At 40.2% G+C, this 240,956-nt stretch overlaps 27 protein-coding genes and 1 long non-coding RNA gene across 61 annotated transcripts; 14 read left to right on the forward strand and 14 right to left on the reverse strand.

Annotated features, from left to right (window-relative positions):
* Window positions 1-6,345: 6,345 nt before the first annotated feature.
* On the reverse strand, window positions 6,346-27,294 carry LOC108596862 (G protein alpha o subunit). 2 transcript variants are annotated; one of them, XM_017983009.2, is made up of 7 exons: window positions 27,078-27,294; window positions 18,098-18,282; window positions 17,865-18,025; window positions 7,562-7,690; window positions 7,370-7,499; window positions 7,163-7,316; window positions 6,346-7,105 (listed from the first exon to the last, which is right to left on the reverse strand). In XM_017983009.2, exons 1-7 carry the CDS (start codon window positions 27,193-27,195, stop codon window positions 6,918-6,920), a joined length of 1,065 nt encoding a protein of 354 aa, XP_017838498.1. In that variant the 5' UTR covers window positions 27,196-27,294; the 3' UTR covers window positions 6,346-6,917. The 2 variants fall into 2 exon arrangements, with proteins under 2 accessions (XP_017838498.1, XP_017838499.1); XM_017983010.2 differs by lacking the exon at window positions 27,078-27,294 and adding an exon at window positions 21,421-21,702.
* On the forward strand, window positions 9,931-17,497 carry LOC108596861 (probable cytochrome P450 49a1). Its single transcript, XM_017983008.2, has 14 exons — window positions 9,931-10,181; window positions 11,913-12,154; window positions 12,214-12,362; window positions 12,421-12,586; window positions 15,091-15,171; window positions 15,233-15,349; window positions 15,416-15,492; window positions 15,556-15,751; window positions 15,814-15,982; window positions 16,047-16,216; window positions 16,722-16,800; window positions 16,862-16,961; window positions 17,016-17,149; window positions 17,209-17,497. Exons 2-14 carry the CDS (start codon window positions 11,922-11,924, stop codon window positions 17,320-17,322), a joined length of 1,785 nt encoding a protein of 594 aa, XP_017838497.1. The 5' UTR covers window positions 9,931-10,181; window positions 11,913-11,921; the 3' UTR covers window positions 17,323-17,497.
* Window positions 27,295-29,047: 1,753 nt separating the features above from the next.
* On the forward strand, window positions 29,048-29,736 carry LOC108595799 (succinate dehydrogenase assembly factor 2-B, mitochondrial). The gene is made up of 3 exons (XM_017981090.2): window positions 29,048-29,126; window positions 29,177-29,322; window positions 29,382-29,736. Exons 1-3 carry the CDS (start codon window positions 29,109-29,111, stop codon window positions 29,650-29,652), a joined length of 435 nt encoding a protein of 144 aa, XP_017836579.1. The 5' UTR covers window positions 29,048-29,108; the 3' UTR covers window positions 29,653-29,736.
* Window positions 29,737-30,247: 511 nt separating this feature from the next.
* LOC108597181 (ran-binding proteins 9/10 homolog) lies at window positions 30,248-35,761 on the reverse strand. 4 transcript variants are annotated; one of them, XM_017983604.1, is made up of 12 exons: window positions 35,670-35,761; window positions 33,848-34,931; window positions 32,784-33,139; window positions 32,541-32,722; window positions 32,370-32,482; window positions 32,157-32,308; window positions 31,902-32,065; window positions 31,753-31,844; window positions 31,627-31,695; window positions 31,431-31,570; window positions 31,258-31,369; window positions 30,248-31,198 (listed from the first exon to the last, which is right to left on the reverse strand). In XM_017983604.1, the coding sequence occupies exons 2-12, from the start codon at window positions 34,896-34,898 to the stop codon at window positions 31,062-31,064; spliced, it is 2,568 nt and encodes an 855-aa protein (XP_017839093.1). In that variant the 5' UTR covers window positions 34,899-34,931; window positions 35,670-35,761; the 3' UTR covers window positions 30,248-31,061. The 4 variants fall into 4 exon arrangements, with proteins under 4 accessions (XP_017839093.1, XP_017839092.1, XP_033148938.1 ...); XM_017983603.1 differs by having other exon boundaries at window positions 31,902-32,098; window positions 35,670-35,760; XM_033293047.1 differs by having other exon boundaries at window positions 31,627-31,844; window positions 31,902-32,098.
* Window positions 35,762-38,420: 2,659 nt separating this feature from the next.
* Window positions 38,421-39,384, forward strand: LOC108596537 (peroxiredoxin-6). Its single transcript, XM_017982426.2, has 3 exons — window positions 38,421-38,585; window positions 38,662-39,036; window positions 39,100-39,384. Exons 1-3 carry the CDS (start codon window positions 38,503-38,505, stop codon window positions 39,302-39,304), a joined length of 663 nt encoding a protein of 220 aa, XP_017837915.1. The 5' UTR covers window positions 38,421-38,502; the 3' UTR covers window positions 39,305-39,384.
* On the forward strand, window positions 38,430-44,474 carry LOC108596539 (peroxiredoxin-6). Its single transcript, XM_017982427.2, has 4 exons — window positions 38,430-38,491; window positions 43,589-43,682; window positions 43,747-44,121; window positions 44,184-44,474. Exons 2-4 carry the CDS (start codon window positions 43,600-43,602, stop codon window positions 44,386-44,388), a joined length of 663 nt encoding a protein of 220 aa, XP_017837916.2. The 5' UTR covers window positions 38,430-38,491; window positions 43,589-43,599; the 3' UTR covers window positions 44,389-44,474.
* LOC108596536 (peroxisomal (S)-2-hydroxy-acid oxidase GLO5) lies at window positions 39,884-41,291 on the reverse strand. Its single transcript, XM_017982425.1, has 2 exons — window positions 40,678-41,291; window positions 39,884-40,617 (listed from the first exon to the last, which is right to left on the reverse strand). The coding sequence occupies exons 1-2, from the start codon at window positions 41,148-41,150 to the stop codon at window positions 39,930-39,932; spliced, it is 1,161 nt and encodes a 386-aa protein (XP_017837914.1). The 5' UTR covers window positions 41,151-41,291; the 3' UTR covers window positions 39,884-39,929.
* A 550-nt stretch (window positions 44,475-45,024) lies between the features above and the next one.
* Window positions 45,025-50,350, reverse strand: LOC108596535 (5-oxoprolinase). The gene is made up of 8 exons (XM_017982424.2): window positions 50,110-50,350; window positions 49,772-50,051; window positions 49,403-49,715; window positions 47,865-48,627; window positions 47,066-47,811; window positions 46,589-46,849; window positions 45,333-46,533; window positions 45,025-45,275 (listed from the first exon to the last, which is right to left on the reverse strand). The coding sequence occupies exons 1-8, from the start codon at window positions 50,296-50,298 to the stop codon at window positions 45,123-45,125; spliced, it is 3,906 nt and encodes a 1,301-aa protein (XP_017837913.1). The 5' UTR covers window positions 50,299-50,350; the 3' UTR covers window positions 45,025-45,122.
* A 3,401-nt stretch (window positions 50,351-53,751) lies between these two features.
* LOC108596540 (peroxiredoxin-6) lies at window positions 53,752-54,444 on the forward strand (the record flags this gene model as incomplete). The annotated part of the gene is given in 3 exon segments (XM_033293136.1): window positions 53,752-54,137; window positions 54,180-54,302; window positions 54,304-54,444. Coding segments are annotated over 3 exon segments (570 nt in total), but the record flags the coding sequence as incomplete, so codon positions are not given.
* Window positions 54,445-60,229: 5,785 nt separating this feature from the next.
* On the forward strand, window positions 60,230-144,144 carry LOC108596494 (potassium channel subfamily T member 2). 8 transcript variants are annotated; one of them, XM_033293225.1, is made up of 29 exons: window positions 74,682-74,738; window positions 81,287-81,742; window positions 126,465-126,544; window positions 126,881-126,980; window positions 127,043-127,241; window positions 127,341-127,415; window positions 127,479-127,562; window positions 127,635-127,729; window positions 127,813-127,996; window positions 128,910-129,173; window positions 129,252-129,430; window positions 129,574-129,714; window positions 130,393-130,542; window positions 130,810-131,078; window positions 131,973-132,350; window positions 134,150-134,461; window positions 134,534-134,684; window positions 135,328-135,786; window positions 136,622-136,727; window positions 136,810-137,025; window positions 137,078-137,241; window positions 137,377-137,488; window positions 137,564-137,749; window positions 137,806-138,012; window positions 140,242-140,436; window positions 140,792-140,997; window positions 141,055-141,397; window positions 142,563-142,751; window positions 142,808-144,144. In XM_033293225.1, the coding sequence occupies exons 2-29, from the start codon at window positions 81,477-81,479 to the stop codon at window positions 143,087-143,089; spliced, it is 5,592 nt and encodes a 1,863-aa protein (XP_033149116.1). In that variant the 5' UTR covers window positions 74,682-74,738; window positions 81,287-81,476; the 3' UTR covers window positions 143,090-144,144. The 8 variants fall into 8 exon arrangements, with proteins under 8 accessions (XP_033149117.1, XP_017837808.1, XP_033149116.1 ...); XM_017982315.2 differs by lacking the exons at window positions 131,973-132,350; window positions 135,328-135,786 and having other exon boundaries at window positions 74,688-74,738; window positions 137,806-137,937; window positions 141,055-141,279; window positions 141,352-141,397; XM_033293226.1 differs by lacking the exons at window positions 74,682-74,738; window positions 81,287-81,742; window positions 131,973-132,350 and adding an exon at window positions 60,230-60,309.
* On the forward strand, window positions 112,960-113,386 carry LOC108596497. The gene is made up of 2 exons (XM_017982323.2): window positions 112,960-113,238; window positions 113,295-113,386. Exon 1 carries the CDS (start codon window positions 113,057-113,059, stop codon window positions 113,183-113,185), a length of 129 nt encoding a protein of 42 aa, XP_017837812.1. The 5' UTR covers window positions 112,960-113,056; the 3' UTR covers window positions 113,186-113,238; window positions 113,295-113,386.
* LOC108596496 lies at window positions 113,480-114,032 on the forward strand. The gene has a single exon (XM_017982322.2). The coding sequence runs from the start codon at window positions 113,496-113,498 to the stop codon at window positions 113,724-113,726; it is 231 nt and encodes a 76-aa protein (XP_017837811.1). The 5' UTR covers window positions 113,480-113,495; the 3' UTR covers window positions 113,727-114,032.
* On the reverse strand, window positions 114,026-114,576 carry LOC117134708 (protein PXR1). The gene has a single exon (XM_033293227.1). It carries the CDS (start codon window positions 114,491-114,493, stop codon window positions 114,074-114,076), a length of 420 nt encoding a protein of 139 aa, XP_033149118.1. The 5' UTR covers window positions 114,494-114,576; the 3' UTR covers window positions 114,026-114,073.
* LOC108596498 lies at window positions 115,165-115,612 on the forward strand. The gene is made up of 2 exons (XR_001915050.1): window positions 115,165-115,363; window positions 115,422-115,612. It is a non-coding gene; the product is annotated as an uncharacterized LOC108596498 (long non-coding RNA).
* A 1,034-nt stretch (window positions 144,145-145,178) lies between the features above and the next one.
* Window positions 145,179-154,460, reverse strand: LOC108597156 (nidogen). The gene is made up of 10 exons (XM_017983563.2): window positions 153,876-154,460; window positions 151,182-151,661; window positions 149,781-151,130; window positions 148,103-148,516; window positions 147,635-148,044; window positions 147,422-147,579; window positions 146,286-146,540; window positions 146,053-146,227; window positions 145,712-145,996; window positions 145,179-145,650 (listed from the first exon to the last, which is right to left on the reverse strand). Exons 1-10 carry the CDS (start codon window positions 154,110-154,112, stop codon window positions 145,371-145,373), a joined length of 4,044 nt encoding a protein of 1,347 aa, XP_017839052.1. The 5' UTR covers window positions 154,113-154,460; the 3' UTR covers window positions 145,179-145,370.
* On the forward strand, window positions 146,950-147,504 carry LOC108597157. Its single transcript, XM_017983564.2, has one exon. The coding sequence runs from the start codon at window positions 147,040-147,042 to the stop codon at window positions 147,412-147,414; it is 375 nt and encodes a 124-aa protein (XP_017839053.1). The 5' UTR covers window positions 146,950-147,039; the 3' UTR covers window positions 147,415-147,504.
* A 2,032-nt stretch (window positions 154,461-156,492) lies between the features above and the next one.
* LOC108594650 lies at window positions 156,493-157,347 on the forward strand. The gene is made up of 4 exons (XM_017979792.1): window positions 156,493-156,588; window positions 156,754-156,867; window positions 156,921-157,077; window positions 157,136-157,347. Exons 1-4 carry the CDS (start codon window positions 156,493-156,495, stop codon window positions 157,345-157,347), a joined length of 579 nt encoding a protein of 192 aa, XP_017835281.1.
* A 6-nt stretch (window positions 157,348-157,353) lies between these two features.
* LOC108595553 (uncharacterized protein C16C10.8) lies at window positions 157,354-158,660 on the reverse strand. The gene has a single exon (XM_017980813.2). It carries the CDS (start codon window positions 158,588-158,590, stop codon window positions 157,754-157,756), a length of 837 nt encoding a protein of 278 aa, XP_017836302.1. The 5' UTR covers window positions 158,591-158,660; the 3' UTR covers window positions 157,354-157,753.
* Window positions 158,661-158,985: 325 nt separating this feature from the next.
* LOC108595165 (ribonuclease Z, mitochondrial) lies at window positions 158,986-161,419 on the forward strand. Its single transcript, XM_017980337.1, has 2 exons — window positions 158,986-160,261; window positions 160,312-161,419. The coding sequence occupies exons 1-2, from the start codon at window positions 158,995-158,997 to the stop codon at window positions 161,385-161,387; spliced, it is 2,343 nt and encodes a 780-aa protein (XP_017835826.1). The 5' UTR covers window positions 158,986-158,994; the 3' UTR covers window positions 161,388-161,419.
* A 565-nt stretch (window positions 161,420-161,984) lies between these two features.
* On the reverse strand, window positions 161,985-186,969 carry LOC108596118 (sorbin and SH3 domain-containing protein 1). 10 transcript variants are annotated; one of them, XM_033295078.1, is made up of 18 exons: window positions 186,078-186,968; window positions 185,249-185,630; window positions 182,066-184,882; window positions 180,115-180,357; window positions 174,569-174,708; window positions 174,418-174,490; window positions 174,207-174,239; window positions 173,647-173,800; window positions 173,463-173,583; window positions 173,205-173,237; window positions 172,777-172,829; window positions 172,541-172,719; window positions 168,337-168,423; window positions 163,798-164,104; window positions 163,627-163,741; window positions 163,362-163,568; window positions 163,076-163,305; window positions 161,985-162,940 (listed from the first exon to the last, which is right to left on the reverse strand). In XM_033295078.1, the coding sequence occupies exons 1-18, from the start codon at window positions 186,411-186,413 to the stop codon at window positions 162,772-162,774; spliced, it is 5,679 nt and encodes a 1,892-aa protein (XP_033150969.1). In that variant the 5' UTR covers window positions 186,414-186,968; the 3' UTR covers window positions 161,985-162,771. The 10 variants fall into 10 exon arrangements, with proteins under 10 accessions (XP_033150969.1, XP_033150968.1, XP_017837066.1 ...); XM_033295077.1 differs by having other exon boundaries at window positions 185,198-185,630; XM_017981577.2 differs by lacking the exons at window positions 180,115-180,357; window positions 182,066-184,882; window positions 185,249-185,630; window positions 186,078-186,968 and adding exons at window positions 174,868-174,966; window positions 175,146-175,523; window positions 179,002-179,064; window positions 179,186-179,328.
* Window positions 186,413-191,459, reverse strand: LOC117134723 (transcription factor GAGA-like). The gene is made up of 4 exons (XM_033293334.1): window positions 191,433-191,459; window positions 187,351-188,108; window positions 186,566-186,881; window positions 186,413-186,465 (listed from the first exon to the last, which is right to left on the reverse strand). The coding sequence occupies exons 2-4, from the start codon at window positions 188,089-188,091 to the stop codon at window positions 186,413-186,415; spliced, it is 1,110 nt and encodes a 369-aa protein (XP_033149225.1). The 5' UTR covers window positions 188,092-188,108; window positions 191,433-191,459.
* Window positions 191,460-198,418: 6,959 nt separating this feature from the next.
* Window positions 198,419-201,978, reverse strand: LOC108596121. Of its 2 annotated transcripts, none has more exons than XM_033295080.1 (4): window positions 201,903-201,978; window positions 199,918-200,080; window positions 199,562-199,868; window positions 198,419-199,487 (listed from the first exon to the last, which is right to left on the reverse strand). In XM_033295080.1, exons 1-4 carry the CDS (start codon window positions 201,966-201,968, stop codon window positions 198,662-198,664), a joined length of 1,362 nt encoding a protein of 453 aa, XP_033150971.1. In that variant the 5' UTR covers window positions 201,969-201,978; the 3' UTR covers window positions 198,419-198,661. The 2 variants fall into 2 exon arrangements, with proteins under 2 accessions (XP_033150971.1, XP_017837069.1); XM_017981580.1 differs by lacking the exon at window positions 201,903-201,978 and adding an exon at window positions 200,141-200,248.
* Window positions 201,979-204,805: 2,827 nt separating this feature from the next.
* Window positions 204,806-208,325, reverse strand: LOC108594649 (stress protein DDR48; the record flags this gene model as incomplete). Its single annotated transcript, XM_033293335.1, has 5 exons — window positions 208,308-208,325; window positions 206,045-206,558; window positions 205,919-205,991; window positions 205,164-205,574; window positions 204,806-205,013 (listed from the first exon to the last, which is right to left on the reverse strand). Coding segments are annotated over exons 1-5 (1,224 nt in total), but the record flags the coding sequence as incomplete, so codon positions are not given.
* A 1,208-nt stretch (window positions 208,326-209,533) lies between these two features.
* LOC108597072 (chondroitin sulfate N-acetylgalactosaminyltransferase 1) lies at window positions 209,534-214,856 on the reverse strand. 2 transcript variants are annotated; one of them, XM_017983402.1, is made up of 5 exons: window positions 214,786-214,856; window positions 210,523-211,555; window positions 210,337-210,470; window positions 209,986-210,285; window positions 209,534-209,931 (listed from the first exon to the last, which is right to left on the reverse strand). In XM_017983402.1, the coding sequence occupies exons 2-5, from the start codon at window positions 211,526-211,528 to the stop codon at window positions 209,785-209,787; spliced, it is 1,587 nt and encodes a 528-aa protein (XP_017838891.1). In that variant the 5' UTR covers window positions 211,529-211,555; window positions 214,786-214,856; the 3' UTR covers window positions 209,534-209,784. The 2 variants fall into 2 exon arrangements, with proteins under 2 accessions (XP_017838891.1, XP_017838890.1); XM_017983401.1 differs by lacking the exon at window positions 214,786-214,856 and adding an exon at window positions 211,632-211,717.
* On the forward strand, window positions 211,817-214,746 carry LOC108597075 (synaptobrevin). Of its 6 annotated transcripts, none has more exons than XR_001915073.1 (5): window positions 211,817-211,862; window positions 212,473-212,568; window positions 212,821-213,161; window positions 213,825-214,080; window positions 214,160-214,746. XR_001915073.1 is itself a non-coding variant. In XM_017983411.1 (4 exons), the coding sequence occupies exons 2-4, from the start codon at window positions 212,522-212,524 to the stop codon at window positions 214,225-214,227; spliced, it is 456 nt and encodes a 151-aa protein (XP_017838900.1). In that variant the 5' UTR covers window positions 211,818-211,862; window positions 212,473-212,521; the 3' UTR covers window positions 214,228-214,746. The 6 variants fall into 6 exon arrangements, 3 of the variants coding, with proteins under 3 accessions (XP_017838900.1, XP_017838901.1, XP_017838899.1); XR_004458787.1 differs by having other exon boundaries at window positions 213,825-214,068; XR_001915074.1 differs by having other exon boundaries at window positions 213,825-214,023.
* LOC108597073 lies at window positions 214,826-216,176 on the reverse strand. 2 transcript variants are annotated; one of them, XM_017983403.2, is made up of 5 exons: window positions 216,004-216,173; window positions 215,798-215,948; window positions 215,599-215,745; window positions 215,410-215,547; window positions 214,826-215,354 (listed from the first exon to the last, which is right to left on the reverse strand). In XM_017983403.2, the coding sequence occupies exons 1-5, from the start codon at window positions 216,123-216,125 to the stop codon at window positions 215,154-215,156; spliced, it is 759 nt and encodes a 252-aa protein (XP_017838892.1). In that variant the 5' UTR covers window positions 216,126-216,173; the 3' UTR covers window positions 214,826-215,153. The 2 variants fall into 2 exon arrangements, with proteins under 2 accessions (XP_017838892.1, XP_017838893.1); XM_017983404.2 differs by lacking the exon at window positions 214,826-215,354 and having other exon boundaries at window positions 215,371-215,547; window positions 216,004-216,176.
* A 101-nt stretch (window positions 216,177-216,277) lies between these two features.
* LOC108597074 lies at window positions 216,278-217,363 on the forward strand. 3 transcript variants are annotated; one of them, XM_017983406.2, is made up of 5 exons: window positions 216,278-216,473; window positions 216,524-216,668; window positions 216,720-216,845; window positions 216,903-217,052; window positions 217,109-217,363. In XM_017983406.2, the coding sequence occupies exons 1-5, from the start codon at window positions 216,346-216,348 to the stop codon at window positions 217,298-217,300; spliced, it is 741 nt and encodes a 246-aa protein (XP_017838895.1). In that variant the 5' UTR covers window positions 216,278-216,345; the 3' UTR covers window positions 217,301-217,363. The 3 variants fall into 3 exon arrangements, with proteins under 3 accessions (XP_017838895.1, XP_017838896.1, XP_017838898.1); XM_017983407.2 differs by having other exon boundaries at window positions 216,408-216,473; window positions 216,528-216,668; XM_017983409.2 differs by having other exon boundaries at window positions 216,421-216,473; window positions 216,624-216,668.
* Window positions 217,364-217,637: 274 nt separating this feature from the next.
* LOC108597370 (histidine decarboxylase) lies at window positions 217,638-222,946 on the reverse strand. Of its 4 annotated transcripts, XM_017983898.2 has the most exons (9): window positions 222,647-222,946; window positions 221,096-221,674; window positions 220,927-221,036; window positions 220,662-220,715; window positions 219,912-220,605; window positions 218,877-219,022; window positions 218,574-218,814; window positions 218,251-218,442; window positions 218,076-218,192 (listed from the first exon to the last, which is right to left on the reverse strand). In XM_017983898.2, the coding sequence occupies exons 1-9, from the start codon at window positions 222,672-222,674 to the stop codon at window positions 218,167-218,169; spliced, it is 2,070 nt and encodes a 689-aa protein (XP_017839387.1). In that variant the 5' UTR covers window positions 222,675-222,946; the 3' UTR covers window positions 218,076-218,166. The 4 variants fall into 4 exon arrangements, with proteins under 4 accessions (XP_017839386.1, XP_017839385.1, XP_017839387.1 ...); XM_017983897.1 differs by having other exon boundaries at window positions 217,638-218,442; window positions 218,574-218,808; XM_017983896.1 differs by having other exon boundaries at window positions 217,638-218,442.
* Window positions 222,947-240,956: the final 18,010 nt, after the last annotated feature.

Below are 240,956 nucleotides of genomic sequence, written 5' to 3' on the forward strand. Positions count from 1 at the left end.
GCCATTGGCCTTGGATCTGCGCTTGTCTGGCATTGTGCCCTGCCAAGGCGAAGAGATTTGGCAGCGCTGCGACAATGTGTCAATTGGGAAGCTGTTGCATGTGGGGGCTGTTTATGAGGCACAAGTGGATTTTGGGTTATCTCATGCAATATTTGTTAAAGATTTGCAATTGCCCTCCCTTGGGTATGTCAGGCAGTTAAGCCAGCTGGGGTTGGCCAAATTCGATGCGAATGTAAGGCAACGCTTAAAGTTGTTCATGGACGTAGCTAGGGCAGAACATGACTGAAACAAATTTAAGTAAAAGCGTACAAAATTATAATAAATACTGTCCGGTTTAAGTTAATGCTTGCATCTATTTAATAAAAGGATATATCAATCAATTTATCAAATTAGTTATAGTTGGAGTTTGTCTAAATAAGATTAGGCCAAAAATAAGACAAGTATTTGTGAAACTTCTAACTTTAAAAGGCTGTAACTCACCAGCCAGCACCTCAACTGGAGAAACAACTAAAGTTATATCAATAACAAAAGGTTGTTACATCAATAACAAATGAAGCGTTGTTCAAACTTTGAAAGACTATAACTCAGCGGTTCGACTTAACTGTTCCATACCACAATTCAAATGAGTGGAAACATTAATGCTTTAATAAATTGTTTAGCAAAGTTATGAACAAAAGAGCAAACAAACAAAACAATTTTCTGTGAAAAATCAATCTTTGATAAGCTGTAACTCAGAGAAAAGGCGTTCGATTTCAAAGTTTTATGGCTTGTTAGACTCGTATAACGCATCTAAACTAAACTGCATTAAAACTTGGAAGTATTAGCGGCAGGTAAATAAGGTAAGTATTGCTTGTTATTGCTGTTGTTTTTATCCAGACACCTTCTGTCCGTGAAGATCTATACGCAATCATCAAACGCTATAAAGAACAAGCCTCTCTCTACAAATAATAATACATATTTAGTTTGTTTTTGTTTAGTATTTTATTAAAATAAATATGTCTATACAATACAATATAGAGTGTATAATAATAAAATTAACTAAAATAATAGTAATTATTTGGCAGTAAACAAAATGCTTAATTATATTAATTGTATTATGTACAAAAATAACGTAAAGTAATATATCGACTGACAAACCAAGAGACCTTCAAATTTTGTATGTAATTAGAATAATAACAAAATATTAAACAATTGTTTGTTGCTTAAAATACTTTGTACTACTCTTATTAGTAATGAATAAATACAGATAACTAAAGTTAAAGTTGCTTCAGTATCCGTTCGATCAGCATCAACATCATTGTGGTCGACTGATGATGATAACGGATGATTAGTCCAGATGGCTTCCGCTTTCAAGGATGTGGACTGTGAAGTCCGATAGAGATTCTTATAGAGATAAGCCAAGCATTGGTTGTCATTTTCTTGACTAGCTCCAGGCCTGCATATTGTGGCTACCTGCAGCTCATTGCTATAAGTAGCTTTGATATATGATATATTCAGCAAACTTTATGCAAACGAATGATAATAGATAAACGCCGCTCTCAATTAGAGACGCAGAGTTACATCAATAACAAAAAGTTGTTACATCAATTACAAAAGTTTGCGTTCTTCGAACTTTGACAGGTTCTAATTCAGCGAAAAAAAATCCGATTGAACTGATTTATACCATTAATTGTAGGAATTGAAAACACAGATCAAATAGGTGTAATGTATGAATTAAAAATTATTTGGCATTGAATTTATTGAACATAACAGTAAGCAAACAAGACAAATTTTTTTATTGATATAATATTGCTGTAATTCAGCAAAAAAGCATCCGATTTTAGAGTCTTATGCATTGTTAGACTCGTGAGATGCATAAGAATAAGACTGCATTGAAACTTGGAAAGTCTACGATTTTCGATATTTTGGCAAAAAACGTGAGTAACCCCTTTAAATTTTGCCAAAAATGAATGCCGCCTTCATTTCTAGTCCAACTTTTCTGACTTTGAGACAGCTATATCTCAGCCAAAAATGATCAGAGTGAAGATTCTTTTAGCTTAATCTACTCCATGAGATTGTAATAAACATAATGCTGCTTGTGTTCGTCAATAAAAAATTGTTTTTTGCATAAGTTTATGGCAAGAAAAACAATGCTGAAGAGTAACTTTTTGTTTAATTTAAATTTGCGAAGCTATAACTCGGCTAAACAAAATCCGATCCAAATGTTTTATACATCCATATGTTGGCGTGAAAAGCACAATTAAAATAAGCCGAAGTAAATGATAACAGAAATTATTTGGCGAAGTTATGAACAAAATAGTAAACTACACAAGACAAATTTTTGTGAAATAATCGCACTTTGATAAGCCGTTAATTCAGCGAAATGGCGTCTGATTTCAGAGTTTCATAGCTTGTCAGACTCGCAAGATGTATCTAAATAAAACTGCATTCAAATTTGGAAAAGTTAAGATTTTCGATATTTTGGCAAAAAATGCAGTGTGCGAAAATTAAAAGTGGTTATGTCGTAAATCTAATGATGCAACTTTCTTTCTAGCAACAATACGAACATAAAACAGTAAAACATTCAAGAATCGGATAATTTTTGACAAAGTTATGCATAAAAAGCCTATGCTGGCCATTGATTTTTTTTTGTAATTTCAAACTTTAAAAAGCTTTAATTTGGCAATACCAAATCGAGTTTGGCTGCTTACAAATTTAAATGAGTATACATTTATAGCCATAAAAATATTAAGCCAATCTATAGGCAAAATCGTAAGCCGAAATATCAAACTTTTAAGACCTGTAACTTAGCCAAATGACTTCAGACTCGATGAGACGCGTGTAAAGCAGATAAAATAAAACCAAATGAGGAAAGTCTTGTTCTTTTTTTTTTTGTAATTTAATTTTATTTAAATTTTAGATGATCTAACATTTTGAGTTTCTTTTCATACAAACATTTTCGTTTATTTGTTTGTTACTGCTTTTGTTATTATTATATTATATATTAAATATTATATTAAATTTGTAATTCAACGATTCAATTTACTTTCATTGCTATTATTATAATTATTATGCTTGTAATAAGTTGTTGTATCCGTTTTGTTTACTTTGCTCGTTTTACACATTTAAAAACTTTGCTGCTCATGGGCTTGGTTCATAGTACATGCGAGTTGTTGAGGAATGCAAAAATAATTAATGTTAATTAATTCATTTATTTGAAATACTTAACTCGCCGAGAATTTAGCATAAGCTGGACAAAATACATATATGCATAAGATTATATATATATGTATGTATGTGTTGTTGTTTTACATTTGACATGAGAAACAAGTTGATTGTTATGGACAACGAAAGCAAATTTTTGAATTGGGCTAGAAAATTAGATACAACATCTAAAGTTTTTTCTAACTATATGCGCTACCGAAATTTCCGATTCATTACAAAACTTGAACATTATCTTTGCCGTTGACCCCGCTGACCCCGCGTTTATTAAAGTTTATAGTTATTATATATTTGTTTGTATTATGCAAAAATCAAAGTATTTGCTAATTTTGTTTTTTTTGCTTTTGTTTTAATATGAAATTGCAGTTGGAGTATGCAAAACAAATTTTTGCATATCACTTATCAAGTATAACTGCTATTAAAGTAATAGTTATTTCATACACTTTAGTAGTGCTGCGGCTTTTAGATGCATGTGTGTGTGACTGAGTGTGTATGTGTGTGTGTGTGAGTTGGGAGCAAAAAGTTGTATGAGCCGTTTTTAGAAAAATATGAATTATGTTATGCTATGATTTGTATTTTTAGTTATTTGATTTGTTATTATATTTACTTGGAAAATATGTAAAAATGTTTATGCTTGATAGTATTATAATACTATTTTTATATATATGTATGCATGTATTTTGTTTTTTATAATTTTTATGCTCAATATGTATTTTGAATGTAAATTTGTTTGTAGTTTTACTTTGCAAAGTTTGAGTTAAGTTCAAGTTGAGAAAAATTATAGTTATGAGTATTTCAAAAATAGACATAAACTATGTATGTACGTATGTATGTTTGTATATATTGCAATTAGATGTAGACTTGTTTGATTTGTAATGAGAAAATATAGTACATATGTTAAGAGTTTGTCGCAATTTGTTTGTATATAGAATTTGTTTTTGGTTTAAATTACATCAGTTGTGTAGTTTACAAATGTAAATGTTACTTGTTTGCTGAATTAAATATTCAATAAATATATTTATTCATACATGTTTGTATATATATATATATATATATATATATATAATTACATACAATTTATTCAACTTATATAGGTTGCACTGTTTGCTTAGTTTGTGTTTTTCTTTTTTTTTTTGAGAGTTTTCTGTTCATTCATTATTCATTTTTGTGTTGTTCTTGTATAAATGGTCTGTGTTTGTTTCAGTTTGCTTGACTGCAGTGCTCGCATGGTCTGGGCACTGGGGCAAGGGGGAGCAGCAACCTACAACATTTACATTTTGTATATATTTTCGTTCTAAGCTTTTGTGTGTGGCTGTAAGAAAATGTTAGAAGAAAAATGTTGGCTCTTTGGTTTTTGTTTTTGAATAAATAGTTTTTATTTGAAAATGGTATATTTTGTTGTTGTTTTTTTCTTATGCGTTTTGGTAGAATTTTACAAGTTGAATGGAAAATACATACGTTAAATATTACAGTGTTTGCTTTGTGGTATTTTGTAGTTGTTGTTGTTGTTGGTGGTAGAGAAGGGAGGGAGTGTGGTGTGTTGTGTTGTGCGTGTGTGTGTGTGGCATGAGAAAATATGGGGGGTATCAACTACAAAAGTATCTTGTATCTCACAGCTCAAGAACAACTTTTGTAATGCTACACACTGGGCTGTCATATATTATTTATTTATTATATATTTAGTTTGATTTGCTTTTATTTTTCATTGTTTGCTTTTGCCCACGCATTGAAACAATCTCATCAAGCACATACCTCAAATGTTAAATGATATTTATTTTGCTAATAAACTTACTAAGTTCATGTATGTTTTCACTTTGTTTTGTATTTAAGTTAAGTTTTGTGTGTGTGTTGCATTTTACATAAATAAGACTTAAAAACTATAAAACATAAATTGGATTTCGCAAGAGCAAGAGCACAAAAGACAGCAAATCAAAAAGAAAATTAAATGACTGAGAGTGTTTGAGGGTTTAGAGTAGTAGAAGAAGAAGAGAGCCTGTAGTAAATAGTACAAAAATACTATAAAATAACAATTATAAATTCATTTGTGTATAAATCAAAATGCATAAATACATATACATATACATACATGTATGTGTGTATGGTATATAAATAAGTCTAAACAAAAGTTAACAGCTGCATTTAAAAATGTTGTGCTTTTGCTGCAGCAGTCCTCAACATACAAAATGTTAAATGCCATTCACTAAATACAATTAATTTTATAAGTATATATTATTACATACAATGTGTTTTACAATGAACTCTCTCTCTCGCTCACACGTTTAGTAATAATGCCTGCCTGTCAAGAGTCAAGTTTGTTTCTCTTTGTTTGTGTGTTGAATGTGCGTTGGCCCAAATATGTTTTTTATTTCGAGATTTGATTTACATTTTGGTTTTGTGGCCCGTTTATAAATGCAACAAAATTATATAGTATGTATGTATGTATGTAGTAGTAGTAGTAATTACAATAAATTAGTGTACAAAAAAAGTTTAAAGTTAGCTTTGTGTGATGTGTTGTTCGCTTTGTGTGTTTTGTATTTCGTGTGCGTACTCAACTCTCATTCAATCTCACTAAATACGTTACTTTGTATGTATATATCAGTTATACACGCAAAATTCAACAAATTACAATTTACATCGATCTATAATATTTATCAATCGAATTATGGCTGGCTGGCTGGCTAGGCTGGCTTGGCTAACTGCTTGGCCAACGCAAGAAAATTTTCATTTTGCAAGTAGGTTACAAATAGTTAAGAGATTTTTCCATTTTAGAATTTTTTTTTTTGTGTTTTTTGCTGTGTTTTAAATTAGGCCTTACTTGTAAGAGTTTTACTTGTGTGTTAAGTTCATATTTGGTTTGTTCATGTTTAGCTTTTAATTTATTTTTAAGTAATAATTACTTTGCTTGCCGCTAACTCTTTGCCCACATTGTTTCTATTTGTTGTTTGTGATTTGTTGTAAACTTTTAAACTTAAGCCTAAAACAAGCATGAGAAATGCAGCGTTGATGGCATGAATAATTTCAAAGAGATTGCAACAGGAAACATTGAATATATATATATAATATAATATTTATATGCTTAATATGCGGAATATATATATATGTATATATATATACGTTTGTTTTGAGGGTTTTTTCTTTAAACTTTGACTTGACTTGGTATTTTGTTTAATAATAAATACACGAGAAACTAAACTACACATACATAAATTATGAAATTCTATAAAATTATTCAGACCAAACAACAGCTACAGATTAATGCATTAATGCTTGCATAATGTGTATGTTTGTGTGTGTGTGACTGTGTGTGTGTGTGTGTGTGTGTGCGTATCATGTCATACATGTGGCTTGCATGCAAATAGTAGTAGATAGGAAATGCTTTCTCATTCAAATGTGTGACTTGAGGCCTAACCGAGAGGCTCTCGAACTCTCTATGCTCAACTGTATAATATTTCACATAACTATGTATACACATTTGTTAAGTTCTTTGGGCTTCTTTGCTTTAGTTGTTCTTGCTGCAAATTTTCGAGTGTTTGTGTGTATGTGTGTATCTGTGTGTTGCTTGTTTGTTTGTTTGTTTGTTGTGGTTGTTGGTTCTATCATCAATTTGCTTTTTGATCAATGCTGGTGGGTTGTTGTGCTCCCGCGCTGTTAATACCGTAACGGTTCCCATTTGTGCCCCGCCTTTAAACATGCAGCGCCCCTTTTTGGGCGGGCGCTTAGTACAGACCACAGCCGCGCAGATTGTTTGCTATGATGACATCGGTGACAGCATCGAAGACAAACTGTATGTTGTTGGTGTCTGTGGCGCACGTCATGTGGCAGTAGATTTCTTTCGAGGTTGATTTGTTTTTCGCTTCAAACTGAGCTTGTATATAGGCGGCCGCCTCGCCGTACTCCTGGCCACCTAAAAGCAGCAAAACTATAAATACCAAGGCGATAATCTATAAGCTGCGCCACTTACCTGTATACTCGGGAAAGCAAATGGTGAGCGGACTCTTGCGTATTTTCTCCTCGAACAGATCCTTTTTGTTCAAGAACAATATGATCGAAGTGTCCGTAAACCATTTGTTGTTGCAAATGGAATCGAACAGCTTCAGCGACTCTTGCATGCGGTTCTGTAATTTAATTTCATTAATTTAAGTTTACTGTGTGTAACTGTTAAACTTACCGTAGTTTCGTCCTCATGCAACACCTGATCGTACTCAGACATGGCCACGCAGAAAATAATCGCTGTAACATCCTCGAAGCAATGTATCCACTTCTTACGCTCCGAACGCTGACCGCCCACATCGAACAATCTGCCAAGCAAATAGACACATGAGCCACATCAAACTTTAGGTTAACTTTGTGTTTAACTTACTTGAAGTTCAGATTTTTGAAGGAGAAATGCACCTCGACAATGCCGGTGGTCTTGACTCGCGTGCGCAAAATATCCTGTTCGGTTGGCTGATAGTCCTTGGCGCCTAACCGATCCAAATCATCAAGGAAACTGCAAAGAGCAAACACAAACACAGACAGACAGTTGTCTCTCATTAGTCTCTAGGCAACTAACAACAGAGTTAAACAAATGTTGCGACTCAACAAACAATTCGAAATGCGCTCCAAGTGCGTGTGCCGCATTCAGTTTCGCAACTGTCTTTTATTTTATTTTTGTACATAATTAGTTTTATTTGTGTCTCTCAATCAGTCGCCAGTTGCGTGCCACAAGCAGCGGCGCGGCGGCAAGTAGGTCAGCAAAAGAAACAAATGTGCCCAGAGAGCTGTGCTAAGCTTGTAATTTACGCCGGACACGCAACATTTGGCAAAAGGGTGCCACACACACACACAAATAATTCATTTGTTGCTTGCCGCAGTCTGCGCAGCTTCAGGTGTAAAGTTCAGCAACAACAACTTTTGACTTTGGGCTGTTTTACCTTTTTTATTATTTTCTATTGCATTGTCTGTGTGGCTTAGCTTTGTCTTTAGTTGTTATTTGGCAATTACTCTGCGCTTTGTAAATTGTCAGTTTAATTAGACGCATTGCTCAACAGCAACCAGTCGACAGTCTGGCAACGCTGTCATTAGCTAGGAAAATTGACGAGTCACGCTCGCCATACTCCAAATCCCAAATGGCATAACCATAAGCATAACCATAGCTCCCCGGCCATTGAGGCGGAAACATTTTGCAGCCTGCATAATACAAACAAACTCTGAATAAAGTACAAACAGCATTTGTTACATTTATGAGCCATACGCTAATCGAATGCGTGCAACATGCGCCGCGCCACGCCATTTCACCATTAGATAGGCCAACTGGGAACTCCATTGAGCAACAAGCTCAAAAGCTAGCAACGCTTCGTGGGAGTGAGAGCGAGAGCGAGAAGAAAGCGCTGATAGCTTGGCTATGATTAGCTTTAAATTCAACTTTAATTTAAGCTGCTTAAGCTGTTTACCTTTAATTTCTCAATCGTTTAACATAAACTTAATGCGCGCTTTTCTTTTGGCTTAGAGCCTTGTCAAGCAAATAAATAAAATTGCTGGCAGCTAAAACGTTTAAATAAATGTGTGTTAATATTTCTAAATGCTCATTACGCTATTTTTAGTACAATTTCGTGCTATATTAACCCAATTCTTAAATAGAGCACAAAAATTAACTAAAAATATTGTAATGAGCACTCATTTTAATATTGCTCATGGTCTTGAGCTGTTAATTTTGATTGTAAATTGTAATTAACATAAATTTAAAATTTGATTTTCTTTTTATTATATATTTTAATTTTTTAAATTTTAAGCTGTTAATTTCGACTTCAAATTGCAGTTTTTATCATACATAAATTTGTTGCATTATGATTTCAAATATTTAAATTTTTTAAATACTTAGAATAAATGGGTTTAGTAGCTAGCACCATCTTTTGTTATTATATTAGTTTGTATATTAATTAATATTGTAAATAAATGAATAAATTTAAATACTTAAGCTGCTAGTTTCGACTATTATTAGCACTTTAAAATTGTATTTTTTTTCTATATATTATAAAAAACTTTTACTTTTATGCCTATAAATTAGACATTTGTCTTAACTTTATGATTTATTTGCTTTTACGCAGTTTTGTTTTAACAATTAACACACTGTAACTAACTAATCTTAGTGCTTGCTATTTCATCTTTCAATATTGTTTAGCATTGTGAAATATTTTATAAAATACTGCAACAAATTTGTGCTGAATTCTAAGCTTGCTTAAGCCCAAGATTAATGACACGAGCGGCATTAAATACTTTTTATCTTTATCTTAGCAATTAAACGTCTTGAGCTAAACGCATCGTTAAGTTTAATGCAAATTACTAAGTATTTGCTTAGTTTAACTGTCTTTTTGCATAATCGCAAGCGGCCTAACGATCAAGCATTAGGCATTGATATTGTTGTTGTTGCCATTGCTTTAACGTTTTGGATATTAATAAATGAGCATGAAACAAACGTTGATTTAATCAATTTACCGTTAGGGAATTAACATAAGAAAAAAACTTTTGCTTTTTAGTAAGATTGATTAGCAGTTGGCGCAAACACTTTCAATTTCAAATTACGCCGTACAATTAGCAGCGTACGCCTAAACACAAAAGCCAACAAAAGCAAAACTGAAGAGCGGCAGCGACTGAGCCGCTGGACCGGACGGAACCGGACCGCAGCGCAGCGCTATCAATCCTATAAGTAGACTAAGAAGCGCTGCGGCCGCGTTTAGTGCGTCGCGTTTGCTCTGCGGCAGCGGTTGAAGTCGAAGTCTCGAAGTCGCGGTCTCGAGTTTTTATTTCTGTGGCTTGTTGCAGCAGCGGCAACAAGTTTGAGTTTTGAGTTTGAGTTTTGCACGCTTGCGTGACGCTCTTGTTTAAGTGGCAGCGGCAGCGTCTCTGAGTGTAGAAATCGGCATAAAGACAATAGAAATTTTGTGTATTTTAAATGTGCACAGCTGTTGAAAATTTCATTTACAAATATTTTAGCCAACAAGGTGAGCCCACTAAACTAGTTGCAAGCCAAATTAAACGTTAAAGACAAACAAAGTGCGCAAAAAAGACAAAACTAGTTGAAGTGCAACGCACTTGAGGCTAATGCCACACAAAGTGGTTGTGGTTGTTGTTGTTGCAAGTGAGGCGTGTTAAGGCCAAAAGCCTGCAGCCAAGTGTTGTGTATATTTAAAAAAAAAAACACAAATCTATGCCAATTGGCAAAGTGTAGCGCAAACAGTCGCCACAGCCCTAAAGCCAAATCAACAAAAGCAGCAGACTTATGACATAAGCGTCAAACAAAAGCGCAGCCAAACCCCCCCCCCAACCCACACACAAAACTTTCTCGCTTCGTTCTGCACAATCGCCAAGTATTTAACATTAGAATGCTAACAAGCTATATACTTCTATATATATATGTATAACAATAGCTGTGTCAAAGTTTCGATTTCATTGCGATTCCGTTGGGCAGTCGTGCGTAAAGGCACCTTGGCTATTAAGAACAATGGCTGCCAAAAGTATGCGCCTCGCTAGAGTCAGGGCAATTCAATGTGCGCATATATAAAAAAAATATATATGTATTAATATTTTGCATTGAGCCGCATATGTTTGGCTGCTTGGCATTTTGTTGCTTTTTTTACATTTTTTGAGCTTGTTGACGCGCAAGGATTATCACTTGAGTTCATTATGGAGGCGCATTATGATAAGGCCGCTTGTATGTAGACGCAGCTGAAGGTCGTTGCTAGTCAAGGCAAGGGCAAGGATACGCACACACACACAGATTTCATCAAAATTTCGTTTGTATGTTTAAATTAGCAGCGAACAAAAGTTCGAGCAGGCGCAGTCGTCGCTTTTTTGCGGAGCATGCGGCGTATGAGCAATCTTGAGCATTGCTCATACGCAGCGTGCCACAGCATAAACGCAACTCAATTGTGTGTATACGCTGCATAAATTTAAAGCTAGACTGCTCCTCATTAGCCTTAATAGCCCCAACATATTTTCGTACAGTGTCTACCTGCAGTTGATTGACAGCTTTAAGTTCGAAAATTGAGCCCAAATCAAATGAAAATTGCTCTTACGACAGACGAACCGACAATATGTTATCTAATAATAAAAGTCAGCCCAGCTCTGTCTGTTTATAAATTGTTCATTGTTTGCCAAATGCTTTTGCTGCTCTTTGGCTGAACTAAGTGCTGCTGCTGCTGCTGTCGTTGCTGATTGCTGCTGTCGCTGTGTAAACATTTCCCAGATACTCAAGCTAAATCGAGCGGACCTCAAGTTATGGCTTGATGACAATCATTTCCCAAATGATTGAGCCATAATAAATGCGTTGATTGTGTGTGTGTGTGTGTGAGCAAAAACTATGCAAAAGTCTGTTCTATTATTTAGCGAGCAGTTGCTGCCTCAAATATTGACAAACAAATGCAAATAGCGACTACCTAACATAGCTCTAAGCAAATATTTAACAATTAAACTCAGCGCTTTTTACTATTTGCGTGCGAACAATACAATTTTTAAGACCTTGAAATGCAATTTAAAGGTTTTTTATATTATAAACTGCCAACTCACTGCAATAAAGTGGCAAACAAAAGTTTTGCAGCGCCAGCAGCAGCAAAAGCTGTCAACTTGCCAACAAAGTTGCAGCCACAGAAAGTTCTTGTGTTAAACAAAAAGCATTGTTTAAAAAATTTGCTAAACAAATGCATATGAAATTAAATTTGCTGTGTTGCTTTTAGCCAATTAACATGTCCAGCAGCTTACGCAAGACAACCGCAGCGCTGATCAAGCGCACAACTTACTCGGCAACGTCGACGCTGCTGCCGGGTTCTGGCTCAGCGCGCAGTGGACCGCCCGATGGACAAGGCGTGGCAGCGGAAATTGAAAAATCAATTGCGTCTGGCGCACTGAAGCAACTAAAGCAACAACAACAGCGACAACAACAACAACAGCAAGTAGCAGAGCCTGCAGCCAAAGTTGGGTAAGTGTCACTAAACTCAACTGGGGCAGTCTTCAACTTAAACTACGCTTCACTTGCAGCGTCACAACAGCAACAGCAACAACAACAACAACAGCTACAACAGCAGCCACAACTAAAGCGCAGACTGCTGTGCGTCCTTACTCCGAGGTGCCGGGTCCATATCCGTTGCCATTGATTGGCAATTCGTGGCGCTTTGCTCCGTTAATTGGTTCGTATTACTTGGCCGCGCTTTCAAGTGTGTATGTGTGTACAGTAAACTCTCGCAGGCATGTACAAAATAAGCGAACTGGACAAAATAATGCACGAGCTGCATGTGAACTACGGCAAGATGGCCAAAGTGGGCGGACTCATTGGACATCCGGATCTGTTGTTTGTATTCGATGGCGATGAAATACGCAACATATTCAAAAAGGAGGAGGCAATGCCGCATAGGTAAGCCCAAGCGTACAGTTTGACAAGCATTGTGCGTTAGAGTGTTAATTAAAAAAATGCATTTCATTGAAATGCTGTCAGAATTAAATGTCAGTTGCATAGATAGCCAACAATGCGACTCAACAATTGTTGATTTCGTTGGTGAAAAGCAAGCAGTGAGTTCAACAATTCAACAATAATTGGATTCTAGCTAAAGTAATGCCAGTTTTATGTTTTAAAATAAACAACATAGCAGACAACTGTTGGTGAGTTTACTAGGAATTTCACCAATGTTAAGCATGGAAAGCAGAACTTTTAAAATTAAAAAATCAGTCAGTTGTTGTAATCAAAATTAAAGTTCAGCTTCGTAGAAAATAGAAATTCTGCACTTCCACTGGTATTGGTGACTTTGTTGGTGATTTTAGCTATGAAAAGCATACAGTGAATTCACCAATACTAACTCAGCATTATAGCCCAAGTTGTAAATACGTTCAAGCATTCGAAGTTTAAAGTTTACAAAATAAGCAACAAAGCAGACAACTGTTGGTGAGTTTACTAAGAATTTCACCAATGCTATGTATAGAATGCAGAGCTAGTGAAGTTAACAAGAAGTTCAGTCAGCTGTTGTAATGAAAATTAAATGTTAACTGCGTAGAAAATAGAAATGCTGCAGTTCGACTTGTATTGGTGACTTTGTTGGCATTCACCAATACTAAGTCAGCAAGCTGTAATTTTCTTCAAGCATTTGAATTTCAAGTTCAAATGAATTCAAAGCCAGCATTAATTATTTCAACAATATTTTACGCGTGCAGCAGCGAAGTAGAATTAATTGATTTAAGGACAACTGCTATGTTATATAATTAGATTGATTTTTATAAAGAAAATGCATTGCAAGCGCTGCTAGGCAACACTCCAGGCCACAGCTTTGGGGCATGAGTGCACTTTAATGCGAGCTACTGAGCCCACACACACACACACACACATATTTGATTTTAATTTGCCTGCTGTGCTGCCCACGCAGCCATGTAACGCAACATATAACATTACACAGAGAGAGAGAGAGAGAGAGAGAGAGTGTGTGTGGGAGAGGGAGAGCACGCGTGCTGTGCATACGTTTATTTATGCGCACATTGCATTAAATTCATAATTAAATTATTAGCATTGCCACACAGGCTGGCATTTTGCATAATGAGCAGAGCCAGAGGCAGAGCCAGCGCAAGGATTGCTTTACTCTGGCTGCTGTAATTACAACTAATTAAAGCACAATTAACACAATTACAGCAGCAGCAACTGCTGCAATTTGTTTTTGAAATAATTCAACGACGCTGCGCAACTTTCACCTGACAGACCAACAAGACAACAAGCTGTAGGCCTAACACACAAAAAATCTCACAACGCTTCACAAAAATGAATTCATTTGATTTCTGCACAAAAAGCTTTTGAATGAAGCGCCAAAGCTTTCTTTAATAAACTACAAGGCACTTATAACTTATTTTTATTATTATTTTGTTGGCCTAAACATGCAGCGTGTTGGCCATGAACCAAATTTAGCCAAGTTGCGTATACAAAAAGTAAAAATATAAATATGTTTATGTATATCAAATAGACAGCGCGGCTAGACAAGTTAAAGTGGCTCAAAAATGTCAAGTCATTGCTTAAGCTTACGCTTAAGATTGATGCTGCGCATAGTTGCTAATTGATTGAATTAAAATTACGCGACAGTGTGTCTAACTAACTCGAGTCGTAGTCGCAGCAGCTCATTCAACACTTTTGCGTGTGTGGGCTCAACATTTGCTAAACATAAAACACAAACAGAGACAAAACGCACATTCCTTTTATTTAACGATGACTCGTAAAACATTTTTTATGTTTATACGGCATGTGGGAAACCAAGCGGCAGCCAAGATAAGCATTTGAATTGAGAGTTTGAGTTGAGTTGAGTTTGTCACGTAGTCGCTCGAGCTGCGTATGCGATGTTGCAACTGCTGTTTGGACATATTAAATTGTTAAATTGTTGCTCTGCATTAGTTTATAAACTTGAAATTTTATGCATTTTGTATGCAACTTTATAAGAGATTTGCTGACCTAAGCTATGAACTCAGCGCAGAAACGAGCTAAACTGGTTTTCGGTATTTATTGTTAGAACGAAAGTTTAATTATTGCTTGGCTACGAGTTTTTTAATTGTAAACAAGCTATAAATAAAAGAGCAACAAATATGTGCGGCCTTTGTGGCAACTTCTAAAGCAGCGCATACCACGCGGCTGCTTTGGCATTTGGCAAAAGGCATAACTTTCATATTTTGATTTGCCATTTAATTTATATGAATGCGCGTTATGGTTGCTACAGGCAACAAGGCAGGGCAAACAAACGCGCAGAGTACACAGCAAGAAATTTCATTTAAATGTAAAAATATATTTCATATAAAAATTTAATAAAATATCTATTTTTTATGTGTCTTTGATGTGTCGCACGCGCGCACAACGACAAGTGTCAAGTTGCTCATACGCACTGTTGTTCGTTTCAGACCCTCCATGCCCTCGCTGCGTCACTACAAGGGCGAACTACGACGCGACTTCTTCGGCGATGTTGCCGGCCTAATTGGCGTGTAAGTATAGCGCACAGTTGACTGCAGCTTGGGCGTAGACTCACATCTATTTGCATATTAGGCACGGACCCAAGTGGGAGGCATTCAGGCAGGAGGTGCAGCAGATTTTGCTGCAGCCGCAGACTGCCAAGAAATATATAAAGCCACTGAATGATATTGCCAGCGAGTTTATGTTGCGGTAAGCATCACACTGCGCTTACATAATGTGCCTCATTATTATCCTTCTGCCTTTTGCCTTTCGCAGCATTGAGGAGATGCGCAACGAGCAGCAGCAGCTGCCCGACAACTTTTTGCACGAACTGTACAAATGGGCGCTCGAATGTAAGCAAAGCAAATAGTTTTGCTCGCTATTTTCTCAATTTTTGCTTTGCTTTTGGTCCGCAGCTGTTGGGCGCGTCTCGCTGGACACACGTCTGGGCTGCCTGAAGCCGGAGGGCAGTGCGGAGGCGCAGCAAATTATCGAGGCCATCAATACGTTTTTCTGGGCGGTGCCAGAGCTGGAGCTGCGCATGCCGCTCTGGCGTCTGTACCCAACCAAAGCGTATCGCAGCTTTGTGCGCGCACTGGATCAATTCTCAGCGTAAGTGCAGCTGCCAGCGAAGTGCACACGATTCAATTTGATTGATTTCAATAATTTGGCAGCATTTGCATGAAGCATATTGGACAGACCATGGACAAGGCGGCTGCACGCAAAGCTCAGCCTGAGCATGAGGCGGATATATCCATAGTGGAGCGCATTGTGCGCAAGACTGGGAATCGCAAATTGGCAGCCGTGCTGGCCTTGGATCTATTTCTAGTGGGCGTGGATACAGTAAGCGGCGGCGGCAGCCAAATTGCGGCGCAAATTGAAACATTTGCTCATTTCATTTTCATAGACATCGGTGGCCGCGTCCTCGACCATTTACCAGCTGGCCAAGAATCCGGAGAAGCAGCAGCGCCTGTTTGACGAACTGAAGCGTGTGTTTCCCACGCAGGACGCGCAAATCAATCAGCATGTCCTTGAACAAATGCCCTATATGCGTGCCTGTGTTAAGGAAACGCTACGGTAGGCGTCAAGCCAATCAATAACTAATCCACACCCACGCGCGCACTAAGCTCACTAACTTTTTTATACACTTTGTTATTATTGTAAAAAATGGAAAAGGGTAGCATGAAAATGGAAAAGGGTAGCATGTTTCTCAGTAACTATAAGAGCTAGAGCAACCAAATTTGGTATATAGCTGCTTCTATATGCAAACCCGAACGCTTTTATTTTATTTTACTTTAATTCCTCCCCCCGCAAATCCAAAAATTAACGATATTAAGGAACAAAAAAATATTTAAAAATCTAAAAAAAAAATCACAAAAACGCTTGGTTATAGTTTTGACCAATGCCGAAAGTTAGAAAGTTCGGGTTAATAACTTAGGAGTTATTCACATTCTAATTTTCAATTGTATGTATGTTTTTGTGAGTGCGTGCGTGTGTTTGCTGCGATGTTCTAGTCAAAGTGTATATAAAAGTTGTTTGCACCCCGCTTTAATGTGTCCACTTTTTTTCTATTTAACTTTAGCATGAAGCCGGTTGTCATTGCCAATGGACGCAACTTGCAGGCGGATGCAGTTATTAACGGTTATCATGTGCCAAAGGGCGTAAGTGAACGTCGTCGTGCCGTTTGCTTACTGTCATGCTATATTTCTATATAATCCACAGACACACGTCATCTTTCCGCATCTGGTTGTATCCAATGATCCCACGTATTTTCCCGAACCCAAACGCTTTATGCCCGAACGCTGGCTCAAGCAGGCGCCAGGTTAACTTAGTCGCAAACATTGCTAGACAATTTTTATACAATTTCTATTTGCAGCTGCTGTCACTGAGAGCTGCCCACATGCAGCACAAAAGATTCATCCGTTTGTTAGTCTGCCCTTTGGCTATGGCCGTCGCATGTGCGTGGGACGTCGCTTTGCTGAAATTGAGCTGCACACGCTGCTAGCCAAGGTGACAAACGCTTTAACTTTGCTTGACTGCTTAGCTTACATTTGCTATTTTGCTTGCAGATCTTTCGCAAATATGAAGTCAGCTATGAGAGCGATGAGTTTGTTTATCGCGTTAATTCCACGTACATACCGCAGTCGCCTTTGAATTTCAAGCTAACGCCCAGGCCGGCATAAACAGCTGCTACGCGGCGTATGCGTGATATAACAAAGCTACTACTGCAGCGCGTAGTTAATGTTGACTAGTGTTTAGTTATTATTAAGTCTGTCTCACTCTGTTTTTCTTTAGCTCATAAATTCGTAGCCAGCTTTACGGCTCGTAGTCGTAGTTAATAAAGCGCCAAAAAGTATGCAAGCAAAAACTGCTTATTGTCATTAATCATAACGCAAAGGGCATGAGGGCGTACGCACATTTGGGCGCAAATGTGTGCGCATAAAAAAAGCATAATAAGTAATAAGTAAATGAAGTTTATATGTCCATGGGCCAGCAGCGATTATTCATGCTGATAGCATCTTTAATCTAAGCCATAGTCACACTCACTCTGGCGCACTCGCCTTGACCTTGGCTTAGAAGCCAAGCGCAGCGCATTGTTGTTAAAAGATTAATTGATTTTGTGGACAGCGCAGCAGGCGCAAGCACAAAGTTATAAATTGAGTGGCAAAAGTACGTGCCAAGAATTATAAAAATAAAAGTTAAAGTCAAAGCTAACGTTACTTACTATTTAGCGGAATCATTCAATTGATATTCGTTGCTGCGCGAGAAACATTCCTGTACACCAGCATCCAGCCAGAGACGCTTCATGGCGGCCAGCAGCTCCTCTGAGAAGGGTTCGGTGTCATGCATGCGTTGGCAAACATCGAAAACCATTTTTGCATCGCTCTGCAATCAAATTGAAAATTATGCATTTGTAATTTGTGGGCTTGTGTGCGCTTTGGTGGGCGTGGCGCTTACCTCTCGCTCGTTATTGCTATACTGAATACTAAGATTTGGCATGGCTCGCAATATTGCAACTAATGATTGTATTGTGTTGCTGTAGACAACCGGTCGATATTGTTTAAAGTCCTCAGCAGTGAACCCGCTCTCGTGAATAATTTTCATTTGTTTGACTATTGTGCTTTTGCCCGATTCACCGGCGCCTGCAAATGAGAGAAAAGAAAGAAGCGAAAATGTTTAGTAAAGTGCCTTAAGCTTAGCGTCTGATTATGTGCACTGAGGCAAGACGTTAAAGTGGGGTGGGGTGGGGTGGGGTAGGGGGTGGGGACTATAAATATTTATGCACAGATTGCAAGTGCATAGTTCAGCGCTGTAGTTGTTGGTTGAGCTATAAATGTGCGCTTTGTATTATACAAGTAGAGCTTAATGGCCTTTAACCATACACAGAGCGAGAGAGGGAGAGAGAGAGAGAGAGAGAGAGAGCGTAACATACGCACGCCCTGAGGGCAGCATAATCATTATCATCAACAGCAGCTACAGCATTGAGCAATCTTTATGCTCTGACAAAAACAAAGGATTAATTGTTGTCCCCTTTCAACTTGAGCCTTTGTTTTTATTATACAAGCACCAAATATGCCACACGCCTACTCTTGCTCTCTCTTTCTCTTTCCATGTCCAGTCTATGCCTCAAGGTAATCGCTGTCTAATTTTAGTTGCTGCGCACATAATTTTTCTTTTCTTTTTTGCGCGCTCGCAATTTTCACAAATTGTTTCTACACTTGTTGATAATCTGTGTGCATTTAACTCAGCTGGAAAATTGCTTTTCCCAACGTCTTACATTGTAACTCACTGCGACTGTGAATTTTAAATTGCTTAATTATGATTAGCCAAATGACCATACATCAGTGCATTGCCAAATATTTACTTAATCAATATAATTCTGCGAATTTGGCAAGCATCAAGCTTTATGATAAAAACACATTCAATGTATTGGTGAAAATTCATATGCGCGAAACTTATGTAAACAGAATTTTAAATATGAACAGCTATCCATTGACTTATTGACTTTTAACATTAGCAGCAGCTGAACTTTATTGCAATTCAGCATAAATTAACTTACTATGAAATTCAAATTTACATTGCATTTAAGTTTGATTTTTTTTTAGCTACACTAGAACAAAGATCAATTGACTATGAACATTCGAGGCTTTCAATCAAATGCAAATCAAAAACAATTCAAAGAAGTGAAATATTGTTTATAGAGTTTAATAGACAACTAACATAATTAGCTTGATAGTTTGTCTGCTCTACCATTTCTAAACTTACGCTGAAATTCAAATTTCTACTAAATATATAAAGATCAATTGACTATAAGCATTAGAGCCTTTCAATCAAAAACAATTCAAAGCATATTCGGAATATTTTAATATTTGAATAGACAACTAACATAATTAGTTTGTCTGCGCTACTATTTATGTAAAACCTATATGCTTTCTACTAAATATATAAAGATTAATTAACTTTAAACATTTCAACCTTTCAATCAAATTGAAAGCAGAAACAATTCAAAGCATATTCAGCTTATTAAGCAAAGTGTACTGTAGTTTATATTTTAATAGACAACTAATAGTTCGTCTGCTCTACTATTTGTACTAAATTATTGTATACACATTGTTATATTTATATATAGACTACTGCCCGGAAAGGGCTCGTGCCGCCCACTTGACGAGCTTGTGCCTCATTTACATGTTAGCGACTGTCTACATAAATTAAATTAAGTACACGCCGCACTGGCCTATAAAATGTTGTGTTTACCTTTCTATGTGCATAACGAGCGAGTTCAATGCGCTTAGCTGTTGTTAATTGCTGCTGAATTTCTTGTCGAGTGGCATGCAACAAGGCCTTGCCACATAAGCGGAAATGCTTGTGAATTTAACTTTAACGCAACTTGGCGCTGCGTTTTCATCTACAGATTTTTGTTTATTAATGCCATGGCACACGAAATGTGAATTGTTTGTGTTGCAAGTGCGGCCTTTAAATTTAATGCCTACGTAAATGCATAAATACTTGCAACGCCGCGAGGCAAGCACGTAAACTTCTACGTAGTTTGTATTTTTGGTTGATTATTTTGATAAGTAAGGGCGCAGCAACGCGCAACTTATTTTAAATAAACAGTACAGTGTGTGAGAAAAGTAAACACACACAGCCGCACGTAGTTCGCTGCTTTACTGACAGAAATTAAAACTGCGTCTGACGCTCGATATTTGGCTGGGAGGAAATTAAATGAAATATAAAATTGTAAACAACAAGAAATTGCAAGCAGCAATAATTCTTCGGCCTTTTTGGCTGTTGTGAGGAAATGAAATGTTAAACGACGTTCCACAATGTCAATAAAACATACATTTGGCTTAAAGTCGAGCAGCTACATTGGGCTGCTTAAGTGGAAATTGAAAAGTTCGTTGTTGAGCATGAAAATTGCAAAGGTTAAAGTCTTTAATAATATCAAATAATAATAAATATAATTTTAAATACACATATATGAAGTTGTCAGTTATTAAATGCTTAAGTGTTTAACTAACAATATATTTTATAATATAAAATAATAATAAATATAATTTCAAATATATAAAGTTATCAAAGTTAATTTTCCACACTTAATCAAAACCTTTTATAATTGAAGTTTCGCTTATTTTTAAGCAACAATAAAGGCAATAAATTATGTTATATTTATTTATGCCCTTTTAGATTGATTAACGCTGCAAAATATTTATGCAGGCGCAAACGCGATTAGGCGCTCTGAACTGTTTGAGTAATTTCTATTTTAAAACTTGAAGCGCAGTTTTTGAATTACAATTTCCTACAAATTATTTTGCATTACAATTTGAGCATTAACTAGAAATGTTGCTGTTCATTTAATTAAAAGCTTATATGTGTTTCCGTATAAAAAGGTTGCATAAGTTGGCCCCAGCCATTTACATTTCCATTTCCAGTTAGTTTGGCATAATGAAATTCTTGTTTTTGCCATCAACAATTCCCGGTGCAAAGCAGCCGCATCATAAATACACACACACACATGCATGTGCTGCCCACCCACAGCCACGACCTTGAACTTTGGCCAGTCGTCTATGGCCTGGCAGAAAATAAGTTATGATGATTATTAAATTTATGACTGAGTAAGTCGCTCGCAAAAGCAAAAGCAGCAGCAACTGATGCAAACGATGCAAATGAAATATTTTTGTTGATTAGTCATAGAACATTTTGACAGACATGCCTATGGGCGTGGCTAGCCACTAAGTAGGCTATGATAATTAAGGCCAACGCTGTCGCTGTCGCCAACTCACCCAACAGCAGCAGCTTTATCTCCTTGGCCGCTTGTATTCCATCCTCTTTGAGATTACGCTCGATCAGGCGACTGCGAGCGGCTGCGGCTCGCTCCTCGGCAGACTGTGCGCAGCCCATGGTGCGTATTGCCTCGACGCAAAACGTTTTGAATGAAGTTGAATATCGGCCAAATCAATGGCCGAACACGTTTAGGAACAAAACGAAATGAACTAAGCAATGACCGAAAAATTCAAAAACTGGTCACTGCCCAACACGCACACACACAATTGAAGTCTGTTTATAACACAATTTAATTTAATAAAAAACACTTAAGTTTTGTATTTGCGTTAGCTGCACATGTAAATATTTGTTTGATTATTAGTAATGACATAACAATTGAATTAATGCGCATTTGTTGACAAACTGTAGACGTTGCACACTGGCCCAGGACAAATGTCCTGCTTGCCACGCAGATGCTGCACGAGAAATGCTGCGAAACAAACGAGTAGCAAACAAACGAAAGAAAAGCAACCCCCAACAAATGCAAGAGTGAGAGCGAGCGAGAGAGCGCGCGCATGAATGAACTTTGAAAGCTCGTTGCTGTGCTTTTTGACTTTGAATTGGAAATATAGAAAAAAAGTAAAAAACAAAAAAGTTGTAATAGAATTTCAACACAATTAGCGCTCAACTAAGTAAAAAGACTAGCGCTGAGTGTGAGTTTTGGCGCTCTCCAGCCGCTGTGCTCAACGTTACGCATACGCAGCGTGAGACAAGCGCAAACTCACACACACTCACACACATATTTGGTTAGAAATAAAATCAATAAAATAAGCAAATAAAAAGCAACTTTGGCGAGTTGTATATTTTATGCATGATTAATGCATATACACTATACTATAATCATAAATAATATTGATATATCTAATTAATGTGGCATGATATGCAATTCCATGGCCAGTCGCACAGAAATTTTTCATATTTTATATGTGTGCGCTATTTGTTTCATTTGCGCTGGTCTTACAAGTGGCCATAAACACATTCACACACACACACATGCACACATAGCTATGTAGAGAGCATATTTAAGTGTGTGTGTGAGCGGGTTGAGGTGAGGGCACTGCACAGGGGGTTGCTGGCTTTTATTTCTGACGCAAAACAAGCAGCAGGCCCAATGCGTACAGCTCGTTGTTGTTGTTGTTGCTGTTGTGGCTTTTGGAATTGCCAAATGTGTAGAAAAGCACAAAATGAAAATTTGATTCGTTTGCTATTCTTTTGTATGTGTGTGTGTGTGTGTGTATTGTTTATTGTTGTTGCACGCATCCAGGCACAGCACGCAAAATTTAAATGATTCATGCGCGTAAAATAAACGCAGAATTTAGTTTAGCTATTGCTGTTGTTGTTAATTAAACTAATTAGTGCGCACTTGTCGCGCCTACTAAGTTTGTCACTAGCGCTAATAATTCAATTTTATAGGCATTTGTTTATACTTCTTTTTATTACTATAGCTAACAGCTTTGACTATTAATTTTGCACACACAGCGTGAAAAGCGCGTTTTTCTTTTACTTTTTTTGGCTCTTAAACAAACCAACTGACTGAGTTGGCTGGAGCTACAGCTAAACTGGACTCCTCGCTGCTGCTCGGAAGCTACACGGAGCCGCCCTAAACACGCTAGCACTAGCGCTCACTCTCTTCACAGTGCTTTCGCTCACTCTCTCTCGCACTCTCTGAAGTTGCAGCTTTTTTTTGTGGTACACAAAAGCTGCACAAAGCTTTGGCACGCGCATGCCAAGCAGCTTGACTAGGCGCTGGAATAAAAAGCTGCGAGCTGAGCGCACGCTGCGCTGCAATTGGTTCAAACATTTGTAGCGTGTAGCGTGTAGCGAGTAACGAGTACTCATACCTAGCACCAAACAAGTGTTTTTTAATGCCCATATTTTTGCAGCTTGCGCAAATTATAGCCGCAGTGCCCCAAGCTTCAATAAATTCACGCTTATAAACTCATTAACAATAACTGTATGGCTTAGCTCCAGCAGCGGTTTATTGCAACTCAAATCAGCGAGTAACGGCCAACATAAGCCGCCGGCACTGAAGCACTGAATAATCGTTTGAAATATCAGTTGATTTGCTTTTATCATTGTCTTGATTTTGATTGAATGCGTCAAAGTGGGGTCTGCGTTTAAAACCCATAGGTAAAACCCATTAGCGTAGCCAGGCTAAGTGTAATTAGATGACCTTGGCTACTAATTAATGCGCTACAAATTAATTTTAGTAGCTGAATTAGCGACAAATTCAATATGCCATTTAAAAAGCATAAGAGAAATTTATACATAATATTTTAGCATAATATTTTAAATTATTTTATTTAAAAAAATCATGTTTAAATTTATTGATTCTAAAGAACTTTTAATATATAAATTTATATTCATATATAAAAAAACAAGAGAAATTTATAAACATAATACACAAACATAATATTTTAAACTATTTTATTAAAATATATATATAAACATATTTTAAAATTTGTTGATTCTAAAAGAACTTTTAAAAGCTAGAAACAAATTGGTTATAAATAAAATTTGCATGGATTTAGTTAATAAAGTTCGACGCTCGTTGCATAGATTTCTGCTATATAATTAATAAACAATATATATTGATATAAAAAAATTTATAGTTTTTAAAAAATGACAAACAACATTTTGTGCTATTTTAAAATAAAAATATGCGCTAAAATATTTGCATTAATTCAAATTTATTTATTTATAACTAAAATTTGCATGTATTTTCTTTATAAAGTTCAATGCGCCTGCTCTTTAATTAATACAAAATTAGTTGCTTGCATTTTTGTACTTAATTTCAGTATCTAATTAGAGTTTTCTTTGCTGAGCGTAAAGCCTCAATTGTTATTTGCACGACAATTCGCAGAACTAAAAACGAACCTGCACCAATTAATGAATGGCTGGCAAGCAAAGGAGAGTGAGGGGTCCCGAGGGGGGGCAATAGTTAAATGTGGCGATAATTGGCGTCGATGTCAGTGGTTGGTTGTAAGGTAATTTCATTTCATAGCGGCAAAACGGGCAAATGGCGTGCCAAAGCAAATGGTCTACACACACTACACTGTGCTACATAAAATGCATAAATTAGTTGTATGCTCATAAGCAAAACAGCAAAAATTAAATTGAATTAACAGCGCCCCAAACAGTGAAACAAAAAGTGAAAACAATGCGCGCAGCATTAAATAAAATTATTAAAAGAATTGGGTTAGAGCGCAGTGCAATTGTGGGGTCTAGCGGGTGGGTGGTTGGGTGGTTTGGTTGCTGTGCTGGCGAACCACAACCACAACAGTAACAACAAGAGACCAACCGCAGCCAATGACAACGACAAACAAATTGACTGCTTCTATATTATTAGTAGTGCTTGCTGCTGCTGTTTTTTACAATTGCCTTTTTTTTTTATTATCACGCGAACTCTTTTAAATGGCAACATTGTCGAGCACTTGCTGCTGGCAATATACATAGCATACAGACTGTAACAGGCTGTCTAGCTGCTGTGTGAGGTTGCGGGGCCAGCGCCTTTTGGCACTTTCATATGGCATTTGACTTGCGTCAATTAAATTCGATTTGTGCTGTATTTGGCACATTCAGAAAGCAGAGAGCGAGAGAGAGAGAGAGAGAGAGAGAGAGTGAATAAGTGAAAGAGACGCGCAGAGTGTGAAACTGTAAAGAAATCTTTATTAAAGTCAATAACTCTTGACACTTTGGCTCGAATACATTTAAATAAGTATAAACAATTTAGTTTTGATTGAGCAGAATATTTATTAACTGTCTATAGCTTAAAATTGCAAACACTTTGCAACTAATTAGTTAATATTAGCGCTGCTTTGCTTTGTTTACATTTTCTTTGTTCATTTGCCTTTGGCTTTAACCACAGCAGTGTCAACGTTTTCCTCATTGGCCTCTTTTGGCTGCAAAATTATGTTAAAGTGTTAAAGCTTCCGCTGTAGCTGCAGCTTGTGCTTTGGGGCAAGGAGCAGCGTGTGCCACTTGTGTGTATCGATGTTTTGTCCACAACCACACCCAAGTCTGGTAACTGGCAACAGTTACAAGCGCCTTGTCCCTTGTCGTTCATTGTTTGCTGCTCGGCTTCCTGCCTGCCATTTGATGCTTCCGGGCCCATTCGCCAAACGCCATTCGTCTCTTTGAGCCCAAAGTGCATGCAGTAATAACAAACGACAGCAACAAGAGCAACAGCAACAGCAGCAGCAGCAATAACAAGCCGCATATATTGGCTTTGTTGCAAGTTGCAATTTCCACAGCAGTGCTAACTTTTGGTTAGAGGCTCAAGAGCTGCTCAAGCGCCAATATTTCTGCTTCATTTTTGTACTTTTTATGCTTTAATTTCACACAATGAAACACAAATACGAATTATTATGCTTCATATTTTTTTTATATATTAAACTATTATTGAGACTTAGTGTCTAATAAAGTTTGAATCATAAATTGCTAGCAAGAATTCTCCAATAACAATAATTTTGCATAAGAAACAAACTCAAATTGTTTTAAAACATCATCGTGGCTTTATTTTTATTAGTTTACAAGCTTTAAATTACATTTTGTAGTTAAACGAATTTGCATTTCTATGCCACAAGGCTTAAATGCAATCTCTTGGCTTTTATTTCATACCCTTAATTTCTTCAAGTGTAATCTGCGTCTTTGTCTGCTTAACTGCTATAGAAAATCCATTGAATTGAAAGCTGTCTGTGCGTTGGTGCTTAGCATAATTTTAGTTACGCTTTACATTCATATTCTTCATTTATGTGTGTGTGTGTGTGTGTGTGTGTGCGTCTTTGTTTATTTTGCTTGCACTACTTAGTTAGTGCTTGCTATTATCATAAAGTGTGCGCGTGTCCATCAGTTAAATAGGATTAACTATCAATGTCAATGTCATAGTCAGTCAGTTAGCTTAAACGCTTGAGCTAAGCTTCGAGTAAGTTGTCTACCTGGCATGTCAAATGGGCGGGGGTTGAGGAGGTTAACACGTGCAGACGCTTCAGTGTCAAGTGGCGTTTGGCATTTGGTGGGTTGGCGGATGCTGACGCGTAGCCACTTGAAGCAGCCACGCATCTTGAGCTGCCACTGCTTGTGACAGCTGCGTTGCTTTTTTTTTGTATGCAACTGTTGCACTGTGGTCTGAGTGAGTTTAAAAATGCATGCGCCTGTCGATTTGTCAGCTGTCATTAACTTGAGTTGGCTACAAGGACAGCGACACAGAGATTTGACCCAATTGATTATTTTCGGTTTTTTGTGGCATTTGCCTTGGTTAAGAATAAAAATTGTCATGCAACAGCCTTGAGTTGTAAACAAATCAAATCCATAGAGAAAGCTTAACTGTTCGACTGCTTTCGCACCACTGTGCAATTACCGAATTAGTCAAGAGTTTTGCTTGTCTATCAACGCTTTAAAAATAGAGAAAAAATGCAAAACAACGCTCAAGTGCTCTTTGAGCCATTACAGCTGATAAAGAAATTACATTTATATATATACTATATATATGTATATGTATAGGTATGTACACAAACGGAAATGCAGTTGAACTTCCTGGCTGCAAGTTGTGTTTCGAGTGCAATTATGTTTATGTTTATATGATTGTTGTTGTTGTTGTTGTTTTTTATTGACTTACCGAGTAGCAAAAGTTTAATGTCCTTTGCCGCTTGGATGCCATCCTCTTTCAGATTCTTTTCGATTTGTTTGGAACGTTGTATGGCAGCGCGCTCTTCGGCGGATGTAGTGCAGCCCATTTTAAGGTTTTGTTGTTGTTGTTGCGTTTATTTAAATATTTATTTATTGCGTTTGTTGGCTTGGCAGCACTTGTCAGTTAGCGTTTAGCGTTTGGCTTAATGGATTGCACTTTCCTTTTATATATTTATATATATATTTATTTTGTTTATTTACAAGTTATAGCTTAAGTTACTATAAATACACTGTCAGAGTTCAAATACAAATGCGCGCAGCCTCCAATTGGATTTTCTCTAGAGCATAAATAATAACAATCAATGAGTCACACACACATACAGCAAGTTTGTTTTGACAAGTGCGCCTAATTTTATGGCCAGCACTGTCTGTACTGTCCGTCCAATAGGGCGCGTATTATAATTGAACTAAAGTGTTGCTGTTGTATTTTTCTTATCAGGCCAAAGTGACAACACACACACAGGCACAGACAGACACACACACACATGCACATGCAGTAAAGAAGCAGAGACAGCTGCTGCTGCGGCAGCAAAGTGTTTCAGACAATTTGCATATGGCTCGTATAGCTAAATTGGTATTAGTGCCTCTATATAGTTAGATATTCATCAATATCTTTTTATCTAATCAGCAAATGCTATCGGCTGGCTAAATAGCTCAACACACAAACAAATTTCCAACTTTTGATGATTTATCACATATATTTTGGTAAAAATGTGGCCAGGTCCTGCGTTTTTGTGTGTATGCATAACATACAAATGTATGCATAATGCGTGTGAGTATGTATGTGTTTGTGTGTGTGAGTGTTGGTTAGGCGTGGGCGTAGGCGCAAATGTATTAAACGGGTCGTTGTGCCGGTAGAGGGCCTGCACTAGGGCTAGGGATAAAGCACTGTGGGAGCAAGGAAAGGAAGCAAGTTGCTCCACATTTCCATTGATGCTGCGTTTTTTTTTTTTTGTAATATTGTGTATTATATTTTGTTGGTTTTCGTTTTAATATTATTTTATGCCGCTTTTTTGCGTGGGTGCGTCGCGTTTAGTTTTAGTTTTGGGTGGTTGGGTGGTGTTTTAGGCGCTTGTCTGAGTTTCCATTTAGTAGTTTCTCATATCTCTCACGCACTATCACGCACACACAAATACACAGGCACGCACTCTCTCTCGCTCTCAACACACACATAAACACACACACACGTATATAGTGTCCACCCACCACCCACTCAGGGGTGGGCAGGCGGGAGCGCAATTTTCTTCGTTTTTTTTCGGCTTTACATTTTACCACCGCCTAGTTTCCAGCGCCGTATACACACAACACTTGCACACACGAGCTGAGCAGAGCAGCCACCGCCAGCCACCCTCTTCTTCTTATTCACCCGTTGTCTGCTCAGTTCTTTTTGGACTTTTATATTTTCTATTTGCTTTTTTTTCGTTGCGCTTGTGCACACAATTTAATTTGCATTTACCCGTTTGCACAACGATTTGCACATGCACTTTGTATTAAATTTGCATTAATTCTAAATTTATTAATATTATTTCATTGAATTGGAATATTTCGGGTGTGCGAAAACTTGTAACACACTTTTGGCTGCTGCCTCTTTCTTTCGCTGTCTCTCTCAAACTATGTAATTCCTAACAGCAACTGTTAAATTAGCAACATTTCCATTGAAAATGGAAACCACTGTGCATTGCTCATGTGTGCAACCGTGCTCACTTAACAGAACAGCTGATCGCATGTTAATTTAAATTAACTGTATTAAATTACACGTTATATTTAAGCAAGCAAATAAAAGAAACTGATTTAACTCTTAAAAAAAATATAAATTATGTGCTTTGGCAAAAACAATTTTGAATATTAAATTACATTTTACCGCCGTTACAGCTTGCCTTCCAACTCATACATGCACGAGAGTGTAATGGATGATACGTGCTAATGCAGTATTTATTATATATTGTTCATCCCAATTAGAATGCTGCGTCAATTTTATGTAAGTAACTATTTGTGCGATATTTTAACTTTTATTAATATTTGCTTTAGTGTTCCACAGTTGCGCGTCGTGTGCTGCTGCGATACAGCAGCTCCAAGACCCCTGAATCCATTGTGGACTATGAAGATCCCACACACCTGCCGGTGCCAGAGTATCCAGTGCGTCCAAATGAGCCTCTAGAAACGCGTAAGCAACGGTAAATGCATGAAATCTAAATAATTGAATATGTTCTAATATTATATATATACTTTGCAGCTTGCTGTATCAGTCACGCAAGCGCGGCATGTTGGAGAACGATTTGGTGTTGAGCACCTTCGTGTCCAAGTATCTGAAGGATTTCAATGCGGAGCAAACAGCGCTCTACGATCAACTCATAAATGGCGTGAGCAACGATTGGGATATATACTACTGGGCAACAGAGAATAAACCCACACCACCAGAGTATGACAATGAAATAATGCAAATGCTTAAGCAGCATGTCAAGAATACAGAGCGGGAGGTGCGCATAAGGCAGCCCGACTTATAAATCTGGCGCATTGCTATGTATTTTAGATTTAATTGTTGTGTTGTTAATAGCTCATAATAAAAAGCTACATATTGTAGTTTCGCAAGCAAATTTCGTCAACTGTTCTTTATAAAATAAACTCCAATTGGGTAGTTGTATATATATATTTAAACGATGTATGATGTATATACTTATAGATTAGGTTTATATGCTACTACAGCGAGTTATTACACTTAAAAGTTGCTTGTATGAAAAATCCATCGAAATATTGTTAAATTTTGCACAAATTGCAAGTGAGAGCTGAATCAATATTACTTATCCAATTTGTCTCACAATTACGCACCGAAATCTTTAATCTTTTTATTATTGTTGGCTATGCATATTTCAGTTTTTATGATTTTAAAACGTTTTGCATTTGATGTAAGCGATTAATTGTTGAGAATATTTATAGTGCTAGTTAAAAGTTAGACGAACAATCGGGTTTTAAATATGCTAAAGATTTGCGTTGTTTATCTCGAAATCTGTCTGTATCGGTTTTGGTTGAGTTTCCCTAGGGTTGCGTTGTCTTGGATAAAATATAAACAAAAGAATATAAAAAATATTGCAAGCCGTTCAGTTTTAGAGGGAGTAGCGTGACGCAGCACGACTAATATTGTATATATAGTTTATATCGTTTAATTATACATAAGATAATATTACACACTTTATGCTTAACTCCAAAGGCTAATTATATAAAAAATATTTGTTAAACGTTATTTAAAAATCTCTCTAAATCAAAGGCCAAAGAACTGCTAAAATTACGCATCATCTTTTCTTTTTTTTTTTTTTTAGCATTAATTAGCATAATTTAAACCATTCAAGGAGACAGGGACGATATAAAACCGGCACCTGACTACTGCGCGCAAGTAAAAATTATAAAGTAACAACAGAATTAACCTACTATAGATTACAGATTGTTTATCATCAGTATCAATATATCTCTTAAGCTAATCGAGCGTCTCGAAATAGTCCCGCGGTTCCATAAATAACCTCGGGTTGGTGCCAGCGCCTGCATTGGCTGCAGCATTGGATGATGAAGCAGCTGCCGCCGCCACTGCTGCTGCCGCTACTGCTGCTGCTGCTGTTGCAGTACTAACTATACGATGTCGACCACGTCGTGCCGTGTTTGTACCGCCGCCGCTGCTGCTGCTGCCACCGCGTATGCTACTAGTCATAACAGGATCATAATTTCTAGATGTAGGCGCCTCACTGCTGGATTTTTGACGTTGTTGTCGTTTATTGCGTTTATTGCGCCGGCGACGCTTGGTCTGATTGGTCTGCACGGCAGCCGTTGATGTTGTGGGTACGCTGCCCAGTGGTTCAGTTCGCACGCTGGTTCGCGGCAAAGTCAGCGTGGTCTCGAACATCTTCAGCAGCGTCGGCGAACTGGGTCAATTTTGTGGAAACACATCGTCGATGGTAATGAAAGCGTCCTCGCCCAGCGAATGATGTCCAATCATCTTGATTAGCTCTGCTGCATGCGCCACCAGATATTCCAGCGGTGGACGACGCTCAAAGTTGAGCGATTCTATGAAAAAAAAAAGTATTTTATAGATGAAATTAGTTGGGAGTTGTTGCAATAATTACCTAATATGGCTGAGTTGAGCGTAGTGGAGACAGTTTCTCGTCGCGAGGGACACAATAGCCAACCCAAAGGGCTGGACCAAGGATTCGAATAGGCAATTAAGCTAAATGCATCCTGAAAAAGTGCAAAAACTATTTAGAAACAGTTTGATAGAATTGCAACACTGTTTGGTTACCTCCAACATCTGACGCTCTTCATCGGTCATGAGGTTTTCCTTCTCTAGCTGTTGACCCATGCTGGACAGTTCCTTGCCAAATTCCAAGATTTTCTCAATAACGCGCCCGTAATTGCGTGACGAAGGCGACACATCTACATCTAACAAAACGCAAGCTTTAAAAATGTTTTAATGCCAATAATAATAATAAACAAACCCATTTCTTCATCGATGGCATCTAGAGAGTTGCGCACTACGTTGGCATTGCCATTAGAGACTGAATCACCTATATGTATATACCTATAAGTTGTTATATAAAGATAATTGCTAAAGAATAACGCACCATTGGAGTGACTGTTGCAAGGTTCCATTTCGACATCCATGCTGTTGGATTCATGCTCTGGACATTTGTTGGAGTTGTCATCAATGAGCATGCTAATAAATTTATACAAAAATTAAATAGCGCTTAATATACAGCAAATCAAAACTTACGGCTTGCCATCCGATTTATCTCCTGTGCCTGTTTTTATCACAGCTGAGTTTGCAGTGTTGTTTGCTGGCTGATTGTTGCTGTTGCTACCGCTGCCGCTGCCACCTTTGCCGTGCTTGAACGCCTTGGTCGACTGAATAACCGATGTTTGATTTGTGGGCACGGTCTGTGTGGTGGCGGTTACTTTATTATTGGCATGCTTTAAATAAAATACAGTTAAGCATACGCCGGCTGGCAACTCGACGTTGTTAACTCACCTCAATGTCAGCACCGTTAATCATTTCAATGAACTGTCGACACTTTAGTGAGAACCATAAATTCTTATTGTTCTCCAAGAGTCCTGGATAGGCGCGAAGCGTATTTTCAATGGCCTGGCTCATCTTGCCGGTCTGTATGAGCTTAATAATCTCTGCAAGGCAAGCGTTTTCATTAGATAAATGTTTAAAAGAAAGCACGTGCTGCACACAAACTTTGACGAGTTTTGATTGAAGCTAGATCCTCATCAAATGGTTGACTGGTGTACGAATTGAACGCCTCGGCTGTCTTGCAATAACCATTGTGTACCAAATATGTGGAGACCAATCTAGAGCAGAGCAGTCAGAGTTAGACTTGAGACTTGCTTAAAGTTTTAGTAGGCAAACCTGTTCATAAGATTTTCTGGTGTGTCTAGCATATGTGTAAATCTGTCTATTTTGCGCAGCACATTGGATCGCATTTCCTTCATCATGTCCTGTATCTTATCGAACTTGAACGGCTCCTGTCCAAAATTAACATCCACTTCCTCACCAGCTGTTTGCAAGCCCACCGTGGGATATAGTTTGGTCTGCAAAGTTAATAAACATTTAGCACATATTTGTGACTACAACTATTTGTGTAATACGCACTGGCAAGTCTCTAAATGCTATGCCCAGATCCACACCATTCTTGGTAAAGAAACAAGTGTTGTTCACATAGTTGACACAGCAGCCAATGATATCGCCGGTGGTAAAGGTGGGTCCATACGACTGACCGTTGCACGAAGAGTTGAACGAGTTGCCATCGTAGCCATGGTAACCATACGACTGCTTGTCGCCCCCGGGCAGACGATTCATGCGAAACTGCTGAGCAGTCAGTCCGATGCCCATGTAACCGTTGCGTCCCTTCGAAATGATGCGCACCTCAAAGTAGTACAAGCCACAGGACGATGGTATGGGATATGCCGTGCGCACTGAGCCAGCGGCATCATTATGCTTGCTGGAGCCTAAAAATATAAACGGTAATGCGTTTAATTTAATGCGTGTTTCAATATGTTTTGCACCACTGTAATGCTCTCTTCCTGGGCACTGTCAATGTGTGCAGCCAATCAGCTGTTTCGCAATCACCCACACAAGCGCACCAGAGCACGCGAATGAGCGTGTGAGTAGTGGGCGCTCAAAAACAAAACAACAGACGAGCACAGCTGCGTTGCGCTCACAAATGCAATGAGTGCGAGCGGGACAACTGGCTGCTGTGCCTGCGCTCGGAGCGCGGAGCAGTCGATGCAGAGACGCAGGCTGAGAGAGACGCCCAGATTATTAAAGTGGCGCGTTGGCGTTTTGATTGCTCTTTGCCCAAAAATGGAGCAGCTGTGGGCAATGAATTTATTTGTTGTTGTTGTTTTTGTAAAGACGAGCAACAGTAAACAAAATATATGCGTTATAATTCAAATATTTTAGAATTATTAAAAAGTAAAAACAAGTGTGTTGGTTGTTTGGTAAGTTTGTGCTTTTGGCCATAAGTAATGTGCATCCTGACACTCAATATTTTTGGCATTCAATTAAGATTTGTTTTTTACAGCATTTTAATAAGATGAATCATATATTTAAGGTTAGAAATGATATTGAGCAGCTGACAAACTGCGTAATGCTGTTTTTTGGTTTTATCAGCAGAGATCAGGAACTGCCCAAATGTATAAACAACATTAACTCACCCTTGTAGATGACACGCATATTGTTGTGCGATAGTCCAATGGTTAGGCACTTGTCATGTGGACTCCAGCAGCGTGGCAGTGGCGTCTCGCTCTCGTTAACATTAGGATATAGCACGCGTAGGGGGTCTACGCCTTGATGGGTCTGACTGGTTCTCGGCGAGCTCTGACTATGACTTTGGCCCTGGCTTTGGCTCTGGCCGTGGGAGCTCTTGTGCCCGTACATGTCGTTGCTGAAGTGGCTGCCGTTGTTGCTGTAGAAATGGCGAGTGCGACGCGAATTGTTGCTGTTGCTATTGTTGTTGTTGTTATTATTGATGTGGTTGCTGTTGCGTGGTGCACGTAGCAGCGGTGGCAGTGAGGCACGCCAAACACTCTGACCGGCAGTGGAGTAGCTGGGTAAGACGGCCACAGAGTGCAGACGCTGCTGGCCACTGGCGGATGAGCCTTCAGCTTCGTCTGGGATTACAACCAAAGCAGCTGCGTTGTTAACGGCGTCGGCTTCGACGTCGTCTTCAGCTTCAGCTTCACCAACGTCTGCTGCAGCTTCGACGTGATGATTATTATCGGGCTCGCCTACGTCACCGTCCTCCTCGTCCTCGAAATCGTCAATGCGCTCCACGACGCCGTCGTTATCGTTTTCTATGGCGCCCGCGTCAACAGTATCTGCAATAAAGTTTGCGTCAATTATATCTTCCGCTTCTAACAATGGCTGCTGCTCCTCGTGCGTTGGACTCTCGCTGTGCTCTGCCTGTGGCTGCAACGTTGGAGTGGGAGAATGCTCATGTTCAGTTGCTACGTTTTGCTGTTGAAATTGTTGTTGTTGCTGTTGCTGTTCTGGGTCAAAATCGAGGGCTGCTGAGCCACTGCTGCTCGCTCCAGCTTCATTTAACGTAGCAACTGTTGCTATGTCTGCTGAGGCTGCTGCTGCTGCTGCTGTTGGATGAGACTGCAGATTGCTGCTGGCGCTGGCTGTCAAGCTGGCGCTGCTGCTCTCCGAGGACAAATTTGAATTATGCTCTTGGTCGTTATCAGCAGCATGCTCAAAATCCATTTTAGCTGTAACTGATGTTATTGTTGTTGCGCTCTGAGAGAGATTTGTGTAATAAGGCATTAAAAGCGAGAGCCAGAAATATTGTCACATGTACATACAAATGTGTGCATGACTGTGTGGGTGGCTGGGCATGAATTAAGGTGTGTGTATATGGAAAGCAGGTGCAAGCAGTGCATTTGAACACCAGCAACAGCAACAACAACAACTTTAACTCATCCAAGCACAAGATCAACTATAAACCCTTTTCTAAGCAGCAACAACAATAACTTGAACAGATTACGACGCGCAGCTGCAGCAGCAGCAACAACAACAACAATAGCACTAGCATAGGCAGCTGCAACAACTTGAATTACATACAAACTACATGCATCAATATAAATGCAGTCAAACATTTCATAAAATCAATAGCGTAAAATGTACTTTCAACACTTTTTGCATATTAACTAAGCGACAGGTAACTCACTCAGCAACAGTTAACACTAAATGCGTTTCAAAATGCGTTTTTACGTCGTTCTTTTTTGAAGTTTTCTTTGTTTTCCCTCAGCAATCAGCAGCAGCCCAGTCACAGTTCACACTAACACAGGCACACACGCATGCACACACACACACACACACAATACTCTCGCTCGCACTTACACACACTCATGCATACAGAAAATTTTGCTGGTGACCAAAAAATGCATTGCTATGTGGTTTGTGATAAGTTATTCCTTATGAATTTGTTTTTAATGGCATTGGTTAGCTGCGGGTGCACAACTTTTATTAAGTTACCTTTGCGTAATTAAGTTTGGTGCACTTTCTTTTAACTACAAATCACTTTTGTTTTAGAGTTTTTACATCGAATTAACTGCAGTGTGACCAGCATACACAATTAATCTTGCCACCACAATTTTTTCACATCATATTCGAGCAAATTTATCGGTGGCATTTTCAAAGGCTGCAGAAATTGATTGCGCCACACTGTTGCTGAAAAAATCCATTTCTCATTAAACCAAAAGTGGTTACAAATTAAGCAAATCGTGTTAAAAATTGAGCTTAACCCTTTATTCTTTCATGTGAGCGATGAACAGACCATTTCAATAATAAGCATTTAATTTATTTAAACTTATGGCGGTTATCCGCGGATAAATTTTACATTTCGGTTAAGCTTAACAGAGCACTGTCAGCAATTTTAGAGCTGCCATCTTACTTAGCTAAACCGATAACAAATGTTAAATATAAATCGCACACCTCCACTAAAAATTTGAGTCTTAAAATTTTACGCGGCAATGTTCAAAAACACCTAATGGCAGGTATTTGATTTCATTATATTTGTGAAGTAACCATGTAAACAATCTTCTATTTGTCTGTTTTTCTAGTTAAAATAAATAAATATCCTATGCAATAAATAATATAGTATTTGATTGTCCCAGCAATTTAAACTGATGATCTCAATTGTTTGCTATATAATAAGTACATAAACATATGCATAAATGCATGTAGCCGCATTGCATGTAAATGTGGTTTTAAAGTCATTTTCATTTTGTGTTGAATTAAGAATTATTGCTATCAAACAAACAAATTGTACTTTGCACACACGTGCTTGGGAAATGACTTTTAAATGTCTTTGTTAATAAATATGCAAATTTAAGCATTGTCTAATTAATAAAAGTTATATTAAGTAATCACCATGTAACACGCGCTTCAAATGTTTGAAATACACATTTGTACAGAGAGCCGATTAAGTATTCTATATTTGTATGAAGCTTACAAATAAAATAAGATACAAAGTAACAAACTTTAGCTACGATTGCTAATGAGCACACGTATGTGTGCACACCGACAACAAATGCTGAGCGAAAACATTTGCATGTATTAATATTTGTACGGGATGCACTAACACCACAATAGGTTAAACTGCTCTCTTTGCTTAAGATTCACACAGCACTTATAGGAACACAAATTGAGCGTAAAATGTGTGTTGGTATGTGAAATTGCCTGCAAGCCACTAACACAAGCACACATATCGATGCTCTCTTGGCTTAGTGCTCTCTGTTTACATTTTTATGCTTTTGCAAAACTTAAAACAGCTGATGATACAGTTGTTATAACTTTAAACTTTTTCCCAATTTAAACAAACCACGAACGCAAGCAAATTGTTGTTTATTTGTTATTTCATCAGAAAAACAAAAATTTCTGGTTTTTAGTTTGCCCTCTACCGGTCACATTCCCATATATGTATGTATATACACACAAATCCGTATACAAATCCATATAAGCAGCTTGTTTGTCTCGCTTGCTTTGTTATCTACACTCGACATACAAAATGGTTTGCTGGCTTGTTGTTCACAAAATTTTCCACTGATCGACACGTGTAGAGTCTTTATTGCGTTTTAGTTTCAAGGTCTGCACTAGCACTAGAAAAATACTGTACTTGGGTTCTAGATTTGGTTTCAATATGTATAAAATTGTTTTATAAATCAAAACTTTCAATTTACTTTATTTGTTTATTATTATGCATGCAAACTTGCTGAGCGCGGAAATGGATCTGATCAGCTGTAAGCCAGACATCCGAATAGAAACGAATAATTCCTATACATATTAGGCGCTGAGCGCAAAGCTATTGTAGTATTAGTAAATTGTATGGAGTTTACGCACACAAATGAACAATCTGACACTCTCTTTAAAAATAGCCGAAGGCACGACGAGCGCAACAAGTTGCTGCTCATGTGTGTGCACACCGACAACAGCAGCTGAGCGTAAACGTTTGCATGTGTTGGTAATTGTTTGGGACGCACTAACACTACTACAACTTATGCCGCTCTCTTTGCTTCCGCATTCACACAGAGTTTGTCGCACACAGTCGAGCCCCCTCATTGAGTGTAAAATGTGCGCTTGTATTGAAATTTGCTTAGCAGACACTAACACAAACAAACAAACTGTTGCGCTCTTTGGCTATTGCTCTCTATTTACATTTTTGCGGCTTTCTAAATAATCTAACTAGATGATCTTACAGGTGTTTTGATTGCCTAATAAATAAATAAATGAAATTAAATAAAAATATTATTTTACACATGCCAACAGCTTGCAGACTGTACTTCATTGAAACAGAAAAAAAAGAAATTTCCAGACTGCTGCTGTTGTCAAGCAAAGTGATTGTGTTTCAAACTACATACAAACATTCACTTTAGTAACTGTTTAACATTGGTACATATACTTATTTATCTGCATACATATACAATACATATTTAAGAAGACGCCCAAGCTTCCATTTTTAGTTGGTCTTATGTACATACATACATATATGCAATTGCTTGTCTAAGTTAGGCTTTCCTATATGGCAGATAAATATAATAAGACAAATATACATATATATTCATATACGTACATATGAATATACACACACATATATTCGTTTATATGCAAAATATAAAAGGTAGATAAGGTGCGGACAATCTAAACAAACGGGTCTGTTTGTCGTGCTCGCTCGCTTGCTCCCATTGGTCTCAGGCCCGGCTGAATCGTATAAAAGCGAGCTCCGGTACATTGCTGAGTATCAGTGAGCTAACTAACTTCGAACAGTGCATAAGCAAAGTGAAAAAGTGAAAACTAAAATATTAACAAAATGCGTCTAGGACAGACTGTACCCAACTTCAAAGCTGCGACCACCAAGGGTCCCATTAACTTCCACGAATGGCAGGGCAACTCGTAAGTGCACATTTGAAATTAATATAAGCTCGTGTCTAACCTAAAAATTAACGCTGACTCACTCTTATATTTATAGCTGGGTTGTGCTTTTCTCTCATCCCTCCGACTTTACACCCGTGTGCACCACCGAACTGGGTCGCATTGCAGTGCATCAGCCCGAATTCGCCAAGCGTAATGCCAAGTGCTTGGCCCACTCTGTCGACGAGTTGAACTCGCATGTGGACTGGGTTAACGACATCAAGTCTTATTGCTTGGATATTCCCGGCGAGTTCCCTTATCCCATTATTGCTGATCCCACTCGCGACTTGGCTGTGTCTCTGGGCATGCTGGATGAGGATCAGAAGAAGGATCCCGAGGTCGGCAAGACCATTCGTGCGCTCTTCATCATCAGCCCCGACCACAAAGTCCGCCTATCCATGTTCTATCCCATGTCCACTGGCCGCAATGTTGAGTAAGTAGCACAATTAATTAAATATTTTATATTTTTTAATTAACAATTATTTATTTATTATAGTGAGATCTTGCGTGTCATTGACTCTCTGCAGCTGACCGATCGCTTGAAGGTTGTGGCTACTCCCGCCAACTGGACACCCGGCACCAAAGTCATGATTTTGCCCACTGTTACCGACGAGGAGGCCAACAAGCTGTTCCCCAAGGGCTTCGATAAAGTCTCGATGCCCTCCGGCGTTAACTATGTGCGCACCACTGAAAATTATTAAGAGCTATTGTTTATAACTCTTTATGTTTGTTATACAAAATATTATTAGGCAAATAAATATTTTTTAAAAAATCAAAACTACATATACCTTGTGTTATCACTCATTATCTATAGCTTGGTAAATAGTAGAAGGCTCAAACCAATCTAAAATTATCAAAAGACTACCAACAAACTCATTGAATCGAGTAGAATTTTAAATAGTAACAATAAAAGATCGTTGAATACAATAGACATTGTATGTTAAACAAATTAACTATTTTCTGGATTTAGCCTAATCAACTGTAATAAAGATTTATATGAAAGAAATTTGCTATGAATGAATTACATTCAATTGCATTTTATAAGATGTTTCTATTGTTAAAGCCTTAACTATATTATGTAATCAGAGTGGGTTGTAATGTGGCATGAGTGAAGGTCGTTTAGACCAAACAATTGAGTTCTCTATAATACTTGGATGAAACTAAAATCATTCATCTTAAACCTCTGTACCACAATTATTATTAATTATTGTAATAAAAATATAAGAGCAAGTTTAAGTTTCATCTTAATATAATTGTATTTATTCATTTAACAGTCTTCTATAACAATATTTAATATATTAATTTTACAATTAGATAACCCATGACTTATAATTTCATAAATGTTTTTTCATGCACAACCATTGCCGGCGTTATATCCTCAAATGAAGGGCAACCCATTAAGGCCATAGTAGTTTCAAAATCTTTGCGCAATATCTCCAGCATTTCCTCCACACCCTGCTGTCCATTGTGCGCCAAGGCATATAGAGCCGGACGTCCCAGGAAGACCACTTTGGCGCCCAAGGCTATGGCCTTGAATATATCATTGCCCTCCATTATGCCGCCATCGAACATAACAAGCATATCATTGCCCACTGCCTTGGCGACCTCGGGCAGAGCTTCAATGGAGGCTGGCACGCTGTCGAGCTGTCTGGCGCCATGATTGGACACTATAATGCCATCGACGCCAAATTCACGCGCCAGCACAGCGTCCTCTGCAGTTAGCACGCCCTTGAGCACGATGGGCAGACTGGTCAGCTGCTTCAGCCAGCTAATGTCCTGCCAAGTGATGCTGGGATCGAATTGATTGGTTACATACTCGTAAATGCCAGAGCCGCCCATGGTGGTAACATTGGCTAGTTCGCCCTCGAAGTTGGCCAAGTTCAAGTGATCTGGCAAGCTGAATTTGTTGCGCACATCTGCACGACGATTGCCAAAAACAGGCGCGTCCACTGTAAGGACAAGTGCCTTGAAGCCCGCACGCTCCACACGTCGCACCAGCTGCTCGGTTAGATGACTGTAAAAACAAATGAATTTAGTTTATGCTAAATAAACTTTGTTTTTAACAAATGCTTACCGTTCTTTGTATATGTAGAGCTGAAACCATTTGCATGTGTTGGGTGCAGCAGCGGCTACATCCTCTAGCGAAGTGTTGGACAGCGTGCTCAAGATGTAAATGGCACCAGCTTTGCCAGCGGCGCGTGCATTGCCGATTTCACCATCGGGATGCGCCATCTTCTGCATGGCGCTGGGTGCAATGCCCATGGGCCACTTCAGCTGCTCATCCAGTATGCGACAGCTGATGTCCAGCTGTGAGACATTGCGTAGTATGCGTGGACGCAGTCTTAATCTTCTAAATGCTGCGCGATTCTGCTCCAAAGTAAACTGTTCGCCTGCACCACTCTTATAGTAGTCCAGGGTATTCTTCTCCAGCTTGGCGAATGCCTGGCGCTCAAAATCCTTTACACAGACCAGCTCCATGTTGTTGTTGTCGAACTCTTGCGGATTTAACTGTTCCGTTTCGTTTAGCTTACGTTTGTAGAATGTCATCTTGCTGCTGCTGGGCGCTGTTTATACTCTCGCAAGCGATCGGTTAAAGCCGAAGCACAATTCACGTTCGGCGCGCACTATCTTCGGCTTTGGCTTAGGTAATCGCCAGACTTTTGTTATAATTAGGTTGGTTTGTGTTTTATGTTTACAATTTTATTTATTTGGCAAGCACAAAGTTATTAATTATATTTTTATTTTATGATTTTATATATTACTTTGCTACGTTTCAAAATGGCTGTTCGAGTTCAAAGTTGAGCGTAGCCAGATTGTTTCAACACACCCACACACACATACACATACACGTGTAGCTTTGTATATACAACTTGTTTGCCTTAATTGTTTGTTATATACAGTCAGAGCATACAAAATACCTTTAGGCTTGGCGCTTAGAAAAAATTCCACTGTTTGGCACGTGTAGTTAATTAATTTATACTGCGTAGTTCATTTTTATTCCATACACGCAAATCACTTTTTTTTTTAATTATATGTAATTTAGAAAATTGCAAGCTGATCCAATATGATTGACTTTCCAAATATGTCTGACCCACTGCACTTCTGATTTAACTAAACCGCAGCTGTGGAGCTGACCAACACAAATTGGTAATTTGTATAGACTTTACCAATACAAATTCACATTCACATGCGCTCTTTTAAAATTGCTCACAGCACAACGAGCGCAACAAGTTGTTGCTCATGTGTGTGCACACCGACAACAGTTGCTGAGCGCAAACGTACGCATGTGTTGGTAATTGTATGGCACTCACTAACACTACTACAAGTTACGCTGCTCTCTTTTCACGGCAATCACACGTAGCTCGTAGCAACACAAATTGAGCGTAAATTGTGTGTTGGTATTGGAATTTGCCTGCGCAACACCAACACAGACACACAGATTGCTGCTCTCTTGGTTTATAGCTCTCTGTTTACCTTTTTATGCTTGAGTAAATCTTAAAACATAACTTTAAAATTAAATTTCTTTGCTTTCTCCAAGTGAAACAAAAAGAAAAAGCAACGTGCATTAACTAGCAGGCAAACTGTACTTTTTTATTTCATCAGAAAAGCAGAAATATCTGGTTTTCAGTGGTCCCACACCGGTTAGCTGCATGCCCATATACATTTCTATGTATACACCCATAAACAGCTTGTTTGTCTCGACTTCGTCGGCATACAAAATGGTTTGCTGGCTTGTTGTTCACAAAATTTTCCACTGATGACCGCCACGTGTAGACTGTTTATTGCGTTTTAGTTTGAAGGTCTACATAGAACTAGAACAACACTGTACATTGCGTGCTAGATTTTGTTTTTAAATGGCTAAAATGCTTTATAAAACAAAACTTTATATATTTTTTATTGTTTATCATTATTATTCATGCACACTTGTCGAACACCAAAATATATCTAATCAGCTTACAGCTAGACAGCCGAATAGAAACGAATAGTTCATATACGTATTAGTCGCTGAGAGAAAATCTATTGTAGTATTAGTAAATTGTATGGAGTTCACACACACAAATGAACAAACTGACGCTCTCTTTAAAAATAGCCGAAGTCACGAGGAGCGCAACAAGTTGCTACTCATGTGTGTGCACACCGACAATAGTTGTGTTGGTAATTATATGGGACTCACTAACACTACTACAGTCTGAGCCGCTCTCTTTGCAAAACAATCACACAGAGCTCGAAGCAACACAGACGAGCCCCCTCATTGAGTGTAAAATGTGCGCTTGTATTGAAATTTGCTTGGAAGACACCAACACAAGCGTAGAAATTGTTTCGCTCTTTTATTGTTGCTCTCTGTTTACGTTTTTTGCGGCTTTTGAAATTATCCAACTAGATGATCTGACAGGTGTTTTGCTGGCTTAAGTTTCTTACTTTAAATATAAATTAAAAAATAAACTAAATAACTATAAATGTAATATTACACTAGCTACAGCTTGCAAACTGTACTTTTTTTCTTTAGAAAAATAGAAATTTCTAGACTGCTGCTGTTGTCATGCTAAATGATCGCGGCTCAGCCTAAATATAACACATACGTGTGCCTATTACTGTTTAATATTTGTATAAACACATGTAGCTCTCATCTTTACTTGGCCTTACATTCTATTGCTTTTCTATATTAGGCTTGACTTGATGGCCTCTAATTATAAATATATATAAACACATCTCCATATATGAAGTACTTTCATATAAGTACATACATGTGTCTAAATAATCACTTAATCAACTATATACACATACATATATTTATTCGTTTTATATGCGAGATAAGAACGACATGTGCTCATGAACTCAACCAACAGGTCTCGTCACATTCTCTCTCACTTCTTCTCATTGGGCTGAGGTTCGTCGGAATCGTATAAAAGCGAGCTCTGTTTGACTACCGAGTATCAGTGAGCTAACTGGCTTCAAGCAGTGCACATTACAATACAAAAGCTAAAATATTAACAAAATGCGTCTAGGACAGACTGTACCCAACTTCAAAGCTGCGACCACCAAGGGTCCCATTAACTTCCACGAATGGCAGGGCAACTCGTAAGTAGTTTTAATATTTAATTATAATTAGAACTGTGTCTATAGGTCACTCTCACTTCTCTAGCTGGGTAGTGCTCTTCTCTCACCCCTCCGACTTTACTCCGGTGTGTACCACCGAACTAGGACGAATAGCGGTGCATCAGCCTGAATTTGCTAAGCGTAATGCCAAGTGTTTGGCGCACTCTGTGGACGAGTTGAACTCGCATGTGGACTGGGTTAACGACATCAAGTCGTACTGCCTAGATATTCCCGGCGAGTTCCCTTATCCCATTATTGCTGATCCCACACGCGACTTGGCTGTTTCTTTAGGCATGTTGGATGAGGATCAGAAGAAGGATCCCGAAGTCGGCAAGACCATTCGTGCGCTCTTCATCATCAGTCCCGACCACAGAGTTCGCCTATCCATGTTCTATCCCATGTCCACTGGCCGCAATGTTGAGTAAGTAGCACAAATAATTAAATATTTTATATTTTTTAATTAACAATTTCTATTTATTATAGTGAGATCTTGCGTGTGATTGACTCTCTGCAGCTGACCGATCGCTTGCAGGTTGTGGCTACGCCCGCCAACTGGACACCCGGCACCAAAGTCATGATTTTGCCCACTGTTACCGATGAGGAGGCCCACAAGCTGTTCCCCAAGGGCTTTGATAAAGTCTCGATGCCATCCGGCGTTAACTATGTGCGCACCACTGAAAATTACTAGAAGCAGATTTGAAGGAGATTTTTTTATGAATATCAGTTATCAGTTGTTGTTGAAGTCAATATATGAATAAATATTTAATTTTCTAATAAGCTACTTTAAATAACTATGCCTATTATTTAAACAAAGAATTTCCTAAAGCATTGTTCCAGAGCGAATATATTTAAACAAAGCAGTAGCAATTGTAATTATTGCTTTGACTTAAACACATTTAAAAACCTTAAGGTTTAAACAAACATATGGACTTTAAAGCGATTTTCATTTTGAGTATAACTATGAATTGCATTTAATTTTCTGAAAACTAAGTTTATTCTTACGCTAGACTTAGCAGCATATAGAAACCTGAAGTAATTATTTTTGTATAATATACGCTTTAAAAAATATTAAAAATAGCACGTTTTTCTTATTACTATTTTTTACTATTATATTTATTTAAGAAAAGCAAATTCAAGAAAATATATTTACTTTAAGCTAATAATAAAAACAGCACGTTTTTACTATTAATAATTTTTACTATTACCAAAAGTAAATTCGTGTAAAATATATTTACTTCTAAAAATAGTAATTAAAATATTTTTTACTATTGTTACTAATATAAATATTCACCAAAAGTAAATTCAAGTAAAATATTGATTGGTTTTTTGTAAGTGTATATTTAATATGTGCAAGTAAAATTCATTAATTCATTTGATTAGGTGTAAGGATATGAATATAAGGGCCTCTGATCCGTTGATCGTTTAGGCAGACTCTTGTGCCTGGCGATATTCGTGGACGGTGCCGCGCTCAATGAAGCGTCTAGATTGCTCAGAATTTCCAGCAGCGTCTGCAGCTGTTGCATTGCTAGCATCTCCATAGCCGCCGCCGCCAGGAGTCTTCATGGCAAACGTATCCTGCAATGGAGTAAATAGTTAAATAACTTAGCTTATTTTTAATTAGGACACACTTACGCCAGCCTCAACATCGATGCAAGCCTTACTAGGCAGAGCTATGACACGTCCGTCGTGCTTGACGATTATGTTACGTCCACGCTTTGCGGGGCAGCCACCTGCCAGGCCGTAGGGCTGCAGAGTACGTCGCTCCGTTAGCACTGATAGCGTCAGCGGCTTGCGGAAGAGCAAATTGCGTTCGACGCCTTCGCCGCCAATGAACTGACCGCGTCCGCCAGACTCATCTGTGCGCAGGCAGAAGCGTGACAATATCATGGGATAGCGCAGCTCCAGAATTTCGGGATCTGTGATGCGTGTGTTGGTCATGTGGGAGTGCACGCCGCCAGTGCCATGCCAGCCGGGTCCAGCGCCTGCGCCACCAGCTACAGTCTCATAGTAGCCCCACTCCTCATCGCCAATGGTGATGTTGTTCATGCAGCCCTGCGAGGCGGCACAGACGCGGAATGCCTTGAGCACAGTGTCCACAATGCGCTGTGAGGTCTGCACATTGCCGCCGACGACAGCGGCGCCGTCGGAGGGATCCAGTATAGAGTTCTTGGGTATGACAATCTGTATGGGCGCCAGGCAGCCCTGATTGAGTGGCACATCGTGACCCACCATGCAGCGCAGGCAATAGATCAAAGCGGACAAGGTGATGGCACGTGGCGCATTGCAGTTGCCATAGACTTCCTCACTGGAGCCGCTAAAGTCGCAGAGCGCCGAGCCAGCGTCGACATCAATGGTAACTGTCAGATTTATGGGCGAACCATCATCCATTAGCTCCTGCGCCTTGAGTATGGAAGCGCCAGTGCGCGCCAGCGTCTCCTTGCCAATCTCACGCAGCATATCGCGCACCGCCAGCTCGGCATTCATTTGTATGTGCTTCATGTAGGCCTGCACCACATCCAGGCCATAGCAATCGATCAGCTCCGCCACCAGACTAATGCCCTTATGATTGGCTGCAATTTGCGCTTTCAAATCCGATAGATTGTCACTCAAATTGCGTGTGCCGGTTGCGCCTTTGGCGCCACTGGGCGTGGTCAGACGCTCGACAATTTGTGACTCCTGGAAAACGCCGTTCTCAACAATCAAAAAGGACTTGAAAGCAGCGCCCTCCTGCGCCAACGAAGTGGAATGCGGTGGCATCGAACCGGGTGTAATGCCACCAATATCCGCATGATGTCCACGCGATGCGACAAAGAAAACGGGACGATCTTGGTTTCTGTTTTGAAAAGCATAAATAATCAGAGATCAGCACAAGCTACAGTGCAACTTACTTGTAAAACACTGGAGTGATTACAGTAAAGTCTGGCAAATGCGAGCCACCAGCTTGTGGATGATTCGATAGTATGACATCGCCACTTTTGAGCGTCTTGCCGCGCACGCGCAGCTGATACTGCACCGTCTCCTGCATGGCGCCCAGATGCACTGGAATATGCGGAGCATTGCTCACCAGACCGCCATCCGGACCGAAGAGCGCACAAGAGAAATCCAAACGCTCCTTTATGTTCGTCGATATGGAAGTGCGTTGCAGCACTCTAAGGAAAAAGCAATTAACAATATATTAAAATAAAACTAAACTAATGTGAGACTAGAAAGACATAAATAAATAATATCAGTTCTAAAATGTTATATCTAAAGGATCTAATGCGATATTGAGTGCTGAGTATCGAGTATTGAGTATTAAAATTATAGCAACTGAGCAGTTGGGAAATGACTGAATTGGGATTGGGAATGGGTATTTATTTTATTACCTGCCCATTTGCTCGGCAATGCTCATGAAGCGATGACTGAATATGCTCAAGTGCACTGGATCTAGATCGGCATTGATGCCATGCTTGCCGCCAGCCTTGACATGCATGACCAGATCTCCAAAGGCTGTCACTTCTATGCTGCTGTCTGGCTCTGCTATAACCGTAGACAGCTGATCGATGAGCACGGCGGGTCCTTTGATCTTGTGGCCAGCACGCAGCTTGTGGGTTAAGAAAATGGGCGCATCGAAGGAGCCCTCATCAAAGTGTACGCGTGTTTTGCCCTCAGGCTGCGGCTGCGGATCTGCTGCAGCTGGTATCTGCTGCTCCGGTGGCGTCACATTCTTGCCCAGCCCACGTATGCGTATGTCATCCACAATAATGCGACGATTCTGCAGCACAAAGCCGAACTCAGTGCGATAGCGCTCCAGAAAAGTGGCATGAAAGTCGCCATAAGCTGTTAGCAGTGCTGACTGCACTGGCGCAGCTTTGGGCGTGGGCGCACACATCAGACCACCATCGGTGCCCTCAAAGCGCAGATGCAAATAGGGCTGCAGTTCAATTTGCTGAAAGCCTTGAGCTGCCAGCTTGTCATGGCATTGCTGGGAAAGTGCGTCCAAGCGATCTTTAAGCAGCGATGCGTTCGCTTCATTGTACTCCAAGCTGCTGGGCTCCTGCAGCTCCTGCACAACATCAGCCAGTGCCATGCCATAGGCGGACAATATGCCAGCATACTTGTGCACCAGCACCTGCAGTAGCAAGTTAATAAGTTAAATGAAATATGCCAAAAGGATTCACTCACCTTGCGTATGCCCAAGTTGCCCGCTATGGCGCAGGCATGTTGTCCGCCGGCGCCGCCAAAGCAGGAGAGCACATGATTGGCCGTGTCCAGGCCACGAGATTGTGTCAGTGCGCGTATGGGACGACACATTGTTTCGTTGGCCACGCGTATAAAGCCCAGAGCTACTTGCTCTACGGTCAGCTGTCTATTGTCGCCGCTGTTCCGCAAATGCTCATTGATTTCCGCTTGCAGCTCCGTAAACTTGCGCTTGGTTATTTCAATGTCCAGTGGTTCTTTTTCGGTGGGTCCGAATATCTTGGGGAAATATTCTGGCAATATGCGTCCAAGCATCAAGTTGGCATCTGTTACAGTTAGTGGGCCGCCCTTTTTGTAGCAAGCAGGCCCAGGATGCGAGCCAGCAGACTCTGGACCAACAACAAATATGCCCGAGCGGAAAAATAGACGCGAGCCACCGCCAGCGGCAACAGTGTTAATGTCCAGCTGTGGTGCCTGTATGGTCACGCCAGCTGTAGTGCTTTCAATCACATGCTCATAGCTGCCGGCATAGCGCGACACATCCGTGGAAGTGCCGCCCATATCAAAGCCTATCAAAGGCAGCTCAGTTTCCCGGCAACCAGTCAGCGCATAGCCCACCACACCACCTGCTGGCCCACTAAGTATAGCACGTGCACCGCGGAAGCTTTCCATTTTGGTCAAGCCACCATCCGACTGCATAAAGAGCACATCCACGCCAGCCAATTGATTGTCGAATCCAGACTTGAAGCTGCAATGGAGAAAGTTTGCTTGGTTCACTAAATACTAAATAAAAATGAAATATGCAACTAAATAGTGAAAAGAAAATGATTAAAAGTTAAACTAATTAGTTTGTAAATATATATTTCAAAGCGAATTGAAACTACAATAGAGAAGGATTTTTGATTAGAGCTGCTAAATATGCACGAAATATTAAATAAAAATGAAATATGCAAAATTCAACTAAATAAAGAATGAAATAATTAATAGATAAACTATTTTAGTTTGTAAATATTAAGTAAATATCTATTTAAAAGCCAATTGATTTTCGAATCCAGACTTAAAGGTACAAAAGCGTAAGTTTTTTGATTAGAGCTGCTAAATATTAAATAAAAATTAAATATGCAAAACTAAAACTAAATAATGGAAAAGAAAATGATTAAAAGATAAACTTTTTTAGTTTATAAATATTAAGTAAATGTACATTTAAAAACTGCATTAAAAAACAAAAATAAAATGTTAAATTATTTATAATAAAAATTGCATATTCTAATGTCCAAGCTATTATAAAGTTTAAGTAATTAACCCCCAACAATATTAGGGCCTAATGCCTATTAATCGTATATTTATAACTTGTTTTCTGCGAAATGGAAAATTACGATCTTAACTTTAACGCGCCTTGATTATTTTCATATAGCAACAATTAGCCTTGCATCAGATTTGCTTGTCACGCAGTTTTAATTGTCTGATAACCTGACTAAATTTATGAACGAGTAAATTACGTGAGAGTTTAGCAAGATACATACCTAGCTAGATATCGCTCGACGTGGGGTGTCAAATACGCCTCCGCACAAGCTGTGAAGCCACGAGCAACGACCTGGCACATGGGCATGGCCTGATGGGAGAGCGTAACGTGTGTAAAGCCCAGCTTGGTGGCTATCGCTCCAATGCGCACCTCATGCTCTGGGCATGCATAGCTGTGAGCCAGCACGACGGCAACTGAGTTGATGCCATGCTGACGAGCTGCAGCTAGCGAAGCACGCACTGCGTCTTCATTCACTGGCTCCATTTCCAAATACTTGGTGCCAGCCACGCCCTCCAGCACACGCCACTGTTGAGCTGCAATTAAAATTGACTTAGCACTAATGTAATTAATACTAATTTGTTATATTTACTCAGTTGACAGCGCTCCAGCTGCTGCGGCACTATGCGGCAGTCGACTTCGACTACCTCCTGGTAGAGATTTGCTGGTTTGCGTATGTTAAGATCAAAGATTTTGGGTCGCGCCTGATTGCCTATGTAGAGCAAATCGCGAAAACCTGTGTTGACCACCAGCACAACTGGATCGCCCTTGCGTTCGAGCAGCGCATTGGTGGCCACAGTTGTGCCCATGCGCACCCAACCTATCTTGGATGTATCCACCAAGCCAGAGGCAGCCAGCTCTTTGCCAGTTTCCTACAATTAATATAAAGATCACACACCCAACTCTGCTTGCCAAGCAGCGCTCGCTTACCTCCTTAAGTATGCGTCGTATGCCTTCCCTAGGCGCATCAGCGTAACGCTCGGGATCCTCTGATAATAATTTCATAGTGCGCACTCGACCGCCGGGACAGATGCACAGCACGTCGGTGAAGGTGCCACCACGATCGATAGCAAAGCAATATTTTCCGCGCTCAGCGGCGGTTGCATCGGCAGACATCATTTTTCTATATTTTTTTTACGTCTTGTCGCTCCAAAGTGAAATACAAAACTAAACGCTCCACTCATGACTGGCGCGCTTATATTTATATTTGCACTCTCTGGCGTCCGATAAAGTCTCTTATTATATCACTCTCTCGGCTGGCGGCACCCATATTTGTTTGTTTGTAACTGCATACATAAGTATTTTGTTCTGTAGGCTTGTGCTAGCTGCAATAAAGTGAATTTAGGGCTGGATAGGCATAGACAGAGACTTACTTTTGTCTGTATGTTTAAGATTAAAATACATAAGCTTGATAAATAAGCAGAATAACAGTCTCCCACTTGCCCTTCTATAAAAAATACGATCAGCTGCTGCACCTCTCAGTGTTGTCAACGATTCTGGCACAAAGTGACGCCAGATTAGCTTTAAATATTAGCTGGAAACAGCTAGATACAAACTTTAAATGATTTTTAATTTTTAAAAAATATTTTGTAGTACTAAATTTGATACAGTATGCATATTTAAAATATTTTGATAATAAAAAGTAAAAGATCTTATAAAGAAAATGTATAGTATAATTGAAAAGTATATGATTAATACATTTTAATAATTAATACTTTAATATAAACTATTCTAAATAATTAAAACTTCAAAAGAACGTCTTATTGTACTATTTTATAGTTGCATTTATTGTTAATAAATTCTGTTTTCAAAATTTATTCGGCAATACTCGTGTGTGTGTGCACACCGACAACAATTGCTGAGCGTAAATGTTTGAATGTATTAAGATTTGTTTGCGACTCACTAACATTACTACAAGTTACGCCGCTCTCTTTATCAGACAAACACACACAGATCGTAGCAATACAAATTGAGCGTAAATTGTGTGTTGGTATTGGAAATTGCCTGCACGCCACCAACACAAACACACAGAGCGCTGCTCTCTTGGTTTATGGCTCTCTGTTTACATTTTGATACTTTTACAGCTGATCTGACAATTGTTTTGAATTTAGAACTTCATCGCTATGCGTAGTTTAAAATTTACAAACAACAACGTGGCTTAGGTAGCAAGCCAAGCGTCTTTGTAATTTAGCAGAAATTTCTGGTTTTAGCTTGTCCCCTGTCGCATCTCACAAACAACCATATACATATATATATATATATGTATATACACTGCTATGTAGGTTGTCTTAATTGCTTTGTTATCTACGCCCAGCATACAAAATGGCTTAGGCTTGTTGTTCACAAAATTTTCCACTGATCGCCACGGGTTTCTAAAGTTTATTGCGTTGTAGTTTGAAGGTCTGTTGGCTGGCAGTCAAAGCAAAACAGACTGTACTTTGTTTTATTCTTTTTAATATGCCCTCTAACTGTTCTAAGCATTGGCTTTATATCAATTTTTGGTTATTTAATGCGCATGCTGCTGACTTCTTGAGCGCCAGCAGATATCTAATCAGTTTACAGTTAGATAGCCGAATAGAAACGAATAATTCATATACGTATTAGCCGCTGAGAGCAAATCTATTGCAGTATTAGTAAATTGTATGGAGTTTACACACACAAGTGAACAATCTGGTGCTCTCTTTAAAAATAGCCGAAGGCACGACGAGCGCAACAAGTTATTGCTCATATGTGTGCACACCGACAACAGCAGCTGAGCGTAAACGTTTGCATGTATTGGCAATTGTATGGCACTCACTAACACTACAACAGTGTGAGCCGCTCTCTTTGCTTTGAGATTTACACAGAGCTCGTAGCAACACGCATTGAGCGTAAAATGTGTTTTAGTATTGGAAATTGCCTGCACATCACCAACACAAGCACACATATTGTTGCTCTCTTGGCCTAGAGCTCTCTGTTTACATTTTTATGCTTTTGCAAAACTTAAAACAGCTGATCTTACAATTGCTATAACTTTAAGACTATAAACAGTCATAGTTTGCCTAATTTAAACAAAAAACTAAACGTAGCTTAGGTAGCAACTGTACTTTATTTGTTATTTCAACAGAAATTTCTGGTTTTCAGTTTGTCCCCGACCCGTCACATTTCTATGTACACAACAACATGTTCAGAGCTAGTCGGACAGCTAGTTTGTTTTTTTAATATACATCCGGCATACAATATGGTTAAGGGCTTGTTGTTCACAAAATTTTCCACTGATCGACACGTGTATAGTTTTTATTGCGTTGTTCTAGTTTGAAGGTCTACATAGAACTAGAAAAACACTGTACTTATATTGCGTTCTAGATTTGGGTTTAAAATGACTAAAATTGCTCAATAAACCAAAACTTCATATTTACTTCATTTGTTTAACATTTATCCATGCAAACTTGTTGAATGCAGAAATGGATCTGATCAGCTGTAGGCTAGACAGTCGAATAGAAACGAAGAATTCCTATACATATTAGGCACTGAGAGCAAATCTATTGTAGTATTAGTAAATTGTATGGAGTTCACACACACAAATGAACAATCTTCTGCTCTCTTTAAAAATAGCCGAAGGCACGACGAGCGCAACAAGTTGTTGCTCATGTGTGTGCACACCGACAACAGTTGTGTTGGTAATTGTATGGCACTCACTAACACTACTACAGTCTGAGCCGCTCTCTTTGCAAAACAATCACACAGAGCTCGTAGCAACACAGACGAGCCCCCGCATTGAGTGTAAAATGTGCGCTTGTATTGAATTGCTTGGAAGACACACAACACAAGCGCAGAAATTTTTCGCTCTTGTTTGTTACTCTCTGTTTTACGTTTTTTTGCGGTAATCCAACTAGGATCTCAGCTGTTTTGGAGATGCCAAGCTTTCACTTCATTAATATAAATGTAATATTACACTAGCTACAGCTTGCAAACTGTACTTTTTTTCTTTAGAAAAATAGAAATTTCTAGACTGCTGCTGTTGTCATGCTAAATGATCGCGGCTCAGCCTAAATATAACACATACGTGTGCCTATTACTGTTTAATATTTGTATAAACACATGTAGCTCTCATCTTTACTTGGCCTTACATTCTATTGCTTTTCTATATTAGGCTTGACTTGATGGCCTCTAATTATAAATATATATAAACACATCTCCATATATGAAGTACTTTCATATAAGTACATACATGTGTCTAAATAATCACTTAATCAACTATATACACATACATATATTTATTCGTTTTATATGCGAGATAAGAACGACATGTGCTCATGAACTCAACCAACAGGTCTCGTCACATTCTCTCTCACTTCTTCTCATTGGGCTGAGGTTCGTCGGAATCGTATAAAAGCGAGCTCTGTTTGACTACCGAGTATCAGTGAGCTAACTGGCTTCAAGCAGTGAACATTGAAAAAAAACAATCAAAAACTAAAATATTAACAAAATGCGTCTAGGACAGACACATTATGCTGGGCAGAAATTTAAGCTGCGAGGGCAGTTTGTAGTTTTAATTTTAATTATAACTACACTAGCTAACAAATAAAATATAAACTCTCTAGCTGGGTAGTGCTCTTCTCTCACCCCTCCGACTTTACTCCGGTGTGTACCACCGAACTAGGACGAATAGCGGTGCATCAGCCTGAATTTGCTAAGCGTAATGCCAAGTGTTTGGCGCACTCTGTGGACGAGTTGAACTCGCATGTGGACTGGGTTAACGACATCAAGTCGTACTGCCTAGATATTCCCGGCGAGTTCCCTTATCCCATTATTGCTGATCCCACACGCGACTTGGCTGTCTCCCTGGGCATGTTGGATGAGGATCAGAAGAAGGATCCCGAAGTCGGCAAGACCATTCGTGCGCTCTTCATCATCAGTCCCGACCACAGAGTTCGCCTATCCATGTTCTATCCCATGTCCACTGGCCGCAATGTTGAGTAATTAATATTTTATATTTTTATAACATTCTATTTATTTAGTGAGATACTTTGCGTGTGATTGCTCTCTGCATGACCGATCGCTTCGAGGTTCAGCTCGCCGCCAATGGACACGCACCAAATCATGATTTTGACCCTGTACGAGAGTGAGGCCACAGCTTTCCCAAGGGCTTGATAAGTCTCATGCCATCCGCGTTAACTATGTGCGCACCACTGAAAATTACTAGATGGAGATTGCTTTTTTATTTTTTTATATATCATATCAGATTATCAGTTGTTGTTGTTGGAGTTGAAGAAACATACATTTAAATAAATATATAAGTTTTAATTGGCTAGACAATAGTATATGGATTTATTATTTGAGCGCTAGTAGCTTTGCTTTGGCACTGCAGTGTAAAGAGCTTGAGCAAGCTTTTGGGCAAAGCTTTCGCTCAGCTGTTTTTGATAAGCACAACAAGTAAAACGGCAGCAGCAACAACAAGAGCAGCAGCAGCAATAGCTAACGGCTTGTTACATACGCCGACGCCGCTGCCGCTGCCGCCGCTTAAGTCTGCTTCTTGTCGTTTCTTTAGTCGCAGTTCACAATTCGCCATGCGCGCGTTCGGTTGCTCTGGAGTCAACATCAGGCGCTGAATAAGTAAAGCTTTGGCATAACGGTTATTTGCATTGGTCTTTATCGAAATTATTTGCTCTTTACACTTACATCGCGACTTGAATAAACTTGATTGTGTTCTTTCTTTATGGCTGGTGTTTGTCCACCTAATGAATCGAATTGTAATAATACTTGAATACACGTTTATTTATATTGTGCATATGTGAGTGTGTGTGTCTTTTTATATAAAAGTGTGTGTGTGTGCGGTTCCTGACATGCCCATGGGGCACGCTATACTCTAAGTGCTCTGATCGTTTATGCGTAACGCGTTTCATCTTAGACTTAGTCTCTTATGCCAAAAACTACTAAATTTCCGTGAAAAGTTTTGTGTCCATGCAGCAAATGCAATAGGCTAAGCAACAACAGCAACGACAACAACAGCAACGAAAAGTTTAGTGTTTTGCAAAAGTTTTTGATGACAAAGCAGATAAAATATGCGTGTGGAAGAAGAACATTTACATCTTTAGCAGTAGTGTTAAAGAGCCTCAAAAGGTAAAAGATTTACGCCAATTGCTTCTGCTGAATTATGCATTCAATTAGCAAAGAAAGTGAAGCAACAAGACAAAGAATTTATTTATTTAGCAGCAGCAGCAGTTTGTGTTGTGGGCCACTATTTTATTAAATATGAACTATTTAATTGATTAAATATATTATAGTATAGTACAAACCTTAAATGCCTTTTATTATTAAGCTTGCAGCTTAATTAGCTGCTGCCTACGGCTTGCTTAACTTCATGCTTGAGCTTTCACATTTGTTTTTGAAATGAAACCTTTCTCATATTAATGTCCTTACAAATGTGACACACAAAAAGGTTAAACTACAAACGTTTGTCCTTCATGTCGCTCGATACACAACAACAACAGTTGTCCAAACAACCTGCCCGCTCATCCAGGTTAATCTCACTCTTGGGCACTCACTAACCAACAATACAAACAGACAAACAGACAGACAGTCAGCCAGCCCCCACAAAAGTTAAATAAATAAATATTTAAATATAATTTAAAGCTTATAAGGGATCATTTTAGAGGTAAGCTTAAAAACCTGTAAGCCAGCCAACCAGCAGGCAAATAAATACCTAGGGGGCCAAACTGTTGGCGTCAGAGATCAGTGAAGTGAAACATTTTGAGTGAAAAATTAACAAAGCCTCAGCGTGAACTTTTTGTTTTATAATTTTATTATTGTATTTTGAAGTGCTTAACATATTGCGAGCGCCAAAATTTCCCCAACGACGACACTTTATAAAATGTTAATTTTAATTAAGAGCTGGCAGTAATATGTACTGTATACAATGGGCCAAAGTCGAGTGGAGCAGCAGCGACACAATGATACACAGAGAGAGGCAAAACAGTTGATGAAGCAGCAGGTGAAAGAGCTGCCACAAGTGTGGGTTGGTGGTTGGGGGTGGTGCCGACGACGCTTCGCATAAGAGGAAAATGCGAATTTTGCTTTTGTTGCTGTGAAAAGCAGGTCAAGTTATTCTTATAAAATATTCCAAGTGCTCGACAAGTCGCCAAAAAATAAAAAAAAACGAAGCAACAACAACCACAGCAGCAACCAATGTGGCCACGGATATGCGTAACGCCTACGCGTTGTCGAGAGTGTGAGTGTGTGAGCTTGGAGGACTTTCGGATAATACCCAAACAACAGTCGGGTTTGCTTTGAGGCAGCAGACGCCAAACACCAGGCAACGAGGCATCAAGCACACAACACAACTTATGACTGACGACTGGCTGATGGGACATTGTGAGACAAAAGAATAATAAAGCTCGCAACCGTGTAAAGAAAAACAAAACAAAGTGTAATAGTTGTTGTGACTAAGGCGTAGCTGACGTCTAAATACGCTACAAATATTAATTGGCTAGCTATAAATTCATATTTTTAACAAACATATGTCAATTTGAATTTCAAGCTCAACACATCAATTGTTAGTCCTTTACCCAAAGGGTATTAGCTATGAAAACAGCAGCTTAGCTCATCTCAGCTCATCTTCAGCTGCTGCTGCTGCTGCTGATTTGGCCTACAATGCCAGCTGGTGTTGATTCTGATGACATTGAGGGCGCCAAGGGGACACGGCAAAAAGCTTTTGAGAGACCGCACAACATAAACAGACAAAAGAAATATCAGCTAGGCAATTATTGTTGATGAATATGTACGAATTGTGTATAAATGCGAGACAACCACGAACACAGTTCAAACACGCAAAACATTGTTTTATTTATTATGTAATTTAGTGCTAGTTGGTATAGACCTATATACAATAATTTCTTATCTATAGCCGCCGCTCGTAATGAGTTTCGAGGCTAGTGTCCTTTTTGTAGCGCAGTCTATAAATCACAAATATGAATTTGCTACCAAACATAATTAAGGCATAAGGTCTCGATGTATAAATAATGGGTCAGACTCATTTATGCGCGTATATTTAGCAGCTTGTCCTTTTTTGTTTTTGTTTTTAATTTCGCTTCATAAATAATGATTAGAAAATTAAATGCGTGTGCCGCACATTTGGGCACGCAGCCCTGGTGTGAAAAAAAATACATTTACTCCTTTTATGCATAAAATTTGCTGAACAAAATTGTTGGTCGGTCAACAGGGCTTGACCGCGGCGGCGGCAAATGTTTTATGCTCTTAATTAAAATTTGTTACAAAATTGATTTGCTTGTGTTAAATTGTTTGCAGACTTAATTCAATCGTTTAATGGATTTAATAGCTGCGTTCTTTAAAAATAATTGCATGCATTCGAGTTTATTTTATACTTTTAAATTTAAGTTACACTTAATAAATAAACAAAGTTACAATTAAATATAAAAAATGAAATAAACAGCAAATTCATCAGTTGTTTTTTATGCATTATTGTACTAAAGTATGTATAAATAAAAGAGTCTTAATTTATTTAACAATTACTTTGCTTAAGCAAATAGTGTTACCTGCTAGTGGCTCCATCTGTTGTATGCGCTGCTTACTAATTTCATGTGTGTAAAACTGTTGCGCACTTTTAGGCTGCGTTTTGACTTAAAGTTATTTAAATATTTTTTTTTCGCAGAAGTAAATTATAAAAAATTGTAAGAAAATGTTTTACTGTATTTTAAATATTTTGAATGTTATGTTTACATTTTAATATAATAAACATGTTCTTGCTGAAATATATTAAATTATGCATAAAGTTAAGATAAACAAAAACTTGTTGAAACTTGTTCAAAAATGCTTGTAATAGAATTTTACATATTTTTATTTATTAAAAGTAAAAGTTGTCTTATTTTTAAGATTATATGTATTTAAAAGTCTTAAATTATATTTCTAAGCTCAAAAAATCTTTTAAAGCAAATTTGCTGCCGAACAAATTTGCTAAGCTCATTTAGCACTTGAATTAATTTAATAACATAATTTAAATCTACAGTGTGAGCACACTTTTCGCTTGTTTACACACGCACACACACACACGCATTAATCGTCTAATGCGCAAAGATTTATCTTATAATAAATGCCACGCATGAAACTCTAAATATAAACTAAAAACTAATTTAAAAGCGCTCTGCTGGCTGCTGTAGCCAATTAGATAAACTAGCTGCAGCTTGCGAAGACAAATGTGTAGCGCAAATTAGCTGTAACTAATTAAAAACACTTTAGGGTGTGGGCTATAACATATTTAATATGCTATGGGGCAAGCTTTTATATGCGCGCAAATTTAATTAATCTGTCGCGCAGGCAACGAATTTTGGAAAATATATTTTGGCTGCACCTGTTGGGCGGGCGCTAATCCACGGGGCGTGCAATAATTGCTTAAATTTTTCACAAACGGCAACAACAAGTGGCAGCCAGGGCTAACAATTTATGTGGCAGCAACGCAATTTGTTTGCTCTCTCGACTAAGGCTTGGGGAAATGATTTGATTACGCTGCTGGGCCAACTGATCGGAGGTAGGATTGTCCCGTTGGCTTTTGGCTTTTAGGTGTGAGCCAAGTGAAGTGCACTGTTGGTCTGCCCATTCAGACGAGTGTCTCTTGTATGTTTTGTTTGGTTCTTATAAAAAAAACACTGATTTGACGTTGATTTGTTTGTGCGCTTGGGCGTTGTTTTTGTTGCTGACTTCTATTGTTAAAATGGAAAATAAATGGTAAAGTATTTGCTGAATGAAAAATATACAAGCATATTAGGATTATTTATAAAATACCATGGCAAAGGCAAACAAATTGAATTAAAAATAGGTTTTCGTGCATAAAATAAATTCTTTGTTGTTGAGCTCTTTGCCATTGTTTGTTTGCTATCAAACGAGCAAAATAGACAAGAATAAAATATATACATATATATATTCTTGTGGTATTATTAGCTTTGCGTATAATTTCATTATGTTGAAATATATATACATATGTGCTCTAAACTGATAACACAAACAATGGACAATGACGTGCGGCAAATGTGTGAATATATTTAAATAACATGATTAGAAGTTTATAAAGAAATATATTATAATATATATGCTCTAAATTTTATTAAAATAAGCCTAAGACAGTTGATGAGCAAACATTGAACGAGTTGCTAAATATTTAATAAATAACAAATGAAACTTTCGTCTTAGCAACTAACATAAAATTGTCTTACTCTAAGCTTCGTTATCAATTAATTGTATAAATTTTATGTTTGCTGTTCATACTTTAAAAGCCTCTAGCATCAAAACGAACCAACAGCTAAGCATAGGCGAACCTTTTACATTTAATTGGGTCTTACTTTTGCCTTAAAAATATTTAAGATTATTTAGTCTCATTATTTTGTTTTGCGCTTTTCTGTGTTGAGCTACTGCTTAGTATTTCAAACTTCCTTATTTAAAAATATATCGACCGCACAACTAGCAGCAGCCAAAAATCTCAATTCAAAGATAACAGAAACCAATTTTTGTTTATATTGATTGCAGTGTTCGCTGGTTTTGCATTGCTTTTGTGACATGGAAATCGATTGGAATTGAATTTTTGCTTTGATAGCAACGAGCTGTGGCAAGTGGGACAAGAGCAGGCGCCAAGGTGTAAGCCTGGTGCAAGACATTCGCCAATCTGTGGACGCGCCTACGTTCGCCACGGCCCAATCGGGCTAGTGGCGGTTACCTGCTGACTGGCACAAGTGCGTCACGCGAGGATGAGCTGCTGGGCGTGACAGGACGTAGGCGCCTGGCAGTTGCTGGCAGTGGAGGTGGTGGTGGTGGCAGGCGCAATGATGCAACAGCTGTCGCAGCAACTGGCAATGAGTGTTTAATTAATGTGACGGACTTTAGTGATTTTCAAGCGGCTGTGGCAGTAACAGAAATTGAGCAAGAAGCAGCTGAACAAGCAACAGCGACGACAGTTGGAGAATTAAAAGTGCCAAGCGCCAGCGCCAGCGCCAGCGCCAGCGCCAGCGCCAGCAACAGCAACAACATTAACACAAGCAACTCAAGCAACACAAGCAACAACAATATGTCACGCATTTTACAGCCTCGTTATCGTTTCCGTGATCTGCTGCTGGGCGATTTCTCTTTCAACGATGATGGCGAAAGGTAAGTGCTCACTCATATACTAATTGTACGCCCCCAACTTTAGCAGCTGTGACCACTCAGACAGCTACTATCATCATCATTATGCATATTGCGCATACGCGCTGTTGTACGCCTTTGCGCTGCAGCTGTGGCTTTTTCTTTTAATTGCAATTAAATGCCAACTAGAAATAATTTTAATTGCATTTCCTTACTGCGCGCACAAGGCACAGGACTCGCCCACATCACACACAGTCACAACGTCACTGCAAGTGCTCAGGCATAATTTATGACACTCTATGGTTAATCGATGTATCGATTTTCACTTGACATACTGACGTAGGACTTGGGTCGCTGTACCGTCCCGTACGGTTCAATAATCGGCTCAATTATTAACAAAAAGTAAAGGGCAAAATGTGCTTAGTTCCAGAGTTCGATAAACTTGTTCGATAAACTTCATTTAGATGACGTAAGAGGGTATTTTTTTTACTGAGCTTTGTGTGGTTAATAATGAAGCAAACTGTACGGCTCAAGGATTGTTTGGTTAATAATGAAGCTCAAGGATTCAAGAAAATTATTCTAGCAATCTAGATCAAGAGATCTGAACTTAAACAAATAGATGCCGAATATAAATATAAAGAATAATATAATATTTTAATCTGATTTTTAATATTCTATATAGCTCAATTTCTTATGCTGTCCTACTCTATAGCTATTGAAACAAAAATCTTTCTAAAGTGCCAACAAATAAATTGTCAAGCTCGTGCCAATGGACCTTTCGCCAAATACCACATACACTTGATTATTTGCTCTAAAGCATTTAGCTGTGCTAACAAAATTCTCTCTTGCCCAGCAACAATATATATAAAAGCTTATATGCACTTATATTTACACGCCCACTCCAGTTTCAAATCAAATGCTTGTGTCAAGTCCTAACGTATTTGAATATTGCAACCAATCGATATGCACAGATTTTGTTTGGTTTTTGATGCTAAAGTGCAATCGATGTCACAGAAAATGTGTGAGGTGTAAAATTAAACAAAAAAAAGAATAAAAAAGGAAATGAAATTTGATTTTCATGCGCATTGATTTTGTGCTTTATGCTTTGTTTTATTATACTTGCAGTCAATTCAATGAATGCAATGCTCATTGTTGGCTGCTTTTAACAATGAGCAATGAAATTACAAAAAAAAAGGAAGGAAGAAGAGCTGGATATTGTATGCAGAGCATTTGATTAGCGCAGCAGGATTGCTGGAAATTGAAATTTTAAATTGAACTGCAGAAAGCAGCAAAAGTGAAAATTCGAAATTAAAAATTTGTTAGCTCAAGCTTAAAGTTGCAATCCCATAGCAAATGTAAATTAATGTTTAATTGTTGCTACATACAAATTTATTATGTGACAATTATTGGCAATAAATAAATGTATCTTTATTGAGATTAGAGACGGACAGAGCGTAATTCGATATGCAACTATAAATATTATTTTAATACTTTAACAACCGATAAGACAATTTATGTTAAATCGAGCTTTAGCTTTACAATTTTTATGCATTAAACTATTGTCTCTTGCTATCTACAATTTAGAGCAACATAATGTTGCTTTAGCCTTATAATTGGGTAGTAAACATGTCAATTAATGGGCCATAAGCAAAAGCAGCTTTAGTCAGTTCGATGGAGGACTGCACAACTCTATTTTATATTTGTTATTATATTATCAACGCATTTGATAAAGCATTGCATATGAAACGATTCTATAAGCTCTTTAGCTAAAATAAATTGCACTCGTCACATATTTGTGCGTAACAATAAAAAGATTACAGTGAAGTCTCTTTGAAAGGTTGGCCAACTCAAGCAAATTATATAATTTTCAAGTGGCTAAGTTTTAAATTGATATAACGATTCGTGTATTGCGCACTCAACAAGTTTTGAAATGGCTGCAAGTTGCTGCAGCAGCCCTGGCTGAGCGAACTGTTGCTCAGCAGCAGCTGCAGTTTTCCCATTTGCTTGGCTGTGTTTATTTTAAGGATCACGGCTGAACGTCCTTAGCTCACGTTGCGTATTATCGTTACCTGCTCTATATATAGTATTAGTCATATCAAATAAACATTTGAACTTATAAGCATGCGTGTGTAAATTGCTTCAGTATTGCAAATTAGTTGCGCATACGCCGCGTTGCTCGCGTGCCAAAAGCAGTCCAGTGGGTGCCATAAGCGCTCCTTTGACGCTTTACGCACCATAAACTGCGTGTGTGTTTGTGTGTGTGCTGTGTGTGTGTGTAAAATCATATTTTGGCTGGCAATGCCAACACTTGCATTTAATGTGGCGTAAATATTTTAATTTTTTATAAGCTTGTATTGCTGCTCAGCTGCTGTGGAGTGCGACGTGCGTAAGTGGCCGTGGCAGTTGCCTTTCTAATGCCACGTAAAGTGCCCAAACCACTCTTGTGGCCTCTGCTGGCTTTGTGCCACCTAAAATGCCTGCACGTCCTTTGTTATAACTTGTAGCCCACCCCATACAAAAAAAAGCGAGGCAACAAAAATAAAATGAAATACAAATTTGGTGCTACGCTAAACACAATTTAGTAAACAAGTTTAATTTAAAGCGCAAAGCAAAAACTTTAAATAAATTACTGCGTGCGCTTAATAATTTTTAATTTAATTATTATAAATTATAGCGTATTGCAGCGTCGTCTTGAACTGCTGTGCATAATTTTTAATGCTTGTTCATTGTGGACTTAAGGGCTTTGGCACAGGCACCTTTGTGCCTAACCCTTTTGAGCGCCGAAAAACAAAACGCAACGGAACGCTTTGTTTCCGTAGCTATGTAAAATATTTAATATATAAGCATATTGTATGTGTGTGTGTGCTTAAACAGGCCACAAGTGCGACGACAGTCTTGAGATTTATGCAAAAAAATTTTAATAGCTTTATGTGCAGCATAAACTATGCAGAGCTCCATTTAATTGCCTGTCCAAATGTCTGAAGGGGTGCCCAATGTAAATATTTAACGATAGCACGTGCTGGCATGCATACTAGTGTGTGTATGTGTGTGTGTGTGTGTGCTAGCAAGTTATTAATTTGTTGCATGCCTTGACAACTGCTGTGGTATGCTCATATTTTTTATTTGTTGGGGTTAACTGCGCGTTCAGCAGAAAAATAAAATTGCTCACACTCTTTTGCCTTCATTAGCAGCAAAATTTAACAGCACATATATATTTCATGGTCAAGTGAATGCTTAAAGCACATATATATACATATTTTTTTTTCTTGCTCAATTAAGCACAGCAACCAGAAAAGGGTTTGCTGCTTCCAGCAGACGTTGCGAAAAGTTATCTCATTATAACTAAGTAGGGATGACTATATAGCGAAGATGTCGACGCACTCAGGTTGGCGGCTGCTGTGTGGCTGAGTAATGGCAAATTACTTGTTTTTCGCACGTTTAACGCAATTTTGTGTAAACAAGCGCCGGATGGAACTTGAAAAATAAAAAGCAAAGCGTAGCGTAAGAGAATCCGCTTGTTTGTTAAGTAAATTGAAATTGCACAAAGCAAACGGAACGTAAATTAAATAAAATAAGCATAAAGACTTAAAGTTATATTTGTTGTTTAATTATTAGTAAATTTTTCAAATGCATGCGCCTAAGCCTTGGGGCGTGCACTCATTAATGAGTTTGCCAAACAAGTTTGAGTGGCTGCAAATAAACTTGAGCCGTTAGCACTAGTTGCATCTGCGAAACTTGCAGTTTTTGACAGCAACTTTGCGCGCGCACACACACATGCACACTCGCACATACGTGCAGTTAATTTCAGCAAATCCATAGAGTATGCAATGTAATCATAAAACTTTGAGCGCAAGTGGACCGCACTTGCGTCAATCATTTGCATACATTGCTAAGCCAACTACTAACTCTTGGCCCGCATACCTGTTTACTTGTGTGTGTGTCTCTCTCTCTCTCTGTGTGTGTGTGTTGCCATGTTGTCTGATTTCTTTTGCATTTTTTCGTTTCGTAGTTATGTTGCAACCTTGCCTGGCAGCCAGTCAGTCAGTCAGTCTGTCCGTGAGGGCTGCTATAATTATCTTGCAATAGCAGCATGTGGAGTATGCAACATTCTGTAGGGGCAGCCTTTGTGTGTGTGGCTTCCCCACTGAGCGTTGGCAGGTCCTACGCGTGCATCTGCTTAAGACCCACGCGTGTGTGAGTTTAATTTGCATTATGCATGCATTAAGTGCTATTTATACGTTTACATGCTGTTTTGCAATTCCAAGTCCTTCACTCAGCCGACTCGCTATCGATCAGTGCGCAGCATGTTTAATGCATAGTTGGGCCGTGTAATTTGCAAAATACGTAAACAACTTCGCATAGGCTCGAGCTATTGTTAACCTCAATAAAGCAACAATTTAACACAATTTGTGGTTGAGTAAATTGTATTGTATTTTTATTTACAAAGAATTGCGTTTAATTCTAAGTTCAGGCTCTTCACTCTACTGCGTTGAAGCCTCTCACTCCTTGTTAATTTGCTGCCTGCAGTGCAGCTGCAGCTCACTAAATTACTAATACTAACTAATACTTATGTAAACAATTTGCATAGGCTCGAGCAATTTTTAACGTGTGAATTGTATTGAAATTCTTAATTGAGCAACAATTTAATACAAGTTGTGCTTAAGTAAATTGTATTGTTTTTAATAGACAAATAATTGCATTTAAATCTAGGCGCTAATCTCTCACTCTCTGTTAGTTTCTTTAACGCTCTCAAAAGCTGGCTGCTGTGCAGCTATAGCTCACTAATCAATTGTAGAATTTTAGTTTTCATTACTCACGTCAATAACTTGCATAGGCTCGAACTTTTGTTAATAGCATTCAAATTCTCAATTGAGCAACAATTTGTCGCAAAACTAAATTGTATATTTTTTTTATATACAAACAATTCCATTTAAGTTGACGCTCTTCACTCTACTGCGTTATAACCTCTCACTCTTAGTTAATTTGTTTAGCACTGTCATAAGCTGCCTGCTGCGCAGCTGTAGCTCAATAACTAATTGTGGCATTTTATTAGTCACGTAAGCAACTTACTTAGGCTTTAACTATTGTTAACAAGTAAATTGCATTTAAATTCGCGCAATTTTTAACCAGTGAATTGCATTTAAATTCACAATTGAGCAACTATTTAACACAATTTATGGTTAAGTAAATTGTATTGTGTTTTTATCTACAAAGAATTCCTTTTAATTCTAAGCTCTCACTCTTTGTTAGCTCTCAAAAGCTGTTGGCTGCGCAGCTGTAACCAATTGTAGAATTTTAGTTTTCATTATTCACGTACAAAACTTGCATAGGCTCTAACGACTAAATTGCATTTAAATTCCAATTCTACAACAATTTAATACAATTCGTATTGTTTTTTTTTATCTACCAACAATGCCATTTAAACGTTCTAACCTCCCACTCTCGGCTAGCTCTCAAAAGCTGCCTGCTGCGCACCAACCAATTGCAGCATTTTAGTTTTCATTACTCAACCATAAATTATTGATCCAATTATGGATCTAAATGCAAATGTGAGCTGCCTTATGTTTAGCTTATGTGCATATTAAATTTAATACAATGACACCTGTCGTACGTGTGCTATGAATTTTTCACCACAAAATATAATAAAAAAAATATATCTATTTGCGTAATGTGCTTTAACTTTTAGCTATAAAATTTGCATAAGCCGTGCCCATCAAGGCGGCTCACAAAAGGCCCGAAAAACGTCAGAAGGCCGCACAGGAGAGTAAGCGATTCATTCATACAGTTTGTCAGTAGGTTGGACAGACAGACAGACAGACACAGTATCCTTCAGTTCCACATGGCTTGTTGTGATATTCAGTTTGATTCGGTTTGATTTGGAATTCAAAAGGATATCCGCTTGGTTGGGCTAGGTTGCGTCTGTCTGTCTGTGGATTGGCTTTGCTGTTGACTCAACAATGCAACGTTGACTTCGTTTGCGTAGGCGTTACGGTAACCGTTGGTAACCTGGCTGGCAAGCTGGCTTTGATAATTGATAAAAACGCGCTGCTCATGCATGGCCAATAATTAAATTTATATAGAAAGCCAACTGACAATGTTATATTGTAAAATGTTGTGCAGTTAATTTGTGGCACACAATGAACATTTCTATAGCCTATATATATATATTTGTGAAGCATTGCTTTATGTACTTGTACTAACAATAAACTGGCAAAAGCAAAGCTATTAAATGCGCCATTGAGCAATGGCTCTTTGGAAAATTGAACGCCATGAAAACGAAAAGCGAACAAACAACCAAAAAGTGAGAAAAAAAACACGCAAAGTAACTTTAATATAGTATTTTTTGAGTTTCGCTGGCAGTCGTGAGAATTGTTGTTGCCAAGGCACAAGTTGTCAGCGTGCTAAGGTGCTGCAACACACACACACACGCACACACACAGACAGCAACATCGTTATACTGCCTTCGAGACATTGTGCGCTACGTAACTTTGCTCATAATAGAATTTTCAAGCGTTTCTTGCTCACTGCTAGCCACAAATTGCCTTTTTCGCACGTTGATTGATTTTTTAACTTTGCTTGGTCTTCCTTTTTATTTTTATTTTTATTTTTTGGGGTAACTTTTAGCCGGACTCACAACACAAACAAACCGAAAATGTAGCTCGGCAATAGTTTGAAGCAGCAAATTATTTATTATTATTTCAACGAAACTCACTCACGGCCAGAGCAGAGCTGTTCGATTGCGTTGCGAAAAATGCGAGAGGTCAAAGGAAATTTGAACCTTACGAACAGCTGGCATTTGAGTATTTGTTTTTTTTTTTCCATGTTATAAATAGTTGCGATGACGGTCTTAGGCTTATAAAAATAGATGCCAGTCATTAAGAAATGCCAAGCGGGCTGTGTCTCATCATTGGCATTGTTAAGAAATTAATATTGACTTGGGCTCTCATGTTGCGTATACGTAATATTTGGCATTTATACCATGTGAGAAAGAGGTATGCGCTGTCTAAATAGTTAATTAGATTAGATTAATATGATTAAGGCAGCCAAGTAATTGTTATTACGTGTGTGCATAGTTAATAAATTATAAATTAGTGTAGACTAGGATTACACTGGCTGCTAATTGTATGCGTAGGTTGTTATAAAGCTTGTCACACACTTTTTAAGGCATTGGCAACAGCAATTGTCTTTCATATAATTAGCATGGCCTTTTGCTTGTGGTTGGGGACGGGACTTAGTTTGGTATTGGGGTGCGAACGCTATTGACGTTTGTTAATTGCAATGTGGCAAAGTAATTAAAAGTAAATTAAGCATAGGACATAAAAGCGTCCCAAATCCCAGCCTGATTGCTACGTAATGAGTGTAAAAACAAAAGCTGTGAAGAGCGTGAAAGCGCAAACACTTGTGCCAAAGGCCTGAACCAATATTGTGAGAGCCGTGTTAGCAAAATAAAACAAAAACGGGCAGTCCCAAAGAGCAAGCACTAGTGACTAGTGACTGCAGCAGGTTGGTTACTTTCTTTTATATATAGGTTAGCTACAGTGGTACGAAACACGCAGCTAGACAATGTGGCAATTTTGTTAAGCACATTGCGGCAGTTATTGCCTTAACTTGTCTGTCTGTCGAATCAATCGATAGTTAGCTATTGCTAGTGGAAGTTGAATTTTCATTAGGCGCTGCCTGTAGCGCTGCAACTTTGTGCGCCTGTCAAGTTGACCCCAGCGCAGCAGCAACTTCGTTGCCCCATTGCAATTTCCTAATGGACAACAGTTTTAAATTTCAGCTATCAAATGTATTGTTGGCCCATATACAATTGTCTTGATAATGGGCAGCGAAATCCACACACACTTTGTTTTGTCCTTTGGCCCTGCGCACACTTGTGGGGCCACAACTGAGTCATACATCAATTACTGTATGCCAGCCAAATGGCGTTCAATTAGCTCTCAAGCGTATATAGCGTCAGTCTGCTCTGGGGCTTATTTAAAGTTTAATAAGTGGCGCGCCAGCTGCACGTTCTGAGCGCAGCTTGAGTCGGCTTAGACTTTTCGCCTTTGCCAGCTGTCACGTACTCCTTTTGCATAATTAAAGCGCAGCGCAGGGTCACGTCGAATTTATTTTTGTGTTTTTGGCTACGCTTCAGATTTCGTAGACGCTTACAAGTAACGCTCACTGCATACGCTGCGTATACGTTATTTAGACAAAAGCGCGCGCACACCGCGCGTCAATGTGTCAATCATAACGCAAACAAATGCCAAACATTTCCCCAAGCGCAAGCTCGCACGCAAACATTGAACAACAACAACAGCAAAAAAACAAAAAAAAGTTGTAGAAAATAATAAATATTGACATTTATCCAAAAATGTTGTGCGCGACAATTGTAGCTTGGGCGAAAATATTATCATCAGCAATTCAGGGACGGACAAACTCAAATATTGTATAATTTATGTGCACAACACTTGAAGTCCAGCTTATATTTATGTAATTTAGTTTTAGCAAAATTTAAATTTATTTCCTTTTTTTTTTGATGCTGTCGAATTTATAATAAACGAGCAAACGCAAGAGCAACAGCTGCTGCTGCTGCGACAGTTGCCAACTAATGAAGGAAAATAAGAGCAGACAAATCAAAAGTTGCGTTCACAAAAAGAACGAATAAGCAATGCGCTTGCCGCTATTAAAATGCCAGTGTGACCAGCTTTAGCTACAGTGTTAGCTATTGATAACAGCTTAAGTAAGTCTGTGCAATTTCAATATTTGTTCAATTGAAACTTTGCAATCATTTGAGCGACTGCTTAATTCACATTTTGTTATTGAAATTTGCATGCCAGTGTGACCAGCTTGTAGCTACAATGTTAGCTATCGATTAACAACTAAAGCAAGTCTGTGCAATTTCAATATTTAAACCAATATTTAATAAATTCAAATAAAATTAAATTGACAAAGGCACATGGCAATTATATGAGCTGCTGCTTAATTCACAATTTTTTTGTTATTAGAACTTTGCATGCCAGTGTGACCAGCTTTAGCTACAATGTTAGCTATTGATAACAGCTAAAGCAAGTCTATGCAATTTCAATATTTAAACAATATTTAACAAATTAAATATATTTAATTTCAAGAAACAATTGCAACTTTGTCAAAGGCAAATAAACTCATTTGAGCGGCTGCTTAATTCACATTTAGTTAATTAAATGTACTTTTTTACGCCTTTTTTTTATATAGTATATAACATATTTGATGGCAGCGGGCACTAAGCCAAATCGAAAGCTTGTTAAATACACGCTATATGTGCTGCATAAAAAGTACTTCGGGTATTGATTACTATTCGTTGTAGCTTACTTTTTTGCCATTGACTTTTTTACAACCACCCACAGCGGCAGCAACAGCAGCAGCAATGTTTATTAATAAATAAAAGCAACACATAAAGGCAGTGTCTGCCCAGAAAGCAAACGTTAGTTAGTAAAATGTATGCAGCTTGTTGAAGGCTACAAGCCTCTCCCTAGTGTCTATCTGCATAAAGTTGAATTTGTATTTTGTACAGATTGTTTGTCGTTCTCGTTCTCGTTGTTGTTGTTGTTGTTGTCTTTTTGTCAACTGAAGAGCGTCGTGGCTGCTGCTTGTGTATTGTGTTACCTTTAAAGTTGCAAAAAACTGAAATGCGAGTTGACGTTGAATGTAAATTGAAACCGTTTTGCACTTTGGCTCGATACGCAGCTGTCTAGAACTGAAATAGGTACGAGTATTTTATTTGGGTCAAATGCTAGCACTTAATGCAGTTGGACACATTGTGATTTTAATAACTTCCTATTTCTATATCTAAATCTCATGCATATACAGCGAGATGTATATTCCCACTGAGCTGTCTGCCCCACATCAACAGAGCAACTGTGTCCAGCTGTGTGGCAATATCAGCATTTGTAGCTCGTTTGATAAATCACAGAGCGCTTTGAGTGTGTGTGACGATTTGTCTCCCAAGCTATTTATAAAAAGACTAAGCAGGCAAAAACAAGAAAAGAAAGCTTATTAAACTCATAAGCTGTTTATGGCTGTTGCTTTAAAATAATTTCAGTGCAAAGTAGATACTGAAATGTTTGTTTCATTGCTGTGTTGACTGCGTATGTCTTTAAGCTGTCTGTCTGTCTGTCTGTCTGTCGGCCTGTCTGGTCAGTTATTTCATTTTAGTTTTTCAGGATTTTTGTCAACGCTCGACTGTGCAACTGACAGTCATATTCGCAAGCTGCTCTTTGTGGCTTGATGCTTATTTTCATTTTCAGCTTTTACAATTTGAGGCTTGTCTGCGGACAGCAATCTAAGTTGATAAGCCAGCTTTGCTCTCTCATTCTTGTGTGTGTCTCTGATATGTAAAACACTTGGAATTTCTGTCGCTGCTCTGACATTTTAATTACAAATAGTGCTGCAGTGCCTTCAACAGCATTCTGTGTCCCATTAGGCTGTTCAATTTGCCGCTTGCTGACATGTTAATGCGTGTCAATGAGATTAAGCAGTCACATCGCGGGAAACACAGCCTTTGAGTGCTATTGTGTGTGTGTGTGTGTCCAAAATTAGAATTGGCAGTGTCGAGTTGTCGAGCCCACAAGCAAACGCGTGCACTCAATTTGCCAAAAACAAGCCCAAGACTCTTCTTATCAGCGTCTGCCTGACAACTAGTGGGGCCAACACACACACACAGGCACACACACCGACTCACTTTGATATCATTTAGCGTCGACAAATTGCAGACTAAATGGCAATGACAACAATGGCAGCAGTGCTTGCCCTACCCAAAACTCATTTTGGGCATATTTTGCTCACATTCTAATTTATTTTTATATATGCGCCTGCCTGCATGTGTGTGTGTGCGTGTGTTAGTGCCAAAGTGTATTATGTTGTCTTGATTGTAGAGCACGCGTATCATTACAGGAAGCAGGCATCATCAGTATCATCTCCTCTGTAGGATGCCTCGACAAATTGCCGGAAATTGACAAGAAATTCTGGCAAACGAAAATTCTCGCACAGAAATTTACAAAAAAAAAATTTACTTACTAATCAACATACGTTCACCATTGAGAGCATTTAACTGCTCACATATTGGTATTGTTTAGGAATTCTCGTGCTACTTGCTGCTTGGCATATAAATGACCACTTGCTAAATTTCATTTGAATTTTAAGTATGCACGTCGAGTAAAAATGAGCTAAGGAAATTGGTGCTCTAGGCTTAGCTAGGAAAGTTTTAAGGCATTTGATTAGCAGCGATACACTTAACAGTTGTTTAAAATTGTGCGTGAATATATATAATATTTTATAAAAGTATCTTAACTTATGTTAATAACATAACATATTTATTATTTATAGCTCTAACGAATAATAAAAGTGTAGCCAACTTTTTACTTTATACAGAAAAGTATTTAAGTACTGCAAACTTAACATTTTGCTGTTAATAGCATACAGTTTATATATATTAAAATACATAAAAATATCTATTAATTAACCTATTTTTAAAATGTAATATATCATGATAATATTATATATATATATGCTACTGTTATGAATAATAAAAATATAGCCAACTTATTAAAGTGTGTTATATAAAGTCTTTTAAGCTTAACATTTTGCTATTAATTGCCTAAAATGTATATATATAAACATTCATAAATATCTATTAACTGCTTTTTTTGTAATATATGTTTTGAATATATCATAATAGTTCTTTGCTGCTCTACCCAAACTATTCTACTATTATGAATAATAAAAGTGTAACCAACTTTTTAAAGTGATAATTATTTAAGATTTTCAAGCTTAACATTTTGCTGTTAGTAGCATACAGCTTATATATATATATATTAACATTCATATATTAACTCATCGATTAACTGACCTCTTTTTAAAATGCAATATATCATGCTGCTCTAGCCAAACTATTACTGTTATGAATAATAAAAATGTAACCAACTTATTAAATTGTGTTTTATACAGTCTTTTAATGTTAATGTTAATTTCTTTTATTTTATATATATTAACATTCATATTATTATTATTTTGAATATATCATATTAATATTGCTACTTTGCTACTCTAGCCAAACAATTCCACTTAACACAACACTGTTAACAACATAAACTAGCGCTGTTAACAGCTTTTGAATTGCCATTGTACCTTATCAGCTCAAGTGCTGCGCTGCTCGAATAACTTGTTTTTTAGTAGTTGTTCACTTGATTTCTTTTCGCCAACTGGCAGCCATTTCCTTTGGCCTCGCGTTTCAGCATTAAATTGCACTTTTGATTTGCTATAGCTGTGGCTTGAAATGCATTCGCTGTGTAATTTGTAATGCAATCATGTTGCTGTTGTCGCTATTTTTGTGCCTTGGCTGTTGTTGTTGGCTGCTGCTTAAGTCTCTGCGTAATGTATTTTGTATGTCTGCTGCATACGAAATGATGAAACGGATTTATTTATACCTACTTATGTATTACTTGTATATTTTTGACAGGTTTTGATATTTGCTTATCGATTTGTTCTTATTAATGTTCTTGTGCTTTGTCTGCTCTTTTGTTGTGATTGAATTTGAAACACGGCGGGGGGCGCTTACTCTTTAGCAAAGGCGTCCAGCTGTGCAGACACGTGGCGAGAAATTTACATGCATATGTAATTTGCTGTTGCATTTGTGGCGGCTGCTTAAATTTGCAAAACAAATGTTTAAATAGCTAATGTCGTGTACTTATTTGCATTGCGAGTGCGAAAAGTGCGCTCAAGCATGAATTATGCATGCCGAGAGCGTATAAAATAAACATTAGATTTCTTGCAAAACTTAATTCACTGCACAGCGTATATATATCAAATATTTTTTTAAGCATTCGTTGTTTAGCTCTGTGTGTTGGTCGTAAATCATTTTCCTGATACATATTGCAGTGTCATTTGATTTGCGCACACTAGATGGCGCCAGCAGTGGCTGCTACCCACTTGCTGCTGCTGCTCGCGTTTTGTGTAGACTTTTGTTGCATCTGACGTCATAAGGCCACTAATGACGTCACAGAAAAGCTCTCGCAATGTTTACGCATGTGAGACGCAACGAAATGGAAACGAAACATTTATGTTAAACACGTGCTCAGCAGCTTTGGCGCCAAATTTTTTGATTATGAACTCGAGCATTTTGTTTTGTTGCCTTTTTCTAGGCCACGGTGCCGGACTTCGACTCTTTAACATAAAGAGAGAGACAGAGAGAACGAGTCAAAGGCTCTGTGAAAAAGAGTTTCGCTTTTCATTGTATGCGTGTGTGTGTGTGTGTGTGTGAATGTTTATGTTTGTTATATAACACGTGGCTATGAATGCACTGAGAAAATAAAATATTTATTTTAAAATCACATTTTTAGAAGTTTTTCACTCTATGACTTCATTTAAAGGATTTAATAAGTTTATCTCCACTTCCAGCTTCAGCTTTATGCTATTTCTAATGACATAAAATCAAAATCATGAGTAAATAGCTGTCTGAACTTATTCTAAGGATAGTAATATTAGTGAAAATCTTATACAGAACTTGCAACTTACTGTTGAGTTTTATATTGAGCAAGTTTAATATATTTGCGCAATTAAATTAATGATAAATTAAAGAGAAGCTTTGATAATAAAATCTAACATTAGACTACAAATTGCTATAACAATTTTATAATGTTAACTGTCCCTTACGCTTAATATGAAGTTAAAAGCCTTAAGTACTTATATTGCTTTTGCCATAAAATTAATTTTAAACAGGTTACATATGTTAAACATAATTTCAGTGTATTTAATATGTTAACTTTATTGTAGTCTGCTCGTTTGAATTTCCTACTCACAGATCTTTGCAGTGTTGGCAACTCTAGTTGCCTGTGCTGCTTGGGTTAACTGCCTAGCGTTGATTTAAGAGAGCGCTCGCTTGAAGAGCGCAGCATACGCGAAAGCAGAGCACAAATGCAGGCACAGTTTACAAAAAAACGTTAAGCATTTGGTTTGCAAACAAACTGCGTGCCCAGCTGCCTGCCACGTTTTGTTAGCGCCGCACAAACGAAACCAAGATTGAAAGTTGTTCAGCTGACGTCGCTGTCGCAGTCAGCGTCGTAGCTGGTGGCAGCAGCAGCGTCGCTATCTTCAGTTCCGTTTGTGCTTATTCAGTTCGATGCAGAGCTGCGCGACGTGCTCATCGACGACGTCGTTCGTTGTTCCTAATGGCAAGCGGTACAAAATGCTTTAGTTTGTGCTCGATTTTGTTGCCTACATTTGTGCGCGCGAATCATTCGTTAATCGAAATTATTAAGTGCCTGCCTAGTCGTGCATACAAACAGCCTCAAGGTTGCAGTGCATTGGTATGCGTGTGCAGATTTATGTTAATTAGTGAGTGGCCTAGGCAAACGCAAAAAAAGTGACTGCTGACTGTCCTTGGGCCCCAAGTAACGACGACTAATCTCGTAGCTTTTTTTCGCAGAATCCCCAGGGTATGAAAGTGTCATTCGCTACTGCATTTGCATTTGCATTTGTTGACAGCTAAAAGACTCAGATGGCAGCTTAATCGAATGTGTTTCGTGTGTGTGTGTGTGTAGCAGCATTTTATGCTTTTCTGCAATGACAGTATCTCGTTTTGTGATTTGCTGCAAAATGAAATTTTTACAAGTTTCTGTGGCAAGCATGTTGCCCCATGTATTTTATCAGAGCTCAACTTGTGGCAGCTGCCATACAAACATATATATGGAGCATACCTAAGGCTTGTGCCACACTCACTTTCAATAAAATTCCATTTAATAGCAGAAAAAAAAAACACATAACATATATATTTATATATATACAAGCAGTGCGCGCACAATCGATTTATAAGTAGTTGTTGTTGTGCTGAGTGGTTTTGCAGCAGCAGCAGCAACAACAACTTAATAAAAAATTTCTTACTGCATATTTTAGTGCTTTCTTTTTAGTGGCTTATAAAGTTTGCTCTCGAAAATGCTGTTGCATCATTTTTTAGTTGTTGCTGTTGCTTTTTTGTTTGCATATTTATGAACAAAATGGCAACTGACAAAGTTTTGCTAATGCTTACTCAAATGCCTTGTAGCTCTAATATGAAGCATACGTGCATGTGTATGTGTATGCGTGCGTGTGTGTGTGTAACTTGCCTTGACACATTTCGTTTGAAGGCGCCCGGCATATGGCCACATTATTGCCTTGTCGTCGGTTTCGTGTTTTTTTTTCGGTTTTTTTTATTTTTCTGCAATTTGCTTTTTTTTTCAATTTTGCACAGTTTCTTGTTAGTTTTAGTCCACGTGCGACACTAAGCAAACTCAAATGTATCATTCAACAAACACACACACACAACATGTCAGAACATTTTACAGTTAGGCTTTATGAGGCAGCTCCATGGTGTCATTGTTAGATGTTGTCGCTTGTCCCTTGTTACTCATTGCTTTACTCTGAGCTCCCATATCTTCTGTTTTGTCAATGAGATATATGAGCATTGCCGCTGAGGTTTAGCAAGCTCGTAATTCTGTCAAAGCAGAAAGTGATTTGCAAGCGAATTGTCATTAACTGCTTCAGAGCCATGTAATATGATAAACAATAAATAAAGCTGAGCTCACAGCTGAGAGCAAATAGTAAAACTAAATAAAAGCCAAACCAACTGCATGAATTTTATATGCAATCTTTTAAAGGCTTTCAACTTATAGCAGCATATGCACTAATAAAAATAAATAGCATTTCCATGGCCGCGCTCAAGCTACAAAAGTGAAGACAAGTCTTAAAGTAAAGCATGTGCAATGCCACAGAATTTTTCTCTAAGCCAAAAGCAGCTCTGAGCTGCTAACTTAACATGCCTAACAAAGAATTCTCTATAAATTCTAAGCCTGCTGCATTTTCGCTACAGTATCTTGAGATTTTTGTGGCAACACTGACGACAAGTTTCATTTGTACAAGCACAAGCAACACCATTATTTAAATTTTTGATATACTGACCTTTGCCAGCACCTACATTTCTTTTTAAATGCCAACAAGCTTCGCCCAAGTCTCAGCCTGCACTCCACACCGAATTTGCTTAAAAAAAAGTGAAACAACAATAAAATTAGCATACCAATTAACTTTGTTATATAAGTATAAACTCTCCCTTTCGCTCATTATGCTAGCATAGCTTGTATACTGCGTCAGCCTTTTTGCTCAACAAGGGAACTGTGTTGGCCATTTGCTGATAAAAATCAGCTCGTAATTTGCTGCTGTGTCGCTAAATGTCGCATTAGCAGTTTGGATTTGACAGCTTTAGCAGACTGCGTTTTGGCTATAAATTTAATTAGATTTTGTGGCTTTGGGTATACAAAATTTTGGTTTTAAATTAAGCAACTGCATAGCTAACTAGCTGAATATAATTTAATGAGTTTGCATTGCTGCCTGAATTATTAAAGCTAACGCTTTGCTTAGCTTTAAGTAACAACATTTTTGGGCTGTAATCAAACAAAAAGCGTTTGCGCACATAAAAATAAAAAATAATAAAATGGCGTATTTTTATTAAGAGCGCATACATAAAGAATACCGCATAAAAACAGCAGCAAAGTCAATAAACATAAAATGAACAGGACACACGACGTATGCGCGTTTTTGGCATAATATATTATAATTTAATTGTGGGAAATGCAACTATTGAAACAAATTTGCTGCTTGCCTGCGGGCGTGTACCGCTTAAGCTGCCCAAACAGACCTCAAAAGGCTGAAAAAGATCTGAAGCCCAAATGCGCGCACAAAACTTCTGTGGCCAACAAAAAGGCAATGGAACTGGCAGCAATGACAGCGCTTGTAACACGCTAATCCAAGCGAAATGGGCTAAAAGGGAACACAAAAAAAAGGAAAACTAGCGTAGCAGTGCAAAAAGTTAGCCAAGGGTCGACTTAATCTAGGCATACACACTACACATGTCTGAGCAAGCTCAAAAGTTATAAAGTGAACACAAACATTTGTTTGTTCAGCTTTATGTTGCTACTGTTGCTAGTTGAATTTTAATTAAAGCTCTTGGCTTATTATTAAAACATTTCTAGCATTATTATACTGAATGTTTCATAATTTATGCTACACCCGCCAGCTGTCAGTTTTTGGTCTATGCCCCAAGCTTGACCCGAGCATTAATCAAAACACACAGACGAATGTATTTTGACCACAACTAGGTTTGGCTTTGAGCACGTAACTGACTTGACCAGTGTTCATTTTGAGTAATTAACTGTGTGTGTGTGTGTGTGCGGTAATGTTGGGATTATAGCTTTTGTTATGTCACACATTGCGTATACGCATCGATAGACATCGGGAAGTGGCAAATTGGTTTGATTGTTGCTAAGCGGCGTTTGACCAACATAAACTGTCTAATGATGCAAACTGTCGCAGGAAATTGCTGCGAAGCAAAATAAATTTGAGGCTTAGGGCGATGGGCAATGATTTGCTGCTTTAAATTTGTTGTGATTTGATGGGCAAATTAAGTGTTGCCGTTGGATAGCAAATGAACAAATGCCACAGCAAGAAAGAACAGACTATGAATTTTTATAGCTTTTGACTTTAAGTTGCTTATTGAGATCAGCAGCAAGCACTTTAATAGATTCAAGTAAAGATTTGCCTTTTACTTTAGCTAACTTTCACTTTTTAAACTGTTTAGTTATCATTTTATTTTGACAAGATTAAATTACAGCAAACATATTCGTTTCAACTTACTCTGCAGCCATAACTGGCTTTATCTATTATTATGCTTTGCTATTGCTATTAAAGTTTAGTTTGCTTCTTCATCTATTTATCTTTTCTTTATTTGTACATATGTTTATTTGCCTGCTCATGTGTGCTCAGCTATATTTATTGTTGTAGCTAAATGTACAACGCACAGTTCAGAGCACAAAACCTAATGCGCTATATTAACTCCTGTTGTCCTTTGCTGCTATCAATGTGCGCATATCTTTTGCTTATGCCAATATCCTATTAGTTGATATAGAAGCGAGTATGCTTGATTTACTTTAACATTTCTTTCTATTTATTTGAATTTTTTGCTAGTTTATTTTGCTTTGCTTAAGCTGCCTAACTACTTAGCCTATGTTTGCTCTTATTTGTCTTTTGGTCAGCTCAGTTGGCAGAGCTCTCTGCCCACACATGTATTTATGTTTGTACAGATTTCAGTGCCTGCCTCGTATTTGTTTTGGTTTGCAGCTTGTTAAGTGATTTCTGGCAGTCGCTGATAGCTGTGTGGTGTCATTTTATGGCCCACAAACTTGGCAGTCCACATTTTTGGCAACTTTAAAGCGCCAAATTCTTCGGCTTTAACTTGTAATTCAATTTGTGTTTACATGCCTTTGCGGCAAAACTCTTTGGCCTAAATGTAATAAGCAGCGCTCGAGTGAAATGCTATTATCAATTCATGTTTTGGCCTTTGTCCAATGGGCCAAGTTATGCGGCGGGCTTTAAGGCCTTAAGAATTCATGATATGGCAAAGCATTCAATTGCAAAAGTTTTCGTACGAAAACTTTATGACAAAGCTTTAGCTGCTTGGCTGCTGAATGGCAAAAGTTGTTGTGTACTTTTGTTGTCTCGCTGCTGAGACTGAGACTGAGTCTGTCAAGCATACGCCCAGTGTGCTGCGAGTAACAGTTATTTTCAACAATTACAGCAGATTTTCAAGCAGCTTAGCAAGTGGCACGAAAAACGCCTCGAGCCGCCAACGCGCTACGTTAAATAAACCACAGAGCGCTGCGTTCTGTTTGATTAAAAAAGTTGCTTTTGTTTGAATTGCTAATTTTGTGTCACACACACACAGGTGCGTTATATGCATGTGTAGCTGCGATAAAGCGACAACGCGAAATGAAATTTCAATTTGACAAGCTCAAAAAGTTGCTGCTACCAAATCAATTTGCGCCAAGACTAAAGCTGCTGAAACATTAAAAAAGCCTTGAGCTTAGACTGTCTGCTTGACCTTTATGCTAAAAGCAAAGAGTTTATTAAATACTCGTAATGCTAGAAAAGGTCACCTCAGCATTTTTGATGAAGGCAATGCCAAAGCGACAGCTGCGCTTATTGTTGACCAGCAAAAAGTAGATACAAGCCGCTGGCTTGGTGTACAATAATTTTTGTGTTGCTGCAGCGAGGATTATGCGCATATGCTCCATGCATAGCAGAGTGTCCTTGATATATGACACTGCTATAAAATGCGTGCTCGTAAATTTGAATGTCGCGCTGCTACTTGTGATAATTATTTGTACGCTTTTTATTAAATATGCATGAGTTTATTTGGGCTTAATAAACTGGCGCAAGTGTCGCCTTTGACTTTGGCCAACAAATAAAGCTTAAAGACAGATTAAAGCCAACAGCTTTAGTTGAACTTTGCATAAAGCTGTTTCATTTGTCATTGCACGTTTTATGAGCATTAACGCATAAATTCTGTTCTGTCTACGGCTGAACTTTCAACTGCGTTTGCTATTATTACTTTTGGGGGCCGAAACAATTGCTGCTTGTCTTTTTATAGCACAATTTGCAGGCAGTGCTTGGCTTTGCCGCACGACCAGCGTACTGTTTTTATTGTGGCACGCAGCAGTTGCAACAATGCCATGTTGAAATGTCACCTGTGCCAAAGTGACGGAAGTCACGCAGCGTGCGCTTCATGTGGCATGAAACGGAACCTGCACTCGCTCGACAAGTTCATTAATTGATAAGCCTGTGGGGGCAAGCAGCAAACAGTTGTAATGTTGCCACAAGGTCATTGCATTTGCATATCCGCGCCGAGGACAACGAGCTGCACTGCAATCAACTCGCAGCATAGTTTGATTTGTAGCCATTTGGCTTGCAACCAAAACTAATAACGAGCTGCCATTTATAACACACCCACAAAAAAAGAAAAAAGAAAACAAAACTTAACATTGCTAGATTTTGCACAGTTTATTATATATCTGTTTATTTATATGTTGCTGCCAGGCAAACGATGCGTATCGCGTGCTTGACTTGAGTTTATTTTAAGTCACACACACACACACAAGCCGCGTCGCGTGGGTGTGACTCATAGCTAGGCTCATTTTTTATATTTTTAATTGAGCAACTAACTTTTCATGCTGTACTAAGTTAATAGCAGCCTTTTGTTAAAGTTAGCAGCAAAGTAAATGCTTGACTACAATATACACTTGCGTTTAATTGGCGCTGGCATTTAAATTTGAATAATAAAAACACAAATCGCTTTAATAAGTGCACAAGGCAAACTTTGCATATTGTTTAATGAATTTATGCAAGTGACATTAGCTGCGAATTCGGCTACACTTTGAATACAATTTATATTATATTTTTTTTTTGCAGCTTGAATTTGCATGCAAATCATAAATTTATTTATATTTTCTTAAACAAAATGTTGCAAGCTTTTTATTTATTTTGCATGCCACTTTTATTTTCAACTTTTGCACACACACACACACCTCTAAAGCCTTAGGCAATTGTTGTATAAAAATTCAACGCTATTATCAACAGCAACATCATCATTATTATCAAACAACAACAAAGGCTGTGTGAGCAGCAAGACGCTTAAGATCAAAAATGGGCAACACTTTATTTTTGGGACTGCAGCGTTGGGTGTGTCTCTCTCTCTCTATGTGTGTGTGTGTGTGTTCGTGTGGGCGTAGTTGTGTTTTGTTTTTTCATTATGCTTATGAAAGGCGTTACATACAAAATATGTGCTGACAGCCGCACCCATGAATGCCTCAGTCGCTGCCTCAGTCGCTGCCACTCATTTGGCATTCATGAGTGTTTTTCTATTTTAAAGAGCTTTTCATTTAAATGCTTTAATACCTGCACAATCGCAAGCTGCTTAGTCATTTTGTCATTTTGGCTTTGGCTAATTTCTGCGGATTTGGTTTTGTTGTCAATTTGATGGATTACTCGCCGTTTGGCTTTTGACTTGCAGACATCTTGGCAATTAGACAAGATTAAATTGTTTGCGTGTGCAACAATTCATCATTGTCGCCTTGGCTGCGCGCGTATGTGTGTGAAAAAGTCAATTGTTTATTTTCATTAGAGCTTAGCTGCCGGGCTGATTGTGTTTAATGAACTGGCCAGCCATTGAATCAATTGAAGCATCAGCTGATTGGGGGCATGCAACGCGAACAAAAATTAAACCGAACTGTGCAGTAGCAATGCGAGTGCAACGAGTGCTACAAGCAGCGGGTACAGTGAGTGCGTAAAGCAAGTGCACGCATATCTGAGAAATGACACAAAATCTACAAGTGAGCTACACAGCCTTGGACATGTCGGACGATTATCAAACCAATACAAACACCAATAGTTATTCAATGGCATCGCCCACGCGTAACGCGCGCAATGTTAATTTCAACGATGACCTCAACGATTTGGCCGGCTATCCGCCGCAGCAGTTGCCCATGGTGCGACGCTTCTCCAAATCGCTGTTCCAACGACCGCGCTCCATGTCCGTGTGGAGTGACATAAGTCGCAGTAGCATGCGGCTGGATGAAAGGTGAGTATGGCCGCCCCAAGCAGCACTCCAGATATAAATTAAATTGAAGTTTAATATTTTTTACAAAATCTTAATAATTAGCCAGTTGAAACACTTGCAGTTACTATAAAAATTTCAGGAATCTTTCTACAGTAGAAATGCTTCAAAAAATGCAAATAAATTATATAAAATATTTTTATATTTTAAAAGTATTTATTTGCCATGAAACGCATCTTATACATTCCTAGCTAATATATCTTATTCAAATGTACGAAGAAGAATTTAACACAATTTGATTCGTCAGCAAAATTTACCAGGAATTTTCAAGCGTTTTTATTGCTATTTATGCTATTTATTTATGGCTATAGCTAAACCAAATAATTAAGAATAGTTTGGTATTAATTTAGATTATTCAAAACAAACAAAGCATATAACATTATTATATGCCAAACATAAATTTTCAATTATCAAATATTGCAAGCTTATTTTATTTATTTATATAATTGTTGGCTTAAAGTTAAAACTTAAGCTTCAGGGGAAGCAGCCTTAGTTACTGCGGCTAGGAATGTGAGGATTTAACTAGTGTTGAGTAACTTATTCTACTTATTTACATTTTGGCATATACTTAACATATATGTTTCCATTTATTTCTGTTTATTTGCTTATTATTAATCTCTTGCTCTGAGAAAATTTTAAATTTGAAGTAACTCTAGCAATACCGAACTAATTACTTGTTGCCATAATTGCGCAAATTCTAAAGCAATTGTAATTAGATAACAAACTTTAAAATAAATGCAATTGAATTAGTAATAAATTTTTAAAAGCTAATGTCAGTGCAGCTTCTAGTTGACGCTGGGGAATTGGTCTAAGACACAACTGACAGCTGGCCTTAGGCGCTTTTCTTTTTTTGTGGCCTGCTGCTGATTGCGTGTGCGTGTGCTGCGGCTTTAACAAAAAGAGAAAGAGAGAGCATGAGCGTGAGAGTGAGAGGGCAAGCCCAAATATTTGCTTTCATTGCGCACAGCTGCTGGCAAAACGTTGGCCGATTGCTGCTGCTTTTGTTAGCTCGGGTCACATTGCTAACGTGTTTAGCGGCAATTTGCTACGACTTTTTATGCTGCATATAAAATCGTAGAAAATCTGTCAAATTGCTTGTGCCCTGAGCGTAAATTTCAGTTTAATTTTGTTTGTAAATTATATGCGCCACACATGACGTATGCGTAATGTATTGCTGTGCAATTGCAAATAGTTAATTACGCTTACTTACGCATGGGCAGCGCCATTATGCAGTAAATTGGCTTTGACAGCTTAGCTCGGGAATTCATTATGCTGTTGGGTCTGTTAACTTTTGAGCATTTAATGCCATTTGACGCCGCAGCCGTAGAAAGTTGATTGAATTTCGCTTATCTTCAACGCTTTATGGTAAAGGGCACAGACTGAGCGTTGAGCTTAAGCTTAAGCTGTAAAATTAAATGAAAATTTAAAGCAGCAGCAAGCTTGAAATTATTAATATTGTTTTAAAGCTGCTGCTGCTGAACTTTGGCAGCAATTTGTCAAGTGCGGCAACATCAATCATGTTCAAGAGTTAATGAAGTTTAACTAACTGTCGGCGCTTGGTTTATAAATAATTTAGCCAAATGCAATTGCTATTTAGAGTTCAACGCCGCTAGCGCCGCTTTAAGCTGCTGCAAACATATTTCAATGCTTATATTTAAATAATGCTGCATGTATAAATTATTTATAAACACTTTTGTTACCCCTTGCAGTTTATTTTTTACAAACTGCTGCACGCAAATTGAATAAGCTGCCACATGCAACATGCCACACATTTATTTCATAGCGTGCTATTTTTTTCAAGCCCAAATGGCTCAATTTGTGCAAATGTTGGCAATTGAATATGTGTAATTGCATTCAAAATGTGGCCAGACAGCTCGACTAAAGCCACAATGTTCACGCCCCATTTACAGGCAGCCTTGAGCCTTGTAGTTTCACCTGGCGCTGTTTATGAGTTATGAACGCAAACTTGGCGACATTGCCAATGACAGTTTGAGCAAGCCTAAGACTCAATACAAGTCGCTGTCAGTTTTTCAGTCACGTGCGCTGGCTGCAGCGCTTTTGTTACTGGTGTGTGTGTGTGCACAGCAATTAGAGTAGATAACTCAATTATGCCAGCAGCAGCAGCAGCCAGCACAAGTTTAATGCTGCATTGACGCCTTTTGATTGGTGATTATGTGCGCCGGCAGCTAATTGAGCTGGCGTAGGGCATTGATTACGCTCATAAACTCAAATTAAAGTCTCGTTAGCAACGCTCCCAAAGAGTTGCAAAGCAGCTAAAGCGCTAACGGTTTAAACTGCTAGCCAAGTGAAGTGCTCGGCTTATGGCAATAATGGATATATATTTTTATTGCTTTTTTGTGTCGCTTTTTATGGCACATGCACTTTCTTACCAAACTCACACACATACACACAAGTTTCATATATCAAGAGCATAAAGCTCTGCAACTCGACACGCCCACACCTATCTTTGCTTTTGGTCAGCAAACTTTAGCCAAGTCTCAACTAACAATCTATATAAATTCTCATTTGCTTCTTTACAGGTGAGTGCCTTCAACTGTTTTTAGGCTTTAAGCTGTTGTGTGCTACGGTACGTATGAGTAATATGTGCATTAATTATAGCTGCCTGTCTGCCTTGCCTGCCTGCCTGCCTTTGGGCATTAGCAGTGTAAACAACATTAAATTTGCATAAATTTCAGCTTGCGTCTTTAGCTAAGTATCTCAAACTTTGCCACAGCTTTTTTGTAGGCATTTAAAAAACAATAAAAAACAAAAGTGTATCCATATAATTTGCACAGGCAAATTATGCAGAAATATAACAAGAAGATTTGGGGAGCTGCTGCCACAAACAGACAGCGAACATAACAAACTGACGCAAAGCAACTTTAGTGCAAATGTTGGTTAACTTGTCGCTGTTTCGTTATTAAAGTGCAGTCTGTTAAAAGTTTACTAGCGCTGAAAATTGTTAACTGAGCGCCACAATTGCAGCCTCAGATTGCAATTGACCAATGAATGGCGCGCAACAAGTATAAAACTTAATGGGGCTGTGGCTGGGGTCGTGTTTAATGCAAAGCTACGAGCGCTTTTAATTAATTTTACACTTGCTGCTTGGGGGGCGCATGTTTAATTAATTTACAACAGTTCGTGTGTATTAATGCAATTGATATTTTTTTTTTTTTTAGCAGTCTGTGCAATTGAAAATGCAAATTGACTGCAGCGCAAGTGCTGAAGGCCACTTGCAACAAAAGTTCAACTGAGGACAACTGCTGGCCAATGCCGAATTTTTGAGTTTGTGCAGCAATTTCTGCAAAATAATTTTTCTTTGACCTTGGCTTGGGGCGTTGGGGCGTGGCGTCGAGACAAATACGCTTAATATTACGCAGCTTTTGCTATTTGACTTTGCCACCGAAATCCTTTTAGCTTCTGTGCTGCCGCCGTCGCTGCTGGCGTCGCTGCCGCTGCCGCCAAGAGAGACCGACGCTTGGCCAAGTTAAGCGCCACTCTTGCTGTGGCCACGTGTTTATGTTAACTTTGCTTTGTGCCTGCCATTCGCTGACGAAGAGAGCAATTGAAGCGATTGCTGCCAGCATTGCCAGCAGCCAGCACAGAAATTTCCTTGACTCCTCGGCTGCTTTTAATCGTTGTCCTGTGTCCGTGCATGTGCATTCGTGGCTGCCTCTTCCGCGAGCTTTTTTGTAGACTTTCGCTCGCAGTGCGCATTGCGTGCAACAGATGGCGCCTGTGTGTGCTCGGGCCTGGGCAGAGGTTAATACAAAAATTATCTATGAATACATCTGGAGTGCCACATAAACTTCTAGTATAAATCAAAGCGCTGCAGGTGCAGCAGGTGATTTGCATCCACAAAATGTTGCTGCAGCCAATAAAAGTTATCAGCAACCTTGAAAAATGTGCAGCGCCTACGCACAGGACGAGGCTGTGCGTGCGTTGGCTGCGGCCTAATTTTAGATTTTCTAGCGCCACAGTAAGTGCAACAAATTGAAAGTAAATGCGTGTTAACAATAATTCAGTTGCTGCAGTTCATCAAATGTTCCACTAACCTTGAAAGTTGTGATTCACCTGGATGAGCTGGAAGCAAATTTCAGATGCCACGTAAGTTTTCTGCTAAAATTGAAAATTCATTCATTCAGTTGCTGCAGTTGATAAGATTTTCCACTAACCTTGAAAGTTGTGATTCAGCAGGACGCAGCTGATTGTGGGTGGGCTGAAGGCTAATTTCAAATTTTCTGCCACGTAAGTTTTCTGCTAAAATTGAAAATTTATTTGTGATAACAATAATTCAATAATTCACAATAATAATTATAACAATAATGGAGTTGAAAAGATTTTCCGCTGACCTTGAAAAATGTGATTCAACAGGACGTGGGCTGGAGATTCATTTTACACGTAAGTTGTTGCAGACTTAAGATAAAAATAACACAATATATTTACTAATTAAAAAATATGCATAAAGTATATAGCGCAACAAATTCTGAACTTACTTTAAACAGCAATTACTAGCAAAAATATTTTCTTTGTAAAAAAATATATACAAAACTCTTAAAATGTTTTCGAGCCACTCGCTGCAGCAAATTTATTGAAATTAATTGTCTAATGAAATAATTTCTAGCTAACATTTCCAACTAAACCAAGTTGATGCGCTAAAACTTCTTGACACTTTGAAGCTCAGTTTAAGCTTGAGTCAATTTGTAATCCGCTTTGTTTATTAAAGTTGCGCAAACAATCGGCGCAATTTGCAATTTGCATTAGCTATGCATGAGTTGATTTCAATAATAAGCAACTATAAGCCACAAATAATAATAGTACGCCAAGTAGTATGGCCATGTGTTTATCAATACTTGCCACTTGCCACTGCTGCTGACACACACAGGCAACAAATTGTGGCATCATTGTCATCAGCATTAACACAGGCAATAAGACTGGTTATAGGCTCAAGTTGTTGTTGGTGTTGCTGTTGCTGTTGTGTTAAGAGCCTCTAACGGGCGGCACGATTAAGATGCAAAGTATGTTAACACTCAGCAGCGAGCACTCAGCATTCACAGCCGTTGCTGTTGTTGTTGTTGTTGTTGCTGTTTAGGGTATGCGTTACACTTGACTTGAGGCAGCTGTTGTTCTATGTGTGTGTGCGTGTGTTGGCCTATCCTTGGGGCAGCAGCAGCAGCCACTGCCTGTCCAACTGTCTAACTGTGCGGGATTGTCTCTGCGTCTGGCTGTTTGCTTGAGTGGCCAAGCAGCTGCGTGCGCCTGCTGTGCTTGGCATTTGAAATGGAATTTCGAGGCAGCAGCCCATTGATGTCTCGCTCTGCGCTGTGTGTGTGCGCGCCTTGGGCTGTAAGAAGTGCGCCCCTTTTGGCTTGGCAATTGATTTATTGGCCCAGTAACTTGCAGTTCAAACTGGTCTAAGCTAAAGCGACATTGTTTTCGTTTTATTGCCTCAACACTCCACTCCCCCACCCCACATATCACACGCTGTGTGTTGTTTAGCTTTGGCATTATGACATTTATCGCTGTTTACATTTGTCATTTTCACTTGTGTGGGCGTGGCCAGCCAAGCAATATGGAATTATGTGTTGAATAACTAAATGTGGCAAAACAGTTCGCTGACTTTTATAAGCAATTTTTGTGGCAGCACCTGTTGCGCTCAGTCAAAAATGGCTTAAAATTAATTAGCGCTCTAAATGATTTGCGGCTGCTGCTGCTGCCAGTTGGCGACAGCTACTTGTCTCTAAGACACTGCAATAAATGTCGAGCTGCGGTCATAAATTCGCGGCAGTTAATTAGACGCTGAGGTTGCCAAACATCACATCGCTCGTTGCCCCGCACTCGAGCGCGTTAAATAATGTGCGAAAAAATCAAATTATAATAAGTCAAGCACAAAAACATTTAAAAACTAAAGAAAATTATAGCGCAAATGTGCGAAAAAAATTAAGTTTCAGTTGGGAGTATGAAATTTGTTGCTGTTCAATTTCAATTAACATTGATTGTCTGAATTTTTTATAATTTTTGGCAAATATTTGCAACGAAAAATAATAATAATAAATATACATGCAAATAAGCTAAATAGCTAACAAAGTAGTTGTCAATTCTTTGTTAACATAAACAATTTTTATTGATATTTACAATTTATTTATTAGTTTAACTTTTAAGTGACCCAATTCAACTTAAATCATTGCTAATATTTAAAAGTTATGAGCTAAACAATTAAGCAAAAATAATTTTATTAATTTAGTCAGTTTTCTTTAGTAGTCAATTCTTTGTTAACATAAACAATTTTCATTGATATTTACAATTTATTTATTAGTTTCACTTTAAAAATGAAAAAATTCAACTTAAATCATTACTAATAATTAAAAGCTAAGAGCTTAACAATTAATTGCGCAACTTTAGCAAAAATAATTTTATTAATTTAGTCAGTTTTATTTAGTAGCCAATTCTTGTGATTCTAAACAATTTTTATTGATAATTTCATTTTATTTATTAGTTTCACAAAATTCAACTTAAATCATTACCATGACTTGGAAGCATGAGCTAAACAATTAGTTGCTCAACTTAAGCAAAAATAATTTTATTAAACAAAATTTAATTTGTCTGATTTTATGTTAATTATAGTAAATATTAAATTTGCACAAATAGCTATGAGCTACAAAATTAGTTCAACTTAAGCAAAAATATTTTATTAAGCAAAATTTCATTTGATTGATTTTATATAAGCTCCAAAAATGTTAGTCATACACACTAGAAATTTGCCAAAGTATTTTAAAATATTTTATATATATTTATTAAAATTCTTAGCTGCGCTTTTTGCAATTGTTTTAACGGCAATGTTAGCGACTGTTGCTTAACAGCGACTTTGTTAACAGAGCGAGCTTTGGGGCTCTCTTTTTGCAGTTCGAAAGCTTTTCTGCGCTGCGTTCGTTGGTGTGTCGTCCTGTTAAGCGTTACGCATACGCCGCGTATAACATCAGTTCGTTTGGCTAAGGTTAACAGCGCTGTGTTTGGCATTTAACGTTTCAGTTTGCTTTTATACTTTGCACATGTAACATGTGAATTTCACTTGTACTGTGTGTGTATTGCCGCCTGTTCAAGCATTTTATAACTTCAGACAAATTTTCCCGAGCTTGTGTGCGTGTGCGTGCGTGCGTGCGTGTGTGTGTGCTTCGATGGCTCGTATTCGTCTTCGTGTTTGCGTTCGCGACGCGACAATTTTCTTGCGCTGCGTTTGCCAAAAAAACGAGATTGAAAATTAAAGTGTGTGACACGCTTAAAAAAATTAAATAATTAAAACTAGACTAGTAAATTTAATGCTAATTGAAAAAAATAAATTCTAAGCTCCAAGATATATAAAAAAAATAACACTAAATAAACTTGTGTAATAAATTTCGAACAAAAATGGTTGTCGTAAATCTTCAGCATATATAATTAAATGCATATAAATAACTGTACTGCGTGTGTGTGCTGTGTGTGTGTGTTGGTGTAAATCAATACAAACAAACTCCAGCTTAAATAATTAATTTAGTGTGTGTGTGTGTTTTTTGCGCCTGGCCTAAACATATAAGTGGCAATAAAATTTTGGTAGCTGCATAAATAAATAAGCGGAACAGTCGACAGATATGCCGTGTGACCTGAGCCGTAAGCCGGGCGTGTGTGCGTTATTTATGAGCCTGGGCATCTCTTTTTAGCCTCTTAGGCTGCGCTGTCGCAGTGCAAAGCCAAAGACGAAGTTCAAAGTTCGCAGGCTGCGGCATTGTTTTCACCGAATTTATGGCCAGTTGCTGTTAACCTTTTATAATGTTATGTTTGGCAGTCGCGCTCGCGCAATCGTTCGTATCGTGTCCTGTGGGCATCGTTTGCCCTACACACACACAGCCACACACACACACACACGCATCAAAATATATATACATATGTGTGACGGTCAACAAATAAGCGACGCTATCAACTCATGAAACTCATAAAAGCCAACAACGCAAACTCTCACGCTAGAGAGCGAGCTATAGATATATCTATATCTATATAGCAACCCATGGTACGTAAGCGTTTAGGTGTTTGACGCCAGAGCTCGACTCAAGTGTGTGCACTCGACTATGAATCCGCATCCGTAGCCGCATCCTTTACAACTTCGAACTCGTATAAATTGTGCAGTGCTCCGTCGCTCTCAACGGCTTGTTCGTGCTTTGCCAGCATTTTGTTTGTTTTACTTTAATGCTTTTCTTTTTGCCCCCAACGTGCAGTCGCAGTTTTATTATTTCTATGTTTGCTTACGTGCGTAAATTTTGTATCAATAAAGGATAAACTGGCGTAAACTGTGTGTGCGCTCAATGTTTATTTTGGTTTGGTCTTAACATTTTATTATAATGACTTTATACGCAACAAGTCAAACTAAAAACTTAAAGCTCTTTAAACTAATTAAAAGCAGCTTGTGCAAATTACACATACGCAACGTGTGCGTGCAGTTATTATTAAAATGGCGCATGAATTTTAAGTGCTACTTGAGCAAATGGCATAAAAAACGCGTTATATTTGAAATTAATATTTAATTAGCAACAGCAACATGCGCGTCTAATTAAAGCTAACGCAAAGCTCAGCGCGCTCGACGCTCTCTTGGTATCCTTTGTTGCCTGGCAATGACAGCGGTTGCCTTTTAGACTTTGCAAAGTGTTGCACACACACATGTTGTGTGCCATTGTTGTGATAGCTCTGAACCCAGCGACATAATTTAGTTGCAGCGGCTGCTTCCGGCTAGCACTGCCGGCTGCCATCCGGCGTTGTCAGTTGCAGTTCGGTTGAGTGTTGCGCTAGCGGTTTGCTCTGCTGCATTTAATGTGCATTGTATCAACAGCAGCGGCGGCAAGTCAAACCGCAGTCAAAGCGACTCAAGCGTTTAATGCTACACACAGCTCAGTTCACATTTGTTTACACACTGCGGTCACTTCGCCCACAATTTATAAAGCCCTCAGGCTACGCTCTATGCATATTTTATGGCACACCCTAAGCTACAGCACACAACTGACAAATTGCAAGTCTTAGAACTTAGAACTCTGCTGCATTTTTCAGCAACAGGCTAACCCTAATATGCTTAGTTGAGTGTTGAGCTTAAAACATAGCATTAAACCAATTTGTAAGCACTTTGAAATGCAAATTCTATCGATTAGTATCAAATTAAAATCACAGCTTTTTAATCAAATTAGTTTGACTTTCTTAGGAAATTATAGCTCAAAGCTGCAGCTGGCAACTTGTTAAATAGCAAATTATTATTGCACATTAGTAAATTAATTAGGATTGGCATTGAACAAGCTTAGATTAGAAATGTACAAGCAACAATTAGTAGTAAGTGTAAGAAAATCAAGCAATGTTAAACTTCAGCTGAATCATAGGCAACTATAATTTATAAAAATTAATCTAGTTAGTTTGCTTAGCTTTTTATTGTGTTTCATTTGTTCAATTGAATGGCATTACTAAAAAGACCTAATAATATTTACTTGGCATATATAATTTAAGAATTACTATGCGCTTGCCAGTGCTCACTGTACTTTGTCAGTCTATAATTTGAGCTGACAAAGTCAACATTATTTAATGCAATTTACTTGCTAAAATTGCTGGCTTTGCGTTCTATAGTTATGGCTTATGAATAAAAAGCCATTAGGCAATGATTTGTGATAAAGGCTTAAAACCAGCAGCAGCTGCTGCCCGCTGGCTTAGTAGCTCAACTCATTTCAATGTACGCAGCGGCGGCAATTGTAACGTGTTTAGCTTTGTTGCAACTAAGTCAGTGCAGCAATTTTATAGTAACAGAGCGTGCAGCTGGTCAAGAGCTGCAGCTGCTACATGAGCTGCTGCAGCAGCTGCAACAGGAGCGCAGCATTGCATTGCTGCTGCTGTTGCAACACACTGAGCAGCAGCAGTGGCAACTTAATTTGCCAAATTGGCCAGTGCTGCGCTATAATGAGCTAAGTACAGTGAGTGTAAGAAAACACTTTAATAGCGAAGCTTTGGCATTGGTTTGCATGCAAACGCGCAAGGATTTGGAACTGCTGCAAGTGCTGGCTGAAAGCTTTGCGGGCATGCGTGAGGCACGTTTGCTGCTGTGGCTGCCAGCGGAGCAAACGTTGCTGCTGCCGCTAATTGCAGCAGCAGCGAGTCGTCTGGGCTTCTATAATGTGCTGGTGTTGCAGCAACAGTTGCTGCTGCTGCAGCTGCAGCCATTTCCAGTGGCGCACTTTGTGCTACATAAGACAACTCAACTCTATGCGCAACATTGGCGCAACTTTGGCGGCAAAGTGGCGCTGACGCTGCCCAACTTGGTGCCGCCCTACAACTATTTTCTGCGCCATAAGCAAACGGGTGAGCTGCAGCTCACAGGCTTTCTGCTGCAGCTGATGCGCAGCTTTGCTGCCAAGCGCAACATCAAGCTGCAGTATGCGCGTCAGTTGCACGAGTCCGATGCAGTGCGCGTGGATGAGCTGGTGGAGCTGCTGGAGCGCGCGCAGCTGGACATTGCGCTGTCGCTGACGCCCTTTGGCTATGGCCACAAGTTCAGCACACAGGACAGCGCTTGGGTCACCATGGCGGATGTGCTGGTTGTTGTGCCCTGCGGCCAGGAGCTGAGCATAGCGCAGGTGTTGCAACAAATTTATCCCAGCTACACGTTCTACCAGCTGCTGCTGCTCTATGCGCTGTTTGCGCTGCTTGAGATGCCAGCGCGTGCCATCAGCTGCTGGCAGTTTGGTCAGCGCTATCGCTTCAAGTGCGCGCTGCTCTGCTTCAACTTGAGCGTCATACGCTGCATGCTGGCGCAGGCGGTGCCGCTTACGCATCGCTGTGGCAACGCGCTGCGGCAGCTGCTGCTGCTCATCAGCATCTTTGCGCTCATCAATGGCTGCAACTTTAGCGTGCGTCTCAACAGCATGTTGATCAAGCGGCCCACCATGCAGCAAATTAGCAACTTTGAGCAGCTCAATGCCAGCAATTTGACTGTCATATTCGATGTGGCGCTGCATATGCTGATACAACGCGATTGGAATGCGCAGTTCTTCCAGCACACGCTCACCAATGTCGCGGTGCTGCCCGCGCGCCAGGCCTCGGAGCTGCTGCTGTCGTTCAACAACAGCTTTGCCTACCAGACGTATACGTATTTATGGCAAGGCCTCGCCAGCCATCAGCTGAACATGATTAGCCAGGTCTTCTGCACCGCCGACGGCCTGTACATCAGCCGCTCCTTTCCCAGCACATTTCTGCTGCAGCAAAGCTCCATTTATGCAATTGCATTGGACGACTTCATTGGCAATGCGCACAGCTCGGGCCTGGCCACATACTGGAGTCAGTATGCCAATCGTGAGGTGCTCACGGACAAAGCACGCCGCGTTGTCTTTAACGACAGCTGGGCCGCCTTGGGCACCACCGACTTGCTCTGGTGCTGGCAGCTGCTGCTTATGGCGCACATTATAGCGCTACTTGTGTTTTTTATGGAGCTATGCTTGAGCTACTGTCGCAAAGCGCGAGTTAACTTTTAATTGTGGAATAAAAAATTTAAAACACACACACGCACTCAATTTTCCCACACATTAATGCGCTTCAGTTTAGTGACTGACATTGAGCACACACAAATTTATTGTAGTCGTTTAACAAAAGTGTGAGACACGAAACTCAACTTAGTTGTTCGAAAAGAATAATTTACTAACCTTGACCTCGCGCCCACTTAATTATTGCATAATAAATGAGGCATACACAACATACGCAGCGATATTGATATATTGATGAGTCGTAGCGGCTGCAATTAGAATTTTTTTTGGGCAATCCTGGGGGGAATTGAATAAACAAGCCGACTCCAAATACAATCAATCGATTGACGTCAAATGACAAAGGGAAACAACAACCTGTGCCATAGCTCAGAGCATAAACACACACACACACACACACACACCTAAATTTATGCTCGTTATGCACGACTGCTCAGCGCACACACATACACTGAAAGCCACGTGAGCATGTTGATATAGCAAAGGCTTATGCTGCGTATGCGTCATATGCGTTATGAAATTAACTTTGTGTGTCTGTCTGTGTGCAGTTTGTTGGCTTTAAAGGGCTGCGGCTTAAACGGCCCAGCAAACAAAAAACTAATATACTTATGCCAGCTGCTGTGCTGTCGCTTTAGCCTTTTTATGGCTAAACAATCCCCTAAGCGTAGGTCTAGCCTTTTTGGCAGGCTCTGCTAACTCTAAAGGGACATAAGCTATCAATTATGCATCAAATCTATACAACGTTTATTTGGTGCTTTTTGCGTATACGTAATATATACGTCATAAGTTGTATATCACAACTCAATTGAAATTGATTTTTTTGTAGTTAATCAATTCAGCTGCTTGCTCATCTACCAAAGCTTGTTAATAATATTTTAATTATTATGCATATTGTCTGTCTCGCTCTACATACATTTTGTGGTTGTGGTAACACTGCTCAGGTGTTTGAGCTTAACCCGTCTAAAATGTAATTTTGCAGCTGAATGCGCCTCAATGCGCTTTTGCCATTTATCATTTAATTAAGGCTGAAATATTTGTGCGCAACAATTTTAACGCTCAAATGTAAATCCATTTATATTTTTTTTTGGTTTCATTTTACTTTGGCTTACATTATACGTATTTGTCAGATTGTCTGCTGATTACTTTTCTGTGTGTGTGTGTGTTATGAATATTATTGAAATGTTGCTGATTGCGCGTATGTGTGTGTGTGTGTGGGATAAATCAATGGCATATGTAGACAAATTACGCGTTTGCATGTCAATGTTAATTTCTTTTTGTTTAGCAGCGGAAATTGACAGCAGCCATTTAATTTATTGATTTATGTTTTCAATTCAATTGCAATTGCACTTAATTTTTGAGGTTTTGACTACATCTGTTGACTCATAATTAAACGCAAATATTTGCGCATAGAAATAAATTAATTTAATTAACAGCCAACAACAGTTGGCAATTGGCAGCAGTTACAATATTTTATATACACAATAAGTTGAATTCATGTGGCCAGGCAAGCAAACCACAGAAACTAATAAAGCCCCGAAGAGCCTGCTTGACCGCACTAAAGCTGCGAGCAGCTGTAAATATAAATATAAATATAGATTTTTTTCGTTGTTGTTGCTCTGCCGCATTTAAAAATAGCAACAACTTTGTTAGCCTGCCTGCCACTTGGACTTGGCCAGAGCCATGCTGCAGCAATTGCAGCTCAAGTGGGGTGTGAAAACTGCCACAAGCAAGTTTCTCTCTGTGTCTGTGTGTGTGTGTGTGTTGAGCTCAGTGTGGCAAATATTTGCCTGGCTGGCAGAGCAAGTAAGCCAGCATATTAAGACTGCAAGTGTGCAAAAGCCAAAACGACTTGCAAGCTGCAATAAAAGTTGCCAGCGCCAAGTGAGATTTGCCATTGTTTCTGCTGCTGCTGCTGCTGCTCCGAAGATGAAAATTACGTGCAGCAATTGCAGTACAAAAGATATTGAGGCGTCTTTGTATGAAAAATTATGGCAATGCTCTCACAATTTAAATGGATAATGCGCGCAAATAACTTTTGATGTGAACTCAACATTGATTACGTTATCAGCTAAGCAGTAAAGTGTGTTGCAGTTTGTCAGGCACTTAAGTGTTGCTTATATAGTGTGTTAAATATTTTATGACTAAAAAGCTTTAGACATTGGCCCACGGTAAACAATGTCAGGCTGTGAAAAGTTGGCTAAGTGCATGACAAACGGATTGACAGGCAACAAGCGCAGCCAACTGCATTTGCCAACTGAATCTTTCGTGCGCGCTCTCTCACACTCTCCCTCTCTCTCTCTCTCGCTTGACACATTGCGTGCATGCATGGCAAACAAACAACAAACTGATGGACACTCTGTCAACGCAACTTGTCGCTATATACTATATATATATATAGAGCGCTTGCGCCTTTTTGTGGCACCTTGGCCTTAAACACTTTAAGCCACTTTGCTTTATTTATGCAATTGCATTTTTACAGTTTATCAGGCGGCTCAATTATTATTCGCTGCAGTGCGTCCAAAATGCATTAAAATGTAAATTACAAAATAAAATGAAAATACTGCAACTGCTGGTGCTGTTGCTGCTGCTTCAACAACACTTTGATTTAATTAAATTTGAAGCGACTTTTTCGGACATCAATGTAATCTATATGCCTCGACTCCTCCCATACCTGACGCGGAACGGCGAGGCAAGTGCTTCAATTAAATTTTATATCCATCGATATGCGCAAAGGCGCAGCGTGTGCATAATTTATGCGTGACAGCGTCTGTCGCCTTCAATCGAATTGATGTCAGGGCATTTATATGCGCCAATTAACAATTTAAGATGGCCTTAAAGCAAAGTTGGCCCAAGTCAAAGATTTGCTGCACCACTCAGCATAAAGTGTGTCGCAGCTTGTTCAATTGAATACTCATTGTTTATTAATGCGCAGCACATTTAGCAAGCAACAAATAGTAAAGTAAGGTAAAGCATGCAGTAATATGATTTAAAATTTAATGAGTGTATTAAATAAATAAACAAGTTTCTTTATAGACTTAAATCGAAACTAAATGTTTTAAATGAAACTAAATCATAACTATTCACTACTTTTTGTTGCATCAATCAAATGTATTCAATACTTTGAGATACATTCTGTTCTGTTCTGCAATGAAGTTATCAGTGTTGCTGTTCAGCTTAAATATTTCATATATATATTTGAATTGCTGCATAAATGTTTAACAAGTCTGTAAAGCCTAAATGCTGTTCGTTATCTAATCCAATTCCCATTGGAATTTGCGAAGTCTGTTGCTTCAACTCCATTGTCAATGGCTGCCATTGATGCTTAAACTTATCTTTTAAAGCTGCGCATAATTCGACTAGCAACTTGGCGATTCAATACTGTCTACAAGTTTTCAAAGCTTGTTGTTTCACTTTGTGCGCGATTGTGTGTGTAATTGAAACTCAACTTGAAAGCGCACACAAAATTTTAATTAACTTTCTAATGGAAAATTACACCTTACACCAGCTGTGAACTGAGTAATAGTCGAGAGCAGAGGCAAATTGCAATTGGCCGCAAATTGTTAATGCGCATAAGAAAACCACAAATGCCTTTTTCGTGTAATTTAATAATTAATTTTAGCAATTTACATTAAGCAAGGGCAGCCTTTCATAATCCGCGCGTCCGGCAAGGCGAAAAACTGCTGACGCGCTGAAGCGTTTAATGATTTGTAATGTGCGCAGGTAAACACTAAAAGCGCGTATTTGCTTGTATGTGTGACTGTGCGTGTGTGTGTTGATTAAAAACTTTTGTCGATTATTTCCGTAGCGACAGGACGACAGGCGAACGAACGAACGTTCGTTCCATCGATGATAAAAGTAAGCAAGCAATCAACTTGCGTACGGCACAATGAATAAAATGCCAGGCCTTGTCATTGTCGTCTGCCATTTGCTGTGCAAACACACACACAGCGAAAGAGAGATAGATAGTTGGAGAGTGAGATAGCTACATTGATAAAGAAAGCAGCTGCTGCTTTTGCTATTGTTGCCGCAAACTGAAAGTTGTCGCTAGTACAAGCAAAACACATTTGCCTTCAGCTTCGCTGCTAGGTAATTCATTTTGGCTGTGTCCTGCTGCTTGTGCCAATAAAACAGGCTAAGAGCAAGCTAAGCGTGTGTGTGTGTGTGTGTGGGTGTGTGTGTGCTTTGCCTGTTGCACAATAAAATGCTCAGCTCAGCTCAGCACTGTTTAGTGTAGCCAACAAATTCAGCAAAGCTGCCGCTGTTTGCTTTTACTTTTATGAGTCGACAATTGCCAAAGTTTGGCGCCAAGGACGTGTCAGTGTGCAAACTACAAAACGTGCGAGCTAGTCTCAAGCTTAAAGTTGTTGCCTCCCAATTTATTTATATACAAATTATGCATATTTATTTGCAGCGATATATCTGCCAAGCGCTGCGACGGCGACTGCGACTGAGTCTAAGGCTGAGGCTGAGCTGCGCTACGTCTGCATGCATAATTCAAGCGCATAATTTTTTTACAGCATAAATTGAATTAGTTGGCACAAAAAAAAGCAACACACACACACACACACACTCGTTTACATACACACAAAGTTTCGTGCGTCTTGTGCGCCAAGTCTGCATAACTTGGAGTTGATAATTATTCTTGCATAAATTTCGAAAAATTAATTGTGTCATTTTCGCTCAAACTGTTGACACATGCCCCTGCCCCCCTACACCAAGAGCCACTTTGCAGGATTTACAGCGTCGCATATGTTTCGCTAGTCAACAATTTAAGCTTGGCTTAAATTTCGTGTGTACCGTATAAATCAGCAAATTTACACGTAGGCACATAATGTTGTAATTAAAATGATTATTCGGCATTAGGTTGGGCACACAATTATTTGAGTATGTTCACTTGACTTGTTGTCAGCAATAACAAATATTATATGCACAATAGTAGCCAAAAGTATGTGTACAACTCACATACGAAATGTAAAATATTATTATAATTATTATTATTCAGCCTGAAGGTCTTTGTTGCTCTGACTATACCAATTAATATATAAATAAATAAATAAATAAATGAATTATTATTAGTTGAAGTAAAGTGCGCTGCGACATGTTAAACATATTGAATATAATTAAGCCCAAGTGCTTTTAATCTTAAACTTTCTTAAGCTTTAAATGAAATTCGCTTTAAGGCATTCGATATTTGATAAAAAAAACTCTTGCCGTAAAACATTTTGCCTGAAATCAATATTAGAACAAAGCGAAATGTTTTTTGTGCATATAATTTTGGCCACTATTGTATGAACTACAGCCAAATTACTTGTCCATCAGCTGAGCTTTTAATTAGCGCAAAAAGGTGTCGCATTGTATTTGTATTTGAGCAGTCTGTGATTAATTTGCAGTTGGCATATGATTAAAATTAGCTTGGCTTGCATAATTATGCTGATTAAAGCAGCCAGCAAATGTGTGACTATGTCTTTTAATTTAATATAAGTTAAATACAGAAGGCATTCAATTCACATTTTAAGTCTATGAATTGCTGTCTGCTTAACTAAGCTTGGCCTATGTCAATTGCAATCAAGCTTATAATACACATAGACACGCTCTATGCGCATCAGCTTTGTATACAAAACGAACAGAATCAATAAATGTTTATAGACTTTCCATACACAAATTTCACTGCAGATGATGTGAACGTGCTTGAGCGCACTTTGGTAATTATGGCTGACAGCTGCTAATAAATGAAAACAAAGCAAAAAGCAGTGGCATAAATATACGTTACGTATGTATGTATGTGTGTAGGTAGCTAACAATGGCCGACGAGTTGAGCACGTGAATGCTTTTAAGTGACAATTAATTGCATGACAAATAAAACAAAAAACAAAAGGAAGGCGAAGACAACTTTTGCATTAAGCGCTGCACGCTCGCCTCGGCTGCTAAGCGTGGCACAAAAATTAATATTAATTGTATTCCATTTCACATGCGCCTGATGCCGACACAATTAGGCCAGCAGGACGCACAGGACAGCCCAGCAATTTGGAAGAAGCAGTCGAGAGTCGTTCAGGGGGGGCAAAGTTATTTTTGCTAATAAATTGAATTCATTACAAACGATATGCGGCTGACATTTCGGGCCTCCGGAGATTCAATTTGCTTGTTTCTCATGCATTACGCACAAGTTTTGATTGAATTTATGCATGTGCATAAATTTTAGCGCGCGCTGAAAATCTCAATAAATATACAAACTTTGGTTACGTAAATTATTTTGAAGCGACTTTTGAGCTTTGCATAGATATTGAAATAGATGATAGCAGGACAAAGGTCAAAAGGTTAGCTGCAGTGTAATTGAATCAGGTTTTTTAATGGGCAAGTAATCCGAAGCGAGCTCGAAATGCCAGCAGCTAGCGCTGCGCTTGGTTATATTTATTTATTATTTATATAAAATATGTATAAAGCGCGACAAAGCAAAGGGCAAAATGATCCAGCCCTGCGGCAATGGAAAACACAAGCCAACAAGGTCTCGCGCAATGCTTTTAAATTACGCTGCTGCGTCGAGGGAGTTGGAAATAAAAATTCAAAATTGCAGCTGCCATTGGCAGTTTGAAAATGTGCGCTTGATTTTTGTTGTTGTTGTGCATAGAATTATTAAATATTTAATGGGCTGCGTGACGCGGCGGTGCAATCGAAATGCAGCTGCATATGCGGCGTATGCGTAATGTGTGTGTGTTTCTGACATGCGACATGTTTGGGCTTTGGCTAAAAATTGTTGTTGTTGCGCATTAGCAGAGAAGCGACGCAGCCTCATTCGGTTGCTGAGTGGCAATGTCAGGCGACGCTCAAGTGCAGCATGCAACTTCAACTTTTGCCGCTTAAGTGTTTGCACACACACAAACACACACACATGCATAAGTAAGTCGCTGTGTGTGCGTTGCTTTAATTTGTGTAAGTAGTGTTGCCTACTTTGCAGCGCTGACATTCCCACTGCAATTTACGCTGTGTGCGCGCTCCCGCTTAATTGCTGCGCTGCTGCGCTGCTGCTTGCCGCATACTTACTGCACAAACTGTGCTCAAGTTTATTGGTAAAGCTAAATCAATGAAAGTGCCTCGCGTAACTTCATTTATGTCACTTAACAAAAACGACAGGGTCAGGACACACTCGAGCTCGCTTTGAGCTGCTCTGCGCTGCTCTGCGACATTTCAAATGGCACGTATCTAATGCCAATGCAAGCAGCGTAACAACTTTGCTATTTAAACTCGTTGCAGCATTTACCGTTTTGCCAGCTACTTTTTAGATTGTCGCACTGTTGTCTCTTGCCCCCACATTTTTCTTCACGCACTGCATGCTAAATCCCTGTCAGCCAATTGGTTGTTGCTGCTGCTCCTTGTTTGCTAATCGCTGAATTGCAGCGCTGCGTTGCTTCTTCTACTGGCATTGGCTTCGTTGATATTCCAATGGAGTTTCAATTTCCGGTTCGTCTGCACACGGTTGCGTGAGCAAGAAAATGGAACGGTAAAAAGCGCAAATAGAAACACAACTACAATGCGATTTGTTAGACGCACACGCAACGTATGCGATTGTGCACTCAGCTGCTGTCAAGCTGCTTACTTTTGTGATATCAAAAGCTGCAAAGCATTTTTGAATATCGAAAGATTTAACTTATGATAGCCACACTAAAGTTTATTCATTTTAAACTTAAGCAATTCAATTTCTCAACTTACTTATAATTTAGCTTAGCATATGCTGCTTGCTCGCTCATTATATGCAGCTGCTTTATTCAAATAATATACTCAGCTTGCATTAATGTTGCCTGTAAACTGTCAAAATATGCAATGAGCTACCAGCTCAGTTGGCTTTTTAGTGCGCATTGCTTGACTTAATTCGATTGCAAGTGCTGGGCAACAAATTACAGCGATACTGCTGCTGCTGCTTGCCCCGAGATAAACTCATTAATCAACTGGCGAGTTGTTGCTGCTGCTGCTGCTGCCCCTTGACATTTTCAAACGACACACTCGAAGTTGAAGTATTAAAATTATGAAAAATATGCAAAAGAGCCAGCAAGCTGGAGCTCGAGCGCGCGGCTTTAGTGCTGCTGGCCAGGGGGCAAGTAGTTTATGGCACAGGTTCTTGGGCAACAATGCGTTGCAAAATGAAAATGGCGCCACTTACTTTAATTGCACGCTACGCTTGTCCTGCTGCTGCTGCTGCTGTAGCAACAAAAGTACATTTGTGGCAGTTGGCATTGCTATTGCTGCTTTGGAGCTTTGTTGCTGCTGCTGCTGCTGCTGCTGACGCGGCTCATGTAATTAAAAGCGTCGCAACAATGCGACAGGCGTTGAGTTCAGGCAACTGCTTGCAATCTTGCTTTGCTTTGTGGCAACAACAGCAGCAGCAACAATTAGTGCGCTTGCAACCAAAGCCTAAACCTAAACACACTCAGCTGTGGCCACAGTTTATTGATTGCCCACGCCAGGCGCTTTGAGTACCTGTTTCCAAATTGAATCTGGCGCACTATATTGCATAGTTGACACGTCCTGCGCAGCTACAAAGTTTTTGGCCCAAGTTGAGGGCGAGCTTATGAATGATTAAGTAAGAACAAGCAGCGAACTTGTCAACATTTGCAGCAACTTTGAAGCCAAGAAACTTTAATTAATATGCAATAGCATGCCATAGTGCAATTTCAAGCAATTACAACATGTACAAAATTAAATTAGCTTAGCTTTGCTTTGTGTTATTTGTTTTGCTCGCATATAAATCACTTTTGATTGCATTAAGTTTCAATTTGGCTTTAAGGCTTTATTACAACTTTTAGCTCACCTATCGGTTTGACACTTCACTTGGCTTTGTTGTTGTTCGAAAGTTTCCGCTTGCCACATCGTTTATTTTTATTATTTTGCTGCTTAGCCGAATTCTTGCAGCCATTTTCCATTTTATTGCTGCGCAAGCTTTGCGCTGTCACTGCCTGACATTAGCCATGTCCTTGTAGCGCTCGCTGTCACTGTCGAGAGCCATTGATGATTATTTTTATTTTTATTTTGAAGCTGCGCTTAAATTTTCAACAAGCGAATTGTCTTTTTACACAATTTATTGACCGCAACTTGAGCTTGACTTTGATCAATATTTTTACCTGTTACTTAATCCAATTTGCCACAGCTCATTGCCCAATTGTGTAAGCAATTTTGGTCATAAGTCTCTTGGAAACAAAACTCTCGCTTCATTAGCACAACAGGCGTATGCGCAATAATTTTGTTGCCTGCACAGCAAATTGCACTACAATTATGCAATTTCCTAGTGTGCGTGGAAATTGTTTTGTGGCTTCGGTGTGAAAATGTCGAAATATTTCGTTTGCTTCGAGCGAACAATAACAAATCATTGTCAGTGGCAAATCGAAAAATAAATTGATGTGATTTCTGCTGTGCTTGCCACAGTCTGCAGACTGAATTGCTCCCTTGCGGCAAGTTGACCACAGCAGCCGCAGCAGCAGCAGGAGCTGCAGCCTCAGCTTACTTTTGTATCTTTAAAAATTGCTTTGAACTTTACGCTTCAAATCCAAATAAAGCGTCAGCAAGTGGCTTCTATGTTGTTATTTTCTTTTTTGTGTGTGTGTGTGTGTGTGTGTGTTTTTGCTGCTGCTGCAACGCGCACAGTGGGCCAAAAGTTTGAAATGCACTTATGTGCGTTGTGTGAAGAGGTCATAAATTCAATTTTGTAAATGGATACATGCGTCGCGTCGGGGCGGGGGGCCAGCGCAGTACTTTTCCCATTTTGTCACTCGCAGCGGCAACTTCAACTTCAAAGCGTTCGCCAGCCCTGTGGTGTCTACTGCCATGTCATGTCAACTATATAATAAGTTAGTCCAGCTTGACTGCATGAGCATGTTCTTGTTCTTCTTGCTCGCTGGCTGGCTGCGCAAAAGTTTGTCCAGCTGCCGTTGCCAGTTTGCATTTGTGTCGTTACACGCGGCGTATGTGCAATATATGTGGTTCTTCTACTTATTTATTGATTTTCTGCATACAAGCGACGAAAATTGTATTTTTAGTTTGAACTTAATTGTCTTGTCGCTGCGCAAAGTGGCAAAAGCTTATTTAATATGCAAGAGTTTTTATTTAATTTTGAGTAATTTTCAGTTTCAAAGCTAATTGCAGTTGCGCTCTAATGTTTAATTAAATTTCAAAAGCAATAAAGCAATTTTACGAGTTCGCCGCTACGCTTTGCCAATTGTTTTGACCAAGCAGACGCCATTTTGCATGCAGTTAGCGTTAGCGCAAATGAGAAATGGCGTACTCCGAACATTTATTGCATTCAAAGGACGACGACGCCTGCAGCGTCTTAGCGAGGGCCAGCAGTCAGTAGCATCTACGCTAAAAGTGCAAACAACATACGAATAGTGCAATTGTGAGAAACTACACTTGGCTGCCCCACGACTGGAGAAGGGGCATGCTAAAACTACGCAAGTGGTGGATTTGAAAGGCCACTTGCGTGGTTTTGGCATCCCCATAATCCAGCATAAGCATCATTTAGTAACTGAAAAATTCATCAAAGATTTAAATAAATTTAAATTTCAAAATCAATAAAACAACTTGGCTGTCTTATAACTGGAGGTAGGGTATGCTAAAACTACGCAAGCGGATGATTTGATTGGCCACTTGCGTGGTTTTAGCATCCCCAAAATCCAGAATAAACATCGTATAAGAAATAAAATAAACATTGAATTTTTATATAAAACAACACGAAAATAATCACCAACTATTACTGCAGAGTTAAGAGCACTTGTGTCTCTAGTATTGTATTATATTTCAAAATCAATAAAAATGTGGTCTTGGCTACTCTAAGCCGTCGAACTACTGGATAAGGGGCATGCTAAAACTACGCAAGTGGTTGATTTGAAAGGCCACTTGCGTGGTTTTAGCATCCCCATAATCCAGCAATATCATCATATATAAAATTATTATAAATTATCAATATCGGTAATGGTGGAGCTTAAAGCTGTGTTTAATTAAATCTAATCATCAATAAAATTAAAGTAAAAATGCAAGTTTTCGTACTCTGAGCCATCGTAGGGCTGGGGAATGGGCATGCTAAAACTACGCAAGCGGTGCATTTGAAAAGCCACTTGCGTGGTTTTAGCATCCCCATAATCCAGCATTGTCATTTAAGATTTATAAAAATATACTCAAAATTAACTCACAATTCATAATGACAGAGTTTAGTAGTTGCTTAAATATTTAATCTAATTTCACAATCAGAAATAAAAATATAAGTGTCTCTCGGTCTCACTACTGGAGGAAGGACATGCTAAAACTACGCAAGCGGTGCATTTGAAAAGCCACTTGCGTGGTTTTAGCATCCCCATAATCCAGAATAAGCATCATTTAAGCTATATATAAAATTACTCAAAAATAATCAATAGTGCTAGTGCCTCATCTTATTTCAAAGTCAACAAAAGAGAGTAAAATAAAAATGTGAATTATCCAACTCTCAGACGTTTTATTACTGGAGGAAGGGTATGCTAAAACTACGCAAGCGGTTGCTATGGAAGGCCACTTGCATGGTTTTAGCATCTCCATAGTCCAGCATTATCATCATTAAAGATCCATAGCAACAGAATTTAGAGCAGTTGCGCTAATGTTTAATTCAATTTCTCAATCAACAAAAACTAAAATGAAAATAAATTTGTTACTCCGTCTTACTACTGGAGGAAGGTCATGCTAAAACTACGCAAGTGGTGGATTTCAAAGGCCACTTGCGTGGTTTTAGCATCCCCATAATCCAGCATTACCATCATTAAAGCCATATATAAAATTACTATAAATAATCAATATCGATGATGGTGGAGCTTCGACTAGTGTTTAATTAAATTTAATCATCAATAAAAATTAAAGTAAAAATGCAAGTTTTCGTACTCTGAGTCATCGTAGGACTGGGGAATGGGCATGCTAAAACTACGCAAGTGGATGATTTGAAAAGCCACTTGCATGGTTTTAGCATCTCCATAGTCCAGCATTATCATCATTAAAGATTTATATAAATATACTCAATATTGAGCGACAGAACTTAGAGCAGTTGCTCTAATATTTAATTGAATTTCACAATCAATTGAAACTAAAATAAAAATATAATTGTTTCTGCGTCTTACTACTGGAGGAAGGACATGCTAAAACTACGCAAGTGGTTAATTTGATACATTACTTTCATGGTTTTAGCATAACCATAATCCAGCATTGTCTGCGTTTAATAACTCAAGTGCTAACTATGTTTGAAACTATAAAAAGTGTATTCCAAAGTTCGATGCGACTGCTGGCCCTAACGCATATTTTTATTAACATTGTTGATGGGCTGTATATTTTGTTTTTGTGCTGGCAAGCATTTCATTTGGTTAGCAAAGGATTGGGCAAGTGCTTTCAGTTCAAGTGCAACGTTGAGTCGAGCGAGTTGCGTGAAAAAAAAAAGAAAACTGGCGAATTCTATTTTCTATTGCAGGACCAACCAGAGCAGAAAATAATTGTTACCTTCAGCCAAACCAACAAATAGTCCAATTAAACAGCTTTAACCAATAAATAAACAAACCAAACTGACCAAAAAAATAAAATTATGCATTAATGTGCTGTGTTTAACGTCTAAATATATATAAATCTAATTAACTAAGTGTAGTAAATTCTGTGTGCTTAATTCAACTGTGGACCAAACCAAGCCAAACTATAGCTAAAAAAAATATTTCTAAAATTAATATCGACACAACATTCTGCTAAGCTGCAACATCAATGTGAGACTTGTGCTAATCTAAGCTGTGCATTATATAAACAGAATACAATTAGTGTTTTGCTTTCGATTACTAGTATTAGTATAATTTGTATATTTAAGTGTACATATGACCACGAATGGTACACGATTTGGTAAAAGCTTTAACTAGTGCTTAAGTACTCAACATATGAAGTGAAACATAAGTGTAAATATATTTAAACTACAACTGAAAGCGTAACTCTAGACTGTGCTTAAAAGAAAAAAACTAAACTCTAAACCAACAATAACTAATTAAGCTCGATTTAGAATTTGCAAGCATTTAAACTACCAAAAGCGTCAGGTAAAGAACAACAACAAAATGTTTGTCTGTGTGTGTGTTTGGGAGCGCTGCCTGCAACTAACTAAATGTCTACTTTATAATTAAACAAATATTTATATGCATATAATTGTTTTACACTTTTAAATGTTTGTGTTGTGTCTATGTGTGTGTGTCCAACTTTAACTATTGCAACCACTAACTTGTGTGCTTAGAGCTTTTTGTTCAACATGAGCCACAATAGCCAGCAAAGCAATATTGACAATCTTAATAACAATAATAATAGCAATAACAATGAACTAAGCTCGACTAGCATGCGCAACTACAAGTTAGTTGATTGGTTTAAGCAAGTAAGTTTTATTTATTTTGTTACATTATTTTCTCTCTTCATTTCGTTTTGCTTGCATACAGTTTTCATTTCTATTTACTTAACAATTTTCATGCACGAAACTCACACTGTGTAGTGTCCTGCGACCCGGTCCAGCAGAATGAACAAAGGGTCTTATAAGTTAAATATATTATTGGTAGGATGTGTGTCTATTGATTTAACCCAAAATTAAATCAAGCAGCAGCTACAGCTTAGTAGCAATAAATTTATTTTATACAAATGTTTTTAATTTTGTGCTGCTGGCATATTAAATAAATAAGTTATGAAGGTAATCAAAGAGCCATTTTTTTTTTTATTTTTATGTTGAATCTGTAACCTATTTCTTTGCTATTGTACCAGGTCTCCCAAAGTCGACTTTGTGCGACTTTCCGCATGCATTTTTTTCTATTTGTTGCGTCGCCTCTATCAATGTGAAATCAAATTAAAATGCCAATCCTTTTGACACACACACACACACATGGAAGAGCATACAATGTGAGCCATTGTTGTCGTTGCCTGTCCCGCTACTGTGACCTGAACATCATCATCAAACTGACGCAACTATTGTTGCTTACCTCACTGTGTGTTATATTTGATTTTCTGCTTATTCTTTGCTCCACTCAAGTTGCTCGCATTTTGTATTCCCTTCTGACCAAGCATAAATTGAAGCACACTCGATGCATGTGTGGCTCAATTAGCCTAAAGTTTTAGCTGCATCAAAGCTCATATGCGAAAAGTTGCTTAACATTCAATAAAACTTTACTTTGCTATAAGTTTGCCAGTAAATATTGTCACTTGCAGCTTAAACAAACGATAGCATAAATGTCAAAGGCAGCGATAAAAACAATTTAATTTTTTATTTTTTTTAAAGCGCACAGCAAAGCGAAAGAGCAGCAAAAATATTTACCAACATGCGAATTTTTAATAAATATTTTTGCTGCTGTAAAATGAAAATTCTTTTCATTTGTATATTGAAGTATGCGCAACTGTTGAACAATTGCTTGTTACTTTATTTGTTAGCTTTGTTGTTTGATTAATATTTATTATTGACAATTGTTTGTTTAACACTTTCAACGCATGTACGTGTATGTGTGTGTGTGTGTGTGTGTGTTTAAATCCAAGTACATTGTTGGCACTGAGCAATCAAAAACGAACTCGTGCTGCTCTCAGTTAGTTAACTTGGCCAGCTCATGTGTCCTGTGTCGAGCGCTGTGGACTGCGTTGAGGGGGCCGCTTGGGCAATCAATACTGATTTTTAATGAAGAAATAAAGTGGCTATTATCATGTTGTGTTGTGTCGTAAAAATTGTCTACATTTTTATTACGCACAAGGAAATCTTTTCTCTGCGTCGTCGCTCTGCTCGCATTTTAACGGCATGCCACATGATGTGCTGCCAAAGGACGACAAAAGGAGCTGCCTGGCTGCCTGTTGTGTGTCCGGCACGACACGGCACGCAAGCCAAAATGCGTGTACATGCCCCAAACGCCTATTGTTGAGCTTCAAAATATGCCCATTTTTGTGGCATGACCAACGCAGCAGGAGCAGGAGCAGGAGTTGGGCGCTCGTGACAAGTGTTTATTTCGGCATTTTGCTTTATATTTGAAGCGCCTACGGTTACGCAGACAGCGACGGACTACGGCACTTCAACCCGACACAAAAGCCAGCAATTCTTTTCTTTTACGCTCAGCTTTTTGTGCTCTAATGATTATGAGCTGCTTCAATGCACACACACACACACACACAGACACATACAGTGTGCACATTTTTGTTAATAATTCTAAGCGTATCTGCTGTTGCCATTCGTCAAGCGTTTAAGCGTATCACAGCACAAAATTTTCACTTCAATTTTGTAAGTTTTCATTGTCTGCCATTGTTCGTGGCATTTTATTTATTTTTTAATGGCTCATGGGGGCGTGTAGTGCTTAGCAGTCATGCTGAGTGCTTGATAAGCTTTTACTAAATGCCTTACAAATTTCGCTTTTGTGGCTAGAATTGAAAGCAAGTCTTACTAGTCGTCATAGTAGTTTATTATCACTGGTCTTTTAGGCTTCCTAACTCTTCGAGTTGTTTGTATAACTATTAATTGACTTGTTATATCATCATCGTCAATAAATTCGCGTATTCTCTTCAGACATTTGTCAATGCATTTCCTATACGAATATCCAGCGCAACGCACAGCTTTGGTGCATTTGCCTTTCCTTAGTATCCAAACTTCCTGCGGCGACTTGCACTTGTTGCGCCTGCTGACTCTGCAATAATCAACTGTGCACAATGTTTAAATATATTTCGAAATTCAATATGCATTTGCTGCTTGCCATTTTTAGAACGCACAGCATGCGTTGGTAATAGAATTAAGAGCAGCAAACTGCTCAATATGAAAACACCTTGCATCACTTTCCACTGTGAGTAGCAGAATATTCGGCTTTGGACACAAATCTGTCATGACTGTTATTGTTTATTATTAATTTCTTGAGTGCTACGGTTTAATGCAGCGTCACGCACATTAAAACATTTAATTTGGTTCGCTTTTAAGCTTTATTTTTATATAACTTACTCAAGCATGATATTGTTAGTTTAGTACTTAAATTCGTTATTTAAGTTAAATTTCATATGTATATTTATTTTGCCATTTTCTTCATTAATGTTGTAGTAGTTCAATCAAATGTAACACATTACGCATACGCCACGTTGTCAGCGGGTAATAGGCATTGTTAGCATATGTTTCGCGCAGTGCAAATAATAAATTTGTAGAGAGTGTGATTAAATTATCTGATTAAATTGTCATTAGCTAACATTTGTTAGTTTTTTATGATTAGCTCGAATTTATTTAAAACAATTGTTTTAATTTAAAAAAAGAAGAATTCTTATATCTTAATTTTTTAATCATAATCAAAAGGGTCTAGCCATGATGCCAGTTTTAGCGGAGGTCGATTCAAGAGTCATGTCGGATGATTCAATGTGCACATCTTCCTCGGTGGTGGTGGTTGGTTCTGTTTTTGTTGTTTTTGTTGTCTGAGGACTGTTAGTAGTGCTAGTAGTAGTCGGTCTAGTAGTACCCCTAGTACGAGCCGTCGATCGTTTTGTGCTGGGCTTCAGACACTTATCCTGGCACTGCCTCTGCGAATACCCATCGACACAGTGATATCCCCTGATGCACCTGCCATTCTTAACGATCCAAATTTCCTGCAGTGGCGAGCACATGGTACGGCGGTGCAAGAGTATGGGCCTCAAACGGCAAAGATTCACTATACGCAGTGTTCACTGTAAGCTAAATGTGCAGCAAGCTTTAAACATTTACCTACCCTTATATGCAATGCATGTTGTCAAGAAGAGTAAAAGCTGCAGACAGCAATAAATAAAGCCAGTTGGCATATCCGTTACAATATCTTATATATTCTATAGTGCGCTACTCTGTTGACTGTTTATTCAATACGGCTGAGCCATGTCTAATGACATTATACATTTCAAATTAAAATATTCATAATATTGCTCAATTCAAATTACAATTGGAATTGATTTGTTTGTTTGCAGACTAAGTAAATTGAAAAGAAATTTAAAGTCTACAACACAAATTAACGAATTTAATCAAACCAAATTGACTACAGTGTCTGCTAATTGTAATGCGTTAAGCTTATTTACAGCCTAGCTAAACTTCTTTAAAATAATTTTGCTTACAACTCAAATTTATTGCTTAAAGCTTTTAAAAAGTTTGCGCCTAATTAAGCGTAAAATACTTAACTTGATTTAAATTTTGATTCAACCATAAACTGCTGTGGCGTACTGTAGCCCAAATTTATTCCACCTTGCGCTAGACAATCATAAAAAATCGTTTACTCATTTGCTGCTAGCGCACAATTGGTAATTAGCTATTGCTCTGGGGCGCGGCATTGATTGGCGACAGTGTCTGAAGTAAATTTATGTAAATTTCGATAAATTTACTTTTGACACAAGTCGCGTAGGCCCCGCCAACGTAGCGCCTGCTGGCTCATTAAGTGCTGAGAGTTTAGTCATTAGGCAAATAGCGAGTGTCTAATTGCACGGAAGTCTGTTGATCGAACTGGCAGTTGATATTTATTTAACGCCTGATTGCAACTTGTACAACTCGTAATCAATCAAGGCTCTCTGCCTGCGGCCAATTGAATTATTTGACAGCTGCTTTGTGGCTAACTAATGAAGTGTGTGTGTGTGTGTGTGTGTGTGTGAGTTTGACGTCATTTCCGTTGTATGGGCCATCGCTTTAAAGACGCAAAACCCGCTCAACATGCTCTTCATATTTCAATTTCCGCTGCTGGGCGCCACAGCAACAACAACAACAACCAGAGCTAGCAATAGAAGCTGCTGTCAGCTGTCCAGTTGCTTTAGTAGCTTTTCTATTTTTGCTGCTTTGGCTTTATGCAACATTTTGAATTTTGATTGATGCTGGCGGAAGTGGAAAGTTTGCTGCTGCTTTGCTCTCATCCAGGGGCATGTGTCATTATGATTTGGCATTCAATTTATGATTTGGCTTTTTGCATGCAGATTTACGTATTACAATGACAGCAGCTCCCAAAAACACAAAAAAAAAGAACAAATCATACACACAAGACAAGCTCGAAAGCGCTTGGAAATAAAACTGACATTTGGTTTTTGTGTTCGTTTGCATAACTCATGACGTTTCTAACAACAAAACAAAACGAAACGAAATAAACAATGACAACAAACAATAAATTGCAATGCTTTACTAAATTAAATTGAATGCATCAAAATAACAAACAACTAACAACAATTGCTCAACGTATACGAATTGGAAATTGCCAACTGCATACGCACTGCTTCTTCATTCCCAACCCACCGCCCCCACGCCCACTTAAATCCCAACGTGCTCACCCACCGTGCAGTATGTCAATGTTCTTCTTTCGCTTGCATAACCTGCAGCGCGCGGAGGAGAACAAGCGCAAGAAGCGTGCCGAGCAGCAGCGCCAGCAACAGCGCCAAAGGCGCGGCGCCAAGGTCTTCAAATGTGTCAGCAATTCCACCGGACATCTAACGCTGGCGCCATCGCGACTCTTTGAGCGCACGCCCATGAGTCCGTCGGACAGCCTGGACGAGATTGCGCTACAAATACCAAGGTGAGTTCAGGTTCCACTTCGTGTGTTCGTGTGTGGCCCGCAGCACAAAACGTGTGTGTGTAAGTTACTTGAACAACTTTCAGCTGTTAACTGTGTTTGCTTAGCTTTTGTTAGCAACTTGAGCGCAACTAACAAACACTGCACAACATAATTTGGCAGTGGCAAAATGCAGTTGCCAAGCTCTGATTGCTCAATTTAATTACAGCAGCAATTCTATTTAAACAAGCTCTATTGTTATAATTTAAAGGCAACTCTTTTGATTGCAGCCAACTCCTTTGATTATGCGACTAAAGCATTGTCGAAATTAATCTTCAACTTGAGGCTGCTTAGTTTCTTGATTGAATCCAATAAAATGGAATTCGAATGTTTAGCTTAGATTAAGCATTTAATAACTTGCATTTATTTAAGCAACATTTTTACAAAATATATTAAGTAATTTCTAGCTTTGTATTTTTGCCATTCATAAGTATTGGACGGCGACTACTCATAAATATATCAATCGTCTGCCTTCTCGGGGATTTATTATAATAATTTTGCTTTTTGACTTAATGACTAGAAGTTCAATTTATTTTTAATCTTATGCTAGTATCTGTTCGAGCTTTTGGGCATTAATTAATCTTATGTGAAATCTTTCTTTTCAAAAGGAAGGTTTAATTACCTTTCAAGTTTCTTTCTGCAGTAGCGTTTGCACTTTCTTAGCGAAAAGCCTTTGACGCATGAGTATAAAGAGTAGAGTATAAACTCTATACAGAGTCTGACAGTTTAGACTGGATGCAGATCTCATGGTTTTCATATTACACGTAAGCCCTGCAAATATAAACTTTAGGCTTATTACCCGTAAAGAGATTCACCAACTTGTCGCCCAGCACAAAGCGACAGAGTAATAAGTTTATTATTAAATGAATTCTCATTGCAACTTCAATTCAGGGCTGCTATTTGTGCTTTTAATTGAATTTGTTGCAGCCAACAGCTGTCAAAAGAATCGCTGATTATATCTGCCAATTCCACATGCAACAAAGCAAACAGTTGTGTGGCATGCCGCTTGTTGCTTTTGTGTATGTGAAATAAAATCAACAAGTAGGCTGCTCTGCTTTGGTTTGTCAAACAAACTTATCTGCCTTTAAGTTTAGTTAATAACTTTGCCTTCTACACAACATTTTTCAAAATTCGTAAATTTCCGTAAAAATTTCGCAGTCAGCTGGACCCACACAATAAGCTTTGGGCTTTTAACTATGGTAAGCATGTGGTGTGAGCGCCTCTCGGCGACATTTGCGGGCATGATTGTGGGCCTTTGGTATGCCAAGACGTTTCCGAAGGAGGAAGCCCCAAAGGCAGACGATAAGAACAAGAAGAAGAAGTAAAATGCCGCACATACTTCATACAGTGGGCAAGTCAAATCAGCTGCTGCAGTTTGGTATGCATAAGCGCATAGCTACAACTCTATAAACAAATACAATTATAAATTTATAGCTTGCAAATTATTATATAAACATGCTTTGCATTCAATGTCACTCGGGCTACGATATACTTTGTCGGTTGGATAAGCTGTGAACAGAATTTTCATTCTCATTTCGGCAGCACTAAACAAAATTATTATACGGCTTTGCAGCAAAGTCGCCAGAATTTATATAGAAAATAGAGAATATTTCTCTATATAAATAGGAAAAGGAAATGCCGTGTGAGACGCAGTTGCGCAGAACATGCAGACCGCAGCCATCGCTGGCGGCTCGTCTGAACTGTAAGCCGTGTAATCGGGCTGCGTTCTTTGTCCTTGGTGTGGGCATTGGCATGTTAATGGTGCGTGGCAAGTCGAGCGGCGGTCAAGATGCTAAGAAGGACAAGGGCAAGGACAAGGGCAAGGGCAAGGAGAAGGACAAGAGCAAGGATAAGAAGAAGGAATAAGATCAGCCGTCGTGCCCTTTGCCGTCGTCAAGCTTGATCCACCACTATAAAGCCCAAGTTTGCATTAGGAGAGTGCGCAGTCGATGCTACCAAGGCCTGTTACTCGAAGTTCGTCCCAGACTTTGTATCATCGTCTACAATGCTCAGATGTGCTTATATTTGAGCATGAGTGCTCGCTAACACGAATGTGAAGCTATCAATCCTCTTATATTTTTAATATGTAATTTTTCGGTATCGATATCTTTGGCTTCAAATTCAAATACAAATTTTATAATCAAGAGTAATAATATATATTTATGCACTGTACATTTTATTGTATTTATTTAAATATTGTTTCTAGTCTGTTACTACTTTTGCGCCTTAGCTTTCTTTTCCTCCTCTTTGGCTTTCTTTTCTGCTTCCTTTTTCTCCTTAGCCTCGCGCTCTTTCTGCTGCTTTTCTTTCTCTTTCTGCTGCTTTTCTTTTTCTTTCTGCTGCTTTTCTTTCTCCTTGCGCTCCTTCTCTAGCTCCTTGGGCGACTTTTGGTTTTGCTTGGCTTTCTCCTTTTCGGCTTTCTTTGCCTCCTGCTGATGCTGATCATACCACAGCGCTAAGCCTGCACCCAGAAAGAAGAAGAACAAGCGATTGCATGGCACACAATTGAGCTTCGACCAGAGAGTGGGCTGTGGCAGACATGTGGGCTGTGCTGGTGGTGGCCTGCAGGACTTGGGCTTGGGGCAACCCTGCGGCGAAGTTTTCGATTTACCATTCTCATCACAGTCACTCATCTTAGTCTGCAAAGTAGCTACAAAAAATTTGAAATATAATTTTGCCTAATTTATGCGTCCCAAAATGTTCCAAATGTTGAATTGAAATGTTTTGCCAAGTCAATTTAGTTAAGCAAATGCTCTTAGTTGTACTTCAAGCAGGCCTGAGCATTAAACTCTTACAATTTGTTCGTGCTTAGAAACAACTTTAATATTGCTGGCAATACCCAAATTTGTTATTTACTACAATAGTTATGGATATGGATTGGCTCTTAACATTCATTGTTGGTTGCGTTGTGGGCTTTTTAATTGGCAAAAATTATTAGTTCAAGGTAATGCGATATTTTTACACAACAAAATGCATAAATATAAAACTTTTTATTTGTTTATAGCGCGCTAGCAATAGTTACAAATATGGTTGCGTTATTTATAGACAGCGGAATGGAAGGCAGAACCTTCAGCAGAATGAAATGCATTTACATGAATTAAAAAGCTTATGAAATAATAATAAAATATATAAAACAATATAATGCAACTGCTTGTGCTTTAGTTAAAACTTTGCAAGGTTATGCAGCTGCGATTATATGGCATGTATAACTTTATACAATATTGACTATTAGACGCTACAAACTGTATAAAGCAGCAAACGCTTGTTTAATCCATTTTTTGATAATCTAGTCAGCCTTGCAGTTGCTGCTTGCTACACATTTTGTTATAAAGCAACTCACATTTCGGCTTAGACGCTGCTGCTTATAGCATCGTCTCTAAAAAATTTTAAGTATTGGCATTAAAAATTTATTATTTAATACTTAATCCAGTTTAAGTATGCAGCGCGCTCTTACGTTCATTGTTGGTGGCATTGTTGGCTATTTAGTTGCCAAGAATCATCGTGTAAGTGCCAATGCGTATTCAATTTAAATGCAAACTAATTTTTAATGCTTACACGCAGTAAAATCTGATTGAAGCAGTTTGAAGAAAAGAAAATGACGCACGTTATTTCATTTGCGCTGGGCATTCTCATTGGCATGATGATGTGCAAACGCTGCGGTCCATAAACTAAACCAAAACAATAGCCCCACACGACTGCAGCTGTAAATATTTCGTTGTTAAATATAAAATTAATGCATAACTAAACTTCGACTTGCTGTGTGTGTGTCTAATTTACATAGAATTCCCCCAGCAGTTGAACCCTCATCAGTTGCAGCAAAATCGATTGATTTGTGAAACAAAAAGCAAACAAGAGCGCCCAATAAATTATTTGTGGCCTGCTGCTTTAAGTGCTGTCTGCCAAAAGTTTGCAACTTGATTTTCCCCAGTTGCTGCCAAAAACTTTGACGCTGGAGCCTTTCTAAGCGTTTCTTGCTGCCAAAGTTTTAAAGCCGTAGATCGGCTTGATTTACCTTTTTGTATAAACAGCCGTCTATATGGCATGTTAGGTGTGTGTTGATTAGTTTTATGTTATGCTGCATATTTGATGTGCATATGGAAATAAAGGGCCCAACTTTCATTATGATTGATTAACGCAGCAATACAAACTGATGGGCTACGTATGTGTGTGGCCCCCTTGGCCGTTTAACAAATGAGCCCGCAGGCTTAGCACAAATACAAATGAGCCTGACCTGTATTTCCCTGTCGACACCGAAGCATTTCAATCAGTTGCTATTGCTCTTAGGCCCCACCACTGATACATTAGGCTTAAGCCGTGTGTGTGTGTAGCGCATAAATATTTCATGAATTTTAGGCAACGATGCTCGGTTGCGTTTACGCTTGCTTATTCATCTTCTTTTTTTGCCAAAGACAAACAAAGGCCGCAGCAATCCAAAGTCTACTGTTTGGGGTAATTGAATATGCTGGTGGTTGAAGTAGTTTGTGCTTGAGGTTAAAGGATAAGCGCCTGCGAGATTGACTACAAAATGTAGTGCCTGCCTGGTTGGCTAAAAGGGCTTTGATTGATGGCTTTGTTAGGCCAAGGCAAAGGTTAAATTGTTGTGGGGGCTGCCTAATCTGCACTCATTTATTAAACAGCAACAACAGGTACGCGCCACAAGGCGTATGCGCAACATTTTTACTTCGTTTAGCCAGTTTATAAAATTACGCTTAATTCAGTTTGCTTGGCTTTTAATGAAACCAAGTCAGCCATATGAAATTGAATTGCTTTTTATAGCTTTTTGATTTACATGCAACTTGACTGCAGTTCGAGCTTTTGGCTTCGCTTTCGCTCGCTAACAGAACTCGCCGCGCTCTTGCGCTGTTAACAGTTATGCGTTACTCTTTGAGAGCTTTGGCTCTCTGGGCTGCGCTCTTTGGCAGCAAAACATAAACAAAGTTAAGGCTTTCTGACTTGCCGGCTTTTGGCGCCATTCGGCCCAAACAGCTGAGCGTCAATCCACCACCAGCAGCTAAAAGGCCTGTGGTGAGTTTCGTGCTTCATAACGCTGGCCAATTCCATTGGCTTAAGCTCGTGCGCGCCGCAGTCGTAATTCCTGTGCCGAGGCGTGCGAAAGCAATTCAAGTCCCAAACCTCGTCCTCAGTCACCTAGCAAAACTACAAAATTCATATAGAGCGTTGTGCGCAGGTTAAACATTCGATCAATTCGTCAGTTACTGCGTTTGCTAGTCAATTTCTGGCTGTGCGTGTGTGTGTGTGCGTGTGCGTGTCTAACGGTTGTGAACGAGTAAAAGTAAAATCATTAAAGTGTCCCCAAAGTGCACACAGCATAAAAACAAAAATTTTAATATGAATTTTTTTGAAGTTTCACTTGCGCAAACTTGTGTTGATTTAAACTTTTACTAAGTGCATAAACTTGTTAATCTCTATGCTATTAGCTTGGCTGATCTAAGCTCTGTGGCTCTGCTGTCATTTCAAATTATGCGCTGAGCTGACTGATAAATTGACTTTGTGTGCCATTAGTTAGTTGCAAACTTTTCGCAAGTCAACACAGACACGTGCCACATGTTGTAGCGCCTAAGCTGTGGCACGCGTGTTGTTCTATATAGAATTATTAATAACTAAACGCTAACAACAATATATGAAGCAAAAGTCAGCAGCAGACAATAACAGACGCGGCTAGTCCGGCCCGAGTGCGTAAATGTAATTGAGTTATTTAGCTTGGGATTCAGTCATTTTATTATTATTAAATGGGCCAACAAGGCAGAAGCTGTGTTAATGGCTCGCCATAAAACTGAAGCTTGTCACAGCCAATGTGTGTGTGTGTGTGCCTCTAAGCGCGACAATGATTGTTTTAATGGCTACTTGAACGGAAATTAACTGACAAGAGCAGATAAATAAATACGACGAGTGCATGCGTTTGTCACTTGAGGCGACCATTTTTATTTTTGTACTGACAGCTCGCCAAGGCACTCAAGGACACACACACACATACCCACGCACATATGCTTAAAGCATAGCGCAAATGCCTGCAGTTGAGCATGAAATGCGTTAAGCTTCTATGTGATTTACAATTCGCTGCTTCACACCACTTCGCACTCGCACTCGCACTCGCATTCGAATAAATATTTGCTCATTGAAATGTCAAATAAGCTAATTTGGCACATAATTCCAATTCTCAACACATACACAAGCACTCACACGCACACATAGACATAACCGACTGTCATTTCATGTGTTGATAAACATAGCGCCTGCCTCTCTGGGCTGGCATGCAAATTTCAAATTGCTTTTTAGCCTGCAGCGGCTTAAAAAAAAAGCAAAAAGCAGCAGCAACATGAATGTGAAATATGCGAAGCGCAATTTATATTTGCATATCTGTCAGTTGCTTAAAACAACGAGAATTTAATAAAGGTGACGCTCAAATGTAGGCAACAGTTTTTGTTAGCAGCAAATTATTGCTAAACAAATGACTTGATTAGCGTGCAATCAAAACAAATAGATAGACGCAAGAGCATAAAGCATGACCCAAGCAAAAGAACTGCTAAACGCTTTGTAATGCGCTTTTGTGTGTGTGTTCACAATGTTTTGTTGCTTGCCTGCCAAGTGCCATTAAGCTGCTCAAGTGATAAATTCGTTGGCTGCTCAAGTTTGCCGACTGCTTATTTATATACTACAATACATATATAAAAGTATGCGGTCTATTGTAAAAGGTCGCGTGCGGTTTTTTGTGCTGGGCCAAAGTTTAGAGCATTGATTTATGTGCGCAGCTTAAGCGTCTGTTGCTTTGCTCAGCATTCATTTCGTGCTGCTGCTGCTGCTACGCACGCAAGTTGCTGTTGCCGCTGTTGTTTTCGTGCTAATGACGTCATTTGTACAAATTGCCCATTTCACGGACATCGATTGCTTCCGCACGATTTAATGCGTGCATGCTAAACAAGCAACAGTTGTAACTTCTTAGCAAGTGACAAGCAACGCGCGCCCAGCTGTAGGCTACACTTTAAACTGTTGCGCATTTGGGCCAAGGCGTGCCAGTCAAACCTGCCCATAAGCTCACGCTCTCTCTCTGTGTGTGTGTGTGTGTGTTTTGGCTGTTTGCCAAAATGACAGTTGACAGCGGCACGCAATGGCAATGCCAAGTTTGCTGAATTTGGCATTCGCGTGGGAAACGCCAGTGTGTCAGCTTAGCATTTGCTATTACTACAGCTCAATTGAGCAGTTATGAGGAAAGAACTTAGCTTTCACTCTAAGCAAATTTACGAGTTGTACAGCTGCAATTTACACAGCGAGGTTTACGAACTGTGGCACTTCCGCGCTGTAAGTTCGTTGGCAGTAGCCGAAATGGCAAAGGTCAGCGGATCGTTTGAGTTTTCTTTATGCTGCTCTGCTTTTGTTTCTATGCAAATGTCCACACAACAAAGGCGCGCTGTCTGTATAAAATATTCAAATTTTATGCGCCGCAATCAAAAGCTGCCCAAATTGATATGTTTTGCTCCAACTAGTTTAGAGCCAGCCACGGTTCAATGCACGACTCTCGGACGCTTCGGCGCTTCAAATGTCAGTGCCAACTGTTTGCTCTTTGCATAGAATTTAAAAGTTTAGCCTTGTCTATCGTCAGTCTGCTGTGGCTCAATCGATAAGCCTAATGAGCTGTGAGCGCTGTGAGCTGAGCTAAATATAAGCTGCACTAAAAATAACTCATACGCGCTGTATGCAGCAAATTTCAGTTGCAGTTGCACTCTCAACGGTAATTTCGCTGAGTGCAAATGATTGATAGTGCTTAATAAAAAAAAAAAAATCAACTGACAGCAGACAAAAGCTAATAGCTATACACAAATTGGGGCAGTGTTAATGCAGCTCATTAGCTAATCCTAATTAACATAATAACTGTAGTTAGCTGATGTCAAATTATGCAATTTGCGGCCAACGTACAATAGCATAAAACATAAGCTACACACATGGCGTATGCTTAATGTGCTGCTGACTGCCAGCCCACAGCACTTCAATTAATCACCGGAAGTTCGTCAATTATTCAGCAATTGACAATTGACAAGGGACCAAAGAAAATATCAATCGACTCCCACTATATGTAAAATGCAAATACTTTTGTTTGCTTGTAAACAAAGCAAGTGCATTAAATATGCAAGAGCTTATCGATTGGTGTAACCGCTGGGCAGCGTTGAGATTACATTTTTTAATTGAACAGCACTCGGCGCTGCTCTAAATTCTAGCTGCTGCCGCTGAAGGTCGTCGGTTAAATGACCATAAACTGCAGCTGTGTGCGTCTCAAAATTGTATTTTTGAAATGACGTCGTCGTCGTCGCGCAGCTTAAAGCCCAAGCAAGCATTAAATGTGGCCGACTTGGGCCATTAGTCAGCAGCAATGACTTTGCAGCTGCGGAGACAAATTGAAATCTGTCTGCTTAGTACGCGTTTGGCATTTGGGTTTTGATTTGATTTGCCAGTCATTTATCAATATGACACTTAGCCAGCCATTGCCATTGTCTCTCTCTCTCTCTTTGTGGCTTTGGAAAATTTGCTTAGTGTCAAAAATCATCAGCAAGCGAATAATTTGCATTGTCATTTGTTTTGACGTCATGGGCGCGCACTTTAACAAAATGTCAATCCCAAGCTACTTACAAAAAATTACATTGATTAAAAATTAATTAGAAGCACAGCAAGAAAACTTGTACAAAAGTTTGCGCAATGTATTGTTCAATGTTAATTAAAATAACGCAACTTAAGCCTATACAAAGCGGCCGTGGGCTGGCTAAATATAAAATGTTTGTGTACGAAAATAAATTTCCGCGTTATACAAACAAATTTGTAAGCAAATAACAAGCGCACAGTAATTTTTTTATATGAGTTTTAAAGACATCAATGCATGTGCTCTGCTCTCTCTAAGCAATTAGTCGCATTTATTTCAAGGCTGTGGGCAAACAATAAATTTATTAAATGACCAAAATGCAAACAAATGCGAGCAAATACGCACAAGCACGCAATACGCTGAGAAAATGTGACTGTGTGTGTCTATGTGTGTGTGTGTGTGTGTGTGTGTTTGTCTTTGCAAGTGTGCGTGTTCAAACATAAAATTAATTGCAGCAGAGCAATCAATTTTGATTAAAGTTGAAGCGGCTGCGCTACACTAAATAAAAATCAACTTATTTCGGTGTCAGTTTTGTAGGCCAAGTGACTGTAACTAGAGCAACCAACTTGTAGCTAAATTAAAGTCTGCGCAAGTGAAACTTAAAGCGTGTCTATATATATATTGATATACTGCCATCAATCATGTTACGATAACAGCGAATTGCACTTAAATTTCAGCTAGTCAATGGGCATAATTGAGAGTAGAGCTGCAATTAAACTAAAAGCAGCAGCGTAAATCAATCGACATATTATAAACGCGTAACGCGTGTGTATGTGTGTTAAGTTTTAATTAAAAACTAAATCGACTGGCCAATGGATCATTTATTATGCAATATGGCGGGCAACAGTCGCAACTCGTCCTACAATTGTTTATCATCGTGGGACTCCTACGATCGTATACCCAGGTATGTAGCTAAGTGCGTGACTTGGTGTGGCGCCTATCACATTACGTATACGTCGTGTTGCTGCAGCTAATTCAATTTTCAGTGCTTTTGATTTTTAAAGCGTTCAAATGTCACAGCAGCATTTAAGCAGCAATCATAACTTGATTGCCATTAGCAAACGTTTGAGCAAATCTAATCAAATTTCAACTAAAAGCACACACAGAGCGTCTATTGTGTGTGTGTGTGTGTGTGTGTCTGACTACGTGCTTCAAAGCTATTTGCAGTGCGCACTAATCACATTTTAGTTTATTCAATTTCAATGCTATGCAATTGGGTAAAACTTTTAGCAAAGTTCGAGTCAGTTGAGTTTTTTTTTGGTGTTTGCTGCTGCTTTAAGCGCGTTCCATTGGCTTGTTGCTTGCTTATAATTATGTGCGCACTGAAGCGGCTTTGAGCATGTTTACGAGCCACAATCAATGTGAATGCCTTTTAAGAGCCATCAACACGGCGTGTGCAGCAACAACAACAAGTAGCCAGCGAACGTGTTCAGCAAAGCGCTTTTGTTTTACGATCAAGTGTGCATTAAGCTGAGCTCATCGGGCGGCGTTGAAAGCCTCTTGGTTCCATATCATTTCACAGCAGACTTAAAGGCAGCTCTGTGCCTGCTGCCTACAACTCTTTGCTCGCGTCCAGTCAGCGCTGCAAGCCTTTGTACTTTTTGCTTGCCTTTTGTTGTTGCCAACCTTTGGTTTGGCTATGCCTGGCATGCCATTGAGTGCTTTGATTTTAGCTAGAAAATGTGCCTCGGCTGAAATTTAATCAAGTTCTGTAATCAAATCGTACGCAACGCTCTGTGTGTTGCTAATAGAAATTCAAGCTGGCTAGAACAAGCTTTCAAAAATCACATTTAAAAATCAATAAAGGTAAAACAATATACAGCGGCCGCCAAGGCAACGTCAAACGTTTAATACAAAAATACAGCTTTAAACTCAATATGCGGCACAGGCGCGTAAATCAGCGCATAATCAAATCAAAAACAACAAAAACACATTAGCAAGCAATTTGCGCTGCCGCAGGGCAGGACAACAACAACAGCAACAATAAGAGGAGCAGCAGCATCAAATGGATTTGCTTTTAGTGAGGGCGTAAGGCAAAACAAGTGCACGCAATCATTTAGCTGAGTCTCATTTGCTTAGCAGTATTACGCATACGCACTGCTGGTCAACTTTACTTTAACAACTTTTAAGCACTGGACAGCAAAACTTGCTATGCTCTGCTGCCAGCTATGCGCTCTCAATTATTATTAGCTTTCACTGCATGTATAAATGTTTGCCAAGAGTTTTCATATTTCAAGCCACAGCAGCCATAGCCAGCTGCATATTTATTTACAAAACTCAGCAGCAGCAGCAGCTTTTTGATTAAAACAAATATTGTGCAGCAGATTTAATACGCAAAATAAACAAGTTAAAGTTGCCAACAAATAGAAAGTCGAAAGTTCGCATAGTGTGCGCTGTGGGCACATTAAAGCGCAGCGCAACTGAACTTTTCAACGCTCTGGGTGCTTGGCAAGTGTCAGCAAAGCGCTTTAATAAAATTTGTCAAACATTGTTTTTATATATAAATGCATTTAAGCTAATGGCACAGTGCTCAAAATTGATTAAAGCTAAATGAAATCTTTAATTACATTTGATGTCAACGCACTTGCAGTCCTGAACTTTGTTTTTTTTATGTGCCGCTGGCTTTGGGTTCAACTGCTGCTTTGCCCCAAAGCGTTGCATAGCTGTAGCTGTAGTTGTCAGCTGACTGCTTCACTCGTGCGCGTACACATGTTAACAAAATTTATTGCCAGCTGCAAATTATTGTGCCGCGTTCAATGGCCGAGTGGAATGAACTTGCTGCGAATTCTTCGCTGCGAATTTCCGTCTGTCTGGGGTCAGAGTTGATTGTATGCAGCGGCATGTTGCGGTTAAAACGCTTGCGCCATAACTGATTGGTCACCAGCGAGTTGTGTGTTCATTGCCACTACGTGGCTTTGTTGCTGGCAACAAACACCCACGGGTGTCATCTGTTCATTCCGGCAGTTGCGCCATGTGCGTGCGTTAACCTTGACATGAATATTCAGAGCCGCACAAATGAGTTAGAGCGACCGCCTCTTTCGCTCTCCATCTATCTATCGCTAGCTTCAGCTTTAGTTTATTATCTGCAGGCAACTGCCAGGTGCGCTGCTCTGTCCACAGCATTTGTAATTGAATGCTCCTTTCACTATGCTGCGTGTGCTCATTAAGCTGCCTGCGCCAGACAGACGCCTTTAATTACTTAAATCCTGCGAGCACAGCTTGACTTTCACTCACACACACACACACATAGACAATCAACACAAGTGCCATACATGTCAGTCGCACTTGTGTGCGCTTTAAGCCATGTCTGGATTCTAATACGTTTTGCTCTGTCTCTTTGCCAAGCACTCGGCGTACTATTCTGAGTTATGGCCAAAAAGAAAAGAAAAGCAGCATCTTGCTCCCATTTGCATGTACCGCTTGCATTTATTGTGGCTTGAGCATATTTACAGTGCTCAGTGTTCGGTTTAGTTCGCAGCTCTGCATTGTCAGTTGTCAGCTGCGTTGCAATTGCAAGATAAACGTTTTTATTTTGTTGCGCATACGCCGTGTTGCCACACAGCAACTTGTGCACAGTTATTGCAACGCTGGCGCACAACAATAAATAAAGTAACAACTGTGCGACAAGCACGTAGTGCAACATTATAAACAAACCATAAGATACTCTAGCTCAAATTCAACTAATAACAAGACAAAAAGAAAACGTTACTAGTATAATTAGACTATAAACAGTCGCTGGTAAGACAAAAATTACACAATAATTTAACAAATAACATAATTAAATTTAATACAGCATTTGTATTTATAAGCTAAGCGTTTGCCTTCATATATATAAATTAAAATGATAGTATTCATATAGTAAACATTATATATAAAACACGTATGTATATAGTAAACTGTATATATAAATTAAAATGATAGTATTCATATAGTAATATGCGTTTTTTTTTTATTATATGTCACTGTATTTAATTTAAATAGAACTAAATTCATTTTGTATATAAAAATGCAATTTGAATTGTGTAAATCTGATCGAGTGTTGCTCTTAATTTAAAATACTCAAAGCAAAACAAGCAGAGTCCACTGTCTGTGCAGTATCTCCTGCTAATAAAGCGAAGCTGAGCACACATAGTGTAGCTAAGTTATAAACAAAAGCGTAAACTTCTTGTGAAATATCAATATTTAATAAGCCATAATTCAGCCAAGTGGCGTTCGATTTCATAGTTTCATGCATTGTTTGACTCGTGAGATGCAGCTGAACAAAACTGCATTCAAATTTGGAAATTGTAGAATTTTTGATATTTTGGCAACAAATGTGATGTTATTTGAATTTTTGCCAAAAACGATGCCGTCTTCATTACTTATCACTTTCTAACTTTGGGAAGCTATATCTCAGCCAAAAAACATCGCACAGATGTGTTTTTATGCTTAATTTACTCATGAGATACTAAATAAACATCTGCTGTTGTGTTCAATTAATAAAAAATTGTTTTTGAAATATTTATCGCAACAAAACCAATGCTGAAGAGTAACTATTTGTTTAATTTCAAAGTTTGCAAAGCTATAACTCAGCTAAAAAAAATCCGATCCAAATGCTCTATACGTCTATATTTTGGCGTGGAAAGCACAATTAAATAAGTTTGATACACAAATTATTTGGCGAAGTTATGAACAAAATAGTAAACAAGACAAATTTTTGTGAAATATCGCCTTTTGATAGCGTAATTCAGCGAAATGATCCATTGCGGGTTCATGCATTGTATTAGACTCGTGAGATGCATAAGAATCAAACTGCATTCAAACTTCTGAAGTTTTCGATTTTCGATATTTTGGCAAAATTCGTGATGTAACCGTAAATTTTTGCCAAAAATGATGCCGTCTTCATTTCTTATCACTTTTCTAACTTTGAGAAGCAATATCTCAGCCAAAAAAAATCGGACTGAAGAGTGTTTTGGCCTAATTTACTCTATGAGATACTAATAAAAGTGCTGTTGGTGTTTCGATTGATCAAAAATTCGCTACACCAAGTTATGGCTTTAAAACCAAAGCTGAAGAGTTACTTTTTGTTTATTTCAAGCTTTAAAAGAATCTCTTTTTACTATTTCGTAGCATTTTAGGTGGGCGTTAAATACTCAATTAAAATGAGTATAAATATACAAGAAATAAAGGCGGTAACTTAACGAAACCTAATCCAGATCAGTTAGCATTCAGTTTTACCCAATTAAAATTGAACTTTTACATTCAAAATGAATTTAGTGCTTTTTAAATTTGTGTGCTCAGCATTTCATATTTGCTTACAATTGCATATTGCAATTTAAATTGAAATTAAAAATCTTCAAACTAAATTTAAGTTTTAAATTCAATCTTAAAGCAAACAATCTTCAACTCTAAGCGCACTTGTGTGTTGAAATTTCAATTGCTCGGCAATTAGTGCGCGCGCTGGAACAAAAACAAAATTTATTTAATTGCGTGCAGCTGTGTTTGATATTTATTTTTAATTTTCAGCACATCCTAAGCATCTAAATTTTTAAAATAGCAATTTCAGTTGCTGTCCAAATGTGCACAGCACGCACATCAAACTGGCACGCGCCACACACATACAGAGAAAGACACACATACAGACACAGACAGTGACACATTAATAGCGTGTGCTTGTCTGATGCGCGTTGCACGCAACTTTGGCATAGAAAATGGAGCAGGAGGCTGCCATGGGCAACCTGAGCGACGAGCTGGGCTGTCACTTTAACATATATACTACAATATAATGTGATAAGTAAGCGTATCAATTGTCAAGTGCAGCAGCAGCAGCAGCAGCAGCGAATGCAATTTATTGAATAAAGGCTGAGAACAGAATATTAAATGCGCAGCTGGCTGTAAGCGGCTTTTTGTCATTATTTACAAATTGATTGCATTAAGCTAACAATAATATGCGCTCTCTCGTTTTTGATTCTTTGCAGAGTTCGTGTGGAGTACTATGTGAATGAAAACACATTCAAAGAAAGACTGCAACTGTATTTCATTAAGAATCAGCGTTCAAGTAAGTGCACAATTTATATATTTGTATTTAAGTTAATTGAAATGCGAGCGCGCCCAATCGATGTTGAACTGACTTTAATGCTACACAAAATTGAAATAATATTGACTGTGGACTGTGTGGGGGGTTTGGCTGCTTAGCTCAGCACACAACAAGTAAATATTGATTCGGACTGAAAATAATTGTGTAGGCAAACAGGTAAACCAGCCAGAGAGCTATCTAAGCAATCAGGTAAACAGTAAACAGTTAGCTGGTGGCCTGCTGGCCCTTTTGGTCAGCATAATTTAGTTGTTTGACCCAAATTTTTTGTATGTTTGTGCTACTTACGTCTGTTTGCAGGCTTACGCATACGAATTGCCGATTTATTCCTTAAGTTACTGTCGTGTGTTCTCTACATAATACGTGTGATATTGGATAAAAATCCAACATTTATAACATGGTAAGCCACACAAGCGTAGCAAACTTATGTCAAAGTCTAAGCGTTGATTAATTGCTCCATAGCTATGGCTGCGAAGTGGCCAATAAGACAGAGTTTATCATCTCCGCGAAGCTGACGGAGGAGGAGTTCCAGGAGAATCCAATTATCAACTGGGATGCAATACTCTGGGTGAATCGACCCACAGTGCTCTGGGTGCTACAATTACTGCTGGCCATGGTGTCGTTAACGCAATCTTTGGTTCTAACATATCTAGGCTATAAGGTGAGTTTACGCTAATTGCCGTCAAGTCGAGTCGAGTCGAGTCGAGTCATTAATTAATTTGAAATTCTATACGCAACCAACGAACCAATTGCTATGCAGGGCAACATTTGGCAGCAAATACTCTCATTTCACTTTATACTAGAATTAGTAACGACAATACCCTTTGCACTAACGGTAAGTATCAAATGCTAATTGATATATAACTATGGCAAGTTTGTATTTAAAATTGATTCGCAGATTGTGCATCCGCCAGTGCGCAATCTCTTCATACCAATATTTCTCAACTGCTGGCTGGCCAAGCGCTCGCTGGAGAATATGTTTGTAAGTATTAGCCAAACGCTGCTCGCCCAAATTGAAATTTATTTGTATGTCTGTTGCTTTTCTATTTCGCAGAACGATCTGCATCGAGCCATGCAAAAGTCACAATCGGCTTTGTCACAGCAGCTGACCATATTGTCCGCCACGCTATTGTGCCTTGTGTTCACCAGGTGGGAGGGACATACTCAACTGCTCCACCATATCGACTGACTAACTGAATTTTGTTTTTGTTTATTTCGCGTTGTTGCTTTAGCGTTTGCGGCATACAACATTTTCAGCGCGCAGGGCATCGGCACTTGAATCTGTTTCAAAGCACTTACTATGTGGTTGTGACCTTCTCGACGGTTGGCTATGGTGACCTCGTGCCGGACATTTGGCCATCGCAGCTCTATATGGTCATCATGATATGTGTGGCACTGATTGTGCTGCCTACGCAGGTGCGTTAATGCCGCAACTTGCGCTGTTGACAAGACAGTTGGCAATAACTCTGGCTTTATTGGCTGCTTTAAGCTGCTTAGTTGTGTTGCATGTGTGTCCATCAATCAATTTGGCTATTAACGACGCAGTTTTGCAGTCTGTTTGTTGATACTGCGCGCCACACGGCCATCAATCTATATAAATATGAGTCATGAGTCTGCTCGAGTCTCTCAACAATTAACGTGCAATTGTGAGCAGTGGCTAAAAGTTCAGTTGCTGGCAGTCAATATGCCAGCGCCGTTGGCCAAACAAGCGCATCAATCATTCGCTCTCTCGCTCTCGCTCTTTTTCATAGCATACATTTTGGCGCGCAGTCATAAAACAAGCACAAGCTTGCACCAAAAAAAAAAAACAACAAACAAAAAAAAAGCAGCAGAAATAACAAATTTATGAGCAGCCATAACAACAAAAGTCAATAGCCAACAACATTTTGTACAAATTGTTGCACACACACACACATACGTATGTGTGTAGCAAAGCACTTGAATTTAAGCGAAATTATTAATGGCACAATTGAAATTGCAAGTGCAACATAAATTGACAACAACAAATTGTTTGGCTAAAACTAAAATTAATGTAGCAAAGACTAATAAAAAATTTATTGGCATAGTTAGGCTTAAATGTTTTTAAATTGACTTAAATGCACAGCTGCTAAATAATGATTAGCAGTTATAATTCTAAGCTAATGTGCTTATCATTTTTTCATTTATTATTTAGTTATTTTCTATGCTAAACAAAAGCGCTGCACTCAGCTGTTGTTAAATTTGTGCATATAAATCAAATTTTTGGCAGCAGCTGCCGCCTTTAAAGCCAAGTTAAAGCTGCAGCAGCTAAGCGGCGCTGCATTATTGATTTATTTCGTTTCTTTGGCAGTTCGAGCAGCTGGCATTCACTTGGATGGAACGCCAGAAGCTAGGCGGCAGCTATTCCTCGCATCGGGCGCAAAGTGAGAAGCATGTGGTTGTCTGCTCGACGACGCTGCATGCGGATACAATTATGGATTTCCTCAACGAGTTCTATGCGCATCCACTGCTGCAGGACTTTTATGTGGTGCTGCTCAGCCCCATGGAGCTGGATACCACCATGCGCATGATACTGCAGGTGCCCATTTGGGCGCAGCGCGTCATCTATATACAGGTGAGTGTAGGTGGGATTGTTTAAATATTTAACAGCGCCTGCATTGACATTTTGGGTGTATTTTTGACATTCGCTTAGGGCTCCTGTCTGAAGGACGGCGATTTGGCGCGGGCGCGCATGAACGAGGCGGAGGCGTGCTTCATATTGGCCGCTCGCAACTATGCGGACAAAACGGCGGCCGACGAGCACACCATACTGCGCTCCTGGGCCGTCAAGGACTTTGCGCCGAATGTGCCGCAGTATGTGCAAATATTCAGGTGAGTGCGCTCGTGCGTTAGTCACGCTTCAGTTAATTCGAACTCTTTGGCTACTGTTAGCAAAAAAAATTGTAAACTATTCGAATTTATTTGCATCTGCTGCTGCTTTTCCTGCATTTCCGGAAATTCATTGCGGCGCCCAGGCCGGAGCACAAGCTGCATGTGAAGTTCGCCGAGCATGTGGTCTGCGAGGATGAGTTCAAGTACGCGCTGCTGGCCAACAACTGCACCTGCCCCGGCGCCAGCACGCTGGTCACTCTGCTGCTGCACACGTCACGTGGCCAGTGAGTATCCGAACAAACACATGTCATTGCTATATCCTTGTTATGCGCGCGCTCAACCGTTAATGGCGCACACTCGCTTATCCGCTGATAAAAAAGCGTAATGAATTTAATTATAAATTTAGTCGCGCATAGTGTGCGTCAGTGGCTGACAGCTGAATGCGTCATAACATAGTTGCCAGGACACAGATATGCTCTGAAAGCTTTTCAAAACTTTTTTAATTAAATTGATTACAAAATCTATAGTTGACTTGTAAAAACTTAACGCGCTTTGCAAATTTAATTGCTGTCGTTAATTAATTCACTTAAATGCTATGCTATAGTTTATTTTTCATTGTTTATATGTCAAGCCGCGTACTTAATATGGCACAAGGATTTTAATTAAATTAAAGTCGCTTTTTTATGCTAATTTCATTTGTGTCGTCAAGTGTTAAGTGCGCCACGCTAAGCTGCGGCCACAATTCGCGGTCGCATTTGCCATTTCTGGGCTTTGTTGCGGCAACCGCAAGCACGCAAGCCAGATTAATCATACGCCGCGTATAACTTGACGCATTCAACAGGCAAAAACGTTGAATTCTAATTAGCGTGTGGCTCTAGGTGCGCATGACGCATGACGCGCCAACAATTAGAAAACTTCAACTTTTTACTTTCACGCTCACAAATATAAATTCCAAAATCCAGGGAAGGCCAGCAGTCACCGGAGGAATGGCATCGGCTCTATGGCAAGTGCTCGGGCAATGAGATTTATCACATTGTCCTGGGCGACAGTCGCTTCTTTGGGGAGTACGAGGGCAAAAGTTTTACCTATGCCAGTTTCCATTCGCACCGCAAGTAAGTGAGAAGTATCCCGCTTTTTAGTTAACAACAATTTGCGTTGTGCATGCATCGAGGGTCCATAAATAAACGCCACACACCAAACCCACTCGAGCCCACTCACACTCTTGTATTTATTTAGACCACACACACACACACACACACACACTTAAATTTATGTAAAATGCCAAAATTGCTTTACATTTTCATATTTCGCAACTTTTTATTTGCATTGACGTCGCTCACACTCCTCCGACCATTGAAACCACAAATAAAAAAAAAAAGGTATGGAGTCGCTTTGGTGGGCGTGAGACCTGCCGAGCTGCCGGAATTCTATGAGGACACCATACTACTAAACCCTGGGCCCAGGCACATTATGAAAAAGGATGACACGTGCTATTATATGAGCATCACCAAGGAGGAGAATTCGGCATTTGTCGTTAATCAAAATCAAACTACGGATGCGACGGCAGCCAGCAAAGAAGGCGGCGGCGGCGGCGGCGGCGGCGGCAATTCGGGCGGTGCTGGCCCCTCCCATGCGCATGCAGCAACTGGTGGGTACCACAATGCATGTAAATATGTGTGTGTAACAAACTGTGTGTGTATGTGTGTGTGTGTGTGTGTTTGTGCAAAACACACGTATGAATGACTTTGAATGAAGATTGCGCAGCAGCAACAGCAAAACTTTAAATGAAAATTCAACAAACATATTCTAAAATAAAATTACAGTATGTACCGTCTATTTAGCAACAAGTTAATGCTATTGATTTTTTGTATCTTTCTGTTTTTGTGTTGAAGGCTGCGTTTGAAAAGAAAGTTTTTAATTTATATTTGTCTGTCTAACTTGTTTTCGTTTGATATGTTGGTTGATATTTGGTTTCATCTTGTTGCGGTTCTTGTCTTTATTAAACAAATAAAACCATGAAAAAAAGAAAATATATATATTAAAATGCTTTCAATGTGTGTGCGCGTGCCCGTCTCTAATTAACATTATTCGTTTAGTCTTGAAAGTTGACGTCTTTTTGTTTTTAATTAATAAATTGACTTTGTGCTGAGATTTTGTGTTTTCAAAGAAACATACACAAGAAATAAATATATAACACAAATGCTTTGTTAAGTTTTCTCGAACTTTCTAACAACTTTTCTAGCTTTAATTTACTTAATTATTTACAAATTTCTACTTGAGCTTTACTCGAAAAAAAAAACAGAAAATATTTAAACACAAACAGCTGCGCAGAATTAAATGAAAGCAAAATAAAATTGAAATTAAATAGTGAAGTGAATAATAATTAGTAAGACTGAGACTAGCTTAGTATAAAGAAATAAACGCTAACATTAACACAAGCACGCACACATCCAAACACACACACACACACACACATACACACCTAAGCATATAGAATACTATATATTCCTAATGTCATATATATCGTATAATGTATGTGTAGCCAATACAACAATAACAACATCAACAACAACAACAGCAACAGTAACAAATATAACAACAACAACTACAACAATAAGCACGACTCTCACATCATCAACATTATTATCAGCATCAGCATCTGTATCAACAACAACCGCTTTGAATCAAGCGGCCATTGCACCAGTGCCGTCTGTTTGTGTTCGTGTGCCCCACAGTCCCAGTTATGACTCTGGCGCCGGCACGCCCCTAACCGAGCGGCACCACTTGCAACCATATCCGTATCCGCAAATGCTGTCGCAGCCGTATCAGCAGCAGCAGCAGCAACAACTACTACAAGTACAACAACAACTACAACAACAACAACAAACATGTGACAGTGACCATACAACACTATTTGTGCGTGAGTGTGACACCAAGCAACCCAAAAAGAAAATAATACTCTCCCCCCCAACAACTAACCCAACTCTCTCTCTCTCTCTGAATGAACAATTCCAACAAAAAATTGAAGCCAAGCAATTGTTTGATTTGACTTTTGAAACTTTTGAAACTCAATTCTAAATTTTATACTACGCGTAGTTCAGTACACACATCTATCTACCTATCTCTATCTCTATCTCTGTCGCTCTCTCTCTCTCGCTACCTCTACACATATGTACAGTTCGCTCTATGTATTGTATATATTTTAGTTTTTGCCTAGCGCCTGTAAATAGTACTAAAAGCGCTTTTCTGCCCCCCCCAACATGCGCCAATTACATTTCCGCTGCTCAAATGCCATTAGCACACATACACACACACACATACACACACAACTATTCAACACTTCCGCTTAGTTATTTATTTTACATACGCGCTGCTTTGCTCACTTGTTGTACCTTTTGCATGCCTTGCGCGCATTTTTTTGTGCTTTTTCACTTTTTGTTTATTTGTTGTTGTTGCACCCCTTGGTTATCGATAGTTAATATTGCTCTCAAGGTGCCTGTGCCTGTGCCCTGCCCTGTCAATTATAAATTATACGCACCATGCACGCAATATTGCGCATACGCCGCCTAATTTATTTAATATGCTATATATATATATTATATATGTACCTGTGTTAAAACTGTTGCGTGCCAGGGTCAGCGCTAGGCGCCAAAATTACTGCAAATACTTGTGTTAGCAACCGAAAATTTATGTACTAGTTGCTGCTTTGCCTGTCGTATAATTAAGTTGAGACAAGCGTCCGCAAATGAGGCAAAGGCCAAAGTCATTAGACAGCCCCAAATTGTTCCACGAACTTTTGTATAAACGCAGCTTATTATGCTTGCTAACTAGTTTCAACTTCCATATTATGACAACATACAAAAAGGCTAGCCAACGAGCTTTAAATGACACCAGCTGAAACTTCAAGGCTGCCATCGATGAGCTGTAAATAATTATAGCGCACTATTGCATAAAATATAAATATAAATAGCTTAAGTTATTTAAATATTATAAATTGATACACTATTGATTGGAATGAGTTAAATATAAGTAGCTTTAATTTAATTTAATAGCCTGTAGAGAAATTCAATAATCAAGCATTTATAAATAGTTTAAATTTACTTTACTCAATTGATAAGTGCTTATTTTTCAAAAAGCTTAAATTATATAAACGTTAATCCATTTCTAATTTAAGCATTAAATACAAAGCGCTGCAACGAACTTTCTTATGCAAATTTTAAGTGTTAGGCTGTGTTTAATTTTGTTACATTAAACTAACATTATTGTAATTCGGCCATAGTTAGCTTAGCCCAAGGCTTAAGCCTGTGTCATTGGCCCATGGCTGGGACTGCTAATCACTTGGCTGCATTTTTGGGAACTTTTAATGAGTTCGATAGGTTGTGCTCTTGTTTTTAGTTTAAGATTCTTGCACGTCGTTCTTACTATCACATTAATTTTACTTGTACTTTTTACTTCGTCTGCGTGTTGCGCCGTTCTGCTTTTGTCACTTTTGTTATTTGTTGTTCAGCTGGAAATTTTAGAGAATTTCTTCTTGTAAAGCAAGCAAAACTTTGTTCAAGTAGCGTCAGTCTTTTGTGCTTAATTCCTCCTCTTAGCTCTACTACTACTACTTGCAGTCAATTTGCTGAAAGCTCTTAATAAGTTTAATTCTGCATCTAATTTTTCCCAAACAAATACACACACACACATGCACACGCATACAAATACACACAATGGCAGCCAGCGACAACCCAACGGCTGTGATAATATCGGACTCGAAGCAGAATCTAAAGGACACAACAGTCAGCGCCACGCAAATGGCAACGGCGGCGGCCACAACAACGACAGCGATAACAACAACAGCCTTGCCGCTTGGTGGTGGTGCCACCAGCAGCAGCAGCATGACTGGTGGAGGCCTTGGCTTGGGTCTGAACATGGGCACCTCGCTCAGCATTACGCCCGCAACGTTAACCACAACCGGCAACCATTTGGACGTGCCCTATGCCAATAATCCCAATCTGCTCAGTCCTGATGTGCTCAATCAGCGTCGAGGTAACCCAAGCAGCAATTCAATTCAACAAATTGTATGCCACCAATGCTTGTATTCCATTTTATACACTGCAGGTAGTCGACGTCCTTCCATACTGCCCGTGCCGGATATGTTCACCTCATCATCTTTCAGCATTGCCGGCAACGATGATGGCGAAGAGGGCGACGAGAGCGACGATGAAATCGATGACGAAATGCCCTGGCGTTCGCCATCCGAGAAAATTGCGTAAGTTAAGAGTTAAAAAAAAAAAAGCAAACTTGAGTTTTTCTTTTCTTTTCAATTAAGTAACTAACTGAGGCACTTGAAATCCATGTATAGCTACTAACTAATATATGCATATGTGAACTAACTAACTATGTGGTGTACACCCCCTACCCCCCAAAAAAATAAAGCAATGCAAACCCAAGCCCCCCACCCCAAGCTCTTAAAGCCGTCTAGCATGCCGAGCTGTAAATTGAAGTTAAAGCAAGTTCAAGTTAAAACAAAGCAATGGCAGCAATTTATCCGATCGTGCTCTATATAAACCTATTAAAAATAATTGAAGTATCTATTTGTATCTAACGTCTGCCACGCCTACTGCTGCCCATAACAATTCACATACAAATTCTATAGCTACTAATTGCTTTAAGAATCTTTCAGATTCTTGAACTTCGCTTACAGCTCTGCTTAAGTGTATCCCTTTATAATTTTGAAACTCCGATTGTTGTGTCCCTAGCTCTAGTGCAGTCTATGTATATTCCAACTAGCTGAAGCGAGCGTTATTTTAAACATAATCTATGTGTTGAAAGTAGCGCTGCTTGTTGTTGTCTCTAAATGTTGCAAGCAAGTTGAGCAGTCTGCCAGTCTTTGGTTTAATTGTGTCTCGCAGTTGCTTGGGCGGTCACTTTCCACAATCGCGCACCTATTCGCTCATCATGAGCTCCTCGGAGGATTCGTATCAGCGCGGCAGCGTCAATGGCGCCTGTGCCTACTGCACGGCGCCGACTGTGCCGCTGGAGTGGCCCGCAGCGTCGCGCAGACGCGTGATGAAGAAGAGTTTCAGCTGCGACAGCGAATGCGCGCAGCCCAAGGGCACGGGTATGGGCACGGGCACGTTTGCCATGCTGGCCGCACGCCGGCAACAGTTGCAGCGCAGCTGCTGCTGCAGTTGTTCGCATGATGAGTCCGCAACCGCAACCAGTACAACAACAACAACTGCAGCGGCGGCTGTGGCGGCGGCATCAGCTGGCACGTTGTCCGGCTTGCCGGCGGGTTATGCATTCACGTCGAGCAGCAGCGTTGAGACGCGGCGACTGGCGCGTCCGGTCTGGGTCGCTGACTACTCCGGGTAAGTTGCAACTGGCAGTGCGAGGCGGCGGCGGAGGAAGCAGTTGCAAACCACTGGGCCGCCCATTTTTGGAATGCTTCCATTGTTTGAAGAGTTGTTGAACGCTGTTGTTGTTCCAATTGTTGTTGCTGTTTGCTGTTGCTGTTGTTGTTGCAGCTGCTGCTTATGCAATGTTTATGCCTGCCGCGGGCTAGTTTTTAATGACTTGCAACGTTTACCTTGGACACTACTTGAGATTTGCCAAGCTTTGCGTTCGCGCTTTTATTTGTTTGCGTCAACCAAAACCAAAACTGTCGCCGTTGTCAACTAAACTTGAAATGAAATTTACATTAAAGCGTAACCAATAGTTGGGGCAAGTTTACTCTATAGCTTAAGCCTGCTTGCTGTTTGCATTTGTATTTCACTGCTTTTGCTTGCTTTTTCGTTTTGCTTGTCTTGCCACAAAAGTTCTTGCTACAAGTTGCTGTTGCTGTTGTTGTTGTTGTTGCTGTTGTGTATTTTGCTTTGCCGCAAACTTCAGTTTTGTGTTCCAATGCAATTAAAGTGCTTTTCAGCGCTGCCGCTTGCAAGTGTGTGCGTGTGTGGCATGTGGCATGTGGCAAGCATAGGCAGCCAAGACATTAATTGCATGTGACAACTCACAGATAACACTAACAACTAATAACTAAGTTAAGTCTGGCTCACATCTTAGCTGCAAGTTGCAAGTTACACACACACAGATACAAACACACACCGCACTCGAAGCTTCTACTTTTCATTTTTGCTTTACTCATCTAATTGGCCATTAGCCCATTAGCCTGATAGCCGCAGTTTCATGTGCTCGTTTTGCTTGCAGCATTGTCAAAGGCTTTCCACCCGTCTCGCCCTTCATCGGTGTGAGTCCCACGCTCTGCTATCTGCTCAAGGAGAAGAAGCCGCTCTGCTGTCTGCAGCTGGCACAGGTGAGTGACAAGCTCACTTACTAAACCCTCAGGCGCGCAACTCAATCCGCTCTGCTCCGCTCTGTTTGTGTTTCGCCGCCAGGTCTGTGAGCACTGCAGCTATCGCAATGCCAAGGAGTATCAGTGGCAGAACAAGACGATCATACTGGCTGCCGACTACGCATCGAATGGCATTTATAACTTCATCATACCCTTGCGTGCGCACTTTCGTTCCAAGACATCGCTGAATCCCATAATTCTGCTGCTGGAGCGTCGACCAGATGTTGCGTTTCTCGATGCGCTTTCCTATTTTCCATTGGTGCGACGCAGCTCATATAAAATATAAAATTTGCTAATTTCGTTTAATTTAGGTTTACTGGATGCTCGGCTCTATAGACTGCCTGGATGACTTGCTGCGCGCGGGCATTACGCTGGCCGAGAGTGTTGTGGTCGTCAACAAGGAGCTGTCCAACTCAGCTGAGGAGGACTCACTCTCCGACTGCAACACAATTGTCGCCGTGCAGAATATGTTCAAGTAAATATCAATATAGTTAGCTCCACTTTTATTTATTAATTTATGCTAAAAGGCAGCGCAGGCTAAAGTTCAAATCAAGTGACTGCTTGCATTTGCTTTGATTTAATTAAATAATCGGCTTAATTCCTCTGCCAGATTCTTTCCCAGCATCAAGAGCATCACTGAGCTCTCGCAGAGCTCGAACATGCGCTTCATGCAGTTCCGCGCCCATGACAAGTACGCGCTGCATCTGAGCAAAATGGAAAAGGTCGGTAACAAGCGGCGGAGCGCGCGGTGCTTGTCGCAGTTCTCATAGATTAATTTGTCGCTCACTTAATTGCAGCGCGAGAAGGAGCGCGGTTCGCACATATCCTACATGTTCCGCTTGCCGTTTGCCGCCGGCGCAGTGTTCAGCGCCTCGATGCTGGACACGCTGCTCTATCAGGCGTTCGTCAAGGACTATGTGATTACGTTTGTGCGTCTGCTTTTGGGCATAGATCAGGCGCCAGGCAGCGGCTTTCTTACCTCGGTGAGTGCAGCAGCAGAATTTTCATTTATTTTTGATTGTCATTTGTTTGTTTTTAGATGCGCATTACCAAGGACGACATGTGGATACGCACGTATGGGCGGCTGTATCAGAAGCTCTGCTCGACCACGTGTGAAATACCCATTGGCATTTATCGCACACAGGACACCTCGAATGCGGACACATCACATGTGAGTAACTCGCCGGTCGAAAGATGGGGACCCTTCTCGGCTTTCAGCAGGCATTGCGTGCGCTTGCGTCCATCGGTGAGTCCAAAGCAAATGCAGTTAAAACGGTTTATCCGCTGTGGGTTTAACTATTGCCCCACCACACACACCGCTGTCCCTCTCTCGCTCTCTTTCTTACTTATCAACTTATCTACTAACATAACACTCTCCACATCAAAATTCCAAAGCCGCACAAACTAATTTGTCTACACACACACACAAGAACAACAAATACTCTTGACACCTACACACACACACACACCAAGCCTGTCTCTTTCTCTCTCTGTCCTTAAACTTGTCTCTTGCGCTCACATTAATAATTAAATTCGGTTCGATTCGGTTTGCAATCGAAACGCGCCTTACATGAGGTACACTTAAGCTGAAAATACTCGTTTAATGTTTCATTTCGTTCTTTATGAGTTGCTAACTAAATTACCGCAGGCATCGATTTCAATTTGATTTCATTTCTTTATCATTTATTCATTCAAATATGGTTTGCTCTTCAGTTCAGTATTAAAAATCACACGCTTATGCTTCGATACTAACTGCATATGAAATGAGAACTTTATTGAAATCAAAAAAAAGCTGCGCCAACCCACATTATATACTTAATATATATATAACTTAACATATTATAAGTATGCTAGTCATCATTTAATACCAAACTCTTTTTCTCTTGGCAAAGATTTCGATTTCGATTTCGATTTCGATTAACGTACCTACTTTACTTATCAAATAGTTTTTTATTCCAAGTATCTCTCTGCTTCTTATATAATCGCATAATCGTCTTAGCCAGCAGAAAGTATTACCCATACGCCACTCTCTCCCCCCCCTCTCTCGCTCTCTCTCTTTCTCTCGAGCATAGCGTGCTGATTTAGTATCAACTGCCATCATTCATTTTGTATATACAAATACAAATCGAAATCTTATTGTAGTTGCTTTTTTAGTTTTTCGATTATCAGAGAATTTGAATTTGAATTCCTATCGTTCGTTCCATAAATCCTGAAATATAAGAAATATAAATACACACGCTATAATCCCTTGCGCGCTACAACGAACTAAAGCATAATTACGCATACGACCCGTTGAACAGTAAAATAAACTAATTGATTTGCGTTTGTATTGGACTTGACCAGCTATTGAACATACAATTGTTTTTGAACTAAATAACAAAACGCACACGCACGCAGTGAGTGAAGAAACTTGTAGAAAAAAAAACCTTAAAGAAAATACAAAACAATTAAAAAAAAACAAAAATTTAAAATCTATACATGTCATACAGTAATTCACTTTGCTTGCTCATTAGACTTAGAACTGCTCATGTCATGGTCATAACTATGTGTAAATGTATTGCTTGTTGTATGTGCATGTGTGTGCGTGTGTGTGTGAGTAGCAGTTTGCTGTATTTTTATTTTGATTGCTGTTGTTGTTTATCGTTGTTATGTTTGCAATTTGCATGCTGAAATATTAAAGTAAAATATGATTAATAGGCGCTCGCTTTTCCTTTTTAATGCCCCATCCACACAATTTTATATTTTGCCTTGTTAAAGCTAAACGATTTTTAAATTTGTATTTAATTGAAATAAATCTGAGTTGCTTATAGCCGCCGCCCATTTAGTGTTTATTTTGGTTGATTTAAAAATCGATACAAATTAGCTGCGCTCTGACTTAATTAGCGAATCGTCGCTCGCCCCGCTCTCACCCAAAAACGTTGGCGCTACGGTTTGCTCATTGCATAGACAATTAGCTAGTGACTATTAGTGACTACTTTGCTATTTGCCAGCACCTATGAAAGCAAAAAATGCAATTCTTTAAATATATTTTTCGTATATGTTTTTTACAATTCATGTGTTTAGCTTTTCATTAATTAATTTGTTTATAACACAAGCTCCACACTCATTTAATTACTAACATGTTTTGGCTATTAGTCATTACACTTAACTGGCATGTCACACACACACACATACACAGCTATATAAATTTAAGTGTTACATGTTTTTTACACACACACAGACAAACACACACATAAAGATAACAACGTTAACATGCAGTTATTTTTGCTTCTTTACTGTTGTTCAACATACAATATATAAATATATTTTTAATAATAATGGAAACTTGTATAAGCATTAACTGTATAACGAGTACAAGTGTCTGCCATTACAATTAAATATCAATTAAATATGTAAATCATTTTTTGTGTTTAACCAAAATTCATTGAAATTTGCATTCGCATACATAAAAAAAAACGAACAACAACAACCACAGTACGACGAGGAGACTGGCACGCCCGACTCGACCAAGGACAGCACGGAAATGCTGCGCGGCGTTACATATCGCCCACCCTCAGCAGGTGGTGGGGGTGGTGGTGCTGGTGCTGCTGCTGCGGCTGGCAGTGGCAGCAGGTCGCGCCAGAAGTCGGTCAACTGTTTGGGTGGTTGCTCGGAGCGTAAGGGATCATCTGTAAGTAAGCCGCAACAGCTCACACACATACATACATACAACATACATACACATGCTGTCACTAATTCAATTGATGGTGGGGGGGGGGCATGCAAGCAATTAAGGTAGGTGTGGTTACGGTTATGGAGTTTGCAAGCTTTTAAGCCGCATGTTGTTGCCAACAAATTGTAGCATGCCACATGCAACTGAGGCTACGAGATCGTTTCATTTGTAGCTGCACACACACACACACACGAACACAAAAACAAACACACACACATACACTTGAACAATTAACAAAACGTAACTAACTAGCGCATTGCATTGCATTTGCTTATTTTGCTTTTGGCTTTAAATTGACTTCAAATACTTGCAGTATTCGATTAACTTGGCGGACGAGGCGCGCGATAATCACGCACAGCAAATCGAACGCGCTGAGATTGCCAATCTGGTGCGCAGTCGCATGGAGTCCTTGAACCTGCCGACCAATGACTACGACGATGTCAGCGAGAAGCGCAATCATTTGTCCTATGTGATAATCAATCCAAGCTGTGATCTTAAGCTGGAAGAGGGTGATCTCATGTGAGTAGTGCTGTCTCACACGTCGTATGCGTAATGTGCATTACTCTTCTTTCACAGCTATCTGGTGCGTCCGTCACCGTTCTCGGCACAAAAGACGTTCGAGCGCCACAACTCGCGACGCAAATCAAACATTTCCTTCTGCTCGAACATCAATCTGGGTGCGACATGCGGTCCGCAAATGCCACAAATGCCCAACACCGCCGTCGGAGCTGGCTCGCGTCGCGGCTCCGGCATCGCCGGTTTGAACCCCATGCAAATGCAGAGCGTTCAGACATTGGCCGGGTATGGATCATCGCCACGCTGTACACCGCCGATGCAGCAAATTAAATCGAATTCTCTTTCTCTACCCGATAGTCCGACGGTGGTTGGCTCACAGCGCGGCAGGAGTAACTCATTGCGGGTTGGCTATAATTCTCTACTAACACACACACACGCACACTCACACACATACACTCACTTACACGCTTTACTGTTTATGTTCACGTTTATTAACAACACTAAACACACCTGTGTTCGACCCACACATAGTTCGACTGGCAGTGTCGTCAAGTGTTGAATTTATAACGCATACGCAACGTGCCCACACACACACACACACAAACCAGTTCCAAGTATTCCAAGCATGCCGCAAAGCCACGTGAGCGTTGCATAAATTCACGCTGCAGACACAGCGCAGTTGCAAACTTGAGTTATATATAAACTTGCAGAGCTTGCAGAATCATTAACTTTAAATTGAGATCAATTAAATTTGGCTTCTTTGCTCTGCCAGTTTGTAGCTTAAACTTTTCAACGGTCTACCGTTGTTTTGTTATAAACAATTGGCTAACACAACACTTACTTAAACAGCTGAGCACAGTTGCAAAAAAATGAAACAGAAAATTAGACAAAGTTGTTTGTTTTTGTGGTTGAAGCACCTCATAAAATGCAACATTGCGCTCACGAGCAAAAATCCAGTTAAATCCACATGTCGCTCAGCGATAAGCATCAAAATTTTGGTTGCATTATTTTCACTTTTTCTTTGTTTTTTTCTTTGCGCTTGTGTTGTGTTCATTTATCGTTCAATACTCGTAAAACCATTTTCATAAAATGACGCGTTACAATAAGCCGCAGCATTCGACAACAGCCGCTACAACAGCAACAACAACAACAGCCACAGCCCACAGCCAACAACAACAACAACAACAACAATGTATCAGCAACAATCATCAAAAACCATAAAAGCACGCACGCCACGGATAAATCACATCACGTATCCGTAACGTTAGCCAAAAAGAAACAAAAGCATTTCAAATAAAAGCAATCAGATAATAGAGCTCATCATCCACTACTACGCCAAGGACTGAAGCGTTGCATTCAGCATTCTGCATACTGAGTTTAATGTGTTCAATGTGTTTGCACAGAGTTATGAACAAGCGTTGTAGCCAATTTGTATTGTATATATCGCATATATATGTGTGTTTGTCTTTGTCTGTGTGTTAATTGTTTGACTGTTATTGACAAGCGAGCCAATGCTAATGCGCCGGCCATTTCGGTTGGAAATCCTTTGTGTTCTCTTTCACTTGCAGATCGATAACGATATATTGCTGCGTCGCTCCTCGTCGCTGCGCCAAGGACTGCCCAGCGTGGGCGCAAGTCATGGGCGTCGCAAGTCCTCGCTGGAGGAAATTGGCATAAGTCACTTCACCACGCTCATGCAGGCAACGAATCACAGCAATCCCATCAAAATATCGCTCAACGGCAGCATTGGCATGGAGGTAAGCTCAGCCTACTTGTTGCAGTTGAGGTTACTTATGTGCGAGCGCTTGCGCAGAATCAAATTTCATTGCAGGTGACGCCACCGGAGGAGCCTACGCCAATGCTGGGACTGCCCTGCATGATGGGCGGCGGCGGCGGCGGGGGCATAAATCCCTCAGTGCAGGGCGGCGCTGGTGGCGGCATGCTGGGCGCCAGCTCCGCGCTGGCCATTAATACGGCCGATCTGGGACCCGGACCAAGCACATCCTCAGGCTCAACGCTGCAGGCGCAGGACTCGCTGCAGCAGTCGTCGTCGCAGGTGTCGTCGCCGCAGCATTTGCAGGGCACGATTGTATGATACAACCTAATGTGGGGTCGCCGACTCCGCTCCAGCATGTCGAAGAACAAATGGATATAGAATACGGCCAGCACCCACAGACGACGCGATAAGTTCTAACCCTAAGCCCAAACCCAAAGTATTAGCAGCAAAACTAAAGTGAACCCAGCCCACCCGTAAGCATTCAGCTTTTGTCAGTCAGCGTCTGTGGTGTGTGTCTCAGCTAAAGCCCCCCCTTAAGTAATTATTCATTTGCCTAGTTAAGCATAAATTGTAGCCACTACTACTACTACCACTACGATTAGCGTATTTGATTTGAAGCATTTGCGATTTTTCATTAGCAATAAATTATATTCGGCAATTCAGTCTGCTTTATATACAAAATGAGGCATAAACGTGTTTTTGGGAACAACAAAGTAGTCTAACTATTGGCATATTGGCAATGAGATATTTAAGCACAAACATTATATACTAAATGTTAGTTAGCTATTGTACATATAACTGTAATATGCAATGCATGTTAGTTGGTTAAGCGAAACTTATCATCGTCGATTCATTACTGGCATATCGAGTAGTAGCGCATTAAACACAATTATTACGCATACGACACTTGTGTCGCACAAGTCTGTGCTTTAGCCTTTAGTAGCAAACAAATACCGAACGCGCTATGTATATAATAAGTTTTAAAACAAAGTAAAAGAGTTTAGTAATTGTATTTAGTCTAGCTTTTGCCAAACTGTCAACTACAAGTTTTCTTGGTTTCATTTGCAGCACAGTTTGCTTGTATTTAGTGTACAAAAGGTGCTATCAATGTTACACACACACACACACACACACACACATAATGCTATAATTTATTAATTCGTTTTGTACAAATTCTCGTGGTTTTCAAAAATTAATAAAATGCAAACAGGCTTTGGTATACACAAATGCTTTACATAACAAAATTAAATTTAAATTGGCGCATAACTGTGTTATGTAACTCTTTAGCTGTTGTATATAGTAATAACTAAGCACCAAGCATTCAAGGAACTGCATTCAAACTATTAGAGTAGTTAACAAAAAAAAAAAAAAAACAACGCAAAACCGAAAAAAAAATTAATAATTGTAGCTAATATGTTTTTTCTAGCAACTAAGTTCGTAAAATTGTACGGCCTGAGCCATAACGAAACTGTACCAAATCCAATGAGCTATATCCCTTGCACTTAACTGTACATACTTAGCATACAAAATAAGCTGAAGTAGTGAACAAAACTAAATGCACCTTGCGCAAGCCCCAAACACGTCCCAAGCAAAACAAGCTATAGATACATATACATATATAGCTAAAGCATACTAGGTACCTAACACACACACACACACACACATACATACTTACTATATAGTTTAGTTACTAAACTAGCGCACAGACAGTTTTATAAGTGAATTTTACTCGAGCATCGTTCAAGATGATCACGATACGAAAAAAGAAAAACGCATTCCAGTGTCTCAAGAATCTACAGTTATGTAGCTTAAGCTTAAGCTTAGCTCACCTACATACAATTTACATTACATACATAGACATGCATCTTAGCGTGCATACATTACAAACTATTTAAACTTAAATTAGCAATTAGTGAATGTCTCAATGTACAAAAAGCAAATTGGCCATGCCAGCAATTAATTAGCGAAGCAAGTGACAAACAAACAAAAATAAGAAGCAGAACAAATTACCAAACATGTATTTGATTCATAAAAGATTGAAGTACTATATTCTGTTTAGTTAATAAACTTGCTGTAATATTTAATTGTGCTCTTCAAAAAGGCATAAACACAATAAATTCAAATTATATAGTTGAAGCATCAAGTGGTTTTTCTCCATTTCATCAAATGCTTAAGCTGCATTAAGACAAATATCAAATATTGATGCTATAGAAAGATTTGTTAACTCGATGTACATCCTACAATGAAGTCTGCTGGACTCAGCTGTTGCCACATTATATTATTTATTAAGTATACGTATTATTTTGCTTTGTTTTTGATTGCATCAATTGCCTTTCAATTATTATTTAAATATATAAATGTGGCTTTGAAATTTAAACCCTTCACATCATTGTATTGTATTTAAAGATATTTATTAAGTTGAGTAGCTTTACAAAAAATGGCACACACAGTTAGTTTTTGTATTATTAAGTTATCATTATGTTTTGGTTTTTGTTTTTGTTTTTTTGGTTGCTTTGCTGTTTGTTGTGTTAACTATTGTAGACGTATACAAAAATAATAATTTCATTTCACTTGTGAATTTGAATTTTGAGCGCGCGCTTCACTCGCGAGCAACTGGCTCTGGCAAGGCGTAGGGCGTGGCCACAGCGCAGCTGCTGCTGGCGCTGGTGCATTTGCAGCTCTTGCCGGAGGGCGCCTTGCGATTCACCAAACACAGACGCGAGTCGGTGCAGCCGCCATTGTTGATCTGGCAGAGGCTCTGGTACTGCGGGCAGTGCTGCTCCACGGACGTCATGCCGTACATCTTGTGGCTGCCAAAGAAGGGCGTCTGCAAGGCCTGCTGACGCACCCCAGCGCTATCGACGCTCTCCAGCTTCTTGCTGTTGTTGCATAAAAATTATAAATACTTAACGTTTAAGTCATTGACAGTCAGCAACTTACGTAGTCCAGTCGGTCCAGTAGAATTGATCGTGTGTATAGGTGAGTCCGAAGGGATACGATAGATTCTGCGAAATGGTGCGCAGCTGATGGCTCTGGGCTTCGATGCACTCCACCTTCTTGCTGCCTGCATCGGCATAGCAGAGCTCGCCAGTGTGCTCCAGCACGACCAGCGAATTGGGCAGCGTAACTGCATCCGCGCCCAGCAGCAGCTCACGACCAGTGCCATCCAAATCAGACATTTCAATCTTGGGCGACGAGCGATCCCAGTCAGACCAGTAAAGTTTTCTAGTTAACAAGCGAACATTAAAGTTAAGCAAACTATGGGCAAGGCGCAGACTTACTCTCTATAGGGATCCACAGCAATGCCACGTGGATTCACCAGCTGCTTGTTTATAATAACAGCGCGCAGCGTGGGATCATCCAGGCTAGCCACCTCAATGGTGTCCTTAACCGAATCCGTCCAGTACAAGCGACGCGAGATGACATCAATGGCAATGCCCTCCGGCGATTCAATGTCTGCAATTAACAATCCCAATTAAATGAAATCGGGCATTGCTTTTGAGTCGCTGCTTACCTGTGGCAATAAATTCGCGTCCATCGGTGCCATCGTACTTGGCGCTTAGAATCTTCTTGGCTGAAATGTCGCCCCAGTAGACGCGTCCCTCCACGCAGTCCTTGTCCAGGCCAATGGCCATGGAGGCCACCTTAATGGGCTGCACATTGCGTCCGTTCAGCGGCACACGCACAATGACCACACCCTGGCTAACAATCAGGAAGCCTGAATCATGCTGCTGGCGCTCAAAGCAAACCGAGCCGTTGCCATAGAAGCCTGCAATGAAAATTTAATATAAATACATTTAATTCATAGCAAATTAAATTATTATGTATAGCTGCAGCTAATTCAATTCAACAATAGTTTGATTGCATACACTTATATAAAAAAAAAATGCGTATACGTAATTTTGAGTTGCATTAATTTTGAGGCAGTCTGATTGATAAACAAAACAATTAATGACTGAAATAACCAAAATAGAAATTAGTAGCTATTTAGAATTAATTTTTCGAATACTTTCAACAATTATTGGGACACTTGGAATGCTCTGCAGGCTCTGGCTGCTTCCTTAAATATATAAGCCACAATTGTTGTTGCTGTTATTTTACAGATATTAATTCAACAATAAAAATAAGTACGTTTAGCTTGTCCTTAATCTCTGCTTAGCTGAGCAGGCGCTGCAAAAATTTCAAAGCTTACAACTCATTGGCAAATTCCAAATTTGATGTAAAATTTTTCGTAGTAGTAAAAGCAAAACAGAGATTAAAGCGTAAAAATGCGTTTAGCAAACCAAATGCTAACAAAATTCAAGTGCCTGGGGCTGATACGCTTTACGCAGCCGCCGGACATGCTCAGCTCCAGCGGCATACTGATGAAGCCCATGGCCGCGGCTGTGGAGCAGCAGCGACGCTTTGCGCAGAACTACGAGCACTACAAGCGCAAGTCATCGGCGCTGCAGTCGATGCGCGAGTTCTTCATGCATCCGCTGACCTGGGACCGCAACAATGGCTACTTGAACGTGCTGCTCTGCCTGGCCATTGTGGGCTTCTGCTTCATGAATAGCTGCACACAGTGCCCCCAAGCGAAGCAACAAGAGCAGCAGCAGAAGCAGCAAGCTGCAGCAGGAGCAGCAGCTCTGCAGCAGAAATAGAGCTCACCTTGATTGCAGACGCAGACGAGACCATTGTTGGTGGAATGGCAGCTGGCGTTCATGTCGCAGAGCGTGGGATTGTTGAGGCAGTTCTGCTCCTCGACGCAGACGTAGCCATCGCCGCGATAGCCCGCAATGCACTGGCAGCTGTAGTTGGCCGGATCCCTGCAAGCAAACTGTGCATAAGATTTAATTCTGAGTGGAGCTGCGCTGCACTTACTCCGTGGGCTCGCAGGCGGCGTGAATGCCGCAATTGTTGCGCACATTGCAGGGCGTGGGACGACTGACGCAGCCGGCAAGCGCATCGCCTTGGTAGCCATCAATGCACTGGCAATATTGCACCGCCTGCTCCGCATCCCACTTGCACATGGCATTGGAGCCGCAGTAGACAGCGCCACAGCGTCCCGCGGGCACACAACGATCGCTCAGATCACGCTCGTATCCCTCCTGGCACAGGCAGACACCAGCATCGCAGAAGGCCTGCTCACCACACTGCTCCGCCGACTCGCACTCCGGCGCCAGCTGGCAGCGATAGCCGTCGCCAGTGTAGCCGCGAGCGCAGACGCACTCGGACTTGCCCAGCGCATCGTTGAAGTCGCAAGTGGCATGAGCATCGCATATATCGGGTTTCTGTGTACAACAAGTCGTGACTATAGCAACACTCAACAGCTGACTACGCACTACTTACAATGGCGCAGGAGTCCTCAATCAGTTCGCAGCTGTAGCCATCGCCGCTGTAGCCGGGATTGCAGTTGCAGATGTGACGCAGCTTGTGCTCGAACCAGGAGCATCGGGCATTGATATGACAATTGGCATCCACATCGCATGGCACCAGCTCCTCGTTGTTGTCCATTTCATAGCCGCCAGCATAGCGACAGCTGCGTCCATCCTCGCTCAGATCGTAGCCCTCCGGGCAAGTGCAGTCGCCTAGGATATTGCATCGCGGCTCCAGCTCATGCTCATCCAGCAGGATGGGCACGCAGCGTCCGTGCTCCCAGACCTCATCGTGGCCGCAGATATGCTGGCAGTTGTAGCCATCGCCAGTGAAGCCCTCGCGGCAGCTGCAGCGTCCCTCAAAGCAATCCGCATCCGGCGAGCAGCGCTGCAGCAAAAACACAAACAGAGTTTAATAAACAAACAAAGTTGACATGATTAATAATGTAAAACGAATAAAAAATAGCAAAAGGCAAAACAAGTGTTTGGTTTTTCATTTGGCTAAGCAATAACTAGAAGGCAATAGCTAGAAGGATGCAGGATTTGTAATGCTAGGAGCGAGAGCAATTGCTTTCGATATTCAAAATGCAAACAAAACTGTTCTGAGCACTAATTGCTTAAGCTTAACTTAGTGATAATATATGGTTACAAGCAGAAAACTATCTCTAATCTAAATATATCCTATTATAATTTATATATAATATATATTGCCTTATTCACTTTTCATTTAATTAATACACGAGTAGCGTGCCTTGTATTTGTAATTATTTTAATATACATTTAATAATAAATGGGGGGGGGGGGGGGGGGGGGGGGGGGGGGGGGGGGGGGGGGGGTGGGGGGGGGGGGGGGGGGGGGGGGGGGGGGGGGGGGGGGGGGGGGGGGGGGGGGGGGGGGGGGGCTGACGTCTTGTATAATACAATTAAGTGCTGCTTAAAGTGATCCACTCTTAATAATAAATCCTGCTACATCTGTATGACGCGTCAGCCAAGCGCACCACGCTGTCTATATTGAAAATTAGAATGTGAATAACTCCTAAGTTATTAACACGAATTTTCTAAAATTATTGGCATCGGTCCAAACAATAACCAAGTGTTTTTTGTAATTTTTTTCAGATTTTTAAATATTTTTTTATTTCTTAATATGGTTTATTTTTCGATTTGCGAGAGAGGGGGAAGAAATAAAACAAAATAAAATAAAAGCGTTGAGGTTTGGATATAGGAGCACCTATATACACAATTTGGTAGCTCTAGCTCTAATAGTTGCTGAGAAACAGTTGCTCAAATATGCAGACGAACAGACGGACATGGCAATATCGACTTAGTTTTTCTTGCTGATCAAGAATATATATACTTTATGGAGTCTGCCACGCCTTACATACATTTGCACAACTTCATGATACCCTTTTCCATTTTTTACAGAAATGACAAAGTGTATAATAATACTGCATATATTAAGTAAGAACTCAAGCTTTGGAAATGTTAATATATTGCATTAGTAGCAACAACCACAGACTATAATCTTACTACAATCAACCCTCTATAACATCAGCAGTTGAATATTTTCTTAAGATTAGTTTTGTTTAATAAACAAATCAGTTTGCAAAAACAAATTCGATTTCAATTAAAAGTTAATATTCGATTCGAACTTACATAACAAGCATCCAGATGCTGCACATTAGTTTGCTCATGTCCAGGCTGATAGTCCACATGCTCGCCAGGCAGCTGCGACTGTGGCTGCTGCGGCTCCTGCTCATGCTCCTCAGCTCCTGTGGCTGGCGTGCTGCTGGCATATTCGATATTATCGGCCGTATCATTGCGCAGACAGCGATAGCCGTTGCCCTCGAAGCCTTCGAAGCAGACGCAGCTGAAGCCGCCCTCGTTGTTGGAGCAGAACGCGTGCTCATCACAGACATGTGTGCCCAGCGCACACTCGTCCAGATCCACGCAGAGCTCGCTGCCGTTCTCGTCCTGCTGCGCCGCATAGCCATGGCGACAGTCGCAGCGATAAGTATCCTCATAGGGCATGCAGACCGCATGCTCGCCGCACTGGGCGCTGCCATCGGTGCAGGCATTGGATTCCGCATCCACGCCAATCTTGCTGACTGCGGAAGTGCGCAGCGCTTCGTCAGTGGGTGAGTAGTCGAGGGCTATTTTGGACACTTTCTGCATGACGCGACTGTCCGTGGGATCGGCATCGTCGTCGCGCAGGCAGCTGCTGTAGACAATGCGCTGATCCAGCTGAAAGCCAAGCACACGCTGCTCCTCCACCAGCTCCAGCTTGTGCGACTGCAGCGAGTGCAGCTCACCGGGACGCACAAAGCGATACTCATCCGTATAGTCGGGTAGGTGTAGCGTCACTCTGGGTGACACCTGCGGCACCTCACCATACAGCTGAATCTTAACCGACAGCTGATCCCAGTAGTTGAGTCCCTCGAACGTCTGATTCACCAGCAGCACCTCCCCGGAGTCGTACTGTATGCGCGAGAAGTGTTCATAGCGTCCGCCCGTGAGCTGATAGCCATTGGCTGCACCCTTCACCGGCTTGGCGAACAGCCAGCCCACTGTAGTCAGCAGCGGCAGCACCACACGCAGCAGACCCGCCTGTTCCTCCTGCACGGGATTGATGGTGGTATAACTGCGAGTATCTGTTGTGACCACATACGACTGCAGCTTGGCGCGCTCATCCACGGGCAGATTGTTCAGCTGGCCCTGCAGTGTGCCAGTCACGCGCATGGGCAAATCATTGGCCAGGCAGGAGCGTCCATTGCCATAGTAGCCGGACTCGCAGACGCAGCAGTAGCCCTCGGCCTTGTCGTAGCACTGGGCGTGTCGATCGCACTGATGTCCATTGCCGGAGCAGCTCTGAGCCAGCGCAGGCGACTCGGTGCGCGTTTCCGCATTGTTGGGCAGCACAACATTCTCGCCAGGCTGAATTTGCGCCACCTGATAAAGCCACACGCCGGGCACGCCCAGATTGGTGCTCTCGCTCAAAAAGCGCGCCTACAATTGAATTGTTTATTAATTGTTTATTTATATTGTAGTGGGACTTACATTCTCCGATCCAGAGCCATTGAGATTATAGTAACGTCCATCTTCGGCCACAAAACCCGCCTGAGCGCGTATGTCCGGCAATCCAAACTCACCCGCCTCGCCCTGTAGCCAGTTGAGTCCACCATCGGGATAAATGAACTGCACAAAGGTCTGTTGAGCATCAGCAATGAGCGCCACCTGGAACGTGTTCAGCTTGTCCGTCTTGGAGTTGAAGTAGCCCACATTACGCCAACTGGCCACAATCAGCTGCTGCGCCACAAACTCCGTCTGATCCGCATACGCATAACGCACCAGCTGCTGCGCCTTCTCCAGCGTCGCTGCATCGCGTGTAACAAACAGCGAAATGGAGCTGTCGTCGTTGCTGTTCGAGGTGTCCACATTGGAGTAGAAAGCCGCCACCGAGGGATATTCCAGTGGGAAGGGCTGATTCAAGTACTCGGGGAACTCCACATTGAATGTCAATATGCCGTTGGTGTTTATCTAAGCAGAGGAAATAAAATATTCAAATTAGATTTTAAAACAATTAAAAATATATAACAAAGAAAAATAAATTTTAAATCTAAGTCTGAAGTATTCTTAAACAAAATTTAAGCAGCTGCAAAGCTTAAAGAGATACGATTGCTTGGAATAATATAAAAGTAAATGATAAGTTAGCTAATAATATTTAAATAAATTATATTAAATTTAATCTAAAACAATAAGTCAAAGTATATAAAAAGAATCTAAATACAGCTTTCGCTAAGATGAATCAAAAATTCGTAATGATTCAATGATTATACTTACTAATTATTTTATTTCATTTATTTTTTTTTTTTTTTTTTTAAACTTTATTAGGGCATAAGGTATACCCCGTTACCAAATGCCCTTTTATAGCCTTTTTGGCTTTTAATTCAGCCCATGTGGGCACGCCGGCTAGTCCTAAGTCTAGCTTTATCAATTTATTATTTAATTGCTGCTGAATTTATTTTATGCTCACTCCTGTTAGGCAACATTCTAGCCAAAGCTATATGCATCCATTTACTGACTATCAAAGCAATTTGCTGCAGTGCATTTAAAGAGGTGTTGGGCTTAAGAATGTGCCAGAGCAGGAAGTGCATAAGTGCTAAGAGGCCACTTAACATTAAAATTAACACTTAACTCTGGCGGAAACTAAACAACAACAAATCATTAACAGCCTGGCCCGAGCTCTGATCAGTTGCAGCCACCCCTAACAAATGACGCTCCTAATTGAGTTCCTTGTCGGCAGCAGCAGCATCTGCAACGGCTCTAAAATTAGCTCCCAACTCTCCAGCTGTGCCCTCAAACTGAATCTCACTTGCCCAACTGCATTTATTTTCCAATTGTTTTTCTTCTCTTGCTGCTGCACATTTTGCCTGTGTAAACAACTTTAGATAATTGGAGCACAGGTGTTTGTGTTTTTCTTTTTCGCCTTAGACATTCCATTTTGCGGTTGCCAACAAGCCGCAGCATAAATCAATTTGCACCCCCAATTAGCACACAGCGTGTGGAAAATATGTGAAAATATTTAGCATAACTACGAGATGAAAAACATTTAAGATTGAAAGATTAAGCTGTTAGCAGCACTTTGGCTATTAATTTGGCAGGCATTTTGGGTAATTAGTTTTCAATTTGTGGTGTGAATTATTTATGTGAATTCAAAATGAAATACAATTTAATTTAAAATGAATACAATTTTCAATAGACAAAAAAAAAATATATTTTATGTTTGTATGTTGTTCAAATTTTAAAGAGATCTGAATAACATAATATGTAAACATATTTTATTTAAGCATTTTTTTATAAAAGGAATAAAGTTAATCGACTGTATATGCATAAACAAGCCAATTGTTGTAATATAAAAATTGTTAAAAAATACATAAGCTGCTTATAATTTATTTCGAATGTTTTCAAAACTATTTATTGGCTTACTTTTGCTCGCAACAGGCAATTCAAAATAATTTTTAAGAATTTTCAAAGAGTTTTTTGCAGCCTGTTTGAAATTTGTCACATTAAGCAACGAACATTAATTTGCTTTAAGCTTTTCCAGCTAAAAGGCGTTTGTTGATTTGCCTCAACGGAAATAGAAATGTGTCGCTGTATGTGTTAAAATTTTGTATATGGCCTGAACGTTTTAATGCCGCATGCTATTTTTTAACGTCAGACACATAAATTCAGTTAATTAGCTAAACGAAAATAGTCGACACTAGCGCTAAGAGCGCTCATAATTTCAAAATGTACTCAACACAACAGAAAACGAGAAAAATCGGAGCAACAACAAATAGGCGGACATTTGGCTGGGAGCCAAGGCGGCATAGCGACATGAACATCAATGGGTTGACTGGCTATTTATTGTTGTAAAGCGCTAAAAAAGATCGCCATGGACCACCCACCCCCAGGCAGGCGGCGGGCAGCGTGCGTGCGAATTGTATCTGACAGATACTTAAGCTACATATAGGCCACATTTCGTGTCGAAATTCGTGTCGCTTCAAGTGTGTGTTCTATTTTGTCAGTGTGTGTGTGTGTATTGCTATTTATAAAAAACCCCCCTCTGCTAACTAAACCCCACAAGATCAGACAGCGATAGCTTAGAAGGCATCAATGCATCCAGAGCAAGCAACAAAGTCATTTCTTGCTTATGCAAATAATGTCGATTGATGATTGCGTCTTATCAGTATCTCTCATTCATATACTCACATAGATCTGCTCGTACTTCTCGCCATAGAAATTGACGGGCTGCTCCAATTGGAGCAGCGCCTGCTCGCTGTCGCCCTTGGCCAGATATTGGAGACTGCCAGTGCCCTCCACAAACTCGTACAGCTCGTTGGCGCGCAGGCTGTCCAGGTGGTGTTCATATTGTGCGCCAGCCAGACCGATGAGCAGACCGATCACAGCCCACACTAGGCTTAGTTTATTTTGATTAATTGCCTTCATTGCAAACGTTTATTCTGCTAATTGTAAGATTTAATTTGTATATATGTATTTTGTTTTAAACTTTTGCTTGGTTTTAATGGCAAATGTTTCACAACATTTTCAGGTTTTCACTTTTGCGCCTTTGGCCACTTTCGAGTTTGATCCAAAAATATCGTTTTGGCTGTTTATAAATAAAATTGTGCGCCGGCAGAAACTATAGAAACTATCTATAGTCCTCTTAGTATAGCTAAAGTGCTTTTTGGAATTCTATTGGTGTCTTCTCTTGGAAGCGGCGGCGCCTTTGCCTAGAGACCCTAAACCGATTCTACACACACAGACGATTCTTCTATTCAACGAACCGCACGCGCTGCCAACCAATTCTCAACTGAAACACTCTGATGTGCTATGGAGCGCTCTTCAGTTCGGTTTCGACAAAGCGTTACAATGACAACGGACACATGTGTGTGAGCGCCTCTAAATTATATGCGCTTGCATATATATGTGTGTTGAAAGCGAGAGTCACTGCTGGAGTCTGGCCAGGCACACACAATTGCAAATGCAATGCAAATGGCATCCACATGCAATGCAATCCATGCGGTTTCTCTCAGCGAGAGAGCGACGAGAGAGAGCGCAAACTAATGAGAGCGCATTTGTTTAGCTGAGCGTGTGGGTGAAAGAACTGTTTGAGTTTCAGACAAATGAGGCAATTTTCATTTTCATTATTATTATTTGAATTCTGTGTTTTCTTTTTTATTTGCTCATTTACGATTATTTATGACTATTTGCTTTGACTGCTGTCGTTTTATGAGCAACACGCATTTGAATTAAATATGTGTGTATTTATTTACAGTAGATGCTCGCAAACTGAAATTCTAGTTTGAAATTCTATATTTTTGCAATTTGGAAAGAGTTAACAAACAATTCAAAAGCAATTAAAATTTGACAAGCTTCTTATTTATTTTGCTGTATCTAAAAATTAATTAATATTATTTTTAAAAGAAATTGTTAGTTCAGAATTAAACTTAAAGGAATAAATAAAATATATAATAAGCTTTGAATGCCATTGGAATTTTTAATTAAGGCAGTGTATAATAAAGTTTGCAAATAAGAATTGTTTGCATTGTAAAATTGAATTATCGACATTGTACTGTATTTAAGAATTCGGGGAAATTTTTTAAATAAACTAACCTAAGCAACCTTTTTTGAAATTATTTGGTCTGCATGTTTGTTGATTAAAAAGCGGAAAAAACTTTATTTACTTTGCATTATTGTATTGCATTAAATTATTTGAAGGTAAACTATTTTTTAATGCGACTTGAACTTGATTGAACTATTTTCAAATTCATTAGAAATAGAATTTATTTACTAAACAAAATAATTTATGCACTAAATAACGAAAATAATGTTGTCTTGCATTAGCATAATTAACAATTGGGAGCGCCTTGGCTTGCGTCAGACTTAATGAGTCCATTGCATTTACAATTACAATTCGAAATGTCGGGGCATATGTTTGCCTACTCCCCGACAATTTGGAGGTGTGCGATAATGGGGCAACCCAAAAAAAAAAAAGAATTATAAAATAAAGAAAGAAATTAAGCCGAAAGAAATCAAAACAAGGCGCACGGATGCGCTCAGTTGGTTTAGCGCGTTCCAATTTCTAATGAAACGATCGGCGGGGGCAACGGGCATAGGGCACGTGCCGCTTGATTGCGGCCGCATGCCACATGCTGCATGCCACAAATATCAAAAAACTGCTGCTGCTGCTGATGCAGCCGCTACCTACCACACACACACCACATACCAAACGAGCGCTGTCCAGGCAGAGAGGGAGCGGCAAAGTCAAAAATAAACAATTGAGAATTGTGGGAGTCTGCGCCTTGACTGATGACGCTATGTGCAACGACTCGCAACGTAGTTGGAGTTGTAGTTGTAGCTGGGCTATTTATGATGTATTTCTCGGTTAATTAGTTGCAGCTGGGGCGCAGGGTGTGGGCATGGTTACTACTTGAAGTTGGTTGAGCGCTTCCGCATGCATTTATCTAAGACACATTCACATCAGTCGCATGTCCAAGTGCTTTGAATTTTGCTATATTTGGAAGCAGGGCGCGTCAGCTTCATATATATGTTGCCGCTTGATCGATGATGGATGTACGCCTTTACACCATTAATCTTGGCCAGAGCGCACGTGTAAATGCGTTTCCTGGAACTAGAGCAGAGCCACAACGACTTCAACTTCAACTCTCATGATCATGATCAGCGCACACAGCATTTAAATTAATAAATTAAATTAAGCTTGTAATTAAACAAAGCGAGTAAAGTTTAAGTAATTAAATGTTACGCCAGATTAAGCAGTAATCGCATATAAAAATGCCAGCTGCTCTGAATCTCACATTTTCAAAAAATGTTTTGGCTGCTGTTGATCGCCGCTTTGATGCTGGGCTGCCAAGCTGAGCCGGCAATGGACGAGGATTGTGAGCTGCATGCATCGAATACAATGGTAAGGATAAGCAGGCGAAAGTCGAAGGCACTTTGATAGAAATTACTCAAAAGAAGCTACTACTACTACTACTACTACTACTTTTGCGACTACTACAATTTCTACTGCCAAATAAACACCATCATGCCATCAATAAACACTTCTCACTCTCTCTCTCTCTCTCAGCACGACTTTTGCTGTGATCTGCATGATGAAAATCCACATTTTATGGAATGCCAAATAGAGTGGCATGAGAAGATTCACTACATAAACGAGGAGCAGGAGCTGGAAAATATTTTTGTAAATATAAAGTAATATTTGTTTAAAGCTATTGCTATTAACTTCACTTGCAGTGCACGGCTGAGTGTACAATGAACAGCACTGAATATTTGGCTGCCAATCGTCAGTCCTTGAATCATAACAAGGTGCGTGCTCACTTGGAGATGGAGCTGGCCGATGAGGCGGATGAAAAGCTGCTATATGAAACTTATGTCAAGTGCGACAAACATGGTCAGTCTGGCTATAAAGCTATAAGCTGCCACGCTTAGCTAAATTTATTTTATTGCAGCACTTGAACTTTTAACGCACAAGGGCGTGCAGGCATTGGCCAAGCGCTTGGAGGCGCATGGCTGTCATGTGTATCCTGGACTAGTGATGGAGTGCGTCTCCAACGAGATGACGCTCAATTGTCCGCCGAAGCGTTTCCACAACGATGCGGCGTGCACTACGAATCGCGACTACTTGAAAAAGTGCATGCACTTTTTAAAATACAAAGCTTAGTGTGCGTGCGTAAACTTTATTGTGACGCCACAGTGCTGTCAAAAAATAAACGTTCTAAGCAATTTAGTTAAGCAACTGCTGCTCCTGCTGCTCTTGGGGGCGACGTGTAGTATGTGCGCCGCCTCTAGGATCCGCAGTCACTTGTGTAAAGGGGCCCGCCATTAGTGCCAGCACGCCCAGTAGCCACAATAGTTTCAACAGCTTCATCTTGTCAACTAGCCTCAAGCTCCAGCTTAGCGCGCATTTAAATAGTCTTAGATAAACATCAGCTATAACAATTTGTCCGCTTTGGCGGATGTGAAACATAAATTGACGCTAGCTTATTTGACATTTACAATATTTAATCGCTAACGATTAGAGTCTACATACAAGTTAAACTACGCTAGAGACTTAATGTAGTTAAGATCTAACACTGCTTTACTAGATTGCCGTCCTGCTGCAGTGCATCGCATTTTTTCAACTGCTTGTCAAAGCGTTTGTGGAACTTCTTGGACTGCTTTTCGCTAAGTTCGGTGAGAGATAAATGCTTGGTGTACTTCTTCAGTAGCTTGCTTCGCAGCTTTTCCAGCTGCAGACCCTCGGGCTGCTTGGCCACCAGCTTTGTCAGCTGTTTTATCCAATCAAATTCGCTGGCATCGCTTTCCGCTTCAGCTGCGGGCGCTGTTTGCTCCGCTGCGTCACCATTCTCCAGCTTTGCCTTCTTTTTGGGCGGCGCCTCAGTTGCTTTGTCTGCATTTTGTGCCTCAGTCTGCTTAGCAGCCTTTGCTGCCGCTAATTCAGCCTGCTTGGCCTCCTTCATTTTGTTGAGCTCCTGTTCGAGTATGTTCCACACCTCGGTTGCCTGCTGCCGCTGCATGCGCATGCAGTTGCCCACAAAGTTCTCGAACTTGGCTTTCTTGCGCGGCACATTGTCCACGCTCTGCAGTCGGTCGAACGCATTGCGCAGCGATGGCGTTAAGTTGTATTCGCTGCTGTCCAATATGGCGCGTATAATATCCATCCAGCTCTCCTGTTTCTGTGCATTCTTGTTCTTTGGCTCCTTGGGCACAAAGTTTTGGTTTGAGTACTTTTGTGCTTCCGAGATGCACTTGGTGTGCGCCACATATTCCTCATCGTAGAAGTCTTTCAGGCAGTCCATGCAGGAAACATTCTTTGTCTTGCCGCGGCAGCGTGTTTGGTAGTGCTTCTCCACAGATGGTTTCTTCACGGACTCGCCGCAAATGTTGCACGTAAAAAAAACCATGTTTATTTGATATATTAATACAAGAGGTGGACGGCAAATGCAAGAATGTATTCCACGTGCGCGCGCTGCTCTCTTTATTTACGTTTTCGCTATCGATAAGAACTATCGATACGCTAGCGCAACTGTTGAGCCGCTGCTGAGTAGAACAGCTGTTAAGCTATCGCATGGCATGGGCGCGATAAGTTCAAATTCAAGTGCTTGCTTATTCGCTAATAATTAATTCAAAACTATAATGCACTCCAATGCTGCATATTTCAATAGTTAATTAAAATGCGTGTTACACTAATTCATGAAATTGAATAATTCAAATGCAATTGGTATGTTTATTTCATCAGTTAATGAAATTGCAATGTCTGGCAACTCTAGTATATCAAACAGCTGGGCGTAACCACGCTGGAGGCGCTATGTGGCTGGCGAAATTGCAAACGAGTTGTGGATGTATTAAATTGCAAACGAATGGACGATTCATTAGGAATTTGACAACACAACACAGCAGAATGAGTTGCAAAACAATAACAGTTGACCAGGACGATGAAATACGGAAACTGCCGGACAAGTATGAGCGGCAGCCAAACGTCCTGCGCAAGAAATTTACATCTGGTGTGCCGGGCACAGTAAATCTGCAAGTATTAGGTGCCGGCGCCAATGGATCACCAAGCTCGGTATATTTGTTCACAGATCAGGCGCGTTACCTGTTTAACTGCGGCGAAGGCACACAACGCCTGGCATACGAGCACAAGACGCGGCTGTCCAGACTGGAGCATATTTTTGTTACACGCAACACATGGACAACAGTCGGTGGACTGCCGGGACTGGCGTTGACTGTGCAGGATGTTGGCGTGCGTAACTTAGGACTACATGGGCCACCTCAGCTAGACACAATGCTGCAGAGCATGCGTCGTTTTGTAATGCTAAAGAATTTGCAAATAGACACGATAGACAGCACGCAAAGAGAACTATTTGAGGATTCCATACTCAGTGTGCAGCCAGTGGTGCTGACGAGTGAGCTGCAGCCAACACAAGAGATACTCAGCTACATATGCAAGCTAAAGCCGCGTCCAGGTGCATTGAACCTGGTCAAGTGTGTGGAGCATGGGGTGCCACCAGGTCCATTGCTGGGCAAGCTTAAAAACGGGCAGGACATAACGCTGCCTGATGGAAAACTGGTGCGTTCTGTGGACGTAACGGAGCCTGGTGAGACAGCGCTGTCCTTTGTGTTTATTGATGTGCCCAGTGAGGATTACTTGCCTTCGTTGGAAGCGCAGGCGACAGAGTACAAACAGTTGGCTGGCTCAGAGCTCACCGAAGTGGCGTTGGTGGTGCACTTTACGCCAACAGAAATGACAGCTCAAGCAGCTTATGAACGCTTCATGGCGGACAATTTCTCGCCAGGCACGCAGCATATTTATCTTAACTCTGCACTGAATAAATTCTCAGGCTGTGTGGCGGCAAATCGCATACAGTATCAACTGAATCAACTGCATCCACACATATTTCCACTGCTCGCCGAGTCGTTGGAGCTGCAAGACAGCTGTCCGAGCTTAAATCTGAGCCAGAATTTAAAGAAAACCAAGCTGGAGGATGAGCAAAGCAATGAAGAGCCAACGCAAACAGAGCAAGCGGCACAAGGTGTCGGCTCCATGAGCAGCTTTCATTTGCGGCCAAGAAAAGGTGAGTCATCGAATTTAAGTTAAAAATTTAACTAAATTGATTTGTTTAAGGTCTGGATCGCACGCTGGAAGCGAAGCTGAATCCAGAGGAGTACATAAAGGAGACGCATGCAGTGCCAGGATTCACAGAGCTGCTGGCGCAGCTGCAAAAAGAAACTGAGGCCTTAAAAATAACTGAGAGCAGCAGCTATCCGCGCATTATCTTCCTGGGCACTGGCTCGTGCATTCCCAACAAGACGCGCAATGTTAGCTCCATACTCATACAGACAGCTCCAGCGGCTTATATGTTGCTCGACTGCGGCGAGGGCACTTATGGCCAGATAGTGCGTCTCTTTGGACGCGAACGCACGCAGGAGGTTATGCGACAGCTGCAGGCGGTTTATGTCTCACATCTGCATGCGGATCATCACATTGGGCTTATTGATCTGCTGCTGCAGCGACAGAAACTGCAGCCAGCGCAAAAGTTGCTGCTGCTGGCGCCGCGACAAATTGAGCCTTGGCTGAATTTCTACAATCGTCAGATTCAGTCCATTGCTGAGGCGTATACGCTGCGTGGGAATGGCGAGCTGCTGGATGAGCCATTGACGGACGAGAGCGTGCAGTGCATGGGCCTAAGCGCCATAGCAACCTGCTTGGTTAAACATTGTCCCAGTGCATTTGGCATTAGCCTGACGCTGCAGTCGCAGTTCGAAGGCGAGCCCATTAAAGTAACTTATAGCGGCGATACCATGCCCTGCGAAGATTTGGTAGAGCTGGGACGCAACTCAACTGTGCTCATACACGAGGCTACCATGGAGGATGATCTGGAGGAAGAGGCGCGCATCAAGACGCACAGCACAGTGTCCCAGGCCATACAGCAGGGACGCGATATGCAGGCCAAGCATATTATACTCACGCATTTCTCGCAGCGCTATGCCAAGTGTCCACGCCTGCCCAGCACAGATGACATGCAACAGGTTGCCATTGCCTTTGACAACATGCAGGTCACCGTGGAGCAGCTGCAGCACTATCACAAACTCTATCCAGCGCTGCTCGCCATGTACGCTGAGTACACCGAGGAGCTCGAGCAGCGTGCGGTGAAGCGAGAGCTCAAACAGGAGCGAAAACGAAAATTAGCACAAACGTGATAATTAATTTTACTATTCGTTAAATATTTAAATTTAATGCATGTTGATGAAATGAAAATAAAATTTAAATTATATTTTCTAATTGAGAATATATGAAAAACTACAAGACTATGGAATTTGCACTTGCACTGTAAATCGTTGAATCATAAATAACTCAAGTTAATAATAGTATTCCCATCTCAGTCATTACAGTTAGTCAGTCTTTACTTTATGGCAGTACATTCACTACTGACCTGGAACTGAGCGAGAGCTTCGCTACTTTGTTGCGGAGAGAGCAATGGGATGGACTTTGTTTTGACTGCAGGTAGCAACTGAACAAAACCTCAACAGATTTAATTCTTTCTCATAACATTGAGCTACGTGACCAATTGCTGTTTTTCTTTGAATCATTAAGTAAAATGTTTTAATTTTAAACATAGCTTAATTGTTGCTTTGTGAAATAGTTTGATAAAAATGTGTCAACAATTCATTAAAAAAATTCTGAGCCATGCAAATGTTTAAATTGCTTGAGATTTGGGAGTTTGTTTCCCATTTAAACTTGTCTTTCAATTTACAAACATCCACACTATTTATATATATTTAAGTAATAAGCATTTGTTTAGTGTTTTTGTTGTATTCTTTATTAACTAAATACGCATACGCATTGCAACAGGTGTCTGTGTGTAATAAACGCTTTTGAATAATTTATTATTACATTTTAAATTATTTTGCTGTCGTTTGTTTAGTTCATAAAAGTATAAATTAATAATTTATGCGCTTTTAATTTTATTTTATTTTTTTATATTATTTTTAAGGCACTTTGATGGCGCACTCCTGGCTAACACTTTCTTTTTTATTTGTTTACTTGTGGGTTTTCTTAATTTTTTTTTTGTTTTTGGAAATTAGCTGTGACTAGTTAAAATTAGTAGGTAAACGAAAAGAAAATATATAAAATATATATTCAAGCTTAATTTTGCTTTTTTGGTGTGTGTGTGTGTGTGTGTGTGTTGGTGGTGTGGGAGTTGTGGTTGGTGTGGATTTTAGGATTCTGGTTATAAATAAACATAATTTCAACATGTATATCTTTAAACATAAATAAATAGTTGTACATTATTTAAATCAAAGAGAAACATATTAGCAAACGAAAAGTTTATGTTAAGCAGTTTGTTGTTGCTTTGCTTGTTTTTGTTTAACAAAATAAATAATTAATAATTGCATTTGCCTTGACTGCCTTGGTTAAAGTTATTAGACTACAAATTCATTAAGATTAGCGAAGAATATATTTTAAAATAGTTTTTTTTTCATTTTGTTGATAATTTTCTTTGATTAAAAGTAGCTGGCAAAACAAAACAAATATCGTAACGGTTCTTGGGCTCTCTTGCTTAACTGCGTGATGATTCATCACTTAGGCACGTTCCACATAGTTGCCGGGGAAGGTGCCGAAGCAGCCCGTGCGCTGCGAGGTGCCCACATACCAGCCATCGTCACACTTCTCCAGCACGTGCACCAGATCGCCCTCGAAGAGCTCCAGCTCATCGGAATTCTGTGGACGGTATTTGTAGAGGGCGCGATAACTGTAACAACAACAAAAAAAAGCATAAATTCAATTAAAAAATGTTTATCGCAGCAATCAAACAAAAATTCGAAGAAAAAACTATGAGCAAAAAGAAAAAACAAAGTAGAAGCTTCGCTTCTAATGAATTCCTTACGTCAATGGCTCGGAGCTGGTGTCCACATGCAGCGCATCCGTCTTGTGCAGCGTTCTGGTGTCCTTGAGGATGCCATTGGGCGCCTGTGCACCATTCTGTGTAATCGTATTGAACTCGTTGTTGATATTTGTGCGCAGCTGTTCCAAATTCGGACGCAGATTTGTGGTGCTATGGCTAATGATCGTCGTGGTTCTAGCCGCAATATCCTCAGCGCCAATGTCAGTGAGCACCTGTTAAAAGCCATAGGAATTAAATGCTATTGAAGCTTATTGCTTGGTCAACTTACTTCCACATAGGAGACTGGGAAGATGCCCTTGCGATTGGCTATTTTGCCTTCGAACCAATTGCCATCCACGCGTCTGGTTAGCGTCACCAGCTCGCCTTTGTTTAGTGATAGCTCCACGCCGGACTGAGCCTGGAAATTATATTTGGCACGCGCCTGACCCTCCGATGGACGCTTAGCGGGCGTATTGGCGCCATCGCGTCTTATAATCTGCAAATAAATTAAATGTTATGCGATATGCAATTGATAGCAACTGTGGCCAGCTCACCTCCACATAGCTGGCGGGCAGCAGTCCAATCATGGCATTGTGCTCGCCCTCATACCAATTGGCATCGATCTGCCGCCTGATATAGATGGTGTCGCCCTTGCGGAATGACAGCTCCCTATAAAATGCATATATATAAAATGAACTGCTAGTTGATTGAAGACTTGAGCTTACTTGGAGCTTTGTCCCTGGAAATTGTAGAGCGCACGCGCGACTGTCTTGGGCCCGACGAGCGACTTGAGCGTCACGTCTGTGGGGAAGTCATCGTAGCGATTTAGCGCAATGGGCGATTTCTGTGAGGGCGTAAAGTTGTCCGTGTGTCGTCGTGAATTCATGTCCTGCAGCTCCTGTAGATACTTGCGTCGTCGCTCCTCCTGGTACAGCTTCTGCATATGCTCCGCTTGGCGTATGGCTAATTCCTCCTCCGATATGTGAGGCTTATACTCATGCCGCATTGGCGTCTTGAACTGCACATTAACGTCTGTAATTGCAAATAGTAAAACGTTGCTCAACTACTATAATATATATAAATAATATTTGTCGCCAAGTGTAAGATGAGCTGCTGTGCTGCTGACCGCAGAAATTGTTATGAAACCAGCAGCTGCCGTCGCTTATCTTTTCACTAGATTATGCGACCCCACACTCTGCTCCGTACCCAGCGCTAGCTGCATCTGTAGCTTGTATTGTGGCTGTGCCAATTGGTAAGCAAATAAACAACGTTAGCTGGCTGGCTTGTTGTTGATGGCTGCTGAGCACGCCTCGCTAAGCAGTTAAACCCACAACAGAGAGAGATAGAGAGCGCGAGCGAAGAGCGCGATAACCTCAACTGGGTTGAGTAATTGAAAAAAAAAGGTTGTGGCAATTTGAAAATTGTGGCACAATTGAAGTTAATGCTGCAGCAATTGAGACAAAGTGTTGAAAATTTATACTAAGCTAATTTCTCAAGCCATTGCCCATTACATCATTATCATATATCAAGTGCTAAAATGCCAAGTTCATTAACTTAAACCTCCAAAAATAATAACAGACAAGTCAACAGCCATGATTAACGATGCTACTAAGACAAACTAAGCTAACGCTTAACCTTGTAAAGATTATGCATGCAAACAGACTTGAGACTGAAGCATTTGCATAACTAATAGAGAAATAAAAATATTTAACTGATATGCGCCTGGCAGCTACGTAAATACGTAGCCAACAAAGTTACACTAAGTTCTATTGAGAATTTGAAACTGCGCCATACACACAGATGTGAACTATAAAAATATATATATGTTAATTTTTATTTTCCATTTGTTGTCACAGACAATTGCTGGAAAAACGCGTGAGCAACTGCACAAATATTTACAAGACAGCAACATAAAGTAAAGAAAAAAGCATAAACATAAAGCTTTGTGTTGTTATTGAGCATAACAACAATAACTTTGTGTCATGTACAATACAAAAAGTTTAATTGACACTTGAGTTGTTGTTGCTGTTGTTTGTTGACTCTTTTCACTTTCACTGATTTGCTATGGCCGCTGCATTTAGCAGCGTTTTGAAAGTGTTGCCGATTTTCATCTTTCACTACACACAGACATGGACACACACACACACATGTGCGCCGGCTTGGCTTGTACTTGCTTTCTAATGAGCTCAAAGTGGCAACAAATTGTTACAATTTTGTGGCTTGTTAGCGCCTTGATTAGTCACACAATCAATCAGAATCAGCTTGAAGCAGCAACAACAACAACTGAGACTGATAAACTTGACTGCGATCTGTTGCTCGCTCCCAACTCACGTACCCGCTCACGTACTCGTAATCAACTGTTCGCCAGCACGCGTGTCGCTCGACTGAGACTGAAATGGAAACTGAAACTGAACTGAAAGAAAAGCTGAATGAAACTGAGCGCAGCACCAATGCGAAAAAAAGTTCCCTCTCCCGCGCTGCCGCTCTCACTCTCATGCGCTCGCATTGACTGCGTCTTATCGCTGCTTAGCGGGCGGGGTGGGGAGCAGTGTTTACTACAAGTGCCGTTCGTTTGGCGCTCAAAACCGCACGCTTATTACTGATTTTGCTTTACCTCTGCTGCTGCGCTGCTTCTTCTTTGCGCATTTACATGCTGTGTTTATGAATAACTGTGCATATGCTTTAGCTACAGTGGAGCAAAACAACACGCACACGTGTTTTTGTTTATCGCGTGATATAAATAAATTCTTGCGCATTTATATAATTTGTTTACATGCAAATAATTTAAGCTGCCTTTAGCTTGAGGCTTCACTGTAGTTAGTGTCAAATCTGTCATAAGATCAATGCACCTTACAGCGCTGCAAACTTTTCAAGCTTTTTATCAAGCAACAAATGCTAAAACGTGAGCTTGGCTCTCTCACTCTCTTGCTCTCTCTCTCTCTCTTTCACTGTTGCTGCTGCTGCTGCGTTTGATAACAAGTTTTATTTTGCACAGGCAAAAAACCGTGAGAAAGTGCAAAACGGAAGGTCGTTTAGTCAAATAAGAAAGTCTGCACTAAACGACAAGAGAAAGGGGCAGGGGGTGGGGCTTAGTCTGCTGTGTCTGCCTTGCTTTCTTTCGTGTTTATGTTTTACTTAGAGACGCCCCAAGGAGCGACTAAACGAGCTGCATACTAACTGCCGCTTTGTAGTCGCTGCTGCTGCTGCTGCTGCTGTTGTTGTTGCTGTTGTCGCAAGAGCAGCGGCATGGCAGCAGCAATTGCATGCTGATTGGCCAAATAGGCTTGACGTTGTGCCGGCAGCGGCGTGTGTGGCAGTCCCAGCATATTGTAGCTGATTCTCAACTCCCCAGTGGAGCTTGCTGCTGGCGGCAGCGGCGGCACCATCGGCGCTGCTGCATCAAAGTCGTAGCTGCGTCTTAGCCACAGCAACTTGCCACAGTTGGCAATGTCGCAGACGCTGCGATGCAGCGTGGCAGGCGTTAAATTGTCAACATTATTGTTGTAATAGCCGCTGTCGGCGCCGCTGCTGCTGCGCGGACGCTGTTGCCACCAGCCATGTTGCTGCTGCTGCTGCTGCACTGGTTGTTGCTGTTGTCTGTTGTCAGCTGTCAGCGTTAAATTATTGCAGCTGCGATGCAGCTTTTGATGTTCCTGTCGCCAGTGCACCGAGGGCTTGCCCTGGCTGGGACTGCGTCGCTTAATGTGGCCTCTCTGGTTGTTGTTGTTGCCATGTTGCTGCTGCTGCTGCTGCTGCTGGCCAGCGTAGGTGTTGCTGCGTCGCGGCGCCAGCGTTTGATGTATCATATTCGTTTGTTATATATAAACTAATTTTGGTTTTTATGTTTTTTTAAGCACTTGCAACGCAACTCGGCGCAGCATTATATAATCCGATATATCTAAGTTTCTATTTTTGCCCGCATTTAATTAGGAAATGTTGGCGCTGGCGACGATGCGCGGTTCTGACGTTTTTGGCACGAAAAGGTGAAACTGACTAACTGAAAGGCCGCGACAGGTAACCGTTACCAATGGCCCCGGCGTAGCTCGTGGAATTGTTTTGTTGACGCATCGCCGTCGCGTCGTATTGGCCATGGCAACGGCAACGTGCGGCAAGTTGTGGCGGGCTGGGCTGGGCTGGATTGGAATTGGAATTGGTTTTCGCTGCTATTTGGGGGTGGGTCTCACTTTTACTATTGTTAGCTATTGTGGGCTGTGGGACAGGTGGACAGCTAGCTGCGTGTGTGTGTGTGTGTGTGTGGTAAGCGGGTCAGCGCTGTCACTATCTATGCTATTGGTGTTATCGATTAATTCTGGTCAAACCGTGTGGCGGCGGCGCACCTTCAAAATGAAATTGCAGCAATTGCGGAAATTCTCGCTCATAAAATAACGGTATTACACAAAGGTCACTGAGTAGGTGAGCACACAGACACACACGCACACAGAGGCGTCGACTTAGAGGGGCTTATGTCGCGCAATATATTTTAGTTCTCTTTGGCTATAGTTTTGTATATATATATATATGCTACAGAGTTTTAGGTGATGAAATTTTTAGGTAGATTAATGTTTAATAACAAATTGCACTAAATTTTCAAAAGATCTATGAGTCCACATTGGCTTATAAATCAGCAAATAAAATATTTACTAAAAAATCGCAACATGTGCTAAAATGTCAACACCAAATGTCATAAATTATTCAGAAATGTCTAATTAATTCCATTAAATACGCTGAAACTATTTCTTGAACTAACTAAGAATATATAATAAATACATATACGAAATAGCTAAGTATGTGCTAAATTTTACTACTAAAAGTTGCTTGAAATTTTCGGCGATATGTTTGAATAAATCAGCAATTGAAAGTCATTACTCATTTCTAGGTAAAACCATAAAATACATAACCCAGATAATTTAGAAAAAATCTTACCTTTCTTAAAAGCTTCAAACCTATACCACAAAATATAAAAATACCCAAAATGTACATAAATAAAATAAATAGAATAAACTAATAGACCTAATATCATTAATCTTAAAAGCCGAAGGCCTCGTCGTTAGCGTTTTACCAACTAAGTTAGTCTAGTTTTGTAAACTTCTCTATCTTAAATAATAAATAAAATAAATATAAGCTTCAAAATAAATAAATAATTATTGGAACAGCAGCTTATAGCTGTTCTAAAATAGCAGACAAAGTTTTTAGTACATTTGGCAGCTTCGCGCATTTTGTTGGCATTGGAAGCAGCCGCTTCGATGTTCAGCGCTGAGACTCACCTGAACCGAAATCGAGCTGATCCCCATTGCTGTAGCTCTTGAGTGGCGGCTGGGGTGGTATGGGGGGTGCGGCGCTCGAGTCATAATCTGCGCCAACAATAAGGACAACAAACGGGGGGTCAAATATAATTTTGTGGCAAGTGGAGCAACCAATTTCAAAGAACCAAAAAGCGGCAAAAACTACTAAGTCGAAGGGTCTAGGCAACTAACTTGGCTTGACTTGAATTGACACAAACACTTGCTCAACTGTTGGGTTGGGTTACCTTGGAAAGTGACAGCCAGACTGCGTTTGATGCGCTCCAGAGTGTTGCTGTTGCTTTTGTTTGGGTTGCTGCTGGGAGCGTCGGCGCCATCGGGCACATAACGCGCCTTGGGTCGATGCTTGAGCGGATCGAACTGCTGATGCGCAAAAATGTCGCCCGGGGGCAAGCTAAGCTGGCAATGCGACTTGGCAGGACGCAGCGGCGAAGTGGAGCTGGCTCTGGGTCTAGGCCGACGCTGCGGCTTCTTGGGCAGCGCGGGCGTGCGCTCTGGATGCTGATGCGCCACCCAGTGGGCACTCAAATGCGGCGAGATGACATGCACATCACGCAAGTCCGCAAGCGAAGTGGACAAATAACGCTGCGTGCATGACGCGGGCTCGGGAGATTCAAAGCGCTGACGCAGACTGCGCACTTGGCTGCTCAGACTGCGCGTTGGGCTGGGACTGGACGTATGCGTAATTAGCTGCGGCTTGAGCGCCGCTGTTTTGCTTATGATGTCGATGCGCGGCATAAGCAGCGAACGCTGGCGACGTCGGCCGCGCTCTGGCGAGGGCGTTGGCGTGCGCGTGCGCTGCTCAAACTGATGCGTCAGCTGTGTTACGGCTGCTGCTGGCAGCGCCTCCGTAGCGCTGCCCGAGGCGTCTTTTGATCCGACGTTGCATGCCGGATCGCTGCGCGCCCTCCGCAGCGAACTAAGCCCAAAAAAATCACGGCGTTCATTTGATTGTGCGCGCTCCAGACGCTCAAATTGCTGCTTAAGCTTTTGCACCTCACCCGTGTAGACGCGCTGCAGATACGCGCTGGAGCAGGCAGAGCTCTGCGACTGCGGCGTCAGACTGCGCATGGGATAGAAGGCTTCATCGAAAAGCTCCAGACTGTGCTGCTGCTCCTCGAGCTGCTCGCCAGGCGGCCGCTCTGGCGGGCTGTGTAAATGAAAATTTACGCGCGCTCCAGCGCGCTCGCCATAGAGTCCGCTTAGATCGGTAAGCGAGTTGCTGAGCTCCACATGTTGCTGCTGCTGCTGTTGCTGGCGTGCCTGCTGTCTGGCCTGCATGTTCTGCTCGATGAGCTGCATCAGCTCCGCCTCGTCGGGTGAGCTGTCCTCACGCGCATGATAAACAGTCTTGGCGGGCTGCTCAAACTGACGCGCTTCAAAGTATTGAATCTTTTGATTGATGGCCTGTTCCAAGCTTGGCTGCTGCTGCTGCGCTGGGCGTGGTGGCAGCTCAGGTGCTGCTGGTGGCGGCGGTGGTGGTGCTGGTGGTGCAGGCTTGCTTAGCGTTTGTGCTGCTTGCGCTGCTGCCTGCGCGCCGCGTGTTTCTCGTGGCGCCAACACTGGCGACTGACTGCGTGTGGCACGTGGCAACGTTTGCGCTTGCAGCTGCTGCTGCTTGCGCAGCACTGGCGCCAGCAGCTGCTCCTTGTCTATGCTGCTGTTGCAGCGCACTTTGAGTTTGCTTGGCTTCGAACTTTGCTCCACAGTAACCACATAGTGCTCCTCAACGGCGCCGCCGCCGCCGCCGCTACGTCCACCCGCATAAATTTCATTCAGCTGCTTGGTTAGCTTTTTGATTTGCTCTTTGGTCAGCGTGCTGACCAGCTCATTGCTCAAATGCGCCGCTGGCTCTGCAGCTGTCTCCGCACAGCTATGCAAATCCGCTAGCGTATTGCGTCGCCATTGACGCGGCAGCGCGCACTGTTGCTGCTGCTGTTGCTGTTGCTGCAGCAGCAGCTCAAAGTTTTCACGCAAATCCTCGACAGACTTGCGCTTGGCCTGCAGCGCTTGATCCTGCTGCTGGCGCCATTTGACGTCCTTGATGTTCTTGGCGCTGTAGAGCAAGTCGTGCTCGCATTGCTGCTGCTGCAGCTTGCCCACCAAATATTGCAGCTCCTTTTCATTGCGCTCATGCAGTCGCACCTTGCGCCACTCATCAAAGTCCAGCAGCTCAGCGTCCTTGCGCAAAGGATGAAAGTTGCTGGCGGAGGTGGCGCGCTCCAGCTGCCCCACGCGCTCCAGCGTGCTATAGAAGCGATTGAGCTCATTGAAGCGCGCGCAGTTGTTGCGATAGCGACAGCTGGGACTGTGCCGCTCCAGCTGCGTCAAGCTGGTGGCGCTATGCGCCAATTCGCCACATTGATAGAGCTGGTTGGGCTGCTTGCTGCGCTCATCGGCGCTGCTCAAGCTGCTGGCGCGCGTGAGCTGCTCCTTGTCCTGGCGCTGACGCAAACTGTCGATGCGGCGACGCGAAGGCGAACGCAGCTCACGCTGCTGCGGCACGCGCACTTCACGCGTGGGCGAAAAGCGACGCTCTGCATCCTTTGCATTGGCCTTGGCTTCATACTGCCAAACCAAATCCTCAATAGGGCATTGGCTGTAGTCGAAGACATCAACAGCAGTGGCGGCTGTTGCTGCTGTTGGTTGCTGCTGCAGCGAGCAATATTTGTGTTCCACTTGACTGGCTGCTGCTGCTGGCAGCGACTGCAGCTGCGACTGCGCTGCCTGCTTGGCATTGTAGGCGTTCCAGAAATGCGTTTTCTCACGCACTGACTCCTGCGTCTGTTGCTGCTGCTGCTTCTGTTTCTGCTTGCGCGGCACGTGGCCCTCGCTGCGCGTCTTTTGCAGCTTTGCCGCGCGACTGACGTAGGTCACTGGCGGCGCAATGGGCACATACTCCTCAATCGAATAGGTGGAGTTGCTGCGCGGCAAACTGTCATTCGAGCTGCTGCGTTTGACTGCTGACGTCAGCGAGTGTTGCTGCTGTTGCTTGTGTGCGCACTTGGGCAACACTTTCTTGAGCGCGCCCGCGCAGTCGAGCAGCTGCTGCGGACGCACTTGTGGCACGCACATGGTGTGACGTGTGGTGGTGCTGACGCTGCTCTGACGCAAACGCGGCAGCGACTTGCTGCGCGCTGTGGCATAAGAGCGCACAGCTTGCTTCACATCCTGCGGCGACTTCAGCATTGGATCGCGCAGTATTTGCGTGCTGGCCTCAAAGTTGGTGCGATGCAGCGGCAACGTGTTCTCCAGTCGCTTCTTCTCCTCCGCAAAGCTGCGCTCCTTGGAGATGCTGCGTCCAAAGGCCACCGGACTGCGACTGCTGTGACGCAGCGCCAGCAAACGCGCGGGTCGGCGACTTGGACTCACCGAACGCAAACGCGCATGTTGCTGCTGTTGCTGGTGCTGCACACGCAGCAGGCAGCCGTCCTTGCTGCGCGTCTCCTTCGTCGCAGTTAGCGTAGCCAGCAGCGTGGACACTGCACCCGTCGATTTGGAGCGGCAAATGGGTTCGCGTCGCGAGCTGCAAACCTTGCGCAAAGTCAAGGTGTTGCTGCTGCCAGCGGGCGGCATAAAGCATTGATTATGACGCGTTGCCGACTTGGAGCAGCTGCTGCGCTGCGTGCTCTTGCTGCAGCTGGATTTGCGATTAGGCGGCAACGGTGCGTGCTCCTGTTGCTGCTGCTGCTGCTTCTTCAGTGGAATAAACGAAGGCAGATTCTTGCTAAAGTGAGAGAACATGTTGCTGCTGTTGCTAGTTGGTGCTGGCGGTGGTGTTGGCGGCTTGGTTGCTTCTTCTTCTAGCGGCTTAGTGCTTACGCGTATTTTAGTCAACGTCGGCGTTATCTGTATAAATTCAAATTCTTCCACAATTTCTTGTTGGCAAGAGTTTTAACATATTAGGCAGCATTTTGATTTGAGTGGTGCGCCGTGTTTTTGGTGCTGTGTGGTGCTCTAAACTGTGTGCACCAAGTAACGCATCAACTGTGAGCTGTGTTTGTGTTTTTACTTCTTCAAAACCAACTTAGTTTGCTTAGACTAATCAACTGCTGTCTAAAGTTAGCGCAGCGCAGGAAAATAGAAACCAACACCATAGATTAGTTAGTGGCAACGCTTAGACTAAATTAATCCACCCCGTTCTATAATTTGTTTACTTGCTGCTTACCTTTGGGCTTCTCGGGCGCTGGTTTGCGAAAACCAAGCAATGGTGGCTCTCCACCCGCTTGCAAACTCTTGTACGCTTGTCGCTGTTCCACAGGACTCAAAGGACTGCTCTGCGGTAGCTCCTTTTTGCGAAAGACTAGATTGGAATCGCTGGTATAGCCAGACTCTTTAGCTAAAGCTCTGCAATTATATTTTAAATATATAACAACTTTTCATTGAGTAAAATAAAAAACGCACCTGGATAAATTGCCTTCTGTATAAAGCGGCGATAGTTTCGATTGTTCCAAATTCTGTGTATTTAAAATAAATATATTAGTATCAAACTTTACAGCTGTTTTAACTGCTGCTTTAAATTTGTTTTTGCATTAATTAGTATTGGGGTGTGCCTTTTATATTGTGTGAATGATACACTAACTTTTGTCACTAACTGTACCGACTTACTGTATAGTTGTCAAAATCATCGACGAATTCTATTATAATGCGCGGAATGCGTGCATGTTCCCTGAGCCACTTGAACGTTATGCATAAGTAATAATAATAATTTAGATATTTAAATGGTTTAGCTACTTAGTAACTCAAAAGTACAGACAAAGCAAAAAGGGGCTGGGCGGGTTGGGTTGTCTATAACTAAAATTAAGACGCTATATAAGATAGAGAGTTCATACCCCGTTAAAGATGTCCATGACTTCGTCCCACCACTAGAATTGTGAATAAAATAATTTGCAGTGAGTTAGTTAAAAATTGCTAATGACTGAATAATGTGTGTGCTGAGATAATGAGAATAGGAGAGGTTATAATGCTTAAGAATGTGACTGGAAATGATTTAAGGCTGCGCGAGTTAATGAGAGTGAGGTTAAGTTCGTATGGTGTTGCACCGAAAGTGTAAAGCGTGGAATAAATGCTGCACTTAGTTGGGCACTTGCCTCCTTCTTCTGCTGCTCCGATACCGATGAATGACCAGTGGTATAGTTCTCAATGCGACCAGGTTGATTTTTATAAGCGTTGGGTGCCGACTTTATGGGATTGGGCATAGTACCATAAACCCTGCAAGCCAAAGGGTACAAAGTTCAATAATTATACTAAATGTTTATGAGGCTGGCGACTTACTTATCGTCCTGATTTAGATTGCGCACATTGACAGCGGATGAAACCGATTGCACGCGTAGTGGGTTCGGGGTGCGATACCTTAGAGTTGAGTAGTCGGAGTCGTAGTTGGGTTCGGGTTCTGACATATAACCATTGCTCTTGTACGATGGACGTGCTGTTTGTATGAATTGAATATGCGCATTAGTTGCTGAACAAATTTGTGTGTGAAATTAGAAATTTACTAGTGCTACTGATGTTGTTGTTGTTATCACTGTTGAAGTTGTTGTTGTTGTGTTGGTTGTTGGACATGTTAGCGCGTTGTTTAGTGTATGAGTAAGTTCTTATTGTAGATTAGTAAAAGCGTTTGCCAATTTAAAAATGAGCTAAGCGGGCACGAATATATGAAAAATAAATATAAAGCAATAATAATTATAATAAATTTTACCACATGCACTAAATACAAATCGCAGCCAAGTAAATCATAAGTATAATAAATGACAAGTGTATAAGCTACAGAGACAAGAATTTTTTGTAGTTAAGCCATTACAATAATTGCTAATTATTATTATCAAAAGAATCACCTCTGGGACATTTGTAGCGTATCACGAAATCGTCTGTTGTGTGAACGTTTCGAACAGAGCATTGAAAATTTGAGTAAGCGTATGGAGTGGTATGAGAATTTTGAAAACAATCGAAAGAATTATAAGTTTGGAATTTTAAAGCTACAGCTGCGCGCAGCGTTGGTGCAACGACGTGTTTGCCTCAACGCTGTGGCTGGGAAAAAACATTTACCGCCATTTTTCTGCTTATGTATGGTCTGATATAGACGCTTGTACCACTCATGCTGATGCGGTGCCTGTACCTCCTGAGCGTGCCAAAAGACGTGTGAAACGAAAGTGAGTAAAGAATTTCAATTTGGGAACTTTTTGAGTGGTGTTTTTACCGATCTGAGTATGATGGGCATTCCATCGTTGGTCACGGGACCGATGCCGTCGTACTGACGTCGACCTAACTGTGCCATTTTGCGCGGACGATCTGTTTCCGTTTCCGGTTCGCTCATATACTCGTGCTTCACTTTGTAGACTGTAAACCACAAAGTTGTGTTTGATTTGTTTGGGTTAAGTTTGTGGGTTTTTTTTGGGGTATTTTTGAGGGTGTTTTTGTGTGGTAAGTAAAACAAACAGTAAACAAGGTGTTGCAACAGTTGTGTGTACGACTTGAGCCAACGCTACGATTACTTACTGACTTCATTGGGTCTATAAACAGCGCGGCTTGTGTCCAACTGCGGACGACGCACAAACGGCCTGTGCAGCTCCGATGTAGAAGCGGAACGTTCAAATGCTTTGCAAAAAGACAAGTTAAAACGAATTAGCTACAACAACTAGGGGCAAGATCGAGGCACTAAACTAACGCATGGCGAGTGAAACAAATAGCAAATTGCCTAAGCTAAATCGCAAGCTAGAAGCTTAAACTAATTTTTTGAGCTTCTAATTTGCGAGTAAAAATTCTAACTGCAGTACTTTTGATCTTATCGGACACACTGGCCGTGGGCGCCACTGGGCCAAACTGCGTGGAGTAATCGGTTTCCGCGTAATCCGAATTGTTGGAGGTGAATGTGGTGGGCGTGTAGCTGCCAGAAGTGTTCAGGGCTGGGCAGCTGCCGTTGCTGTATGACCAGGGCGGTATTGTCGTCGTCGTCTGTGGCTGTTGTTGTTGCTGTGCCGTGTAGCGTCTTGGCAGCGTGGGCGACTCAAAGCGCACAGGGCGAAACTCTTTGCGGCCACTCAGCGCTGGCGAAGGCTGCGGCGTCCAAATGGGCTGAGCTGGAGGTGGCGGCGGTGTGGGCGCCAAATCGTTGCAGGAGCCGTGCGGTGTTTGACTCTTGGGTGTCCAAACGCCTGTTGAGAGTTGCATTAGTTTGAGCGTGTTTATGGCTGAGCGCATGGGCTACACTTGGTGGGTGGTGGGTGGGTGGGCAAGTTCAATACGAGTTGAGTTTTCATTTGATTTACACTTGTCAACAAATTTATGCTCGCCTCGAGCTTCATTTGCAGTCAACAAACTGCGCGAAGACAAATTGACAAACAAACATAGAACAGCAATAATTAATACGACCCAAGCTAGCCGCAGTTGGCAGCCATTCAAAATAGACGGCTACCAAAACAGACGTACACACAGATACATATAAAATCATATGCATATGTGTGTGTGTGTGTGTCTGTGTTTGCTGGCATGAGTCATAGCATTTGGCGCATCTTTAGCTGCTAAAAGTCTTAGCATAGCTATAAGTTTATATTTGAATTAAACGCTACAATAGCAAAGACTACAGTAAACACTGAACTTTACACAATTTACGTAAATAGGAACCAAATGTCAAGCTATTGGAAAGACTTCATTATTTTTAATATACATTAAAATGAAGACTTCAAATTGATTGATAAACGCAAGTAAAATTACTTGACATTTCATAATTTGCATTTTAAAAGTGACAAAAGTTTGTTAATGAGCAATAAATTCATTAAAAAAATTACATAATTTGTATTTTAAATATGACAAAAGTTTGTTAATGACCTTCAATCAATAAATTCATAAAAAAAATTATTTAAATAATTTTATTTGAATTATTTAGCTAAACTAAAAGATGCTTAACTAACAATTTCAAGCATTTAATGCTTTTAAGAGTTTTTTACATACTCAATGCCATTTTTTAGATTAAAATTGTAACAGCTGTAGCTTGTTTATTGTTTTTCTATAAATTTATATCATAATGTATACAAAGCAGCCCTAATAAACTCAAAAAACAGCCCTCGCAACTGCTAGAAAATCCTTCATGCTGCAGATTTATGTGCCACCTGTAATATCACACACACACACACACACACATATATAAAAGACACACACACACAGCTACAGTTTGTGCTAAAGATATACGCACACTGTCGTCTGTCTGTTCGTAACCTAGGCAGCGTCTCTAGCCTCTAGACATTGACACGTATTTCAATTTGGCTCGGCGAAAATTTTGTTGTGGGTGTGCGCTGACGTCTTAATTCAATCAGCACTTAATCGAATTATACAATCGAATCAAAGTCTTGCCAGTGTCAATCAGAATCACAGTCCTTTAAATGAGTCACTCGCCAAGCAAAGAAAACAACAATATTGGAGCATTACCCGAACAGTTAAGAGCACAGGATGTTGACACTTGCACAATATACAGAATTGATCAGTTATATAGACGCAATGCGATATAGAAAAATCCGTTGCAAGTGGCTGAGTTGCTGACTCCGCGCGCGGCTCAATGCGACTGAATTTTGCGTGACCCGCAGCCAGCAACTCGAGTCGAGTCGGCTGTGTTTTAGTTTTGGGAAAGCTTTGGATAGGAACGAGAAAACAAAAGGCGCAAATCACAAGCGACTGCTAAATGGCTAATGACACACCCAGTTGCTGGTCCCCAGCCCTCTGTCTCACATTTTCCAGCACTTAATATATTCTGCTGCTGCTAGTCTCGTTGTTGTTGTTTGTGTATAGAAACGATTTAAAATAGCAGATCAATTACGCTGCAATCAAATGTGGGAGCAGTGCTCGATGAAGCGCGCACTACTGTTGGCTGAAGATCTTTTGAGAGAGAGTCGGAGCAGCCAGACAAAAGGCAGTGGAACGGCAATTATGCGTGCAATGCGAATTGGAACGGATGTTCAAGCGACTAAATATACCATAGAGTTCAGTCTATGCTACTCCCCAAACAAAATGTCAATCAAAATGATTTCATTTGCTTTAGAGTGTGTGTGTGTGGTTTTGTTTTTTGTTTGCCGCACTCTTTTTTTGGTAACAAAAACGCAAAACCAAAACAAAAGACAATTGTGCGTTTGCTTGTTGCTGCTTGGCTTGGCACTTCCGGTTTAGCGCGAGGGGCTAAATCGAACGGAAAAATTAAAACAATGCGCATATAAAAATAGCCAAGTGATTGCTTAGCAGGCAACAAGATTTAGTTTTGCCAACCACTTTACGCTTTGGGTGTGTTCCAAGGAGCGCCGCCCATGAGCGTAAAGAAGTCACATTTGGATATTTATTGATTTGCGAAAATCGATTTGGCACAAAGAACAAACGGCAAATGTTGAAGAAATTTAATTGCTAGAGCAATTAAAATCGAGAACTAAAGCATGACCTTGCTGCTGTTCGTTAAACTGAGAGCAACCTGTGCTTGGGCGCGTTGCCTCGACCTGGCAGGCTGACCCAACCTTTGATTTGGGTGCGTCGCATTTGTTAAATTGAAATTGATTTATATGCTTTATGAACTGCGCTAAACAATGCAAAATGTTTCGTTTTGAAGTTCAAAGGGCTGTGGCTCATTGAGCAGGTTGAAAAGCTCAGCGAAGCATTGCATAAAAACAAACAAAATTAATTAAAAGACGAACTTTATGCCAACAAAATTAAAGCATTAAAAAGATTTGTTTTGCTCAAGTTCAGCCGGAAAATTTATCATAACTATAAATTATGTTCAGTCACTAAAAGTCGACGTATATTTATATTTTGGTAGCTATGCTAAAAAACATATGCGAGCGCGTTTAAAAATAAAAGCATACAAAATTAATGCTTTAAATAAATATAAGCGCCTTATGGCCGGAGAAGAGCGCTAACGGTGACGCCAATCAAAAGCGTTGAAATGCCAACAAGGCGTATGCGCATTTTGATAGATTAGCAACGCCAACGCTGCCTGTGATCGTCACAATCCCCAGGTAGAGTCCATGCTTTGATTTTTGTATGTTTATTTTACACTCCTAATGGCTACAAACTACTGTAAAAGGCAGCAGCAGCTGGCGTGGGTGGCTAACAAGAGCAAGAGCAATTCCATTGCTGCATACGAAAATATATTGTAATAAATATTGAGCAGCGAATTTTGTGTATTGTACGTCATTTTATATATTTAGCACAAAGTATTAAAAATGCGCACCTACAGTTCCAGTTTGGAAATATTTTTCACATGTGTGTGTGTGTGTAAAATAAACAAGCGCAAGTCAAAATCAAGTTCAGCGCTGGCAGTCGATCGAAAATCGCATAAACAAGTGCTCATCAAATTTTCATAACTTGTGCAAGTTTATAACAAAAATTGCTACAAATCAAAATGAAATGAACTTGAAATTAAGCCCAAGCATAAAATGTAAAGTTTGTTTAAATTTTTGTTGCTTTAGCTTATATAATTGGGTCATTATGGCTTAGGCAAACGACACACTTAAAATTCATTCATTAAGTTCGTTCTATTTTCAGCGCCAAACGAAGCATTTGCTAGACCCGCCAGACCCAAAAAGAATTCATCATGTTTGCCATAAGTGTGCACCACTGCACCACCCACAAAGTGGCCGCTTGTGTCTGCCTCTTTACCTGTGCCCGCGGGTGCGCGTGCTTTGAATTTCGGCGCAAACATTGCTGAGTTTTGTGTGTGCTCTGCAAATGATGAAACATAATTTTTGATTAAGAAGTTGTCACTTCACTGCACTTTACACGCTGTGGCTATTTGCATAGTCCACTTGCATTTTTGTTTGTTTCGTTGGCACACTCGACTAACCCTGCCCCATATTTTGATTTGCTTTTTGTTTCGAACTCGCTGCGCGCTGCTGCTGCTGCTGTGGAAAATATAGAAAATAAAATAAAGAACTGATTTGATTTCTTTCACGCGCCTTTGCGTTGCGCACACGACTTTAACACGACGACGACTACGGCTAGGCGAAGAAACTGCTTGCTTGGATTTTCTCAAAATCAAAAAATAAATAAAATGAACTAAAAAAATATGTGAACGCGCTGCTGGCTGCTGCCAACGAAAAACTCAATTTGTGTGAGCGGCCAAAACAACAAATTCGTTGAATGTTTCCTCAGTGGCCAGCACATCAAAATTTATTTCAAATCTTTTGCTCAGCATAAACAAAACGTATCGATGCCGATGCGATGGCGTAAACAGAGACAGGAAGAAGAACGCGGCAAGTGGAAAATTAAGTAACAAGCAGACACAAGCGAAGAGAGAGAGAGAGAGAGAGAAAGAGAGCGAAAAAGTGAGCGTGTGAATTTCTATAAGCAGCTCAAGTGTTCTTAACGTTGTTGCTCAGGTCGTATACACAATATTTGCGCTGCAGGTAAACTGAGCATACCAAAATTGATTGCCTACTTTACGGCTGCAGCAAAAAATTAAATATTAATTTGTTTTTGTGGGTTGCGGGGTAGGCACTGGACTAAAAATAAAAATGGCATAATTATAAACGAGTGCGCATATTAAACGAGCGCAGCGCTCTACACACGATACTAAAAATATACAAATACATACAAATTTGGCCAATTAACAAGCAGCTGCGCTCATCTTACAAAAAAAAACATAAACAGACAAACACATAGAGAGACAGACAGACAGTTAGCGGGCAGTAAGTCAAGTTTTTGTTGTAAAGTGTTAACACATTGAACAGAGAGTGGGAGTGTGGCTGGGTGGGAAATTCATTTCAGACCGACCGTTGGCAAAGAGAAAACCCTTGGCCAGCTGCAGCTCATTGTCAATCTCTTTGAGCAGATCGCTCTCCGACCAGCTGCGTCGCTGGCGTTGCTGCTGCAGCTGCTGCGGCGAGAGCAAAAAACGCGTCTGCTTCTGTGGGCGTTGACGCAGCTTTGCAGTCATCGTTGGCGTCGCTGCGCGCTGCGGTACTCGCTGCTGCTCTTGTAGTTGTTGCTGCTGCTGCTCGCTTTTAATTGCTTTGGCTATCAAAATGTTGGCATTCGGTTAGTTTCTCGCTCACACACACACACACACACATAGACATGCCACTTAGTGTAAGAACCCTGTGCTCAATTGTCTCTGGCGCAGGCAAAACAAACGAATCGCTTATGCTGTCTGCCTATCCATGCAATTGAATGGAATTAATTAAAATTTCCGCTTAATCGCGATTTTGCGCTAAATGTCTGTGCAATATGCTATCGAAGCAATGCAATTTTTCTTTATGCTTGTGCCACTTTAGCAAAGAGATGAGAGGGTGAAATATAAATTGGCAATACACTTGAGCGCAGAGTTGTAATTAAGTCAATGAATATAAAATAAGCACTTGAGATTCGCTAATGAGATTGAGTCATTAATAATTATAATATGATAAAGTAATGCAAAGCGCTTTAAACGCCAAAAAGTATGCTATATATAAAAGCGATATGCAGGCGTAAGCGTATTGAATGCAGTATGTTTATAATTATAATTATTTAAAAGACATTTACATGTGATTAGTAATACAAGCAACAACTTCATCTCTCTGTCGAACAACTTAAAGCTAAAACAGATTTATATATAGCATATGGTATGTCATGCATAGAGTATATCATAATAAAGACTAAATAACAATGGAGTTTGGTTAATCATTTCTGTTCATTTATTACATTCAACAACACACTTGAATTTTGATATGTTTGCATTAATTTTTGACAAGTCACATAACATAGACTTAACTTATTATTGGCCTAAACAATTATATCAAATAGTTCAGTTTGTTATAGCTAGGCTGGCTGCATGCGGGGGCTAAAAAACAAGTAGGGGGTGGGGCTAGGATTTAAGCAGTGGTAGCGGTTCCAAAGATTTCAGTAACTGTCGGAGGTTGTATGCTCAAAATTGCGCCAATATTTATCGACTTCCTCAAAGATTTTCGAACGAAAGGGTGAACTGGCGAACAGCTCGTTAAGGTTGCTATGAAAGTTGCTCATAAATGGCAAAGTTGCTGGCGTACTGTTGAATGTTGTAGTGCTTGCTGTTGTTGTATTGTTGTTGTTGATGTTGTTGGTGTTGCTGGCTGAGAGAGAGAGACAATTGCAAATATACAAAAGAGAGAGAGACACACAAACACAGTTTGACAATAACAGAGAGAGAGAGAGAATGACTACGTGTTGTGGAAATATTTATAATGTGTTGGTGTATTGTTGGTATGAGCGTGGGGTATGGCTGTTCACCAATGAGTGGGCATAAAATGTAGAGCAAATTTCAATAGCACTGCAATTACTTTTAAATAAATATGCACATAAAGAAATTAAGAAAGAAAGTAAGTGAAATTGCAGTGAAATTGAATTTGCTTTTAGCTAAACTTGTTCCAAGCTGTCAACACGGACAGTCCAACAAGCAAAGCTGTGCTCAAAATGGCGCCAGCTGTTGAGCTGGTCGCTGTTGGTGTGGGAATGGCTGTTGCTGTGGATTGAGTGCTCGGGATGGGGGAGTGGGAAACTGAGGAACCTTTGGAAGCGGAACCACAACCAGTGTCAGGCGAATTGGAGCGGCAGGAACTAGTTACAGAAGCATTGCTGTTGCTGTTGTTGTTGCTCTGGTTGCTGTTGCCCAAATGCACATTATGACTAACGAGCTGCGCGGTATGCGAGCGATAACGATAGCGATTGCGATTGCCGCTTGCTATCGCTGTTTCCACTACGGCACACTCACCCTGCACAGATGGCGGCAATCGGGACACCTTGTAGGTCTTCACAATGCACGACTTCTTGCTGGCGCTGCTCAGCGAATTGTCCGTCGCCGTCTCGCTGCGCTCCTGCTGCTCATGCCGCTGCGTCTGTCCATCGGCCAGCTGCTCGCTGCTCGAGAACTTGGCAAACTCGCGCAGATGACGCGGCAGCTCGCGTAGATTCGCCTCGCTTTGACCCTCGAGCACACGCACTGGCGGCTGCGGCGCCTCCGCATCGGAATCGGCTGCTGCAGGTTTGGGCTGCGACTCGGCGCCGCTCTCCCAATCACTGTCCGCGGGCATGGCCAACTTGTGGCGTCGCTCCTTGACGCGATGCAGAAACTCATCGCTTAGGTTCGCCTGCTGCTCGCTCGCGTGCTGCTGCTCATCCTCGATCTTGGAGATTTTTATGATCTTGTGCTGACGCCGCTCCTCACGCTCCGCCACCTTGTGCATCCACTCCTCGGCCATTTGCTGGCGAAACACTTCGTCTTCGCTTAGCGTGGGCAGCTTGGGCGCTGGGCGATAACTCTCGCGTCGTGGTGGTGGCGCCTGCAGCACCGTTGGCGCGCGCTGCATTTGCTCCATGAGCCGCTGGCGCTCCTGCTGCAGCTTTTCAAACTCCAGCTTCAGCTGCTCCTCCTTGCTCATTATGTACTGCAGCTGCTGCTCGTGCAGCTCACGCGGCAGCGAAGCGCGACGCTGGCGATCGTAGGCAGGCGGCGCTGCTGCTGGCGCAGGCGAAACGCCGCGTCTACTGGTGGTGCTTATGTAGGTGGGATTGGGATCACGCTCGATCATGCTGTAGCAGCTGGCGTAGTGTGGACGCTGCTGCTGCGACGGCGGCGCCTGCTGCAGCATTGGCGCATGTCGACGCGCGCCCGCATAAGCGTTGTGCACATCGTAGCTGCTGCTGCTGCTCAGATCGTTGGTGCTGGCGGAGAGTCGGGGCGCGCGTATGGCATGCGGCTGGCGCTGGCGCTGATAGCAAATCTCCACTTCGCGCGCAAACGGACGCGCGATGTTCTCCGAGTAGCCCAAATCGCTGGCATAGCGTGACCAGTCGTCGTCCTGCCGCTGCTGCGGCGGCGCAGGCACTGGGCGATAACATTCGGCTGAGCTATGCGGACGCTGTGCATCGCTTAGATTGCACAGCGACTCGGAGCGACGACTGCGTGGCTCGTAATCCGGCGCCAAGTCAATTGTGATCTGGCGCGGCACTGAGCTCATGCGCTCCTGGCGCGAACGTGAGCTGCGCTCGATTTCGCGCTCCAGCTCCTGCATGTGCGCATGACGCTGACGCTTCAGCTGCTGCTCCTGACTGCTGCTGGCGCGACTGAGATCAAAGAGCGATGCGGATTTGTCGCGCTGCTGCCGCTCCGAGCGACTGGCCGACAACTCGGCATTGAGCTGCTGCGAGAGCGCATCAAAGTCCTTGAATAGGTTTTCATTATCCAAGCGATTGCCTTGACTAGTTTGCGGCTGTCCAATTGCTTCGATAGCTGCCTTGGCACGTTGCCGAAATTCCTCATAAGTGCCGCCGCCGCTGCTGCTGCTGTTCACCTTGGCTGTTGAGTTTGTTTGCTCTCTGCTGCTCTCGCTGCTCAGTTGCTGTTGCTGTTGCTGCTGTGCGTCATCAATGAAAGTGCTGCCATTTAATTTGGTTGCTGACATAATATTTGCAGCTGCCGGCGGTGGCGGCACTGGTGGTGCACAATCCACTTCATCCACAGCTGTTGCTGTTGCTGCTGTTGGAAACTTCTGCGGCTTGTCACCCTGTTGCTGCTGCTCGCGACTGCTGTTGCTGTAGTCGTAGACCACTTGGCCATTCTCGATGCGCTGCTTGGACTCGTAGCTGCTGGTTTCGATGTTGGAGTAGCGTTTGGTTTGCGGCGTCAGCGTGGGCTGCAGACTGTGCTCAATGTTGGAGAAGCGTTTGCGTTGCTCCTCGAAAATGTCGCCCTGCTTGGCCATGCTGGGAAACATGCGCGCTAACTCGCTTTCCATGCTGGCTGGAAATTTGCTGTTGCTGCTGTGTTGCTGTTGTTGGTTGCTCATGTGGCTGCTGTGACTGGACGATGTGCGCTGCTCAAATGTGTTCGGCAACTGTTGCTGCTGTGCTGCTGACTGATCAGCTGCTGTGCTTGGTTTATTTTCAAATGATGATGTCGCGGTTGCCGACGTGTTGTTGCTGTTGCTCAGCTGGCTTACGTCATCTGCTCGCGCTGCTTGGCTCATTGCCTTGGCCGCTGTCTCGGCGCTCTTCACAGGCACTGGCGGCGGCGTTGGCGTGGGCGTTAGACTCTTGCGCAACTCGCGCATCTTTGCCGCCGTTTTGAGTATTTGCTCCTGTTCCAGTTTCATTTGCTCGCTGTCCATGGCGCGCACCTGTTCGGCGCTTAGCTCATGATAGCCGCGTCGCTTCACGAACTTTTCATGCGCATCCAGCAGCTGATCGGGCGTTTGTTGCTGCTGCGCGCGTTGTCCAGGCGACAGACATACCAGCAGCTTGGGATCCGCTTGCGTGGGCAAACCCAGCCAAGCATCGTCTGTGGGCTTGGCGCTAAGCGAAAGCTGCAGCTCGCTTATGTGCGGCAAATTGGGCAGCGGATAGGGCATGTTGCTGTTGCTGTTGCTGTTTGTTTCTACTTTTTGTTGCAGTTGTTGCAGCTGCTGCTGACTGATGTTGCTGGCAACGCTGGCGAGCTCCTCAAGCATCTGCTCGCCAAAGGGCATGGAGGCCAAAGTTTCGGTGCATAGCAGACGCAGCTTCTTAATACGTTCCGCATCCGTTTCGCCAGCTGAAATTGTAGAGACTGCAGTTGCTGGTGGCTGTTGCTGTTGCTGTTGTGGGGGGAATTGCTGGCGCAATGGAGGTGTGGGTGGTCTGTTGTGTTCTGGTGGTGGTGTGGCCATGTGAATGGCTGTGCATTGACTGTGCTGTGTGCTGTCGGAGCAATGTGAATCGTTCGACTCTTGGCGCTTGAGCAAAAGTGTTGTTAGCTGTGCTGGTTGCTGTTGTGTTTCAAGATTGCTGCTGTTGTTACATGCGGGAGGAGTATAGTGCATATAGCTGGGGGGTGGTGGCACAGGCGGCGGGGAGGGGGATAACGTACAGCGTTGTTGTTGCTGTTGTTGTTGCTCCGTAGCAACAACATTAGCGTTACCGTTTACATTGCCGCACTGTTCTGCTTCTTCTTCTTCTTCGCGTCGCGTCATTTCGATTAATTCGCGCACTTTTTCCATGCTACGTACGAATTCTTTGCGCGTTACCGACAGCGTTGACGCTGCATCGACACTGTTGGCCAATTCGACGGACGTTTGCTCGTTGGCCGAATTCGTTGCCGTTGGCGCTCGCGTTAGCGTAGGCGTCTCTGCTGGCGTTGGCGTCGCGGCGCTTAACAGCGAGGAAAGCGAACTGCCAGCCGATAGATTATTGTTGTTGTCGCTGTTGCTGTTGCTGTTGCTGCTGTTGGGATGAGCATTAACAGGTGTGCTCTCTCTACTTGTTGGCTCTGTTTCCACTTCCGTATCCACTTCCGTTTCAACCTGCAATTGTTTAGTGTTGTTGTTGTTCTAGTTTCAACTAATTGTTACTCAATAAAGAGCTAAATACGCAAAAGCGAAGCCAAAAGCGTAAAACAAAGAGCAATAACTAAATAGTTTAGCAGCCTCTTTCAACAATTGAAAATATTTACGCAACAATTTTCAATGGAAAGATTTCAACCCCAAAACAAAATGCTGCCAATTCAATTTAGAGATCTACTTATATATATATAATTTAACTAATCCCCTGAAATATTGCTTATCAAATATTATTTTGTTGCTGTCTGTACTATAAAATTTTGTTAGTTTATATTTTGTTTAGCTTCTAACCTTGAATTTCAAAATGTGTTCAAAATTAATTAATTAGCAACTACTCTAATATTTTAGCACCTATTGTAGCTTCTATGTGCCGCTTTTGAGGCATTAGTGGGTTAGTACTGCAGTACGAACCTCACACTCTCCCTCGGTTTCGTTTTCGGTTTCGGTTTCGTTGGACGAGCTATGGCGCTCCAGCGTGTTGCTGGTGGTGGTGCTGGTGCTGCTGAGCTCATCGTCTTGCGGGCGCTTGATTAGCTTGCTGGCATCCGTGTCCAGATCGATGAGTGCGCGTTCCGCTAGCGCTGCGGCCTGCTCCAGTTCGAGTTCCATTAGATCCGACACACTGCTGGAGGCGGATGAGCTTAGATACACCAGCTCAGCGTCTTCCAGCTGCGGCGACAGCGCGCTCTGCAGTCTGGTGCAGCTTTCGAAATCGCTGGGCGGCTCTATCAACTTGGTTTCCAGCATTATGGCCAGCGGCTCCTCGCGACGCTTGTGGCGACGACTAAAGTCGAGCTGACTGCGCGGAAACGTTTCGTTGAGCTTGGCGGGCGCACGCGTTTGGCTCTGCTCCTGGAAGCTGCTGCTGCTGCTGCGACTGAGACTGAGCACATGCTCACCGCCTAGCTCGCTGTTCTCCTCCAGTATGCTGTCCAGATAGCGCGGACTGAGCAGCTGCGGCAAGAAGTGCGATTCGAGTGCGTTGCGCTTCTGGGCGCGCTTCTGACGCAGCTGCTCCTGCTGCTCGGCGCGGCTGCTGGACGGCACATCTGGACTCACAGCGAGCGTCGGCGTGCCAGCCTCCGACTCCGAGTCTACCTCGCAGACCAGCGGCGAGTGCAGATTGTAATTAAACTCACCGGAGCTGCAGTCGCTGTTCAGCTCCAGCTCTTGGATTTGCACATCGCGCGTGAACTTTTCGAACTGCGACAGCTGCTGCACATTTTTGGGCGAGGGAGATTCAACGAGATAGCGTGGGGGTGGTGATAAGGTGCCGTTGCTATTGATGCTGCTGCCGCTGTTGCTGCTGCTGTTGCTGTCGGCAATTGCTGCTCAGCTGGTGCTGCTGATCTGCTCGATTGTGGGCTTACCATTGCGTGCACGCTCCTCCTCATGCGATGTCCACGCGTATGACTGATGTATGCTGCTCTGTTGCTGGCAATGCGTTGCTGTGACTGCGATTGCTGTGGTTGCTGCTGCTGCTGCTGTGTTGGCAATTGTTGCTCAGCTTGGCTGCTTGTGGTGGGTCAGCAACATTTTCACGCTCAATGCGATGCACTATGACATGTTGCTGCTCTGCTGCGGGCAACTGTTTCTCTGCTGCTTGCAATGGTTGCTGTTGCTGCTGTGTTGCTGTCGGCAATTGCTGCTCAGATGACTGCTGCTGTTGGCTGGAGTCAGTTACATTTTCACGCTCTATGCGATGCACTATGACATGTTGCTGCTCTGCTGCTGGCAACTGTTGCGCTCCTGTCGTTGGCGATTGCTGTTGCTGCTGTGTTGCTGCTGGCAAATGTTGCTCAGCTGTCTGCTGCTGTTGCTCAGCAACATTTTCTTGCACTATGCGATGTACTATGATCTGTTGTGTTGCTGCTGCTGATTGCGGTTGCTGTATTGCTGCTGGCTCTGCTGCTGTTGGCAACTGTTGCTCAGTTGGCTCAGCAATATCCGCACGCACTATGCGATGCACTATGACCTTCACCTGGCGTGGACTACCTGGTGCTTTTAGTGGTTGCTCTGCAGCCAACTGTTGCTCTTGCTCTTGCTGCTGCTGCTGTTGTTGCTGTTGCTGTTGCTTTGAGTTCTTAGCGCCCATGTCGTTGTTAATTATCGCTGCTACTGATTGATCTATTGACAGCTGCTCTAGCTGTTCTGCTTGCGCGTGTTTGCTGCTGCTGCTGCTGACAGCAACTAGGCCCAGCTCTTCGACAGCAGCAACTGCTGTTGTGTTGCTGCTGCTGTCAGTGCCTGTGTTTGACCCATTTGAATTGCTGCCAGATATTTCAGCATTGCTTGAAGTTGCTGCTGACTCAACTTGCTCTTGCTCTGGCTCTAGCTGCTCCGCTTTGTTTTGTGGCTGCTGCTGCTGCTGCTTATTGCGTTTGTTACGATTACGATTGCGATTGCGATTACGATTATTTGGCATCGTCTAAGACTGTAAAACTGTAGTGAAGCTCAAAGCTTGTTTATAGGTTTGTTATATGTATAAATGTGTGTGTGTGTGTGTGTATTTGTTTGTTGCAGTCTGTTATTGACTATTACGCATACGCCGCATACGCCGCGTTTGGCTTCAATCAGCGAAATCTAAATATTAAATTTTTTTCTTATTTTTTTGCTCGTTTAGTGTCGTTGTTTTTGTTTTGTTTTTTTTTTATGTGCGCGCTTTGTTGTCGTTAATTTTGTGGGATTCTCTGTGTCACTCGTCGCTGGCAGAAACACAACTAAAACTGAAAAGCTGCGGCAAACGACGCCAACAGCCGATCAGCCCAAATTCTCGCAACGGATCGGACCGGACCGGCTTTTCACAAACGACAACGCGACGACGACTGCGACGCTAGCAGCAGCGACGCACGCCCACCCGCCCGGCGAAAAGTTTGACACGCGTACGACGCTGCACAAATTTTATTTTGTTATATACACGGATATTTACATATATATTATATATATATAACACATTATGATTGAAAGCGAAAGTAAGTAGGGAATGCTTTGAAAATTTTACAATTTGCGCAATTAAAAGTTTTCAAATTGTAAGCGCGCTCGCGTTTTGTGTGGCGACTGCGTCGACTGGCGGCCAAGGAATGGCCCAAGGGGCTGTAACCAGCCGCTCAAATCAGTTGCACGTACAGCAAAATAAAAAGCAGAACCAAAAACGAACTGAAAGCAGCGTAAGAAGCATGAGAAGAAATTGGGGCTCATGATGAGCATTTTAAAAATACCAAATGGAGACAGCAGCACAGACGAACAGAGAGCGCAAGAGAACCTCCCACTATACAAGTGCAGCGCATGCTAGAGTGGGCGAGGGGAGGGGTAGGGAGCTCTGGAGAGGGCAACCACAAACTATGCATAAGTGCAATGCAAACAAGCAACAACAGTCTGTGCAGTCTATTTGAAGTTGTCGACGGCTTGTCTTTAAGTAAACACACACACACACACACACACATAAAATTATAAACAAATGCCACAAATAATGTCATAGCTTAAATATATATTTTCTAAATAAATTTGCTATATAAATATGCATAATTATATATAAACTTTGCTAGCCAATTTGCTGCTGCTTGTTTTATAATTTTAATTTGTTTGTCGTATATTCTGACAGCTTTAATTTTAGTAGCTGCCGCTATATTGTTTACTTTATACAGTAACAAACAATCAATTACAAAAAAAAAAAGGCGCAGAACTTTTGGTATTTTCAAAATATTTCTTGTGCGTTTCGTTCGCTTTTGGTTTGTTGCTCTTTTCGCTCTGTACACTTGAATAATTTTTAGTAGTGAAATTTGAAGCAGTCGCTGCGACTCACAAAGTGTGCCGCTTCATTCATATATATAGCTATATATATATAGACTGGGACTGCGTACTGGGCCATGCGGTTAGTAGTAGTCGCTTTTATTTTTAAAGGTACTTAATGGATTTCAATTTCTTGCGCTGCTGCTGCTGCTGCTTCTATATATAATGATCATCATCATCATTATATTCATGAGCGTATAGCATTTGCCACACTGTGTCAGGTGCCAGACGATGGAAATGTGTGAAAAGTGCACGTGATGCAAATGCAAAGAGAGAGAGAGAGAGAGCGCAAGATTATGCAACTGGCGCACAGTGTGACCACAAATACAACAAAACTAACAATTGCAATAAGCCACAATATTCTATAATAAGCATTAATTGTATGCCAGCCACTTCCGCTGCATTAAATTTGCAACCACTGTGCAGTACAAATTGCTTAAACTTGCGCTTGATTTATTGAAATGCTTATGCTAATGTCTGTTCTGCTTTGCGGCTACTGCGCAGTTTTTTGTCTACTATCATGCCATCAATATCATCAATAAAATGTGTATAATAACGTAAGTAGATATGTTCACTCGATTGCTGCTTTAACCTTTGTGTCTGCGCGTATCTTTGCTTTGATATTTTGCAATCGCTACAATATAAAAAAAATTGCTGATAAGACAGCAGCAGCGACAACAATTGAAAGTTCTTTATGAAAAGTTTGGATTGTTCAGAAATAGAGGTCAGAAATATTTGTAAGGGGCGTTGTCAATGCAAACATAATGTGAGTATAATTAATAAATAAACAAAACAAGCCCTAAAATAAAAGTGTGTAACACTTTGATTTAAATAAAATAGTACAACATACATTTGTTTATATATTAGTGAGTGTCTAACTAATAATTTAATTTTGTTTTTATTTTGTTAAGCAAGTTTTGTATTTTCATTTGATTTACAGCTACTTTCTGTGTGTCTGTCTGACCCACAGTCCATTCTAATTCAATTTTGTGTGCGTTTCAATTTGCTTTCAAGCTTTTGTCTATTGTTTTGTTGTTGTTGCTGCTAATTAGCATAAATTTTTAACGTTAGCTTATGTGCTATGTTGTTGTTGTTGTTTCTGCTGCTGTTGCTCATTTGCGTACAATTTTGGTTGTGTTCGCGTATACGCAATTTATTTGGTCAACGCTGCCGCTCATTATTTATTTTTTACACACACACACGTGCAGTTACAAGCCAAACAAAATGTTTAGTAAATTAATTTATGGCTGCGCTGCTGCAGTCGCGTCGACGCCTGCCACCCACAAACGTTCAGCGCTGACGTCACTGAGGTCAACGTCGGCAAAATACAAACACAACAAATAAACTATAAAGTTGAGGGGGGCAGCGCATTTACTAAATACTCAATGCTGATTGCAATTTTGTCGGCTTTCTTTGTTGTGCAATGCGCTGCTGCTGCTGGGCTCTGCTCTGGGATTTGAATTCGCACGCGTTCTGCAATGCGCCGCGTACGTGCGCCAACTGAAAAGTGAATCTCTGCCAAGAGACGAGTCAACGAACGTGAGACACTGGCGACTGCCACTGCCACTGCAGTTGTTGGCCCAACAAAGAAGCTGTTTGTGGCTCTTGAGGCAGCTGCGTTTGTATCTAGGGCCGTCGTTGTCTTATCTTGCCTAAAAATCGATTAATGATCTCAGCATTTCGCCTTGAGTTTATTATTGTATATGACACACGTCGAGTGTTGGAACTAACGCTTCTAATTGCTTAAAGTTGAGTTAAACTTTTACCGAAACCTTCGCTCTATGCAAATAAACAAAACTGAAACTTTGGCATATTGCGTCAGTGCTCGCAGCTTTAGTTTAACAGTTGCCAACAAACAAATACACACACAATGACACACACACACGCGCTTTTGTTATAAATAGTACTAACAACGTATTTTGTATGTAGCGCAGTGTAATTATAAATTTTGATTTTGCTTGTTTTCTTTCTTTTTACGCTACGCGCTCGCGATCGCCAACAACGTCAAAGTCGAAGTTCTAATGGCAACTGAAGCTTCGCAAGCTACGGGCAATGCGCCAACGACAACAGCAACAACAACGGCAACAACAACAGCAACATGAGCAACAACAAAGAACGTTTGTCACCTGGCAACCCGGCACAGCAGCAACAACAACAACAACAGCAGCAACAATAACAAAAGCTAAAACAGCGTTGATAGCATTTGCCAAAGTTGTTAACTGGCGACTTTTGTTGTTGCTACTTTTGCTGCTCAACAAAAGCTAATTATTGTTTTATGTGCTCACAAGTTCGCAATCTCTCTCTCTCACTCTCGCTCATACACACAGCCGCACTTAGTTTTACTCTCAATGCTGTCGATTTCCTGTTAACTCAAATCAATTGCCCAAGTGTTTTACTCTAACTTTAAGCAAGGCATAATAATTAACAAATGGCTTAAGTTAACATTATAAATTTCATATATTATTAATTAATAATTTAAGCAGCATATATGTCGCTTACGAATTAAAAATTAAACATTTTATTTCTGCTTTAAATATTTCTCATATAAATTTATTTCAATGCTTTAAGCTTAGAACAAAAATTATATATTGTTATAATGATTTTTTAGGCATCAAATATTAACTATTGTTAGCTGTCAAGCATTTTATTTATATTTTTAATATTTCTCATATAAATTTATTTAAATGAAAATTATTAAATGCTTTACGTTAGCCAAACAAATTATATTATTTTATTAACTGCCAAACATTTTATTTCTTTCATAGATATTTCTCATATAAATGTATTTAAATGCTTTGAGCTTAAGCAAAAAAATTTATAAATTAAATTGTTTATAAACATTTTTTAGGCATTAAATTTGAACTATTGTTAGCTGCCAAACATTTTGATACTATTTTAAATATTTCTCTTATAAATTTATTTAAATGCTTTAAGCTTAGACAAAAAATATATGAATTATATGCTTAATAATAATATTTTCAAGTATAAAATATTAACAATTGTTAGCTGCCAAACATAGAGTTAAATATTTCTCATATAATTTATTTAAATGATAATTATTAAATGCTTTAAGTGAGTCAATTAAATTTATAAATTATATTATTTTATGAATTTGTTTTAGAATTAAATATTAGCTATTGTTAGCTGCCAAACATTTTGATACTATTTAAAATTATTCTCAAATTTATTTTAATAATAATTATTAAATGTTTTCAGCTAACAAAAGAGAATAATAAATTCTGTTATTTTATAACTTATGCAACATATGCTAAGCTCTATAATTAAATATAAATTTGTATTTCTAAAATATTTTCCATATAAAATAATGCCAATTATATATGTAAGTGTATAGCGCCTGCGTTGTATTCTGATTAAACATTAAGTTCTATTTATTCCAGCTCGATTTCAGAGCCCAACCTCTTTGCTGTGCACCTGGTATAGGTAAATCAAAGGTTCTGGCATTTTGCCAACTGTTGCGAGAACTGGAAATAGCTTTCAGTTTTCAGCGGTAGCTTGGAAGCGAAAGGTGTCAAGCTTCGAAAGCTTAAGCGCTCAAGTCCCCATTAGCAGCGCAAACTTTTAAATATTTTTTGCTATTTATATTTGTTTACCGCAAAATCACATGCGTATGGCAAAAAACAAGCAGCGAGTATATAAATAAATATTTGATAAAAGTCTTAAATCAAGTGAGCAAGTTATCAGGCCAGCGGGCGCTAGCGTCAGCCGATTATGCAATAGATATATGTAGCATTATCAATGTACAAAATCAGGCGTGCCAAATGTGCTGGAAAAATGAGCAAAAGGGGCGTATACGCAACGCCCAGCATTACAAATTGACGCTAATTGCATTTGGCGATTATCTAAATTCAATTTCGCTGCTGATTCATATGCCAAAATGCTTAAGTGCATTGTTTATGGTTTTTATTTATTTGCCAAGAAAATTGGCAACAGAATCGAAAACAAAAGATTGCCGAAAAACTGGTAAATCAACTGTCAGCTGAGCGACAACAACTTATAGATAGCCATAAACGAAAAATAAATTGTTCATAATGAAATAATAGCTGTCGACTTGGCTACGGCTACGTGGGCGCTACAATTTGAATAAGCCGCCTCACACAAATTGGTCAAAGTGGCGGCTACGCAATTAACTTCATGCAACTCAATCATTTGTACATGCTTCACGCTTACAATTTACTTTAAGCCAAGGCAATTAAAACGACACTTGGACACACTCACAGGCGTTAAACTTCGGTAACCCGATACCAACAACAATGTCGCTTTGTCGCTTTAACTGACAACAATCGAAGACAGTTAAAACTGCCACTGGCTTTGGCATGCCATTGACCGTTGATTTATGCCCATTGAGTCACTTTGTTTTTTTTTTGGAGATATATGTATATAGCATGTTTGAAGTGTAGAGTTTATGTTCACCTTGGTTCAAATGCTTGGGAAAAGTCACAGTTGTTGTCAAAAAATTATCAATAAGTAATCACTATTATCGATTTAGTTATCTAGCTAAACGCTTGTTATGCCTAAACGGTTTGATAATTAATCCAAAATTATCAAAGTTGTTTGTTTGATTAAGTCAAAAATTTGTTTAGCAGCGTAAACTTGGTATAAATATGAAAAAAGGCCCATACAAAATTAATTCATTTTATGCACAAATTGAACCTTTGAAAGATTTTTATCAATGAAAATATTTTTCTTTAATATATTTCTTTGTCTTTGCATAAAGCAATTTTCATTTATATTAAATGCATATTTTAAAGAAATATTTTCATAGATAAATGTGTGTTCAGCTAATAATTTTTAATTATTTTAAGCGCATTTTTGGCATTAAGCTCAAGCTTAACAATTGACTGAGCTCAGCCCAAGCTTAAGCAATCTGCATGGCAAATTAATGAAGCTGGCGCTGCACTAAAAAATTTATTAAAAAATTATTATATAAATTTTGATTTATGCTGCCTAAACGGTTTTATAATTAATACCGAATTATTAAAGTTGTTTGCTTGATTAAGTCAAAAAATTGATTAACAGCGTAAAATATTTACAAATATAAATTTGTTTGTCTTTGCATAAAGCAATTTGCATATTTCCATTGATAAAAACTCAAATGTGTATTCAGCTAATAATTTATAATTATTGTAAATAAATTTTTGGTGTTAAGCTTAAGCTCAGCCCAAGCTTAATGAAGCTTGCGCTGCACAACAAAATTTATTAAAAAATTATCATATAAATTTTGATTTATGCTGATTAAATAAGTTAACTTAACTTATAGTCAGCCACAATATTTTTTGCTGCTTATCAACATTTGTTGCTGCTTTTTATTTAAAGAAAATTAAACTCTTTTGTTTCTAACGCACACAGATAATAGTACAGACATTAATATGTATATTTTTATATGACACACACACACATAGGTAAAGTATATAGCGCAAAAATAAAAGCTGCCGGCTAGCTTATCAAAAATTTGTGTCATGTCGCTACTATTATTATGAATATTATTGTTGTTGCTGTTGTTGCTAGCGTAAACAAAGGCAGAATAATAAATAATAGCGCACATTGTAGACATTTACAATTATTTTTCATTACAGCTGGCAGGCATGTGGGGCGCACAGTGCGTATAATTAATTAATAAGCATAGCAGGCCATATGAAAGTTTGCCGCTGCTTTGTTTTTGGGTGTGACTGCCAAAAAATGAAAATGTTTTGAATGCTTATGCATGCGCTCAATAAATTAAATCAAGTCTAAATGCCCTTAAGTGTTACCCCTTCGGCAACATTTGCTGTCTATGCATATCCGGTGATTAAAGCTATAATTGAACTATGACCAAAAAGCGGACTGGCACGAGTATAATTTAAAATAAATTAAAATCACACACACACACACACATACAAGTTACAAATTGCCTACAGATTATTATGATATATATGGCAGCATAATTAAGCCCGCATCGAATTTGAAAAACGCATTCGATTTTTCACTATTAAGAAGTTCGAGCGCACTTGAATTTAAATAATTAATGAATCGAAGGTCAATGATGCTTAATTTAGATTTGCAGCTGTTTGTTTATTTGTTTGTTACTAGGCTAAGAACAGCTTGACACACAGATAAAAAAAACTCTCAGCATTAAAAAAAACGAAAACTCAACTCAACTCTGAACTTTACGTTCGCAATTTGCGAGCTAATTTGATAAGGTTAATTAATAGCCACAAGCCATAAAAATTAATAACTTACGTTGTGTGCCTTGCCTGGCTGTATGTTAAAATCGTAAACTGGTAGACGCCTTCGGCTGCTGCTGCTGCACACACACGAACACACACACGCACACTCACACGCGAGCACTTTTAACAGTAAAGTTACTTTTTTAGCGGTTTACGCGGGGGACTTTGCCTCCCCCTTAAGCAATTGCCAGACAGTCTAACGTTGCTAAAGTTAACGAAATTTCACGCGCACGTCCTAACTGTTGTTTGCAGCTTCTGTTGCTTATTCTCTTTTGCTGATCGCTGCTTGCAAAATAATAATAACAACAATATCACACACTCGCGCATTCGTTTTCACACACACACACACTCACGAGTGGAACACAACACAACACACATCGACAACTTGACTTGGCAAAACTTCTATAGTAACTAAATAGCAGCGGTCTACGGTATCGTATAGCACAAAATACAACGGCGTATTTGGCGACAGCGACGCAAGCGCTGGCAGCGCAAGCAGAGCGCGCATTCTGCGCTGCCACAGTGGTGCGCGTAAAACTAAAGTAAATTACAAAAAAAAAGATAAAAAACGTACAAAATTAAATTTTAATATGCGCAACATTATTTTTAAAAATGTAATCAATTATTTTTATTTTTCTAATTAAAATTTAAATAATATAATTCAATTTCTATTAATGCGCATTTATTTTATTTTTTATAATAATTCTTGTCTTGCGCACTTTTCAACACATTGCGTTCCACTGTTCATTGTTGCTTTTTGATTAGTTTGACGTTGACTTGTTGCTGCCAGCGCCAACAGCGACGTCAACTGCGAATGTGGTGGGTGCTATACTGAAGCAGAGTCTGTGTCTGCGTCTGAGTCTCAGTCTCACAGTCTGCGCCTGACTCTAGCCTGGACTTTGGGAGCAGCTGCCGCTCCCGCAGCAGCAGCAGCGCTGTAGCCGGCTTTGGCGTGACTTGTTGACGATTTGTTGTTGTTTTTTGTTTTGGGTATTTTTGTTATTTTTACTTGTCGAACGAGCTCTGCGCCGCGCTGCGCTTTGGCGGGCACGAACCACAGATCCGATATTTTCCAATTTGTATGCATAAATTCACACACAAATGCACACGCAGAGGAAAAAGGGTGTGTGTTTGCTCATGAGTGTACATACATGAGGCTTGTGTAGTAGTGGGCGGAGGCAGCGAGTCAACTAGCTAAAGGCTGGACAGCTCAAACAAAAGAATCCAAACAAAACAAAAACAACAACAACTAGTGGATAATGGACAGCAGCTCAGTTCGAATGCGAGTGCGCATCTGGTTTAGAGCACGAGTCTGTGTAGGGAGGGGATTGTGCATGCATAAACATGTTCACATGTGTGTGTGACTCGTAATGTAGACAGTTTGGGGGATGTGGCATTAGCATTGGGCACATAATATTCTCAATTGCAAGGGTTTGTCAATCGTGAAGCTTTAATGTTTGATAAGATAATGGCTAGCCTTGAATATAATCTATGAATATTTTATAGCTTGACAAATAAAAATTTAATGTACATACATAGCTCGTATGCGAAATCATTTAACAGATTGTACATAATTTATGCTAATAAAATTTGAAAACAAAAACTATTTGCTTTAAGTACAACTCATTAATATACCCCATGGTACGCAAAAGGGGCATAGGGTATTTAAATTAGCCTGTTGCCGGCTTTAAGCGCTGTCCATTGCCGGGTCTCTCCCTCTTTATCGCTTCCCTTGCTACGTCAACGGTTCGTCAAGCTCCAACAGTCAGCAGCAAGGGCAGCCGCGTTCCCCGCCACTCACACTCACATGGCTAATGCACATGCGAGAGAGCTGAGGATGAAGTGGGTGGGGCGGGGTCAGCTTTGGCGCAAATAGACTGACGATGACAGTCAACAGTTATTATTGTCACAGCGTTCTGCTAGTTTCGTTTTGTTTTTTGCAGCTTTTGTTATAATTTTTATTTTCTATTTTATGTTTTGTTTTCGTAACGTAACACACATTGGCTTAAACGCGTAGACTTTATGACATTATTGACAATGGCGAGGGAAAGTTCTTGAGCACTGGTGATGAGCTCATGCTACAAATGGACAGGCATTAGCTTTGGCATTGAAGTCGTTCGATAAGCTTGGAAATTGAATTTAGTTCAATTTTATGTTATATTATGAGCTAATAAGCAGATTAGAGTGTGGATAAAACTTTGTAAGCAATCAATGCGCAATGCATGCAGCAGCAGCGCAGTCAGCGCCGAAGAGAGTGAGAGTGAGCGCGAGCGCGAGCGTAAGCAATGCTGATAACAGATACTAAACATGCAAATGTTAACTATGTACAGCAGCTGTTAAGCTGCAAGCGCATGCTAGAGCTTATGTTAAGCTAAATGTTAAATTGCATGTTAAGCTCACCTTCAGTTAAGTCTTTAACATTCGCTGCTGCTGCACTTGTTGTTGTTGTTGTTGTGGCCTGACTTTTGCGCTTTGGATATGGCGTGCCGCAGTTTTGGCAAGCTTCCGTTTCCGTTACGCTGCAAGGCTTACTTAATTACCACTTTGCGTAATTACGCTTGTGCTATGAACTCACCTGCTGAGTGCCAATATTAAAGGACCCTGCGCACGCTGCGCCTTGAGCACTTTTAACAGCTGCGCATCGCTCAAGGTGATGTCCTGCAGGCGCAACGAGGACTGCAAGCAATTCAACAACTTTTATACTTAAAGCACAATTTATTGCATATAACGTATAACAAAACTAAATGTAAAGCGACTTAAATTCAAAGATTAAGCTAACTTGTCATACACTTTTGGAGACGCGCTTGGTGGGCTTTACTGTAGTAGTAGAAGCAGCGGCGGCACTGCTACGGCGACGCAGCGAACAAAACTTAAGCATGTTGATGGCCACACAACAGACAAACCGACACTGTCAACACTTTGGTTGGACGCAGAGCAGCAGACGCACTTAAATTTAATGGGCGTACATCCCGCGCGATAAGACTACGCGAACGCACAAACGCCACGCCGCTCCAGAAAGACCGCCAAGCAAGTGTTGTCCACACGATCGAACAGCAGCGAGCCAAAGCGTCGCGCTGTATAATCCACAATCAGCACCATCTTGCAGTTGATGCACTTGTCGCGATAATGGAACAGCAGCCCCACAGTCTGATGCACCACATGATCCGTAAAGCCTGGAGCGGAGCGATAAATCTGATGATTGCCCATCTCAACTATGCCACGCGTATTAACCAGCACCTTGCTGCGCATATACGCGGGCATAACCTCCAGTGTGCGACGCACCTTCGACTGCGTATAGAGCACGCGGTTCTGTGTGTAGGCGGGTGCATTGAAGGTGTCGTTGCTGTCGCGGCGATAGAAGAAGACATTGCGAAACACAAAGCCCGAGCTGCGTCCCTCGTCGCACTGGCGCAAATAGTCCGCCAGCGAATTGTGCTTCAGCGGCATAAGCACTTCATCCAGATCCACTACAGCCGCATAGCGATAGTTGTCCACCACATTGGCGCGATAGACGCAATCATTGAACTGCGCCACAATTCCAGCATAGTGCAGATCATGCATATGCGTCTGCACATTCCACTCAAAGATATCCGCCAGGCCAACACGTTGATAGTGATAGAGCACACGTCGCACATCCTCGCTGGCATCCACGTAGTAGAAATAGAAATGCGTAGCGCCCTGCAGGCGATACATTTCCACAAATTCCACCAGGCGCAGCACATTTGAGTAGTTCTCCTGCAGCGGACCTACGCATACCGAAATTGTAGCACGTGACTTGCTAAACATATCGGACATGTTGCGTGGATAGCTGCGGAAATCAATAGAAATTCAATTTATATGAGCTGCCTAAAAGTATGCTTTAATTTTTGTAACTTCACGCACCTAATTGGCACATAGCTGGGACTCAGATGACTTAGACGATTGGATGCATAGCTGAGCGCCACATCGCGTGGCAGATCTAAGCTATGCTGCCTGGTTAAATGCAATGGACACATAATGCTCCAAGCGGCAAAGCTATTGTTGTGCACCTCGTGCATGGCGCCCGCCTCCTCGGCCACAATTTCATAGCTGCTAAAGTCCGCAAAGCGCACAATGCAGCTAATGCTGGAATCACGTAATTTTACCGGCAGTATAGCAAAAATGCGCAGCGAGCCAACAGTCAGCTGCTGCTCATCGAACTTCACCTTGCCTGCAATTAATCAGTTAATATATCATCATTATATAAAACTTAGACTCACCTATAATATCAGTGCGCACATCAAAGTAGGCTGAGTAGATTTCATGCCGCAGCGTGGCATTGCCAATGTGTCGCCAACTGTTGCTGTAGTTCCAATGTGGATTGGGCTTTTCATAGTTCAGCTGCCGCTGCAGCAGCTTGAGATCATCGCGCAGTCGTTCATTCTGCAATCGACAAGTTAAAATTAATTTAAGCTACACTTAGCCACTCAAAGTGCCACTCACAAGTGTTGAGCGCATGGATATATAGAAAAGTATGAGCATGGTGCAAGCCACCAAGCCGGAGAGCATAAAGTAAATAAATTGCACACGACTCTCTTGTGCTGTAAGCATTTTGTATTAATTTAAAGCACTTTGTATTTATTTGAATACGATTATTATTATGCTCGCGACCTTGAGTCGCGCACGCAGTCGTAGCCGCGTTCGCGTTCTGCTCCAGAGCTGCTCCAGGTGTGTGTGTTGCACACTTAGCTAAGGCGACTTGTTGGCTGCCAGGCTGCCTAGTCGTGACTACAAGTGTCAAGCTGTTCAGGAGTCGCCATCGACGTAGCCGTCGTAGCCGCTGCTGCCATCAAACTGACGCGATGTTTATTTATTTTCAGCGCCAAAAGCGTCGCCAGCGCCTACGCTGACGCTTGCGTTGGCGCTAACGCTGGCGTTGGCGTTGGGCTTTACGCAGCCAACCCCAAATCGGCTCCTGTTGCTTGTTTGCGTTCAGTATTGTTGATGGGTGGCCATCGATTAACGATAACACGCTTTGTGGTGTGTGGTGAGTGCTCTGGAGTGCAGCAGCGGCCCTTGAACCAACAACAGCGTCAGAGCGAAAGAGAGAGCGAGAGCGCGCAACTGGGGGTAGTCGACTTGTGGGCTGAGCTGGGCGCAAGACGTTCCAAAGCGTCTTTCAGTGTCATCATCAACGGCCAGCAACGGCCTCGACATTCTTAGCCAACAACTAAGCAAACTACACTTGCCAAACTATTAAACAATAATAGTTTAAAACTGTTGTTTAAGCCAAGCGCACATCATTTTGATATATGTAAATTTGTTTACCAATTAAAAGCAACTAATGAGGCATTAACTATTTATTTATGCAATTTAAAACAAGTTGGGCTCAATTTATTTTCTCGCCGTGTTGCCTCTGCTGACCTGCGTTAGAAATCGAGACGAGGCGCGTAGACTGCGAATCAGGACGAGCATTTACTGGCGCCCGCAATAAGCAAATGAGTGTCACACCCACGCAAACAAACACACACACAGGCACACACACACATATAGAGTGAAAGTAGCGCACCAACAAGTGTCTGGAGCAGGACTTTAACGAAGCGTATGCAACAAGTTAATCAACGTACGTTTGGCATCAAACTGGCGCCATGGGCAACGCAGTCTGCTTCCCCCTCATGGCCAGACTGCCAGCGTCGACGTCGACGTTAACATTGGCGCTGACGCCAACGCAGCTGTAGGTTTGTATGTGTGCATGTAAACGCACTTCAATTCAATTCAACATGAGTCGACTTTTATAAACTGTATGTTTTGTTTCTCAATTGGAGTATGTGTGCGTTTGAACTTTCGAGTGTGTGTGTGTGTGACTCACACGCGGCATTATAAATTTAAGCTATTTTTAAATATAAAATATATAGGCAAAGCATATAAAATTTTAAAGAGCAGACATATCCAAATTGTTGTTAATACATATTTGTCTAGCTGTCCAACTTTTGAGTTTTTATAGAAATTTATATATGTTTGAATGTCGTATATATAATAATTTACAGTGGTTGAGCATTTAAAAATAATAATTTAAAAAATAATTTATATTTTTATATGTATTCTGCACCACTGTGCAGCACATTGACATGTAACACTAGCAAAACAAATAATTAGCCACTTTCTAAAGTAAATTATGCTCTAGCCTTCAGCTTCGTTTCATTTAATTTAATTTTTTTTCATTTAGCACACACATTGAGCTATGGACAATACTTATGGCACTCACACTGAGATATAATTGCTGATAGAGTATAAACAAATAAATAAATAGCACCAAAGACACAAAGTGCATTAACTTTGGACGATAGTGCAGGCAACGAAACATTTTTTTAATAACAAAAACTCAACTGGACGGCATGACTTTAAGCGCTGAAAGTAACGCTGATGACTGGACGTGTGAGCTGGAAATTGTATGCGGCCCGTTATCTGATAACGCAACTGATTACAGCGCTTATCTAGCATAGGTGAGGCCCAAAGAGAAATCGTACAAACTACAGTTAATACAGCTATAGCAATAATATTGATTGCAGCTGTCTCTGGCCCGCATAACAGTAGCTGTTAAATTATACGCATATTGCAACCAGCATAACTTTTAGCCACTGTGCTGGGGCCAACAGCTACTGCCACCCCAGCAGCTTAATGGCTTATGTGAAAATGTTTTTTTTTTATGTTTTGGCAATCTCCCTTGTGTCGTGAGAAAATGCACAAGATCGTCGTCGGCAAATCTTGACTGTTTAATATGCACTCCAGTATATCAACTGGTTGCTAGCCAAACGTTCCCATAACTCTATGTATATATATCATATAACTTGAGCATATCTTTTGTCTGTTTTTGGTGGTGGCTAGGGCGCACCACCACCACCAACAACATGCCAGCGCGCAATTCCATAGCACACAGCAGCATAAACCAGCATAAACATTTCCATTTCAATTGATAAACTGTGAACCCTTCGCTATTTCTTGTTATTGTTGTGGCCCAACGGCACGCAGAGCGGACCACCGGACCAGCATAAGGGGGCAACGGCCACGCCTGCGTGCTCTGCGCAAGTATTTCCCATTGTTGGCTTCGGTGGTGGGTTCCTGCCACACTATAAATAGCTCGAGCGATCGACACAAGCTCACAGTTCAGTTTGAAGTTTCAACAAGTACGCAGCTCTACAAAAAATTAAGTCTGTGAAAAGTAAAGAAAAAAAACTCAAGTGAGGCAATTGAGCCGCCACCACTGCCACTGCTGCTGCTGCTGGTGGCGGCTGCCACGTTTACTCGAAAATTCCAGCACTTTTAATTAAGATTGTCAACTGGCAATTGCTTTAATTGCTTGTAAGTATAATCAACGCTTTGTTTAAAGACGATGTTTAAATTAATATACGCACTCTTTTCCATAGCCAGCCAACGTTCAAACTGAAACGATCACTACAATAAAGGATCCGCATTTACGCCACAGGATTCGCTTATAGATCAATCAAACTAAGCAAAGTTTAATACTAAAATTCTTTTAAAGTCACACAACGCTGACTTTCACTTTTTATCCGCTTTCATCTGCAAATGTTCAGTTCGTTAGCAATACAAAGTTGCACCCAAAAGTTTCTACAACATGCAGCTCCACCTCGAGTTGGAATCTTCCTCAACATGGAAGCAGCTCCACCCACCAATTTTCCACATCATAGCATTAACTGCTTGACAACACTCAACCCACTTTTTGGTGCCTTTTTTAGTTTCACTTTTCAAATTACATTTTGATTTTTGTTGCTGTTTTTTGTTATATATAAGCCATAAATTTGTTGGTCTAACAATATCCTTGTTGAAAGTTTCCACATAAAAAAAAAAACCAAAAAAAAAGAAAATTGTAAACTTAGCTAAATTGCGAAATTTTTAACGATGTATATTGCCAATAGCAGGCGTGTTTTTGTTGAACAAAATATTTGTTATTTATTTAAGTTTGTCGCCGGTTCGTTAGTTTTCATTTTAAATTTAGGTTTACTTAGGTTCATTTTTAAATATTGAGTTCTTAACCTTTTAAGTGTTTATTATCAAATTTTTAGGTTTATTTAAATCTCTGATTTGTTTATATAATTTCTTGGTAAGTTTTTAATTTTATTTATTTCCTTGTTTTTTTTTAATTTATTTTTGTATATAATTTTTGGTTTGTATATTTAATTTTATTATTGTTTTCTGTTTAATTTTTTAATTTTAAAGACTTACCTTTTTTGTTGCTTTTAGTTTTAATGATTTTATTGTTTTGTCTTTGATTAATCTGTTTCTTTTTGGTTTTTATCTATATTGTTTTTATCTTTAAACGTATTTCAATTAATTTTTTTGAAGTAAGTTTTTTTGTGTGAGGTTTTTATCAAGGTTTTATTTATTATTATGTGTGTTTAATTTACTTTTCGTTTTTCATGTGAATGCTTTGGTAAGTTTATAAATTTTTCTTTCTGTTTATTTTTTATTTATTTCTTTTAAATTTAAGTTAAAACACACATTTATTAATTATTTATTATTACTTATTTACTACTTATTGATTTATATAATTTTTTTGATTTAGATTTATTTCATTTGTTTTTATTATTTTATAATTTGTAATACATATTTTGTGTCTTTTAGATTTCATTTTATTTTTTACCTTTTATTGTTTTTATTTTGTTTGGTACTTTTTTGTTATTATTATGTATTTGTTATTATTTCTTATTTGATTTATTTTTAGTTGTTTGTATAATTTTGTTTTGTTGTTTTTTTATTTAATAATTTAATTTTGTTTGCTTTATTTTTAAAATTATTATTTTGATTATCTTTTTATTTTCTCACTGCCGCCCTAAAAATTGATTCTGTTTAATTGCTAAGCTGGGCTTATTAAAAATTAAAAATCTATATATCATAAGCCTTTGTATGCCGTATACTATACACTATATAATAAACTGTACTTCCAACAATCTAAACTGATTGATCTTTTATTATTTGAAACGCTTTTCGATGAGAATCTTTTGAAATGTTTATTGAGCAAAGGCTTGCGCCTAAGCGTGTGCCACACATAGTTATCAATTTTAGCTTAGCATACACATAAATACAAGAAATTAAGTTAAGCCACGCCCACTTAAAAGGGCGGCTGCTGCTTCAACGCTCTAGTTACGGCTGCTGCTGCTGCTGCTTGGGCTTGTCCTCAGCCTGGCTGGAAGATTGAGCGGCCGTTTGGGCGGCAGCTGCTGGCAAATTGACGCTACCATCACCACCATCACCATTTGAGCTCGCTGCGGCGGAGCTCGGGCTCTCTGCCACGGCATTGCTGTTCCGATCGAAGAGATAACTGCCGCCTAGAGGGCGTGGTCGTCCACCATAGGAAGAGCTACAAGGGGCGATAAGAGAGCAAGCCTAACTTAATGATTTATACAATTCCACAGGCGCGCCTAAGCTAAGCGACAACAACTTAAAACTGTGTGAACTCTGGTGAACTGGCTGGAGGCGGAGCAGTTGAGCAGCACCCACTGCAACTTACCTCTGTGGCGAGTGCTCATGCTCTCTATCCCGCGCGCTGCCAACGCCGCCGCCTGCGCCCGCAGCACCCGCAACGCCGCTGCCCGCAGCAGCTGCGGAGCTGCCATTGCTGACGCCTCCACGAGAGCCACCGCTCGTGCCAGGCTTGTCCTGCTCGCCCAGATACATCCAGCTGGGCTTGTTCATGTCGCCCATGACGCTGGTGTGACCGCCGCGATAGCCATCGCTGCCTATGGCAGAGGAGGAGACTTTTGTGCCGCGATCGTCGTAGGGGCAATTGGCGACCTGATGGCCGCAGGGCGAGGAGTTGGCAGCGGAGGAGGCGCGCTCGCGATCGTAGGGCGCACGCGTATCATCGTCATTGCCGGCAAAGTAATAGCCACGGCCCGAGTTATCGAAGCCCGACTGTCCTCTGCGTGGGCGTGCGTGGGTGCAGTAGTTAGAGTGGTTGGAAGGACAACGAGACAGGACAGGGTAGAAGGTGGGTGAAGTTGTTGTTGTTCAATTGTGTGCAATTCCCATTAACGAGTTGGCGTAGAGTATCCAATGTTGTGTTGTTTAGTGTAATTAGTAGACATTGTTGTTGTTGTGGTGTTGTTGTTGTTGTTGTAGTTGTTGTTGTATGTAAGTAAAGAGCAACAGTTGGAACAATAAACACAAACACAAACAAAAGCTTTGTACAGCTATAGAAAAGCAATAGCAGGATAGCGCTACCTGTAGGTTTCATCCCAAGGACGATAATTGCGAAAATCATACCTTGAATAGTAGCGATCATACGGATCATATCGGTCCGAGTTGTAGCCAGCACGTGAGCGATCATAATAACGATCTGCAAAGAAGAAATTTGAATAGACATTGGAGCTGATGACTACTGTAGCTTACCCCTGGAGCTATCGCTATAACGATCGTTGTAGTAACGATCTCTGCTGTCATAGCCGCTGGAGTAGCCGCTATAGCCGCCATAGCCGCGTTCATAGCCAGCGCCTGCGCCACGTCTGTAGTAATCGTCGTAGCCACCACCACGTCCTTCATAGCGATCGTAGCTGCGCGGCATGTAGCGCTCATCACGCGTTGAATAGCGATCGTAGTCGCGATCTCTGCTGCGATCATCGTAACGATCGTACGAGTAGTACCAGGAGCTGCGTGGATCCTCAGCAGCGCGACTGGCATAGCCGCCATAGCGATCACTGCTGCCATAACGATCGCCGCTGCTGCTGCTGCCATAATAACGATCCTCATAGCAGCGCACACAGCGCGACTGACGACTCTTGCCATTGCCACGCAGCACAGAGTCCAGCACGCCAGCTGACGACGGCTGGGATTGGGCACGTGCCTCGGGTCCTGTTACCGCAGTCCTGGCGCTCTGAGCACACGCAAAGGCCAGCAGGCAAAGTAACTGTAACAATATATATCAAGTTGTACCCATTAGCTGTTTGTTTATGAACAGATTTCACAGTTCAGCGCCCAACTGGGTTAAAGCCCTCCACCCACACACACACACACACACACACCCAACTGGGTTGAGCTACAGCCTCCCCAGCGTTCATAATTGACGCAATACAAAAGCCACATCAGCAGCGCCATTATCATCATTAAAAAAATGGACACTCAACGCCAGCGAGCGTGAAATATGATCAATGCACGAGCGTATCTCGACTACGACTCTGCATAATTGTAGCAATCGCTGTGGCTATAGCTGTGGCAGCTTTGGCAGATTATGCAACAGACACCGCTGCAGCATAGCTTAGGGCTTAGCTGTGAATGTGCTAGACTTGCAATTTAATAAAAATTAAAGCGAATAATTATAAACAAAAGCTCAACTCCATACACTCATATGCATAAAGTAGCATTGACATCATTTGGTTTTCATTCAGGGTCTGCGGCAAAATGAAAATCATAAAGCCAACTACTGATCTGCACGTAGCTCCAGCCCTCCCCTCCCCCATCGCCAGCAGCAACCATCGCCCCACGCGAGTTAATCATGAAATTGCCGCCACGCTTTGTTAGCCAAGCATCAGGAACAACTTCCGTTGACCAAAAATATACGAGCGCCAACAACAACAACAACAACAAATATTCATATAGTTACATTATATTAAAAATAATGCTAACCACTGGCCAATCTGTGAATCTATAGTTCGGCTTTTGTGACTTGTCACTGCACTTTATTAGAATAATTACCATGTGTTATTTAGAAATTGACGTTCCGTACGTTCAAGGGTCGTTGCCATTCAAAAAATATTTTTGAATTTAGCATATTTGTAATTTATAATTACTCATGCTGCTGCTATTCGTGTCGTAATCAAAATTTTTACGTAATGAGTATTTAATATGGGGGTAGGTCAGCATAATATATAGTTATATCATAAGATCAGTTCTGGTTTTTAGACTATAATTATTTTAATAGCAACTTTCCCTTTTTATGCTCAACAAGTATATAAATTATTAATTGCCTGCATACGATTTATATAAATAAATTATATTTTACGTGTTGTAGCTACATTTTCAGTATTTGACAATTTTAATTCATTAGTTTGAATTCTACATTTTCTAAAAATTTAATAGTGAGCAGTATTAGATTCTTGTAATTGGATTGTAAAGCACTTTAACTTAATTTTTAGTTTTACAATTTTGTATGCTTTTAATTAATCTTTTAAAATTTCAGAGAACGTTTTGGAAAATGTGTGGATGAATATTTAAAAAGTGTACCTAATTTATAAAATTTTTTTTTTAATTTATTTGTAATTATGTTTTAAAAGTAATTTAATTTTTAATTGTACAATTTTCTATACTTTTAATTAATATTTTGAAATTTCAAAATAGTTGTTGGGAAATGTTTGGCTGGATTTTTAAAAATTGTACCTAATTTATATATTAAATTTTTATATTATATTATTTGCTTGTAATTATGATTTAAAGTCATTTTAATTTAATTTGTAATTTTACAATTTGCTCTACTTTTAATTAGTATGCTAAAATTTCAAAATACTTTTTGGGAAATGTTTGCATGGAATTTAAAAACTGTACCTAATTCAAATATTAAATTTGTTTCTATAATTTCTTTGTAATTATGATTTAAAAGCAATTAAAAATTTTCAGAAAACTCCAACATAAATTAAAAATATGATTAATAATTGTTACTTACCAATTGGTGTACATGCATATTGAAATAACTACACTTGTTAATTTGACGCACACGAATTTTTATGTAGCACGTGTTGTGCTCAACTTAAACACAAAATCCTTAAACACTTTCAGCAGAGACTCCAATAATATTTAGGGAGCGTGTTGCTAGTCACAGAATATATAAAACGAATGCTCTGTTTAAAACTCGAGCGCTTCTATTTATTTGGAGCTGCCACAGAGCGCGGCTTTAGAACCGTAGCGAGATAGACAGAGAGCGAGAGAGAGAGAGAGAGAGCACACGGAGAGGCGACGCACTGAAGCGCAAGATTCAAGCTCTGTGGGTGCGTAGGTCGTAGGTAGCGGGGGTGGGGGCTTGGCGCTCTGGTATTCGTGGTTGAGGTGTTGGCATTTTTGATTTGGGCGTCGCGTCGTTTTGTCACTTCACCTGCAACAACACCTTGGCTATGGCTATGAGGCCAGCCCCCAAGCTTTGTGTATTTCGTGGGTTTGGGTTTCATGGTCAGTTTGGTATTCGTAGAATGACAGCAGGATGCTTTGGCGCACCTGAGAAACCTGTCATTATATTTGTTTTCTTTAATTTATTAGCAGCACTATTTAGCATTATTATGTGTATACAATTTCTTAGCTAATTAGCCAGGCTATTGCGTAATTATAAGCGCAAGAAATTCTTTGATAGGTAAGTCGTCAAGTCTATTTAATTTAGCTGTGAATCATTCAGTAACTGGACGTAAGGCGTGAAATTAGCATTGCTAATTGTTGAGATAAAAAATCATTTTTCTTTTCTCTGCTTTTATGGCGCTTACATAATCCACGACCGTGACCATGAAAATGGCTTAAAGCTGAAGCTGCTTGAGCAAACTCTAAAAATTGCAATACCCTAACAAAAAATATGCTAAAAATATATACAAAATATATATATACATAATTATTTTAAGCTCATAATATTATTTTACTCCACATAGCCTATGTACTCTATAATAAAACAATATGAACTTTACGCTAGTTAGTTTTACTCCTGCGACGGCAGCCGCAGCTTCTTCTTCTTCTTCGTCTGCATGCTCACTGAACCCCAAATGGAGGTCGTTGGCACTCCACACATGTCCACACACACACTCATAGTGCGTCTAGCAACGGCGACAAGTTTAATTAAACAATATAATGTTGTTTATATTTTTTTACACAAGCGAGCGTGCGGCGCTCCAAAATATTATAAGCCATTGCGTATTTAATTTGTTTAGATTGTTTTGGGTTTATTTTAAAGATTGCATCTAGTTTGCTTCATGGAAGAACAATTTGTCATACAAGTACGATTATGTATACGAGATTACGGTTAAGTTAAGTAACTAAGTATATACGATTGTAGGCTCTCAAGTGCGGCGCAGTTATAACAATTGTGCTAAGAGTCAACGATTGGCTAAATACAAGTTTATTGTCACATTGAGGCTGATAGTATGCGTAAGCAATTAGATATACGCTCAGTTATGCGTCTCCGTTGCGGACATGGCAGCGGCAATCTCGTCCTGAAAGGCCAGAAAACCCAGCTGAGCATGCGAGGCCTCATTGAGAGCACGTGATCGAATGCAGGCACGATATTGATCCGCGCTCAGCGAGCTGGTGCAGATCTGCAAAAAATTTGTTTAGATTTAACGCAGTTCAAGCTCAAAAATGTAGCTCACCTTGGTATGCCAACGATGAAATATGCCCGGATCGGTAGCGCGTATGATTTTGATTTTGGAACGCACATATTTGCGATACAGCATTACATCCTCGCCGCCCCAGCCCACAATTTCCTCATCAAAGCCGCGTATCTGTAGAAAATCCGAGCGATACTGACAGGTCATGCCATAGCCAAAGTCACGCCAGAAGCCTGTGTCTCTAGAGATAAGCAGCTGCTCCTGCTCGCTGGGCAGCGACTTGCCTTGCAGCGTGTACACAACATGTGGATTGTAGAGACTAAAGACCACAGGATAATAAACCTAAAAGCAAAAGATTTAAATTAATTTGTTTAGTTTAAGCTTTGAGCTTACCTTTTTGCCTGCTACAGTATTCCAGCGGCAGCGTTCCAAATATTTATTAGTAAACACAATATCCACATCGCACATAAACAGCAAAGCATCCTCCGCGGATTTAATGTGTTCCGCGCCTATGCGCAAGGCTTTCGCTATAAATATGCAAATGTTTTTTAAATGCGCTTTACTTTTAACTCTACTTACCTCTACTAAAAGTCTCATTCAAAGCCACCAGCTGCATGCGCTTGGAGCCTGCTACCAGCTGCCGGGCCTGCTCTAGGCCCAGTTCACCAAAGTACACAACAATCAACCTCAGGCCACGCTCCGGCAATTGTTGAAACATTTGCAGAAAACTTCGAAAGCTGTGCAGTCGCCCCGCTAGTGGCAATATTACATGTATAACGGGATTGGTGGCCAGCTCGGCCAGCTGCACTGTCTGCAGTGGCGCAAAGGGACGCATAACTAGCGCCTTGCGCACCACATGCGTCTGATGCTTCATGCTCTGGAAGTACAACTCATACTGACTGCCCGTTGTGGGCTCTGTGCGATAGATGCCCTCCACAAAGTCGTCCAGCGTGTATCTGGGCACATCGACAGCTAATCCTTTGGCGCGAGCACGCGCTGTATGATTGCGATTAAGACTATCGAGCGCCTTGTTTACTGCCTCCAGCAGATCACGACGCCTGTAGCCTATGGGTTTCTCCACAACGCGTTTGCCCAAGCCCAGATCAATGGGATACACACGCGTGAAGGTGAAATGATTAAATGGAATCATCTCGTATTCATTGTTCAGCGGCAAGCCGTGCAGAATCTCTGCCGCGCCCACCTGCTTGCGTATGTAGCTGCTGCAGTCGTAGTGGTGCGTCAGCGAGGCAACAGTTGTCTCCGGCAGGCTATGGCTGCTATTGCCCGCCAAAGGCAACTTTACGGCCAAGACATTGCTTGTCCCGCTGCGATTGTTCTGGAGCAGCACCAGCTGTGCACGTAGCGTTAATACTTCATGTTTCAGTCGCTCAATTTGTGCATCTCGTTCGCTTAGCGCATAATTGTAGCCAGCGGACTCACTGGGATTGGCGTGGGAGTCCTTGCTGGTCTCGGCAGTGAGTTCATCGAAGCCCCATTTTGTTAGGATAGCTATGGAAATGACTGTGACCAGTGCAAACAGCAACAGCAGTCGCACAAGCAGTCTGGAAGCCAGTGAATTATGCATTTTCCATATTCCAATTGGCGGTTATTTCTGCAATCGAATTGATATTTGCATATTAAAAAGTTGCCAGATTGCTAAAAGCGTTGCCACTTGGTAATTAACATACATTTAACAGCTGCGATAATAACATTGCTCATTTTTGCGTTAACAGTGCACAGTTGAGCAATAGCAGTGCCGTTTGAGCCTGAGCTCATAGTGCATGTTAAGTTACAGTAATAACAAAGTTGCCTTACAGCAATATTTAACAAAAGTCTGCTGAAAAAAATTCTTGGAGAAAGTTAAAATTAATTAAATACACAATAAGCTAATAATAAAAAGCAGCATAAACTATTTGCAGGTATGTATGTGTGTGTCTGAGTAAATAGATAAATAGGGGCGAGGTCAATTCCGCAATGTAAATATTATGCGTTGGCAAGCGGCTGCTTTTTTGGGCGAGCAACAAGTTTTTTTGTTCGGCGCTGCTAACAGTGCTGGCCACTAAAGTCACGGTGAACAATCACGGTTTGGCACATAGAAACCGGCATAATTTATGGAATACTAAGTGCTAATTACATTGAATAAGCGATAAAGAAAAGTAACGCTGACAAATGTTGTAGAAAAAACGTTTATACAGCAATGTGTCGTAGTTATTAAGCATTTTTAGTGAAGTGCGCATCACTGTCTTTGTGCTAGACCAAGTTCGGCAATGGCATGATTCATTCATATAGCGTATGGGCATAGATAAGATGTGCTTGTACTTGTACTTGCACTGAAATTTTCTGTTTTGTGCGTGTTTGTGTTAATTTTAGCGTAAATTAATCGCAGCTTGTGACAGTGTGTGCGATCTAACTGTAAACGTGTGTGTGTGTGCGCGCATACGCTACAGTTAATCGTTTGCACATTGGAACAGGCAAATTATTTGTTTAATAAGCCTGTTGTTTAAACAATAAATGCTCTCTTTCTTACAGTACAGTACATTGTTGCTAGATTCTATCAAACTACACTCAACGCACAAAAATGGAGAACAACGAAGCACCCGCACCTTCCGGCTCCAACAATAATGAGTAAGTCGTTGCCGATAGCAGCAGCTGCCACTGGGCACTGCATGTGGCAACAAAGGAAATGTGTATGAAAGAAAGAGAGAATGATGCACAAATGCAAGCGCAATGCAAAGGGCTTCAATGTCAAATGATGTCATAACATCAATTAATCTGAATTAATTATAAAACTCAAGCTCTCTAAAGCAACTTGCATTTGTGTTTCACGCTTTAAGTCACGCTTTGATACTTTGCCGCCACACATATAATATTATACAGTTTTCCCATACTTCCGCCACCGCCGAATGCCGCCTCCACGTCCAACTACCACCACAACTACGACAACAACAACAGCAACAACAATGCCGCCCAGAAGCGCCTGCAGCAGACACAGGCCAAAGTAGATGAAGTCGTGGGCATAATGCGCGTCAACGTTGAGAAGGTGCTGGAACGTGATCAGAAACTATCGGAGCTCGGCGAGCGTGCCGATCAATTGGAACAGGGAGCCTCACAGTTCGAACAGCAGGCTGGCAAGCTGAAACGCAAGCAATGGTGGGCCAACATGAAAATGATGATCATACTGGGCGTAATTGCGGTCGTCTTGCTCATCATTATAATAGGTGAGATTCGAAATGGATTATTATGAGTTTCAAAACAGAGCTGTAATCATGTCAAGCACCCAGTAATAGATTAAGACTCGGTTGGGGGGCTATGTATATGCGAAGTAGCAACCTAAGAATGTGCTAAGCAAGTTAATTATAATAACTATAATCTAAGTTTAGTTAAGTGGTAAAGCGCAACTTGGGTTGATGGAAGTTTAACAACATAATGCGAATTTCAAGCTCAGATTGTAGCTAATAATATATTATAAGTTTAAGTTGAAAGTAACTCAATTGTTAATAGAAATTAATGCACTTTAAAGTGAATGTTACAGCTCTGTTAAGGTTATGGTTTATATATTTATAATATACACATGTTCACTCACTAGCAATTAAGCAAACATTTGTAAATGGCAATTGTAATTACTGCACAGTTGTCTAAGGTTTACGAATTACTTTTATTATTAATTAAGGTTGCGGCTTAGCCTATTGATAACAACGCTACGGAACGCGTTACTCAATTGTTTATACTTCGATGCAATGCGGTTTTGGTAGCTATAACAAAGGAGGCCTACAAACTGCTCCATTTACTAACACAACGAATTCACCACTAATTGTTCACTTGCAATTGGACAAACTTAATTGATGACAAACCAAAAATTCTTTAAATTTTTTTACTTGCAGTGTCACTTTTCAATTGAGCAATGCAACAAGGCAACTTGTTGAGTATAGATAAAAACGCAGCTGCAACTACAAACAAACAAACAAACACACACACACGCACACACAGACACAGAACATTAATAGATAGACACACACTGTTATGCGTGCTATGTATTATTATAAACAAAACGAATAATTTAGTTTAAGCAATTTCCAAAAGGTAAAAACTTGCTGCGTGCTTCATGTGTTAATTAGTTGTTTACTTGTAAGTTTACGAGTAAGTCTTTAAAATAAGCACTAGAACATAAAACGCGTTGAAACTATATACTTATCATATATATATCTGTTCTTTGCAGTTTCATTTTTGCCAGCTGGCAGCAGCAGCGATCATGGCGCAAAAGCTATAACCGAGTCGCCCAAGTAAATGGAAAAGGAAGCTGAAGTAGAAGAGCTGGCTGCTGCTGTTATTAACCAAGTTGCCTTCATATTGGCCTTATACAAGAATTCAACATAAAATGGATTAAAGGAAACTGTGTCTAAAATATTATTAAATAACCAGCTTGTAATTATAATTAACCTTAAATGTTTATAACAAACAAAAATTGTACTGTCAATGCAGCAACTAAATTGCTGTGCAACCTTCTGTTGCAAGCTGCTGCGGCATAAAGAAACGCACATGTAATTTGTTGTGTCTATGTATGTAAGGCATTTTTGAAGCTGTAACTGTGTGTGTGTGTGTGTGCGTGTGTGTGACCTACAAACAAAACAAAAAATGTAACTTAGCCAAGCTAGTAGCACACATATGCATATTTGTATAAGTATTAAACACACACACAATTATAAACTTGCTTATATGCACTATTTTCTAATGTTTTTGTGGCTATATATATACATATATATTTTGTATTTAGCATATACATTAAAGAAAATTATGTGAACGGCATTGTCATTGATTTATTCTTGAATAGCATAGAGAACATACGTTTGCCCACAAGTATCGCGAACATTTTGTACAAAAAAACTTCACACAGTAATGCATTTATTACATTGTTATGGTTATTGTTTAAATTACAAAGTTTTACATGTGCTACGCCAACGAGTGTTTGGATGGCAGTTAAAACTTTTATCGATTTTCAAGCAACAACACGAGCGACCAAACGACCGAACAGCAGCGTAAGACAAACCAACTGTTTACAGCGTTGCGTCTGTGACGTAAGTTTGGCCAAAGTAACTGGCCAAGCAGACAGAATGTTTGTTGATTTGCATTGCTTGTGGTTGCTGCTGCCAAAGGATAAAGTGTGTGTGTGTGCGTAGCCACAGCTGTGCGAATTCATTTGCAACGCATGCGTCCTAATCAGACTTCTTATCGAATACCTTTTTATCGATATCATATTTGATCCAGAGCAAGCCTGCGGCAATGGTCCATACGAAGCCCATATAGAGCGCATAGAAATTCAAATAATATAGCTGACCTATGAGTATATAATCGGCGCGAGTATTTGCATGATAGAATTGTGGCCTGCGTATGGAGGCGGCAAATATGATGACAAACTAAAACGTAGGGGAATTAAATGCTGTAAGCTGAATTTGATTTGGCCGCACTTACAACATTTGACATTAGCGTGTAGACAAGCAGTGTGGGAAATTCTATGGACACACGTCGCATTTCCGAGCAGACTATAATGCCAAAGCTGGTGAGCACAAAGAGACGTTCGCTCCAGCGTATGACATTATGGCGCGATATCTAGTGGAACAGTAGCTTTAGTTATCTGCCATAAGATTTGGGCAAACTTACAAAGAGTCCACGTCGATGGCGTACTGCTAGATTCCCATAGAGCACGCCAATGCCCATCATAAGAAAAGTCATTACCCAAGATATCATAAGCCCAGTGTAGGGCGCTGTCTTGGCTGGCTTCATTATCGATATAGTATTTGATTCAAACTGCAAATCGCATAGCGTTAGTTTTACCTTTATATATGTGGCAACAACTTACCGTCCAGAGGCCGGCTAAAATGCGTATATAAGCTGGTTTTTGTACAATTACATGATAAAAGAATACATAAAGCTGTATGGATATAAAACTAACAAAAAATTGCAAAAGACTGACATAGTAATGGCGTTCCAAAAAACTTTTTATGGCTGTGCTGCATTTGTTAATGAAATTTATATTATTGTCGCTTGTAGTTTATCGCTACTTACACTTCCATTAGGCCGGCTACCTGCACTTGGCCAACAATCAACATTACGATGGTCACTATATAGGTTTTTCGTAAATGTTTTTTGGTAGCCCCCGCCGCCTGCTCATCGCCACCAACTTCCATTGTTTCGATTAAAATTTAAATTTGTATTATTGTAGTCTAAACGGTGAGATAAAATGAAATGTGAACTATGAAAATTGTTCAAATACAAAACAGCATTGAATTTGAATTTTTTAGAAATGCTAAGCAAACATGTTTAGTTCAAACACAGTTATCAAACTAACATGTCAAATTTGCTTTCTTTTTCGTATTTTAAGTTTAAATTCTATTTTGGCTTTACGACATGGACAGCAGAATTCAAAAAATTGGCGCTGCCCAAAGAGCGCGCCGACATTTCTCCACCATTGTCTATTGTGTAACGATACTTTGGATATTAGTGGGTCTAGCACAGTGGGTGCTACTATGCGTTTTGTAAGTAAAGCATAAATTAGAGACATTAATTAATGTAATGCATATGACAGAAAGGATTTAGGCGCTATTTTTGTCGAGCTGCCTTGGATGTGCGCAATTTTCTTTGGCGCTTCTATCATATTCATCATATTCTTCATATTCTTTGAGCAGGTGCGCTTTATACCGGGTCTAAACGCAATTTTTACCATAATTATAGTGAGTTTAACCAAACTTTAAGTGCTTGAATTAAAAGTAAGTTGTACTTAGGTGGAGTGCGCTATAATTGGACTATTTGGTTTGGCAGTAAAGTCAGCTTGGCCGGATCTGCTTGTTTGGTTTTTCGTTTGCTTTCTGCTAATGTTTCTATTCATTATACTGGGCATTGTGATACCTGTAAGTAGTAGCGCCAAAAGCGAGTAACTTTAGTAGCTTTAAACTCTTGTCCTGCAGCATGATCTAACGCTGGATGTTGTCATCTTATTTGTCATCGCCTTTGTCTTTCTCATACTGACTGTCTTTCTGATCATGTTATTTATGCTAACTGACACGGAATATTCATATTTTCTGTATCAGGCGCTCATTAGCGCGGTGGTGCTTATGGTAATTAATTGCAGCCTCAGCTTGTAGCCACTTGTAATCTCCCTTTTGTTTAACAGTTTGTCATGTATCATGCTCAGACCATCAATGGCGGTCGCTTTGCGGAAATGCGCGTCACCGACTACTTCCTGGCTACGCTCATACTCTTCTATGACTTTCTTGTGCTGTTCCTGCTCACGTTCTATGTGCAGTACAAACACCAGCTTGTCTACAAAGGACTATACAGCACATCCACAACTGCGGAAAAGTGAACAACAACAACAGCAAGCAGCGTTCACTCGTGTAAATATAAATTCACCCTTTCTCCAATTAAATCAGCGTTTGTTTTTTTATTGCATGCAACTATAAAAGTTGTAGCTACATCTGATTATAATGTCGTGTCCCTGACCCATTTATATGTCAGCTTGTTTAATATTATTAAGCGATCATAGCAATCGGATAAATAATGCATAGACGCCAGTCTGTGCCAGTCTGAAAATTAAACATTCCTAAGAATCAAAACATTTGCTAATTTAACTTTAACGCATAAACTTTAATCACACAATAGATAAAGATATAGATATTAAATAGTTTATAAAGCAAGCGTTAGTTTTCTATAATATGTTATACTTTGTTTGAGATTAGCATTGGATTAAAGTTATATATATATTACATGTTGAAGCTTTTTAGTTTGATCTCTAAACACTTTGGCTACTACATATGTTAAGGTAAGATTATTGATTGCACAGCAGTGAAATTTAAATTTTTAAAAATATATAATATGCTAATAGAATAAACGACTAAAGCGATTCCAGCGAGGAGGCTGCTGAGCATATAGTTGCATCTGAGTCGCTCAGCCTCGAGGCGCCCAATGCCGAGTGCAGTGGTTGGGATTGGGAAGCAAACGAACCGAGCAGCGGTGAAGCCAGTTCGTTGAGACTGCTCAAACTATTGGTGTGACTATGTGAGGTGGGCGTAACGCCGCCTTGATCAAGACTGCTGCTGCCTGTGGAGGAGCCATCGCCGGAAAGCGAGGAGGAGCAGGTATAGCGCTCGAGCAGCAGCTGGCCAAACGTTTTCGCCGGCCAGTCGTAGTCCTCAAAGTCAAAGGGCGGCGCAGCTGGCTCCGTGGGCGTGGTTATGGGCGTGGGCATATGATAGACACTGCTGGTGAACGAACTGTTGTCGCACAGACTATTGACGGGCTCCAGAAAGCGCTTACCATGATAAATATCGCAGTGGCTCACAGGCGTAAAGAGACTATTGACGGTGGTGCTGCTGACGTCGCGGCTGTAGCTTTGTGGTGTATACAGTGTAATAGGTCGGAAGTGGTACGCAGGCGTTAGATTATGGCTATGACTAGATGACTGCGAGTTGGAGCTGCGGCGTCGCTCAATTTGCAGCAGCTCAATTTCTGCACAGAAATTATAAAAATATATTAAACCAAATACATATATAGCTAATCAGCTAGCATTAATTAGCTTATAATTCAAGTAACTACTTGCTAGCAATAGAACTGGCGACTACACTACCTGGCCTTCATACCTTCCGCGGCGGACTCTTCATTATCCTCGCGTATGCAATTCTCCTCAGCAGCGCTGGCCAGCGAGGAGCCCGAGTCGCGTGTAGTGCGTCCATACGAGTTCACAGTGCTATTGGTGTCGCCACTGTGACTGTCCAGCGTTGTGCGCACCACAGCCACATCCATGTGCGAGTCCAGCGAGAACTGCTTGCCAGACATGAGTATGCCACGCACTCGACGACGCATCGATGGCGACTCCTGATGCTGCAGCAAATGTTTCAATATCAAATATATGTGTATACAATACAATGGCTTGCTTTGTTTACCGTTATGCGTATGCCTGCATAGGTCTTGGCCAAGAACTCATCAGCATCAAAAATGGCAGCAAAGGAGCCATTCACCACCTTGGGCGACAGTGGACAATTCGAGAGCAGCAGGCTGGAGCCAAAGGCTTCGCTTTTCTCCTTGGTGTCTAAAATGCATTAGATCAATAATATTACAGGCTATAATTACTTAATTATAAGCAAATTAAAAAGTAACAAATAATAAATTAATATACAATTTTATAAGTTATCTAAAGCGTCTAAATAAATTTTTTTTTAAATATTTTAAATAATTTTTTGATACTTTAAATTTGAGATCAAGTAGATCTAGCGCTAGGAATTGTTGTAAGCATAGAGCTAAAGTAAGACATAGCTAACTTATTATACGCTTTGATAAGCAAAAAATATTTGTTTTAGCTACTTCTTAAAATTTGTAAAATATTTTAAAATAATGCAAACAATTAATAAGCTTCTAAATTAAAGCATAAGTCAATGCAATCAAATAATTTTCAATAATTTTTTTGCTGTCTAAATTTGAGTTCAATTAGTTGAGCTTCGAATTGTTGTGAGCAATAGAGTTAAAGTAGGACATAGCTAACTTATTATACGCCTGGATAAGCAAAAAAATATTTTTTTAACTACGAAAATTTCTAAAATATTTTTAAATAATGCAAACGCTTAATAAGCGCTTAAAGTAAAGCGTAAATCATTGCTAATCATTTTTTTCTATTGAGTGTAGACTTTGCGTATTTAATTTGTTATTGCCAATAAACAATTTACACATGCTCGACTAATGACAAATAAAAAAGCAAAACAAACAAATAAAATTCATTGTATTACTCATGAACTGAACACGAGTTATTGAGTTATTATTAAAAGCACAAAGCTCAAGAGTTTACAAAAACTTTGCGAAATTGGGCGGATCAAGCGGGTGCGGAAACAAATAACATAAAAAAAAGAACTAACAAAACTAACAAGTAAAACTAAAAAATAAAAAACACACACACAACTAATAATTTGGTAGGGCCCAGTGTTTACCCTTGAGATAAACGCGATTGGCAATGGTAATGTTCATCTCGTCCAGCACCAGCGTGGCCACCTGCCTGATCTCCAGCCAGTCCTTGACGATGTCATCCAGCGTTGTGTGCGTGGACGTGATGGTGAAGCGTATGACATACTGTCCTTTGAGCGAGGACGGTATGCAGTGCTGATTGCCGCGATGATTGAGCCGCTTGAGCAGTCGCTCGGTGATTTCGTTGTCGCCGCGTATGCGAAACACGACCAGGCCCAGATGCCGCTTGGCGGGCAGCTCGAAGCGATGATCGGCCAGCACCAGCGCCTCGAACTTCTGCGCCAGACGCACGCCCTCGCGTATATGACGCTGCAGCCCTTTGATGCCAAAGGAGCGCAGCACAAACCAAACCTTCAAGGCGCGAAAGCGACGACTCAGCGGAATCTGCCAGTGCATAAAGTCCACAGCGACGCCGGAGTTCTCATGCTGCAGATACAGCGGCTCCACATTGAAGGTGCGATGCACGGCGGTGCTGTCGCGCACCCACAGCGCGGTGGCATCAAAGTGCACCATCAGCCACTTGCTGGGATTGAAGGCGATCGAGTCGGCGCGCTCAATGCCGCGCAGCCAGGTGCGAAACTCCGGACAGATGAAGGCGCTGCCCGCATAGGCTGCATCCACATGCAGCCACAGGTTGTACTCGCGACAAACGACGCCAATCTGCAAAGTGTATGCATTAGTTGGCTGCGCTACAAATTGCACAAGTGTTTAGCTACCTCATCCAGATTGTCGAAGCTGCAGCTGCCAGTGCTGCCAAGTGTAGCACAAACCTGTAAGGACATGAAATGCTCAATCAATGTGGAAGCTTGTTAAAAATAGCTTTACTTTCAGCTGTACAGGTTTGCCAGCTAATAAGCTAAGACGTTTATTAATTGGCTCCGCTGGGAATTGCAGCGCGCGCGCAGCTGCGTCGCTGCTTCTAATTGCGTGACGCAGCGCGCGGTCGTCCAATTAATTTTGACAAGTGTACGCAGCACTTACCCAGAATGGCACAAGGCCCTGCTTAATGTCGTCCTCGATGGCCTCGCGCAACAGTTTGCCGCGCATGGCCAGCTGCTCATCCGCCTCAATATAACGCATACGCACGAGTCCTGCGAGGATGAAGAGTGGCAGTTGAGTTAAGCAGCTTACAAATTGCGCCAGCACTTACCAATCAGCGCTGCCTTCTCCACGCTCGAGTGCGCCTGATCCGAGCAATAGGCCACCAGCCGCGCATTTATCTCCGCATCCTGATAGCCCGGATTGCGCTCATGGAAACGCTGTATGGCGCGTGTGCGTCCAGCCAGCAGGCAAACCAGCGTCGCCTCACTCGCCGTTGTCTGCAGCACGCCGCCGCCCTGACTATTATTGCTCAAATGCAGAAACTCATCCGGCAGTCCAATCATCTTGCCCAGCCAGTTCATTACCACAATCTCCAGCTCGGTGCATGCCGGCGAGCTGGCCCAGGTAAAGCCCAAACAATTGATAGCATCCGCCAGCATGTCGCCCAGCAGCGACGGCATCGAGTTCAGGGCTGGAAAGTAGCCATGCATATGCGGCGACTGCCAATGGGTAACGCCGCTCATAATAATGCGCTCCACATCGCCGAATATCTTGGGCCAGGGCTCGCCCTCCACGGGCGCCGATTCGGGCAGCAGCTGCTGCATATAGCCGGGACTAACATCCGGAAAAACGCGTCGCTCACGTATGTTCTCCAGATAGTCCGCTATATAGTCCACCATCTCCTTGCCTGGCATAGCAACAAAAGCAAAGCAAATCGAATTTCAGCTCAATACGTCACTACTAAACTAACTACGTATGTATGTAATTGTTTAAACTAAAGACGTCAAACAAACATTTTAAACGCTTTTTAATTTAAATTTTATAAACGGCGTTTATAAATTCTAAGCGCGTTTTTTAATAAAACTTATAATTAACTACTTTCGTTAATAGAAATGACAGAAAAAAATTTAATTCTAAATTCTTACTAATCAAATTTATAGCATTTCAAATTAAACAATTATTTAGTTACTTTAAAGAAAAGATTGTGTTCTAAATTATATTTGTAATCGAATTAATAGCATTTCAATATTACGAAATTATTTGGTTACTTTAAAACTGACTAAATTAATTTAGAATATTATTTTTGTTACTTTCATTGACAGGCTAATTTAATTATTTGCACATAGACTAAAGCTGTGTAAATATTTACAAACTTAAGTAAAGCATATTGCAACTTAAGCATTAGTTTAAACAAATTGTATAACATGAAGCTGCGTACTTTAAAAAATTTCTTGCAAGTCTTGTGCAATTCAATTTAATGTTCAAAATTTTTAAAGCGCATAATTGCTTATTAATAAAAATAGTTGCATTATCGAATTAATTTAAAGTGTTGCTTGCTTTTTATTTATTTTATATAACATTTGTAGCAACTAAATGAGCTAGAATTGCTTAGATAATGAAATAATTTTGCTTGCTAGTTCTCAAAAATTTTGAATCGATTTGCTTAAATGAAATCTATGCTAGTGACTTAAGCTGCAATCAAGTTCAATTCTAATATATTAAACTGGACAAATGCAATTGGCGTAAGTCCCTAAGCTGTACGCAAATCAAATTAAGCTACAAATCTGTAGCTGTATCTGTAGCTGTATCTGTATCTGCAGCTGTAATTGTATCTTTAGCTGCTGCGAACTGCTGCTGTGCGTTTTATGTTCACACTCACCCCTTTGGCGATACTCCTTGAAGTCCATGGCAACTGACGTCTATAGAACTGTAGCACAAATGTATAGCTGTATGTGTGTATGTGTGTGTGGGTGTTAGCTCGTAAATTTCGCCTGGCGCTGTATTTAGTTTAATCCTATTGGCAGCTTGGACTTTTGTATCTTGCGAATATTTTAGCTGCTAGGCTTGCGCCATTATCTGTCAAAAAGAGTTTTGGCTGTTTACTTAACTTTTGGCTATATTTAGTTCGTTTGTTCGTGTGTGTGTGTGTGTGTGCCAAATTCAAATGGCAAATTGGAACGTCGACCGTTGACTGAAAATGCCCCAAGCTTGGACACTAGCTTCCGTCCAACGTTGTGGGGCTTCAATTGTGGAAGCGTGCGTGGAAAATCGAAAAGCGTAGCGTGGAAATCGCTATGACACACGTGGTTATATTTCTGGGCCGTACTAGTGTCAGCAGCTGTAAAAACAGTGAGGCTTTGTAGTTAGTTAGGCTTTAGGCATTAACCTTATTGAGCCACAGGTCGTCGTCGTCGTCCGTCTGCTTTGTTTATTAAACAATAAAAGGGTTTCAATGCTTTAGCACTCAATTTGGCACTGTGACCTAGAAGCGAACTGGACTCTAGCTTATATAGTAAGCGTTAGGGGTATGCAAGTATAAATATAATTTATTTACTAGCACACAGCAATTTACAGCTAATTTACTAATTTGTCAATTTTAATTCGTCTTATTTTATTCCCAACTCGTGTGTTAACATGCAATTTGGCATTTGAACACGTTAGATCAGCTGCAGATTCACAACAAAATTCCGTTTAAATGTTTGAGCGCTCTTTAATTGTTTATGCTACACATTAATTGTTATTAACAAAATTACATTGTTCAAATATGTGCATGTGCGCGTTATCTACACACACACACACACGCTGCTAAGTTTTAAAATTTGATAAACTGCATTTTGTCATGCAATAAGCAACTAAATTCAAATTTATTACTTTATTTATATTAATACAATAATTATTTGTCGACACCTGTTATGCATTTCAAGCTTATCAAAGAGTTTAATTATGAATTAAGTTTTAATGTTTTAACAAATGCATTTTATTTTATTATAAATTAAATAATTGCTGTACGTTTCTATTCTATTTTTAGCACTTAACACTTTTAGCAAACTTTCTTTATTCACCGTATTCAGCGTAGCTTTTGACGTATTTTGCTGCCAGCTTTTTATCAACTGCAGGAATTGCTGCCAAATCGCAGCTATTTATACCCAAGGATGATGTCCTTTCTGACGTCTGCAGAAAAAGGCAGTGCGCATTAAAATTAATTTGCTTTCTAATATAGCAACAAAATATTTTAGCATAGAATAGCTTGCTGGCTGCGGACTTTTGTATACTCTACAACAAAAATATTAATTTAAAAAAATATATATTAAAATTAAAAGTAAAATTGTTTTTAAAGTTGAAAGCAAATTATATAATTTAAATAGCAAAATATATAAACCAAAACGTTTAATATTTAAAGAAAATCAAGCAAAGCATTAAAAATCATTAAAAAAATATATATTAAAATTTAAATAAAATTGTTTTTAAAGTTGAAAGCACAAATTAAAAAATTTAAATAAAAAAATATATAAACCAAAACGTTTAATATGTATTTAAAGAAAATCAAGCATAGACAAAACTGAAATTTAACTTAAAACAATTTATAAATTTATTTGTTCTTAGACTAAATTTCTTTTAAAAAGCTATTAAAAAAACAATTTTTAAGTTAAAAGCACAAATTTTAAAATTTAAATTGAAAAAAAAAAGTTAATTTAAAAAAAAAATAATCATGAACTTCAATTTTAATTTAAAACACTTATGTTAGACCTAAATAATTCTAATCTAATTAATCTATTAAAATGCAGTCTAATAAGAATTTCTATTAAGGCAGATAAACTCAACTCTCTTAAAAAAGAGTATAGCAGCAAGCAACAGGCGTAACGCAAAGGATAAAAAGCGAGCAGAGGCAACAGCCAATGACAGCTGAGCGCCTAGGGTTGCCGGGCTCAGCTCACTGAGCTGACCAATCAGCGAGCAGTGCGACTAGAACGCATTCCCATACACCCATGCGCATCGCCTGCGTGGGCACAGTGAAACAGGATCAACGCTGCTGGCAATTTGCTGCGTAAGTATTTCAACTGCAGTTCATTTCAAGAGTGTCGCCAGGCATTTTGTTTGCTTGCCTTATCAGCTTATCAGTCAGCGATTGTGAAAGACACAGATACAGATGCAAGCTGCCAGTTGCCAGTTGCATAAGCTGAAGTGCAACTTTGGTGCCCAAAGCAGCAGCTAAAAACACAATACATACATATGTATTACAACTATATATATATTTAAACAAAAGTCTGTGGGGAACTTAAAGCGTTCAGTTGATCACATCTTTGTTGAAGCTTATTACACAGTTACAACTGCGCTGCGAACGTTGCTGCTGCTGCTGCTGCTGCTGCTGGTGGAGGTCAATGTGCTTTGCTCTGTCTCAGAATATTTCGTCAATTTACCGCTACCTTCTACAGCTTTTGCACGTGCGCCTGTGTGTGTGTGTGTGTGTGTGTGTAAGCTTTTAATAGTGTGCGTGCGTATTATCAAATATTGAGCAATAAGCGCAGTCAGAATTTCAGTTTCAGTTTGGGTTTTTATTAAACACAGCTAAACGCCCACTGTACTTCTCACTCACTCGCTCTCTCTCTCTCTCGCACACTTTGTTGCTTTCATTGCATTGTTGCATTTAAGAAATTCTTTTTTTGCTAAAAATACATTTCGTTGAGGTTATTTTCATAAAAATTCTTTTGAAAATGCATACGGCATAAATTTTTTGACTGCAAAGAGCGCAAGAGCGAGAGAGAGCGCGCGCGCGCGCACTCTTTTGCGCTTTGCTCGCACGCGCTCTCTTAGCAACGATCACTGCGGCGCTTTCTCTCTGCGCACTTTCGTTGCGCTCTTTTTGTGCTCTCTTACTTTTACTCACGCTCGCACTCTCTTCCGCGCTCGCTCTCTCTCGCTCTCTAGTAAGGCGTGCTCAGTTTTTTCATGTTTTTGTGTTTTGATTCCATTCTTCTTCGCTAAGAACGTTCGTTGACCTTTTTGCTTGTGGGGCTTGTTGCTCTGGCGCTCTTGCTCTGTCTCTTGCTGTTACTGCTTCTTCTTCTTCTTCCCACTTAGCGGTACTTCTCAACCTGTTTTATTTCATTTTTTTTTCTTGCTTGCTTTCTTTCTTTCTCCACCTCCGCTGCTGCTGCTGCTGTCTTTGCTGACTGGTGATAAGTTTTCTCTTGCTGCATGTATTGGTGTAAATGCATGTGTATGTGTGTGTGTGTGTTTGCTGTAGAAGTCTTCCTGTTTATTTAACGATTAAAGCTAAAGGTGCGCTTTTTTTTTTGTAGCTTTGCTTTGTGTTTTCGTACGACTGCAGCTGAAGAAGCCTGCAACGAGGCACAGCTTCGATCGATGACGCGACCCCCAGGCAACTATAGCTTCTGACACTGACTTCCCAAACTCTCAGCATCTAATGAGAAGGTGATGTAAGCTTAGAGGCATTCATCGTAAAAACTATTGCATAAAAATAATATAATAAAATAAAAAAAAATTGAAGTTTATAAAGAAGATCAATATGTTTAGTTTTGTGCCTTTATTTATAATTTTTTTCAAATATTTTTATAGACAGCTAAGGCTAAAATAACTAACATAGCTATCAATAATATAATAAAATAAAAAATAAATAAACATTTATTTATATTTAACTATGGTTATAAATAACTAAGACTTCTGACACTGACCAAACATAGCTCTAGTCCTTGTATGGATTACTGAAACGTCGAAAAACTATTGTTTATGTAGTGACTAAATAAAAATTAAACAATAGGCTAAAAATAATAAAAAAAAAATATTTTCCTTTGTTTATTTATATATTATCTTAAGTATTATTTCAGACAGTTATAGCTGCTGGTGCTGACTTTTCGCACTTCTTACTCATAATAAAAACTAACGTATATGTAGTAACAAAAACACAATAAAAATTAAACAATAAAAGTAATAAAAATTAAAAAAAAAAAAAACAAAATTTCTTTTTTCATTTCTTCAGTTTATTTATAAATTTTTTTAAATATTATTTCAGACTCATAATAAAACTATCGTATATGTAGAAACAAAAACACAATAAAAATTAAACAAGCTGCATTAAAAATAATAAAATAAATATTAAAACAAAAGCACAAAATTTCTTCTAGCATTTCTTCAGTTCGTTTATAAAAATTATTAAATATTATTTCAGACAGTTAAAGCTGCTGTTAGTAATATTAAAAACTATCGTATAGTAGATAGTGCAAACTGATCTATGCATAAAAGTATTTAAGAATTAAGTATTCCGCTTAAACTTTATATTTACTTGCAGCTTGTATGGAATATCATATATGAGCAACCTATAGCTATAGCTATACCTGTCTGTATATTCCAACACTGTACGATGCTCAACTTAAACGTTTCCATGAGTGAGAAGCTCTGATGATGAAATGATTGCGCGCATGACTCTTGTTACTTTCCTGTTGCTGGGGTGTATTTTTGAGCGATGATCACGCATTTAATTAGCAGGAATTCTTTGTGTGTGTGTGTGCAGCTCTCTGCTCGTCTCTGTGTGCGTGTGTGTGTGTGTGTGTGTGTTCAGGTGCGCTGAGGTGGGAGGCTGTAACTGCGTTTTGAATTTTGCGTTGCAAACTCCTTTCTCCTTTCTTTGCTGCTCGTTTGTCGCTCGTGAATCTTTCTTTTTGTATTTTTTTTTTTTTTTTGGAGAGTTAAGCACCTTCTGCACAGGTTTTCTTTATTTTTTTTAGCATTGCAAGCGCATTGCAGTGGCGCTGGACAGTTGCAGACGAGTTCGTTACTGATGCCAGGCAACGGGCTGGGGCCCATTTAGTGTTCAAACGCTTGTCCACACGTCCAGTCCAGCGTGTAAGTAGCTCAGTGTCTCAGTATATGTGTCTCGTGCTCGTTCTTGGGCCACACACACACACATACAAACAAAATACTCGCTAGTTTGGCAAATGTACCGTTTGAAATTTGTTTGCGCGACGCGTTGTAAGCAACGATTTAAGCCAAAAGTGACAAGTGCGCTGTTGAAAAATGAAAACAGCAACTGGTTTGCTGTTTAAATTAAAAATTAAAATTAAAATGAGTGTGCAAAATTAATGTGTCATATACAAATTTATAACGTATACGCAACGTGCTTAAAGAACCCAAACGCTTGTAACATGCCCAGCACCATCCGAGGTGAGTTCAAAGCTAAAGTTAAGTTTTAAAATTATTACAACATGCACACAAATTTGCATAAAATCGAAGCCATGACAAATGTTTAAAGCTAAAATACGATTTGTCATGCTTAATGCATTAGCCTAAATATTTATAGACAAATTGTTGAAAGCTAAGCCATTTATTATGCGAAAAACAATTAATTTATATTGATTTTAAAATGGAAAAATAAAAGCTAAAAATAAATTCAAGGCAATTAAAGCTGCCAAACTTTTTACATTTTGAGCGTTTTCTAAACTGAAGGCAACAATAAAATTAAGCAACAATGTAATTAGTTAATGCACTCGACTATAGCATAGTTTATTAAATCTGGTGATATCTTTTAGCAGCAAGTCGAACTAGCATTAGCCTTGATTAGCTAAATTACATGCTGAATTACAAGCAAATGTCTATAATAAACATAAAAAATTAATTGAACGTATAAAAAGGCAAACGCTGCAACGGTTTTCAAATACGAAAAGCTATAGATAGCAAAATTTATAAACTGAAAAACAAATGCAAAACGCAGTCAAGCTTCAACGCACGCAATTGACTTGGCAAGGTTTTGTTGTTGTTGCTGTTGTTGGGGCAGCATTTCCGATTCTAGCTGCAGATGTTGCAACATCTTTGTAAACAACAACAACATTTTGATATGAAAGAAGCAGCAGCAGCAGCAAAAACAACAACGAGTTGCCTCATCGACGAGCCAACGTTGCAATAAACCAGTCGCAGTCGCAGTCGCAGTCGCAGTTGAAGTCAGCAGCTAATCTTGCAACACAGTTGCGCAACAAAGAATCCGACACAACGGTACTAACGTGTTTGTTGCTGCTGTGGCTGCTGTTGGCCTTTTTTGATTTGTTCTTGGCCAAAGCAACGGGCCACAGCCAGTTTCAGTTGCGTGTAACAGGTTTTTCCTCTTGAATAACTGGGACTTTCTTACGGGACTTTTACCCAGAGCTACTCACTGTGTTAGCTTTTTAGCTCTGCCCCAGCCCCAGTCTGTGCCAGCCAAGAGAAACAGGTTAGAATCGCTAACTGCAAACAAACCACAAGCCAGTAGAAAAAAAGTAGAAACAAACGATCGTTACAACGGTGAGGCACACATTTTGACGTTAGAACCAACGGCGCTTCCAACTTGCAGCGGCGTGCGGCAAGCAGCAAATTGTAGGCTTACAGCTAGAACCAGTTAGCTCTTGTTCGTCTTGGCCACAACTTGCGCAAACACAAACACACACACACACACACATGTACAGCATAGAGCACTAAATAAATCTAACATGATTTAAGCAACGGCAAAACATGAGATATTCATGCTTGGCGCTAACTGTTGACAATAACTATAACTCCTCAGTTGGCTGATATTGCTAATGATGCGTCAAGTTGGCTCAGCGTAGGGCCCACAATCTTTGCTGTTGCTGGTTGTGCAATGCTTTTGGCCAATTTGCTGTTTTCATTCTTGCAGCTTTTGATTTTTTTTTGTTGTTGTTGTTTGGCTATTTCTTAACGGCTTTGTTTGCTTTTGGCTTTTGTGTTTCTAACTGTTTTGAATTTTTATTGAGAGCAGCTGCAAAGCAACAAAATTTTGATTGATTTATATTGTTGGCTGGCATTTGTTTAACAAGTATTTTGCAATGGCCATAAAACTGGCTAAATAATTGTTGCCAATCATATTAAAAGAAATATTTTTAAAGCTTGCTGTCAAAAATATTTGAATGTGTTAAAATTAATAAAAATTTTGTAAGACAATAATAAATTTTAATATAAATATTTGTGCAAGCTATTGGTGCTATAAATGCGAAATCTTTTAATTAAAAATCTTTTTAAATCTTTTTAATACTTTTAGCTTTTTTTTTTTCAAATATATAAAAAATTACAATTTTCTTTATTTATTTATTTAATGTCAACTATGAACAGTCGGCGATGAAAATGATTACAAAAAATATTTCAAAATTAAATTTAAAAGTATAATATTTAAAAATTAAGCTTTTGCGTTTCTTTAAATTTGATAAGTTTATAGACTGGGAGTTTTAAACAGACCCAACATTCGTTGCAAGGATTGGGGAAAACCCAATCAGCTATAGGTTAGTGTTAATTATTAATAGTTAAAAAAGTAAAAATAAATCGCGTAGTCACAAAATCAGAGGGATCTATCGGTGTTGTTAACAGAATAAATTTTAAATGAAAAGGATAAATTTTGTTTTATTTTTTTAAAATTATAAAATTATTGTTTGATATTATTAATAAGTGTCGTTAAAATATTTGTGCATTGCACTTATGCATCAGCTATGAAGTATTAAAAGTATTACAAATATATAAAAAAAAAAAATACAAACAAAAATTACAGAAAATTATATTAAACAATAGACATTAGAAAATATTAAGTTTTGTTAATTTTTCTATTTTTGCTACAACTGAAAGTATGAACAATATGTGTTGCATATTAATTTGTAAGAAATATTGAATAAACCCTCTTTGCTATTTAAAGTGAATACATTTATTTTCAACACTACCAATCAATAAGCTTATCAAATTTATAAACAAAAACTTAATTTTAAAATAGTTTTAAATTTATTTTAAATATTTTTTGTAATCATTTTCTTTTACCGTCGACTGTTCATAGTTTAAATTACATAAATAAAGAAAATACTATTTAAAATCATATAAACATTGTTTTTAAAAATGATTGTAAAAATATTCGTGCATTTTTTTCTGTAATGTAATGATAAATAAATGTACAACGTATTGCATACAAATTTTTATTAAATTCGAAATGTTTGGCGCGCTTTATTCAAATTTACAAACCCCACGCACAAATTTCCCTTGAGCCAAAGATATTTTCACCACATGCACACGAATTTCCCGACGTGCGCACAAACGAAAACAGAGTGAGCAATGTGAGTGTGTGTGTGTGGAAGTGGAACGATAGTTGGCTTAAGGGTAGGAAAAACAACTGCGCAACAATGCCGCACACGTTTTCCAGTTTTTCCTGTCTATGCACTTGGCATTATGCCTACTAACCCTATTTTGCAGCGCAGCGAGTCCCATTTTCCTACTGCACACACAGACACAGACACACATATGCAAAGGCACCCCCAATGCATGTGACTGCGACTGCGACTGCGACTGCGATTTTCCCACACAAGTCCTTTTTTCCAAGCAGCAGCAGCTGAGCCGAGTGGCGAAACGGAAAGTGCGGCGAGAAATGTGTTTGTAGCGCACTTGAATTTGGGACACATTCCTGCAAAGGACGCACAAAAAAGGATACGCGTGCAATTTATAATTGAAACATAAACAAAAAAATAGTTAATATATGAAATAAACAAAAGCGCACAAAGCTAACAAAACAAGCAATAAAAATAAAACAAGTGCAAATTGTTTAGTGAGTTTGAGTGTTTGAAATAAACATTTGTTGGTGGCATGCAGCATGTTGCAAGTGCAGCAAAAGTTGTAAAAAAATGTGTTATAAAAGTTAAAGACATTAAATGGGATTTAATGTTTTAATTTATAAACAAAAGCGAAAGCGTTGCAACTCGAACTGTCGCACATAACTGTAAGCTGTGCATGTGTGTGTGTTCGTGTGTGTGTGTGTATCGATTTGCATGTGTGCTGAATGAAAAAATCGATGCTTAAAGCCACACAGCTGGTGGTTGTTGTTGGTGGTGGTGATTTACTCGAGCAATTGCATGAAGGCAGCAACAACTAAAACTGACGCTGGGGTTGCGTGCCGCAATGTGGAAGTTTGGTCAGCGTAGCAGCAGCAGCAGCAGCAGTAGCAGCGACGTCGACGTCGGCAGCGACAGCGACACACTTCCAGTCACTTGTATTTTGAACTCAAATTCCAATGGCGCCTTGCAGCCAAACAACAACAACAGCAGCAGCTTATTGCAAGTGCAGCGCCAGGATATGACAACAACAGCAGCAGCAGCAGCATTTGCCAGTTACGGCTACAGATACACACTGACAGCAACAGCAGCAGCAGCCACAAAGAGCGCACAATAGCCCAGGTGCAAATACAGATAACTAACTATACAGTTATATATATATATATGTGTGCAACATATTGTGGCACTGTACTGACTAAAAAAATGTGCAAGTGGACTGAACTAAGCAATTGCCAAAACATAACGTATACGCAATTTAATGCATATTGCAGTTATTAAGCATACGACGCATATTCCAACAGCACAACTGGAATATGCAAGCTGCAAATCTCTCACTCTCTCTATCTATATATATATATATTATATATACTTAATATTAAAGTGTAAAGCAATTCAAAGTTTGTGCTGTTAACAAATTTTTAAGTGCACTTTTCGTAAGGCTGATTTTAACTCCAAAAATTTATTTCAATGTTGTGCTTCTACACTAAAATTTATAAACAATAAATTGCAACAAAGCGCACAAAGCAAAGCAAAGCAAAGCAATTGTTAATCGAGTTTAAACGCAAATTGTACAGCAAACGGCCAAACAACGGATAGGCCAAGAGATCTCCTGCTGATACAGCAGGCAGTGCCAGTTGGCAGCAATCGCAACGCAACGCCAGCAGCAACAGTTGCAGCAACAACAACAACAACTAGTTACGTGGACGCTGATGCTGCCACAGCTGCTGCAGTGGCAAATTTACGTAGCAAAGTGCCCTCAATATCGATAATTCCGCTGCCAGCAGCAACCACAATTGTGGCTCGATCCGCTGCAACGGCAACGGCAACGCCCACGCTGCGCAGCGTTAGCACCAGCAACAAAGCAACATCGCCGCCACTTGCATTTCTTAGCTCAGATGCTAACAACAGCAACAGCAGCAACATACAAAGCTATGTGCGTCCACAGCAGCAACATCAATATCAGCAAACAGACAAGTGCACGGTGCTTAAGCTGGACGTGCTGCGTGCGCAGCCTGTAACCACCATACGCACTGTAGCTAGCGAGCACATCAGCAACATAAGCGGCGCAGCAGCAGCAGCAAACACAACAACAACAACAACTACGTACCTGCAAATTGAGCAGCAGCTAAGCGAACTCGCTGGCGCGGATGAGGACGAAACCGTTGAGCACATGGCCAGTTTGCTGAGCAGCAATCGTCACAGCAGCAGCAGCAGCAGCAACCAGCAGCCGCCACAGCTAATGGGCAGTCAGCCTATTATAGTCAAAATAGAGCCCACGCAGGCATTTCATATTGTCGATGAGGGCGACACGCGCGTCTTGAGTTTGCCGCTAAGCGATGGCGACAAATTGGGCGCCAGCTGGATTGACTTAAAGGACATTGCAGGCTTGCAAACAGGCAATGGCTCCACCTTGCTGGATGTTTGCTTTGAGGAGGAAGTGCACACATTGGAGCCACAGCTGGCTGAGCCAGCGCCCAAGCGCCTAGCGCTAGCAGCAGCCACACAGCAGCAGCAGCAGCAGCAGAAATACAAATCGGAGCCACCTGCTTTGGCGCGTTCCAGCAACTTTGGTCAGTTGAGCAGCTTCAGCAGCATTGGCAAGCATTTGGCTATAAGCAAAACGTCAACAACAGCAGCAGCCACGCCCACAAGACAAAGCGCACGCACGCCAACTGAGCTGCTGCTGCTGCCTACAGCGAAGACAACAGCAGCAGCAACTACAGCAACAGCAACAACAGCAACTGCAACAGCAGCAACAACAACAACAGCAGCAACAGCAACAACAGCAGCAACAACAACCACAACAACAACAACAACTGTTGCTGCTGTACGCAGCAGAGAGCGAGAACGCGATAGAGACAGAGACAGCGGCAGCAGCATCAGCGCTGGCGCATTAACAGGTCAGTACAGTGAAGCTTAACTTTAATTTTAATTATAAGCTAAGACTAATTGCTAACTAATCAACTAACTTGGCTCAATGCAAATGTGCGCAGCACAATTAACAAACTTAAAGTTGCTAAAAACAACAACAACAGGTGCAAGTGCGTAGCCTAAGAATTTCAATTTACAAGCGTCGATTTATTGGCTATTCACCTTTTGTGGCAGTTAGCTTTGCTGCTGACGTCGACGTCGACAGCGGCAGCGGCAGTGTGTCCCACTTTCCATAGACAACGACGACGCTTGCAGCAGTAAAAGAAAAAAATACAACGACAAACAGCAAAGTAAAGTAAAGTAAAGAGCGAAACAAAAAACATGTTTTGACATACTAAATAAGCCGCAGCCAACTGCGACGCTAACTGCGACGCCGACTGCGAACTGCGAGGTGTTCTTTATCATTAGTTGCTGTTAGTTTTGTGCGATTCTTGCTGCCTCAACACATTCGCTTTACGGCTCTTTGACTCACTTGCGGCACAAATGAGCTGCCCCCCCTGCCCCCCTCTACCCCCTTCTGTGTATTTTTTGTAAAAATTATGCAGTCAACTCACAGAGTTCTAAGCTTGTAGCGCTGGGAGCTTCTAAGCTGCCAAGCACTTGTTCAACATTCTTGGCTCATAGTTTTACCGTAGCACGAACCTTAGCGGTAAAAGCGTCAACTACAAACTATACAGTTAGCTAGCTTAAGTCTAGGCACACAGACAGACCGACAGACTGCCAAGCTTCAAGTCTCTGGTCTGGCTTGGCTTACAATAGTTTTCAATTCTTTACAATGTTAATAAGCTGGCTGGGCAAACTTAAGCTTGAAATTGATTTAACTTTGCCTCGGGGCTTACAAATGGGGCGGCTAGTGTCAGTGCCCAGAGGGGCGTAGCACTCTTCAAAAAAAATTATAAAAGAAAGATTGATCTATATTTGATTTAAGCTGCTGATATGCCGCGACGTCAGGCCAAGCAGCAGCTTGGGGGCTACAATTGTGGCTCATTAGCCTGTAAACGCTTTGCTTATGTCATTCACTCAATGATTGATGTGGCTTCAATAGATCGTAACGCTTTGTTCAGAACTTAAATATTGCTGTGCTTAAAGTTTAAATACTAAGTTAGCGGGTTTTACTTGGAAAAAAAGAGTTTTGTAGCTTTTATTAATGAAAAACTTTGAGGACTTTTACTCTGTCATTTATAAAAATATTAATAATAAATATTAATAATTATAAATAATTAATTAAAGCTAATAAATAAACAAAAACTTCATAAAAGGCTGAAATTAATTTTAGTAATTTATTTTAACATTTTTAAAATTTAATTATAATATTTTTGCAACCTTTAATTTTTTAATCAAATAGCTTAAACTTTGTTGCTGCATCATTTTAGTTTTAACAATAAACAAGTGTTAATAATATATATATATAATATATATTTTGCTTAATTTATTACTCATGATTTGTGAATTAAATTTTTAAGTTAAATTAAATTAATTTGAATCCTTTGTAACATATAAAATATTTATGTATAATCCAAAAATGTAATAAAAGGCTTAAATTTTATTTTTATATTATCTATTATTCAATTTAGTTTTAGTAACTACATTTTTATATATAAATACTTTTAAGATTTAATTATAATATTTTTGCTGCATTTAATTTTTAATAAAATAGCTAAAACCTTGTTGCTGTTTCAGTTTAATTTATAAATTAATTTTTTTATACATTTTTATTATTTTTTGCTTAATGTATTACTTATGATTTGTTGATTAAATCATTAAGACTACAATAGTAATAAAAGTAAACCAAAGACAAATTTTAATCCTTTGTCACTTATGAAAAAATTAATATATAAACCAAAACTTAATAAAAGGCTTAAATCTTATTTTTATCTATTATAATTATTCAACTTAATTTTAGTAATTAACTTTGTTGTATCTAAACATTTTTAAGATTTAATTATAATATTTTTGCTGCATTTAATTTTTGTTTAAAAATTGTTGCTGCATCATTTTAGTTTTTAACAATAAATGTATGGATTTTATATAAATGTTTTTTACTTTTTGCTTAATTTATGACATTAACCAACTCATGATTTGTTGATTAAATCATTAAAACTACAATGGTAATCAAAAGTAAGCCAAACTAAAAATAAAACACTTCAAATTGGCTCATCAGTCACATTAATAAGCATATTAAATAAATCAAAAATGTATTTTGATTTGCTGGAAACGCAGCGCAAAAGTTTGAACATTGAAGATTGTTGTGTATTCGTAACTGAAAGATGCCGCAAACTTTGGAAACGACCCTGAAAGCGCATTACACAAGACTAAAATCTATGATGAGCTATAGATAACAAGTTACGAGAGCTTAACGCTCTACGCACTATCACTTTTGCAAAAAACAAACCAAAAAATAAAACATTAATATTGTTGTTGGGCTATAGCTTAATTATGTTTTAAGCTTTTGCATTTCATGCATGAATCTGCCCCAAACCCAGTCCAAGAGCTGGCCCATTAGCCAGCACCGCATGAGGTTTCTTTCCAATCGAGCGTAGCTATTTCATTATCATAATTTTTTTATATACACACACATCTATATTTTTGCCAATCTTTATGAACGTTGCGTAAGATTAAGTTTTGGCTTTTGGGATGTTCAGCTGTTTGTTTCGTTTATGCAAAGTTAACAGACAGAGTGAGATAGACAGTTATAGATACAGATACATGAGCAGCTTTAGTTTTAAATATTCGTATTTTCTATATTATTATGTATGTGTGCGTGCGTGTGTGTGTGTGTGTGTGTGTTGGTTGCGGCAGCGTTAATTGTATGCATTGCAACAACAACAGCAACAATGCAAAATATTAATTTATGAACTCGCGTTCATTGTTTTGTTGTTGTTCGTACAGATTTTGCAAAAACCGAAAGTCGATTTCCAAATATTAAGCTAAGTGGACTTTTTTTTTATATATATATGAAATATGGCTGCAAAATTTTATTTGAACTTTGACGTTTCGCCTTGGCTTGAGCTCTTATTACGGTTATACAGCTGCTGTATATAATTAAATCGGGGGATTTTATTTGTCACGGCTTCTTTTGCACATTTATAATTAATTGTATTTTAAATCATTTTTTCACAAATTGGCAAAAAATTAAACGAAATCCTTGAACGATTGAGACTAATTGTTAGTTTGAGCTCAAAACTGCATAAAATTGAAGATTAGCAATGCATAAATATTTTATATAAATTATTAAAATTATTACGCATTAGAGATTAAATTTTAAATGCTTAAATTTATTTAGAAATGCGATTTTGAGCTCAAAATTTACTTATGGAAGTGCAAAAAATTACAAATTAGCAATGCATAAATATTTTATATAAATTATTAAAATTATTACGTATTAGAGATTAAATTTTAAATGCTTAGAAATGCGATTTTGAGCTAACAACTTGCATATGGGAGTGTATAAAATTACAGATTATATAAATTATTAAAATTATAACATAATAGAGATTAAATTTTAAGCGCATAAATTTATTTAGAAATGCCTACAGCTTAAGCAAATTATAATCTATGCTTCAGCAACTTATAAAAAATGCACTTTATGCAAATTACAAAGCTATTAGAAACAATTTTCATGCATAAGTAAGTTCTTGAGAAGCAGCAAGCACAGTGTGTAATTAAATGGCGCACAGGACAAAGCAAGGAGTGCAGCAAACAAAGCGCAGTCCAGACCAATTTAAAAACAGACAGACGCAGGCACAGACTAAGTTAGAAAGAGATAGCGCTAGTTAGCTGCAGTGGCTACAGAGTTTGTGGCCTAAAAAGCAATTGACCTGCTAATTGAGAATTTCAAATGAAAATGGCAATAGGCAGCAGCAGCAGCAGCAGCAGAAGCGCAGCTCGAAAAGGAAATGCACGAAAAACAAAACCAAAACGAAGCAAGAAAGAAAACAAAAATTAAAAGCCTGCGGCAGACAGACGACAACAACAACAACAACAATAAAATGCTGTAATAGTAATGTGGCACAGCTTTTGAACAAAGCTCAACCGAATGCTCGCGCGCTCTTTTGACTTAAGAGCAATGTGCAAACAGCTGATTCGTAAAAAGCGCGCGCTGCTCTGCTCGCGCGCTCTTACAATTTACAATGCAAAGAGAGCGAGAGCGAGAGAGGGAGCGCGCGCTTAAGCATAGAAAAGCGCCAGTTTGTGTGGAGCGGTTGCCATAGCGAATGAACGGCACAAAGCGTAATGCTAACGAAAAAAAGAAACACACACACACGTACGGCATACAGAGACAAAATTGAAGAAGTCATCGGCACAGAGACCCACTCAGCAAGCAGCGCTGCCGGCGTCGTCGCTAGTGCGATGGGCTTTCAGCTTTAGTAGTTTGGCTATTTATGTGTGTGAGAGTTGGGGGGGCGCTCTCTTTGGCGCGCTCGCTCTCACACTCTCTTTAATGCTCATGCATAAGTGTATGATTGTGTGTGTGTTTGTGTGTGTGGTTGCTGCTGCTGCTGCTGCTGCTGCCACACAACAACGGAGCAACGGAGCCGCAATGCGGCGCGCCACTTGGACAACGAACTCGATAACATTTTGAGGCAGTCTTCAGCTACACTTCGTATTGAGCGTATCGCGGCGGCGGGTTTACGATGCGTATGCGTTGCGCGTTGTATCTTTATTATTAATTATTTGTTGTTGTTGTTTATACACCATATACATACACATATATAGCAAACAAAAATAATACAAATTAAATTTTATATATCAACAAAAAAAAAAAAATAATACATGCATATTGTACATATACGTATATATATGATTTCCATGTGAGTGTGCGTGTGTGTGTGTGTTAGTGTGCGTGCGTTTCTCTAGGCTCTCCTCACGTCTACGCAAACAACTTCATCAACTGTGTTACGCGCGCGTCTCTCCGCCCGCCCGCGCGCTCCGTCGTGTTTTCTACCGTTTCTCTGTCAGTGTGTGTGTGTGTGTGTGTCTGTTGGCTGCGGTGCGTGCAATAGATAAATTCAAATGCAGCCGCAGCAGCAGCAGCAGCAGCAACGGTAGCAGCAGCAGCAGCAACAAATTCAATTATTGCAACATGGCCAACTAATTTGTTGCTCCAAGTTGTGTTCGGTTTCAGCTATAGGCAATATAAGTCTATATAAGAAGCAAATTTAAAGCAGCAACAACAGCAACAGCTAAAGCTAAAGCTAATTTAAAGAGTGCATTCAAATTCCAAATCGTGCCTAACTACAAATGCGACTGCAACAGCAAACGTCGTGATGCGATTACAGCAACAACAGCAACAACAACAAAACGGAAGTGCAAGTGACGTAATTTTTTGGTACAGACTCCAAAATAAATAAAAATAAAAATAAAAATAAAAGAAATCAACGAAACACACACACACAACAAAGCTTAGAATGCAAACTTCCCCCTCTAACTTCAGTTCAAACACACAAATTTCCATTGTGTCATAACATAAATTAATGCATGTGTGTTATGTGTGTGTGTGTCGCTGTGTGCGTGTGTGTGCAACAAAGCAAATAAATTTAGTAGCACTTGCTGCTTATCAATGGAATAAACTGCAAACAGCAATTGGATTATTTATTGGATTAAAAACACGCTAAAGGATAAAGCAGTTAACATAATTAAATGAAGCAGAGAGAGAGAGAGAAGAAAGCAGAATTTAAATTTTTGGGCTGCAGCTAAAAATAGATTCATTCATTTAATTGTTTAGCTAATTTTCAACTTGTATATTGTATTTTCCAAGCATAACTAATAAACTGTTAAGATTTTTAGCATATCAAAGTTAGCTCTAACAGCTTAAAGAGTTTGCCAGTTATATAGCTTATGCAAATCTAAGTTACAGTTAAGGTTTAAAAGTTCAGTGTAATAAACTGACAATAACTGTGGCCACATTGTCTTTAAAGCAAAAAAAAGGCACAGACAACAAGACTAAACGAGTGGAAATAACAATGCAAATTGCTGGCCATTGTGCCCAGTTATGATTATCAGCTATTGTTGCTATTGCTTGGCATTATGCTAGACAGACTCTAAATACAGTTGGCAAGTAAAAATTTCCATTTACTTGCAGTCAACCAGCTCAGCCAGTTGGCAGTTGTAAACGACTCCCAAGTAGGCAGTAAGTTACCCAGTTGGTGATAGTTCAGTTCGGTTCAGTTGAGTTCAGAGCACCTAAAGTCTGCCTACGCCCCCACCCAACCACCCACCCACCCACCCAGCAAGCAAGCAAGCGGGCAGAGACTTGGTTCGTCAACTGTTTGCATTACCGTTAGTAGAACAACATTGCTAAGCACACACTCCATGTGTCGTCTATAAGTGTGCCAGCCACCACCCCAGACCCAACAGCCTATGGGTGTGTTTGCCTCTGTCTGTGTGTGTGTGTGTAGCGCTCTAGCATAGGTCATTGGTCTTTTTCGGCGTCAACGTACTGCGACTGCGGGGCAGCGACGCCAGCAGCGACGCTAGCAGTCAGCATGTAACTTTGTCGTCAGCTTTCTTCTACTAGCGCGCGCTCGCTCTTGTTGTTGTTGGGGCTCGCTCGCTCTCTTTGGCTCTTTCACTCTTTCGCTCTTGTATTGAATTCTGTTATTTTTTTTTTTTCGGCTTGACCGGCTTAGTACCGTTAGTAAGTTCGTTGTCGTTCGTGCGCGGCGCACAGTGAGAGAACTTTTTATATTTTGCTTTTTGTTTTTGTTTTTGTTTTTGTGCTTGCCGCTAGCTTTGCTGTTGCTATTCATTTTCATTTTCTTTTCAGTTTATTTGACGCTAGAGCTTCCCACTGTTTCCGACTGACAGTCTGCACACACACATGTGTGTGTGTGTGTGTGTATGTAAATTTGTACATTACAACAAAATGCTGGCGCTGCTTTAGTTACAGTTGTTGTTATTATTACTGCTGCTGGCACAATTTCTGTTGTTGTCGCTTTGGTGACGACAACAACAACAACAACAACAAGTATTGTTGGTGACGTATTTGCATGTTTAGCGTTTCTTTGCGGCTTCCGCATTGCTGTAGCTACCCTCGTTAGCCCAACAGCCCCACAGCCCACGCCCCCCAGCGCTGCTGCTTGTTGTTGTTGCTCATTTGCCGGCTGTTGGTTTGCCTAGCTTTGGGTCATAGAACTTTTTTCAGTGTTTACAACACACACACATAGGCACACACACACA

The sequence above is a fragment of the Drosophila busckii genome, chromosome 2R, assembly GCF_011750605.1.
Source record: "Drosophila busckii strain San Diego stock center, stock number 13000-0081.31 chromosome 2R, ASM1175060v1, whole genome shotgun sequence".
Lineage (NCBI taxonomy): Eukaryota > Metazoa > Arthropoda > Insecta > Diptera > Drosophilidae > Drosophila > Drosophila busckii.

What these genes read in the sequence shown, in the direction of transcription:
- LOC108596861 (XM_017983008.2), top strand. Translation starts at nt 11,922, where the DNA reads ATGTCCAGCAGCTTACGCAAGACAACCGCAGCGCTGATCAAGCGCACA. An exon ending in GCGCTTTGCTCCGTTAATTG is followed by an intron (nt 12,363 to 12,420) that starts GTTCGTATTACT and finishes AAACTCTCGCAG; the next exon opens with GCATGTACAAAATAAGCGAA. An exon ending in GTACAAATGGGCGCTCGAAT is followed by an intron (nt 15,493 to 15,555) that starts GTAAGCAAAGCA and finishes TTTGGTCCGCAG; the next exon opens with CTGTTGGGCGCGTCTCGCTG.
- LOC108596862 (XM_017983009.2), bottom strand. Translation starts at nt 27,195, where the DNA reads ATGGGCTGCACTACATCCGCCGAAGAGCGCGCTGCCATACAACGTTCC. An exon ending in TTCAAAAATCTGAACTTCAA is followed by an intron (nt 7,500 to 7,561) that starts GTAAGTTAAACA and finishes TTTGCTTGGCAG; the next exon opens with ATTGTTCGATGTGGGCGGTC. An exon ending in TTGCTTTCCCGAGTATACAG is followed by an intron (nt 7,106 to 7,162) that starts GTAAGTGGCGCA and finishes TGCTGCTTTTAG; the next exon opens with GTGGCCAGGAGTACGGCGAG.
- LOC108595799 (XM_017981090.2), top strand. An exon ending in CTAGAAACGCGTAAGCAACG is followed by an intron (nt 29,323 to 29,381) that starts GTAAATGCATGA and finishes TATACTTTGCAG; the next exon opens with CTTGCTGTATCAGTCACGCA.
- LOC108597181 (XM_033293047.1), bottom strand. Translation starts at nt 34,898, where the DNA reads ATGGATTTTGAGCATGCTGCTGATAACGACCAAGAGCATAATTCAAAT. An exon ending in TTAACGGTGCTGACATTGAG is followed by an intron (nt 32,099 to 32,156) that starts GTGAGTTAACAA and finishes TTTTATTTAAAG; the next exon opens with CATGCCAATAATAAAGTAAC. An exon ending in GATAAATCGGATGGCAAGCC is followed by an intron (nt 31,845 to 31,901) that starts GTAAGTTTTGAT and finishes TAAATTTATTAG; the next exon opens with CATGCTCATTGATGACAACT.
- LOC108596537 (XM_017982426.2), top strand. Translation starts at nt 38,503, where the DNA reads ATGCGTCTAGGACAGACTGTACCCAACTTCAAAGCTGCGACCACCAAG. An exon ending in CACGAATGGCAGGGCAACTC is followed by an intron (nt 38,586 to 38,661) that starts GTAAGTGCACAT and finishes TTATATTTATAG; the next exon opens with CTGGGTTGTGCTTTTCTCTC. An exon ending in TCCACTGGCCGCAATGTTGA is followed by an intron (nt 39,037 to 39,099) that starts GTAAGTAGCACA and finishes TATTTATTATAG; the next exon opens with TGAGATCTTGCGTGTCATTG.
- LOC108596536 (XM_017982425.1), bottom strand. Translation starts at nt 41,150, where the DNA reads ATGACATTCTACAAACGTAAGCTAAACGAAACGGAACAGTTAAATCCG. An exon ending in CTCTACATATACAAAGAACG is followed by an intron (nt 40,618 to 40,677) that starts GTAAGCATTTGT and finishes TTGTTTTTACAG; the next exon opens with TCATCTAACCGAGCAGCTGG.
- LOC108596539 (XM_017982427.2), top strand. Translation starts at nt 43,600, where the DNA reads ATGCGTCTAGGACAGACTGTACCCAACTTCAAAGCTGCGACCACCAAG. An exon ending in CACGAATGGCAGGGCAACTC is followed by an intron (nt 43,683 to 43,746) that starts GTAAGTAGTTTT and finishes TCACTTCTCTAG; the next exon opens with CTGGGTAGTGCTCTTCTCTC. An exon ending in TCCACTGGCCGCAATGTTGA is followed by an intron (nt 44,122 to 44,183) that starts GTAAGTAGCACA and finishes TATTTATTATAG; the next exon opens with TGAGATCTTGCGTGTGATTG.
- LOC108596535 (XM_017982424.2), bottom strand. Translation starts at nt 50,298, where the DNA reads ATGATGTCTGCCGATGCAACCGCCGCTGAGCGCGGAAAATATTGCTTT. An exon ending in GTCGAGCGATATCTAGCTAG is followed by an intron (nt 48,628 to 49,402) that starts GTATGTATCTTG and finishes TCTCCATTGCAG; the next exon opens with CTTCAAGTCTGGATTCGACA. An exon ending in ATTGCCGAGCAAATGGGCAG is followed by an intron (nt 46,850 to 47,065) that starts GTAATAAAATAA and finishes CTTTTTCCTTAG; the next exon opens with AGTGCTGCAACGCACTTCCA.
- LOC108596494 (XM_033293225.1), top strand. Translation starts at nt 81,477, where the DNA reads ATGACACAAAATCTACAAGTGAGCTACACAGCCTTGGACATGTCGGAC. An exon ending in CTGCACACGTCACGTGGCCA is followed by an intron (nt 129,715 to 130,392) that starts GTGAGTATCCGA and finishes TCCAAAATCCAG; the next exon opens with GGAAGGCCAGCAGTCACCGG. An exon ending in TCGCCATCCGAGAAAATTGC is followed by an intron (nt 134,685 to 135,327) that starts GTAAGTTAAGAG and finishes TGTGTCTCGCAG; the next exon opens with TTGCTTGGGCGGTCACTTTC.
- LOC108596497 (XM_017982323.2), top strand. Translation starts at nt 113,057, where the DNA reads ATGGTAAGCATGTGGTGTGAGCGCCTCTCGGCGACATTTGCGGGCATG.
- LOC108596496 (XM_017982322.2), top strand. Translation starts at nt 113,496, where the DNA reads ATGCCGTGTGAGACGCAGTTGCGCAGAACATGCAGACCGCAGCCATCG.
- LOC117134708 (XM_033293227.1), bottom strand. Translation starts at nt 114,493, where the DNA reads ATGAGTGACTGTGATGAGAATGGTAAATCGAAAACTTCGCCGCAGGGT.
- LOC108597157 (XM_017983564.2), top strand. Translation starts at nt 147,040, where the DNA reads ATGCGTTTAGCAAACCAAATGCTAACAAAATTCAAGTGCCTGGGGCTG.
- LOC108597156 (XM_017983563.2), bottom strand. Translation starts at nt 154,112, where the DNA reads ATGAAGGCAATTAATCAAAATAAACTAAGCCTAGTGTGGGCTGTGATC. An exon ending in AGCATCTGGATGCTTGTTAT is followed by an intron (nt 148,517 to 149,780) that starts GTAAGTTCGAAT and finishes TTTTTGCTGCAG; the next exon opens with CGCTGCTCGCCGGATGCGGA. An exon ending in ACGCGAATTTATTGCCACAG is followed by an intron (nt 146,228 to 146,285) that starts GTAAGCAGCGAC and finishes TGTTAATTGCAG; the next exon opens with ACATTGAATCGCCGGAGGGC.
- LOC108594650 (XM_017979792.1), top strand. Translation starts at nt 156,493, where the DNA reads ATGTTTTGGCTGCTGTTGATCGCCGCTTTGATGCTGGGCTGCCAAGCT. An exon ending in TGCATGCATCGAATACAATG is followed by an intron (nt 156,589 to 156,753) that starts GTAAGGATAAGC and finishes TCTCTCTCTCAG; the next exon opens with CACGACTTTTGCTGTGATCT. An exon ending in TGTCAAGTGCGACAAACATG is followed by an intron (nt 157,078 to 157,135) that starts GTCAGTCTGGCT and finishes ATTTTATTGCAG; the next exon opens with CACTTGAACTTTTAACGCAC.
- LOC108595553 (XM_017980813.2), bottom strand. Translation starts at nt 158,590, where the DNA reads ATGGTTTTTTTTACGTGCAACATTTGCGGCGAGTCCGTGAAGAAACCA.
- LOC108595165 (XM_017980337.1), top strand. Translation starts at nt 158,995, where the DNA reads ATGTGGCTGGCGAAATTGCAAACGAGTTGTGGATGTATTAAATTGCAA. An exon ending in TCATTTGCGGCCAAGAAAAG is followed by an intron (nt 160,262 to 160,311) that starts GTGAGTCATCGA and finishes GATTTGTTTAAG; the next exon opens with GTCTGGATCGCACGCTGGAA.
- LOC108596118 (XM_017981562.2), bottom strand. Translation starts at nt 186,413, where the DNA reads ATGCTGGAAACCAAGTTGATAGAGCCGCCCAGCGATTTCGAAAGCTGC. An exon ending in TGCCCATCATACTCAGATCG is followed by an intron (nt 174,491 to 174,568) that starts GTAAAAACACCA and finishes TGGCACGCTCAG; the next exon opens with GAGGTACAGGCACCGCATCA. An exon ending in TGCCCGCCAGCTATGTGGAG is followed by an intron (nt 163,569 to 163,626) that starts GTGAGCTGGCCA and finishes ATTTATTTGCAG; the next exon opens with ATTATAAGACGCGATGGCGC.
- LOC117134723 (XM_033293334.1), bottom strand. Translation starts at nt 188,091, where the DNA reads ATGCCAAATAATCGTAATCGCAATCGCAATCGTAATCGTAACAAACGC. An exon ending in ATCGCATAGAGCGTGAAAAT is followed by an intron (nt 186,882 to 187,350) that starts GTAACTGACTCC and finishes AAAAATGTGCAG; the next exon opens with CAGCTGTCGCAGTTCGAAAA. An exon ending in GGAGAACAGCGAGCTAGGCG is followed by an intron (nt 186,466 to 186,565) that starts GTGAGCATGTGC and finishes GTTTCCGCGCAG; the next exon opens with TCAGCTCGACTTTAGTCGTC.
- LOC108596121 (XM_017981580.1), bottom strand. Translation starts at nt 200,248, where the DNA reads ATGCTTACAGCACAAGAGAGTCGTGTGCAATTTATTTACTTTATGCTC. An exon ending in TATCCATGCGCTCAACACTT is followed by an intron (nt 200,081 to 200,140) that starts GTGAGTGGCACT and finishes TGTCGATTGCAG; the next exon opens with AATGAACGACTGCGCGATGA. An exon ending in TGTGCGCACTGATATTATAG is followed by an intron (nt 199,869 to 199,917) that starts GTGAGTCTAAGT and finishes GATTAATTGCAG; the next exon opens with GCAAGGTGAAGTTCGATGAG.
- LOC108597072 (XM_017983402.1), bottom strand. Translation starts at nt 211,528, where the DNA reads ATGCATAATTCACTGGCTTCCAGACTGCTTGTGCGACTGCTGTTGCTG. An exon ending in GAATGAGACTTTTAGTAGAG is followed by an intron (nt 210,471 to 210,522) that starts GTAAGTAGAGTT and finishes GCATATTTATAG; the next exon opens with CGAAAGCCTTGCGCATAGGC. An exon ending in TTCATCGTTGGCATACCAAG is followed by an intron (nt 209,932 to 209,985) that starts GTGAGCTACATT and finishes AATTTTTTGCAG; the next exon opens with ATCTGCACCAGCTCGCTGAG.
- LOC108597075 (XM_017983411.1), top strand. Translation starts at nt 212,522, where the DNA reads ATGGAGAACAACGAAGCACCCGCACCTTCCGGCTCCAACAATAATGA. An exon ending in TCCGGCTCCAACAATAATGA is followed by an intron (nt 212,569 to 212,820) that starts GTAAGTCGTTGC and finishes AATATTATACAG; the next exon opens with TTTTCCCATACTTCCGCCAC. An exon ending in CTTGCTCATCATTATAATAG is followed by an intron (nt 213,162 to 214,159) that starts GTGAGATTCGAA and finishes TGTTCTTTGCAG; the next exon opens with TTTCATTTTTGCCAGCTGGC.
- LOC108597073 (XM_017983403.2), bottom strand. Translation starts at nt 216,125, where the DNA reads ATGGAAGTTGGTGGCGATGAGCAGGCGGCGGGGGCTACCAAAAAACAT. An exon ending in GTAGCCGGCCTAATGGAAGT is followed by an intron (nt 215,949 to 216,003) that starts GTAAGTAGCGAT and finishes TAACAAATGCAG; the next exon opens with CACAGCCATAAAAAGTTTTT. An exon ending in ACACGCTAATGTCAAATGTT is followed by an intron (nt 215,355 to 215,409) that starts GTAAGTGCGGCC and finishes CCTACGTTTTAG; the next exon opens with TTTGTCATCATATTTGCCGC.
- LOC108597074 (XM_017983406.2), top strand. Translation starts at nt 216,346, where the DNA reads ATGGACAGCAGAATTCAAAAAATTGGCGCTGCCCAAAGAGCGCGCCGA. An exon ending in TGGGTGCTACTATGCGTTTT is followed by an intron (nt 216,474 to 216,523) that starts GTAAGTAAAGCA and finishes TGCATATGACAG; the next exon opens with AAAGGATTTAGGCGCTATTT. An exon ending in CAATTTTTACCATAATTATA is followed by an intron (nt 216,669 to 216,719) that starts GTGAGTTTAACC and finishes AGTTGTACTTAG; the next exon opens with GTGGAGTGCGCTATAATTGG.
- LOC108597370 (XM_017983896.1), bottom strand. Translation starts at nt 222,674, where the DNA reads ATGGACTTCAAGGAGTATCGCCAAAGGG. An exon ending in ATGCAGGCATACGCATAACG is followed by an intron (nt 218,815 to 218,876) that starts GTAAACAAAGCA and finishes CATTTGCTGCAG; the next exon opens with CATCAGGAGTCGCCATCGAT. An exon ending in TGAAGAGTCCGCCGCGGAAG is followed by an intron (nt 218,443 to 218,573) that starts GTATGAAGGCCA and finishes ATTTCTGTGCAG; the next exon opens with AAATTGAGCTGCTGCAAATT.